The sequence below is a fragment of the Homarus americanus genome, unplaced genomic scaffold (assembly GCF_018991925.1).
Source record: "Homarus americanus isolate GMGI-L3 unplaced genomic scaffold, GMGI_Hamer_2.0 scaffold32583, whole genome shotgun sequence".
In the NCBI taxonomy this organism is placed as follows: domain Eukaryota; kingdom Metazoa; phylum Arthropoda; class Malacostraca; order Decapoda; family Nephropidae; genus Homarus; species Homarus americanus.
Genome location: NW_024713129.1, coordinates 40,411,234 through 40,675,492, shown reverse-complemented (window position 1 = coordinate 40,675,492; position 264,259 = coordinate 40,411,234). Strand labels below are relative to the sequence as shown.

General features: G+C 41.4%; 1 protein-coding gene and 1 long non-coding RNA gene across 5 annotated transcripts; both read left to right on the top strand.

Moving 5' to 3' along the window:
• Window positions 1-30,999: 30,999 nt before the first annotated feature.
• LOC121869979 (2-C-methyl-D-erythritol 4-phosphate cytidylyltransferase-like) lies at window positions 31,000-196,833 on the top strand. 4 transcript variants are annotated; one of them, XM_042371630.1, is made up of 8 exons: window positions 31,000-31,076; window positions 123,055-123,247; window positions 176,319-176,565; window positions 177,740-177,886; window positions 186,075-186,197; window positions 192,915-193,090; window positions 195,216-195,321; window positions 195,509-196,833. In XM_042371630.1, the coding sequence occupies exons 3-8, from the start codon at window positions 176,443-176,445 to the stop codon at window positions 196,316-196,318; spliced, it is 1,485 nt and encodes a 494-aa protein (XP_042227564.1). In that variant the 5' UTR covers window positions 31,000-31,076; window positions 123,055-123,247; window positions 176,319-176,442; the 3' UTR covers window positions 196,319-196,833. The 4 variants fall into 4 exon arrangements, with proteins under 4 accessions (XP_042227564.1, XP_042227591.1, XP_042227584.1 ...); XM_042371657.1 differs by lacking the exon at window positions 186,075-186,197; XM_042371650.1 differs by lacking the exons at window positions 31,000-31,076; window positions 123,055-123,247 and adding an exon at window positions 151,980-152,068.
• An 11,607-nt stretch (window positions 196,834-208,440) lies between these two features.
• Window positions 208,441-246,909, top strand: LOC121869978. Its single transcript, XR_006089619.1, has 3 exons — window positions 208,441-208,567; window positions 230,901-231,033; window positions 246,801-246,909. It is a non-coding gene; the product is annotated as an uncharacterized LOC121869978 (long non-coding RNA).
• The last annotated feature ends 17,350 nt before the right edge of the window (window positions 246,910-264,259 follow it).

Below are 264,259 nucleotides of genomic sequence, written 5' to 3'. Positions count from 1 at the left end.
CGAGGTGTAGTAATTCCCTCATAGAAGAAGGTGTTTTACGGGGGCTCACGTGAATTGTAGTAATTCCCTCACAGATGAATTGTGATCAGGAACCTCACGAGGTGTAGTAATTCCTCACAGATGGTGTGATCAGGGACCTCACGAGGTGTAGTTATTCACAGACGGTGTTATGAGGACCTCACGGGTACGTGTTCCACCACAGACGGTGTTATGAGGACCTCACGTGGTCCTTAGTAATTCCATAGGTGGTGCGCTCAGAGACCTCACGAGTGTAGTAATTCCTGGGATGGTGAGTAGGACTCACGGTGTAGTGTTCCTCATAGACGGTGTTATGAGGGACCTCTGTGTAGTAATTCCATACGAATGGGTGTGATCGAGGACCTCACGTGGTGTAGTAATTCTTTCACAGATGGTGTGATGGGGGCCACGAGGTGTAATTCCCTCACAGACGGTGTGTTATGAGGACCTCCACGAGGTGTAAGTAATTCCCTCACAGACAGTGTTATGAGGGATCTCACGTGAGGATAGTAATTCCCTCACAGACGTTGTTATGAGGACCTCACACGAAAGTGTAATGGTACTCACAGATGATGTGATCAAGGGACCTCTCACGAGGTGTAGTAATTCCCTCACAGGTGGTGTTATGAGGATTTCGTGTGTATTAAATTCCTCACAGATGGTATGTGATCAGGGGACCTCTGAGGTGTAGTAATTCCTCACGGTGATAGTAGGACCTCACGTGGTGTATTAATTCCCTCACAGATGGTGTGATCAGGACCTCACGAGGTGTGTAATGAATTCCCTCACAGATGGTGTGATTAGGGACCTCACGAGGTGTAGTAATTCCCTCACAGACGTTGGTATGACTTCCGTGGTGTGTGTTCCTCACAGATAGTTTTGATGAAGGAGCCTCACGAGGTCTAGCAATTCCCTTGAATGGTGTGATCAGGGACCTCACGGTGTGTGTTCCCTCACAGACAGTGTTATGAGGACCTCACGAGGTGTAATAATTCCCTCCCCAGATGGGTGGAGATGGGGGACCTCTAAAATTTTGGCTAATTTCCTCACCTTAAGTGTTATAGGGGACTCGTGGTGCATGTGGTGCTGGATGGTGTTGTGGGGACCTCGTGTTGTGTTCCTCACGGGTGGTGTGATCGGGGCCTCACGAGGTGTAATGAATTCCCTCACAGATGGTGTGATGAGGGACCTCACGAGGTGTAATGTGTTCTCACACAGATGGGGTGGCGATGAGGGACATGCGAGGTGTAGTAATTCAGCCAAACGGTGTTATGGTACCTCACCTGGTGTAGTAATTCCCTCACAGATGGGTGTGATCAGGGACCTCACATTAGTGTAGTAATTCCCTCACAGACAGTGTTATGAGGACCTGCGAGGAATAGCCAATTCCCTCGGCAAGGTAGTGTAGGGTACCTCACCTGGTGTAGTAATTCCCTCACAGATGAGTGCCTGATCAGGACTCCATGGTATGGTATTCCCTCACAGACGGTGTTGTGAGGACCTCACAAGGTGTAGTAATTCCCTCACAGACGGTGTTATGGCATGGTGTAGTAATTCCCTCACAGGGCAGTGTTGTTATGAGGGTTTCACGTGGTACATTAATTCCACTAGGTGGTGCGATCAGGGACCTCACGATGTGTGTAGTAATTCCTTCACAGACAGTGTTTGAGAGGACCTCACGTGGTGTAATAATTCCCTCACAGACGGTGTGATCGGGGACTGCAGGGTGCGTATTCATCATAGACGTTGTTATGAGGACCCCACTCACGTGGTGTAGTAATTCCCTCACGATGGTGAAGTCAGGGACCTCATTTGGTGTGTGTTCACCTACAGATGGTGTGTGATCAGGGACTCGTGGTGTAGTAATTCCCTCCACAGATGGTGTGAGGAGTGACCTCCTACGAGGTGTAGTAATTCCCTCACAGATGGAGGGTGATCCAGGGGACCTCACGAGGTGTAGTAATTCCACCTCACAGATGGTGTGATCGGGGACCTAGAGGTGTAATGAATTTCCCTCACAGACAGTGAATTGTGATCAGGGACACACCACGTGGTGTAGTAATTCCCTCACAGATGGTGGCGAGTCAGGGACCTCACGTGGTGTGAAATGCTCCCTCACAGATGGTTTGATGAGGGCCCTCACGAGGAGGTGTAGCAATTCCCTCACCTGACGGTGTTATGAGGGACCTCACACGAGGTGTAGTAATTCTCACAGATGGTGTGATGGGGACTAAGTTGTAATTCCCTCACAGAAGGTGTTTTGGGGACCTCACGTGGTGTAGTAATTCCTCACAGATATGGTGTGATCAGGGACCTCATAAATTGTGTTCCTACATATGGTGTAATCAGGGACACCAAGAAATTTGTAGTAATTCCTACAGATGGTGTTATGGAGGACCTCACGTGGTGTAATAATTTCCTCACAGATGGTGTTATAAAGAAAGGGACCTTCGATGTGTAGTGAATTCCCTCTAGATGGTGTGATCATATGGACTCACGAGGTGTAATAATTCACTCACAGAGGGTGTTTTGGGGGGACCTCACGTGGTACAGTAATTCCCTCACAGATGGTGAGTCAGGAGGACCTCACGAGGTGTGGTTCCTCCACAGATGGTGTAAATCATAGGCCTGCACGGTGTAATGTTCCTACATATATGGTGTTGTGGGGACAGCCTCACGTCAGTGTATTAATTTCCTCTCCTACAGATGTGTGATCAGGGACCTCACGAGGTGTAGTAATTTCTACAGGTAGTGTAATCACTGACCTGCACTTGATTGTGGCAATTCCCTCTAGATGGTGTTATGAGGACCTCTCACGAGGTGTGTGTTCCTCTGAACCCAGTACACACAGGGGGACCTCACGTGGTCCTTAGTAATTCCCTCACAGATGGTACTTAATCACATTTTCACGTGCTAGTAATTCCCTCACAGATGGTGTTGTGAGGGACTCCGTGGGTCCAGCCAGTAATTTCCTCACAGATGGTGTGATCAGGGACCTCAGAATTCGCCGTATTTTCTCACAGATGGTGTAATCACTGACCTCACGCGGTGTAGTAATTCCCCTCAAGGTGGTGGCCGGGGCCTCGTGAACAGTAATTTCCTCACAGATGGTGTGATCAGGGACCTCACGAGGTGTAGTAATTCCCTCACAGATGGTGTGATCAGGGACACCTCCACGAGGTGTAATGAAAATTTCCTCACAGATGGTGTGATCAGGGACCTCTCACGAGGTGTAATTCCCTCACGGGTGGGTGTGATCAGGGACCTCACGAGGTGTAGTAATTCCCTCACAGATGGGTGTGATCAGGGGACCTCACGAGGTGTGTGTTCCTGGGGCGGTGGTGTAGGACCTCACTTCCGTGTAATGAATTCCCTCTCACTGATGAATTGTGTGATCAGGGACCTCACGAGGTATAGTGTTATTCCCTCACAGACGGTGTGATCAGGGGACCTCACGAGGTATGTGAATTCCCTCACAGACGGTGTTATGAGGGACCTCACGTGGTGTAGTAATTCCCTCACAGACGGGCATTTATGAGGGACAGCCTGCACGTGGTGTAGTAATTCCCTCACAGATGGTGCGATGAGGGACCTCACGGGAATAATTCCCTCACAGATGGTGGCGATGGGACCTCACGAGGTGTATTAATTCCCTCACAGACGGTATTTTATGAGGGACCTCACGTGAGTGTAGTAATTCCTGCAGACGGTGTGATCATGGACCTCTGAGGTGTAGTAATTCCCTCATAGATGGTGTTATGAGAGGGACCTCACATTGACAGCGTAATTCCCTACGAAGATGGTGGTGTGATCAGGGACCTCACATTGGTGTAGTAATTCCTTCACAGATGGTGTGATCAGGGACCTCACGCGGTGTAGTAATTCCCTCACAGATGGTGTGAGGAGGGACCTCACGAGGTGTGAATTCCCTCACAGATGAATTGTTATGGTGAACGCACGAGGTGTAGTAATTTTCTACAGATGGTGTAATCACTGACCTCACGCGGTGTATTAATTCCTCACAGACCTTGGTGTTTTTGGGGGACCTCTCGTAGGAGTGTAGTAATTCCTACAGTGGTGTGATCAGGGACCTCACGAGGTGTAGTAATTTTTCCTCACAGGTGATTTGTGTCACTGACCTCACTTGGTGTAGTAATTCCCTCTAGATGGTGTTATGGGGGACCTCACGTGGTGTAGTAATTTCCTCACAGATGGTGTGATCAGGGACCTCACGAGGTGTAGTAATTCCCTCACAGATGGTGTGATCAGGGACCTCACGAGGTGTAGTAATTCCCTCACAGATGGTGTGATTAGGGACCTCACGAGGTATAGTAATTCCCTCACAGACGGTGTTATGAAGGACCTCACCTTCGTGTAGTAATTCCCTCACAGATGGTGTGATCAGGGACCTCACGAGGTATAGTAATTCCCTCACAGACGGTGTTGTGAGGGACCTCACGTGGTGTAATTCCCTCACAGATGGTGTGATCAGGAACCTCACGGTGTAGTAATTCCCTCACAGATGGTGTGATCAGGGACCTCACGAGGTGTAGTAATTCCCTCACAGACGGTGTTATGAGGACCTCACGTGGTGTAGTAATTCCCTCACAGACAGTGTTATGAGGACCTCTCACGTCAATTGTAGTAATTCCCTCACAGATGGTGCGATGAGGACCTCACGAAGGTGTAGTAATTCCCTCACAGATGAATGATCAGGGACCTCACGAGGTGTAGTAATTTGTTGTTCCCTCACAGACGGTGGTATGAGGGACCTCACGTGGAGATGTAGTAATTTATTCCACTCACAGACGGTGTGATTATGGACCTCCCCGAGGTGTAGTAATTCCCTCATAGATGGTGTTATGAGGACCTCACGTGGTAGTAATTCCCTCACAGGTGGTATGATCGGGGTTTCATGGTGTGTACAGATGAATTGAGTGGGACCTCACATGGTGTAGTAATTCCCTCGGTCGGTGTGAGGAGGGACCTCTACGAGGTGTATTAATTCCCTCACAGATGGTATGTGGCAGGGGCTGCACGAGGGTGTAGTAATTCCCTCACAGACGGTGTTATGAGGACCTCACGAGGTGTTATAATTCCCTCACAGATGGTGTTATGAGGACCTCGTGGGATAGTAAGTCCCTCACAGACGTTGTTATGAGGACCTCACGAGGAATGTAGTAATTCCCTCTGTAGATGGTGTGATCCAGGAGGGACCTCACGAGTGTAGTAATTCCCTCACAGGTGGTGTTATGAGGGACCTCACGAGGTGTAATTCACAGGTGATGTTATGAGGGACCTCGCGTGGTTGTGTTCTCACGGTGGTCATCACAGAGGTGTATAGTAATTCTCTCACAGGTGGTGATGGGGACACCGGTGCAGTGGTCCCTCACAGACGGTGTTATATGAGGGACCTCACGTGGTGTATTCCCTCACAGATGGAGTGATCAGGGACCTCAAGTGGTGTAATTCCACACAGATGGGGTACTGATCAGGGCCTCAGGGTATGGCTCCCTCACATGCGGTGTTATCAGCTCACATTGTTGTGTTACTCACAGGTGAACGATGAGGGACTCACAGGGTACTTGTATTCCTACAGATGAATTGTGTCAGGGACCTCACGATGTGTAGTAATTCCCTCACAGACGGTGTTATGAGGGACATAGGGTAAAAATGAATTCCCTCACAGAAGGTGTTATGAGGACCTCACGTGGTGTAATTCCCTCACAGAAGGTGTTATGGGGGATGCCTCATTAGTAATTCCCTCACAGTGGTGTGATCAGGGACCTCACGAGGTGTGTGTTCCACAGATGGTTAGCTTGATCAGGGACCTCACGAGGAGTAGTAATTCCTCACAGATTGTGTTATGGGGACCTCACGTGTTTGTGTTCTCACAGATGGTGTGATCAGGGAACCTCACAGGGTACTTGTGTTCCCTCAGATGGTGTGATCAGGGACTCCACGAGGTGTAGTTATTCCCCTGCTGGTGATCAGGGACATCTGGTGTATTAATTCCCTCACAAACGGTGTTATGAGGGACCTCACTGGTTGTAATTCCCTCACAGATGGTGTGATCAGGGACCTCACGTGGTATTGTGTTCTGGGGCCGGTATTATAGAGGACACCTCACGTGGAGTGTAGTAATTCCCTCTTTTAGATGGTGTGATCAGGGACCTCGTGGTGTAGTAATTCCTTCACAGATGGTGTGATCAGGGACCTCACGCGGTGTAATATTCCCTCACAATGGTGTGAGAGGACCTCACGAGGTGTAATGAATTCCCTCACAGATGGTGTTATGAGTGAACGCACGTGGTGTAATGGTCCCTCACAGACGGGGTGTTTTGGGGACCTCACGTGGTGTAGTAATTCCTCACAGATGGTGATCAAGGACCTCACGAGGTGTAGTAATTTTCTCACAGATGGTGTAATCACTGACCTCACGCGGTGTAATAATTCCCTCACAGATGGTGTTATATGGGGACCTCACGTGGTGTAGTAATTTCACTCACAGATGGTGGTGTGATCAGGGACCTCACGGTGTGTGGTACCACAGATGGTGTGATCAGGGACCTCACGAGGTGTAATGTGAATTCCCTCACAGATGGTGTGATTAGGGACCTCACGAGGTGTAATGTGAATTCCCTCACAGACGGTGTTATGAGGGACCTGCCTCACCTTGTGTATTAATTCCCTCACAGATGGTGTGATCAGGGACCTCACGAGGTATAGTAATTCCCTCACAGACGAATTGACAGGGGACCTCACACATCAGTGTAGTAATTCCCTCACAGATGGTGTGATCAGAACCTCACGAGGCAGTAATTCCCTCACAGATGTGGTGTGATCAGGGACCTCACACGAGTGTAGTAATTCCCTCACAGACGGTGTTATGAGGGACCTCACGTAGTGTAATGAATTCCCTCTACAGACGGTGTTATGAGGACCTCACGTGTGTAGTAATTCCCTCACAGATGGTGCGATGAGGACCTCACGAGGAACAGTAATTCCCTCACAGATGGTGTGATCAGGGACCTCACGAGGTGTAGTAATTCCCTCACAGACGGTGTTATGAGGGACCTCGTAATTAGTAATTCTCACAGACGGTGTGATTATGGACCTCACGAGGTGTAGTAATTCCCTCATAGATGGTGTTATGAGGGACCTCACGTGGTGTAGTAATTCCCTCACAGATGGTGTGATCCAGGGACCTCACGTGGTGTAGTAATTCCTTTGCAGTGGTGTGATCAGGGACTCACGCGGTGTAGTAATTCCCTCTAGATGGTGTGAGGAGGGACCTCACGAAGACAGTAATTCCCTCACAGATGGTGTTATGAGGGAACTCACAGTGCCGTATTTCTCACAGACAGTGTTATGAGGACCTCACGGTGTTGTAATTCCCTCACAGACGGGTGTTATGGCCTCACGTGGGATAGTAGTCCTCACAGACGTTGTTATGAGGACCTCACGAGATTAATAGTAATTCCCTCACAGATGGTGTGATCAGGGACCTCACGAGGTGTAATTCCCTCACAGGTGGTGTTATGAGGACTCACGAGGTGTAGTAATTCCCTCACAGGTGATGTTATGAGGGACCTCGCGTGGTGTAGTAATTCCCTCACAGATGGTGTGATCAAGGAGCTCACGAGGTGTATAGTAATTCTCTCACAGATGGTGTGATCAGGGACCTCACGAGGTGTAGTAATTCCCTCACAGACGGTGTTATGAGGGACCTCACGTGGTTAGTAATGAATTCCCTCACAGATGGAGTGATCAGGGACCTCAAGTGGTGTAGTAATTCCCACACAGATGGTGTGATCAGGGACTCCACGAGGTGTGTGTTCCCTCACAGACGGTGTTATCAGCGACCTCACGTGGTGTAATGAATTCCCTCACAGATGGTTTGATGAGGGACCTCACGAGGTGTAATGAATTCCCTCACAGATGGTGTGATCAGGGACCTCACGATGTGTCTTCCACTCACAGACGGTGTTACATAGAGGACCTCACACGAGGGTCTTAATAATTCCCTCACAGAAGGTGTTATGGGGGACCTCACGTGGTGTAGTAGTTCCCTCACAGAAGGTGTTATGGGGGGACCTCGTGGTGTAGTAATTCCTCACAGATGGTGTAATCAGGGACCTCTCACGAGGTGTAATCAATTCCCTCACAGATGGTGTGATCAGGGACCTCACGAGGAGTAGTAATTCCACTCACAGATTGTGTTATGGGGGACCTCGTGTTTTAGTAATTCCCTCACAGATGGTGTGATCAGGGGCCTCTCACAGTGCTTGTGTTCCCCTCACAGATGGTGAGTCAGGGACCTCACGAGGTGTGATTTATTCCTGCGTGGTGTGATCAGGGACATCACGAGGTGTAGTAATTCCCTCACAAACGGTGTTATGAGGGACCTCTCACACCTGGTGTAGTAATTCCTGCAGATGGTGTGATCAGGGACCTCTCGTGAATTGTAGTAATTCCCTCACAGACAGTGTGCATGAGGACCTCTCCTGTGGTGTGTGTTCCTCACAGATGGTGTGATCAGGAGGGACCTCACGTGGTCTGTAATGAATTCATCACAGATGGTGTGATGAGGGACTGTACCTCACGTGGTGTAGTAATTCCCTCACAGATGGTGTGAGGGGGACTCCCACAGTGTAGTAATTCCCTCACAGATGGTGTGATCAGGGACACTCACGAGGTGTAGTAATTCCCTCTGATTGTTGTTTGATCAGGGGACCTCACGAGGTGTAGTAATTCCCTCACAGACAGTGTGATCAGGGACCTCACGTGGTGTGTGTTCCCTCACAGATGGTGTGATCAGGGACCTCACGAGGTGTAGTAATTCCTCACAGATGGTGTGATCAGGGACCTCACGAGGTGTAGTAATTCCCTCACAGACGGTGTGTGAGGACCTCGTAGTGTATTAATTCCCTCACAGACGGTGTTATGAGGACCTCGTGGTATCGTAATTCCCTCTAGATGGTGATGAGGGCCCTCACGGTGTGATAATTCCTCACAGATGGTGTGATCAGGGACCTCACGAGGGTGTAGTAATTCCTCACAGACGGTGTTATGAGGGGACCTCACGTGGCATGTAGTAATTCCCTCTGGGCTTGGTGGTGTGATCAAGGGACCTCACGGGTGTATTAATTCACCTCGCAGGCAGTGTGATCAGGGACCTCACGTGGTGTAGTAATTCCTTCACAGATGGTGTGATCAGGGACCTCACGTGGTGTAGTAATTCCCTCACAGATGGTGTGAGGAGGGACCTCTGAGGTATAGTAATTCCCTCTGGAGGTGGTGTTGCTAGAGACTCACGAGATGTAGTAATTCCTCACAGACGGTGTTATGAGGGACCTAACGAGGTAGTAATTCCCTCACAGACGGTGTTATGATGGGACCTCACGTGAGTTAGTAAGTCCCTCAAAGACGTTGTTATGAGGACCTCACGAGAGTGTAGTAATTCCCTCGCAGATGGTGTGATCAGGGATCACGAGGTGTAAGTAGGCCCTCAAGGTGGTGGTATATGAGGGACCTCACGTGGTGTAGTAATTCCTCACAGATGGTGTGATCCGTCACGAGGTGTATATTAATTCCTCACAGATGGTGTGATCAGGGACCTCAGGTGTAGTATTTCCCTCACAGACGGTGTTATGAGGGACCTCACGTGGTCTAGTAATTCCCTCACAGATGGAGTGATCAGGGACCACGTGGTGTAGTAATTCCCACACACAGATGGTGTGATCAAGGGACCTCACGAGGTGTAGTGAATTCCCTCACAAGCGGTGTTATGAGGGACCTCACCTGGTGTAATGTCACACAGATGGGTGTGATCAGGGACCTCACGTGGTGTAGTAATTCCTGCAGACGTGTTATGAGGGACCTCTCACAGTGTAGTAATTCCCTCACAGACATTGTGCGGGGACTCACGTGGTGTAATGAATTCCCTCACAGACGGTGTTATGAGGGACCTGCATCAGTGTAATTCCTCACAGATGGTGCGATCAGGGCTCACGAGGTGTAATCTTCCCTCACAGATGGTGTGATCAGGGACCTCACGAGGTGTAATAATTCCCTCTAAACGGTGTTATGAGGGACCTCACACGTGAATTATGGTAATTCCTCACAGACGGTGTGATCAGGGACCTCACGAGGTGTATTAATTCCTCAGACGGTGTTATGAGGGACCTCACGATGGTGTAGTAATTCCCTCACAGATGGTGTGATCAGGGGACCTCACGTGGTGTAGTAATTCAGCCTTCACAGATGGTGTGATCAGGGACCTCACGTGGTGTAATGTTCCTCACAGATGGTGTGAGGAGAAGGGACCTCACGAGGGTAGTAATTCCCTCACAGATGGTGTTATGGGGAACTCACGGTGTAGTAATTCCCTCACAGACGTGTTGTATGAGGGACCTCACGGGGCAATGAATTCCCTCACAGATGGTGTGATCCAGAAAGGGACCTCACGAGGTGTAGTAATTCCCTCATAGGTGGTGTTATGAGGGACCTCACGTGGTGTAATGAATTCCCTCACAGATGGGTGTGATCAGGGACCTCACGAGGTGTAGTAATTCCTCACAGGTGATGTTGGGGACCTCGTGGTGTAGTAATTCCCTCACAGATGAATTGTGATCAGGCACCTCACGAGGTGTAGTAATTCCTTCACTGATGGGTGTGATCAGGGGACCTCACAGTGTAGTAATTCCCTCGGCGGTGTGTAGGACCTCACGTGGTGTAATAATTCACCTCACAGACGGTGTGATCAGGGACCTCACGAGGTGTAGTAATTCCCTCATAGACAGTGTTATGAGGGACCTCACGTGGTGTCAATTCCCACTCACAGATGGTGTGATCAGGGACCTCACGTGGTGTAGTGAATTCCTTCACAGATGGTGTGATCAGGAGGACCTCGTGGTGTAGTAATTCCCTCACAGGTGGTGTGAGGAGGGACCTCTCACGGGGGCAGTAATTCCCTCACAGATGGTGTTATGAGAACTCACGAGGTGTAATAATTCCCTCACAGACGTTGTTATATGAGGGACCTCTCACGAGGTGTAGTAATTCCCTCACAGATGTTGCGGTCGAGGTTACTCACGAGGTGTAGTTATTCCCTCACACGTGGTGTGATCAGGGACATCACGAGGTGTAGTAATTCCCTCACAAACGGTGTTATGAGGGACCTCACCTGGTGTAGTAATTCCCTCACAGATGGTGTGATCAGGGACCTCACGTGGTGTAGTAATTCCCTCACAGACGGTGTTATGAGGGACCTCACGTGGTGTAGTAATTCCCTCACAGATGGTGTGATCAGGGACCTCACGTGGTGTAGTAATTCCTTCACAGATGGTGTGATCAGGGACCTCACGTGGTGTAGTAATTCCCTCACAGATGGTGTGAGGAGGGACCTCACGAGGTGTAGTAATTCCCTCACAGATGGTGTTATGAGGGAACTCACGAGGTGTAGTAATTCCCTCACAGACGTTGTTATGAGGGACCTCACGAGGTGTAGTAATTCCCTCACAGATGGTGTGATCAGGGACCTCACGAGGTGTAGTAATTCCCTCACAGATGGTGTGATCAGGGACCTCACGAGGTGTAGTAATTCCCTCACAGCTGATGTTATGAGGGACCTCACATGGTGTAGTAATTCCCTCACAGATGGTGTGATCAGGGACCTGACGAGGTGTAGTAATTCCCTCACAGATGGTGTGATCAGGGACCTCACGAGGTATAGTAATTCCCTCACAGACGGTGTTTTGAGGGACCTCACGTGGTGTAGTAATTCCCTCACAGATGGTGTGATCAGGGACCTCACGTTGTGCAGTAATTCCCTCACAGATGGTGTGATCAGGGACCTCACGAGGTGTAGTAATTCCCTCATAGAAGGTGTGATCAGGACCCTACGAGGCGGTAATTCCCTCACAGACGGTGTTATGAGGGACCTCAGGAGGTGTAGTAATTCCCTCACAGATGGAGTGATCAGGAACCTCACCTGGTGTAGTAATTCCCTCACAGATGGTGTTATGACGGACCTCATGAGGTGTAGTAATTCCCTCACAGACGGTGTTATGAGGGACCTCACGAGGTGTAGTAATTCCCTCACAGACGGTGTTATGAGGGACCTAACGTGGTATAGTAATTCACTCACAGACAGTGTTATGAGGGACCTCACGAGGTGTAGTAATTCCCTCACAGATGGTGTGATCACGGACGTCACGTGGTGTAGTAATTCCCTCACAGATGGTGTGATCAGGGACCTCACGAGGTGTAATAATTCCCTCACAGACGGTGTTATGAGGGACCTCACGTGGTATAGTAATTCCCTCACAGACGGTGTTATGAGGGACCTCAGGAGGTGTAGTAATTCCCTCACAGACGGTGTTATGAGGGACCTCACGTGGGATAGTAAGTCCCTCACAGACGTTGTTATGAGGGACCTCACGAGGTGTAGTAATTTCCTCACAGATGGTGTGATCAGGGACCTCACGTGGTGTAGTAATTCCCTCACAGATGGTGTGATCAGGGACCTCACGTGGTGTAGTAATTCCCTCACAGATGGTGTGATCAGCGACCTCACGAGGTGTAGTAATTCCCTCACAGATGGTGTGATCAGGGACCTCAAGAGGTGTAGTAATTCCCTCACAGACGGTGTTATGAGGGACCTCACGAGGTGTAGTAATTCCCTCACAGAAGGTGTTATGAGGGACCTCACGTGGTGTAGTAATTCCCTCACGGAAGGTGTTATGAGGGACCTCACGAGGTGTAGTAATTCCCTCACAGATGGTGTGATCAGGGACCTCACGAGGGGTAGCAATTCCTTCACAGATGGTGTGATCAGGGACCTCACGAGGTGTAATAATTCCCTCACAGACGGTGTTATGAGGGACCTCACGTGGTGTAGTAATTCCCTCACAGACGGTGTTATGAAAGACCTCACGAGGTGTAGTAATTCCCTCACAGATGGTGTGATCAGGTACCTCACGTGGTGTAGTAATTCCCTCACTGATGGTGTGATGAGGGACCTCACGATTTGTAACAATTCCCTCACAGATGGTGTTATGAGGGACCTCACGTGGTGTAGTAATTCCCTCACAGATGGTGTTATGATGGACCTCACGTGGTGTAGTAATTTCCTCACAGATGGTGTGATGAGGGACCTCACGTGGTGTAGTAATTCCCTCACAGATGGTGTTATGAGGGACCTCACGTGGTGTAGTAATTCCCTCACAGACGGTGTTATGAGGGACCTCACGTGGTGTAGTAATTCCTCACAGATGGTGGTATGAGGGACCTCACGAGGTGTAGTAATTCCCTCACAGATGGTGTGATCAGGGACCTCACGTGGTGTAGTATTTTCCTCACAGATGGTGTTATGAGGGATCGAACATGGTGCAATAATTCCCTCACAGATGGTGTTATGAGGGACCTCACGTGGTGTAGTAATTCCCTCACAGGTGGTGTTATGAGGGATCTCACATGATGTTATAGTAACTCATTCACTGTGTGGTGTCAAACACTTCGTGCTACACTCGTATGTGCACCAATGGATTCTTATGTTTTGCTCTGCGTTCGACTCAAAGGTTCAGAGTAAATGAGATCAGCAACATTAGGGCTTTCCAAGGACGTCATAACGTCTGAATAACAACAGCAAAACACTAACTGTGTTTTTGGATGTTGCCTTGACATATTTGTTCTCCTTTTTTTTTAAACAGGCTTTAAGGAAACTCGGTAGATAACAATATTTTAAAGATTCAACATGGTAGCAAGACCCCGTATTATGTTCGTATTCCCATCAATCATGTTTAAACCATTTTTGTAAATTTTAGTCATTTAAAATCAGCCCCGGAAAATAATACAAGTAAACATAAATTAGATCTCCATTTATCCATCAGTTATACTTTCCGTCAAGTAATTGGGGAGGAGCAGCTATACCGAGACTCACAAGAAAATAAATTGCATGTAATAGTAATTTTTCTGGCTAAATAAAATGTTTCAATTCAATTAAAAGATGGAGTAGGTTTAGCGACCAGCTGTGGGCCTCTGGGGTGCTGGGTGGGCACCCTGCCTGTCCACTGCCCCACCCCACCTCACTCTGCCCCGCTCAGCTCTGACACAACAAGAAGAGTGCTGAGAAAACTATACCGCTTTAAAGCGCTTCCTGAGAAAATAAAACTCCGCCTGGTGACATCATTTATCACACCGATATTAACTTACCCAGCAGTACCTCTTCATATTATGAGCAACACTCAAATATTAAAATTACAGGTGGTCCAAAATGAAGCTCTAAGATTCGTCACAGGTGAAAGATACCCCTTCACCAGAACCACAGCCGAGATACAAAGAGACCTGAGAATAAAACCCATCAACCAGCAGCTGCACACCCTGGCCAGCAGAATCTGGCAAAAGATAGAACGATCAGAGCAAGAACTCCTTCAAAGACTCCCACCAGATAACGACAACAACCATGCATGGTTCCCAAAAGGTTATTAAATCTCAAAAGGTCCATTACCACCCCCGATCTACACGGCCAGGCAATAGACAACATCCCTAGACCAGCATTCGCCAGTAGGGTCGGCGGAATATGAAATAAGGCCCTCAAAACACCCATATATGGGGCAGGGTAGGAGGATGTCTACTGTCTAGTGCCTGTACCGACAGACAACAACTAACCCATGACACAACCCTAGCACACTATTAGCGTAGCTAGGCGGTCAGCCCGCCTTCTCTTACCTCCTCCTAAATTTCTTCAATTTCCGAACTATAACTTCCTTCCCCCACCTCTAATCTTCTTTCACCCTTCCTTTCTCTACAAAAAAAGAAAGAAAAAAAAAGGGGAGACTGAGGAGGTAGATAGGTGGAGGAAGGCTAATAGCTGGGGAATAGGACTATGCTATTTCTAATGGGTAACTGTATCACTGCATAATGCCAAAGACACGAGTGAGAATGTTTTGGCTAAACATAATGGAATTGAGAACTAATCACAACGGTTCTTCGTTTATTAACGACGTTAGTCAAAATGAAGAGTTACACTTTCAAAACAATAACCTATCTTCCTAGCTAGCTAACCAGGGGTCACATGAATCACAATACATTTCGTGAAATGGATAAAACCTAAACGGTACTCACAGTATACCCCATACCCCATCATATGAAGAGATGACACCCACACACACCCACACGTAACTCTCTCTAAAACCAGACTGTCTTTTCAAACTGTGTCGACCACAAAGGGCGCTACCTCTTCATGACGTCACGTCTCACAGGTTCTCTTTTTGGTTCAGGCCTAAGGCATTCACCCTCACAGATCCCTGCGATTGGCTCACGTTTGGCGAGAAATACTCACTAATGCCGTTGTTACACTTCCTCAAACTCACAGCTTGTCCTTAGGTAACCCAGTTAGTAGTAGTAGTAGTAGTACTAGTTTATTGACAAAAGTATAAATGCATGGTAAATATATGCAAAGAATTCAAAATACGTTTGTCCAACAAAATATTTTAAATCAAAACATAACATGTAAGAGGCAATTTCAAACTTAACTATAGATTCCTAGTACCTCATGTACATAATTCCATAATTCAGGCGCATATACATTTTCATTTAAGAGTTCACTGATACTGGAGAAAGTGAGCATATGATACCTTTCACGAAAATCTTGCAGAGAGCGTACAATCGATCAGCACATATCCTTCACTTTGTACACGACTGTCGTCACACTGAAATAATCTCAACTCTGTTGGTGTGCGACTCCACTTGCCTGTCTCTACTTAAAGGTTGTGTGACAGTCTCAGCCTGGTGAACGACTCGCGCTGAAAATCGGGGATAAATTTCTTACTTAAGTATACCTCTTGCACTATCATAAAAGGGTTCAGATCGGATATGTATGTAGCACATTTTTTAGCGCCAGCTGACCTCTCCGTTACCAGATTCGCCACTCTGTCTAATGGGTTTGTGTTACAGTCTAAGGTAATTGCTCTCGCCATGAATCTAAATCCTGGTGTATTTAATATCCTACATAAATCATATACAAAATGAAGAGGTTGTTCCATGTCCATTATCTCATGTTTTGATTTCATAAACTTGCATCTCCTCTTTGCGATAATGTCTTGCACTGGGGGAATACCTGACTCGATCATGCACAGATTCATACTCGCGTTTTTCCTCACGCCTAACAGGCACTTCACCAGTTTATTATATTGTCATTCCAATCCTTTCAAGTTATTGGTCAGCCACGACTCAGAACCGTACAATGATGATGACGTTACTGCAGAATCAAATACTTTTTTCTTGTATACAAATGGCATTTGTGTGTTGGTTGCACAAAATATGGAAAACTTATTGACCGTTGCTTCACTTGCTGTCTGGTGCAAAGACAGTACACTATTCAGCTCGTCGGAGTTCCCTGGCGGACCCCGATACACGCCTCAACTATTGCTGCTTTTAATACTTTTTTGTACTCGTATACATGGACTTTATCGCTTTTAACATTACTTTTCCACATCCTAGACTCTTAAGGTGGTCTATCGGCTTCCGATGAGGGACTCTGTCAGAAGCTTTACTAAAATCTATGAATAACACATATAACATAACTTTTTTTATAAACAGCATAATCACATAATAACCTTAAAGCATTAATCTGTTCAATGCATCCTCTACTTTTTTGTGCACTGGCTTGACATTTATATATATTACACCATAATCGAAGTCTGTTCAATATTAACGTATCATATAGGGCCGGTGGAAAAGTTGTTTGGACATACTTTCTAGCCCCAATTGGTCCCTGTTCACCTAGCAGTAAAGTAGGTACCTGTTGTAAATCGAAAGTTGCGATTTCGTATTCAGGGAAAGTTGTTGGAGCTTCCACTAACTTGATGACAAAAAACGATTGACTCTTCAGGCTTCTACTCCCTTGACCCTTCAGGCTTCTACGCCCTTAACTCATGAGACATAAAGGCAAGCATGAACTTAGCATGCTTCCCTGTTGGGCGCTGTAAACGCTTCTGCGCTTCATAGACCGCGGGCCGAGGCTCGATATCATTCAATTCCATAGTACCCGTCAAGGAACTACTTCAAATGAAATTTTCTCTTGTAAATTAGATGCTGCTAATCACGAATATGAATTTTCCCAGTCTCAAAAGTTGCACGTTAGTTTATAATTTTGTTTGAAAATTCTCAGAAAATGTGGATAGAAAGCAGTACACAGTGACGCCACGGCAGAGCACTGGCCACCAATGAAACAGCGTGCATCATAAGCGCTGGTTCACGGCCAATCATGATCGCCGTCTCTCACCAATATTGATAAACATGGCGTGCTCCATGCACGTTGTTGATTTTACGAGACAGGGCAATGTTATTGGGTTTTCTGAGGCTAGTTGGCGAAAATTTGTCTCAAGTGCGCATTTATGGAAATACCTAAACACCAGGGAATCCGAAGTTGCCAAGGATTCCATAAATCGCCATGGACTAGAGCTTGTACAGAGCTTTGAAGCGTTGCACGCTAAAATCCCCGAGGTAGAACTCGCCGGATATCACCGCAAGTGCTACATGCGGTTTACAGATAAAACGAAGATAGACAGAGCACGAAAGAAACATGATGAAAGGCTAGCTCATATATCTGAATTAGGTAGGTACATAGAGCAGGCTATATTGATATAGATCTTGGATTGTATATATTGAGTAACTTGACTGGTCTCTGCTTGACATGCTTGCCTTGACCTCATCATAGTCATTACAATTTACATGAATTTATTTTTGGGCTATTTTTTATATTATTGGAAAATTATTTTGTGGTCACTGCCCACTACTAGCCTACTAACTAGTACTAGTAGTACGGTAGGCTACTGCCTACTGGTAGTAGTGCACAAATAATGAATGGGTAGGCCTAATTAAAATAAGCAAAATGTATATTTTTATTATACATGTAGGTCTATTACTGTGATATATGGACAAAAGGATTGCTGTGATGTAAATGAATCACGGGTGAAAATGTTTAAGTCTGGCAGATATGGAGAATGTAGGTCACCCCCGAATAAGGATTCCCTTCTGAAGCACATATAGCGGGCCAATTATCAGGCAGCAATATAAAAGCGATGTTTAGTTCAAAATCCTGAAATACCGCCACCTGAAAGTAATGGTTGGAAAATTGAAGACAAAAAATTGGTAGTCGATTGGATGACTCTTCCCCCAGCACCATTTAGTGTAGTGGAACTTGTGAATTGTTCATGTAAGAAAACAAAATGTGCACAAGGAAGACGCACATGTCTCCATAACAAGCATCCTTGCACCGACTTGTGTTCATGTTCAGAATGTCAGAATTTAACCACTACCCCAGAAACAGTAGTTGCTGAACAAGATATAGACTCGGAAGGTTCAGATGATGAACTTTAATATCTGAAAAATATAGTATAGTGATTACTGGTAGACTATTTTCAGATCCTAAATCAATCATACTAAATTATGTACAGTTGATCCCTCTTTCAAGGACACATTATATTAATAACAGAGACATGTGTAACAGTGTTAGTCTCTTAAATTTAAAAAATGATGGCAAGGTAGCACTACATTAAAGGAGCTGGCTATTTGTGTTGAAAAACTGAATGTTTGTTTCCACCAATAACCAGCTCCTTTAAAGTCGCCCTTTTATTTAGTAATTACGGCTTGATTAGATGCTAAATCTTCTTTCTTGTAATTATTAATAATTTGTAATAACAATTAATACTAATCATTATCAATTATTAGTAATATTAATAGTAACAAAATAAAATTTTTATGTAATATTTTTCCACTATTTTTTATATTGATGATTGAATTTCTTCAATATTTTTTATTACATTTTAGCCTATGTGCAAAACTATTATCTAGAATTAAAATACTTATATAACTGTATTTTAAGATGTCCAATTAAAAGTTATTGAATATATATCGCTTGTTGCTTTGTATTATTTTGCATGCATTTATTGAAGGTTTTAATGTCTCTGATCACCACGCAGAAGCCTCAGGGCTATCATGAGGTTGACTTCAATTATTCTATCTTTGACACTGGGTATACCTAGTTCTTTCCTCATATTAAGTACTTTAGTGCTCATGGGACATCCTAGGATAATTCTGAGGGCTTTATTTTGCATTTTCTCGAGCTTGTCAACGCCTTTCCCGTCACGAATGACCAGGGCTGGTGCGTGGTAATCTATCAGAGATCTTATATAGGAGCGCATGGGGGATTGGGGGTGGTCTTAGTAGCTCTGGGTGCCTTAAGTTGTATCTCTGATTATTCCGGAACTGGAAGTAATTATTGTCAAGCAAGTGATTGATAGATTTGTAAACAAAGAGGGCACAGCAGTAAGTGTTAATATCCTCGAATTTTAAAAATTTCAATATAGCAAATTTTTCGTTTGTGTGATCTGTTTTTTCAAGTAGGTCATTGTCCATCTCACAGTATATTCATCATAGTATGATAAGCATTAAAACACATTAACTTCAAATTCAACCTCAATGTTTTATCAGTACTTAACAGAAGAAAAAATCCACTTTCTAACACTTATTATTTTTCAAGCAAAAAATAAATATACATTAAGACTACGTTTGGTAGAGTGTGAGTGAGTGGCCAGGCACTTGAAACAGATATATTTTTTTTAATATCTATACCGCTGTTACCACGTAACAATAACAAGGTCTTATTATTCATTTTCTATTCTTTTTATGTCTTATTATTCATTTTCTATTCTTTTTATGTCTTATTTATTTACTTCTTTACTTATCTTTTGCTTCTTATATTTCTTTTATTTTGTTCTTTCTCTGTCCATTATACTAGCAAGATGGTGGAGATGGAGGAAGAATTGAGGAAAGGAGGGAGTAAGGGAGGTACTTGTTTATGTTTGAGACTGCCTGAGGGGTGTTAAGGAATGTGGTTGGGGAATGGGGAGAGGTTGTGATCAGTGGGAGGCCTACAGTTGGCCCTCACACCAGGGGGAGACTAGCCGCGGCGAGTGGTAGACAATGTAAACTAACTCTCCGGGATGTAGCGAAGGCATTTGACAAAGTCTGGCATGACGGTCTAAATATAAGATCCTCCAACTCGAACTTCCCACCAACATTGAAAAGTTGCTTTGCAACTTTCTTGACGGCAGAAGTGACAGACTGAGGGTAGGACAACACACAGGAGAGACCTTCCCACTCATGAGCGGAGTCCCTCAGGGGGAGCGTCCTCTCCCCCACCCTATATATTATCTACAAAAAAACGCCCTGCCCCGCCCCGCCCCGCCCCACGTCACCCCGTCCCGCCCCGCTGCACCCCGCCTCACCCCACCGCGCCCCCACCCGCCCCAGCCAACTCATGGGCATCCTCATATGGCCAACATTTGTCCCATTTTCCCTCCCCTCTCATGGCCAGCCAGTTTTCCTTACCCCATAGCCCTTCCCTTGCTGCACACCCCTGCCACTCACCCTGCTTTCCCCTGTTTTTCTGTTGGTATTTAGTTATTAGAGCTTAGTGTAGATGACATATAGAGATGGATTTCTGTAAAGACCACTGCTATTACACCATAGCATGTATTTGAAAGTAATGACACCTGTTCCATGACATAACCACCTATAACATTCCCTCTCGCCATCCTGCATGGGTTACTTTCGGATTAACGAGACAGACACTGTGCTGTAGAATATCATGAAGGCATTTCGAGACATAATAAAGTAAATGATTGTCATGGGTTGCGTTAGGCTTACCCACGCAACCAACTCCAAAGTTTGTTTTACCAGAGATAAGACGCCCGGCGAGGCATAACTGGGACATGTATTTTTCAATTAGTGTATGTTAGCCAGCCTTTAGGGGGGTGGGCAGTGAAACAGTGTTGTACTGTTCATCGCTTCACACCCAAAAACCTCATTTTAAGTAGTATCCCCTGAGCCATGGGTTAGTTAAGACGTCGTCTCCATCCTCTCCCTCCTGAAGGGGGGCGGGACACCACACCACACAGAGTACTCCACCGCCACTCCGTCCTGTGAACCGTCGTCGACACTAGACTAAGCGTGTTAACCTAGGTTGTTATCCCCATGGAAATATCACGTGTGGATGCCTGGTTGCGACAAGAGCAATCCAGGCTGGTCTATTGCACCTAATGGTTAATTCAAGTCACGCTTACCAGTTCTACTTGCCGCGACAACCGTCCACAGTGACTGTCAGTGACGCGAGACTATGTGTGTGGTAACCCAAGAGTACTTTTTGTTGTTATGGCCGTGGGAAGAAGTTCTTGTGATGAAGCCTGGTTGCAACAAAAGCAATCCAGGCTGGCAGTAAATGTATCACTTGAAGAATTAAGGCTCTGTTAAGTCATACCACAGTAGAGTAATCACATGTGTCCCCAAGTTGGAAATTCCCTGTTTTAGAAGATTAATTTTATTACAGCGTGAACGTGAGTAAATCATATATCCCATGCAAATTGTAAATCATTGTATGGAAGCTTGACAAATAAATGTAAGTGCAATTATCTGCCCGTATCTGTGATCCTATCTTATTATTACTAAAGGTAATGACTGATTGGTTATGACAAAGTATAACCAGTAACTTAGATGATGTTGAAAATTAAATGAATTCATTAAATCATCATTTATCAAGTATAAATCATGGAATGTCGAGTGGTGGAGTGAACTTCTACGTAGATACGCCATAATCTCCTGTAAGTAACCAGTGTGAAGGTATCGAACTCTATGGTAAGAAATAAGAAATACGACATAATATTACCTTTATATAATATAATCCACTCCTACTACCACCGATTCATACCAAAACCATGACAATTGGAGCCCGAACAGGGACACAGACCGCGGATAATTGCACTCTTGTCAGCAGTTTGTGCAAACGCGTATATTGTACTACGAAATGATTACTAGTACATTTGAGGGGACTCTAAGAAATTTTGAATGTGAAGTTAAAGGTGGAAAATAAAGAAACAGAAGAGGACTTGTGATGTTTGCCAGAACCAGCGACGGAGGGCGAGTTCTACCTGCACCCCTGTGGCCTCTCACAGTGATCCCCGAACCCTTGAGAGGGTGGCGGTGGACATTGTGGTCAGCAAACCCAGTTCCACATCAGCCAGCTGATTCAGTACGAGGCGGTGGACTGCACACCCAAGGGTGAGTGACGGGAAGAGTACCTCTACACCTTTGGGGGTCCTCATCAACGGAGGGACCCAGTTCCACCTCAGCCTCCCGATTCACTACGAGGCGGTGGACAGTAAACCCAAGGGCGAGTGACGGACAGATTTACATCTTCATTTTGGTGGACTTCAGCTTGAGGCGATGGACAGTAGACCCAATGGTGAGTGATGGGCAGAGTACACCCTCACCTTGGGGGCCCTCAGCGAAAGAGGGACCCAGTTCCACATCAGCCGGCTGGAGGAGTCCTTCTCTTCACCACCGGGGAAGTTCATTCGACATTGCAGAACGTGCCTAGGACCTGACCTATGTGTGGGAGTGTCCATATGTTCCGGTCAACTCGAACCTCCACGCATCTGACGACTCTTCAAATGTTATGTAAACCTTTTCACACCTCTCTACATTTAAGAACATAACACGACACCTGTACCACCTAAACAATGTCTACATACCCTACACTACACAACACGTTGCTGTAACATAAATGTAGCGTGTTTACGTTTAGCATGAACTATTGCTCGGGAATTGTCACCCTCGCCTCGGAGTTTTCCTCCAGCCTGAAAATCTAAAGTAAATGTTGAGGTTTTCCCTCAGTGGCGATTGGCGACTACATCCCGTTGCAGTGTTAGTGTCACACACACACACCACAGTGTGAATGTTGAATTGTGTGTCTGGGCTAGGCATTCTCTTGATTGTATACAGGTGCTGAAATTTTTTTTCTCCGAAGAAAAATTTTTCTTAGTAAGGGCGATTGTCATGGGTTGCGTTAGGCTTACCCATGCAACCAACTCCAAAGTTTGTTTTACCAGAGATAAGACGCCCGGCGAGGCATAACTGGGACATGTATTTTTCAATTAGTGTATGTTAGCCAGCCTTTAGGGGGGTGGGCAGTGAAACAGTGTTGTACTGTTCATCGCTTCACACCCAAAAACCTCATTTTAAGTAGTATCCCCTGAGCCATGGGTTAGTTAAGACGTCGTCTCCATCCTCTCCCTCCTGAAGGGGGGCGGGACACCACACCACACAGAGTACTCCACCGCCACTCCGTCCTGTGAACCGTCGTCGACACGAGACTAAGCGTGTTAACCTAGTTTGTTATCCCCGTGGAAATATCACCTGTGGATGCCTGGTTGCGACAAGAGCAATCCAGGCTGGTCTATTGCACCTAATGGTTAATTCAAGTCACGCTTACCAGTTCTACTTGCCGCGACAACCGTCCACAGTGACTGTCAGTGACGCGAGACTATGTGTGTGGTAACCCAAGAGTACTTTTTGTTGTTATGGCCGTGGGAAGAAGTTCTTGTGATGAAGCCTGGTTGCAACAAAAGCAATCCAGGCTGGCAGTAAATGTATCACTTGAAGAATTAAGGCTCTGTTAAGTCATACCACAGTAGAGTAATCACATGTGTCCCCAAGTTGGAAATTCCCTGTTTTAGAAGATTAATTTTATTACAGCGTGAACGTGAGTAAATCATATACCCATGCAAATTGTAAATCATTGTATGGAAGCTTGACAAATAAGTGTAAGTGCAATTATCTGCCCGTATCTGTGATCCTATCTTATTATTACTAAAGGTAATGACTGATTGGTTATGACAAAGTATAACCAGTAACTTAGATGATGTTGAAAATTAAATGAATTCATTAAATCATCATTTATCAAGTATAAATCATGGAATGTCGAGTGGTGGCGTGAACTTCTACGTAGATACGCCATAATCTCCTGTAAGTAACCAGTGTGAAGGTATCGAACTCTACGGTAAGAAATAAGAAATACGACATAATATTATCTTTATATAATATAATCCACTCCTTCTACCACGGATACAACCAAAACCATGACAATGATACTTTCTTCTAGACATTCAGATTAAGGAAGAATTAGACCCCCTTGTTGGATGGCACATTGTCTCACAATATATGATCGAGTTGGGATTTACCTGAGAGACCTGAGGATTATGGGTAACTGTTATCTATAGGATGTGACACCGCCTCTGGCCTAATGAACCCGCAATGTTTCATACTGATCTCACTTCCAGCAGGTCTAGCAAAATCCTGCTAGTGGGTGTGAAGTCCATATCACTAGACTTCCTCACTTGATTCATACCTCTGTCACTCACACACTAGAGGGAGACCAGACTACCATGGCGGTCAGTAAGCAGTCAGAAAGCAGCAGACTCTGTCCAGGATGGCGACAACAATGCACCCCTGCCGGATCATTTCTGTGATGCACTCCTCACCATACAGCGAAACCCGACAGAGAGAATGACGCAGTGTCGCTGCCAGCATGCCCTTTCGTCAACTTGGATAGGCCGGACGCAGAGATGTCCCCAGCTGGGATTCTGTCATTATTGTTCCAACCAGGCCACCAGCCCGACAACACCATCTGGTGGATTGCTAGTACCACAGTCATCGGGTTAGAAGCAAATATCTAGGGATGACAGAGCCGACTTGGTGCCTCTCTTTGACCCAGGGGCCTTGCCTTAGTTGGTTGGGTAGGAAGGGGCTGACCTTAATTGTGTTGGTCCGAAGTCAACGTGTTGGCTACATTCAGCATTTGCAGCATCCAAACTACTTGTAAACAACAGCTGCTAGAAGCAAGGAGGAGGAGAGAAGTGAGAAGTTGATGTCCTGGAGAAGTGACACATACTGTCCTGGAAAACCCCTGTCCCGTTGGTAGCACTATTAAGGATCCGCCCCATAGGCACCTACCAATGTAGATGTGTCATGCCGAGCCTGATGGAGTGAGGGAAGCGTGCAACGGTGCAACATAACAATTCACGGAGGTGTTAGTATGGATGGGATGGTGGTCACTGTGGATACAATCGATTCCGTGTGTCCTGATCGGAGTTGGAGAAGAAGACTCTTTTGGAGTTCTTGAGAAGAGAAGGAGAGGATCCTATGTCCTGTGGGATGGACATTCCCGGTGCATAAAATTGACTAGCTGGTCCTCCCACTACTGGAAAAGTTCCCGTTTCCATTATGAGTTCTGAAACTAGGCCGCCCAATAAGCAACCACCATTGCAGAGTGAGGCTGTACCGCCGAAATTAGTACCAAGGAAGAGGTACGATCGATGTTACTAATATGAGTAACTCTAGGTATTTAGTACGTAGTGGATAATTTAGTCAAGAAACTCCACATCTCCAGAAACGATTTGTTCACTCATAGTACTGTAGATGGAAGCTGAAAGTTAGTGAACAGTAATATAAGCATGTGTCTGTGGGCGACCTCCCATCTACAAATGTTAACTCTGCTGCCATATGTACCATCATCAATTGTGAGATGAGAGACCAGCTGAACAACAGAATATGAGATATACAATGTGTGTGTGTGTGTGTGTGTGTGTGTGTGTGTGTGAGATAAGTTCCACTAGAATATGTAATAACTTTATAAAAAAATATGTGAAGTTATCTGAGAGAATGAAAACCAGAATTTTTTCGTAATTAAGATAAGTGAAAAAATCTGTTTGTGAAGTTCTGTAAATTGACGTTGAAAAGTAATTGAAATGTTAGTAAATTTGGAAATTAATGTTGAAGATTCAGGAAGAGATGAAAAATAGATTTTTGATAAAACCATAGAGAGAAAAATAAAAAATAATCCTTCTTCTATAGACATTCGTTTGTGCATGACTAATAATCAGTGGCGTAGCTAGAGTGTGTGCCGCCCGGGGCGGCCCTTGAGTTTGACCCCCCCCCGTGCCCCCACAAAAAATACATATTGCACAGTGACTCACTCTTATATATATATATATATATATATATATATATATATATATATATATATATATATATATATATATATATATATATATATATATATATATATATATATATATATATATATATATTAAATAGTTTGTGTACCATTATAATATTACTGTACTTTCACATACTCAAATATAGTATGCTTTAAATACACACCAAACATACTTAAACTTTATAAGTAACAGTTAAACAAAAAGCAAAAACGACATATAGGATAGGGAAAAAAGTAAAAAAGTGTAAAAAATTAGGACCATCTTTATTTCTGAAATGAAAACTACAACTTTCTACAAAGTAACTTTTCTTGTTTTTTTGTTGGCAAATTCTTCAATGACATTGTCAAAAACTATTTCATCTGTCAATTGTCGCTCTATAGACAGTATGGCAAGATTTCTCAACCGCAAGGTGCTCATAGTAGATCTTAAGTAATTCTTGATCAGTTTTAGTTTCGAAAAACTCCTCTCACAGGTAGCAACACTAACAGCAATTGTGAGGAAAATCCTCAGCATTATTACTATATTTGGAACCGAGTTCCCAAGGTTATACTTTTGAATAAACTGCAAAAGTTCAAGGGGGCCTTCTTTCCACGTCTGTATTCTGTCTTTAATAGTTATAGCAGCAACAGCAACAAAATGCTGAAGTCTTTTTCTCTCAACGAGGAACTCCTCTTTATCAATGTCGTCGTGATCGTGATCTATTTGACACTCATATTTATCATCCAAAAGATTCAATGGGGTAAGGAAGGCATATTTCTCAGCAAGTTCATGAAGCTGTTGAAATCTCAAAGTTATTTCTTGGATCACTCTGTCCAGCGAAGAAAACATTTCTCTCCTCAATTCAATGTCGTATGGCAATTCAGCATCTCGTGATCCTTCACCAAACATTTGTTTCTTCTTTTTGGGTCGACGCTGACGCTCCATGACTATCCCCAGATCATTGCAAATTTCTTTGGCATAGTTAACTCCATTACTCACTAGCTTGTCCCTGTTTTCAACTAGAAATGTTTCTAATGCCCTGAGTTTTATATCACATTGTTGTATGTTCAAGCCCTTGGTTTGGAGGTAAGTCTGTGTGTCGTTAATTTCTAGAAGGACGGGTCCCCACAGGCCAAGAAAGCACAAAAAGGAAAATGATTGCAACGCACCAAGTAGAACACCAGCATCTGCCCTGGTAGCTGTATTTTCTTCTTCACCAGTTAACTTTTCTAGGGCACTTAAGATTTTTGAGAAATGTTTCTTTACAACACTTACAGCTTCTCCCCTCGCACTCCACCGAGTTTCTATTATGCGCTTGACACTTTGACCAGTGACTGAAGTTAGAACATCCCAGCGATGGGTTGATGAAGAAAAAATACAAACAAACGTTCCACACATCCAAAAAAGGTAACAGAATTCACAGCAACAGAAGCTGCATGAACACCCGCCAAATTCAGCGAGTGATTTGTACAAGCGACAAATTCTGCTTTTTTATTAATTTCCTTGATACATTTCTGAACACCAGTATGAACACCAGCCATCACCGCAGCATTATCATATGCTTGCCCTCTACAATTTTGAATATCAATTCCGTCTTTCTCTAATTTTTCCAAAATCATCATTGAAATATTCTCGGCGGTTTTACCTTTTGTTTCAATGAAATCGACAAATGATTCCACAACCTTCACTTTATCTCCATCGATCATAACATAGCGTAAAACTTGGCTCGTTTGATCCTTATGTGAAATATCAGGAGTGCTGTCGAATATCATGGAAAAGTACTTTGCTTCTTTTACTTGCTTGATGACTTTGCTTCTTACGTTTTCTCCCAAAATTTCTATAAACTCGTTCTGAATAGTAGGAGACAGATAGGAAGTAGCAAACTTGTTTCCCAGATGGATTCTTAGATGATGTTCACGTAGCACTGGATCATATTTCGCCAACAAATCAACTAGCTCTAAAAAATTTCCTCTATTTTCCGTAAAGCCAAATTCTGTTTAGCTAAGAATCTAATAATATCAAGCAATCTTGAAAGGATTTCCTTCCACTTTTTCACTTGGCTTTCAACAACTTCTTCTTTTTTATCAATTGTTGCTCCACGAGCAATCCTAATTTCCAACTCCTTCCATTGTGTGAAATTCCGAACGTGAGCTGCACTGGATTCGTGCTCGGATATTCAAGGATTCAGTTTCCACCATATGTTGAATCCATCCTCAGAATTAAATTTTGAGTTACTTCTGTCTGAAAACAGTTTGCAACAAAAGCAGTAAAGAGGATTAACTTGCCGCCGATACAAAGGGATGGATTAACGTCTCCAGTAGCTGCAGATATGGTTGATGAGCAGACCCAAAAGTGCCGCCCCCCCAAAAGTGCCGCCCCCCCAAAGTGCCGCCCGCGGACCGCCCCCCCCCCCTAGCTACGCTAGTGCTAATAATTAAGCTTTTTGGCTTTCATATGAGTGATTTTATTATGAATATGTTTCATTAACTTGATACCTCATTGATTTTTATTTTTAATTTGAGTTGATACCTGATTTAATTGAAATTTTATTAGAGTAGTTTGATTTATTGTTGTTCGTGATTTTTATTTTAGAGTACTTTCATTACTGATTTCTTATACTGAATTATCCATCATTTTAGTTTTCATGATTTTGTGCGATTCATATTTGACATATTTTTATGTTTGTTTTCAGCCATTTCTAATTTACTTTCTCAAGTACTAAGAGCATTTTAATATTATTTTTACATTTACTTGAATTTATTTTCTTTGCATTTATGATATCTAGCAAATAGCAGTTTGAAGTGCAGATATAAAGAAACATGTTTCGCATTGTCAATTTGATATGCTAATTAATTTTTTGATATTTCTAGCTAAGATAAGAAATGAAATTTTGCAAAATATTTTGTTAACATCTCACAAATTTTCATATAAGCAACCAGGGGGAGTATTGTAACAATGACTTGAGTGAGTATTACTCGCCAAACGTGAGCCAATTGCAGGGAACCTGTGAGGGTCAATGCCTTAGGCTTGAACCAATAAGAGAACCTGTGAGACGTGGCATCATGAAGAGGTGGTGCCCTTTGTGGGCGACACAGTGTGAAAAGACAGTCTGGGTTTGGAGAGAGTTAAGTGTAGGTGAGTTTGGGTGTCATCTCCTCATATGACGGGGTATAATGTGAGTACTTTTTAGACTTTATCCACTTCACGAAATATATTGTGATTCATGTGAACCCTGGCTAGCTAGCTAGGAACATATGTTATTGTTTTGAAAGTGAAACTGTTCATTTTGAGTAGTAGGTAGTAGGCAGCTACCAAACAAGGAGGTACTACCGCCTGGGAAGATATTGGAAGCATAATGTATTGTGTAATGGTAGACCCTGCTGCCAAATGGCATCACGAAAATTGTGACCAAGTCCCAGGTTGCTGATCTGACTTTCTGCCTCATTTACACACAATTGCAGGGTCTCAATTGTTTCTCTTACTTTTGACAACACAACATACATATATTGTTTCTCTCCTTTGATCTTGTTTTAATCATTTTTATATTTATGGTTCTATTTTATTATTATTATTATTATTATTATTATTATTATTATTATTATTATTATTATTATTATTATTATTATTATTATTATTATTATTATTATTATTATTATTATTATTATTATTACATTTTCACCCCCGGCCACGATGTGGGTCAGTGATCTGTGCCCGGGTGGGCTAATCCCCGTAAAAAAAAAATCAACGAAGAACCATTGTGATTAGTTCTCAATTCCCCTTTGCTGAGTAAGACATTGCCATGCATGTCTTTTGCATTATGCAGTGATACAGTGACCCTTAGAAATAGAATAGTCCTATTCCCCAGCTATCAGCCTTCCTCTGCCTATCCATCCCCTCAGTCTCCCCTTGGTGTGAGGGCCAACTGTAGGCTTCACCACTGACCACAACCTCCCCTCGTTCCCCTACCACATTCCTTAACACCCCTCAGGCAGCCTCAAACATAAACAAGTACCTCCCTCACTCCCTCCTTTCCTCAATTCTTCCTCCACCTCCTTAGTTTTTTTTTTTAGTTTAACAAATTTATTGGCAGAGCTTGTAGTACAGTTTGCCTATTCTGAGTAATTCAGTCAGGTCTTGACACTGAGGGTGGTATCACTTCTCACTGTCACGCAGGACAGAGGTTCACACACAAAGAAATACATCATATTCATTAACAACTATAAATGTATATAGGTCAGGTTCATATGGATAATGTCGCTGTTCAGTGCCATGCAGGACAGAGGGTCGTACACAAAGAGTTGCATCATATTCATTGACAGTACATATACATGTATGTAAACACACACACACACATATGCATACATATACGTATATACATACACATATACATGTACACGTACATATACATGCACACACGCACACATACATATATATACGTCGGTCAGATTCATGTAGGTAATGTCACTTTTCACTGCCATACAGGACAGAGGTTCGTACACAAAGAATGCATCATATTCATTGACACTATAGTATATAGGTTAGATTCATGTGGGTAATGCCACTGTTCACTGCCACGCAGGACAGAGGTTCGTACACAAAGAAGGAAATACATCACATTCACCAGCAGCATATATAGGTCAGTGGATCACATACATTGGAGTCATATTCTAATTGAAGACTAATCAGTGTGGGCTAGCAAATTTGGGATAAACAGCAAGAATGTCCTCAAGCACACCTGATTCAATGAAGTAATTACATAGTTCAAGATACAGTAAGTCAGGTGGCCTGAAGTCTTTGACAGTGTCACATTCAATAACATAGTGTTCAAGTGTATGCTTTAAAGGTTTATCACAAAGTTTACATGCTGAGTGTTCCAGTATGGGTACAGCGTTACTAACTTGCCAGATGTGTCTGTATCCTAGCCTAATTCTGGCCACGACTACATCACATTGTCTGCCTCCACCATCTTATGAGTATGACGAACAGAAAAAGAACAGAAGAAAAGAGAATAAAAGAAATATAAGAAGTACTAAAAAAGTAAATAAATAAATGAATAAGAAATAAAAAGAATAGAATATTAATAATAAAATTTTATAATTGTTACAGGAGAACGCAACGGTGTTGGCTCTGTATCCCCTGGCGTCCTTGTACACCGCTTGGCTTTACAAGACCGAGGTAATTTCAAGACGTTTTTTGCACAGGTACCTTATTCCTGTACACACTTGTGTGACGATAAGACTAACCATTTTACGAAGAGAAAGTTTGATCCTCCTGTGGTTCCCGACACCCAAGTCCCCACACTCGTCTCAGCGTATTGTCCAGGAGCTATAGTGACACTCACTTGAGGATATCATCTCTGATATATTTGTATTGATATTTTAACTACATTTGTTCGTTTCACAGCTTCATCCTAACCTTCTAACACACACACACACACACACATATATAAATATATATATATATATATATATATATATATATATATATATATATACATATATATATATATATATATATATATATATATATATATATATATATATATATATATATATATATATATATATATATATATATATATATATATATATATATATACAAGTAAATCACTGTAGGTGCACGTGATCTAGGTATATGATATTCCCAGCGCCGTGTAATTCACATCTTCAGGGGTGAGACTGTGCAGTCAGGTATAGACATATATATATATATATATATATATATATATATATATATATATATATATATATATATATATATATATATATATATATATATATATATATATATATATATATATATATATATATATATATATACATATATATATATTTTTTTTTTTTTTTTTTTTTGTAGATCCACAATGGAAACGTGGCTAAGATAAATCTTGATAAAATCACACAGGAAAAGGGGAAACAGTGGAGCACCTTACCTTACGTCTTTATTCAAGACATCAAGACATCTTCAATGGCGTACCGTGATTGCACTGATGGTTGGTTGGTAAAATGGAGAGAAGAGAGCATTAGCTCTGAGGGTGCAAGAAAGGTACAGTACAAGGTAAAGTTCAAAAGTGCAACACCTTGCATTGATGAGGCATGCTCAACAGCGATGCCGCCAAAGCCACACTGACTGTGGAATGAGCGGTTAGGGAACAAACTCGGAGAATGATACACAGGAAGTGGGGGATGTTTTCTTTCTTTCTTTTTAATAACACCCCTGTTATATATGTGTATGTTTATATGCTGCCTTTATTGATTATATATACAATATATATTATGTTACTTCTTACCAAAGTTAGAATATGTTTAGGCCTATGCAATCACGAATGTGTTAGGTACGTTGTACGACAACAACAACAACAACAAACTACCTGAGTAAGAGTCAGCATGTGGCTTTTCCTTCTCCCATTAATTCATGTAAGATACTACAATGGCGACGAGGATGGGATTCAAAAAGTGTTGGTGAAGTCCTTGAAGAGAGGATAGTGACCACTGAAGGGAAGGCGACTCTGAACCTGGAGAATTTGAGTGAAGAGAGCAACCATGGCTGGCGTCAGTGGATACATCGGACGAGTAGGGGAGTATGATGCAGACAAGGAGAACTTCACATCATATTGTGACAGAATGGACTTCCTCTTCCTGGCAAATGAATTAAGGGACGACAGTGGTGATGCTCAGAGGAAGAAGGCCCTTGAAGAGAAAAGGAAAGCAATCTTTTTGACAGAGGTAAGAGCTAATGCTCATGCTACTCTGGTCAATCTGCTTGCTCCAGACAAACCCAAAGACTCCTCACTGATTCAGATTACCAAGATTCTGAAGCAACCTTTTGATCCTGCTCCACTTGAGATTGCTGAAAGTTACAAATTTGGCACAAGAGATAGAGGGAAAGATGAATCAGTAAGTGAATATATAGTAGCTTTGAAGAAGTTATCCATTCACTGTAACTTTGGACAGTTCTTGAACCGAGCTCTAAGAGACAGGTTTGTGATAGGTCTGAATTATGAAAAAATACAGAATAAGTTAATGAACACCACCACTAACTTAACCTTTGAAAAAGGATCTCAGATAGCTATAAACATGGAATTAGCAGAGGAAACACCAGAGAATTTGTTCCCAATACTGGTAGTGAAAGAGTTGGCAGTAGTGGCTCATTGTGTAAAGTAATTGTAGCTAAAAGGAAGAATAATGCCACAAAACAAGGAGCACATGCTGATTTAAAATGTAAGAGATGCCTTGGGAAACATGAAAACTTTCAGTGTACGTTCAAAAATTCAAGATGTTACACTTGTCAACGTATTGGACATATTGCTCCTGCCTGTGAGTAAGAAATTATAGCCCCTGCCAGAAGTGATAAAGGTAGAGTGTATGTCGTTGAAGGTGATGAGAAGGAAATGATAAACAGTATTCATGAGAGTGTTAGTAATTTTAAACCTGATAATGGTGAGAGTGCCCATGTATTTACTTTTGACACCAGTCATGAAGAGAAAGTTAAACATAGGTATAATGTGGACTTGTGCATTAATGACACACCTGTAACCATGGAAGTGGATACTGCAGCTGATTTCTGCATAATGAGTAGAGTTATGTATGAGAAGCTATTTGCACATGTGCCTTTAGAAGACTCATTTCAGGACGCTATCATCCTCCCAAATTCTGAAATAAATATGGTAGGCCTCACCATTTCCTCCAATATGTCCTGGAAATCACACATCCTTAGTATAACTAAAGCTGAGATGGACTGGAAGGAGATATTTAGTGTTAGAATGTGTAACAGTATTCCAGTTCTTGAGAAATTGCTTGAAAAATACAAGATTTTATTTGTTAAGGGACAGGATGGTATAAAGGGTTATGAAGCTCATATCACCATTGAGAAAGATGTTACACCCATAATGCTAAGTCCAGACCTGTTCCTTATGCATTGAAAGGTGAGGTTGAGAAGGAATTAGACAGACTTGTGAGTGATGGAATTATTGTGAAAACCGCCAAGAGCAATTGGGCTGCTCCTATAGTAATTGTACCTAAAGCTGATAAATCTGTCAGACTATGTGGTGATTATAAAGTTACCATTAATCAAGCTGTTGAGGACGAGCAATATCCCTTACCCATGTCTCAAGATTTGTTTGCTGCACTAACAGGTCCCAAGCATATGCTCAGGTCTTTGTTGATGCTGAAAGTCAACAGTACCTTACCATCAACACTCATAAGGATTGTATAAGTTCAAAAGGTTGCCTTATGGTGTTAAAAGTGCACCATATTTATTTCAGTGCATCATGGACAAAATTCTTGTGGGTCTTCCCAATGTGTTATGTTTTCAGGATGATGTCCTTATTGTTGACAGTGTCATCCAAAATCATGTCAAAATCCTAGCCACAGTATTCGAAAGATTGTTGGCACACAATGTCAGGCTTAACAAGAGCAAATGTTCATTCCTAGCTAAAGAAGTACCTTATCTTGGATACAAAGTGAATGCAGAAGGGCTGAGACCTGTAGAAGATAAAGTAAGAGCCATAGTAAATTTACCTGTTCGCAAAAATGTCAGTGAATTAAAAGCTTTCCTGAGTATGATACAGTATTATTCAAGGTTCTTGAGTGGACTTTCACCAGTTTTAGCCCCTCTGCATGAACTGTTAAAGAAAGGGATTCCATGGAAATGGAACAGTGCAACTCAGAAGTCATTTGAAGATTGTAAAGCTGCTCTGTCTAGTACTGATGTTTTGGTCCACTATGATAGCAGTAGAACACTAAAGCTTGCTTGTGATGCATCAGGCTATGGATTAGGTGCTGTCATAAGTCACATAATGGATAACGGTGAAGAAAGACCCATTGCATATGCCGCAAGAACTCTTACCCAAAGCAAGAAAAATTATGCACAAATAGAGAAAGAGGCTTTGTCTATCATATTTGGAGTAAAGAAATTTCACCAGTATTTAGATGGTAGGAATTTTGTCTTAATAACTGATTACAAGCCTCTCTTGGCAATTTTGGGTCCTAAATCACCTGTTTCCACACTTGCTGCAGCAAGAATGCAGAGATGGGCTGTGATATTGTCTGCAAATGACTATTAGATACAGTACAGACGTTCAGAGGATCATTCCAATGCAGATGCTTTGTCCAGGTTGCCATGTAGCAGATCAAATGATGGAGTAGAGCCTAAGGTTTATCCTGTAACCATATTAGCAGAAGATTTTCCAGTCACCTCCAGAATGATTGCTCATGAAACTAGGAAAGATGTTGTGTTAGGAAGAGTCCTGGAATATACACTAAATGGATGCCCAAGATATTTGTCCATCCTTAGACTTTCAACCGTATCATTTTGAGGAGATGTCAATTATCAGTAGAACAGGGATGTGTGTTGTGGGGCATGAGAGTGTTAATTCCACAGTGTTTTAGAGGGCAAATCTTGAATGAACTGCATTTTGAACATCCAGGTATATGTGCTATGAAAGCATTGACCAGAAGTTTTGTATGGTGGCATAAACTGGATGGTGAACTAGAAATGATGGTACGCGAGTGCTTTCTTTGTCAGAATGTTAGGAGTATGCCACCCAGCACACCTTTGAAAACCTGGAACTGGCCTACCCGTCCCTTCCAAAGAGTACACATTGACTTCTGTGATAAGGGAAAAGACAAATTTTTTGTATTAATTGACAATCATTCAAAGTGGATTGATGTTAAGCACATGTACAGTACTAATGCTGGTAGCACCATTGATGAATTAAGATTAATATTTTCTGAACATGGAACACCAAAAGAGGTAGTATCTGACAATGGTCCTCCATTCCAATCATCAGAGTATAAAAACTTCATGAGACTCAACGGTGCAAAGCATATACTGACCCCACCCTATCATCCTGCCTCTTATGGTGCAGCTGAGAGATCAGTTAGAATTGTAAAGGAAGCACTTTCCAAGCAGGTAATTCAAGGAACTGTAGAAAATCAATGAAACACAGACTAGCAAATTTCTTACTCAGATACAGAACCACACCACATAGTGTGACAGGATGTACTCCTACAGAGTTAATGATGAAGAAACAGTTGAAAACAAGATTAAGTTTAGTTAAGCCAAGTCTGTTTGAAGTTGTAGAGAGGAAACAAGCTCAGCAAAAGATGTATCATGATAAGAGTTCCAGTGAAAGAGTGTTCAAGGTAAATGATAGGGTGAGAGTTAGGAACATGGCTAAAGGTTATGGTACTGTACATGCAAAGTGGATAACTGGTGTCAATGACAAGGTATGTGGATCTAGGACATATTTAGTGAAATGTGGTAACTCTTTGAGATATGTTCATGTGGATCACATCATTCAGGCACATGACAAGATGAATGTAGCACCAGGACATGATGATAAACTTGACACAGTTGCATATGATCATCATGGTGATGAGGTCAAAGATGATGTTTCCCAGCATCCACTCACTGTGTCAACTGACTGTAGTGATGATACGTCTGTCACTGATAATGCACTGAGTGCAAGTGAAACCCCTGTAAAACTTGAAGGAGGGAATAGTCCTAGAAGATCAAACAAAGTTAGGAGACCTGTAATGAAATTAGACCTCTGATTATCTGAATTGTGAACAGGCCTTTCAAAACTGTTTAGTTAGGAAGTTATATTTCTTGTGTTCTATTCTCTTCTTCCCTGCCATATGTAATTCTGTAAGTTTTGTTTATTTAGGATATGTAGCAGCCATGCTTCCATTGGAAAGGAAGAAATAGTGTTATATATGTGTATGTTTATAAGCTGCCTTTATTGATTATATGTACACTATATATATTATGTTACTTCTTACCAAAGTTAGAAGGTGTTTTGTCCTGTGTAATCACGAATGTGTTAGGCATGTTGTACGACAACAACAAACTACCCGAGTAAGAGTCAGCATGTAGCTTCTCCTTCTCCCATTAAATCATGTAAGATACTACTTTGTAGTGGACGTCTCCCCTACAACTGCGTAGCTGCAGGCCACCTGCGACGTCTTCCCTAGCAACTAAACTAGCGGCCCAGGGGGGGGGCGTCACCAGATGCCACCGTATCCTAGCAACAGAGGCGAAAGACCGGCTACTTCCTGGGTTTTCCCTACATGACTCACAGCTGACTCACGGCTGCTGTGTATATAAGCTCTGTCTCTCCATTGAGATTCATTCTGGCCTCTCTACTTGAACACGCAACACCTCCTCCTCCGCCGCTGCCTGGCGGCCCTCGCTTCTCCTCCGCCTGCCTGGCGGTCCTCGCTCCCGCCAGCGAGCATGGCGACCCACCAGCTGTCCTTCTCTGAGCTTCCTAACCAACCAGCTCTTATTTCTGCTCTCGGTTCCTGAACACGCAACACCTCCCAGCAAGCTCCTCGCTGTCCAGCTTTCATTCAACCAGGAGGCCAGCAACAGGCAACATCTTCTCTAACGAAGCTCCTGCACATCTACCTCCTTCAACACGCTACTCACCGAACGTGTCTACTGAGCAGCTCCCCACCACACGGCACCTCCAGCACCAGACTGTCTACCATATAACTTATATTATATAAGAAAACCACCACCTTAGAGTTTCCATCCATCCTGAGTGCTAGACAACATTATATCACGAAACCCTACAACTTTATAATTTTAAAGCATACCACTGTTCAAGCACGAGCTCAACTTCTGCGTGCAACCACAGCCATCGAGTGGCACACGCATGTAAGATTTTGCGTGGCTTAAGGTCCAGAAAAGTTTGGGCAAGTTTAAGTTCATATTTCCTTTTGGCACTATGGGAGAAGTGTGTATAAATATTTCTGATTAGGTCTCTGCAATGTCGTGGTAGATATTTTACTGGTTCTGATGCACATAAGTGAATGCTATGACAAATATACATTTATTTTAATACTGTATATAAAATTTTATTCTTCAATGACGTGGCACATGTATGAATAGGTAACATAATATAAGGTATTAAATAAGACAGCCATATTAATATATTACAATAATATTTATTAAAATTTCAATGTAGAATAAAGCTTATTTTGATTCGTAGAATTAATGAAGAATGGGTTTAGAATGTGTCTAGAACGTTGCCTGATGGTGACTAACTGGCAACCAAGAAGCCACGTGTGACGTTAGTTGCCAAAGGTCACTAGAAGACTATTACAACTCGGCAACGCTGATGCTGAACACCCACATATATTTCAGTTATCAAATCAAATATCAAGTAGGATATGGCTTTTCTCTAAATACGGGTTGTCAAGCTTTTATAAACACCTAATTTCTTAAATTATATCAGTGGCATCTGACAAAGTATCTATTATAAATCATTAAATAATGAGTGCAAAAATGCTTACGGCAAAAGAATATTAATCTTTCAGTGTGATCTACAGTAATTTAGAAATAAAGTAGTTAACAAAATTAGTTGGCATTATGCACAACTGTAAAGTCGCCAATGATCTTATTGATGAACATTTAAATAATTAGTAAATATTTTTATTTATATGACCCGATTATTATTTCAAGTAAAACAGAATGATGAATAACTGTCCCAAGTGAAAAAAGCTATAACTGAAAGCGGACTGTAGGGTTATTTAGAAACATTAAAAATAATAATGTGGACCACTATTGACTAGGTGATGGAGAGCCGCCTCCAGTCTAATTAGCCCATCGACATGTGAATGCAGTCCATATGTCCATTGAGGACATATATATATATATATATATATATATATATATATATATATATATATATATATATATATATATATATATATATATATATATATATATATGAAAAAAAATCACTGTAGGTGCGCGTGATCCATGTACTGTGCAGTATACTGTATGTTGATAACCACATAGCAAACAAGAAAACACGAAGTTCCCAAGCACTTTCGTGCAATTCACTGTGTGTTAAAAGGTTAGGATGAAGCTGTGAAATGGACAAATGTAGTTAAAATAAAAATAAAATATATATCAGAGATGAAATCCTCAAGTGAGTGTCGCTATAGCTCCTGGACAATACGCTGAGACGAGTGTGGGGATTTGGGTGTCGGGAACCACAGGAGGATCAAACTTTCTCTTTATAAAAAGGTTAGCCTTATCGTCAGTCTTTTGTGGGGGACCCTATTGAAGGCAAACCACATCATAATCTAGTCCGTCATTAACTGATTCGAAAACTGTTGAAATGGATGATAATAGATTAATCAGACATGATCGCCCGCTGGTGAAGCAATGCTGGGAATCATTGATCAACTTACTTGGTTTTCTCGAGGTGATTTCGAATTGAGTTTGTAACTATTGCTTCCAGCAATTTTGCTACTATATTTTTTTTTATGTCCACCTCGTCTCCTCTAGCTAACACATATACTGTAGTTAAGGGAGGATGTGTGTACTTAAGGGAGAATAGAATTCCCTTTTCGGGTTCATCTGTTTATAGCAAAGGGGAAGGTTCTCACTACAGTTAAGGGAGGGAGTGGAGGGACAGGGTCACTCTTACCAGCACCTGAAGATGATAATTCATAGCGTGAGCTAAAACGGCGGCACCAACAATAGATCCTAACAATATGAAATTTAATACCTTTCTAGTTCATAAAGACGCTGAAAATGTAAACTGGAGTTATGGGTTTGTTAGAGATCATCTCTAAGAGATTAGGTGACATTCAAATTAATAATGCCAGTGGAAAAATGATACCCATAGATAACTCTCACTCCTAGGCTTTGTACACACAACCTGCAGCTTATCAGTGCAGGTGGTGTTTGTTGAGCCAGATTATTGTGTGACTGACTGCCTGTATCTGGCCTGCCACCATTCAGGTGTTCACTAGCTGACGTCATACTGTGTTTATCTTCGTTGTGTACCCGCCTCTGTTGTTAGAGGACCAGGTGCTTTTGTAGCTGTCATACAACTTGAACAATCGTATGTTTTGTGCGATTTTTACCATCTTAGTTAAATGGTTAGGTTGAAAAGCATAAAACAGGTGATCGTCCAAGTGGCATGTACTCGCTGTGTATGCCTTGATCTTTGGCTAGTGTCCCCCCCCCCCCTCCTCTCTCTACACAGCGCTGTGCCAGTCTCTTCATTTAGAATGATATTACAATTACAATACTTAACGCTACTAGACCTACCCCTCAGCTACATACATCTCTGTCATGGTTTTAGTATGAATCGGTGGTAGTAGGAGTGGATTATATTAAATAAAGATAATAATATGTCTTTTTCTTATTTCTTACCGTAGAGTTCGATACCTTCACACTGGTTACTTACAGGAGATTATGGCGTATCTACGTAGAAGTTCACTCCATCACTCGACATTCCATGATTTATACTTGATAAATGATGATTTAATGAATTCATTTAATTTTCATCATCCATCTAAGTTATTGGTTATACTTTGTCATAACCAATCAGTCATTACCTTTAGTAATAATAAGATAGGATCACAGATACGGGCAGATAATTGCACTTACATTTATTTGTCAAGCTTCCATACAATGATTTACAATTTGCATGGATATATGATTCACTCACATTCACGCTGTAATAAAATTAATCTTCTAAAACAGGGAATTTCAACTTGGGGACACATGTGATTACTCTACTGTGGGTATGACCTCACAGAGTCTTAATTCTTCAGGTGATACATTTACTGCCAGCCTGGATTGCTTTTGTTGCAACCAGGCTTCCGCACAAGAACTTCTTTCCACGGCCATAACAACAAAAAGTACTCTTGGGTTACCACACATAGTCTCGCATCACTGACAGTCACTGTAGACGGGTGTCGTGCAGAAGAACTCTGTAAGCGTGAATTAATTAACCATTTACTGTAGCTTTGATAGGCCAGCCTGGATTTCTCGTTGCAACCAGGCATCCACACGTGATATTTCCACGGGGATAACAAACCTAGGTTAACACACTTAGTCTCGTGTCGATCACGGTCACTGTAGACGGGGATACTACTTAAAATCAGGTTTTTGGGTGTGAAGTGATGAACAGTACAACACTGTTTCACTGCCCACCCCCTCCCCTAAAGGCTGGCTAACATAGACTAATTGAAATACATGTCCCAGTTATGCCTCGTCGGGTGTCTTATCTCAAGTAAAACAAACTTTGGAGTTGGTTGCACGGGTAAGCCTAACGCAACCCATGACAATCTCTCCCTCTAGTAATTGTTGTTGTTTGTTTTTTGTTTGCTTTGCCGCACAGCGTCTAATTTATTACACACATCATGTCTCCCCTGCGGACGGTAGCACAAAAAGTTAAACGTATACAAAATATAAGAGCATAAGAATGGAGGAAACTACAGTGGGCCTATTGGTCCATACTAAGCAGCACCGTTTACACCCATCTCATATAGCTCATATATTTAAAGCTTCCCAGTAAGCTCACGTTGATGATAGAGTTAGGTAATTGGTTCCACTCATCCACAACTCTATTCTCAAACCAGTGTAACTATTTCGCGCCTAAATTTAAATTTGTCCAATTTAAAACCATTGCTACGTGTTCGCTCTTGGCTAGATAGTTTATAAGTACCCTTGTTATATTACTTTTATTCAACCCTGATTTTCATTTTCAAACCTCAATCATATCACCCCTCACTCTACGTCTCTCGAGGTGAGTGCAATTTCAGGTGTTTTAACTCCCCTTGGGTCTAGACTCATGGTTCCTAATGCCAGGGATTAGCCTTGTCATCCTCCTCTAAATGCTTTCTAGGAATTCGACATCCATTCTGTAGTGTTGGTGACCAGAAACGAACCGCATAATCCAAGTGAGGTCTCACATACGTGAGATGGTTTTTAGGATAACCTCCCTACCTTGTAATTAACACTCTTAGATATGAATCCAAGTACCTTGTTACCCTTGTTTCGAGTATATATGCATTGCTGTTTTGGTTTAAGGTTCCTATTTATCATTACCCCTAAATCTTTCTCACAGTCGGATTTCGCCATTGAGAGTCAACTTTTTTTCACCTGATAGCTGGTGTCCCTATTTACAGTACATTTCTTAGGCTAAGTAAACCCCCCCTCATATGATGCCACGCTGGATAGTTCTTTTGAAACTAAAATTGAATTTGATACTGCATCTAACCAAAAAAAAACCAGATACTATTAAGAACAAGTGTAGTGTAATAAAAGTGTCTATAAACTGAGAATACTCCTGTTACCTTAGTCCCCCCGACACTACACTCCCTCCGCTCTCAGGAGGCTCCTCTCACACCGTTGATGTCAGGCTCCCCTTGTCCTATAAGAGGGTTTACGCCTCAAGGACACTGCTGGCCTACATATCGCCTCTCTGCCCCAGTGTATAAGACCTAGATTCCATCTAAATTTAACCATGGCAGGAGTCATCGCTGGGCGGCGCTCTGCCGATGTTCCTGACGAAGAAGATGAGGAGGACAGTCATGGCGACACTGAAGCTGGCTTTCAGAAGTTTAAGACACGTCAGCAGAAACGCAAAATGAGGACCCAGGGAAGGAAGCAGAGGAGAGCCAATAGGTGCATCCCTCCCATTGCTCCCCGGGCTGACTACATGCGCCTTGCCTTCCCAGAGAACGCAACCAATTTGATGAAGATTAATTGGTTGACTGCCCTGAATGAGGAATATTGCACGAACACGCGGAATGTTGTCGTGCCAGGTAGCCCCCCTCGTTTTGTCTATGTAGGCCGAGAGGAGACGGATGCTATCCAATGCTTCATTGATGGAGAGGTCCGCTCACTACATCTCATTAAGTGGGATGCACCTGTTCGACCCAAAAAAATGAAGGAATACCTTGTCACCCAATTCCCCAAGGGTATTCCCCCCAGTAGAGCTCTGTCACTTCAGGGCGTCCACAGAGCAAGAAGATTTTATAAGGATGGTGCACAACTTAGTAGGATCATCATTGTTTGGAAAAGGAAGGAACCACCTCCTGAGGAGTACCGCTTCTTCGGCAGCATGTACGGTACCCCTAGTAACATCAGTCGGTGGACTCCTCCCCCTGTGGTGTGCTACAACTGCTTCGGGGTCAATCATGTGGCGAAGTACTGTCACAAGACAGCCACCTGCGGCTTCTGTGCAGGAATGCATAGTACAAGGAGCTGCCCCACCAAGGAAGCTGCCTCTCAGGAGGGGAGAGAGCAGGACTCCCCACCTGGGTGGAGTGTGCCAGATGCAGGAAGAAGGGTGTGACGGTCTGGCATCCAGGTTGCCCTGGGAGCCCGCCTCCACCCACAAAAGCGGTCCCACTCAGTGATGCCAACAGCAACACTGCGGGGTCGCCTCCAGCGCCTGAAATCAACAGCAACACCTTCCCCACCCAGGGGGCAGTGTCCCAGGTCCAGGGAGGAGGGTGTGACGGCCTTGCACCCCAGTTGTCCTGGGAGGCCGCCTCCATCCACAATAGCGGTCCCACTCAGTGATGCCAATGCGGCCGGATCGCCTCCACCACCTGAAGTCAACAGACACAGGGACTCTCCTTCGTTAGCCAATGCAAGTCAGGTTAAAGCCTGCCAAGTAAGTGTACCAGTGAACAATGGCAGTGATAGTGTTAGTGGAGCTTCTGAAGGAACTGGTGCCTCCTTTCATAATGATGCGAACTTGAGGGTGAGTAGCCAGAGCGAGACCGATAGTGATGGAAGCATGAATGGGGAGAATGAGCCCCAGACTGCCAGAGTGGTCTCTTTAATAACCCCAGGTCTGGAAACTGTTCATGACCCTGTACGTTTTCCAGTGTTTACGGTGGATGAACTCGCGGGACTGATGAAGGAAACTGTGTATAGAAATCCTACTGGAATAAGGGCTGTGAAGAACATTATCAGGAAATCCAGAAGTGCAGAATCTGAAATGGTCAACTTATTGGTCAGGTTGATCTATGAAGCCAGCGTGTGACTCTCTACGCTAAATTCAAGGTGGAAAAGTAACACGAACGCTCAGGTTCATTTCATGGAACATCCGGAGTGTTAACCGCAGAATTAATGACCTACAATGATTTGTTAAAGTTTTTAACATTGATGTAATAGGTTTACAAGAACCTTACACGTCCAGCACCCAGAAGAAAGTTGCACCCAGGATAGCTGGGTTTACAGCATATAATAGTGGAGCAGGAAGTGGCCTGCTCACTTATGTAAAGAATGATCTGGTCTGTAAATGGATTAAAACTCGCAATGATGAAAGTATTCCTATCAACAATTTACAGTAAAGACAGCAAACAGTCAATTTTCGCTGTATATCATCTATGTTCGGTTTAATGAGCTGCGAGTGGACGTGTTACCAAAGCCATCAGGTAACAATGCTATGCTGTGTATGGGTGACTTTAACTCTCGTCACACTGTCCTCGGTGATGTCCAGTGTAACTCTGATGGGAGGGTGTTCGTGAATTACATCAATAATCATAATATCACTGTATACGACACAGACAAAGTGACATATCTGAGGAGGGGTAGACTTGATTATGTGATTGGGTATAACCTAGTAGACAGTAATGTCAAGGCTAAGGTCATCTCAGACCACTTAGTCAGTGATCATTATGCAATACTTACTGAATACACTGTTGCTGATGTCAAGTGTGAACCCCATCCTAAGCTCAGAATTAACATCCCAGATAATCTTAAACTGCACTTCAAGGCCTATATCCACAGATGGTATGCTGGATATACACCTGGGTCAGTGGATGAATTTTGCTGTGATCTTGTAAATGTCATTACCACATCTTATACCACCTGGGTTAAGTCAAGGAGGAAGGTGGGCAGCACTAAACCACCTCTGTGGACACCTGACCCCATCCTCACCAAAGAAGGAGAGAATGTAGAACAGCTTGCCAACACTTATGAGCAAAATAAAACACTTGGCATTCCTCAAAGCTAACAGAGAATTTCGTGAACTCAAAGGTCAGGTGAGAAACACCTATTGGGAACAATTCTCACAGGGGATTAATAGAACAACCACTCTAGCAGAAGTGTGGAACAAAATTAGAGCCATTACCAAGTCACCCACCCCAGTCCACCTTCATCACAGCCCTGCAGAATATGCTGACATGCTATTAGACCAATGGTCTATTGTGTCACAAATCACTTCCCTGCCTCCTGACATACAGCAATATCTTAACACCAGACACATTAATAGGGGTTTCAATAATGAAATAGCCTGTTCCTCACCAGACCTTACCGACCAGTTTCCTATAACGCACCACGAACTAACAACAGCACTAATGAAAGGTGAGTCATCCTCCCCTGGTGAGGATGGCATAACCTATAACACCCTGAGATTGTTGAATGAGATCCCTAACCATCCACTGCTTGACCTGTATCAAATGAGCCTCACACAGGGTATTCTGCCTAAGACATGGACTCATGGAAACATAGTTCCAATCCCTAAAGCTAATTCTCCAAACTTCAGGCCAATTTCACTCACATCCTGTATGTGTAAAGTCCTTGAAAGAGTTGTTCTAAACCGTCTCATGTTTCAAGTCAAAGACAAACTCGCCCCTAATCTGTACGGGTTCATGCCCGGGCGTAGCACACAGACATGCTTTGCAGAATATCTTGTTCACTCAAAAGATAAGACACAAACAGCCTTCATAGACCTTAAATCAGCCTTTGATGTAGCTAATAGAGACATTATACTTGAGCAACTAGCTAATTTTGGCATCCAAGGTAACCTCCTGACATGGATAAGGGTTATCTGTCCAACAGGTATGCCAGTGTTCTGTTTAGGGGAGTCAAAAGTACCAGAATGAGATCATTTGAGCTTGGCACGCCACAGGGAGGAGTGTTAACTCCTATGCTCTTTAATATACTGAAGCACAAGTTTATTGCTGACATTCCAGTTCAGCCAAACGAAGCCGGAATATGCTATGCTGATGATATCTGCATTATGACACAAACCAAACTCAGGCTCCAAGCCTTGCTGGATGTATTTGCTCGGAGAACTGTTGAATGTGGTCTCATAATATCTGTTGACAAGACGAGGGTCCTCAATCCTCGTCCTGCTCACCCTCTGCCTCTTGACTATAACATTAACAGCATGCCCTTGGAACTATGTAGCTCCTATAAATATCTTGGAATTTGTGTGAATGATGTAAACTTTGTCAGCAACCTTCTTGCCAAACTAATGCAGCGCATTAAACCCCTCACAACCCTTGTTGGCAAGGGCTATGGAATTAACATTACCTATGCTCGTACTTTCTATCTTCACTTCATTCGTTCTGTAGTTGACTATCATGCTCTCCATCTTGTGACTATTCCGCCTAAACAACTCAACAGCCTTGAGGTAATGCAGAATGAAGCCATGCCCATCATTCTAGGTTGCCCAAAATCAACCAGAATTGTAAACATGAGGAAAGAGCTCGGACTGCCCTCCCTATCTGAGAGGATAGCTCTACTTAATACCATGTTTTGTGTCAAAGTTTTGAAGAACAATGGTTCCCAAACTACAGCTCAAACTGACTTGATGTTCTATCTAAGTAATCCCGACCATCTCGCTAACCTTCCACAAAACACTCTCTTTGGGGCGTGGCTTCATAAAAGTGTTGCAGATCTCTTGAAACTGAATGTCCCAATCACCACAGGCGAACCTATTAATGCCATTCCTCCCTGGCTGGATATATCAGTTCCTATTAATTACACTCCTGTTGGTAATAAGCAAATGTTAAACACCGATGTTGTGAGATGTGTCACACTAGAAACTATTAACAGACACATAGAGAGTATTAAATCATGTGAATGTTATGCATTTACTGATGGTTCTGTGCAGACAAACACAGGTAGAACAGGCTGTGCAATTGTAATATATAAAGAAAAAGAGATGATAGTGTCAAACAAGCAAAGGCTGAACAATTGGGCCAGCACAACACAAACTGAACTAACTGGAATCTACTTAGCCACAAACTACCTCAAAGAAAATGGAGGTGGGTGTGATATTCTGTGACTCTCAAAGTGCTTTGAAATCAATGAACAGCCCGTCAGGCTCTAGTCTGAAGTTGTATGTGATATTAAAAGGAATGTGATAACTGCCAATGAGAACAACTTTCGTATCGAATTTGTGTGAATTCCGTCCCATGTTGGAATCAGGTATCATGACCGTGCTGATAGACTGGCCAATGAGGCATGTAAGAAAGAAAATGTTGACCGTGACCTTGGCCTGTCCAATGCTGTAATTAAAAACATTCAAGTCAGAATCATGAACTCTGATCTAGAAGAAGTGAGAACTGCAGAGAGACCTGGCAGTTGTAGCATTAGTAAATATGACAAATTTTGTGACAAGAGGTACCGGTATGGCCAGCATAAGGACAGAACCAGACAATGTGATGTAGTCGTGGCAAGTTAGTAACACTGTACCCTTACCGTAACACTCAGCATGTAAACTCTGTGATAAACCTCTAAAGCATACACTTGAACACTATATTATTGAATGTGACACTGTCAACGATTTCAGGCCACCTGACTTATTGTACCTTGAACTATGTAATTACTACATTGAATCAGGGGTGCTTGAGGACATTCTTGCTGTTTATCCCAAATTTACTAGCCCACACTGATTAGTCTTCAATTAGAATATGACTCCAATGTATGTGAACCACTGACTCATATATACTGCTAATGAATATGATGTATTCCCTTGTTTGTGTACGAACCTCTGTCCTGCATGGCAGTGAACAGTGGCATTACCCACATGACTCTTACCTATATATAGTGTCAATGAATATGATGCATCTCTTTGTGTACGAATCTCTGTCCTGCATGGCAGTGAACAGTGACATTACCCACATGAATCTGACCTCTATACATATATAGTTGTTAATGAATATGATGTATTTCTTTGTGTATGAACCTCTGTCCTGCGCGGCAGTGAGAAGTGATACTACCCTCAGTGTCAAGACCTGACTGAATTACTCAGAATAGGCAAACTGTACTACAAGCTTTGCCAATAAATTTGTTAAACTAAAAAAAAAAAGGCTAGGTACTTTACATTTCCACAATAAATTTCATCTGCCATTTTTCAGACCATGATAAAAGTTTGTTTAGGTCTTCCCGTAATTTTTCGGAGTCCTCTTAAGATTTAATTACACGCCCTGTTTTAGTGTCATCAGCAAATTTACTATATCTTTGTGGTTAATATATATAATAAATATTAATAATCCAAGTAATGAACCTTGGGGTACTCCACTAGTGACGTTACCCTTGTCGGATTTAGTGCCATTAATGCTGAATCTCTCTTTCCTTTCCTTTAATCACGCCCTAATCCCAGTTAGAATATCCCTTCCAATTCCATGAGCCTCTACATTACTTAGTATTAGTCTTTTGTGGGGGACCCTGTTGAAGGCAAACCACATTATAATCTAGTTCGCCATCAACTGATTCGAAAACTGTTGAAAAGAATGATAATAAATTAGTCAGACATGATCGCCCACTGGTGAAGCCAGGCTGGGAATCATTGATCAACCAACTTGGGTTTCTCGAGGTGATTTCGAATTGAGTTTGTAACTATTGCTTCCAGCAATTTTCCTACTATATTTTTTTTATGCCCACTTCCTGTCCTTTAGCTAACACATATAAACAATCATCCTGCACCTGTCATTATCTGTGACCACTACTTCTCCACTTACCAACACTACACCACTCTCCTCTTCCCGGCCACCCACTTAACGGTGCCGGTTACCCCCTCCCACCCCACCACCCACTCATTCATGCACCAGACAGGCCTTCCTTCACCTGCTTACTTCCAACCATGACACCGAAATTGTTCGCTGCATGTCATTGACCATTTCTTCAGACAATACCTTCCTAGACCTGAGTGTGCGCCATGTGTGTTTGTTTACCGGGCGTGCGAAGGAGAAAGGCTCCAGTACTTGGACTGACCCACCGTTCTCCTCGCTGACTCCACGCTTTGTTTGCCCAGCTGAGGCAGCCACAACCGACCCCCAGCTGACACCACCGTCACCAGGCTAGGTTTGCTTATTCAGATTATCTAGTGATTAGATCACAATCGCAGCGTGATATAAATGCGATAACTATAACTATAGGGATTAAGAGACCAGATGCCATGAGCTAGAATCTAGAAGCGAAGATGTTGGCTCTCTAGTGTGTTTAACCTAGATTTTGGAGGTAAATTAATTATTGGTCATAGCTTACCTGGTTTATTTAATCTGGACTGTTTAAAGGATGACCATTGCGGAAACCTTGACAAATGGTCCGGCAGGTTGTGCTCAGTTGGACCATCACCAGAGGATCTTAGTAGTTAATCCCACATGTTTTTTTTATCTGTGTTTGAGAACCCGAGGTGTAGGTTCATCCCCAACCGCACAACTTTAGGCACGTCTCACCCAGTGCGACCAACACTATGCTACCCCCACCATTCTGCCCTCATCATGCTGCCTTCTTAATTCTGCCCTCATCATACTTCCTTCACCATGCTGCTCTCACCAAACCACCCTCATCATACTACCTTACCATGCTGTCCTCATCATACTGCCCTCACTATACTGTCCTCACTATATTGGCCTCACCAATTTGCCATCATTATGCTGCCCTCACCATGCTGCCTTCATCATACTACCCTCACCATGCTGCCTTCACCATGCTGTCCTCATCATACTGCCCTCATTATACTGTCCTCACCATATTGCCCTCACCATGTTGCCATCACCATACTGTCCTCATCATACTGCCATCACAATGCTGCCCTCATCATACTTCCCTTACCATATTGCCCCCATCATACTTCCCTCATTGTGCTGCCCTCATCATACTGCCCTCACTATGTTGCCCTCACCAAGCTGCCCTCACCATACTCCCCTCGCCATACTGCCTACAACATACTGCCCTCATCACACTGCCCTCACCATGCTACCCTCACCATGCTACCCTCACCATGCTACCCTCACCATGCTGCCCTCACCATGCTACCCTCATCAAACTGCCCTCGTCGCATTGCCCTGAAAATGCTGCCTTCATCATATTGCCCTCACCATACTGCCCTCATCACACTACCCTCACCATGCTGCCCACCCCATGCTGCCTTCACCATACTGCGCCTATTATACAGTACTACACTCACCATACTGCCCTCACCATGCTGTCCTCGTCATATTGCCCTCACCATACTGCCCTCATCACACTACTCTCACCATGCTGCCCTCCCCATGCTGCCTTCACCACACTGACCCTATTATACTACACTCACCATGCTGCCCTCATTATACTACACCCATCATACTGCCCGCCCTCACCATTTTGCCCTCACCATTCTGCCCTCACCATGCTGCCCTCATCATACTACCTTTACCATGCTGCCTTCACCATGCAGTCCTCATCATACTGCCCTCACTATAGTGACCTCACTACATTGCCCTCACCACGTTGCCATCATTATGCTGCCCTCACCATGCTGCCCTTATCATACTACCCTCACCATACTGTCCTCATCATACTGATCTCACTATACTGTCTTCACCATATTGCCTTCGCCATGTTGCCATCACCATACTGCCTTCTCCGCACTGCCCTCACAATGCTGCCCTCACCATACTGCCTTCACCATGCAACCCTCACAATACTGGCCTTATCATGCTGCCCTCATCATACTGGCCTCATCATGCTGCCCTCTCCAAACTGTCCTCAGCATGCAGCCCTCTCCATACTGGCTTCATTATGCTACCATCACTATATTGGCCTCATCATCCTGCCCTCACCATGCTATCCACCATACTTGCCCTCACCATGCCCTTATCATGCTTGCCTCTCCATGTTGCCCCCACCGTACTGCTTACATTATTCTGCCCTCACAATACTGCCCTCGCCAAGCTGCCCTTACCAAAATGCCCTCCTCATGCTGCCCTCACCATGCTGTTTACTAAACTTCCTTCACCTTACTGCCCTTACCATGTTGCCCTCACTATGCTACCTATACCATGCTGCTCTCTTCAAACTGCCTCGCCATGCTACCCTCATCTTACCGCCCTCACCATATTGCCCTTGCCATACAGCCCTCACCATGTTGCTCTCACCATGCTGCCCTCACCAAAATGCCATGCTACCCTCATCATGCTGCCCCCACAAAACTACCCTCACCGTCTTACCTTCACTATGCTGTTCACTATACTTCCCTTACCTTACACGTTCGCATACGCCTTGAGACGTGTTGCAGTTGTCACTGCTCACCAGTAAAGCATATAAAGATCATACAGTAGTAGTAGCAAGTACTCATCAGTTCCCCGTGGTGTCAGTGTTACACACGTTGTGAACTGTGATAAGAAATTTTTACACTAGCGCTGGGCAGATCGAGAGGTTATACAGTGTACATGTGCACATGTGCAGTATGTATGATATGGATATATGTTCACCATTCTGTGCGAATTAAATACTTTGAGGAGTATTGCCTTCCCTTTTTCTTTTGGCGATTTGCTTATTTTTTCACCAAAAGGTTATAGTGAATAATCAGTTTTCATACTAAAGCAGTAATGAACTCTATACTGGCTCATCAAAATGGTGGCGAATTGTAAGTCACACAATAGATGCTGAGGTGCTAGGCTTCATGATTTGTCTTGGTAACAGATAATGGTACTCTGTACGCCACGACAAGTACACATTCCCCAGCCCAGCTACCAACACCACACCACGATAATCCTTCACAATGCCCAAACTAATCATCAGCCCCTCTTATTGTCACACCAACCTTCTATACCCGAGCACACGCCAGCACTAGCACTAGCACCGAGACACACTCCAATATTATCACCACAACACTTCAGTATTACCAACAATCACGATGGTTCAGTATTACCAACATCACGATGGTTCAGTATTACCAACATCACGACACTTCAGTGTTACCATCATGTTAACACTTCAGTATTACCAGCATCACAACACTTCTGTATTGCCAATATAACAACACTTCAGTATTACCAACATCACAACATTTCAGCATTACCAACATCACAACACTTCAAAGTTACCAACAACACAACCCTTCAGTATTACCATTATAACACTTCCATATTACCAACTTCACAACACTTTAGTATTATCAACATCACAATAATTCAGTATTACCAACAAAACAACACTTCAGTATTACCAACATCACAAAACTTCAGTGTTACCAACATCCTAACACTTCAGTATTACCAATATCACAACAGTTCAGTGTCAGCGACACCACAACCCCTCACTATTACCAACATCACAACACTTCAGTGTTAGTAACACCACAACACTTCATGTTATCAACACACAACACTTCAGTATTACCATAATAACAACACCTCAGCATTACCAACATCCCAACACTTCAGTATCGCCAACATCATAACACTTCAATGTTACCAACATTACAAGACTCCAGTATTGTCAACACATGTATATAATCCAGTAATACATACACCCAGATTGTTCCTTTAATATCATCATCAATTTAAACTCACATATTATTAACAGTAAAGCTTGCTTCAGTGTTACTATAATGATATAAGCTCCTTAACATTCTTAATAACAGATTTAAAACAACAGAAAACATTGTTGTGGTAAACAACAGAAAACATTATTGTACCCCAAACCTGGAAAACACCAATAAGATCTTTGAGAAAAACTTATTTATTTTATGCTCCTAGAAGTTTCTTATTTTATAACTTAATCTGACTTTAGGATTACTACAAAAATACGCTTCGGTAATACAGGCCAAACTGGATAATGTTTCATTTCATGTAATATTTTAACCGACACTTGGAAAATGAAAGCAAACCTGTCCCCCAGCAGTTCACACCCGTGTACAGATCAAGCGACATGATATAAATCTTGAGACGTTGTGAAAAACCTGCCTCAACACACCTCTTGTATACATTCTTGACTATTCAGATTCACACTGCCAGAAACTTTATATCTGGTAGCTAACTCGTAGACTACATCTAACACGCAGTGTAATGATTCATCTTCCTTGGTGTGTAGTAACTATTTCACATATTTCCCCAAGTCCTGTAAATATTGTTTATACATATTTTAGCAAATCTGTAGAATTGGCTCCCAAGTATAAGAGAATAGAATAATCACTGGCCTATAAACAAGCAATGGTGGTAATTATCCCTATAACTGTATAAGATCCCCAGGACTTGTCCTGCACAGAAACAAACTAATGTACTTAAAAGCCTACATGATCAGTCAGCAATAAAATAGGCAACCTATTGTAAGTGAAATATAATAATACAGAAGGTCTCTGAAGGTGTAATGAATAATACCTGACATTGATAACATGTTCTTCCTACTGAAAGGTAGGCAATCACCTCTTAAGTGACATCTAATATATCTGTATAAGTACATAGTAACATAAGAACATAAAGTAAGATTGGAGGAAACTGCAGTGGGCCTATTGGCCCATGATGGGCAGTCCTATTTACACCCAATCCCTATCACTCATATATCCATCCAACCTATGTTTGAAGCTTATATCCACTTTTTTGTGTTATTAAAAACATTGTAGTATATATTGTGACGTTGATGGAATTACTTTATGTATATTACCACCATAACATGTTTTATTGATTCACTTTAACACAACCCAAATTGTATTGCTCCCACCCACCTTCCAGATTACTGCACAGAAATTATAACTATATATATATATATATATATATATATATATATATATATATATATATATATATATATATATATATATATATATCATCAGTCCATATAGCACGCGGACTTCCATATACAAACAATACCTCACTAGTCAAGAATCGAAACCTGGACCTCTGCATGTGAACACGGATCGCTACCATCACGCTACAATGACAACAAAGGCAAACCTCGGCTTTGTTTAATTTCACACAAAGCCTGTTCATTCGTCTTATTTTAAAGCAACGAGAACCTCCATCGGGGATTGCCCGTGCCAACTATGTGGTCCGAGTAGCATTTTACCGAGTCCTGCTACGAAATTCAGATTTGCCCCCGAGGGGGCTAGTTTATTGGGCACCCCCTTACATCCTGTGCAAGGTGAAGCGCAGAAGCGTTTACAGCGCCCAACTGCTACGAAATAAAAATAAGTGATAAACGTGGTAACATTCTAAAATGCAACCATGTTATAATTATGTTGTAATCCAAATGATACTAAATTTTTTATTATAATTCCTTAAGATAAAACTACATTATTTACAGGTGTCGATAAAAGTACACAGCTTTCACTTGGCTCAGTCATGTCAATTTTGTTCTTGTGCAATTGTGCACTTTTTATTTTTCTGGCTAGATAAATTGTTTCCATACCAATATCAGTACATGTATAAGTGCTGAGCCCAGCTGACTAGAATTTGTCTATTTCGTTATAATAATATATGCTGTATGGTGTAGGATAACAGTTACAGGACCTTACGGTTAATGTTCGATTTTTTTATCAGTAAGAACAAAACTATAATTTTATATTATAATAATTAGGCCACACATGTAACCTGCATCTCGCTTATTTTGTTTTTATTGATGATTATCATAAGGATGAAATGTTAAATTTGTACTGCTATACGAGGGCCCAAATGATTTTAGTGTTAAAAGAATAACAATATTTCAAAGTTTATTCCAATCAATTGACACAAAAATGTGAATAGTTTTTACAGAAATGTCATTAAGTATTATTAAAAAAAATCTAAAATATCAGTCACTATCATCGAACAAATGAATAACAGGAAGTGAATTGGAGCTTAAAGTGAATTCATATATCATGACATTCTCTTTTTGTCACTTTCAGAAATTGTCTCCGTCACAGTATAATGATACAGTCACACAACACGGGTATCAACACTTTCTCGAGTATATAAATTGACTGGTGTGTTAAGTTAAACAGGAAATATAAATGAGTAAACTTTGAAGAAACACACACACACACACACACACACACACACACATATACATATATAAGTAACGTTATCTCGTCACGATACAATAAAGTATGTTAAACAGCATCATTCTTACAGTATAACTTTCCCATAGACAACTTGCGAGCCAATTATGACAGAAAGAAGAAAATAAGAAACACACGTCTCCCAAACGTGTATACACCTCCTCCCCTCCAACAACACCAGGCCCTATCCCCTCCACCCCGTAACCAGGTGCACCTGTTATCTTCCCCTCCCCCTTCCCCGCCAGTCCCCAGACCACGAGCCGCCGCCACCCTGGAGCCATCGCAGGTGCATGGTGTAACTTGACCCACGCCCCGTCTCCGCCTGGTCTTCGCCCCGACCACCGCCCACACCCCCATCCTGTCCCTGTTTAGTCCCTGGCCTGTCTTTGCCCTGCCCCTGTTTAGTCCCTGACCTACCTCCCACACCCTTCACCCTGTCTCTGTTTAGTCCCAGAACTTACCTCCCACACCCACACAGTGCCGGCAGTTCACTTGAGGTACGACACTGTTGCACACAACGAACAGTGACCAAATATACTCAACAGCTGGGTCGGTGTGAGATGCCAGTGTTAGCGGTGATCACTGCCCCATTTCTTGCCTGCTTACTAAGATATACTGTAGTTTTGACTTCCTGACAACTGAAACTATGTCTAAATAAATCTATTGATAATATACAAACTGATTACTTTTTTAAAATCTTTTCCTGCCTGATTTCTTTCATAGTCACAAGGATGATAAATATTTACCCAGCAGACAGTCAGCTGATATTACTGAAGGTCTCATTCCTCACCAACAACTGTAACTCTCATGTAACTCCCCAACACACCAGAAGTTAACATACTTTTAACCCTCCAAGTCGAAAGTTAAATAAATGACTCTCACTTTGGTTTATTGCATTAAAACAATTATTTTTGTGGGTTTTTTTCTAATACGAGATGTTAGGCATATGTTTAAAGTGATCTTGTGGTGTTTTATGTTTTTCCTTATAAGTTCAACCCATTCATTTTTTTCTCTTTTTCCATTGCCCTACACCTCTCACTAAGTTTGTGTGGAAGGTATAATATAATACGTAGTAACCCCTTACCCCAGAGTGGAATGCATGGCCGCCCCTCACCCCAGAATAGAATGCATCGCCGCCCCTCACCCCAGAGTAGAATACATGGCCGCCTCTCACCCTAGAATGGAATGCATGGCCGCCCTTTATCCCAGAGTAGAATACATGGCCACCCCTCACCCCAGAGTAGAATACATTGCCGCCCCTCACCCCAGAGGAGAACATGTGACCGCCCCTCACCCCAGAGCAGAATATGTGGTCGCCCTTCACATTTTCAGAAGATACATGATATCCTTCTCCGCGACGGTGTGGGATATATGAGTGTACCCGACCCTCATGAGGAGTGTATCACCACTTATCATCACCGGGATATGGTATGTTGTCCCTTGTCCTCAACCCAGGGTACAGGACCGTCTTCTCCATCTCCAGTCTAGCGCACATGGCTGAATCCTGCTCCAGGGTGTAGAGGTGTTGGGATGAGGGCTGATCCTCATCCCCGGGAGAGAACACATGGCTATCTCTGGGTAATACCCTTGTCTAGTGCCAATTTTCTGTAGGATACATGTATACTCCGCCACTGTGTCGGATGCATTCCTGTTTTCATCTGAGTACGAAACATAAATATACAGGGTAGTCTTTCGTGGAATACGATTCATACCTCCATTCCTATTCCCTCTTCTATCTCGCTGATATAATATAGTATACATATCTGATTCTCCTTCCCCTCCCCTCCCCTTCCCTTTCTCTTCCCTCCTCTTCTTTTCGACGAGCCAGCTTGAGGTCAGGAGGGTCGGGTTTAGAAATACGAGTTCACCACCTGCAGCTGTGAGGGCCTACTGGTGGGTTTTGCTGGGAACGGGGTTATGGGGGGGGGGGGGTCTGGCGGGCCTACTTCTGACGGGAGTTAAAGGAGAGTAGGTGGGTGAGGGAGAGGTCTACGGTTGCTGTTGGCAAGGGGTTAGCTGGGTTGTTCGTCAGGTTATCTTGTGATAAAAGAGTTGTGATGGATCTACTGTTGGTTTTAAGCCAGTGTATAAGAAGTGGCTTTATTTAATCCTTCATAGTCTATAACTCCATTTTAATAAATGCCATTAGACGGAACCTGGCTTTGTCCTTTGATTAAATTGAAATAAAACATAACGATATATATTTTTTATAATTTAATTGTACTCACATTTGGAGAGAAAATACATTAGAGTAAATAAGCAGCTTAATCTCGAAGACTTTGTAGTAATTCAGATAATCCAGTGCGTGGACAGCACCTGGCCATGAGAAACGAATAAACAATGTGTTGATTCTGACTCCCAGAGGCGTAGTATTTAAACAAAACAACATTCACATCCACTCGAAAATACCATCTTGTCCACCTGCTTCACCTACACATGAACGCTCACACCTGGTCTCACCAAGAACAGCTATATTAGGGAATGATTATCTTAGTTTATTATTTCCATTGCGTAAATAGGTTGTGTAAATAAGTAATGTGGGCCAGAGAGGAAGAAGGCGCGGGAGGAGTAGAGGATTACGTGATACAATGACAGGTTGAACCACTTAAGCCCATGACATCATGATTCAGCTGGCATGTTCCACCTGACTCCTCTTTCCTTATTCCTGAAATACTGTTAATAGCACTTGAACCTGTTGTTGAGCTATTACTACTAACACTTGAACCTGTTGTTGAACTATTTCTAATAGCACTTGAACCTGTTATTGAACTATTGTGACTAGCACTTGAACCTGTTATTGAACTATTGTGACTAGCAATTGAACCCGTTGTTGAACTATTTATTGCTACTAACACCTATTTTTTTACGAAATGAAGGAATTAATGCTTGAACTTGTGCTACCAAGAGAGTATTTTTATGTTTTGTTTTAATACATTTCACGTTAAATATTATCTCTTCTCACTCTAATCCCAGCTCAGTCTCTGTGCAGTACGACAGTTTGGGACGGCTGGTAACTCTCAGGCGTTGCTAATATCAAGTGTATATGTATATTTGGTACAACTCCGTGTACACTGTGAAGATGTGAACAGTAGGTAATGACAGAACACTTTAGCCTCTAAGCCACCGCTTCTAAATGTTCTTGTTTTTATTGTCCTGTTGCATTGCTGTTCACTATATATATTTGTATAACTTCTATGTGATGGTATATTGTCCTTTGTATACCCTGTATGGTGTGGTTTGCTGAAATTAAATTAAATTATTATTATTATTATTATTATTATTATTATTATTATTATTATTATTATTATTATTATTATTATTATTATTATTATTTTTGTTGTTGTTGTTGTTGTTGTTGCTGTTATTGTTGTTGAGCAATACTGACAGACGTACAGTAGGTGTAATTATTTTCAGTTTCCTAAAATGAAACTTCTTATTGCCGCCATCTAAGAAAGACCCCAGCCAAATTTTTCGTAGAGCCAAGGCAGTAAACGTGGAAATGTACGGAATGACGGACGAGCCAACAGAAACGGTCATTCTATTAAAATAATTAAAGGTTATGGATCAGCTTCTTGACCTATGTCATATTCTGGCTGAATTGATTCGTCACCATTATGTAATCAGCCAGCGAGCTATTTGCCATCTGCCAAACCGTCATTGAACCACAAGTCGTAAGACAGTTCACTACTCGGCAATTTAATGCCAAACGATTCGTATGCGAACACTTCACTTTAAGACACAGAACATAATTATCTCCTCTAGGTAGTGTCAGACCGCCACTGGACAAGTTAGCATCAACTCGTACCGCCATCCTTGGTCACAGTGTTTATGATTACTAGACTGGTTGTCTTGGTACACATCGCTATGGAAGATGAGACAACACTGATATAATTAATAGCGGAGATGAAGGTAGTAGTGATCATAGTGATAAAAGCAACTGTTCATCTAGATTGTACGTCAGTTGGATATGTGTTATGTACTCTATTTCTACTTGAATTTGCTGAGAGGTGTATTGTCCCTTTGTGACTTTACGGAGAACAGTGGTGAGTAGTGTTCCTATGCCTTTAGGACTTTAAGTGCTTCTCGAGTATTATCATACAACAATGTCTCGGCCATATTTGTATGATTAATGTCCCAGTAATAACACTGGCAAGTCGTGCAAGACTTCAGTTCTTTTATGACCAAGAGACAAGAAGTAAAAAACGAGCTAATCAACAAATGTTACACCAGCATCCAGTGTCTGTGGTTCACTCCCTTATTAGACTCTGAGTGAGGCAGCGTGAAGCTCGATATAATTATGTACAGAGTATCAAAGTGTCTGGTCTTTTACATTACTAAGGTGGTTTTAGTAGATGAAATGATTGTACATAATTTCAGATCTTATTAGAAGACACTGCAGTTAGGTATACACTGAAAAGTAGTGAAATAAGAAAAGGTTGGCTTGAAATTAAACCAGTAAGGACTGTATCACAGCGATAAACACGCTGGCCACTGTGAGCTTCACCCACTGTAAAACCACTAATACATACTGTAAGCTACTGAGGCTCCACCGCCCGCCAAGTCACGTCGCTGCAAATTGAGAATATAATTTAACACAGACTCTTAAGTGATAGATTGTTTTTATGGATTTAGGATGATTTAAAATTCAGTAAAAGTCATGTAATACTTAAAATATAATCTGAGTGACATGAAGACAACTTAAATCAATCAACGGTGAAAACTGATCCACAAGAACTTTTCTCGTTGACTAAACACGTTCCCAATATGTACTGGTGTTATTGCACGTTTAAGATGTAATTTGTAATATTTAACATCACGTGTGACACCTCCTACACAGGTGGTTGTATGTGGATGGTGGCTCTCATAACACAGACGTAGGAGGTTGTATGTGACTGGTGGCTCTCCTAACACAGCTGTAGGAGGTTGCTTGTAGATGGTGGCTCTCCTAACACAACTGTAAAAGGTTGTGTCTGGCTGGTGGCTCTCCTAACACAGCTTTAAGAGGTTGTGTGTGGCTGGAGGCTCTCCTAATACGGCTGTAGGAGGGTGTGTGTGGATGGTGACGTTACTAGCACAGTATGAAGATGGTGGCTCTCCTAACACAGGTGTAGGAGGTTGTGTGTGGCTGGAGGCTCTCCTAATACGGCTGTAGGAGGGTGTGTGTGGATGGTGACGTTACTAGCACAGTATGAAGATGGTGGCTCTCCTAACACAGGTGTAGGAGGTTGTGTGTGGATGGTGGCTCTCCTAACACAGCTGTAGGAGGTTGTGTGTGGATGGTGGCTCTCCTAACACACCTGAAGGAGGTTGTGTGTGGCTGGTGGCTCTCCTAACGCAGCTGTTGGGGGTTGTGTGAGGCTGGTGGCTCGGCTAGCACAGCTCTAAGGGGTTGTGTGTGGCTGGTGGCTCTCCTAACACAGACATAGGAGGTTGTATGTGACTGGTGGCTCTCCTAGCACAGCTGTAGGAGGTTGTGTGTAGATGGTGGCTCTCCTAGCACAACTGTAAAAGGTTGTGTCTGGCTGGTGGCTCTCCTAACACAGCTGCAAGAGGTTGTGTGTGGCTGGAGGCTCTCCTAACACAGCTGCAAGAGGTTGTGTGTGTGGCTGGAGGCTCTCCTAACACAGCTGTAGGAGGTTGTGTGTGGATGGTGCCTCTACTAACACAACTGTAGGAGGTTGTGTGTGGCTGGTGGCTCTGCTAGCACAGCTGTAAGGGGTTGTGTGTCCTAACAGAGCTGTTGGAAGTTGTGAGTAGATGGTAGCGCTCCTAACGCAGTGTGTGGATGGTGGTTGTCCTAACACAGCTGCAGGTGGCTGTGTTTGGACGGTTGCTGAAGTTTTCATTTTACTAGTTTCTCTTCCCTTGTAACAACATTCACTTGTCGAGTTCTGTAAAACAATCTTATAATTTTGTCATTTCCGTCTTCAAATTAATCACTGTTCTGTCATCTGATATATAGTTTTATTACCTTCCGTCTTTTCTTATCTGTGAGAGTGTTCCCATCTTTTTCTTTTCTTCCCCCTTTATATTCTATGTTCGTTCTTTTTCTTTCCTTTTCGTTGTTATCTCTTGTTTATTTTTTTTGTCACTTTCGTCATCCATTAACTTGGGTGAGGCATCATGAGTCAGGTGCCCATGGTGTGTTCACTGAGTTATTTCCCCCGTCACCCAGACACTCCTTCACAGCCTCACGTCACCCAGACACTCCCTCACAGCCTCCCGTCACCCAGACACTCCCTCACAGCCCCCCGTCACCCTGACACTCCCTCACAGGCCTCCCATCACCCAGACACTCCCTCACAGCCTCCCGTCACCCAGACCTCACAGTCTTCCGTCACCCAGACACTCTCTCACAGCCTCACGTCACCCCTGACACTCCTCACAGTCTTCCGTCACCCAGACACTCCTCACAACCTCCGTCACCCAGACCTCACAGTCTTCCGTCACCCAATCACTCTCACAGCCTCACGTCACCCAGACACTCTCACAGCCTCACGTCACCCAGCTCCTGTCACCCAGACATTCCTCACAGCCTCACGTCACACAGACACTCTCTCACAGCCTCACGTCACCCAGACACTCCTCACAGTCACCTCACAGCCTCACGTCACCCAAACACTCCTCACGTCACCCAGACACTCCTCACAGCCTCACGTCACCCAGACACTCTCTCACAGCCTCACGTCACCCAAACACTCCCTCACAGCCTCCCGCCACCCAGAAACTCCTTCACAGCGTCCGTCACAAGACACTCCCTCACAGCCTCCCATCACCCAGACACTCTCACAGCCTCACGTCACCCAGACAATCCCTCACAGCCTCACGTCACCCAGACACTCTCTCACAGCCTCACGTCACCCAGACCCTCACAGCCTCCCGTCACCCAGACACCCTCACAGCCTCATGTCACCCAGACACTCTCTCACAGCCTCACGTCACCCAGACACTCCTCACAGCCTCCCATCACCCAGACCCTCAGCCTCCATCACCAAGACACTCCCTCACAGCCTCCCGTCACCCAGACACCCTCACAGTCTTCCGTCACCCAGACTCCTCACAGCCTCCCGCCACCCAGACACTCCCTCACAGCCTCCCATCACCCAGACACTCCTCACAGCCTCCGTCTCCCCAGACACCTCCGTCACAGCCTCCCGTCACCCAGACACTCCTCACAGCCTCACGTCACCCAGACCTCACAGCCTCCCGTCACCCAGACACTCCCTCACAGCCTCCCGTCACCCAGACTCACAGTCTTCCGTCACCCAGACACTCCTTCACAGCCTCACGTCACCCAGACACTCCCTCACAGCCTCCCGTCACCCAGACACTCCCTCACAGCCTCACGTTACCCAGACACTCCTTCACAGCCTCCCATCACCCAGACACTCTCTCACAGCCTCCCGCCACCCAGACACTCCTTCACAGCCTCCCGTCACCCAGACACTCCCTTACAGCCTCTCGTCACCCAGACACCCGTCACAGCCTCATGTAACCCAAACACTCCCTCACGGTCTTCCGAGGGGTGAGGTCATAGATGACACAACAATTGATCATGACTATAATATATTCACTAGTATACTACATAAAGCACAAGAACAAAATAAACCATACAGAAAAATTAGGTCAAATAAGAATGAGCCAAGGTGGATGACCAGAAAACTTAAACATAACATAGGAATAAAAAAAGGAATATATAAGAAATTAAAGGGAGGGGAGGAGCAGCTCAGAAATAGGTATAATGAACTATCTAGGAATGTTAAGAAAAATGTAAGGAAAGCAAAGAGAGACTATGAAATCAAAATAGCAAGAGAATCCAAGGCGAATCCCAAGGGATTTTTCCAGGTATATAGGACAAAGGTCAAGGACAAAGTTGGACCTTTAAAGTCAGGGAGGGGAGAAGTGATAAATGGCAGTGAAGAAATACGCAAATCATTGAACAGCTACTTCTTATCAGTTTTCACAGAAGAAATTTGCGATGAAATTCCAGAGGTGGAACTGATATTTGAGGGAAAGGAAGAAGAGAAATTAAAGAATATCACTATCAGAAAAGAGGATGTTCTAAAGAAGATAATAAACTAAAGAAAATAAAATCCCCAGGGCCGGATGAAATTTTCCCTCGAGTCTTGAAAGAGTGTAGGGAACATATTAGGGGACCCCTCATAAACTTATTTACAAAATCATTAGACACTGGAGTTGTGCCAGACTTGTGGAAACAGGCAAATGTAGTGCCCATATTCAAAAAGGGAGACAGAGCATCAGCGTCAAATTTCCGGCCGTTCAGTTTGACGTCAGTAGTAGGGAAATTTCTTGAATCAATTATAGCAGATAGCATCCGATCGCATCTAGAGAAAAGCAAATTAATCTACGACTCTCAACATGGGTTTACAAAGGGAAAATCTTGTCTAACAAATCTGCTAACGTTTTTTAGGAAAGTCTTCGAGGTAGTAGATAAAGACGAAAATTACGAAGTTATTTACTTAGACTTTAGCAAAGCAATTGACAGAGTACCGCATCAGAGGCTTCTGAGAAAAATTAAGGCTCATGGTATCGAGGGGAAAGTTTTAAATTGGATAAAATCATGACTCACCGATAGAACGCAGAGGGTCAGCGTAGATGGTGTTAAATCTGTGTGGGGCCGTGTAACCAGTGGGGTTCCCCAGGGGTCAGTACTAGGCCCACTCTTGTTCATAATCTACATAAACGATCTAGATACTGGGATGAGCAGTGACATAAGCAAGTTTGCGGATGACACCAAAATAGGGCGGCAAATTAATTCAGGGCAGGATGCAAATGCATTACAGGAGGATCTAAATAAACTGCAGGGGTGGTCTGAAAAACGGCAAATGAAATTCAACACCAGCAAGTGCAGCGTACTTAATATTGGAAGAACAAATACTTATAATGTATACAGCCTAAACAACATCAACCTAGAGAAGTCGACTTGTGAAAGAGACCTAGGGGTACTTGTAAGCCCGGACCTACGGCCTAGAAAACAGTGCGTTAATGTTCTAAATAAGGCAAACAGAGTATTGGGTTTTATATCTAGAAGTGTAAGTAACAAGAGTGCAGAGGTCTTATTGCAACTATATCTTGCGCTAGTCAGGCCACACCTCGATTATGCGGTTCAGTTCTGGTGCCCCTATTATAGAATGGATATAAATTCACTAGAGTCTGTGCAGCGAAGAATGACAAAAATGATTCCGGGACTTAGAAACCTTCCATATCAGGATAGGTTAAAGAAACTTAACTTGCATTCCCTAGAAGGACGAAGAGTGCGGGGAGATATGATAGAAGTATTTAAGTGGGTGAAAGGAATCAATAAAGGGGATATAGATAAAGTTCTTATAATATCCGAGCAGGATAGGACTCGGAGCAACGGATTCAAGTTGGATAAGTTTAGGTTTAGGAGGGAGATAGGAAGAAACTGGTTCACAAATAGGGTGGTGGACGAGCGGAACAAGCTTAGCAACTTTGTAGTAAGTGCGGGAACTCTGGAAAGTTTCAAAAGGAGGCTAGATAGATTCATGGATGATAGAGAGTGGTAGTAACTCTCGACAGGAACTGCCATGCACAGGCCAACCGGCCTATTGCAGACTCCTTATTTTCTTATGTTCTTATGTTCTTATGTCACCCAGACACTCCTTCACAGCCTCCCGTCACCCAGATACTCCCTCACAGCCTCCCGTCACCCAGACACTCCCTCACAGCCTCCCGTCACCCAGACACGCCTTCACAGCCTCACGTCACCGAGACACTCCCTCACAGCCTCCTGCTACCCATACACTCCTTCACAGCCTCCAGTCACCCATGCTTGGGATGGGGTGCACCTGTCTCGGGAGGGGGTGGCAACCCTGGCTGGGTCTCTAGCGGGGGCAGTTCAATAGATATCGAAGTCTTTAAACTGCTAGGGGGAGCATAGGAGCACGGGGGTGGGGGAGACTGCAGTGGTAGCGTGTAAACCAAGTGAAAGATTACAGGGAAATAGTGTTAGGAACGATGACAAAACTAAATTAGACAGGGAATTTAAACCTAAACGCGGTAAAGGGAGGACTCAGAACATGACTAACTTAAATGTCTACTACGCGAACAGTAGAAGCATGAGAAACAAAATGGATGATATTAGTCCCTTGGTATGTACCGAAAAAATCGATATAATAGCATTCACTGAAACATGGATCAACCTAGACTCATGTGAGTTACCTGTCGAATACCAAATTGCGGATTACAAATTGTTCCATACTGATAGGCCGTCCAGGAAAGGAGGCGGAGTCGCCATCTATGTCAAGGATAATCTGAAGTGCGATATAAATAAGGAAATAAAAACTGAGCGGAATACAGAAACAATTTGGATAGAATTAATCGACGGTAGGGAAAAATTAATCATAGGAGTAATATATAGACCTCCCAATCTTGATAGAGTTAATGAGCGACTTATCTGGGATGAAATGCGCAGGGCTTCCATACACAACAAAGTCTGTATAGTAGGCGATTTTAACCTTGGCCAAATAGATTGGACTGACCTTATTGGTAACTCAGTATCAGAGGAATTCCTCGAAACGATCCAGGATTGTTTCCTAAGTCAACATATAAATTTTACACAAAAGTTATTTACCTTTTACTTTACAAAGAGAAGGCAGTGACGTGAGTCGTTTCGGGTTGGTGGTGTTTCCCACACTCGGGGATTAAGTCCTGGTAATGTTTGCCCGGCTGGGGATCCTCTGCGGTTCATTTAGGCCTCGTTCTTGTTTTACACATACAAGAAGTGGGAGCTGTGTTTCTTTGACCTGACCCTCACAGCTTTAGTTTGAGTGTGTGAGGTTTCCCAAATATGGTGGTATAGGTAGGCGTGGCAGGGTGGGTGAACTCCGCGCCCTTGCACCTGCGGCCGAGTCAATGTTCTCATGGAAGAACATAAGAACATAAGAATGGAGGAAACTGCAGCGGGCCTATTGGCCCATACTGGGCAGTCCCGTTTACACCCAACCCCTATTGCTCATATGAGCATCCAACCTATGTTTGAAGCAATTCAGCGTATTCGAGTTAATGATGATATTTGGTAACTTGTTCCATTCATCCACTACTCTGTTTCCAAACCAGTGTTTACCTATTTCACGCCTAAATCTAAATTTGTCTAATTTAAAACCATTGTTACGAGTTCGCTCCTGGTTGGATAATTTGAGTACCTTTGTAATGTCCCTTTGTTTAGCCCTGCCTTCCACTTATACACCTCTATCAGGTCGCCCCTCGCTCTACGTCTCTCAAGGGAGTGCAAATTAAGATGCTTTAACCTGTCTCTATACTCAAGGTTCCTAATGCCCGGGATTAGTCTTGTCATTCTCCTCTGAATTCTTTCCAAGGATTCTATATCCATTCTGTAATACGGTGACCAGAATTGAACTGCGTAATCCAGGTGTGGTCTCACAAGGGCAAGATACAGTTTTAGGATGACCTCGCTAGTCTTGTAACTAACACTCCTTTGTATGAACCCAAGTACTTTATTAGCCTTGTTACGAGTAAAAACACATTGTTTACTTGGCTTAAGGTTCCTACTTATCATTACTCCTAAATCTCTCTCGCAGTCGGATTTCTCTATGGCATCGATGTTCATCTGGTATCTGGTTTCCCTGTTTACATCTCCTATACTGAGTACTTTACATTTGTCGACGTTGAATTTCATCTGCCATTTTTCAGACCATTCGGAAAATTTGTTTAGATCTTCCTGTAGTTTTGCCGAGTCCTCGTCAGATTTGATAACACGTCCTATTTTAGTGTCATCAGCAAATTTACTTATGTTGCTGTCTATGCCGATATCTATGTCGTGTATGTATATAATAAACAATAATGGTCCAAGTACTGAGCCTTGGGGAACTCCACTTGTGACGTTGCTCCAATGGGACTTAGTGCCGTTAATGCTCACTCGCTGTTTCCTGTCCTGTAACCACGCCCTAATCCATTTAAGGATGTCACCTTTGATGCCATGAGCTTCTACCTTTCTAATTAGTCTTTCGTGGGGACTCTGTCGAAGGCTTTGCTAAAGTCGAGATATACCACATCAAGGCAAGCATGAACTACTCTTGCTTCCCAGATGGGCGCTGTAAACGCTTTTGCGCTTCACCTTTCACAGGATGCAAGTGGGTGCCCAATAACTAGCCCCCTTGCGGGGCAAATTTTATTTATTTTTTAATGTTCTAGTGCTCGCTACTACTCAAACTGAGACATGACTTTCGTATCTGAAGGGTTCCTGAAGTTAGTGTATTATTATATTAATTACTCGTTATGGAAAGACGTAACTTCTAGACAAATTAGTGAGCGAGTTTATTCGGGTTTTGTGAATCGATGGATGCAATGTGTGACAAACTGAAAGATAAGTGATATTGATATTGAAGAAGTTTGTTTACCCAGTAAAATACAGATACAAAGTGAGCCATAACAATATTGACTTGACCGAGCCAAATGAGAGCTTGAACACTCTTAGTGGCACCTATTATAATTATAATGTACTGTACATTTATCTCAAGGAATTATTATATATCAATTAGTATCATCTGGATTACTACCTGTAACAGTGAGTTATTAAATAGAAATTTTATAATGTTACCACGTCTATCTTTTATATGTTTAGTAATTGTTTTACTTATATATATATATATATATATATATATATATATATATATATATATATATATATATATATATATATATATATATATATATATATATATATATATATATATATATATATATATATATATATATATATATATATATATATATATATATATATATGCTGAAGCTGAATACGACAAACCACATAGGGTAAAAGATAACACATGAGTTGTGTTAAACTGAAATAATCAAAATCAGTCAGGATTATGTCGTGATATTAAAATGCATACTCATTGAAATGTTAATTTCTATGATCGTAACAATGTATTTGATAATTTTTTTTATGACAAAATAAAACTAAATTATTAAGTGTCACAATAATTTCAACATTTAGACAAAAGGTGTCTTTTAAAAATTATAAGGAGACACTAATATGACTAGAGAAAGATTATGGTTCTGGATGAATTGTCAGCACAATTTTGGCCGAGTATTCCCTGCTTGGGCCAGCATTCCACCCAAGGAGGGGTGGGGTAAAGGGGACCCCGCGGGTCAGATCCGTCTGGGGTAGAAGAAGGGAGGGGCTGCGTGTAGGTCATGAAAGAAGAGGAGTGCCAGCTGTAGAAGAGACGGAGCATGGGAACCCCTGGCCCGGCAGCCACACCCACCATGTGGCGCAGCTGGAAACAATCTATCCTGGACCATTCTCCTCCCTCCACCACCTTCAACTGAGATGATGCACTCACTATTAAGTTAGAGCTATTTTTAATTACCGATTTGTAACGACTATACTTTACGGTCTAATTTCGAATGGCAAAACTAATGTACTGGCACTGTAAACCACCACTTGCTGACACAGTGACCCACCCACCACCTGCTGAAACAGTGACCCACCCACCACCTGCTGACACAGTGACCCACCCACCACCTACTGACACAGTGACCCACCCACCACCTGCTGACACAGTGACCCACCCACCACCTGCTGAAACAGTGACCCACCCACCACCTGCTGACACAGTGACCCACCCACCACCTACTGACACAGTGACCCACCCACCACCTGCTGACACAGTGACCCGCCCACCACCTACTGACACTGTAATCCACCCACCACCTCCTGACACAGTGACCCACCCACCACCTACTGACACTGTAATCCACCCACCACCTGCTGGTGGGTGGCTTGACTTACTACGTTTTGTGTTCATGTTTTCTGGTTATTGTCATGCCTATCGTGAGTTTAACTTTAGTTACTCTATCTCTAACACTTGTTATGCCCAGTTCTTTCCTTACGTTCCATTCCTTAGTTTAGGATAATCTTTAAGGATTATTTCCATATTTTCAAGCTTTCTTAGACCTTTTCAGTATCACAGTTTAATTAAGTTCTAGCAAATAAAATATTTAAGATTTTTTTTAAACCGAAGTCATTACATGTTACCTAGGCATGATCAGGACTGAGCAGTGAATTCTTAAATCCTGTGTATGAATTAAGCTGTCACTGGCATAACTAATGTGGATCTGCTCATCTAGTTTAACTTACAAAACTATTTTGATCATCGAATTAAATGGGGAGGAGCTCAGAACTGTTCCTTGTAGTATACCGCGAATCATAATACCTAGTTTTACTTTTAAACACCTTCACAAAGACATAGGAGGAGGTTGGTGGTACAGCGGTAACACTGATATCTGAGTTGAGTTAATGTTAGACATAGACAGTTTGTTTGCAAGGCCTTTGTGCCAGGCATTACGAAAGATTTGGTTGATATCAAAGGCAAGTAAACGTATCTTGGCGAATAATTTGAGAGTTGGTGAACATAATTATCAAAGTATAATTATACCAAGTCATCTCACGCGTAGGACGCAGGGCTAATTATGTGACGTCATTGGCCATAGTCGAAGAAAACAGTAGTAAAGGAGGACTCATATATTATCACAGGTGAGAACTACCCCACTGTATTAGAAGATATTCTTGCCATCTCTCCTGATTTTCTCATCCTCTAGCACACTATCAGTTAGCCACTTTAAGTTCTCATGTAATCATTATTTTTATAATATTCTTATTCTTATTATTAAAAATTGATTATAATATTATTCAAAATCCCCTTCTTCCTGTCTTTATTATTATTTATACTCTTATGATTTTGCTGTCAGTATCATGTAAAAGCAATTAAGTAATCATAGGCATATGGGCGAGCTATTTACTGGGGGGGGGGGGGCTGAAGGAATACAAGACTTAAATAAAATAGTTAAAGAAAACAATAAAAAAATTTAATGCTTATAAATATCATCATTCTCTCTCCCCAAGCTATTACAGTAAATCAGTGAATACAAGTACAAGAATCTTAGACAGTATCAGGAACACAAGTATAGAAGCAGGTGAACCGGGAGACTAAACATCGTTAAAAAAAATGGTGATGGATGGTGTTTGTGTTGAGAGTGAGGGAGGTGCCTGCCTCCACTACCCAAACACTTCCTCCAGCCACTCTCATATACTGAATACAACATTACATACGTGCGGTCACGAATTAGACATCCTTATTAAATGCAATGATATATTACCTATCGTGATAAAGGTTTTCAATTTACCATTTTCTTCTTATTTCTCAAGTTCTTCACTAAATAATTTGCGATTTCAACTTTAAAGATAAAAAAATATTCTGAAAGTCTATTTCTATATATCTTAGTAACAGTAATTATTAGTTTCTCATAACAAGGTAAAATATACTGCTGGGTGTTGCATTTTATGAGTCGTTTCATGGAATTATTTTCAATGGAAATTTATTTACTGGTTTGTTATTTGTTACCGTCCTGCTGTTTTTATAAGACCCTCGGTAATTTTTGTTTGAGGAAACTACATTCTTTCATCCGATGAGACAAAGTGAAGGCAGCCATGACTTGTCAGAATAAGGATGAAATTATGCTGTCCACTCGATAATACCATAAGAAGGGACTTAACAATAGGTCCATCTCTCACGCCCCCTTTAAGCCTAATTTATAGCACAAAAACGAAGAACATTCCTTGGCCTGTGAGGTCAGTCGCCGCCCCCATCACCAGCAGGGACGGCTTCTCCCACGGAGAAACCCGCTTGTAACTTGAGTGATGGCAGACCACCGGCACCCCTACACAGACATTGTCACACCTCACTCCCCCCTTCCCTCCCTCCCTGGCCTCCCACTCTATCACACACACACAGAGCAGCTCACAATGCAATTAGAGTTCTCAAATATCCGTTGTGGTTTAACTGACGTTTTTAGTGGTTGTTGTGTAAACATTTTCGTTGTAAATATTATATTTTCCTCTTCCTCTCTCTCTTGGAAATAAATATCTGATAGCTTTGCCGACCATCCTTGGTCAAAGTTACCTTACTGTTTACCATTGTGGTTTAACTGCACTGTTTCGGCACACAGGAAACTGTATACAATACTTCAATGCCGACGTGCACCGTATACCTACATTGTCTATATTCATGCTGAACTGTATAACTGCATAGTTTTTAAACACGTTTAGCCAATTTTAAACCTGTATGACAATTTTACTGAATAAATATTATCATTATCATTAGTTGTGCAAACAACTGATAAACCACTTAAGGACGAGAACATAACACTATACTTTCTTACAGAAGCACTACACACTTAACATCCTCCAAGCTCTGGAACACTTACTGCCGCCCCAACTAAAACACTTGACCTGACACTCGACAGTTGACCTCAACAATACAATAAACTTTTCTTCAAACGCGGTAACACCTGAATGTTTTTTTTTTTATGTGAATGCCTGCTACGGAATATCAACCCTGTGTCAATATTCACACATAACAACTACTTCTCTGCAGCATCTTTACACACCAAGATTTGGTAGAGGTTGTCGTTGCGTCTCACGCTGGGTTAGTGTTAAACTTGGTCATATAATGCTTAGGCTAGAGCCCCTCTGTTGTACTAAATGATCCACTTTTAGCCATTGTGTGGGATGCGGGTAATTCTCCCTAGTTCATTGTTGCGAAACCGACCGAAACACCAACTGACATCCGACCATTTGTTATTTCAACTAGGAGATGTAAAACTGTGCACACTCACGCATATGTTTACATCCACTTGACAAAGAAATTTCACATAGAAGTTTTGAAAGGCCCATGAAATTAATGTTCTAACAAATAATTTTGTGAACATTCCTACTCTTTTGTTTGTGATGTTCTTAGGAAATTCCCAGTCCAGGACAAACATGTGTGCAAACAAGTCTGGTCACCATGTGAACGCCTGCCTTTGTGTTGGACTGACAAGTGCAGCTGTCCATCTTGAGACAACTGCCAAATGTACCTAACCATATCTCATGCTCCGGCGCTCTGACGCACAACTCTTTTGTGCTATACTGTATTCCCATATTTAACGCTCAGGTCTACTAACACGGATCTTGTACTGTATATTGGCACACTAAAGTCAGGTGTCACTGTAACACACCTCTGTGATAACTTGTGTAACACTGCTGGCAATGATGACGCCAGGGGCGTAAAAAATAGTGCAGTATTTATTGTTTGGTAACATGAGTGGTGATGGCGATGCTAAGTTCTGGTGACATAAGTGGTGATGGTGACGCCAAGTTCTAGTAACATGAGTGGTGATAGTGACGCCGAGTTCTGGTGACATAAGTGGTGATAGTGACTCCCAGTTTTGTTAACATGAGTGGTGATGGTAATAGTTAACACTGAGTTCTGGTGACATAAGTGGTGATGGCGACGCCAGTGGGTGGTGGTGGTGGTGGTAGGGGTGGCGGCGGTGATAGTGACGCCAAGGGGTGGTGATGGTTATGGTGACGCTAGCAGTTGGTGGCGGTGGCGGTGGTGGTAGTGGTGGTGACACCAGCAGGTGGTGGTGGTGGTGGTGATAAGCCACGCAGGCAGGGGTGGGAAGTGAACCGTGGAGGGGTGTCAGGTGTGTGTAAGATGAGCGGCGCCCGTGACCGCCCGAACCACGCCCGCATGATGACCACAGATGCCAGCGATACGGCATACACACACACACACACCCACACCCCACCACCCAGCACCCTAGCTGTATGCGTTCGTCCTATAGTGAGTCTGGCGCTGATGTTCATGACATTCACCAAGAAGAAAAATGTCGTTGATTAGCGTACTTGTCAACATCCATGACCATGTGAAGCTTTTACTCTTCAAAAGTTATGTCGTATATATTATAAACACCTACAGTAGTAAACACTACAGGATCACCTTCAGCCTGGTGTATCTTCATTTATCTGTTTTCCCCAGTAGTGTGAGGCGACTGCTACAATGCTACACTCAGTAGGATCAGTCGAAAGTTATGCATACGTTGATAACGTAGTTAAATGAAAGCCAACTAAAAGTAATGGACTCAAATAACATTAAATTTTCCTAAGAAATTTAGCATAATTTTCCGTTTGAACACGTAATAATATATTTGGTGAAACACTGATTTACAGCCAGTTTATACAGTAAATCACATGTATTATTTTGTCAACAAAACATCGTGCAACAGCTTCCAGAATATTTGCATTATATAATATATGACGTGCTTGACAGTCTTATCCACGAAGAGGAAATAGAAGGCCAGGGTGATAACGCTGTAATAATAGTGCATAATTCCTTTATTTTATTTCTTATTTATATTTATTTACTTGCCTTTACTCTTTCTTCATTCTCCAATGTTCTGTTCTTATTCCCACTATTTGTTTCGGCAAATGAAGGAAGGAGTGAGAGAGAGAGAGGAGTAGGTGGGTCTGTGGTTGAGGGGAGTGGGGGGGTCGGCCTGCTGTCTCTTCCCCCACCAGAGGGGCCGGCCCGGGCACTGATAGGAAGGAAGAACAAGGCTACAGGAGAATAAATGGGGAAGAGGCCAACATGTAATAACTTAGACACTAGGGGAAACAAGCGAAAGCCATATTGTTACTTAAGGGGGCCACTGTATCACTGTATACCACAAAGACACTTATGGGGAATACTCTACCCCATACATAAAGTGACCATACAGTATTTCTTGGACCTAAAAGCGGAACATACCAAAAATCAAGAAAGAAAAACCCTACAATCCATACACCAACATCGATTATACAGATATACTTCACCCAAAACCAAAACAATTGTACTGCATAACAATGGTATTTGCCTCCTAACCTTCTAATGCTCTTATTTTTCACTGGAAAAGATTTGTGTCATGGGTTGCGTTAGGCTTACCCACGCAACCAACTCCAAAGTTTGTTTTACCAGAGATAAGACGCCCGGCGAGGCATAACTGGGACATGTATTTTTCAATTAGTGTATGTTAGCCAGCCTTTAGGGGGGTGGGCAGTGAAACAGTGTTGTACTGTTCATCGCTTCACACCCAAAAACCTCATTTTGAGTAGTATCCCCTGAGCCATGGGTTAGTTAAGACGTCGTCTCCATCCTCTCCCTCCTGAAGGGGGGGCGGGACACCACACCACACAGAGTCCTCCCCACTCCGTCCTGTGAACCGTCGTCGACACGAGACTAAGCGTGTTAACCTAGGTTGTTATCCCCGTGGAAATATCACGTGTGGATGCCTGGTTGCGACAAGAGCAATCCAGGCTGGCCTATCAAACCTACAGTAAATGGTTAATTAATTCACGCTTACAGAGTTCTCCTGCACGACACCCGTCTACCGTGACAGTGATCGACACGAGACTAAGTGTGTTAACCTAGGTTTGTTATCCCAGTGGAAATATCACGTGTGGAAGCCTGGTTGCGACAAAACCAATCCAGGCTGGTCTATTGCACGTAATGGTTAATTCAAGTCACGCTTACCAGTTCTACTTGCTGCGACAACCGTCCACAGTGACTGTCAGTGACGCGAGACTATGTGTGGTAACCCAAGAGTACCTTTTTGTTGTTATGGCCGTGGGAAGAAGTTCTTGTGATGAAGCCTGGTTGCAACAAAAGCAATCCAGGCTGGCAGTAAATGTATCACTTGAAGAATAGAGTAATCACATGTGTCCCCAAGTTGGAAATTCCCTGTTTTAGAAGATTAATTTTATTACAGCGTGAACGTGAGTAAATCATATATCCATGCAAATTGTAAATCATTGTATGGAAGCTTGACAAATAAATGTAAGTGCAATTATCTGCCCGTATCTGTGATCCTATCTTATTATTACTAAAGGTAATGACTGATTGGTTATGACATCGCATAACCAATAACTTAGATGGATGTTGAAAATTAAATGAATTCATTAAATCATCATTTATCAAGTATAAATCATGGAATGTCGAGTGGTGGAGTGAACTTCTACGTAGATACGCCATAATCTCCTGTAAGTAATAAGTGTGAAGGTATCGGACTCTACGGTAAGAAATAAGAAATACGACATATTATTATCTTTATATAATATAATCCACTCCTACTACCACCGATCCACCCCAAAACCATGACAATTTGTTTTAACATCTCTGGAGTTGATTTTAGCATATTGTAGAAAACCAGACAGGTTTACTTGAAGTTAACTTTCGTGATTAGTAAGGCTTTGAGGGTTGGGATTTAAGTGATTTTCCAAATGTCCACAGTTTGTTCCTTTGAGACAAAACACGTTCGGTAGATGAATTTGTTCCAGGAAGACACAGAATGAACTGAACCAATTTTAACATGTGCTGATGGGTAATATTCCCCATTTATATATGGGTAATATTAATACATGGGTAATCTTTAAAGTGAGTGAACATTTCTAACCAGCACTGTTCTCTAGGTAACTTAGCTGCATTCTACTCTGACATCTTTTCCTCGGAGATATAACTTGTAATACAGGAAAACTCGTCAAATGACTCAGTATCAAACTTTGAATCATAGAATTTATTTTCTGAAGAAAAAATCCATTGTTTTCTCAAAGTCGTGCCCTATTGATAATTGCTTTAATGAGGTCCGCTGCATATGTTTAAAGTACACCTTTTCACATATCCGTTGTGACATTGTTACATAACTACTTGACAAATTTCATAACCGAATGACAGAACACTTATCGAATGACAATCTAAAATAACTGTTGGTGGTATGTCATTCTCCAATTGTTACATTCTCAAACTATATGTAGACTGTCGGTTTATTGTTCACGTCTGTCAACTTCATAACTTATGTCAATCACTTCCGTTAGCATGAACGAACAGTTATTTTAGATTGTCATTCGATATGTTCTGTCATTCGGTTATGAAATTTGTCAAATAGTTATGTAACAATGTCTCAACGGATATGTGAAAAGGGATATTGCAAGTGACCTGGCCACTGGCGTAAATACTGAACACATGTGTTCTAAAAATCTGTAACTGCTTTCTTCAATGCAGTTGAGTAAATTAATTCATCTTTTTCAAGTTTGTTTGCTGGAACCCTCACTGAATGTGACAAAAATACACTGTCTTTCTTGAATTGCAGATTTTGCTTCAAATCATTGATTGCGACCGTAACTTCTACTGGTGTTGTATCCTCTCCCTCAATCTTTGATATGACTTGATGAAAGGTGGCTGACTGACCATGCACAAAGTTGAGCCAGACTTCTGCACAATGGTTCTCAAAAAAAAATAGATCTTTAGCACAACAAGACACTTGCTTTGACTGAGCAAATACGACTTTAAAACAGGAAATGTGGGCACAACAACCAATACCAATCAATTCTCTGCCTGAGTTAATATTAAGTTTCCTGAAAATTTTATTAACTCCTTTTCTTTGAACTCCACCAAAATTACAGTTTGTGTTATCACTGCAGAAAGCAACTAATTTCATGCCAAGATCATGTTCTTTGATAATATCTGTTAAATAGTTTACCACAATATCCGAGGTTTCTCTAGGCTGAGACTGAAAGTCAATGAGTTTTACCTGAACACCTTCATGGGGCTGAAAGAAGTGTATCAGTACAGGGAAGATTTTAGTGCTTCCATGGTTGCTTACATCAGTTTATATTATTACACAATGAGCATCCTTCAACTGTTTCTCCAGTTCTGATGCGGTAAATGGTGCAAATACATTTGTAACAATTGTATGGCATTTGGTTCTGGGACATCTAAATTTTGGCTCAAAGCATTTCTGAAAGATTTTTGACGCACAGTCAATAGATCGGAAGCTTTGATTCTCTTTGATTGTATGGTAAACCCACAAACCCTCAATAGCAGTCACCTCCAGATCCTTGCTGCTAAGTGGACACACTTTTAAGAAAGGTAGTGACTTTTTGCTAGACAAGGCGCTGACATCAGCAGCTTTGTGTTTCTGTCAGATCAAATGCTTAGCAATATCATTATCACCACCACGTGCAATGCTACACTCTCTGTTACAGTCCATACACCATACATCACTTTCTGTCTTCGCTTTTGTAAGAAAGGTTTATTTTGACTGCAGGGAGGAATTAGAAGTACACTTTCGTTTGGACATTTTCCCAGCCAAAATGAAGAAAAACTGTCCAACACAAAAAGAACTTTCCTAATTTTCTGTGCGTGGGTGACACGTGTAATGTTCCAACTCCAAGGCTTGACCAACACAGAGGATTCAGTGAGCAGCAGAGCCTACAGTTGCAGTTTTCCGCCTGTTTTCGAAAATTTTCTTCTCTTGTTGGTATATATTTTCAATGTTTGTATATTATATATCGAGAATTACAATGTATTATATGGTGTACAAAATCCATTGTGACATTGCAATGCACTTTTTATATCGGTGAAGGCCTTTATAAACGGCAACAAAAAGAATTTTACGCTCATGTGAACGAAATATATTAAATGTATCACGTAACATGACATCTATGCACACAACCGGAACAGGACAGGAATATACGAAGTTGGAGAGGGTTAAGTTGCCTAACATTACTTTTTGTGCCACTGGCCATCCCCTCTCTCTCTCTCAAAATCGTTTCCAATTTTTTGTGTCAAAATTTATTCTTTCGTTAATGACAAATTCTGAAAAAGCGGTACATTATCAGGAACCTGTCAGAATGAGGGACGCTTGTTGAAAAATCGAGACTGTCCCTCCGAAATCGGGACATCTGGTCACCTTATCCATACACAGAGGAAGGGAATTGAGAACTATTCTTAATGGTTTTTCGTTTATTAAAAATGTTACTCAGAATGTACAGTTACACCTTCAAAACAATAAACCGATTCTCCTAGCGAGTTAAATGGGGTCACATGAATCACAATACATTTCGTGAAACGGATAAAACCTTAAGTGCACTTACTTATATGTATCTCGCCATGCTGCACCTGCCGACCCCACACACATGCCTTCACCCAAACACTATCAAATAGTGACTCGTTTTGAAAATCGAGCACACTCTGTGCTAGGCACTGCGATTGGCCCATGCCCAAGGCACTGTCAGCTTGGCGGCAACAAGGCTTTTTGGCGGGAATACATATATATTTTCTCTAAAACAATATATAATTTACTCCAAATTCATAGCACTGTTACAACCATGGAGGGTGGAGGGTGGAGGCGGAATCAGCCTGAGAGATTGAAGCCAGCGACCTGACTGGCGACCATCTTGCTGTAGGCTGCTTGTCACGGATTTATGTCTGGATGGAAATAATATTATGTGTTTATTACTTTCTTACCGTAGAGTTAGATACCTTCACACTGGTTACTTACATACCCACTAATGAAACAGTGATGACGGAGTCACGGCTCTCCTGGTGTCTTATCTCCCGTAAAATAAACATAGGAGTTGGGCTACGTTGGTAGGCCCAACGCCACCAATGACACTGCTGCTCTCAGGCCCACACACTTTCAAGATGCTCAGTACTAACTCAGCAGTGAGTGTTAGAGGTTGTGGCTGCGATATCTACCCAGCAGTGATCGGGTATTCTGCAATGCCTACCAGTTGTATTGCATTTGGGTGCAATGAAAGGGCTAACAAGAAGTCTGATCCGTCTATTATATTTCACCAGTAAGTTGAATTTTAATTTTGTTTTTAATTTGCTTCCCAGAACGAATGTGCTTGATAGTAAACAGGAAGGTATACTTTATATACACATTTGGGATGAAAGAGGATTAATATTACATTTCGATATTAATCTTTTTCACAGGCTGCCAAAGGACCCGTGCAGAAGGCAAAAATGGTTTTTGGCTCTTCGAAGAAACAAGTACACACCAGGCAAACAAGCACATCTCTGCTCCAAGCATTTTGCCCCTGAAGATTTTGACAGGATTTCTTTGTCTTGTGTCAGACTACGAGAAAATGCTGTTCCTAGTATATTTGAGGCTTTCCCTGCTTGGACAAATAATAGGAAGCCCCCAAAACTCGGACTGTTTGTGAGCCTTCTCCATCTGAAGCTGCAGTTTCCACTCTTACTGTTGCAGAAAATCACCTAGAAGCTAATTTAGCAAATTCTCCATCGAAAGTGATGAAGAGGAAATTAGAGGAAAAACTTGTGAAGTCCAGGAAAAAAAATATTTTTGCAACAGAAAACACGACGACTGAATAACAAAATTGCCGACTTGTGTTCTGTGATTAATGTATTAAAAGAAAAAAAGACCAAGTGGGTGAAGACAGTCTGACTATTTTAGAATCCTGTGCTGGTGGAGTGAATGGACCTTGTGAAAAAACAGATTGCTAAGAATAGCGGTAAGCCAGTACATGCTCAATATGCCCCTGCTTTGAGAAGTTTTGCTCTCACTTTGAACTTTTACTCTCCACAAGCAAATAAATTCATAAGAAAAACTTTTGACACTTGTCTGCCGCATCCACGAACGCTGGAAAAATGGTACAGTGCAGTAGAAGTGAAGCCCGGATTTACCGAGGCATCATTCAGTGCACTCAAGCAGGTCAAGAAATCCACAGACGAAACTTCTGGTAATATTTTTTCTTTGGTGATGGATGAAATGGCTGTTCGTCAACATGTTGAATGGGATGACATAATATATCACGGGTTGATCGACATAGGGACTGAACTAGATGATGATTGCTTGCCTGTAGCTAAAAAAGCTCTCACACAAGTCTACTTTTAAGTTACCAACTGGATATTTTTTGATTAATGGACTTGGCGGTAATGAACTCAGTAATTTAGTTTTGTAGGCTTTGATCAAACTTCATTCAGTTGGAGTGAATATTGTATCTCTAACTTTTGATGGTGCAGCTTCTAATTTAGCTATGATGAAAAATCTTGGTTGCAGCTTGAATCTTAAAAATATAAAGTCATATTTTGATCATCCTGCTACATGAGAGCCAGTGAGCATTTTTCTTGATCCATGTCATATGTTCATGATGTTAAGAAATTCTCTTGGCGATCTAGGTAAATTTTTCGACGCAGGAGGTAATACAATTAAGTGGCGATTCATTGTCAGTCTCCACCAGTTACAGGAAAAAGAAGGTCTGCATCTCGGAAACAGGTTAAGAGCTTCACATATTGAATTCGTAAAGAGAAAAATTAATGTAAAATTGGCCGTGCAGTTACTTAGTGATTCTGTTGCTGACTCCCCCCAGTTTTGTTTGGATACCCAGATTTCATGGTTGCCAAGGAACAATAAAATTCATAAGTACACTCAAAGCACTGTTTGACATCAAGAATTCTCGGAATTTGTGTAGCTACGGCTGGAAGCGCCCTTTGCAAGTAGATAATAATTCAGAGGTAATGAAGTTCATTGAAAGTTTACAACAGTATCTGGTTTCCTTAACATTATTGCCCGATAAGTTGCCTGTTGTTCAGTCCAGAAGAAAAACTGGATTTATTGGATTCCCTGTTTGTTGCAAAAGTCTGAAAAAAATTAGCGAAATGCTAATTGTTACTTAAAAACCACTTTTGGATTTCTTTTTAACGTACAAGATGAGTCAGGATCATATTGAACTATTTTTTGGCAAAATTAGAACTATGGGAGGGTGCAACAATAATCCCACGGCTCGGCAATTCTCAGCAGCCTACAAGAAGGTGTTAACTCACAACGACATTGAAGAAGTGACTCGTAGAAATTGCTTAGCTTTAGAATCTATCCCTATCCTAACTGCTTCTAGTAATTATCTAAAGGATCTTAATGTCAATGCTCCAACGAGCAATTTAATTAACTCTTCTCTTGATAAAAGCAGGGTCTTTGAGCAAGATATTACATTTATCAAAATGAGGAATCTGATGTGCTCTCAGAAGAGGGAAATGCTAACTTAGTTTCATCTAGTGTGGTCTCTCTTTGTTCTGAGAAAATAGTTGCATATATACAGTAGCTGGTTTTGTTTCTGTGAAATTTAAGAAATCTTTGAAGTGTGAAGCATGTTGTAGTGTATTATTTACCCAAAATGTTGATCAAACTCAAGCATTAATCACTACGAAAACAAAAGGGAATCTATCATTTCTAACTCAAGATGTCATTGCTATATGTTGCTTATGCGAAAGGATATTCAGAGAAAAAATATTGTTTGCCAGTAAAATACACCCCTGCGCAAAACTGTCAACATATGATTGCCACAAAATTATAATTTATGTATTGTCGGAGTTCCTGAACAAACCTATATTTCCAGGCTTGGCAATGCACATGTCAGAAAGTGATCCTCTCAACAATCATCTTGTATTGCTAATCAAAGCAGTAGCTGAAACCCATCTACAGGTGAGATACACATATGCAGGCAAACAGTTCACAGCACGAAACGTATCTCTCAAAGCTGTCAAAAGTAGAACTAGCATGAATAAGTTAATGTTGTTCAGCGGAATCTAATGATCAATCTGCAAGGTAAAAATGCACCTGGTCTTCCTCCCTAAATGCCACACAACGTAAACACCTAGAAAAAGTGCAAAAGAGGGCATGCAAGATTATTCTCTCCCCTTCCTACTCCACATATCAAGAAGCGCTCAACACACTGACCCTTTCGACTCTCACTGACCATCACCACGACCTCATCTGCAAATTTGGTAGAAGCTTCTACACCATCCTCGACACCGGCTCCTACTACTACCTGAGATCCCTAGCCTGAGAATTGCTGTTCGACACCACAACCCCATCCAGCCCATACGTGCACGAACTGATCGGTATAAGAACAGCCCAGTCCCAACCATTGTAAAAATTATCAGTAACTTGTAATAAACCAGTGTATTCACTCCCAGTAAATACTACTTCTTGCACGGTCACTATGTTGAAATGCACTGTAGTTTGAGCTTTTCCCCATCTAGTTATTATATATCTTATTTGTATCACTTATGTTACTTGTATATTATTTGTAATTCGTAACCCATTCCCCAAATATGTAACTGCATATTTTAAGCCTTCTGGCTGCCAAGCTCTTTCAATAAACCGTTAATTATTATTATTATTATTATTATTATTATTATTATTATTAGAAATCCCGCTGTGCTCAGGGTACCAGGTTCGTGCCACGATAAGGATAATTGATGCTAATGATTAGTGTTGTTCATTGAAATGTAGTTTTATTGTACTATAGTACATAATAAATGGTTGAAAATATAATAATAGTCTCACTTAATCACACAGGGATGCGATGGATGAGTGTAAACAATGCAAACCAGTGTCAATGAGGATCACTCAGCCTCCTGGCGTGCGACCAGCCTACACAAAGATGGCCGACGCAGGGGAGAATTGGCTTCACCTGACAGTACTGGGAGCGCGCGGCACCACATTATGCTGCCTCCACCCTTTATACCTCCATGGTTACAACGCAGATAACATTCTCCCATAGACACTCGCTTACCAGCAGTATTTGACAGACGTTAAAGTTATGAGATTTTGGTTGTATCATGAACTAATTCGCCGAGTAACAACACCATTTACATGCTTTGACAAGACAAATATGATCAATAGTACAGCAAATCTAAGAGAAGATAGTGGGGACAGATGTGTGTGACACCTCTCAACACTGCAGGTAGTGGGGACAGATATGTGTGTGTTACACATTCATCTGTCCCGACTATCTGCAGTGTTGAGAGGGGTAGAGACTTTGAGGTGAAGATGTATCACTAGGAATTCTGGGGGAAAAGAATCTATTGGAAGGGAGGGCAGGAATGTTGTGGGAGAAATGGGGCACATCTGGGAGTGTGTGAAAAGTATTTGTGAAGAGAAATATTCAGGAATTAGTTCAGAAAAAATTATGTTGATTGTGATAGAAAAAAATATCATGACAATTTTGATTTAAATATAGTTCTGAGAGAATTATTATCTGGAAATATTCTTTGGAAGTGAATACAAACATCAGAGAAAGGGAATATAATTTTATGTACTAATGTAGCAGGAAAGTCAGTCTGGGGGACGGAGTATTTTCGGTGGAATACCAGGCGGAGGTCGAGGAAACTTGTTTTTTCCTGGTGCATCACGGGTCATGGCAAGAGATGACACTCCCGGATGTAGTGTGTCTGTTGTATCCTGGTGACGTTTGGTGACAGTGAGGAGCATCAAGGAGCTGTACACCAGGTCATGATGATAGCTGGCTCTCATAGTGAACCGTTCACCAAGTAATAACGATAATTACCTACATGGTACTGTAAGTTGTTCATTATATAAGACCATATATTTCCCCATTTACTTTAACCAAACAGATAAACTAGGGTGGTAGACCGAACAAACTTGGCGTAGTAAGACACACACGAACAAGTTATTATTCATGATAGTCATTTGTTTCATGTCCTTATAAAATGCCTCCACAAACATATCTGTGTCCAAGACTCACAGTAAGAGATCTATGTTATTTATATATTTTTTAACATAGTTATCGTGCAATAAAGTCAGTTAACTCACATACGTCGCTTTGCTTATGGAACCTATGAGATGAACAAACTAATCAGAGAAAACGGAAGATCCCGGAGAACTCTACTTGAAATGAAATACAGCATCTTATCATTAATACTGTATATACAGGTACTGTACTCTAAAAATAATTTCCCTTCGGTTCAGTGCCCACGATGCCACACAATTTGATATTCGTCTGCCATTAACAGCATGAAAGAGAACCTGTTTGGTGTTCATAAAATAAAAACTCTTGCATTAGGCCACAGAGCATGAGTGACCCCAGGGGTAAGAGTTACAAATAAATCCTATTATTTATTGAGCCCGTAAGCCAGCCAGCCACGGGGATCATCTTGCTGTCAGTCGTATTTCCACATTGGTAGGTTAGTTATAGTGTCATCCAGGTCATGAACAGCATCTAATATAGCATTTAATGGCCACCTTGAAAAGCAAAATTAATATACCAAATATATGTAGTAAAAATAATCAATATTTGCGCCATACTGATATTTTAGGGAGGAAAATATCTGCACCAACATCTAAAATAATTAACTCCGAAAATTCTTAAAATACTCATGAATGAGTATCGTTTGTCAGGTGATACTTAAACCCAAATAGATCGTCTATATATATAAACACAGGATTAAGCCCATCTAAACAGGCGCGTCTGTACAAGGTCAAGGGTGGCGTGGGCAGGTCAAGTGGAGGTGAGGGGGCGGGTCAAGGGGCGGCACCTGCGTCACGTCGGCCGCCCCTCCCGCCCCTCACAGCTGATCATCCAAGTCACAACACCCGTGGGAGACCTCTCTCAGGTCCTGCTATTGATATAGATATTGAAACAGTTTATTTAGCAAGAAAGATACAGACAATGACAACAATATTGACATGGCTGAGCCAAGTGAGAGCCTGAGCATTCTTAGTGGCACTTGGTATACTGTATACTGTGCATTTATCTTAAGGAATTATTTAAAAAATAGTATATATATATATATATATATATATATATATATATATATATATATATATATATTATATATATATATATATATATATATAAAATATATATATATATATATATATATATATATATATATATATATATATATATATATATATATATATATATATATATATATATATATACCCAGTTTACAGTAGAGTTGATTTGCAGTAATCTGACAAGTGGGTGAAAACGATATTAATTGCAAAGGTAATTTCTATCAATGTGACAATATATGATATAGTGTAATGGTTTCCAATGCCACAGTAAAGTAAAATTACAAATTATTTGTTACAAAATAATATTATTTGGTCAATAGATATCTTTTAAGAGACGATTTAAAGGAATGAAGCATAGTCTTTGCTCGGGTGGGTGGGGGTAAGTTGTCCACACCTTCGCACCATGATATTTTATGGATGTCTGGGACTGAGAGGAGTGCGAGGATGGGGGGAGGGGGTCTCAGTAAGTGTGGGTTGTACATCTGGTTATTCCGGAACGGGAAATAATTATTCTCAATCAGTGATTAACTGATTTATAAACAAATTGAGCACAGCAATAAGTGTTAATATCGTAAAATTTATAATTTTTCGATTTTGCGAATTGATCGTTTCTGTGATCAGCTTTTTTTCCAAGTAGATCACTGTCCATATAACTCTCTTCTGACCCTGGAGCTTGTATACGTCTCTCTCTCTCTCTCTCTCTCTCTCTCTCTCTCTCTCTCAAAGACTCTTAAAGATTTCTAAAGAACGTTAGTGTCAGTATATACCTGATTAAGTATCTCTGAATCCATATTCTTAGGAATATTTATGACTACGTAGGTTTATTTTCGGGCGTTAATTCTTTGTGTACCTTAGTCATGTGTCAGGAAGTTGGTACATCTTATTGTCAGAATCTGTCTTCATCTTTTTCTTGCATTATTGTTTATGTTTATAATTCCTTCAAGACCTCTGTGTTTGTTTGTTTGTGTGTGTGTGTGTGTGTGTGTGTGTGTGTGTGTGTGTGTGTGTGTGTGTGTGTGTGTTTGAATGTATAGCCCCAGTCTAACAGATAGTAATACTAATATAAATGTGGATTACATACATTATGTTTATATATAATTACTACATCCACGGTAATTAAACTATGAGCAAGTGTCTAGCATTTTCTCTCTAATACTTAGCAAATGATGTATGGTAATTAATCTTTTTGTCTAACAGATGACCTCTTGACATCTGATCTAAAGCCCTCTACCCTGGCTATATAAACATTAAGGACCAGGCCCCTGGCCTGTGATGGAAGGATTCATAAAGGTGACAGATTTATGAATCCTTCAGTTTACCTGTAACAATCACTGTTGAATGTCCTTTAATGTGAGTCTGCCAGGTTCCTTGAAATTATCATAAATAAATGTTTTTGGGTTAAATTATCAAACCCAAATGGTCTGTTCTCCATTTATTAAGAAGATAAACTCGTTCACTAATAGTTATGATATCACCGTAATTAACACTATGAGCTGTGAACGTTAATAAAAATATGAAGCTGATACGCATCTGAGATTCAAGAGCCTCACTAGTGGGGCAGCTAAATGCAATTTTTCAAGAGAATCATGCAAATGGTGATACAAACACCAAATTTTTCATGGTAATTCTTTAATGGTTACTAGTCAAGTCTGCCTGATTGGCTATTTGAAAATCCATATTGACCTTCAAAAGTTGATTTTTCTTATAGGAATTGATGGAGTTGGTCAATCTGAGTGATCTTGGTGTCGATATGTATGTTTTCAAGCATGCTCAGATGATTTTTTTTATAGTTTTAAGTCAATTGTAACATTTTTATCCACATAAAATAACACGTTTAGTAAAAAATATAACAAAAAAGAACTTACTAAAAAAAAAGTACTCACTATTAGCACTGGTTCCTGTGACTTCTCCTGACAGTACATTTTTGTGCATTTACTGCTGTTCACATATGCAGCTGCAAACTGCTGTGCAGTAGAGTCCAGAGCGAAAGCTTTTGCATCTCTGGTTGCAGTCTTTCTTACAGGAGCATTTGGTCAGCTACTGACAGCATGTTGCAATCTGAGGAAGAGTCGTCCAACGTATCTGCCATGCCTCTCCCTTCTGCGTCCATGCCCAGTTGACAGGACTGCTGGTTTCTGGATTGGAGATTGTTGCCTGGCCCCAACTGGGTTGATAATTGAAGAACGCTGTCATATCAAATGCTGACCCCATTTCCATGCAGCATGTCGATGAGCTGCCTCTTTCTTGTCTTAGCAAACACAGACATGCCGACGTAGATAGCAAAAGGTGTCTCATGGTCCTTGGAGTGTCTGTGGATTTGTGTTCCTACCTTGTAGTCGGCAAAGCAGTTGTACTGTAAGAGCAGACATGAGGCGGCTTGACTTTAATGTTGCTGAGTTAGATTGATGGATTCATGTTCTGAATTATTAATATTGAAGGAAGATGGGTGAAACAGCCTGTTTAATGATCCTTCATAAATGTAATGCATCAAATAATAAATTAAATATATGAATTTTTTGAGTCTACAATCAAGAGATATCTTCATAGACGGAAAGTTTTCATTTTTTTTGCCAGGTGGCCTTGAATCAGAAAATCTTATGAAAATTCAGTATTCCCACCTCTTTACTTCTAACACCCTCAATTAAATAGCTTATTTAAAGTAAAGTAAAATGTATCAGGTTAATTTAATAGGATGAAAAGCGATCCGGTATTGAAATAATGATCTTGGACACATTTATTAAATTTAATATCTTTAGAAAACAAAATCATCAAATACAAAAACCGTTTACTACTACGACCCGGTGTTGCTGCACACCATAGAGAACATGTCTTTCTTGCTTCTGTTTCTTTACTCATCAATTCTCCTTGCTGACCACCTGAGCTCGGATGAAGCCTTCCTCCTCTCTCCTGGTTGTACAGTGACTGCTGGCCTGGCCACTTGCTGTACACAACGCCTATACTTGGGTGTACGAGGGCCAGAGATATACGGGTCACAAGTCCAGGAAAGCTCTTGACTTGAACATTGTGAGGCTGCAGAAGAGGGGGGCTCACTGCCAGCCTGATGTTATCCAGATCTATGAGACTAGTGAGGCCCTGGCAACAGGATTTGATTCTTAGAGTCTTCCCTGACCCCATGAACTGTCACTCAACTGATTCGTCATGTCAGATTCCCTCTCATAAGTCTCATATCCAAGATCTTTTGATCACACTCTTCTCTCTCCTCTCATCCCATATTTGCAAGAGAGCATTGTCTGCAGAACCTGCCCCTGATGAGCATACCAGGAAGATCTCCTCACAGTCTGTCTAATCTGAACAACCTTCCTTACACTCCTCAGAGCTCAAGCTGGTTGAGAATATGCCTCGGACCTTTCTGAGAATGATGATTCTTAGACCAAAGTTAACCCGACTTGGCAAGTAGGATACCAGATGAATGGACAATAAGTTCCAGGTTGTGGCTTTGGTCTTCAGATGATTTTCACCAAATTCTGCAGAACCTGAGAGCTGCTAGAGCTACCCAGAAATTTGAGACTGAATCATTCAGGTAAGCAAGTCTATCAGGTATGACCCCAGTTTTGATGGCACTGCAAATCATGTAACCATAGCACAATAATACCAGGTCGTCACGGCGAGTATGCAAAGCTCAACGAGTGAGGGCCAACTGTGATTTTTTTTCAAAGCCTTCCGGATTTATTTCTAACCCAGCAGAGTTCCAGCATTCGCCAAGAGGACCAGACCATCTGTTGTTTGAAAGAGTCTTGCCATCCAGCTCCCTGGATCAGATGTCTGAGTGGGCAACTCGTTGGTGTGGAGGTCACAAAACAATCCAGACCAGCTTCCTTCCGCAATTTCCGCCATTCACTGCAGGACCCCCTCACCCTGTGTTCGTGTTGGTGCTGTCCCCTCCAATGGCCTGCAGGGTCTGGTCTACGTTCCTCCCTCTGAGCCAGTTCACAATGTTATCTGCCACTATCTCAGCTGGTTTCCTGATGTCATCTTTCTCTGCGGTGAAATGCCACAAATACTTCCCTCCTGGTTCACTGCAGCAGGAGTAGTGTTCCTCCTTCACCATGGCAGGGAACAACTTGTCAGAATCTCCAACTTTCATGAACACTTTAGTGTCATCCTTCTCCCATCAAAGAACAAACAATTGATTCCATTTTCTCTTATCCCCTTATCAAACTCCTCTTCTAGGTTACTGACAAGTTTCTCCTGAGCTCTCCTTACTTTGTTATGATCTATCACCAGGTGAACATCATCAGGTGTTACCAAACCACCGTCAATCCAGGCAGCTGTTGCTATCTCTGCAGTTTCTCTGAGACCAGTGTGGTGTCGCATGCTGGCCAGAGCTATGCTCAGGATATCTTTCCTATTTCGAATCTTATGCCTGGAAGGTTTGGAATCATTATTTTCTGGGTTAGGGACAAAGTCACCATTCTTCCTGGTCAGCACTCGGATCAGCCATGGGGAAGTCATTAAACTCTGAATCAGCTTGACTCCAATCATCGGCCTTTTTTACCTCACCTGGGCCTTCTCAAGTCTCTTTTCCTCAACGCTCTTCTCCTCTTCTGTCTCTGTGGCAGCCTCCTGTCTCTTGGACTCCGGAATATCTTGGCTAGAAATCATGAGAGCCCTTATACTGCCAGTCTTCTCTCTCTGTGCTGACAAATGCCAGTTCGATCACAGGAATCTTCAGTTCACGCTTGCAAATACAGGAGATGTGGGCCTCGGATTTACAGTCACGATCGCATCCAAACTCAGGACAGAGAACAATTGGCACTTGCAAGTAATTATGTCAAATAACTGGTCCAGTTGCTTTCAAAGCTGTCCTTAACTGCAAGTTTTCCTCTCCCAAGAGAGATATCTCTTGCCTTTTCCCAACTGGCTAGCAGTCTCTCACTAATCTTCTTCTGACTTGTTATGACTGGAGGCTTGAACTGAGCGTTAGCCAGAGTGTACTGTGCCAAGACAGCTTTGGTCATATCACTGGCAATGTCTTTGTTTGTGTAAGTTCTTTGGTTCTTTTCACTGATTTGCCTGATTAAAACACCGTATCTCAAAGCATCTCTCAATGTAGGCAACTCCGACTTCAGGAGCTCTCTCCCAGACCCAAGATAGTGACTGAGATGGCTGGATTTTTGGTTCCTCGTCCTGACACAAGCAGCCATCGCAAATATTATCAACTTATAAATGCATCAGAATCTGAAACAGAAAAAAATATTGTTAGTTGGGTTGTTAAAGAATGAAGTCAGAATGCACTAATGCAGCTGTACGTTAGATTTTCGATAAATTTCACGCTAAAATTTCCCTAGCAAAAGGTTGCAAAATATTGAAACTGAAATTATTTTCTGTTTATATACACTAAAATCTACCAAAAAAGTGATGGGCCATTAGCTTTAGCTGATCTTCCCTCCTATGACACACCCTACTAGTGAAGCATGTCCCGTCGTATCATCCCAGCAGCCTTGGCCAGATGGATAGCGTCACCACATTTGCTTGCTTGTGCCAGGATTGAGCCAACATCCTTCTCAAAGGCCAATAGGATATCTATTCCTTGGTGATGAGCTTGCAGCTGGGGGATGTGAAAAAGGAGCTGGTCCTTCAGTCGAGTAGCATGAACATCGGGCGATCCAACACCCAGCTGCTCAAGTCTCTGTCTGTAGAGTGTGACCAGGTCAGCAATTCTGAAAATGGGTGGTTCAGTACCTTCACTAGAAGCTTTCATCTGAGTGATGTAAGTGACCAGTTCAGAGAAAGCAGTTGGGTATGCGTCCTTGTTCGGATGAAGCTCTTGTGCTTCTTCTTGCTCATGAGCATTTCGGTGTGTTCTTTCTCGGTTGCACAGGTTTGCCAGGCAGCGAGGGTGATACTTCAGTTTTTGTGCCACAACATCTCCTGCACTTAGTTTGGCAAGGAGTTTTCCATCGCTAAGTGTCTTCGCACAATCATTCAATCTTTTATTAAGTTTCATTGTCATTGCATGTCTTATGTCATCTCCCGAAGCTTCTTCCTCACATAGAAGGCATTCTGTTGCGTTGGGGTCTCTGACCATTTGTGGTATCTTGCTACTGCTGCTCTCCTCTGTAGCAACTGCAGAGGTTCGCCTTTTCTGAGCTCTATTTAACTTTGTGCTATTGAACAGAAGTTTGCAACTCTCATGATACTGTGCCTTGTTTCTCCTCAAGGTCTCCTCTATCCCATCATCTTCAACAAGTCTTGCAGGGTCAAGCTTGATTGGCAGTGCATTGATTGAATTAAATAGAGGAATATTCCTTGCCAAGCTCTTGTAACTGTCATCTCCTTTTTTGGCAGGATTTGCATGTGGAGACTTAAGATCTTCCTTCTTATCCTGTTGACAAAGACAACACTTTGGCCAGTCAGTGAGGAATGATTTGTTGGTAGATTTTGTGTCCATAACTATTTTTGATCTTCAGGGCCGAGGGTTTGTCCTTTTACCACCTTGATGAGCACTTTCTTGTATGGGATACAACTAGGTTCGTGCCTTTTGCCCTTCACCTAGTCCGATCGTTCATCCAGTGTCATTAGTCCCGTGCGATCTGTACACCATCCAGATAACTAAAATCCCGTTACCCTTGTCTCGGCTCTCCCGCGCTGGCACATCCTGCCAATTCAGGTGCAGCTGCTTAACTGATTTGGGGTTGGTTAAGCAGCATTTGGGACATTAAGCTGTTGCAGTATGACATGCTTTTTCTTAGCTGAGGCTGAACCCCATGCTGAGTTGCACAGCAGTGATGTCACCAGTGTGCCCTGGTAGTGCCCGACAATCACTCCCTTACATGCAGAGACCCTCTGCATGCTACCCTCACCTAGTTGGAAAAAAACATAAAACCAGTACATAAAACCAGTCATAAATAAGACAAATATATATCTGAGAGTATCAGAAATAGAAAAAATCATCTGAGCATGCTTGAAAACATACATATCGACACTAAGATAATTCAGATTGACCAACTACATCAATTTCTATAAAAAAAATCGTCTTTCGAAGGTCAATTTGGCAGCCATCTTGAAAAATGGCCGCCATCTTGGATTTCTAAATGTCCAATCAGGCAGATTTGACAAGTAGCCCCTAGGGTATGATCATGCCAAATTTCATGCTTGTATCACCATTTGCACGATTTTTCCATTATCCCCTCTAATACACGGTATATCGTGGGCGAGAGAATGAATTTAACTGAGGGTAAATTCAAGTCACAGACCAGGGGCCTGGTCTGTAATGTTTACATAGTCAGGGTAGAGGACTATAAATCAGATGTCAAGAGGTCATCTGTTAGACAAGAAGATTAATTACCATACATCACTCACTAAGTATAAAGAGAAAAAATGCTAGACACATTCTCACAGTTTTTTTTGCCGTGGTTGTAGTAATTATATACACATAATGTATGTAATCCACATTTATATAAGTATTACTGTCTGTTAAACATTTGAACTTGAATTTTGAATTTTTCTGCAGACAGCAGCTAGTTTATTGTGCACCCCATACTCATACTAATGATGATGGTGATGATAATGAAGTAAAGTGGCAAATGACTTAGCCCTGGGAGAGGAGAGGAGAGGAGAGAGAAGTAAAGCATAAAAACGGGAAGTAAAATAGTAGGGGGTGATAGCAGGTGGGCTGTCCACCTAGCTGAGACGAGTTGTTATGTTGGGGTGGTGTTAGTTGTTCACATATATGTGTGTAAAGTGGGTCTTGTTCTTCTATGTTAGCATGGGGGCTCTTGGGCCACCAGCTGTGTGTTTTAGTAGTTGCTTCTTCTTTTAACTGGGAGAACATTGGGTCCTCCAACTCTTCACGTTTGCTCCATATTGTCTGGGCGTGGCTGTGTGTACGTGTGTTCGGTGGTTCGATATTGTATAATTCGTGAAGTTCTTGTATTTTGGTGGTGTATGGGGAGAGTTGCTTTGATCCTCTACGGATAGCTTTGTTTTGTACTGATCGAAGTTTAAGTTGGCTGGTTTTGCTGATCGTGCTGAGTGGTATTGGTGGATACTCCAGGTGGGGGTGGACAAGTGCTTTGAATAAGTGTACTGTAGTTGAATTTTGGTGTCCATTTTGCTAAATCTTCGTAGTTTTGTGAGTTGTGATTGGGCAAGCGTTTTGCGTTGTGTTATGTGTTTTGCTATGCGTGTTCTTGTTATTGTGAGTCCCAGAATTTTGCCTTCGTTGGAGTATTGCATAGGTACGTTGTTGACTGTGATTGGTGCAGGGTTTATTTTGGCAATGTGTATGATCTTTAGTTTCTGTGTATTGGTTTGTATTTTCCACTTTTTTTTTATATTCGTTGATTTGCTCGATGGCGTGGGCTGTTTTTCGTGCCCGATGGCGTGGGCTGTTTTTCGTGCCATCATCTGTTTGCCCTTGCCTGGATGTCGGATGATTTGGGTGACGTCATCAGCATAAGCTATGTATTCTCCGTGTGTAGGAGGTGGCATGTCCGCCGTGTATATTGTGTAGAGTGTGGGCGAGAGGTTACTTCCCTGTGGTACTCCGCTGTATATCTTGATGCTTGGGCCTATGTGGTTACCAATGATAATTTTGGCCTCTCTGTTGTCAAGGAAGTTACAAGGAAAGGAAGTAAAGTTGTTGGGAAGTTCTTGGGTGGTAATTTTGTACTTGACAATTTTGATAGTGGCGCCACAATATGGGTTGTACCCCGCTACATATTTCAGGGGTTTTAACCTATCAGTATATTAGCGGGTTAGCTGTTGTATAGCATGTGAGGTACAGGGGATAGGGACACCGATATATTTAAAAGAAGAGACTAGTCAATGGTGTTGTTACCTATCTTAAGCTTTGATGGTCCACGTTTCCGGTTACCAGCTTTTTTGTTGAATACTTTAGTTTTCTCAGTGGAGATGATGAGACCAAGGTTCTCACAAGCTGACTGAACATGGTTCAGGGTGGATTGCATTTCACGATGAGATTTAGTATGTATAAGAATATCATCAGCAGAGCTTGGGAGGTGCCAAGTTGCATATCTTTAACTTCGCTTTTATAACCCTGAAACAGAGCAGCAGGTCTTCTGTTAGTGAGGTACCCTCTTATCCAGTGTAACAGCCGACCTCGTATATCCATTTTGGCTAGTTCATACAATATAAGTTGCCTATTGGCAATATCAATTGCAGCTTTTAGGTAAAGAAATGTGGTGTATCTGTGCCTTTCATCCCCATGCACAGTTAGGAATGTGGCAGTGCAATTATGTACACTTGTACAATGAGTGAGACCATTCATGTTAGGAGACATGTGTTTTCTAATTCTGTGTAAGAGTCTGCCAAGAACCATCCAGCTCAAAGGTTTTGCAAAGGCAGCTAGTTAGTGATATGGGAAGAAAGGCTGTCCTGGCTTTGCTATTGGTATAACAATACTGCTGGTCCACGTTGTGGGTAGTTGGCCTTCGGCATGGCTCATATTGTACAATGCCAATAATGGATAGCCCGGCACCCGCCTTAGTAGTATAACGATATTGTAGGTGATTCCGTCTCTATCAGGGGCAGTAGATCTACCCCTGGCGAGGGCAGCGCCAACCTGCCACTCAGTATATGGAACATCACACTCATCGTGCTGTTTGCCCAGCATAATAAAGTTATATAAAACAAAGAAGTCTGTCTGTCTGTCTGTTTGTCTGTGTGTCCGCACGAGAATCTCGGAAACTACTTTACCGATCTGGACCAAACTTGGCATGGATAGCAAGTGTCATGTGGGGATCACAAAAAAACTCCAACCAACCCGATCCGACACACCCAACCCGACTGGACCCGACACGCCTGAGAGACCGGGAGAAAGAGAGAGAGACTAACGGTCAGCCCGGACGCACACATGTAGAAAAGTGGTATTCCCTCCTATGATTTACAGCAATTTTGATCCTTAGGTTCCCTTTCATTATGGCTTACTTTTCTCTGCATCTAACCTCCATCCGTTACACCACACAGAGGTTGAAAAGTCGTATGCCATCCCAGGTATTATAGCTAATTATATCCTTATGCTCTCTCTCATAACAGCTTACTTTTCTTTAATCTCTAACTTTTCTAGGCTGTCCATTCTAACAAGGGAGGTAGGTAGGTAGGTAGTCCTAGCGAAAGAGCCGCCCGGAGGGCAGCGTTTCTGCTAGTAAAGTTAATAAGATTACTTCTCTCTACAGACTTCGCTGGAGACATGAGCCTACTTTAATATTAGCTCTTTCCATTTTTGCAGCAGGGTTCGATGGGAGACGTGTCTACTGTTTTTACCTCCATGTTTATGCCCCTCCAAGCTTTGCTGAGGGGAGTGTGTTGGTTTAGGCTGTTGACATATTTTCCCCTTGCATTTTGTCTAAGTTCACTCACACGTTCTCGGACTACAGCCAGGGAAGCTTGAAACAGCTTGAGCATTTGTGGTGTTTGTAACCCCTCGCCAGTCTGCCTGGCTATAGGCTTAAGTTCTTTCAGTCTAAGACTCTAGGGTCATCATAATACCGCTGTGGTCTGTTCCTGTTATGCCTACCACGTTTCTGCCTCTTTTTGGTGTAGGCATTATTGGGGAAGAATGCATCAGTCCTAGCTAAAATATCGTCATAGAAACTTTGGTAATTGTCAAGCTTGTAATCTTTGTCCCAGTCATACATGAAGTCTATGAACTGGTTTTCATGTTCTTGCTTAACTGTAAGTTTACTTCTGTTAAGTTTTCACCAATGGGGGTGTAATTGGCTACATGTATACTAGCTTGGATTGGTTTGTGATTAGACATAAGATCAGTCTCCTACCATTGGTGCTAGTGGTGAGGTCACCTAATTTCTTGTGTCTAGTATTCAGATCAACAATTAGGACAGTGGGCTCAGTATATACAAAGTCTGGGAGATCTGTATATTGAAGCTGATCTGAGGGAGCATAGGCATTCAGCACGTTGAGTGTGGAGTTGTCCAGGTGGATAGTGATCCCATGGTATTGAAAGTTGGTAGTATTTTTTGATACAAGAGGTACAGTCGGAAACCATAATCTCTAGCCCACCTGGGTCAGTGCTGGAGGTTAGTACAGCGTCCTTTCTGGATGGGGGCCCACTCTAACTATCACAAGGCACCACACTCATGAACACACACAGTCATAGTACGGCTGTATAGATGACATTATGTATAAGTATTGTATATGGCATTTTATACTCTGCATTATCTTCATTGTATATGAACACGAAGAAAAATTACCATAGGTTGTAGTTACGAAATTATGAATGGAAATAAACACTTCCAAACCACCCAGTGAATCCACACAACGTTTACAGCGCGTGTGTGTGTGTGTGCCAGACCACAATGCTTCCACCACACCCCATCTATATCTTTTATTTTCCCTTCATTTGCATAACTATATGAAAAATCGTGTTCAATTTAACTACATATTTCAAAAACCTTAAATTACATGTGGATCAGTCACTCCTCATTTTACACACTTATAGTGTAATACTTTGACCATCCCACTTGGGCTCATGGAGGCCCACGGTAACTCTCACGGGGCAACATACGCATGAACACACAAGATATGATATGAACCCTTCCAGGTTTCACTATCATTATCATGTTATGTTCATCGTGCTCTGTATCTTGTAACTAGTCATAGTATCAATACATGACAGCGTTATTAGTATAATATTGTAACTTTTGCCCTACAGTTATTATTGTAAATCATGGACAGGAAGGATACATAAATTGTAATATCAAGTGTATGGTTCGCTTAAAGCCGCCCCAAGTCAGACAACGCGTCACATAAAGTTACACTGTGTGTGTGTGTGTGTGTGTTCTGTAACATTAAGCTTCATCCTTAGTAGGTAAGATGTTTCATAAAGAGGTTTCCCCCATTCGTCATTGTGAGCATCGTCCCAGAGCACATTGTTTCCATCAAAACCATGGTTCATCCTTATTTCCCTTCTTCCATGTAACTATATCCATATGGCTAAGTGCTTGCTTTTCATTTCTTTATTTACCAAAATAATGTGGATCAGTTACTCGTTATTTAACACAAACATGCACTTAGAGCATCAAGATTGTTTTGTAGGCATGACTATTGGTTAATTGAAACCCCAAAAATATTTTTCACATTTATTATGCATAAACATTGTAAACATATCTATGTGATTATTGTAGTATATAACATATATTTAATGTCTTGACAGATTCCCAAGAGTTATGCATACTAATGCATAGATTTTGTAAGCATATTTATGTGAAGTGACGTAAAACCACATAGTAAAATACCTGGACAAATCCCCGAGAGTTAGAAAACGAAGTCTATGTGGCCTCAACGAGGTTGCACCAGAGAGCTAACTCCCCTGCCACCCCCTACAAGGCACCGTCGTGGGCGGAGATTTAATTCTTGACCACAGGTTAATACCGTGCCCAACCTCCATCTGCTGCTACAACTTCATGCAATCTGGTGGGCATGGAATCAACCAGATTGCTGCAGATGTTAGGCCTCCTCCTTATTCCATCCCACACATTATGTGCGTGTCTCCTCACTGCCTCCCTCGTTTTCTCCTTAACATCCCATTCAACAACCATACAGTATGCGCCCATAGATTTTCTATTGGATTACAATCGGCTCCTTTAGGGGGCCAGTCCAATAGAATAATCTGCGGGTGCTCCTCAAACCAACGCTTGACTGCCCGACTTGTATGTATTGGAGTGCGGTCTTGCACCATACATATAGGCTGTGGGTCTGGGATGGCATTTGAGTTGCTGGGAGGATGGTTAGCAGTCCTGTTGAACTGGCAGGTAGACAAAATAGAAAACTCACAGCCAAACTGTAAGAAAACCCATGGACAATGAGACATTAGTAAAATATGCTAGGTCATTTTAGAGCGTGCACACACATTATATACAGACCTATTGGTCCTTGCGAGGCTGTTTGGTTATGCTATGTTAACCGGTGTCTTCATCGGTGGTCGACTCACAGTTGGTGCAGTGACAAGACTCGACCGTATTTACTTAAGATCAAGGTGCTTTTGCTAAAGTACCACGTGCGTGGAATACGGGCATATGTGTAGGGGCACTGTGGAGTGCTAGCAGCTGTCACATTGATCACTGCACTACACTCACAAAAGCCACTTTACACATGGTCATAACTCACTGACACTGATCTGAAGTCACTATTAAATTTTGTTTCACAATGTGCGAAATATATGTTCGGTGTGTGGCACACAAGCGGTCAGCAGTGGCTGGGAGGCGTAACCCTCTTACGATGCGAGGTAAGTTGACATGGGATAATAATAATAATAATAATAATAATAATAATAATAATAATAATAATAATAATAATAATAATAATAATAATAATAATAATAATAATAATAATAATAATAATAATTAAAGGTTTATTGAAAACGTTCTGCAGATCGAAGGATGAAAATATACAAAAGACAAAACTTAATTATTACGTACAAAGACATGGGGTAGTTGGGTCGTTTAACAAAATCTTTCATTACTATAAGGAGAAGGAACAAGAATTGAACATACAAATTATTATAGTTTACTGTTGATGGCCCTGGCTGGTCTCTTGTCCGGGACTTAGAAACCTTCCATCTCAAGATAGATTAAAGAAACTAAACTTGCATTCCCTAGAAAGACGAAGAGTGCGGGGAGATATTTAAGTGGGTGAAAGGAATCAATAAAGGAGATATAGATTAAAGTTCTTATAATATCCGGGCAGGATAGGAGTCATAGCAACGGATTTAAGCTGGATAAGTTTTGGTTTCGGAGGGAGACAGGAAGGAACTGGTTCACAAATAGGGTGGTAGACGAGTGGAACAAGCTTAGCAACTTTGTAATAAGTGCTGGAACGCTGGAAAGTTTTAAAAGGAGGCTAGATAGATTCATGGATGACTGAGAGTGGTAGTAACTCTCGACAGGAGCTGCCATGCACAGGACAACCGGCCTATTGCAGACTCCTTATTTTCTTATGTTCTTATGTTCTTGCCATATTGTGTGACGTCTGTGGTGTTGTGTGAGGTCTGTGGTGTAGTGACTCGTCCATAGATGTTGACATGAAGGACCTCACGTGGTCATGGAGACACCGGGTGGTGTGGTGTTCACGTGGTGCAGTAACTCGTCCTCGGGTGTTCATATGAAGGACCTCACATGGTCATGGAGACACCAGGTGGTGTGGTGTTCACGTGGTGTAGTAACTCGTCCTCGGTATTGACATGAAGGACCTCACGTGGTTATGGAGACACCGGGTGGTGTGGAGTTCACGTGGTATATAGTGTGTGTGTGTGTGTGTGTGTGTGTGTGTGTGTGTGTGTGTGTGTGTGTGTGTGTGTGTGTGTGTGTGTGTGTGTGAGATATTACATGAACTTTTGAAAGTTCACACACACACACACATGTTTGTGATCATGTAGGCCACAGTATTGCCCTCATAGACCTGTACAGGCTGGAGTGTCGTCCATCATTGTTCTTTTCTTAAATACCCATATATTAGATCATACTGGGACACCATTACTAGAGGAATCCCACAAGGCACCCATCTGACACCAATTATGTTGGCTCTGGCCATCAGGTTTCCCAGTGATGTCACAAGTTTCACAAAATTATTAATTGTCTTACGAGTATTACCGTCTCTATTGTGCTACAAACTTATGTTAAGCTTAGGCAAAAGTTTGAGTGAACGTGATTCCCATATCCCCAGCAGATATGTAAAGTTTATTAGCCCACTAAGATCAATAGACTCACCATGTTGATGCTGGGTACTACTTCCCTATTGTCTATTATACTGTATCAAGTTACAGAGGATCCACATAAACTCACCCGTCAAACGGTCTTCTCAAAGCAGACATATAACTAGTAAAGCAACTTGAACAATATTCATCATTAATCGTGTAAACAGTTCAGGTTAATAAATAGTACATTAGTTACATGGTGTAAGTGGTACAGGATATTAGATCACAGGCACAGTTGGCAGTCTCTGCTGTATGACATTAACCCGTTAGAGGACAAGGGGTTTCTCTCAGCTGAATAAAATTGTCTGACGTTAACCAGAATAAAATACCTAAGTGTGGGATTGCCCTCAAAAGGGTTGAGAACTCACAATATAAAACAACAGAAAGGTTCAAGAAACGTGTATGGTGAGATATTCTGGAAACTGATGATACAGCTAAAGTAAAGAAATGTGTACATAGGATTATAAGATCACCTGGAGGATTAACCCTGGAGCATTTATTTATCTTGTAAAACAAGCTAGGATGTGTAATCTTCAGGTGATCCGGATTATACTAGGATACGATTATGCAGATTACCAAAATGATCTTCAGTCGCTGGGCCTGTGACATAATCACTTGTGTCCTGGGTGTAACAGAGCAGTACCAGCTAAGCTAACACTCAGATTCGGATTTGCTCCACGAGGGGGCTAGTTTATTGGGCACACCCTTGCATCCTGTGCAGGCGAAGTGCAAAAGCGTTTACAGCTCTCAACGGGGAAGCATTCGCTAAACATCCATCACCCATCCTATGCTATTTATGGCGCCTCTCAGGTCACACTTAACTAGGTTACAACACAGACAGTACCGAACTTTGCAAGAGGTCATTAGTCACTAAGTTATCATCTCTACGGTACTTTGCAGTGTATTATAACAACTGAGTGTGTATACTACTTGTCAGAATAGCGGCAGGTACTATGCTGCGGTGCTAGGACAATTCGTCGCCGGTCAATTCGTCGCCAGTCAATTAGTCGCCGGTCAATTCGTCGCCAGGTCAATTCATCGCCAGTCAATTCATGGAACCTAACCTAACCTAACCTAACATTCATAGAATGTCGTATAGGATTGTGCATTGCCTTGTGTTATCTATTTCTGGCTATATTTTGTTGAGTAGTGACCGTGTTATCTTGTAATTATTTCTTGATTGTCCGAGTAAAGAGATATCCTCTCTTCCGGTTGTTTGTCACCCTTGGAAATCCCTGGCTTTTGACTCTCCTGTTTTAAAGATCCTGAATAGGTTGGCCAGGACTGGCGTGACTAACGACGAATTGACCTATGATGAATTGACCGGCGACGAATTGACCTGGCGACGAATTTACCGGCGACGAATTGACCCGACGCCCTATGCTGCATTCATTTAATCTAGCAAGTCTCCAAGTTTTTCCCCAGTGTGGACATGTTCCCAAAATGTTAAACACTCTGATATTATTTAGGGAGCTGCAGTAGTTGTTTTACTTGATACTGTTCTGAATATGACTTAGTTGTTGTCAAATCTTTGGCTTCACTCTACTGTCTTAAACTCTCATTTTCTCCGTCACCTTGAATGCCTTTCTCTTTTGTCCTATCACCAGTATGACTTTCGCCAGGCGAGATCTACTGGTGATCTGCTTTCCTACTGCACCCATCTCTGGTCATCCTCTCTTAGGGATTATGGGGAAACTTTCATCGTGGCCCTCGACATCTCCAAAGCATTTGACAGGGTATGGCACAAGTCTTTGCTATCTAATCTTCCCTCTTTTGGTTTTCTCCCCCACTTTGTTTTCTCATCTCTAGTTTCCTTGAGAACCGATCCATGGCAGTTGTTATCGAGGGATCGATCTCTCGCTCTTTCTCTACCAATAGTGGTGTCTCACGGGGTTCTGTTCTTTCACCTACTCTCTTCCTCCTTTTTATCAATGATTTACTTCACACTATGACTAATTCTATCTATTCTTATGCTGATGATTCTACTCTTCACTCTTCTTCACATTATTCCCTTCCCCTAATTCTCAAACTAGATTTCATTTCAACTATCAGTGCAGATCTGTGCAACATCTCCGAATGAGGAGGTAGAAACTTGGTTAAAATCAAAAGTAATAAAACACAGTATTTACAAATTACACTTTCCAAATAAGATGATCTTCCACGAATCACATTTCAGGACACAATCAATCTACCAAATTGTAAAATAGATATGCTAGGCCTTCACCAGTTCCTCTAATATGTCATGGAAGCCACACATCCACAACATTGCTAAAGCTGCCTCCCGAAAGCTGGGAATGCTGTATAGATGCCGTAGCTACTTCACTCCTGAACAGTTGCTTCAAGTTTATAAGGGATTCATTCGTCTTACCTTGGAGTACTGCTCTCATATTTCGTCTTATTAACTCTCCTCCTTTAGCTGATAAGCTCTCTTCCCGTTCTCTTCGCCGCAATGTTGCTTCACTCTCTCTTTTACAGGTATTTTAACGGGCAATGTTAGGTGGATTTGGCATCCTGTGTACCGCCGGCAAGGCCGTGGGCTCGTAACACTCGTCTTGCCCGCGGTGACCACCGATTCTCTGTGGATTTCGGTCACAGTAGAATAACCCGTTTTCGTACATCCTTCTTTTTTCACACAGCCAAACTGTGGAATGCTCTGCCCTCTTCTGTGTTTCCATACCCAAACAACCTGTCTCACTTCAAAAAGCTGGTTTTCCGGCATCTCCTTTTCCTTTCTACTTTTAATTTATTTTTACTCCGATTTCTTTTTGAAGTGAGACAGATTGTATGAGTATGGAAACACAGAAGAGGGCAGAGCATTCCACAGTTTGGTTGTGTGAGGAAAGAAGGATCTACTAATACGGGCTATTCTACTGTGACCGAAATCCCGCCTTGTCTATTATTATTAATTTTATCTGTTTATAGTGTATTTCGATGTGTTTTAACAATATTTACCTTTACATTCTGTGCAAATTCTTTAAAAAATGAAAATTAACCTAACCTATCAGAACTAAACCTAGCCATCAAAATCTTACCATAGGTTATTTGAAATTGTTCAAAATGAAATTCTAATCTAACCTAACCTGCGTCTCTCTTGCCTGTAGACACGAATTATTTCACTGGCATTGGTTGCATTTTTTAGATAATTTCATGCTTCACAAAATTATTTATTACATCAGTGTTCGAGTGTGCATTAATTTAATAATGTCCGAAAAATAATATTCACAATTGTCGCACACACCCATGATCAGGAGAAGCTAGATGAAATTGAATAACTGGGCGGGAAAGATGGGGGGAATATCGGTACTCGTCATTGATTGGCTGAAATAATGATATTTAAGAAGCTCATCGACATTCATTGCTGAAAACCAGTATGGCGCATAGGGCCCTGGAAATTTAACTTTTTTTTTAATTATCGTTAATACTTCTTAATATCCATTTTTATAAGCTTTCACATTTATGTTCATACGTGATATTTTTCCCTGAACGATTCTGCATGGTCATATATTTTCTTATTCTGTGGGGGCAGACTTACATCACATATTATCCTAATGTTTTAGTAATTTGTGTTTGTAGCAAGGTTTACGTAAGTCGATGATGCGTTGCATGTTTATTGCTAAAATCTTGTCTCCAGCGTCTACTACAGTTGATTATTTTATAAGAACTACAATAAAGTGTGGTTGGTGTATTACTGTAATCATTGCCTCGCCTTGGTCATGGTAAACTGAACTTATATAGCATTTGTTCTAGTTCTTGAAATTAGACAAACTATTGTTTTTTAATAAACAGTACTAATTGTGATAGTATTAATATTACTATTTATACGCTCCCACAAACACACGCACGATGTAAGTGGCCAGGTCTGGTTAGGACCAGGGCTGGGGTTGAAGGAGGGCAGGACAACCACAACACACCTTCCTAGATAAATGGTTCCGGAAGTTTCACACAGCTGCCAAGGTCAATGGGTCGGCCGGTGGTTCGTGTGTAAGGTGATCACTGGGTGATGACAGAGGCTGTTTTTCGTGGTGAAAGTTGGGTAAATAGTATTTTATTTTATTTTATATTTTGCCGCGTACACCAGCAAGTTTATTGTGCACCCCATACTCATGCTGTGAGCGGTAGCGCAAAAAGGATTACAGAGTATAGGCCAGAAAGCGTGTTTATAAGACCCAATGATTTTGATATTACGGCAATGAATGTTACAGAGTATTTCCAGTACATTGTTGGTTTAAGTCAGTACATAGAATTTTGATTAGGTATTAGATGCGAAGTGTGGTTAAGGCTAGTATATTAACTATCTTGTCGTTAGAGATAAAGTGCAGTGCCATTGCATACGTAGTGTGCTTGGATCTATCTCTATAAGGTTTTATTTTTTTTACAGTCTAAGACGTAGTGTTGGAGTGTCTGGCCATATGTCTGCCACACACTTCACATTTAGTTTTGTTCACATCTGCCTGTGGGGCATACTGCCAGAGGGACTTACGAGTACAGTATATCATAACCTTAGTCTAGCGATTACAACATCTTGTAATCTAGTGATCTTGTTAGTTGCTCCATATACATGTTTTATTTGACACATCTCATCATGGTAAACAATGGATTGGCTAGTGCCTGTTTGTACCTGTCTACTGACTTCAAATTCATCAGAAAGTTCTTTATGAATACAGTTTTAATAGTAGCAAATGGGAATGTACAGAAGGCACCACTGAACCCTCGATGTAGTCACTGTAGAAATTTTGTAACGTTAGAGCTTCTACTTGACTTACGAGCTGTTATCACACCTGAAACATGTCATTTTAGTATATTACTTTGAAATAGTACTCTTTTGGCTTTATGAGGTCCTTCTTCACTTCACTCGTGTATGAACATTATCGGAACAAATTATACTTCACCACAGGACGTCTCCTTATCACACATCTTCCGGAAGAGCTTCCTTCTTCTGTAGGACCTAACTGGCTGAACTTCACATCTGTGTGTACAATCATCAGAAATTCACACTGTACATTTAAAAGTTCGCGTTAACACACACACACACACACACACACACACACACACACACACACAAAACTCTTGGGGTATCATAATATTTTGGGGGGTAAAAGTGGGTCATGAACCAGTTTGTAAGTAGCGTAATTCTCTTAGGTGACTGGTGAGTGTGTGGTGGTAGCCTCTCAGGTGAGTGTGTGGTGGTAGCACACCTTGTTATGCCCAGCTTGTTAAATGTCCGTTTTTAAAATTCTCTCGAATAGGAAAAATATTACCATACATTAATTATGTTGTTGATGTTTTTTTATTGCTCAAGTATTCAATTTCCTGTCATTATGATTTTCATTTTGCTGAAAGTTTGCATAATTCAGTATAATTCCGATTCTTTTTTTCTGCTGAGCACATTTGTTGCACATATCTATACGTTATCATTAATTTTAAAAGATGGTAAAAATATTTCAGTAAAATCTTGTAAATCATAAAAGCTGAATAATTCTGTAAAACTTGAAAGAAACACCAACACCTGGCAAGCGCATCTTCATATACATAAAAACATGAAAATGGAGGAAACTGCAGCGGGTCTATTGACCCATACTGGGCAGCTCTGTTTACACCCAACCTTTATAATGCTGAGAGTCATTATTCATTTAGTGTTTCTCGAAGTGATGTCGAATTAAGTTTGTAACTATTACTTCTAGTAATTTTCCTTCAATTGATGTTAAACTGATTGGACGGTAGTATATCCCATTTTAAAAATCGGTGTCCCATTCGTTATCCTCCAGGATTCTGGTACTACATCCGCTTTTAATAACATATTCAACAAGTCTGCTAAGAGCATACTAAGTTCTTCCTTAAAAGCCCCCCTCGGTTCGGCCTGTCAGTTCGACTGCACAAATCGGTTTGCACAGACCAGCTTGTCCATAAGTAGGGATAGTTTGAACTGAAGGCCTGGTTTGCGGGCTGAACTGAAGGCTTGCAGGGACTACCAAAAGACTGGCTACATTTCGGGTAGCCTGAAGGCAGTTCTGGCCTCGTTTCAGTTGTGGCCTTGAAGTATTCCTTCCATAGTGAAGCCCAAATTGCTCTACAGGTTTCAGGTACGATCTTGCCGTTTGTTTGTGCAGAAATCGCAGTGGATAATTTCAAATCCTCATACGATCGTCCAGTTGCAAGGAATTTCAGTGTAACTGTTAATCCCTCATGAGATGGTATTGATTTCCGCATGCAAATATCCTCTTTTTCGATTAGGAGTTCTACGACTGATATTAACTTCAAGTATGTTTCTTGGTCGATGACGAAGGTAGTTGAACCAATCACCACTTTCCAATCTTAGTTCTGTTAACAGTTTCTTCTCCTGTTTCAATATTCATTGATATTATTTCAACGTCTTCAAGAGTGAGTGGAATGACCATGGCTGTCCTCTCGCTATGGTGCCCCTGTGAGAAATGAGGTTCGGCCACCAGGCAGAAGTAAATCGTGGGTGGGCAAACTGCGCGCTTCACAAGCCTTCAGTTCACTCAGACTAACAGGCCGAAATGATGGCGTGTTTGGGAGGATGAGTGGTATAGTAGGTAGTAGGCAGCTATCAAACAGGGAGGTACTACCACCTGGAAAGATATTGAAAGCATAATGTGTTGTCTAATTTGTAGACCCCGCTGGCATATGGTATCACAATTGCAGGGCCTCAATTATTTCTCTTTCTTTGACAACACATCATTTATGTATATCGTTTCTCAATCTTGAATTTTTTCTCCATCTCTGTATTTATTTTTTATTTAATGTTTTTTCACCCCTTCTCCAGGCCCCGAGGTGAGCTAAATAGGGACCTTTGCCTGGGTGGGCTAATCCCCGTAAATAAATAAATAAATATATATATATATATATATATATATATATATATATATATATATATATATATATATATATATATATATATATATATATATATATATATATATATATATATATATATATATATATATATATTTGTTTGTTTGTTAACATCCAACATTTTGCTGGAGTGTGATGAAATCCTAGAAACCCAATCATGTAAAAATTACACCGGTCAACACAATTTTTCTGGCACAAGGTTTTTAAACGGATTTTAAGTAAATTTGGGGTGCAGAATCCAAATATGACTTTGGTTTTTGTCTATCACATCAGGTTTTTGAGATATACCATATTGCACTTTTGCTGGGAAACGTAAACTTTTGGATCAAAATTGACGGTTTAAACATGTATACATAAATTTTTTCAGCATTATAATTTGTATTTTTCTATAACCAAAAATTGTTAATATCAAATTGGAAAGTTAATGCACATATAATATTTAAATGTAACATTGAAGGGTGAAAAAAAAACAATTAATGTACGGTAGAAATAGTGCAAGTATTAAGATCAAGTTACAGTTACATAAACTTCCTCTTTTTGGCCGATCTCTTATGTACAGCTTCTGGAATGTCTCTCATCAAACTCCAGCAGTAGTCCGCCATCATGTTCGAGTCCCATCGACCTTGGTAACGTTCTTCCATTACTTTAATGTCTTGATGAAAGCGCTCCCCTTGCTCCTCGCTCACTTCTCCCAGATTTTCTGGAAACTCGTCCAAGTGACTGTGTAAGTAGTGAACCTTGATACTCATTCTGCATCCAAGTGCTTGTAAACTCAAGAGCAGCTCTTCCACAATTTCTTGATAGTTGTCCGCTTTCTTGTTCCCTAAGAAGTTCCGCACCACATTAGAGAAAGCATTCCAAGTTCTTGCCTGTGCCTCAGTCATTGTTGCAAGGAAGTGTGGATCTCTGAGTAGTGTTCTTATTTGAGGTCCATCAAAAATCCCTGCCTTTTTCTTCTCGTCGCTAAGACTTGGAAAGGTTGAGCATATATATCTGAAACACTCTCCACTATGATCAAGAGCCTTGACGAATTGCTTCATGATACCAAGTTTTATGTGCAGAGGAGGAAGGACAATGTTTTTCCTGTCAACCAGAGGATCGTTAATGATATTCTTGTCACCAGACGTCAAACTATGTCTTGGTGGCCAATTCTTTTTCACCCAATGGTCTGCTGTAGCCCTGCTGTCCCAGTAGCACAGAAAACAGGGGTATTTTGTGTACCCTCCTTGCTGGCCCAATAGAAAGTTTACCATTTTCAAGCACACAAATTAACCATTCATGAGCATGGTATTGCAACCTCTCTAGAACAGTCTTAATGTTTTCATACTCTTCTTTAATTTGTACAGAATGTCCGATTGGAATTGAACCATACTTGTTTCCTTTATGAAGAAGAACACATTTCAAGCTCCTTTTAGAACTGTCAATAAAAAGTCTCCAATCCTTACTATCATATGCTGGTAGTCCCATGGAGAGAAGAAGTCCTTCTACATCATTACAAAAAACAAGCTGGTCATATGAATGAAAGTACTTCCGCAGTTGCTCTTCTCTGTTGCGATAAAAGGAGACACTCGTGCCAGGTTTTAAGAGTCGTTTCTCTTGAAGCCTGGAAGCTAACAATTCAGCAGACTCTTTTGACAAATTTAGAACTCTGACCAGATCATTCAATTCTGACTGAGTAAACAACGTTGGCTTTTCACAATCTTCACCAGATGGCTTGAAAAGATCAGTCTCTTCATCTTCATCAGTAGAAACAGGTGAATTCCGGTCTATATCCTCAATCTCTGGTAGCTCAGTAAATTCTGGCACGTTACGTGATGGAGCAAATCTGAGATCAGATTTGGATTCAGCACCTTAAAGTTAGTAAAAAACAGTTAAAAGGTTTCATGCCAGAAAAAAAAATATTTTTTTGTAGACCAGTGTTATCAATAACTTGTAATCAGCCAATGTATTCACTCTTAGTCAATCTTACTTTTTGCACTGTCACTATGTTGAAATGCCCTGTTGTTTGAGCTTCTCCCCACCTAGTTAATATATATCATATTTGTATCACTTATATTACTTGTATATTATTTGTAAATTAAGAGACCCATTCCCCAAGTATGTAACTGTATATTTTCAGCCTTCCACCTGCCATGTTCTTTCAATAATCCGTTAATTATTATTATTATTATTATTATTATTATTATTATTATTATTATTATTATTATTATTATTATTATTATTATTATTATTATTACACACACACACACACATATTGGTGGCCTCAATAACACTTTTTTCACAAACATGATTAATAGTCACACACGAATGAGACTCAATCAACACACATGCATGAAGCTTCACGATTCACTAATACGTATTAAGAACCTGACACCCTGGTTACTCATTCACCCATAGGAGTCACAAGAGCATTCGTGCATAAGGCTTCAGTAAACATGAACAAATAGAGACTTGAAAGACTCTCAGAATTAAGACTCATAATTAAAACTCGCTACAGCACGAATAACTACAACACACACACACACACACACACACACACACACACTACTTTCAGCCTTTCAGCGGTGGTGGTGTCATTAACCTGGTCCTCACACCTGGCAGGTGAGATGCAGGGCCAGCTGGTGTGTGTGGGCCCTCTGGCTGCACCCCAATATCTCTAGGAGCTAAGGTGGGTGTAGGCGTGGGTGTGGCGCTGGCAGGTGTTGGTTAACGTGGGAAGAAGGATGTGTGTGCGTGTGTGTGTGTGTGTGTGTGTGTGTGTGTGTGTGTGTGTGTGTGTGTGTTTGCACGCACATGGTGGTGTAATGCTTCTAGTGTGGCAATATATTAATTAAGGAGCAGCCACTGCCTGCTTCCTCTCGATTTCAGCTACCACCACTGGCTAGCCCTAGTGGTGAACAGGGAAGCAACCTTGCGTAAGTCTTCCTCTGCCTGAACACAGCCTTCACGTGTCAACACATGGTAACTGGATGCCGCGCAACCATGTTAATATTGTTATTATCCACTCTGTATCTGTGTTTTTCTGGCTAAATAAACTGTTTCAATTCAATTCAATTCAGTCAATTTCAATATTAAAATCACTGGGGTCCGATAAACACCCTTTGTAGTTTCTACAGTTGTGTTCTGACCTCACTCAGTTGTGTTCTGACCTCACTCAGTTGTGTTCTGACCTCACTAGAGGAAAGGTAACGGCAGGTTAGCTCCACTCCCTGGGATAATTACCAGATATGGCTAGTGCTACTTGTAAACGGGGTTTCGCCCTTCTGTGGGCCGAGTTAGAGAGTACCAAGGAAAAAAACCTGAAACTAGAGGAAGAAAACTAGAAATTAAAGGAAGAGTTGCAAGGATGAAGGAAGAAACGAGACAAGGAAAGCCAGTGAATGACGAAAACTCAGGCAAATGGAAGGTTGTGAGGAGGACTACCAAACTGGTGGTGAAGAAACACACCAAGGATACAACATCGACAACAACAGCTAACTGTACCAACTCGTTCAGTCCCTTGATAGACGGAATGGACGTTAGTACAGTCAGGGACAGAGCTGACAAGGAAGGTATAAAAACTTTAATTGTTGGTGACTCACAGGTAAGGTACTTGGACAGAGCCTTTTGTGGTAAAAATAAAAATAGGATGAGGGAGTGTTTGCCAGGGGCTGGGGTGGGGGATATAGTTGACAGGATGGACAATATCATGTCTGGTAATGGGAACAAACCCATTATCTGCCTCAGTGCAGGAGGCAATGATATTGGCCGGTGTAGGAGTGAAGAGCTTCTTGATAAGTTCAAGACAGCTGTAGATCGTATTAGGACTAAGGTAGAGATCCCTATCATCTGTGGTGTCCTGCCTAGAAGGAGAGTTAGCAATGAATTGTTGTCAAGAGCAGTTGGTGTCAACGGCCGTCTTGACGGGTATTGCAAGTCAATATCAGTCCCATTCATTGACAACTGGGACAACTTCTACTGCAGAAGGGACCTTTATGCTAGGGATGGGGTGGCAACCCTGGCTGGGTCTCTAGAAGGGGCAGTTCAAAAGATATCGAAGTCTTTAAACTGCTAGGGGAACATATGGGCACGGGGGTGAAGGAGACTGCAGTGGGAGCGGATAAACAAAGTGAAAGATTACAGGGAAATAGTGTTAGGAATGATGACAACACTAAATTAGATAGGGAGTTTGGAGTTTAAACCTAAACGCGGTAAAGGGAGGACTCAGAACACGACTAACTTAAATGTCTACTACGCGAACCATAGAAGTATAAGAAACAAAATGGATGATATTAGGGCCTTGGTATATACCGAAAAAATCGAAATAATGGCATTCACTGAAACATGGATCAACCTAGACTCACGTGAGTTACCTGTCGAATACCAAATTGCGGGTTACGAATTGTTCCATACCGATAGGCAGACCAGGAAAGAAGGTGGAGTAGCAATCTATGTCAGGGATAATCTGAAGTGTGAAATAAATAAGGAAATAAAAACTGAGCAGAATACAGAAACAATTTGCATAGAATTAATCGACGGTAGGGAAAAATTAATCACAGGAGAAATATAGAGACCTCCCATTCTTGATAGAGTAAATGAGCAACTTATCTGGGATGAAATGCGCAGGGCTTCCATACACAACAAAGTCTGTATAGTAGGCGAATTTAACCTTGGCCAAATAGATTGGACTGACCTTACGGGTAACTCAGAATCAGAGGATTTTCTCGAAACGATCCAGGACTGTTTCCGAAGTCAACATATAACCGAACCCACCCGGGGTAATATTATACTCGACTTAGTTCTGTCGAAGAGAGAAAACCTCATGAGCAATGTCGAAGTATGGAACGAGCTTACAAACAGAGATAAAAAAGAAATTAGATTCCAGTTAGATTTTCAGGGCAGATGTAAGGAAAATTCCACTAAAGTACCAGATTTCAGAAGGACAAACTTTGACAGCTTGAAGAGGCAGCTGAGGGAGGGGGTGTCACGCTTGGGGATGACCTACATGACCTCGCATGAGGTGACCTCACTCAATGCACCCACAGAGGGCGACCTCACCATACCAGGAGACCTGACGTTTGAGACTGACCTGATAACGAGATCTGAGATTGCCGAGTTCCACGACAATTTAAATAATGAGTTACTTAATGCACAAAGGCAGAACATACCATACAAAAAACTCAGATCAGACAACAATGACCCTAAATGGATAAATAATTATTAAAAGAACATCATTGGCCAAAGGAAGGCTATAGGTAGAAGGATAAATCGTGGCGAAATTTACCTCCGGGATTATTATAAGGTCGAGTAGGGTTAAAACCGAGATAAGGAAAGCCAAGAGGAATAATGAGGTAAGGATAGCAAGGGAGGCGAAGACAAACCCCAAAGGATTCTACTAAATGTATCAAACTAAAACACGAGAAAAGAATGGACCAATACGCTCAGATACCGGCGAGCTAACTGATAACGACGGAGAAATGAGCAATAATCTGAATAAATATGTTTCAACAGTTTTCACCACCGAAAATTTAAACATGATATCCGAGGCACCGACTCTATTCCGAGATAGTGAAGAAAACAAATTAACCGAGATAGTAGTGACTAATAACGTTGTTAGTAAGCAAATAGACAAACTAAAGCCTAATAAGTCACCAGGTCCCAATGAGATATTTGCTAGAGTATTAAAGGAATGTAAGGAAGAGCTTAGTATGCCCTTAGCAAAGTTGTTTAACATGTCCTTAAAAACAGGTGTAGTACCAGAATCCTGGAGGATAGTGAATGTAATACTGATTTTCAAGAAGAGGGATAGATCACTATCCTCTAACTACCCCCCAATCAGTCTAACATCAATAGTAGGCAAATTACTGGAAGCAATCATTTCAAACTCTATTCGAAATCACCTGGAGAAGCACCGATTGATCAATGATTCCCAGCATGGCTTCACAAGCGGGCGTTCATGTCTAACTAATCTATTAACATTCTTTTCATCAGTTTTCAAGTCGGTGGACGAGGGGCACAATTATGATGTGGTATATCTCGACTTTAGCAAAGCCTTCGACAGAGTCCCCCACGAAAGACTAATTAGACAGGTAGAAGCACATGGCATCAAAGGTAATATCCTCAAATGGATTAGGGCGTGGTTACAGGACAGGAAACAGCGAGTGAGCATTAACGGCACTAAATCCTATTGGAGCAACGTCACTAGTGGAGTTCCCCAAGGTTCAGTACTTGTACCATTATTATTTATTGTATACATAAACGACATAGATATCGGCATAGACAGCAACATGAGTAAATTTGCTGATGACACTAAAATAGGACGTGTTATTAAATCTGACGAGGACTCGGCAAAACTACAGGAAGATCTAAACAAATTTTTCGAATGGTCTGAAAAATGGCAGATGAAATTCCACGTGGACAAATGTAAAGTACTCAGTATAGGAGATGTAAACAGGGAAACCAGTTACCACATGAACAACGATGCCATTGAGAAATCCCACTGCGAGAGAGATTTAGGAGTAAAGATAAGTAGGAACCTTAAGCCAAGTAAACAATGTGTTTTTGCTCATAACAAGGCTAATAAAGTACTTGGGTTCATACAAAGGAGTGTTAGTTACAAGACTAGCGAGGTCATCCTAAAACTGTAGCTTGTGCTTGTGAGACCACACCTGGATTATGCAGTACAGTTCTGGTCACCTTATTACAGAATGGATATAGAATCCCTGGAAAGAATTCAGAGGAGACTCACAAAACTAATCCCGAGCATTAGGAACCTTGAGTATAGAGACAGGTTAAAGCATCTTAGTTTGCACTCTCTCGAGAGACGTAGAGCGAGGGGCGACCTGATAGAGGTGTATAAATGGAAGTCAGGGCTAAACAAAGGGGACATTACAAAGGTACTCAAACTATCCAACCAGGAGCGAACTCGTAAAAATGGTTTTAAATTAGACAAATTTAGATTTAGGCTCGAAATAGGTAAACACTGGTTTGGAAACAGAGTAGTGGATGATTGAAATATGTCACCAAATATCATCATTAACTCGAATACACTGGATAGCTTCAAACATAGGTTGGATGCTTATATGAGGGGTTGGGTGTAAACGGGACTGCACCAGTATGGGCCAATAGGCCCGCTGCAGTTCCCACCATTCTTATGTGTTTATGTTCTTACTCTGTAACCCCTTTTGCGCTATCGCTCACAGGATGAGTATGGGGTGCACAATAAAGTAGCTGCTGTCTGCGGCAAAATTCAATTCACCTACACCCACACCTACTCTCCTCACCTACATCCACACATACACCTACACCTACACACACACTTCACACCCTCACCCTCACCTACACCCCATACCTACACGCCTCACCTGCACCCACACCTACACACCACAAACATACCCTGAACTTACAACTATACCCCACGCCTAAATTCACACCCCTGATCTACAATCTATATACCTATAGCTACACAACACCCTTACACCCGACCCCTACACCCCACATTTATACCTACTCCCCACACCTAAATCCATAACCCTGCCACTACCCCACACGTGCAATACACACCCACTACCCCACACGTACTGTACATCTACACACCTGTAGTTTGGCCCTCTTCTGATACACGTCGCAATTTCTCTTAAAGGTATTTGTATTTGGTTAATTATAACTTTACAGAAACTAGCTGAATATGGTTCCCCCGAACCAAACACAATGATAATGAAATGGGCTCGCAAATACAGGACGGCCATTGTTCATCAAGTACCACAAATAAGAACGCAACAGCCATGTCACAAGCGTGGAAGTATCCACAAAACAAAATGGCTGATATTAACAAAACACAGTATGAACGGGGTCTGTACACCATTTATTTAAGAGACGACACTAATCTGAACTTATGATCCTTAAAATAATTTGTCGTGTTCCTGTCCGTAATATCTTTTTAACATCAGAGAATTTTCTTCTCGGACACTTCGGCACAAGAGGCGGGACTTTTGTGATATCCGCCAGTAAGCTATACCTTAACACACGAAATTGAGAAAACATCTTACCTACGTACTAAGACACAAATGAATATCATAGTTTTATAATCTGAAAGGGTCGTATCCTTTATATGATAAACAAAATTGAACTTTTATGTGAGCAAGATTTTTTTGTATCATTCATAGAAGAGCGTATTTATAAACTTAAAACAAAACCTTTTTCATCTTTATTGATAATGTCTCATTCAGAATTTAATGTAGTGTGCTCGTTAGAATACTGATTGAGTGTACACAGGAGACGAGCTTCACTTCCTGTAGTGGCAGAATAACATGTGACGCCGTCGGTACTCCCAAGTGTCGCCAGGTCCAACAGCTGGTTATGGGCGTCCCTGGGCCCGCCAGCCCTTTCCTCAATTATGAAGACATGTGGTGAGCAGGACACCGGGGTTCCCAGGGCGTGGAGGGTCGCTTCCCTTCCTCCCTGGACACCACCGCCCCCCCACTCCTACCACCTGTTTCTTGCATTCCCCACGACCCCTCCCCTCCCTTCCCTACCCACCTCACACCTCCCCACAAACCATTTTCTCCCGGCACTCTTCCTCACAATCACCCCCTTCCCCTACAACCTCCCTGCAACCCCTCACCTCCATACAACACCTCCCTTCCCCTCCCCTCACACCTCTACAACACCTCTCCTCCTTTCACGCCTCCCCACAGCCCCTCCCCTCGCCTCACATTTCCCCATAGCCCCTTCATTTTTCTCACACCTCCCCACAACCCCTCCCGTCACTCTTTTCCAGAACCAATCCCTTCCCCTCACACTTTCTAACAACCCCTTCCTTCTCCACGACCTCTCCCCTCCCTCACACCTTCCAACAACACCGCTCCACAACCCTTCCCCTTCCCACAACCGCTCCCCTTCACTCACACATTCCCCAACTCCTCAACTCCCCCTTATACTTTCCCACAATCCATCACTCCGACTCTCATAGCTCCCTCAGACTTCCCCCATATTCTTTTATCATATTTCCTCATAAAAGTCACCACCATCTCCCCAATATCTCCCCAACTCCGTTAGACGTTCCTGCCACCTCCCACGTGGATCTCTCCTCCCCAGGTCTCCTCGTCTTATTTCCCTGATATCCTCACCGACCTTCTCATACGCCACCACTAGGTCCTTATAGACTCCCACAACCTCCTGCACAGTTCCCACATCTCTCCTTCCCCCACCACGAAAAGCAGTAACAAGTTTGTATGGTTAACATAATCTAACTAAGCCAAATATAGCGTGATACTCTAATTTTACTTAACTTAATGTAACTTAACTGAAAAAAAATGGGGAGGGGGGATCCTCGATGCAATGTCAGTCTCGCCATTTTGTACTCCCTGGAAAATAGCAAATGTCCTATCTGTGTAACTGTGCAGGGAGGAAATGTCCAGCCCGACAAAAATTCCATTTATCAGATATTCACGCTACTTCTATGATTGTTTATGTCCAACTCATGATGTGTCCATTGCATCTCCTAAACCATAATTATATCCATCGTCCCTTCTTCCACACCTCTGCCAATCCTACATGTGTCTAATTTTCCAAAGTGTCACAACCACCAGCATAGCGAAGCACCTGACTTCTGTGTACCTGTCTGAACCTGATGGCTGTGGGCTGCTTGTGACAGCATGCTGAGACGGGCCAGCCCTACCCTTACCACAGGCCCAAGGCTCCTAAGAGACTTGTACCAGCCTGTTCCACTGTATGTTCTTGTGTGTGTTTCTCTCTGTATCTCTCTCACATATAGCTCTGAGGTCATGTCACCTGTGCAGGTAAGTCGACCACTCCTAACATTGACCTGATAATGCTTACCTTCCACGGTCTGGTTGTAAATCCAAATCTTCTCTCGTAACAGTTGCGACGCAGACCAAGGAAATTTTATATATATATATATATATATATATATATATATATATATATATATATATATATATATATATATATATATATATATATATATATATATATATATATATATATATATATATATATATATATATATATATATATATATTTTTTTTTATGAAAGTGGTCGCCTCTTTTCTGGGGTACCAACATGGAGGACTATACATTGTACATTTAAAGCGTGAGGCGTGTGTTAAGCCGGGCTAACGGAGGGCCGAGTTATTCGCGTGTTCCTAACAATGACCGAAATATTTAGATATAAACCGGGAAGTTTTCCCGCGAATTTGCATAACATAAAAACATAAAAAAATAAGGAGTCTGCAATAGGCCGGTTGGCCTGTGCATGGCAGCTCCTGTCGAGAGTTACTACCACTCTCTATCATCCATGAATCTATCTAGCCTCCTTTTAAAACTTTCCAGCGTTCTAGCACTTCCTACAAAGTTGCTAAGCTTGTTCCAGTAGAGGGAGAGCAATTTCATGACAAGACTTAGAGACCAGCTACAAGACAACATCAAGAAACGCTTCATAGTAAGATCTGTGGATGTAGAAAAATTCGGGACTTTTGGAAGTAGAGGAGCTTTCTGACTTGTGGAAGAGAGAAAGCTTGAAGACCTGTGGATGGAGGGGGAAATTTATTACTTGTAGAGCCAGAGAGAATGACAAGATCTCTGACGAAATAACAATAACTGCGGAATGAAAGAACCTTTACCAATGGAAGGAATTTTTCCCTTTATTTTCTCTTATAAACGTTCAATAAGATTACACATCCTGCAACAGTTGTAAATGTGCTCGTGTGAAGGCGGTCGCCCCTCAGTGTGTCGCCATGTTATCACAGTCCAGTGTTACGGTTGTTGTTCCCAACAGAAAAGCGCTGGCAATGTGAACCTGACTGACTTATTTCGTCATGTAAGTGTGAGCATTTGAGTCATATTGAACAATAACATTTATTTTAAACAGAAATTTTAGATTATATTAAAAAGAGAGCAAGGTGACTGTAGTCTTCCTCTGGTTTCTACAAATCTTTCCACTAAATTAACAAGCTTGATGATGATGGTGTGTCATGATTGAATGTGTGAACGCATGATATGTGATCACCCGGGGCACGAACAGTCATGGAACAATATAAAGCTTAACAAAATTTTAAATAATTGAAATTTAAATATTTTACACACACACACACACACACACACACATATATATATATATATATATATATATATATATATATATATATATATATATATATATATATATATATATATATATATATATATATATATATATATGGAACCAGTGTTAAACAGGGGTGAACAGTGGTGAACAGTGCTTAAGTCAGTGAGAAAAACTTCACAGTAACAGTCGTACCCAAGTTAACCTTCACACAGTGATGTCCCAGGTACCCAGTGATAACGGCCCGTGAGACCCAACAACAACCAGAGATGTGTTAATCCGTCTACGATAGGAAGGCCTGGGACCCCACCTCACTCATATAACACCATCTGTGAGGGAATTACTACACCACGTCAGGTCCCTCATACACCATCTGTGAGGGAGTTACTACACCATGTGAAGCCCCTCGTAACACCATCTGTGAGGGAATTACTGCACCACGTGAGGCCCCTCATAACACCATCTGTGAGGTAATTACTACACCACGTCAGGCCCCTCATAACACCATCTGTGAGGTAATTATTACACCACGTCAGGCCCCTCGTTACACCATCTGTGAGGGAATTACTACACCACGTGAGGCCCCTCATAACACCATCTGTGAGGGAATTACTACACCACGTCAGGCCCCTCATAACACCATTTGTGAGGTAATTATTACACCACGTGAGGTCCCTCATAACACCATCTGTGAGGGAATTATTACACCACGTGGTCCCTCATAACACCATCTGTGAGGGAACTACTACACCACGTGAGGTCCCTCCTAACACCATCTGGGAGGGAGTTACTGCACTACATGTTTGCTGTTCAACACCAACATTAATCTGTATGTTCACTGTATGTTCCTTTACCCTTCTCTAATGAAGCTTTTTGTTAAACCACCAATGTATGTAATAAGTCATTTATGTCCAATGTATATTTTCAGCCTTCGGGCTGCAGAACTTTTTCTATAAACCGTTTATTAATGTTGTTATTATATATATATATATATATATATATATATATATATATATATATATATATATATATATATATATATATATGTATATAAATATATATATATAGCCGGTCGGAATTACTTGACTTGGGGTATATTAAAAATTATTTGATGGTAATTGCAGTGGAAGCGCCCCTTGCAAAAAATCCCGAACCAGCACAAGAACACTTAAATTTACTAAACAAAATGAATTGTCCGTGACCCGTGGAAGGATTGCGGCTGTGACTGGGATGAATGAGACACACTGTAAAATTTAGACACTTATATTCCCTCCAACACTACAGACACAATCAAATAATGGTACACCAACATATGCACACCTCTTAACCTGAACTTAAAACACTACTCTGGGGAATAAAATTTATGCATGATATTGAAATTATTAGAAACTCAGACAATGCCTCATTAGACAATAATAAACTCAAGTATTAAGAAGTGTTGCTTGCACACATGAAACAGGCCTTAAGGGCTTTCACTAAAATAATATCAATTACTAAGAAAATGGTATTAAAAAAATTAGAAGTTAATAATACTACAATGAATAGGCCTTAAGGGCACTCAACAAAATTATATCCAGCACTGAGAAAATGGTATAAATAAATAAGACCTTATTAACTCCACCCTGAATAGGCGTCAGGGCACTCAACAGAATTATATTACCCCAACAGATGCACACTTCCTAACCTAACTTAAACACTACTCTGGGGAACAAAGGTTATACCTGAGATCAGAATTATAAAGAAAAATTAAATGCATTAAAGGAATTAAATCACAGTATCACTCTGGTTTCAATTAGTGACACAAATATTAAAAAACAATATTATCAAAATTATTTAAGAAATATTAAACTACACACATCAAGATAATATCAGTAACTGAAAAAATGATATTAACTACACCCAAAAATATTATCACTGTTATTAAGATGTTACTGGGCCCACAAGCCCATGACTGTGACCGGGGAACGCTACCTCTGGACCACCAGGATACTAAAAGCAGCCCTAGACTCTGTTATATTTCACACAAAGCCTACGGGTAGTCCCCATTAGAGGTTCACGGCGCCATAAGCTCATTGAACAGGCTTTGTGTGAAATATACAGAGTCCAGGACTGCTTTTAGTATCCTGGTGGTCCAGAGGTAGCGTTTCCCGGTCACAGTCATGGGCTTGTGGGCCGTTGGTTCGAGTCCTGGCGGGTTGAGGTGTTGAGTGCAATTGTCAAATCTTCCAGTTTTGTCTCCACTTATTCTGTCGTCTAAAGTCCCTTGGAGTATCCTTGCCCTAGCTCCACAGTGCTTACTCAATATAATCGCCTTTACGGCAATTATGCGATCACAGGTTAGGGAGACCCAATACATGGACACGAAGCATATAATTTGGTCAAAACCTGTCAAAGACAATTATTACATCAGTAAACATTTGATATAACATTCCTTAGCATAATGAACTTAGGATGATAATACAACTACCATGGGATATTAAGCACATCCTCTAACATAATGGACTTGACACAATAAAATACTGGTAGAATCTCGTCTATGCACTAATGTTACATAAACAGACTTACGTATTTTCGGATCTTAGGGGAAGTGGGGGTGTTCCCTCTAGAAGTAGGGGCGTTTCCTGTTCTGCTCCGAGGCGTGTTCTGCTAGCCGAGGCAACGGGCAGGATATGGCGTCTGGTTCTTTTTAACAGATAAGCACATTCCAACGTCTTCACATATCAACACCCGCCCAGTGCCTCCACTCAGTACCCCTCCACTACATCCTACCTCCCTCTCTCCAACTTCACTACCCAGTAATCGCCGAAACTTAAATATTTCCTGGTTCTTCTCAATGGCGGTAATACTCAACCTTTATACTTCCCAAGCTCACCTATGCTTCCTCTGCCTGGTTTTCCTCCCCAAATGCCACACAACGGAAGAGGGCGTGCAAGGTTATTCTCTCCCCCTACTACTCCACATATCAAGAAGCGCTCAACACACTGACTCTCTCGGCTCTCTCTGATCATCTCCATGGCTTCATCTGCAAATTTGGAGAGAAGCTTCTGCACCATTCTCGACACCATCTCCTGCTTCCACCCGAGATCCCATGTCCAGTCCATACGAGTGCACAGTGGTTGCTATAAGAACAGCCAAATCCCAACCATTGTAAAAATTATCAACAACTCATAGTTAACCAGTGTGTTCACTCCCTGCCAATCTTAATTTTGCACTGTAACTTTTTTTTTTTAGAATGCCCCGAGGGGGCTAGTTTATTAGGCACCCCCTTACATCCTGTGCAAGGTGAAGCGCAGAAGCGTTTACAGCGCCCATCTGGGAAGCATGTGTAGTTCATGCTTGCCTTTATGACTCATGATTAAGGGCGTAACAGCCTGAAGGTTCATGGGTTTTGTAAGCAAGTTACATAAAGTGACACAATGATGAGTGTGTGAGGGGAAAATTCCCGGTACAATTTATCTGTTTACGGCAAAGCATGACAGGTCCCTAAAAAGGTCAAGTGCCAGGCTATAGGCATTGACGAGGGACATACCTTTTAGCATGACCTCATGGTGGTCAATTGATGTGGAGAACTGGGGTGGATGGGCCCCAGGTGCCAGCATGCCGGTGGTGGACGGGGAGCCAGGGGTGGTGTCCTCGGGTCCAATAGGGGGCCCTGGTGAAGACAGCTCAGAGACATGAGCAGGTGCGGCTTGCGGTGGGTGGACAGGGGCAGCAGGGCATGCCAGCAGTAATACCAGGCGGCAGTGGAGTAGGCCGTGAGCAAGAGGGGCACACAGGGGGGCTACCAGCTTGTGTCAAACCAGAAGAGGGGGGTGACTGGGTAGCAGCCGAAGGCAATGGTAGTCTGTGTAGGTTGGAGATGGCGGTACAGAGTGTATCAAAGAGTTTCTCAACACCTTGGTAAATTCGTGGAAGAGGGACATGATCTGTGTCGTTTCTCCGGAGGGGGATTGTGGGGGGGGCACCGATGGGAGCACAAGGCCTGATAGCGTCAGAGTAGAGACGGGGAGGAGGCCCAGTAGTAGTTGAGGTGGGAGACGGCCGGGACTGCTGTGTTGCAGCCAGGTGAGTCCAGGCAGGTGGTATTGAAGAAAGAGGCGTTGCTTGAGACAGAGGAAGGGACGCAGAGGGAGGCGGCCGGGTAGGCTGGAGAGGAGGTTGAGGCAGCTTTCGGGGAGGCTTTTCTCCTGGGACAGGCAGACGTTTGGGGCATTGCCGTGAGTCAGCATTGTGCCAGCCACCACAATTACAACACCGGGGATCAACAACATAGCCCACACCACCCCCATTGAGGTGGTCTTTGATTTTCTGGGCACAGACGGAGGAGTGATGGTTACGTGAACAGAAGCGACATCTAGAACGATCACGTCGGCAGCAGGCGGTGAAGGTGTGACCCCAATGGGAGCAGATGATACAAAAAACAGGCCCAGGATGATAGGGTTCTGCATAGAGTGGAGGGAGGACTGGGTGGGCCTCAACACTGGTTGGGAACTCCCTCCCCTTCCATTTAACTATGACAGCTGCTTGTGGGGTCTTTCCCCGGTAGTGTCGACCTATACTGAGTATACGTGGATTAAAGTTACGAGCATCTTCGATTTCAGCGTATCGGGGGAATTGTTTAAGTAGGATGTGGCAACATTCCACTGCATTAGCAGGTGGCGGCACGAGGACAACCCCATCAAATCCAACAGTACTAAGTGTTTCATAGACCTCAGGAGTCTGACACTTGATAAAGTTACGGTTCCTACCTTTTCGGAATTGAATGTTTAGAACGTGTTGTCTGTAGTACTTCATCATCCAATTAAGCCGTTCATCGACGGTTTTCAGTGAGTCCTTGGGGAAGTGCAGATTCAGCTTACCTGGTTGGTTGGCAGAGGGGTGGGTGGCGAGGGGTGTTGCCTCTCTGGCAAGTGTTTCCCATAGAAACATTACTGGTACTGTCACTATCACTGAGGTCTGACTCTTGCAAGGTGTGGGATGCGGTATGACTATCCGTATCAGAAATGTCGTATCCATGAGAGAGGAGGGGATGCTCTTCTGGGGCTTTTACGTCGACCTCGCCCCCCCCATCACTGGCAACACTTGCCGGCGAAGGGGTAGGTAGAGACTGAGGTGGCCTTTGTGTGACGATTGGGAGGACTGGAGCACCTATGGGGACACGTTTGTCCCCTTACATGGTCAGACCGTGACTGGCACTGTAACTATGTTGAAATTCCCTGTTGAATGACCTTCTCACCACCTAAGTATTTTAAATTTTTCCACATTAAATTGCATCAGCTATTTTTCAAACCAATGCAGAATTTGTTTTTTTTAGATCCTCGTCAGATTTAATTATACGCCCTATTTTAGTGTCGTCGACAACATTTACTATACCTATGTCCTTTATGTATATATTAAATAGTAATGGTCCAAGTAAAAAGCCTTGGGGCACTCCACTAGTGATGTTACCCCAATCGGATTTAGTGCCATTAATGCTTACTCTCTGTTTCCTGTCCTGTAACCACGCCCTAATCCAGTTTAGAATATCTCCTCCAGTTCCATGGCCCTCCACTCTATGTATTAGTCTTTCGTGGGGGACTCTGTTGGAGGCTTTGCTAAAGTCGAGGTATACCACTTCATAATTGTGTCCGTCTTCCACTGATTCGAAAACATTTGAAAATAATGATAATAGATTTGTCAGACAAGAACGCCCAAGTATATATTGGCAAAAGTGGGCTATCTGTTCACATTTGGCGCCAGTGGTGTACCCTATAACCATCAACCTGCTTGAAAGCTAAATTGATTCATCATTGTCCGTCAAGGAGAAGGTATACTTTTGGCTGAGCAGTCTGCTTACAAGTGTCGAAATATTCACATAACTAACTTTTTAACAGCAACACCTTTAAGATTTTATTAGAGTAAATTATATCACCAGGTATCTATATAGATGACTTCCCGTATTTCATGTAGGGTGTAAAGCAAAAAGAACTACTATGGTGGCGTACTCTTATTGTTGTTTTTTACCACTGTAGAGAGAAGCCATTTATTACTGTGCCATACACCAATTACACCACCTCGATCCCGTAAGATTAGATATAAGTGCTTAATCACATGTTTAGGTCGTATGGAGTCAATAAGGATGGAACAGATGACGCAAGAGGTGCTGGTGGGAGTGGCCGAGGGACAGGCCCGGGGATAAAGGAGTGGCCGGGGGTAGGGTCAGGGAGCAGGGACGACGGCTGGCCAGCGGGACAGGGTCACCCGGGGTCACTAGTAATCCCGTAAACAGAAAGTCACCACGAACTTATTACTTTTATCACTAATGATATAATTTGCCTTTCAATAATTATGTTGCTGTCACTAAGAGGGTGATAATAATGTTGAGATCCTACAGTTTTGTCAGTTCACAAATATTCCTTTTTGTCGATCTCACTCACAGAAGGTAAGTCCCGTGTTGGCCTTGCATGTTGACGTTGGTGATGATCACGTGGACACACCTGCTGGGGCCAGACTTGGTGTGGGAGCATCAGCAAGGAGTTCCCACTACGTGTTGAAGCAAGAATATTGACTGGTAATGAGATCATCGTCATTACACCGGCGGTCTAAGAGTCTCCAGAACGACGTGTGATCCTGTAAGTCACAAATATTATATCCTTAGTTTCTCTTTGATACAAACACGTAATACAATTTTCATTAATTTTTATATCTCATTCTTGACAGCACCTTAATATTTGTTTATTCTTTATTTATATTTATTATGGCCATAGATGAACTCCTTTCCATTAAATAAATTAGTTTTTACCATTGTTCCCTTCCATTTACGGACTACTGTACTGTCCACTTGTATATGACTAATTGCCGCTTCTTTTAGTCGGATGAGGGGGGGAGGGGGCGTCACCCTCAGTGGGAGTTACCTAACCGGGGTTTTGTCCTGTGATTTCGTAGAGTGTAGGACAAAAAACCCAGGCTTTTGTCCTGAGCTGTTACTTTTTGTTCAATTTTTTGTTCAATGATGTTGGATAAAATGCTACAATCATGCACATTACTTGGTGATCCTTAGTCTATACCCATATATCCTTATTTATATATGCAAGTAAATCATTGTAGGTGCGCGTGATCCAAGTATATGCTGATAACCACAAGGAAACAAGAAAACACGAAGTTCCCAAGCGCTTTCGTGTAATTCACATCTTCAGGGGTGAGTACAGACTAAGAAGTAATACTTGACAAGGCTAATATATACATATTTCTCCTTAGTCTGTACTCACCTCTGAAGATGTGAATTACACGAAAGCGCTTGGGAACTTCGTGTTTTCTTGTTTCCTTGTGGTTATCAGCATATACTGTACTTGGATTACGCACACCTACAGATATTTATTTTTAATTTTTTTGCACTATTTCGATGTAGAATTTGATGCTGTTTATAAGATTTTTCAGCGAAACCCAAGGAGGTTTAATATAGGTGAAACCTCAACAAAGTACTTGTTTCACCACCTTTTTCTTGCGACACAAGCGATACACTTTTGGTGTGATTTCATATAAGAAATTATTTTGTTTTGGCATTTGGTCTTTTTTTATTTGGGGAACAATTTTTTTTCCGGTAACCTTTTTGAGGATTTTATCTTCATGACTTAAAACTACTTCTACCATACACATTATGTTTAGGTGAACATTTGTTAAATTTTGTCTTTGTAAAATCTTTATCCTGTTTCATACTTTTCCGGTTTCTGTATACAAGTATTATACTTGTATTTTGTGAGGAATTTGACATATTTTTTTATTCTACTGATTAAATTTTTTCCTGGTAACGTTTATTTGTGTATGGGTTGTATTAACTCGTAGTCTAATGCTACTTCATCTTGACTTGGTCTCTGTTATAATGTATCATTTTCTTTTGCTGCCCGACACTGAACAAAAATCAAAGCAAATATCTTTTTCTCCCGGGAAGGAGAGCGAGGAGTTATCCTGCTGACCCGTCCTAAGCAATTATTATCTGCAGTAACACCTGCTGCCGCTAATGAGTCTCACGATGACCAGGTGTCTCTCTCACACCTGTGGGAAAAATCCTCCTAACACATACAACCTTCCCCGAGGCTGCACACCTGTATTGTTTAACCCAAAGTAATTAGTGCCCTCCTCCCTTCACGATCACACCATCTCCGGGTTCCCCCCACCCCCATGTGCAGCGGACTAGAAGGGTCTGGCGCACACTTGTTCAAACAGGTTTGATGGAGAGTGACAATGGATGCTTACTAAATCCCCGAGAATGGTAATTCCTTTTGTATCGTGGGTATAATATTGCACTCCAGCTGTGAGATGATCCAATCCTCACCCAAGGTATTATGCACTGAAGAAATTAAATTAATTCATCTTTTTATTTATTTTTTCTTGGTAAAGGAAGTTTGCTATTTAGTATTATATAATTTGCATATTATGTACGGGAATGAGAAGAGACAAGTGGAATTATTAAAATACTGATGAAAATCGTCCACCTTACCCACAAGATTGATCACCGAGTACTAAGCCTAGTGGCTACCAGTATTGTTACCCGTAATGGTTTTTGTTTCAAACTCCACCTTTATCTTCAATTGACACAAACACTGAGAAAGATAATTTACATGTTATCGGCAAAAGATCTAACCTTTATATAAAAAGACAACAGAGAGAAAGACAACTTTAAACACTGGCAAGTTTGAAATGCTAGTCAGCATCGCATGGATGCTTCTTACTATCTGGGTACAGAAGTTAACAGTACTATGGTGTATTTACCAGGGAGGATATACAGTACCTGTGCTCTTAGGTCTAGATGTATCAGCTGTAGGTATCACTAAAACACCTAGCAGTCTTGATTTCTTAAAGGGGGCATCTTCTAAAAACGTTGAGCAGCGTTAGGCCACTCCATTCTTAACACTGTGTTGGTCCAAGACACCAGAGATCCTGATGGTGGTGGTACAGGATGTGGTGTGGTGGTAGGACTAGGACATGAAGGACACACCTTATCCTGATGGTGATGGTGGTGCAGAAACAGTGGCAAGGGCAGAACTGGGTGTGATGGGTCATAGAGTAGTGAGATTTATACTCTGTCCCTCTGATGATATCGTTATTTGGTGAGAGCGATGTTAGAGAACTCTCTCTCTCTCTCTCTCTCTCTCTCTCTCTCTCTCTCTCTCTCTCTCTTGTCCACACCTCAGCATCCCAGGCGCTGATCAATAGGAAAACAACTTTCGCCTTCTACCTCCCCCCCCCACCCCTCTATAAGAGTGAGGTGATGTACCACCTGGGGCGTCACCTGGGGCTGGCGGCAGGTGTGCTGGGTCAGGTGTTGCCCGCCCATCAAGACACGGCTCCCACAACAATTACAACTTCTGTAGTTTCCAATAATGAATGTTCGACGTGATGTAATATACTGTAAACTTTTTTTCCTCTCTTTTAGGGATTAGAGAATAAAGCTCAAATTACATTCGCATACTCGTACCTCAAGTAGTTCTCAGAACCTAGTGATTCAAAACACAGTGTAGAAGAGCTTATAAGTGTTAAACACTTTAATCATATACATTAGGAAAATACGTTATCACATGTACCATAATTAATTATATACTCATGATCAGCTTGGAAGAGCTCGGTTGATATAGACTTCTCAAGCTTGAAGCTGATGAAAGTGAAGAATGTGTCAGGAGTTAGTGATGTTGCACATGTCTATGAATTTACATAATATTTAAATGTGTGCTGCATATTCATTTTGTATCAGTCACCGCTGCAGGAGCAATTTTCTATGAACCAAGCATAAAGAAAAGATGTGTGTATTTTGTTATAATTAGTTTATTTGTGCATTGATTGTGAATTATTTTGGTTCTAGGTAGTTCCTAATATTTAGTAGTCACATAATATTATGTATTTGTACAAAGAAGTTTTGAGCTTATATTTTGGTTGTGAAAGATGTAGGCGAATCGAAGGTTGTGAGGGGAGGGACTACCAAACTGGTGGTGAAGAAACACACCAAGGATGCGACAACAACAGCTAAGTGTACCAACTCGTTCAGTCCCTTGATAGACGGAATGGACGTTAGTACAGTCAGGGACAGGGCTGACAAGGAAGGTATAAAAACTTTAATTGTTGGTGACTCACAGGTAAGGTACTTGGACAGAGCCTTTTGTGGTAAAAATAAAAATAGGATGAGGGTGTGTTTGCCAGGGTCTGGGGTGGGGGATATAGTTGACAGGATGGACAATATCTTGTCTGGTAATGGGAACAAACCCATTATCTGCCTCAGTGCAGGAGGCAATGATATTGGCCGGTCTAGGAGTGAAGAGCTTCTTGATAAGTTCAAGACAGCTGTAGATCGTATTAGGACTAAAGGAGGGATCCCTATCATATGTAGTGTCCTGCCTAGAAGGAGAGTTAGCAATGAATGGTTGTCAAGGGCAGTTGTTGTCAACGGCCGTCTTCACGGATATTGCAAGTCAATATCAGTCCCATTCATTGACAACTGGGACAACTTCTTCGGCAGAAGGGACCTTTATGCTAGGGATCGGGTACACCTGTCTCCGGATGGGGTGGCAACCCTGGCTGGGTCTCTAGAGGGGGCAGTTTAAAAGATATCGAAATCTGTAAACTGCTAGGGGAACATATGGACACGGGGGTGCAGGAGACAGCAGTGGAAGCCGGTAAACAAAGTGAAAGATTACAGGGAAATAGTGTTAGGAATGATGACAAAACTAAATTAGACAGGGAGTGTAAACCTAAACGCGGTAAAGGGAGAACTCAGAACACGACTAACTTAAATGTCTACTACGCGAACAGCAGAAGTATGAGAAAAAAAAATGGATGATATTAGGGCCTTGGTATGTACCGAAAAAATCGATATAATAGCATTCACTGAAACATGGATCAACCTAGACTCACGTGAGTTACCGGTCGAATACCAAATTGCGGGTTACAAATTGTTCCATACCGATAGGCACACCAGGAAAGGAGGCGGAGTAGCAATCTATGTCAGGGATAATATGAAATGTGAAGTAAATAAGGAAATAAAAACTGAGCGGAATACAGAAACAATTTGCATAGAAATAATCGACTGTAGGAAATATTTTATCACAGGGGTAATATATAGACCTCCCAATCTTGATAGAGTAAATGAGCGACGTATTTGGGATGAAATGTGCAGGGCTTCTATACACAACAAAGTCTGTATAGTAGACGACTTTAACCTTGGCCAAAGAGATTGGACTGACCTTGCGGGTAACTCAGAATCAGAGGATTTTCTCGAAACGATCCAGGACTGTTTCCTAAGTCAATATATAACCGAACCTGCCCCGGGTAATAATATACTCGACTTAGTTCTGTCGAACAGAGAAAACCTCATTAGCAATGTCGAGGGAGGGAACCAGCTTGCAAACAGAGATCACAAAGAAATTAGATTCCAGTTAGATTTTCAGGGTAGACGTAAGGAAAATTCCACTAAAGTACCAGATTTCAGAAGGGCAAACTTTGACAGTTTGAGGAGGCAGCTGAGGGAGGGGGTGTCGCACTTGGGGGTGAGCTATATGACCTCACATGAGATGACCTCACTCAATGCACCCACAGAGGGCGACCTCAACGTACCAGGAGACCTGACGGTTGAGACTGACCTGATAACGAGATCTGAGATTGCCGACTTCCACGACAATTTAAATAATGAGTTACTTAATGCAGAAAGCCAGAACATGCCATACAAATACCTGAGATCAGACAACTATGACCCTAAATGGATAAATAATTATTTAAAGAACATCATTGGTCAAAGGAAGGCTATAGGTAGAAGGATAAATCGTGGCGAAATTTACTTCCTGGATTATTATAAGGTATTGGCGAGTAGGGTTAAAACCGAGATAAGGAAAGCTAAGAGGAATAATGAGGTAAGGGTAGCAAGGTAGGCAAAGACAAACCCCAAAGGATTCTACCAAATGTATCAAACTAAAACACGAAAAAAGATTGGACCAATACGGTCAGATGCCGGCAAGCTAACTGATAACGACCGAGAAATAAGCAATAATCTGAATAAATATTTTTCAACAGTTTTCACCACCGAAAATTTAAACATGATACCCGAGGCACCGACTCTATTCAGAGATAGTGAAGAAAACAAATTAAGCGAGATAGTAGTGACTAGTAACGATGTTAGTAAGCAAATAGACAAACTAAAGCCTAATAAGTCACCTGGTCCCGATGAGATATTTGCCAGAGTATTAAAGGAATGTAAGAAAGAGCTTAGTATGCCCTTAGCAAAGTTGTTTAACATGTTCTTAAAAACAGGTGTAGTACCAAAATCCTGGAGGATAGCGAATGTAATACCGATTTTCAAGAAGGGGGATAGATCACTATCCTCTAACTACCGCCCAATCAGTTTAACATCAATAGTAGGCAAATTACTGGAAGCAATCATTTCAAACTCTATTCGAAATCACCTGGAGAAGCACTGATTGATCAATGATTCCCAGCATGGCTTCACAAGCGGGCGTTCATGTCTAACTAATCTATTAACATTCTTTTCATCAGTTTTCGAATCGGTGGATGAGGGGCACAATTATGATGTGGTATATCTCGACTTTAGCAAAGCCTTCGGCAGAGTCCCCCACGAAAGACTAATTAGAAAGGTAGAAGCACATGGCATCAAAGATAATATCCTTAAATGGATTAGGGCGTGGTTACAGGACAGGAAACAGCGAGTGAGCATTAAAGGCACTAAATCCCATTGGAACAACGTCACTAGTGGAGTTCCCCAAGGCTCAGTATTTGGACCATTATTATTTATTATATACATAAATGACATAGATATCGGCATAGACAGCAACATAAGTATATTCGCTGATGACACTAAAATAGGACGTGTTATTAAATCTGACAAGGACTCCGCAAAACTACAGGAAGATCTAAACAAATTTTTTGAATGGTCTGAAAAATGGCAGATGAAATTCAACGTGGACAAATGTAAAGTACTCAGTATAGGAGATGTAAACAGGGAAACCAGTTACCAGATGAACAACGATGCTATTGAGAAATCCGACTACGAGAGAGATTTAGGAGTAATGATAAGTAGGAACCTTAAGCTAAGTAAACAATGTGTTTTTGCTCGTAACAAGGCAAATAAAATACTTGGGTTCATACAAAGGAGTGTTAGTTACAAGACTAGAGAGTTCATCCTCAAACTGTATCTTGAGCTTGTGAGACCACACCTGGACTACGCAGTTCAGTTCTGGTCACCGTATTACAGAATGGATATAGAATCCTTGGAAAGAATTCGGAGGAGAATGACAAGACTAATCCCGGGCATTAGGAACCTTGAGTATATAGACAGGCTAAAGCATCTTAATGTGCACTCCCTCGAGAGACGTAGAGCGAGGGGCGACCTGATAGAGGTGTATAAATGAAGTCAGGGCTAACCAAAGGGGGCATTACAAAGGTACTCAAACTATCCAACCAGGAGCAAACTCGTAACAATGGTTTTAAATTAGACAATTTTAGATTTAGGCGCAAAATAGGTAAACACTGGTTTGGAAACAGAGTAGTGGATGAATGGAACAAGTTACCAAATATCATCATTAACTCGAACATGCTGGATAGCTTCAAACATAGGTTGGATGCTTATATGAGCAATAGGGGATGGGAACAAACGGGACTGCCCAGTATGGGCCAATAGGCCTGCTGCAGTTTCCACCAATCTTATGTTGTTATGTTCGTATGTTGTTGCCCTTCTAACAGCTCTCCCTCGCCAGGCAGACAAAGGGTGTGAACTTGGACTCAGGAATGTGTGACTTTATTTCATTTCATCCATTGTGTATTTCATGTTTTAGTATCAATTTGCTCACCAGTGTTAAGGGTGAATGTTGGATTATATTTTGTCAATGGAGGGAAAACCATATTATGGAATTAAGGCAGATAAGCTGTTGAATTAGTTGGGTCACAGGACCTGGCTGTATTATTGTCTGTACTCTTGTTTATTGTAAATATATTAAGTTTAGTTGTTACAAGTTGGTGTTACTCCGAACCCTGAGTACACGATTTAATGAATAGTGTCCCTGGATGCATATTCACAACGTAATTGTATGGAAATGTCATCTTCAACTGTCAGCTGGAGGTAGCAAAGGAGTGTCCACATGATTCTGGTCTGTTAACCAAAGCTGTTATTTCAGAACGTGAGTCTGATTAATGGGCCTAGGGGTTGAAGGATTGCCGGAAGATGAGGATTATTCAGTAGTGGCCATGACAGTGGTCAATAATATTTATAGTTCTCAATAGTTAACCATCCATGTATTATATCCCAACGGCTGTCGTCATGATTGTGTAGTATTTACCTTTTTGTCTTGCGTCACCAGACGCGTCAGGTCACGAGGTAATGACTGGTTGCTTCAGTTCACAGTCTACATATTACCAAACCTGTTAAAAAGAGAGACGGCGTCCGACAAAGGTACAATTACTGTATCTGTATCATCTGTATGCATGTTTCATTGATGTCCCACATTTATTATTATTATTATTATTATTATTATTATTATTATTATTATTATTATTATTATTATTATTATTATTATTATTCTATGGCTGTAAATTATAATTTTTTATCGTTAACATCAGCATAAATATATATTGGTATTATTGTTTTAATTATTCTATTATCATTAAACAACGTATTACAGAATGGATATAGAATTCTTGGAAAGAATTCAGAGGAGGATGACAAGACTACTCCCGGGTATTAGGAACCTTGAGTATAGAGACAGGTTAAAGCATCTTAATTTGCACTCCCTCGAGAGACGTAGAGTGAGGGGCGACCTGATAGAGGTGTATAAGTGGAAGTCAGGGCTAAACAAAGGGGACATTACAAAGGTACTCAAACTATCCAACCAGGCGCAAACTCGTAACAATGGTTTTAAATTAGACAATTTTAGACTTAGGCGTGAAGTAGGTAAACACTGGTTTGGAAACAGAGTAGTGGATGAATGGAACAAGTTACCAAATATCATCATTAACTCGAATACGCTGAATAGCTTCAAACATAGGTTTGATGCTTATATGAGCAATAGGGGTTGGGTGTAAACGGGACTGCCCAGTATGGGCCAATAGGCCCTCTGCAGTTTCCTCCATTCTTATGTTCTTATGTTCTTAAAAATGGAGACCACGTCCACGTCAACAAGGATCCACAACAAATCCCTTAAGGCGGCTCTCAGCGGTTCACACTATAATGGAAATAACATTATAATAGGATGGAGCCAAAAAAATACCCCATAATATTCTTTTGCACCAGATATCTGTACTGTTGTTGGTGGCGGGGAGGTGTGGTGGTAGTGGTAGTGCTAGTGGGGAGGTGTGGTGGTGACTCGGAGGTGTGGTGCTGACGGGGAGGTGTGGTGGTGGTGGTAGTGGGGAGGTGTGATGGTGGTAGTGGGTGGGTGGTGGTGGGGAGGTGTGATGGTGACGGGGAGGTGTGGCGGTGGTAGTGGACTTGGAGGTGGGTGACGGGGAGGTGTGGTGGTGGTCGGGTTCCGCGGTGGTGAAGGGGAGATGTGTTGGTGGTAGTGGGTGGGGGGTGGTCGGGGTGGTGGGTGGGTGGGAGGTGTGGTGGTGACGGGGAGGTGTGGTGGTGGTGGGAGGTGGTGGTGGTAGGGGAGGTATGGTGGTGGAGGGGAGGTGGTGGTGGCGGGAGGTGTGGTGGTGGTGGTGGGGAGGTGTGGTGGTGGTAGTGGGAGGTGGGGAGGTGGTGGTGGTGGAGGTGGCGGGAGGTATGGTGGTGTGACGGGAAGGTGTGGGGTATGGTGGTGGTGGCGAGGAGGTGTGGTGGTGGCGGGAGGTGTGGTGGCGGTGGTGGTGGTATGATGGTGGCAGGGAGGTGTGGTGGTGGCGGGGAGATGTTGTGCTGGTGGTGAGGTGTGATGGTGGTTTTGAGGTGGTGAATGGGGTGAGGTGGGTCGGGGAGATGTTGTGGTGTTTATCGGACCCCAGTGATCGTGATATTATGGCATTGAATGTTACAGAGTATTTCCAGTACATTGTTTCAGTCTGCACAAAGAATTTTGATTAGGTATTAGATGTGAAGTGTGGATACAGCCTTATTATATTAGCTATCTGGTCATCAGGGATAGAGTGCTGTGCCATTGCATATACAGTGTGTTTGGATCTATCCCTATAAGGTTCCATTTTTTAACAGTCTGGAGTGTGTGGCCATATATCTGGCCGCACACTTTACATTTAGTTTTGTTGTCGGAGGGGCATACCGCCAGAGGTACCTATATCCTGACCTTGTTCTAGCGGTTACAACATCTTGTAATCTAATCATCTTGTTACTTGCTCCTTTACATGTTTTACTTGATACATCTCATCATGGTAAACAATGGATTGACTAGTACCTAAGAACATAAGAACATAAGTAAATAAGGAGTCTGTATTAGGCCGGTTGGCCTGTGCAGTGTGCATGGCAGCTCCTGTCGAGAGTTACTACCACTCTCTATCATCCATGAATCTATCCAGCCTCCTTTTGAAACTTTCCAGCGTTCCAGCACTTACTACAAAGTTGCTAAACTTGTTCCACTCGTCCACCACCCTATTTGTGAACCAGTTCCCTCCTATCTCCCTCCTAAACCTAAACTTATCCAACTTAAATCCGTTGTTCCGAGTCCTCTCCTGCTCGGATATTATAAGAACTTTATCTATATCCCCTCTATTGATTCCTTCCACCCATTTAAATACTTCTATCATATCTCCCCGCACTCTTCGTCTTTCTAGGGAATGCAAGTTTAGTTTCTTTATCCTATAAGGATATGGAAGGTTTCTAAGTCCAGGAATCATTTTCGTCATTCTTCGCTGCACCGACTTTAGTGAATTGATATCCATTCTATAATAAGGGCACCAGAACTGAACCGCATAATCGAGGTGCGGCCTGACTAGCGCAAGATATAGTTGCAATAAGACCTCTGCACTCTTATTACTTACACTTCTAGATATAAAACCCAATTCTCTGTTTGCCTTATTTCGAACATTAACACACTGTTTTCTAGGCCGTAGGTCCGGGCTTACAAGTACTCCTAAGTCTCTTTCACAAGTCGACTCCTCTAGGTTGATGCTGTTAAGGCTGTATTCATTGACAGTATTTGTTCTTCCAATATTAAGTACGCTGCACTTGCTGGTGTTGAATTTCATTTGCCATTTTTCAGACCACCCCGCAGTTTATTTAGATCCTCCTGTATTGCATTTGCATACTGCCCTGAATTTATCTGCCGCCCTATTTAGGTGTCATCCGCAAACTTGCTTATGTCACTGCTGATCCCAGTATCAAGATCGTTTATGTAGATTATGAACAAGAGTGGGCCTAGTATTGACCCCTGGGGAACCCCACTGGTTACACAACCCCACTCAGATTTAACACCATCTATGCTGACCGTCTGCGTTCTATCGGTGAACCATGATTTTTATCCAATTTAAAACTTTCCACTCGATACCATGAGCCTTAACTGTTCTCAGAAGCCTCTGATGCAGTACTCTGTCAAATGCTTTGCTAAAGTCTAAGTAAATAACATCGTAATTTTCTTCATTATCTCCTACCTCGAAGACTTTCCTAAAAAAACGTCAGCAGATTTGTTCCACAAAATTTTCCCTTTGTAAACCCATGTTGAGAGTCGTAGATTAATTTGCTTTTCTCTAAATGCGATCGGATGCTATCTACTATAATTGATTCAAGAAATTTCCCCACTACTGACGTCAAACTGATCGGCCGGTAATTTGACGCTGATGCTCTGTCTCTCTTTTTGAATATGGGTACTACATTTGCCTGTTTCCACAAGTCTGGCACAACTCCCGTGTCTAATGAGTTTGTAAATAAATTTACGAGGGGTCCGCTAATCTGTTCCCTACACTCTTTCAAGACTCAAGGGAAAATTTCATCTGGCCCTGGGGATTTTGTCTTCTTCAGTTTATTTATCCTCTTAAGAACATCCTCTTTTCTGAGAGTGATATTCTTTAATTTCTCTTCTTCCTTTCCCCTAAATATCAGTTCCACCTCTGGAATTTCCTCGCTAATTTCTTCTGTGAAAACTGATAAGAAGTAGCTGTTCAATGCTTGCTTATTTCTTCACTGCCATTTATCACTTCTCCCCTCCCTGTCTTTAAAGACCCAACTTTGCCCTTGACTTTTGTTCTATATACCTGGAAAAATCCGTTTGGATTCGCCTTGGATTCTCTTGCTATTTTGACTTCATAGTCTCTCTTTGCTTTCCTTACATTTTTCTTAACATTCCTAGATAGTTCATTATACCTATTTCTGAGCTGCTCCTCCCCTCCCTTTAATTTCTTATAAATTCCTTTCTTTATTCCTATGTCATGTTTAAGTTTTCTGGTCATCCACCTTGGCTCATTCTTATTTGACCTAATTTTTCTGTATGGTATATTTTGTTCTTGTGCTTTATGTAGTATACTAGTGAATATATTATAGTCATGATCAATTGTTGTGTCATCTATGACCTCACCCCTTCCTACTGGGAACTGACGTGACTGTTCCCAGGTGACCTCACCTAGGTGCTTAGGTGCCTGTTCTTTTCTGATTACAGTTTTTAACGTTGTGTTTTACAGTCCTATATTGTATTTAACATTGTCATTATTGGACGTGAGCTTAGCTAAGGCATCATTTCTATCATGTTAACTGATGCCTATGTGAGAGGAGATACACAACAGGTTGTGGTGGGGCGCGGTGGTGTTGTGTTGGGCAGGAGGTGTTGTAGTGGGGCGGGGTGGTGTTGTGGTGGGGCGGGAGATGTTGTGGTGGGCGGGAGGTGTTATGGTGGGGTGGGGTGGGGGTTGGGGTGGGGGGGGTGGTGTTGTGGTGGGGCGGGGTGGTGTTGTGGTGTAGCGGGAGGTGATTGATTTTGATTTTGCCGCTTGCAGCGGCTACTTTATTGTGCACCCCACACTCATCCTGTGAGCGGTAGCGCAAAAGGATTACAGAGTAGGGTTTACAAAGGGTCATAATAATTAACCCCGGTTGTCAGGATATTATGGCACCGAAAGTTACACAGTATTTCATTTACATTATTTGTTTAGTTCTATACATAGAGGGTAACTTATTCACAAATGCGTGAGAACAGGCGTGTGAGGCAGTATGTCTGGCCTCACACTTTATTATTCACATTTACGTGGGAGGTATTCAAGCACATTGCGTATTTGGTTCTGTACATGAGAACTGATATAGTTACTGAGTGCAAAAAAGTGGATACAATCTTAATATGTCGGCTATCTTGCCATTAGAGATGAAGTGTTGTGCCATTTCACACACAGTGTGCTTGGACCTGTCCCTAAAAGGTTCTATCTTCACACAGTCGAGGACGTAGTGTTCAAGTGTGTGGCCATATGTATGGCCACACACTTTACATTTAGTTTTGTTTACATCTGCTTGAGGAACATACTGCCAGAGGTACTTATATCCTAACCTTAATCTAGCGGTTACAACATCTTGTAATCTAGTGATCTTGTTACTTGCTCCATATACATGTTTCACTTGATACATCTCATCATGGTAAACTATGGATCGACTAGTGCCTGTTTGCACTTGTCTACTTGCGTCAAACTCATCAATAAGTTCTTTCCTAATTACAGTTTTAAGGGTTCTTTTTGACAGACCCAAATTGTATTCAACGGTGTCTTTGTTAGACGCGAGTTTGGCGAGGGCATCAACTCTGTCATGTTTTATGAGGCCTATGTGAGAGGGGATCCACAACAGTTTGACCTTGACACCCCGGTCAACAAGGCACGCATATTTGTGTCTGGCTTCAGAGACAAGATCGTGACAACCTGAGTCGAGGGTACCAAGGGCAAGTAGTGAGGATAGAGAGTCAGTGATGATGAGACTGTCAGTAACAGTGGTTTCAATGAATTTAATAGCTGTGAGTATGGCAACTAATTCAGTTTGTAGAGTGGATGCCCAGTTGTTAATTCTAACTCCTTTCTCAGTTATATTACCGTCAGGTTGAGTCACAACAACAGCACTTCCAGCCCTCCCACAGGCGGTGTTTAGAGATCCATCAGTGTAGATGGTCTGTGTGATATTATCATCAGTCTGTAGAGTGTGTATGTGTTCAAGGGCTCTCAATTTGGCAGTGTGTTGGAGATAAATGCTTTGTATAATTAATTTTTTAGGCGGATACGTCGGTATTGTGATATCGAAGGGAACTGTCCGCCAGGGTGGCAGGAAGCGCTGTTGTGTCTCAACTTTGTACAGGTGGTCTAGTCCAAATATCTTCATATGTGTAGCTGTAGTTTGGATCCATTTAGACTCAGTAGTCCCATGGTTCATACATTCTAGCAATTTTAAGGAAACAATGTTATCAGGATCACCACGCAGAAGCCTCAGGGCTATCATGAGGTTGACTTCAATTATTCTATCTTTAACACTGGGTATACCTAGTTCTTTCCTCATATTAAGTACTTTAGTGCTCATGGGACATCCTAGGATAATTCTGAGGGCTTTATTTTGCATTTTCTCGAGCTTGTCAACTCCTTTCCCGTCACGAATGACCAGGGCTGGTGCGTGGTAATCTATCAGAGATCTTATATAGCCTAGGTACATTGTTTTAACAATTCTAATATTAGCACCATAGTGCGGGCTGTACCCCGCTACACTTCTAAGAGGTCTCAGTCTGTCAGTACATTGGCGGGTTAGCTGTTGTATGGCAGGTAGGGTACAAGGGACGGAAACACCAAGATATTTAAAAGAAGAAACATAGTCAATAGTGTTGTTACCTATCTTGAACTTGGCGGGGCCGCGTTTGCGGTTCCCAGCTTGTTTGTTGAACACCTTAGTTTTGTCAGTGGAGATAATAAGACCGAGGTGTTCACAGGCTGCGTATACATGGTTCAGGGTGGTTTGCATTTCACGATGAGTTTTAGTATGTATAAGAATATCATCAGCATAGCTGATTGAGATATTGCTGGGGTTGTCTGGTATTAAATTTAATAATGCATTCATAAGAACATTGAACAAAGTGGGGCTAAGTACTCCACCTTGAGGGGTACCAAGTTGCATATCTTTAACTTCACTTTTGTAACCCTGAAACAGTGCAGCAGCCCTTCTGTTGGTTAGGTAACCACTTATCCAGTGTAACAGCCTACCTCCTATATCCATTTTGGCTAGTTCGTACAATATCAGTTGCCTATTGGCAATATCAAATGCAGCTTTTAGGTCAAGAAATGTGGTGTATCTGTGCCTTTCATCACCATGCACAGTTAGGAATGTGGTGATGCAATTATGTACACCTTTACCATGGGTGAAGCCATTTATGTTAGGAGACATGTGTTCTCTGATTCTATATAAGAGTCTGCCAAGAACCATCCTCTCAAAGGTTTTACACAGGCAGCTGGTTAGTGATATGGGACGAAAGGCATCAGGCTGTCCTGGTTTCGGTATTGGTACAACAATACTGCTGGTCCATGATGTGGGTAGTTGGCCCTCGGCATGACTCATATTGTACAATACCAACAATGGATTGCCTGGCACGCGCCTTAGTAGTCTAATGATGTTGTAGGTGACTCCGTCCTCTCCAGGGGAAGTAGACCTACCCCTGGCGAGGGCGGCGTCAAGCTCCCACTCAGTATATGGAACATCACACTCATCGTGCTGTTTGCCCAGCATAAAGCTAATAAGATTACTTCTCTCTACAGACTTCGCATCAAGGAGTCCCCGAGTCCTAGCTGGTAACATGTCATAGCTCGACACATGAGCCCACTTTGTTATTAGCTCATTCGACTTTTGCAGAGGGTTTGGATGGGAGACGTGTCTTCTGTTTTTACCTCTGATTATGTTTATGTCTTTCCAGGCTTTGCTGAGGGATGTGTGTTGGTTCAGGCTGTTGACATATGTCTCCCATGCATTTTGTCTGAGTTCGTTTACACGTTCCCTGACAGCAGCAAGGGAAGCTTGATACAATTGTAACATTTGAGGTGTTCTACATTGTCTGTAACCCTTACCCACCCTCCTGACCCTAGCCCTGAGTTTTTTCAGCTCAGGGTCATTATAGCACTGCTGTTGCCTGTTCCCATTATGCTGACCACGTTTTCTCCTTTTTTTGGTGGAGGCATTGTTGGTGAAGTATACATAAGTCCTATCTATCAGATCGTCATGGAAACTTTGGTAGTTGTCAGGCTTGTAGTCCTTGTACCAGTCATGGATGAAGTCTATGAACTGGCTTTCATGTTCTTGCTTGACTGTGATTCTACGTCTGTTGAGTTTACCACCAGTGGGGGTGTCATTGGCTACATGTATACTAGCTTGGATTGGGCTGTGGTCAGACATAAGATCAGTGACAACATCAGAGCTATGAGTTGTGTATGATAGATTAAAGCCAATACATTTGTCTAGACCCCCGCCATAGATGTGTGTTGGTTCATTATTACCTATAATTTGAACATCTTCATATGCACTGAGAAGTGAGATAAGTCTCCTACCATTGGTGTTAGTGGTGGAGTCACCTAATTTCTTGTGTCTAGTATTCAGGTCACCCATTAGGACAGTGGGCTCAGTGTGTAAAAAGTCTGGGAGATCTGTGTATTGAAGCTGATCTGAGGGAGCATAGGCGTTTAGCACGTTGAGTGTGGAGTTGCCCAGGTGGATAGTGATCCCATGGTACTGAAGGTTGGTAGTCTTTTTGGATACAAGAGGTACATGCGGGAGTGACTTCTTAACATACATCAAACATGTGTGAGTAGAACTAGGATCATAATACACATAATTGGGCAGACTGGGTGGGGGCTTACCATTAGGTGTGAGACACTCCTGCAGACACACAATATCGATGTCCTCAGTCACAACTTTGTGGTGTAGGTCAGGGTATCGTTTTCTAAGGGATGAGATGTTCCAACTCATCACCTTCACCGCTCTGTATCTTTGTCTGGTATTAACACTGGCCATTATGAAATGTATTTGGAATTTTGTCTGGTATTAACACTGGTCATTATGAAATGTATTTGGAAAGAAGCAAAAGGCACTGTATGATACTGTTCTTTTCTGCGCTGCCTGTCCCTTCGGCAGGCAGTAGGCCAGTTAACCTTTTGGAAACATTTCTGGAGCACGTACGGCTCAACAATTGTTGTATTTCATTGGCAGACAACAACACACTTTGGTTACACTCGACATCACCACCATTTTCTGTTTGTGCTTGTTCATCTTCACTGACCATGTCCACAGAGGCATCAGTAGAACTGTTACCAGTATCACTATTTTCCTCTGCGTGGACACTAGTTCCTGGTGGGTCTTGAGTTTCCACATCTGGTACTGACATCTGAATGTCTTCAGTTTGACTGTAATTTTTCCGAAGTTGCTGCACTGTGTTGGTGGTGTTTTTTTCCTTTAGTGTATCACAGAGGCTCCCAAACATTTCAGTTAGAGTTGTAAACTGAGCTTTGAGTTCTTTAATTTCATTTTTCAAATCACTGATCTCTTCACGATGTGCAGGGAGTGTGTTGGCAGCTACCTGTTGTGTCGGTACATCTGTGTTGCCCCATGCTGATCTTTCGATGACTGCTGGTGATGATCCTGGAGCTTTGGTGGGGAGGGCAGGCCAGGGGTTGGCCGTAGGGAGTACCCTAGCAGCATTAGTGTTTCTGGAGACCTGCCTGGGTGGCGGGTCTGGGCGCTGAAGGGGTGTAGGAGCTCTAGAACAGTTAGGGTGCCATACAGGAACTCCAACTGTTTTGCAGTTAATACACTTCTGTTGGATGACACCCCCTTGAGCAACTGTATCTCTGCAAACCTGTGTTGCATGTTGCCTTGAGCAGAGACCACACCACGGCTTAGTCGAGGGGCATAACCGGGCCACATGGCCCCAGTGCTGACAGTTGTAACACCTCCGGTTAGGGGGCTGATAGAGTGTTACCTTCAGAGTCCGATAGGCACCACGGACTCGAATGGTCTTGGGTGGGTCTTCCGAGCCAACCCAGTCTGCAATGACTGCATTCTTGCCCCTGAGTCGCTTCGTCCTTCTGATGTAGGGATGGGCTTCTAGTAGTGTAGGGGTCTGGTACTGGTCGAGCCCTATGATTATTATGGTTTTCTTGCTCGGTGGTTGGGATGATTGTTCCATGGTTATTCCCCTTATGCTATTGGTGAGGAGATCCTGTATGACTGCTGGGTCGTTTCTAATCAGAACATGATCTTGTGTACCGACTCTGAACTGAAACTCAGCCTCTGGGTGTTTGTCTTCCGCATCGTTCAGCCAGAGATACTTGTCTTCAGGTGATGTACCTTCAGGGAAGTATAATCTTACTCTCATGGGGGTTTGTGGTTGTAGTTGATTGTCTCTAAGTCTTTCTGCCTTTTCGGCCTTCCGCTTGTTCCTGGACTGAACTAGTTGAAAGCCATCTTCTCCGTTGGTGTCAAGGTCAACACCACAGTCGCCTGGCTCACTCAGTGCATCAGGAGAGTTAAAGCGAGCAGCTGGGTCTCCAGTCAACTCAGACATGGTGGAGTTACAGGGCTCGACTTATATGCCTACGTCAGAGGGCCGAGGACTGCTTGGCACTCCTAGGAAGTCAGCGGTGGTTGGGAGGCGTAACCCTCTTAGAGGACAAAGGAGATTGGCATCTACTGTACAGCGTATTAGCGGTGTGAGGGGAGGCCATGAGCGGGCCTCCCGCGGAGGGAGTGTGGTGTCGGGGGGACTAAGGTAACAGGAGTATTCTCAGTTTATAAACACTTTTATTACACTACACTTGCTCTTAATAGCATGTCTGTTTTTCTGGTTAGATACAGTATCAAAGTCAATTTTAGTTTCAAAAGAACTAACCAGCTTGGCACACTATGAGGACGGGGGTTTGTGTAAACAAACCCTCACCACATGGCCGAGCGTGACCACAAGGGTATAGGCCTTGCCTCGCGGGCACCTACACCTACACACGACACAGTGCTCAACACACGGTAGTTCACTTGTTATACAGGCAACATATTTGGAGTTGTTGACCTATCCCCACCCTACTGGGTGGTGTTGTGTTATATCGAAGTCAAGTGTGAAGCCGACCCACTGTTGTTCTCAGAGTGGACTGATTAGCACCTCCTTGTCAGGAGATGGCGGTCAGTACCCAGCGGTGCTTATCTCACTGGCGGGTCACGGCTCTCACTGGTACTGTCTAGTACTGAATTCACTGGCTTAAACACTGTTCTTAACTGTTCAACACTGGTTCCACTTCTTTCCGAAACGAAATGTCACTTTTGATTATGTTGATATCCCGGTGGTGAGGATGGGTCGGGGAGAGGGACTTGGGGAATGGGCCGACATGGCCAAGGGTGAGAGCTGCTCAGCAGGAGCAGCGCCTAAATAGGTCTTGACCCTACGGTGGTCAGGTCATCACTCTCTACCAGGAGGTGTTATGGTGGGGCTGGTGGGGCAAGTGTTGTGTGGTGGGGCAGGGGGAGGCGGGAGGTGTGGTGGGGGCAGGGGTGGTGTTGTGGTGGGGCAGGGTGGTGTTGTGGTGGGGCAGGGTGGTGTGGTGGGTGGGGTGGTGTTGTGGTGGGGCAGGTGGTGTTATGGTGGGTGGTGGTGTTGTGGTGGGGCAGGGTGGTGTTGTGGTGGGGCAGGAGGTGTTGTGGTGGGGGCGGAGTGGTGTTATAGTGGGGCGGGTGGTGTTGTGGTGGGGCAGGGTGGTGTTGTGGTGGGGCAGGGTGTGGTGTTGTGGTGGGGCGGGAGGTGTTGTGGTGGGGCAGGGTGGTGTTGTGGTGGGGCGGGGGGTGGTGTTGTGGTGGGGCGGGGTGATGTTGTGGTGGGGTGGGGGTGGTGTTGTGGTGGGGTGGGAGGTGTTGTGATGGAGGCGGGGTGGTGAGCGGTGGTGTCCTGCCCATCACAGGTTTACGTAAGAAATATATTCTTAGTTAAATCTTGAAAGGTTTTCCTCACTGATATCTGATAAACTGGCAACAGATACAAGGTAGGTGATAGTGTTTAGCATTACAACAAAATCTTAAAAAGCTTAGTATAATGTATTTACTCATCACGATGCTCATATCCCGTAATATTTATTACTTATGTGACTGTTAGTGTTACTGTGATGTAAACGTTATGACTTCTATTCTCTAGCGTATTTTCCAATGTCATATTTTAACTTTATTGTTGTGTATATTTGTGTAATTCCATCACTCTGCCCAGTCATGCTTTCCTTTTATACTTATGTGAAAAACCTACTTGAAGATTCTCCATTATTTTATATTAAGCTGTCGTAGCTTTTTTTTTTAAGCTAGCTAGTGGCCATATTTATTCGTATACCATTTGATATTTTCTTGTTGAAATAGTTCCCAGTAAGCTCAGTTTGCATCAACATGTAGTGGTGTACTGCAATTATACATTAACCTGGTAGTGACGAGTGTTACGTGATGTAAGTTGCGCTGCGCATCCCAGTGTTCTTTTATCATTGTTTGTAGAGAGGTACTATCGTGCACAAAAGTCGTGTCCACTACCCAGCAACAGTGAGGTTTCGAATAGCCTTGAGTCTGAAGTTTCGAAACAGCTGGGGGAAATGCTATGGTCGGCCAACAGATGTCGCCCACTGAAGTGTGTGGGGGTGGGGGGTGAATAGAGGGGGTGGGGGCTGGATGAGAGGCAGGTTTATTTATTATTTATACCACCATAATTTCAAGCTGCCTTTTTATCTACGTTTTGTCTTACAGTTGTTTCTTTATGGTTACGAATTCATGGAACAGGTGCAGTGCCCTGGGTGCTTATTGCCGCTCAGGTCACAATGATACTTTAAAGAATGGAATATTTTAAGGATAAAAGTGAAATATGCAAGGATCAGAGTGAAGGGCCTTGGTCAGCTAGTTTTACTCAGCGATCAAGTCACAATTTTGTTGTTATTCCGACAAAGAGATTATGGTAATATTTATTTATATTCTACCCATCCTTTGCTTAATAAATATTTGTGATAATATGCAATATTATATAATTATATACTTATGTTAAAAAGAGTGGAGTAAAAAAGTTATCAGTATTGTAAAATAGTATTCAGACTTAATCTAGGTGACTGTTCCAATTCTTCCAAGTTCCAGTGTTTAAACACCCCACCACAATATGCAAGCTTCATATATTTTGGAGTGTGCTCAGTTACCGTTAATATTGTGTGCTGAACATCATGAGCATTTCAATGATGGTAGCAATTGTAACTATATAATTATATTGTGTTATAAGACAGCACATTCCACGACGTGTCATACAGATCATTGTATACCACACAATACAAAATTTGTGGCTGTCAAGTTACTTTGTTATGAATTTTCATGCAATATAGCTTAAGACATCATTAAGGACATGGATTTAAGATAACACTGTAGGTGAGTTAATATATATTAATTGTATTTACAAACAATACTAAAATCCAAACAATACACCAATACATACATCTCAGTATTTGGTCCAGCCACCCATTGCATTCAGGACTCCATCAAGGCGATTAGGGATGGAGCCGACCAGCTTCAGGCACACCCCTGGTCGTCGACGTATACTCTCCCACACGTCGTAAGCTTTGGCCTCTATTGCTGCACAGGTTCGCTGCTCCCCAAATATCCCAATCACGTTTCATCATGGCCCAAATATGTTCAATCGGATTAATATCACATCCTAGTGTTGGACAGTCGATGACCTCAATTTCAGGGTGATCCTGGAGGTAGTCCTTCACTATGTTGCTGGTATGAATGGGACTGTTGTCATGAACCAGCCTGATAGTGTGGGGGGCTGGAGCTGCCATAGCTCGGACTGTAGGAATTAGCACTTGCTCCAGTGAAACGGCTATTGATCTTGACCAGTTCACCTGGCCCATGTGCCCACATCCACCCCCAGAATGACACTGACACCCTACCACTCACTTCGCGATGTTGAATGTGTTTCTCATGGTAGCGGGTGTTGGGAGGCCGCCAGCACTGCCTTGCTTCGGCTCCCACTGACCTGAACACCATTTCATCGGTAAATATAATGATTCTCCAGTATTCTTCTCTGTGTGGAAGGTGTTCCAATGCAAAGCCGTGTCGACAGTCCTTGTGAGTAGGTGTTAGCCACCCTTTGTGAGCTGGAATATGGCAGTCGATCCCGGCTTCGCGTCTCGTCGTCATGTGATGGCAGTTGAGGCCCAGATTTTTTGTATGCTTCACTGATGTTCGCATTGGATATGCCGTTGCAGCTGCCACGATCATGGGGTCCATCCTTGCCGACGTTACTCGTGGCCTCCCACTTCGAGGTTTCGTCTCCACTGAGCCCTCTTCCTCCCACCGGCGGATCCACCTCCTAATCGTCTTGGTGCTCCTTCCCACTTCGAGAGCAATGTTCGGCACAGTTGCCCAGGCTCTCCACATCCCGATGATTTGGCCTCGCTCAGCAATCACTGCCGACGAATTTGCTCATCCTGCAGGCATATCTGAAATGGCAGAGTATTATTATGCTGTGGTAACTGATGCAGGCTTTTATATACTAGAGTAAATTAATGGTATTAGTAACACCTTGGTTAAGTATTATTACTCTGTCATAACGTTTTGGTAAATCTTTTTGGATCAACTGCCCAAGAAACCCTTTCTATTTCATGTATTCATAGTGAACTGCAAGTGGAACCTCCCCCCCTCCTCCAACCTCCACCAGTGAACATTCGCCGATAATCATCATCATCATCAAGATTTAGTTTAACCAGACCACTGACACCCATTTGAGTCTCACTACTGTGTTTCTATAATTTAGTGTTATATTGTGTGGAGGAGATTACAGTATTTCAAAAAGGTCAAAACTGAACTTAGGGAAAATTTGGGGGTCTCTGCTAAAATATCTTACATTGTAGGGTTAGTGAAGCACATTGTTCGAAACTGATTATAAATAGGGCATTCAATGAGAATATGTTGGACTGTTATTTGAGTTCGGCAGTTGGAGCATATAGATGGGACTCCATTAGGGGAAGACATGAGTTGGCCATGCGTCAATCGCGTTTGCCCAATTCTTAGACGATTCAGAATAGTTTCGTGATGTCGAGAGGATTGTTTTGATGGTGACCAAGGATAAACTGATGATTTGATCATTTTTAACTTATGACTTGTTGGTTCATTTTCCCAGGCCTTTTGCCAATCGTCAAATATTAATTGTTTATAGGTAGTTAGCCTTGCCGATAATCAAAATATATGGTTTTCCACTGCTTTACATGTTTCTTTGACAATTTTCAGCTATAACATACTTATCTCCTATAAATAATTAATTTAAAATTTATTTTTTACAAAGAATATTCACTGGTTCCAGAATGTATCTAAACTTACGCCAGTGATGGTCAAGTCTGGTCTTAAATAAGTTCACACTCTGTGCTATCACAACACTACGGGCAACTCTAAATACAAGGGGGAGGAGCCATGTCGTCGGTTCTGCGAGTGTTCATTACAGTAGTCCAATTCGTCGCCATGGGTAAAAATAGGGGGAGGGGGGTTGGGGAATGCAGGGGAAGGTAATGTGATAGGATGGAATGCTCGATTGACGTTAGTCTTGGGGGAGGGATGAAGGGAAGAGGTGGGGAAGGGAGGAGTGGAGTGGGGGGATGGTGTAGGGGGAGTGTGGGAAGGGAATATGTAATCGATTAGTGTTTAGGTGTGGTAACCCACGATGCTCAAATTATGAGGTTTAATAGTTGGGTGGGTAGAGGCGGGGGGCGGGAGGCTAGGCGCAGAGTTAGAACTCGTGAACGTATGATGTTGTTTAATGCAATTTATGGAACATTACAGTATCTTCAAACGGGTTTTCACGCTATTAATAGGCCTTATGTAATCCACCAATAAGGATTACAACAGCACACAGTATGGCTGCAATTGGTAAAAAAAATAAAATATAACATGGCAAAATTTTTGACCTGCGTAATTTTTACAACCCACCTCACGCCTAAAGTAAACCGAAAAATGCTTATGTGTATAGAAGATTTTCAACTCAATATCACATATTCTTTCACCTCTACAAATATCTGCTGTCACTCATGGGACACCCTGCAATAGTATAAGGACGACATGGGCTATGCTGACAAATTAATGTGACTTACCTGTTGGTGAGGACGATGGTAGGAATGATACCTCGGTATGTTTCAGTGTTCGACATCACCTCCTTCCCCTGGTGTGGGTGGCGCCAACCTTGGTAACAACTTGTGCATTCTCCTTTACTATCGTTACTGGTAGTCACGGAGAATTAATTATTGGTGTGTCCATCAGTCTCACCGTCGTAGCCATGAACGGCAGAGATATGGTCGTTGTAGTGCTTTTATTTACCCGTTACACATGTCTCACCATGCTTAATAATATTAACTATCTTCATGACATTTTTATTGTTATCAGTGATTGGGGAATTCACCATGTTATGCTCCACCTACACACAGCCTGTTACTAGACTAACCCCCACCTCCTATATCCCCCCCCCCCACACACACTACAGTTGGCTACATCTGTTGGCCGACCATAGCATTTCCTCCAGCTGTTTCGAAACTTCAGACTCAAGGCTATTCGAAACCTCACTGTACCTGGGTAGTGGACACGACTTTTGTGCACGATAGTACATGCACTACATGGCCGCCAAGTAGAAGGACTCTTCTTTCCATGCATTATTATCACCCTACAATTACCACTGCCGTGCCTGCGCGACACATAACATGGTGGCTTCAGGTGGAATACATGATGGAAAAGAAGGTTTGAGCCACCACTTTCTGTTGAGAGAAGTCTGAGAGAGTGGACGAATGCCGCTGCGACGATGATCGCTGTGTTCACCTACCTCCTGTAACTGCTGTGTTCACCTCCCTACTGTGACTGCTGTGTTCACTTCCCTGCTGTGAGTGCTGTGTTCACATACCTGCTGTAATTGCTGTGTTCACCTACCTTCTGTGACTTCTGTGTTCACCTATCTGCTGTGACTGCTGTGTTCACCTACTTGTTGTGATAATCGCTGTGCCGATATACCGTAACTGCTGCCCTGCTGTGAAGACGACTCAAACCTCAAGCTACAGGTAAGTACCTAATCATAATGTGCCTCAATCCTCTACCTGGTATCAAGCCACCACAATCACTGTCACTTGGTTCCAACGTAGCCGAGAATTGGAAGATTTTCAAGCGGTGGTGGAAGGACTATGCAGTGCTTTCTCATTTGGACAAACGAGGCAAGGTGGTACAGGTAGCTTTGTTCAAGCATGTGCTGACTGATCACGATCTTAAAGTGTGCAATAGTTTCGAATTCACAACTGAGGAGTCAGAGATTATTGAAAAATTTGTGGAGTATGCCATAGGAAAGTAAATGAGACAAAATTATGAGAGGTTTTTCTTTAACAGTAGAAATCAGGCTGAAGGTGAAACTTTTGAGCAGTTCTACTGTAATCTAAGGTCTCTTTTAAAATCTTGTGCTTACTATGAAAGCTGCTTGCCATCAATGGTCAGGGATCGTATTTTCGTGGGTTTTGCAGACTGAAGTTTGCAAAATGAACTGCTTAAAGTGCGAGACCTCACATTGGAGAAATGTATCGACATATGCAAAGCTGCCGGAAATGCAACAGCTCAGAACAGAATGATAAGACCAGGCACAGTAAATAAGGTAAAACAGGAGAACGGAGGTTATAAGGAGAAGAACGGCAGAGGGAAAGTGATATATGAGAAACTTAAGATAGACTGCAAATTTTATGGCTATAAACATGCTCCCGTAAAAGAAAAATGCCCTGCATATGGCAAAAAGTGTGTATCATGTGGTCTCAATAATCATTTTGCTAACGTGTGTAAATCACAGAAAAATCAGTCTAGTCAAAATAGAGAGGTGAAGAATAAGAGAAGGCATAAGATCTATAATGTGTGTGACATTGAGTGATACATCTGAGTCTGAATCTTCCTCAACAAAGGCAGCTACTGATTTTATTTATACAGTGTCTTCTAAATCTAGATCACATGGCAACAATCACAAGGAAGCCAACTGTAAGATGGTGATAGGGAGTAAAGTGATAGTCTTTCAGATTGACACCGGTTCTACTGTGAATACTCTACCCCTCAGTTTTGCCAAGCATGTCAAACCTACAAATAGAGTCTTTAAGACCTGGAACCAAGGCAGTCAGATTTCAGTTGCCATATACACTAGGAATTTGTACAATCCTGTAACTGGTCAAAAATGTCCTATTGATTTCACTGTCTTTAAAGAGAATCTTACATCACTTTTAGGGATGAATGATAGTCAACGGATGGGACTGGTGGAGGTAAAGGAGGGCAACCTTGAGCGAGTGTACAATATCAAACTAGAAGAAGAATATTTGGATGTGATGAAGGGCTCTCTAGGAACCCTCCTTCATGTACAGTTCCTCAAAGTTGATGCAAATAATAAACCTGTAATTATGTCTGACAGACGCATGCCAGTATCCATGAAGCCTAACCTAAAGACAGAACTTTTTAGCTACTTGACCACATTCCGAACATGCCATGGTAGACTTAGGTGGCTGCGCCTACCTTTTGTGCTTAACGTATCCTCAGAAATTTTTCAGAAATGATTACTTTAGGCACTAACAGGTTTGAAGGGAGTTGTCTGCATTGCTGATGGTGTCATAATACATGGGGCCGACACGACAGAACACGATGCAAACCATGAAAGTTTTCTCAAATGTTTTAGAGAGAATAATATACAGCTTAACAAAGGCAAGATTGAGTTGTGACATCAAATAACCAAAAGAGGGTTTTCAACTTGATCCTGAAAAGGTAAAAGTAATTAAGAATTTCCCTACTCCAGAATCCAAAACTAGCCTCAGATTTGGTTAATTATGGGTACAGATTCCTACATAATGTGTGTGATGTCTTACACACCCCTTATAATATGTTGAAAAATGATGTACCCTGGTGTTGGTCCAGTGCACAAGAACAGGCTTTTCAGAAAGTTAAAGGCATGATAGCTGATAAATCTCTGCTGGTGTTCTATGACCCTAATAAAGAGTTAACGCAAGTAAGTCTCTAAGTGAGGCAGAGAGGAACTATGCACAAATAGAGAAAGAAATGCTGGCAGTCGTCTGTGGTGTTGCCCAGCACGTCTTCTGAGATTAGGTGGTACATAGAATCATGTGACATTTGCTCTTCTTCAGTGAGCAGACAATCCCCGGTGCCACTATGCACGCATGACGTACCAGACCGTCCATGGAAAGAAGTAGGGACAAACATATTCACAATCAAGCGTCGAGACTATTTAATTATTGAAGACTATTTAAGCCAGTTTATTGAGGTTGACTACTTACCTGTGTTTGACTCTGAGAATGTTGTTTACAAACTTAAAAGTCATTTCACTTGTCATGGCATATCTGCAACCCTATTCAGTAATAATGGACCCCAATTCACACCACAACACTTCCAACAGTTTACCCTAGATTGGAACATCTCCCATGAGACGTCAAGTCCAGGCAATAGTAAGGTTAATGGAGCCGCCGAAGCAGCTGTGAAGACTGTGAAGGGAATGATGAAGCGGTGCTTGAGGGCAAGAGAAGACATGTATCTAGGACTTCTGAACATCCGAAACACCCCACAGGAGGGACTGAACACGAGTCCTGCACAACGGCTAATGGGGAAGAGGATGAAGACGCTGGTGCTCACAAATGATACCTTACTGAAGCCCCCCAAAAAGGTTCTCTGGACGAAGAGAGTTGGCTAATGCAGAACAAAAAGAGTACTGTGGCAGAGAGACACCAGGACCATAGATCGTTGAGACCGCTTTCAATCGGAGTGCAGCCGATTGACAACAAGACGCAAGAGTGGAAGGGGCCTACAGTCACCAAGAAGATCAAAAGCAGAAATTATGAAGTCAAGACGGAAGAAGGCAAAACGTACAGAAGGAATCGGCAGTTTATGCGACCCACATGAATTAGAAGAGAAGAAGACATTAATCCTGCCATTGACAATAAACCTCAAAGAAGCCTAGAACCTGAAATCCATGAGGAGCTTGAAGGGAAACCACTAGGGTCTGAACATGGTGCAACTCCCAAAGCAGAACAATCTCAAGTAGAAGGAAAATGCAGGACTAGAACTGGACGTGAGGTGACTGCCCCGAGGAGACTAGACCTTTAGCTCGACTACAGTATATCAATGGGATTTATCTACCTGCTCATAGTGACTCTGAGGTCTAATCTGAAAGCTCTAACTATGTAGGTTCTGTAAACTATATACTTAGCATTAAGTATTGTATTGTTTTGAGTGTCTTTTTGTAATACATGTATTCTACAAAATACCTACCTGTGTTACTTAAAGGAAGACGCCTTGATTTTAACCTTAAGGACATCCATTACTACTGATTTAATAAAGTATAGAACATATGATTTTCTCAATTTTATTATTATCTTGCATTTCTAATTTTTACTTTTCTTTATTTGAATTGTGTCAGTAAATTCATTATCTTGAAGGGAAGGATGATACCTAAGTTTAAATGAAGCGTGCTGCGCATCCCGATGTTATTTTATTATTGCTTGTAGAGAGGCACATGGCCGCCATATGAACTCTTCTCTCCATGTATTATTATCACCCTACAATTCCCATTGCCGTGTCTGCTCGACACGCAACAACGAGTACAGCTTTATAAATGAACTCTTACAAGTCAAGGTAAACTGGACCATGTTACATAAATACGAAAAGCAAGAGTTTAGAAATACTTACCCAGTGTTAAGCAAAGTAACTGTTAGATAATAAGAGTCCAGAAGATTTAATCGAAATGTCCTTAAACTTAATGGTGTTTAGTCTAATATCCATTACTTCCAAATTATTCAGTGTTGAAGAGGGGAAGTTTAAAAATAGTGTGCTAAAATTGTATTTGCTGCATTACATATTGACACTGCATGTTTTACCCTTAAATTCGTGAATTATCATATAATTTTGTACAATATGCAAATATGGGCGATGAAAATAGATAGCACAATAATTAACACAGCAGAACTATGTTCAGAATAGAAAATTTCAACTCAAATTTTAAAAATTTCCTCGTTGTGAGATAACTTCCACATCCCCCAAAGTTTACCTCTCCCCTTATGTTTCTACATCCTCCCTTAATTCAGCCGCAGACTCGATTAATTATTATTGTTAATGTCAGTGTTTGGATGGGACAGCAATTCATAAAGATGATGTTACGCCCTATACTGTTCAACCTCCCTTGGGAAATAAAAGGACTCGGCTTTGGATTCTATCTTACCCCTGTATTCTCTCTCTCTCTCTCTCTCTCTCTCTCTCTCTCTCTCTCTCTCTCTCTCTTTTGACATCTATCTCGTTTCCCTGAGTTTCCTTCTCTGACTGTTTCTCTTCCTTTTTTTTCTAAAACTTCCATCTTGTTTAGAGATTTTTCTATTAAAATAAAATTTACAGTAATTTGTCTTGCAATGTGATCATCATGGAGTCCAGTGGTGTGTGGTACAACAGAAACATGATAACAGGGTCAATCATGCGACTGAAATGTATCCATCCAGACCCAAGACGCGTGAGTAAACAAGCACTTGTGTTGGTGTAAAATTTAATTAACTTGTATATTTTTTTATGAATAGGGATTCTTCCAAATGTATCAAACTAAAGCACGAGAAAAGATTGGACCAATACAGTCAAATACCGACGAGTTAACTGACAACGACAGAGAAATGAGTTTTCACCACCAAGAATTTAAACATGATACCCGAGGCACCGACTATATACAGAGATAGTGAAGAAAAGAGATTATGCGTGATAGTAGTGACTAGTAACGATGATTAGTGAACAAATAGACAAACTAAAGCCTAATATGTCACCAGGTCTCGAGGAGATATTTGCCAGAGCATAAAATAAATGTAAGGAAGAACTTAGTATGCCCTTAGCAAATTTGTTTAACATATCAGTAAAAACGGGTGTAGTACCAGAATACTGGAGGAAAGCGAAAGTGATACTGATTTTCAAGAAGGGAAATAGATCACTTTCCTCAAACTACCATCCAATCAGTTTCACATCAATTGTAGGCAAATTGCTGGAAGCAATAATTTCAAACTCTATCTGAAATCACCTCGAGAAGCACAAGTTGATCATTGAGTCCCAACATGGCTTCACAATTGGGCGTTCATGTCTGACAAATCTATTGTTACGGGTTTCTTTCACTGCTTATACAGCTTCCACCGCTGGTTACCAGCGGCCAGGTCGTATGTACAGAAGCGGTAGATATCTCACTAGTGTAGTCGATTTACCACCGGCTGTCCCACCAGTCTCCGGTAATTTTCCGATGATCGGTATCAGTGTATAGGCAAACAACAGGCAAGTAGATTTCCACCAGGTCACTGAAACACTCTTTTGCACTGTAGTCTTCTCTAATAATCACTACTTCTTCACAACACTGTTTCCAGGGTAATGTTTTCACACCTGGACTTCTCCGAATATATAGTCAGCACACTGCCAGTGTCCAGTTCCTTAGTCTTCTCACTTTATATTGATCACAATAATTCCACAATACTTGCATAATAATTATCTTCAATTGTCCTACTAGGCTTGTTCTTTACACTCTGAGCAGAAATGGTCGACTGACTCTAAGCCGCTCGCTGCCTCTTATAAATGTCTCATCAGACGATCCTGGAACAATCTAGAAAGGTCTGGGAAGTTCTAGTACATTCTACTCTGATACACAAATGATACAATACATTCTAGAAAATTCTTACCTAAGTAATACATCAATATATACACTAAAATCTCCCTAAACTTGCCAAAATATCTGCCGCTTGGGACAGAAAATAATCAAAACACCCAGTTTACAAACACTATAATACCTTGTATCGTCCCGACACACTTATTCGCTATATACATAATAATCCTGAAACTTGGTAGGTCTCCTCTTCTTCCGCTGCTGATGCCGACATAATGGGATGTCTTCAGAGTCCTCCCTTGCAGCAGCAACCTCAGTCACATCCTCAGATTGGTCCCCCTCTCCTGTCACGTTCAATTCCGCTTAAAGGGAACGGTGCTCCTCTTCCTGGTCAGTGGTCGGGTTCCCTGGATCGGTATGGCCCTAAGTTCTTCCAGGATTTCCGGCCTGGTCATCATCAGTGGTAGGTGATTGCTCCTTTTAGTAATCAATCCTTCACAACACTGTTCCCAGGGTAATGTCTTCACAGCTGGACTTCGAATATATAGTCAGCACACTACCAGTGTAAAATTCCTTAGTCATCTCACTTTATATTGATCACAACAATTCCACAAAACTTGCACAGCAATTATATTCAGTTGTCCTAGTAGGGCTTGTTCTTTACACTGAGCAGAAACGGTCGATTGACTCTAGGCCGCTCACTGCCGCTTATACGAGTATATCGCCCATATTATTAAACAACATCTTCCCTTGAAGAGGGTCGTCGTGTTTCATCCCGAGTTTTAAACTAAATGAGTCCTGAGGGACACCGCAGTACTGTACTTAACTGGGTGTGGCGGTAAAATTAACTAATTCCAAGTCTCGTCAGACGATTCTAGAACAACCCAGACAGGTCTGGGAAATTCTAGTACGTTCTATTCTGATAGAGGCTTACAATAGGAAGTAAATCATAACACAAATGATGCAATACATTCTAGAAAATTCTTATATAAGTAATACATCAATGTATACACTAAAATCTCCCTAAACTTACCAAAATAACTGCTGCTTGGGACAGAAAATAAACAAATTACCCAGTTTACAGACACTGTAATACCAAATTAGCCTTGGCATAACACTATTAACATTCTTTCAAACCGTTTTCGAATCAGTGGATGACGGATACGATTATGATGTGGTATACCTCGACTTTAGCAAAGCCTTCGACAGAGTCCCCACGAAAGGCTAATACGAAAAGTGGAGGCTCATGGAAGTGGAGGAGATATTCTAAAAGGGATTGGGACGTGGTTGCAGAACAGGAAACAGCAAGTAAGCATTAACGGCACTAAATCCGATTTGGGTAACCTCACAAGTGGAGTACCCCGAGGCTCAGTACTTAACCGATTGCTATTTATTATATACATAAGCGACGTAGATAAAGGGGCAGACAACAACATAATTTGCTCACGACACTAAAATAGAGCATGTAATTAAACCTGGCGAGGACTCCACAAAGCTACAGGTGGAGCTAAATAAATTTCTCGTTTGGTCTAAAATATGGCACATAAAATTTCATGTGGACAATTGAAAAGTACTTATTCAGGGGGATGTAAACAGGGAAAGCAGATATCAGATGAACGACGATGTTATAGAAAAATCCGACTATGAGAAAGATTTAGGAGTAATGATAAGTAGGAATCTTAACATAAGAACATAAGAATGGAGGAAACTGCAGCAGGCCTATTGGCCCATACTGGGTAGTTCCGTTTACACCCAACCCCTATTGCTCATATAAGCATCCAACCTATGTTTGAAGCTATCCAGCGTATTCGAGTTAATGATGATATTTGGTGACATATTTCAATCATCCACTACTCTGTTTCCAAACCAGTGTTTACCTATTTCGCCCCTAAAAGTAAATTTGTCGAATTTAAAACCATTGTTACGAGTTCGCTCCTGGTTGGATAGTTTGAGTACTTTTGTAATGTCCTCTTTGTTTAGCCCTGACTTCCATATATACACCTCTATCATGTCGCCCCTCACTCTACGTCTCTCGAGGGAGTGCAAATTAAGATGCTTTAACCTGTCTCTGTATTCAAGGCTCCTAATGCCCAGGATTAGTCTTGTCATTCTCCTCTGAATTCTTTCCAAGGATTCTATATCCATTCTGTAATACGGTGACCAGAACTGAACTGCATAATCCAGGTGTGGTCTCACAAGCCCAAGATACAGTTTTAGGATGACCTCACTAGTCTTGTAACTAACACTGTTTTGTATGAACCAAAGTACTTTATTAGCTTTGTTACGAGCATAAACACATTGTTTACTTGGCTTAAGGTTCCTACTTATCATTACTCCTAAATCTCTCTCGCAGTCGGATTTCTCAATGGCATCGTTGTTCATCTGGTAACTGGTTTCCCTGTTTACATCTCCTATGCTGAGTACTTTACACTTGTCCACTTTGAATTTCATCTGCCATTTTTCAGAGCATTCAAAAAATTTGTTTAGATCTTCCTGTAGTTTTGCCGAGTCCTCGTCAGATTTAATAACACGTCCTATTTTAGTGTCATCAGCAAATTTACTTATGTTGCTGTCAATGCCGATATCTATGTCGTTTATGTATATAATAAATAATAATGGTCCAAGTACTGAGCCTTGGGGATCTCCGCTAGTGACCAAGACAACATTGCGTATATGCTTGAAACAAAGGAGTGTTAGTTACAAGACTTACGAGGGTATCCCAAAACTATACAGTATCTTGCACTTGTGAGACCTCACTTGGATTCCTCTGCTTAGTTCTGGTCACCGTACTACAAGTACTGAATGGATATAGTATCCCTAGAAAGCATTCAGAGGAGAATGACAAGACTAATCCCGGGCATTAGGAACCTTGAGTACAGAGACAGATTAAAGTATCTTTATTTGCACTCCCTCGAGAGACGTAGAGTGAGGGGCGATATGATCGAGGTTTATAATTGGAAGTCAGGGTTAAACAAAGGTGATATTACACTGGTTTGCAAATAGAGTAGTGGATGAGTGGAATAAGTTACCGAACTTCATCATTAACTCGAACACGTTGGGTAGCTTCAAATATAGGTTCGACGGATATATGAGCGATAGGGGTTGGGTGTAAACTAGACTGCCTAGTATGAGCCAATAGGTCCGCTGCAGTTTCCTCCATTCTGATGGTCTTATGTACAGTACACCAGTACACTGCCTACCCTTCCTCCGTCAACAACATCCAGAGGACTATCATCTCTTATTATTACTATCCAGCTTCGGTTGTGCAAACACAACCCTCCACTCCCTCTCGTTCTAACACACATTTTCACTTCCTCTTCCACCGAAATACAACCCTCAGCATCCTGTTCCACCAATACGTCCCTCCATTTCCTCTTCCAACAACATAACCCCTCTCTTCTTTCACTTACGGAACCCTCTACCTCCTCTTCTACTAATACAACCCCCTCTCCAACGATTCCCGCAAACACGGCCGTCCACCTCTTTCCCCAACAATACGGTCTTCCCCCTCCTCTTCCAACAACACGGTCCCCCACCTCTTCCAACAACACGGTCTTCTATCTCCTCTTCCAACAACATGGTCCTCCACCTCTTCTTCCAACAACACGGTCTTCCACCTCCTCTTCCGACAACATGGTCCGCCACCTCGTCTTCCAACAACACGGTCTTCTACCTCCTCTTCCAATATCACGGTTCCCCGCCTCCTCTTCCAACAACACTGCCTTCCACTTCCCGCGTCAGGTGGTCCAGCATCACCTTCACCTGCGTGGCGGGTGACCCCAGGCTGGGTGCTCAGGTGGTGGGGATTGAGAGTGGTGGTGGTGGTGGGGGCCGAGTTGGTGCAGCAGGTGGGAGGCGGACACCACCAGCAGGAAGCAGGAATGCTGTAATAGTAGTTTCTCTGACAAGGGACGACCGCTCCACAGTTTATGTGTCGTCAAGATGTGCTGTGGCAAGTATCACCGGGCGGGGGTGCTCTGCCAAGTTATAAAGGAAGAATGAAAATACCACGGGGAACTAAGACTGTTTACATTTATCTGACGTCTTAACGGTAAGTCCTTGAATTACTCTTGAAAGAACAGAAAAAAACATGCGTGGAAGCAGGCAAATGAGCGCTAATCCTCCATCCTTTTGACAACTTACAGTTTAATTATTATTTCGCTGTGACACTAATTGCTTTAATTTCAACGAAATATTTTCAAGTATTTCGACCAAATAGTTCCACAAAACCAGAAACCTGCTGTTCGTCCAATGTTTATTTTTTTCCTGCCCAACTCCTCATCTCTGCTTTCCCTTCTCTCTTCCACACGGTTGTTTTCCCTGACCCTCCCTCCTCCCCATGTCCTTAATCCCAGATTCCTAACGGGTTGGCTGCCAAACCTGACAAGCCACATTTCCTGTTTCATAATGTGAGACGTGCAGAGGAGAGAGGCACGGCACCCCCTCTTTCTCCTCTGCCTTCCCAGCACACTCACATTCCCTTTCCCTCTTCTCTCCTTTCTCTTTCCTATTTCCTCTCACCTGCTCTTTCTTTTTTTAAACAGCTCAGGTTCTCAACTGGCTCAGCCATGTTAATATTGTTATTATTATCCACTCTGTATCTGTGTTTTTCTGGCTAAATAAACTGTTTCAATTCAATTCAATTCAATTCAATTCTTCTTCCCCCTGCTTTCTCTCACCACCTTTCCAATCCGTCCCACGCAACCCTGCTCCTCCTCCCCCTCCCTACCTCCTTCTCACGTAACCCTCCCTGTTTTCATCCTCCTCTGTCCTGATTCTCTCCACTCCCCTCTGCACTCCACACCCCACTATCATCTCACACTGTATATACTCTTTAACCGGCTTTTCCCGCCTCCGTTCATTATTTCTCCTCCGTTCTTTCTTGCATTTATTTCCAACCTCACCTCCCTCACTCGCCCTTGACTCGACGTACCACAGTAGTCAGGCTGGCGTGGGTGATACCAGCAGCGTGACCTTTAACTAACGTAAAAACATATAGCTGTACCCCAACATCTCCTACACTACGACTCTGCACCTCTATGACCTACTGTAACGTGGTACACTGTAACTTATACATGGCGCACTGTAATTTTGTGTTGTGTACTGTTACGTGGAATACTATAATGTGGTGTACTGTAACGTGGAGTACAATGGTGTGTTGTACTGTAACGTGGGGTACAATAGTGTGGTACACTGTAACTTATACATTATAAAATAGTACACTGTTCTTTAATTTAATGTAAAATGGAGAACTGTAATATGGTATTTTATAACGTAGTGTACTTTAACTTAGTTTGCTGTAATATATTGTACTGAAGCGTGATTTCTAGTATTGTGGTTTGTTGTAATGATGTGCACTGTAATATTATGTACTAACCTGGTATGCTATACTTTGATGTACATATAGCGTGATGTATAAGTGTATTGTAATATGGTTTAATATCATATACTATAATGTTGAGTACCATGGTGTGGTTTACTGTAACGCAGAGTACTATGGTGTGGTGCACTGTAACATGGAGTACTGTTACAACGAGAACTAAAACATGGAGTACTGTCACATGAAGTACTGACCCAATTGTAGTACTCATGAAGGAAGTAACACGTCACTACCCCGCGTTCACAGTCAAACACCACAGACCCTATGCCCTTGACCAACCCGAACATATAATAGGTGCTACTATAGCGTGCGGTCTAACCTAACGTAACGTAACGTAACGTAACGTAACGTAACCTATCCTAACCTAAGCTCTCTCGCTCTCTCTGTATCTTTCTCAAAAAAGGTAGAGGTGTAGAGGTAGAGGTAGTAGGTGGGCCCCCACAAAACACTTGGCCACATTCCTCAGCGCGCTGCTCACCTTCCCTCAGGTGAGGATAATCAGGGGTCAGGTGTTGGGGGCTGCGCGGCTCTCACGGGCTCAGGTGACGCACAGGTGAAGCGACGCCTACCAGGTGCTTCAAGGTAGTAAAGGACGGGCATGGGAAGCAGAAGAACCCTGGGAGACAAGACAGGAAATTAATCGTATGAACTGGGAGATGGAGGAAGGGCACGAAAGGTGTAGAAGAGATTGTTTGGAAGCGATGGATCAAGGATATTAAACAGGGAAGAAAACAGATGAGAGACTAGAGGTGGCTATCTAGACGGGTGAAGAAGGATTGAAGAAGTAAAGATATTTAGAAAAGGGAGTGGATGAGGTACGGCGAGGAAACCAATATTTCATTATCTTACTTAAGAGATAAAGGGGGAGAGAAACAGGCACATAAACATATAAAGGAACTAAAGTACAATAATATCGTTCCATTTAAGATAAATGTTCGTTATATTACACTTTCTTGAATACATTTAAAATAAAAGTTGGTAATAATTTCACTCGAAGCAAAACTACACACAAACTGTCCATCCCCCAGACACACCAGCCATCCGGTGAGGTCAGTTGTTGTTGCGTGAAATAAGAACATATGAACATAAGAACATAAGAATGGAGGAAACTGCAGCGGGCCTATTGGCCCATACTGGGCAGTCCCGTTTACACCCAACCCCTATTGCTCATATAAGCATCCAACCTATGTATGAAGCTATTCAGCGTATCCTAGTTAATGATGATATTTGGTAACTTGTTCCATTCATCCACTACTCTGTTTCCAAACCAGTGTTTACCTATTTCACGCCTAAATCTAAATTTGTCTAAATTAAAACCATTGTTACGAGTTCGCTCCTGGTTGGATAGTTTGAGTACCTTTGTAATGTCCCCTTTGTTTATCCCTGCCTTCCACTTATACACCTCTATTAGGTCGCCCCTTGCTCTACGTCTATCGAGGGAGTGCAAATTAAGATGCTTTAACCTGTCTCTATACTCAAGGTTCCTAATGCCCGGGATTAGTATTGTCATTCTCCTCTGAATTCTTTCCAAGGATTCTATATCCATTCTGTAATACGGTGACCAGAACTGAACTGCGTAATCCAGGTGTCGTCTCACAAGCTCAAGATACAGTTTTAGGATGACCTCGCTAGTCTTGTAACTAACACTCCTTTGTATGAACCCAAGTACTTTATTAGCCTTGTTACGAGCAAAAACACATTGTTTACTTGTCTTAAGGTTCCTACTTATCATTACTTCTAAATCTCTCTCGCAGTCGGATTTCTCTATGGCATCATTGTTCATCTGGTATCTGGTTTCCCTGTTTACATCTCCTATACTGAGTACTTTACATTTGTCCACGTTGAATTTCATCTGCCATTTTTCAAACCATTCGAAAATTTTTTTTAGATCTCCTGTAGTTTTGCGGAGTCCTTGTCAGATTTAATAACACGTCCTATTTTAGTGTCATCAGCAAATTTGCTTATGTTGCTGTCTATGCCGATATCTATGTCGTTTATGTATAAAATAAATAATAATGGTCCAAGTACTGAGCCTTGGGGAACTCCACTTGTGACGTTGCTCCAATGGGGCTTACTGCCTTTAATGCTCACTCTCTGTTTCCTGTCCTGTAACCATGCCCTAATCCATTTAAGGATATTACCTTTGATGCCATGTGCTTCTACCTTTCTAATTTGTCTTTCGTGGGGGACTCTGTCGAAGGCTTTGCTAAAGTCGAGATATACCACATGAAAATTGTGCCCCTCGTCCACCGATTCGAAAACTGATGAAAAGAATGTTAATAGATTAGTTAGACATGAACGTCCTCTTGTGAAGCCATGCTGGGAATCATTGATCAATCAGTGCTTCTCCAGGTGATTTCGAATAGAGTTTGAAATGATTGCTTCCAGTAATTTGCCTGCTATTGATGTTAGACTGATTGGGCGGTAGTTAGAGGATAGTGATCTACCCCCCTTCTTGAAAATCGGTATTACATTCGCTATCCTCCAGGATTCTGGTACTACACCTGTTTTTTAGGACATGTTAAACATCTTTGCTAAGGGCATACTAAGCTCTTCCTTACATTCCTTTAATACTCTGGCAAATATCTCATTGGGACCAGGTGACTTATTAGGCTTCAGTTTGTCTATTTGCTTATTAACATCGTTACTAGTCACTACTATCTCGCTTAATTTGTTTTTTTCACTATCTCTGAATAGAGTCGGTGCCCCGGGTATCATGTTTAAATTTTCGGTGGTTAAAACTGTTGAAAAATATTTATTCAAATTATTGCTCATCTCTCTGTCGTTATCAGTGAGCTCGCCGGTATCTGACCGTATTGGTCCAATCTTTTCTCATGTTTTAGTTTGATACATTTGGTAGAATCCTTTGGGGTTTGTCTTCGCCTCCCTTGCTATCCTTACCTCATTATTCCTCTTGGCTTTCCTTATCTCGGTTTTAACCCAACTCGCCAATACCCTATAATAATCCCGGAGGTAAATTTCGCCACGATTTATCCTTCTACCTATAGCCTTCCTTTGGCCAATGATGTTCTTTAAATAATTATTTATCCATTTAGGGTCATTGTTGTCTGATCTGAGTTTTTTGTATGATATGTTCTGCCTTTGTGCATTAGTAACTCATTATTTAAATTGTCGTGGAAGTTGGCAATCTCAGATCTCGTTATCAGGTCGGTGTCATCTGTCAGGTTCACGGCCAAGCGCGACACCCCCTCTCTCAGCTGCCTCTTTAAACTGTCAAAGCTTGCCCTTCTGAAATCAGGTACTTTAGTGGAATTTTCCTTACGTCTGCCCTGAAAATCTAACTGGAATCTAATTTCTTTGTGATCCCTGTTTGCAAGTTCGTTCCCTACGTCGACATTGCTAATGAGGTTTTCTCTGTTTGACAGAACTAAATCGAGTATATTATTACCCCGGGTGGGTTCGGTTATATGTTGACTTCGGAAACAGTCCTGGATCGTTTCGAGAAAATCCTCTGATTCTGAGTTACCCGTAAGGTCAGTCCAATCTATTTGGCCAAGGTTAAATTCGCCTACTATACAGACTTTGTTGTGTATGGAAGCCCTGCGCATTTCATCCCAGATAAGTCACTCATTGACTCTATCAAGATTGGGAGGTCTATATATTACTCCTGTGATTAATTTTTCCCTACCTTTGATTAATTCTATCCAAATTGTTTCTGTATTCCGCCCAGTTTTTATTTCCTTATTTATTTCACACTTCAGATTATCCCTAACATAGATTGCTACTCCGCCTCCTTTCCTGGTCTGCCTATCGGTATGGAACAGTTTGTAACTCGCAATTTGGTATTCGACCGGTAACTCACGTGAGTCTATGTTGATCCATGTTTCAGTGAATGCTATTATATCGATTTTTTCGGTACATACCAATGCCCTAATATCATCCATTTTGTTTCTCATACTTCTGCTGTTCGCGTAGTATACATTTAAGTTAGTCGTGTTCTGAGTCCTCCCTTTACTGCGTTTAGGTTTAAACTTCCTGTCTAATTTAGTTTTGTCATCATTCCTAACACTATTTCCTTGTAATCTTTCACTTTGTTTACCCGCTGCCACTGCATTCTCCTCCACCCCCGTGCTCATATGTTCTCCTAGCAGTTTAAAGACTTCTATATCTTTTGAACTGCCCCCTCCAGAGCCCCAGCTAGGGTTGCTACTCCATCCCTAGACAGGTGCACCCCATACCTAGCATAAAGGTTCCTTCTGCCGTAGAAGTTGTCCCAGTTGTCAATGAATGGGACTGATATTGACTTGCAATATCTGTCAAGACGGTCGTTGACACCAACTGCCCTTGACAACCATTCACTGCCAACTCTCCTTCTAGGCAGGACACCTCATATGATAGGGATCCCTCCCTTAGTCCTAATACGATCTATAGCTGCCTTGAACTTATCAAGAATCTTCTCTCTCCTACACCGGCCAATATCATTGCCTCCTGCGCTGAGGCAGATAATGGGTTTGTTCCCATTACCAGACAAGATATTGTCCATCCTGTCAATTATATCCCCCACCCCAGCTCCTGGCAAACATACCCTCATCCTATTTATGTTTTTACCACAAAAAGCCCTGTCCAAGTACCTTACCTGTGAGTCACCAACAATTAAAGTTTTTATACCTTCCTTGTCAGCCCTGTCCCTGACTGTACTAACGTCCAATTCGTCTATCAAGGGACTGAACGAGTTGGTACGCTTAGCTGCTGATGTCGTTGTTGACGTATCCTTGGTGTGTTTCTTCATCACCAGTTTGGTCTTCCCTCTCCTTACAACCTTCCACTCACTTGAATTTTCGCCAGACACTGGTTTTCTTGAATTTTCGTCAGACACTGGCTTTCCCTGTCCCGCCTCCCCCTTCAATCTCGCCATCTCTTCTTTTAAGCTTCCTAGGAGTTATGTGGACAAGAGGGGGCCAGGAAGACTACCAGAAAGTAGTGTTTTGTGTGAAGAAACAAGGTGGAGAAACGTCATCCAGTAGATAATAATCATATTTTTGTATTTAAACCACTTGTAGGTAGTAGGCAGCTATCAAACAGGGAGGTACTACCGCCTGGGAAGACATTGGAAGCATAATGTGTTGTCTAATTTTAGACAACTGCTGCCATATAGCATCACAAAAATTGCGACCAAGTTCCAGGTTGCTGGTCTGACTTTCTGCCTCATTTACACACAATTGCAGGGTCTCAATTGTTTTTCTTACTTTGCAAGTAAATCACTTAAAGTGTGCGTGATCCAAGTATATGCTGATAACCACAAGGAAAGAAGAAAACACGAAGTTCCCAAGCGCTTTCGTGTAATTCACATCTTCAGGGATGAGTACAGACTGATGTCTGTACTCACCAGACTGATGTCTGTACTCACCCCTGAAGATGTGAATTACACAAAAGCGCTTGGGAACTTCGTGTTTTCTTCTTTCCTTGTGGGCATATATATATATATATATATATATATATATATATATATATATATATATATATATATATATATATATATATATATATCGTTTCTCACTCTTGATCTTTTTTTAATTTTTGTATTTATTTATAGTTCTTTAGTAACATTATTATTATTATTATTATTATTACTTTTGTTTACAATTTGCCCGGCAAGGGGGTTAGTTTATTGGGTACCCCCTTGCATCCTGTGGAAGCGGAGTTTTAAGTAACGAAATAAATTTATTTGAGTACTGTACCCAAGTAACATTTTTGGGTATCTACTTTTTAATATGTACTAGTTTTTTGTACTTTTACTTTAATTAAGTATGGTTTTCTAATACTTTTACTCCAATACAACTGAAAAAAAACAAAAATTGCTACTCATTACTGGCTCCAACAAACAAACAAAGAATACCCTCTCCTCCCCCGCACCTTTCCTTCAGGGGCTTGGTCTCCCTGTTAGATGTCAATTTCTCTTTGTATATACCTGTACCTAAAATAAATTTCAAAGAGGCTGTGATTCTAAAATGCTTTACAAAGTCCCATCTTAAATATAAAGCCTGTACCTATACATATGTGTGTGACTGAGTATATTTAAAACTCTGCTTAAATAACTAAGTACCACTGCTGCCCCCCAGCACCCGCCAGATGTTACGTGGTGCGAAAAATTCAGCCACCCATCAATTAGAATCGAAAAGTGGCGCCACCACAGCCACACTCCCATTTACATAAGAACATAAGAAAATAAGGAGTCTGCAATAGGCCGGTTGGCCTGTGCATGTCAGCTCTTGTCGAGAGTTACAACCACTCTCTATCGTCCATGAATCTACAGTATCTAGCCTTCTTTTAAAACTTTCCAGCATCTCAGCACTTACTACAAAGTTGCTAAGCTTGTTCCACTCATCTACCACCCTATTTGTGAACCAGTTTCTTCCTATCTCCCTCCTAAACCTAAACTTATCCAAATTAAATCCGTTGCTACGAGTCCTATCCTGCTCGGATATTATAAGAACTTTATCTATATCTCCTTTATTGATTCTTTTTACCCACTTCGATACTTCTATCATATCTCCCCGCACTCTTCGTCTTTCTAGGGAATGCAAGTTTAGTCTCTTTAATCTATCTTGAATAGGGAAGGTTTCTAAGTCACGGTGAATCTTTTTAGTCGGACTCAGTCACTATGAAGGCAGCAAATATCCACAAACTCCTCAACTGAAAAAGTTTGATAGCTACTTGGAATGCCTATGGGGGTGGATTGGAGCTACTGTGGTCTTTCCCGACATTATGTGACTGATCTCTGAAGATTAACACCCCACTACCTACACGTGCTGCTTGTGAGCATCTGTTTAGTCATGATGGGCGTATTAATTACTATTTAGCTGATTTATTACACCCCAGGGGCTACAAGCCTAGTCACAAGACCATGCGGTCAGACACTAATACATTGGTACTCGTGTCTCGCAGGACACGCTATGACTTATGATATGGAGATCATATTGATATGTTTAAGGGCAATGGAAATTAGCACTTACCAAAGTGTGGGTAGTGTACAAGAAATAAATTTAAATTATTACGAATAAGTAGGTGGTGACTTATAGTGGTTAGTGACTCTCCCTGTGGTAGGAGGTCCCTGAGTGGGACAGTCAAGGCAATACAAAAGTGTTGAAGGGTGTTTGCATTGGGACAGTAGCAGAGTTTACAGGAACAGAATTGCGGGTCATCCCTCACCTCAGATACAAGCGAGATAGGTCTGTTGCCTCTGCGAGCAGAGATAACATTATTTCTGCTGACCATAAGTCCACGTCGACGATACTTGTGTGGATAAGGAAGAAAGTGATCATAGAGTTGTACATGTTAACGCTCATAGGAGCGTTATTGGTTTGTTGCTGGAGAAATAAACCCTTAACGTTGACACGTACCATATAATTCGGTCAAAACCTGTCAAAGAACAATTCTCATATAACAAATGCTGTTATCTCAGGACACATAGTATGAATAATACAATCAATATACAGTACATAGCCTGTTAACATCTTAAATATAACTCACATGTTATAACTGTTGATACAGGAGACAATTTGTATAATATGATCAAATTACAGTACATAAATATACTTATTAAAGTTATTTAGAGTTTCTTAGCAGATTCTAATACTTCACGATCACTCACGTTTTAGGGTCTAGTGGTCTGAACCAACGTGTTGTCTGGCCTGTAGAAATCGGTAGACTACCCTCGAGGGCAATCGCAGCCCGGAGGCGAGGACCATCTGTTTCGTATTGAAACACCTCGGCAATTTCGTCAGTAAATTCGTTGTCAACACTATATATCTTATCTCACCCTCTCTCTCTCTTGCCTAGTTTATCTTATTGTGGTTATCCCTCTCTTTCTCTCTCTCTTCTAGTTTATCTTACTATGGCGATAACAGTACAGTATGGGTATATTTTCAGCCCGTTCACCATCCCTGTGATGGATTGTAGGAAGAAGAGCGGCTGAACGTATACTCTTTAGATAGGTCATGTTGGACTTATATTTAGGCCTAAAAGATCCTGAATGGACAACTATAATTTTGAGAATCAGTTATTAATTAATATTAATTGAAAGATTAGCAAAGAAACTTGTGAAGTGCTACGTGTCTTTTATTTTAATCTTAAGTTAACTATTTTTTTTATAATTTACTGTGGATTTATTTTAATATTTGAGACAAATAATAATTTAATTGTTATTTTTTACTTTCAGTACTTGAGTACTTTAAGAAGGAAATACTTTTTTACTCTTACTTCTCTTGTCTTAGTTCTTTCAATTGTTCTTTCTACTTACTTCAATGGTTACTGCATAACCTAAGTTCTTTTTGGTAGCATGTCGAGGGTCTAAGGCACATGGGTATTGTAATTCTGATATCAGGGTCACTTGGACGGAAATAAAGGTGATCTACTGTGGGAGAAATGAATACTCCTAAAATACTCTAAGAAAATGTTTATTAATATGAAATCAAAGGGAAAAAGAGATATTATTAACATATAACTCCAAGGGGCAACTCCTCGGCTTACTCAACTTCAAACTCAGTATTTTCTTATTTTTACTCAACAGCAATTTACTCAGATATTATACTGTTACGGCGCACAACCTTATTGGTGTTACATTACATTGCATATAGTTACATGACAACTCTTGGCTTTACTTAACTGCCACTCCAAGTGGATACTTACTTCACCCACATCTGGTGATACATTTCATTAAAGTTACCAGGCTTTAGTCATAGTCCCAAGTGGACAACTTTACTTCTCACACATTACAAGGTACTTTCATTACATCCAGTTATAAGACAAACTTACTTATGATACTTCACAGACTGTTGGTAATGCATATGGGATGCACTCGCAACACACAACATGTTAATACTGAAACCAACAAATACATGCGTCCACTACCCAACATGGGATAATTATTTCCAACTAAGTATCCCCAAACATATACAACAGCACTGTGGGCCATATAACTCCAAGGCATGTCCCAGGGTATACACTGGCGCCTGCAACAACTGACGACTGCTGTTGTGGTCGGTGGAAGCCAGACACATGGCGAGTCTGGGGTCTGAGGCCCACGAGGCGGACCTGCCGTCTCAATCATGTCGAATCACCGACATCAGCCATATATTGATCCCTGCTGGTTATCCACCGGCTGGGGCTACCGGTGGGGGTATTCAAATAAGCCCACCCTGGATCTGGGGACAAGTTGGAGAGGGCGTGACGGAGGAAGCATGGACAACACAATCACAATAAATCCTTCATCTCGCAACGTCAGACGACATTTACTTTACATTAATTCTTACACTGGGTGAATGACAATTACACTGTTACAACATGAACTCTGATAATCACTACATTGACGAAATCAAACTGAAAGGCTATAAAACACTAATACATACCTGGGAACAAGTTGGAGAGGGCATCACGGAGGACGCCCTCTCCCTCTTATCCATGGTTATATACCCCTGAGTTGCCAGCGGTCACCACTCACGCAATGACAGAAATTACAAACAAACCAACTGTTACACATTCAAAGATGACCCTCAGTTGACAAAGGTCTGGCGAATTACTAAAGTTGATTTACATAAACTAATTCAAGATTGAGCTGGCCAGGAGAAAGTGGAATAAAACGTATTGACAACTGTGTTCGAAGGCGAGACTTACTGGGAGGGATCATGAGTGTAAACATCGATGGGGAAAAACACGTCTCTTCTAGGGGATAGCTAACCCGCTACCCATTCATGTTTTGCGGTCGTAGAGTGTAATAAAAATCATGACACATAGACACTTGGATACTTTTACTTCTACTTGAGTAACATTTTGTCAATGTAACAATACCTCTACTTAAGTAACAAAGTCTAGTACTTCTTACAACTCTGTATGCAGGGTGAAGTGCAAAATCGTTTACAGCGCCCAACAGGAAAGCTTGCATAATTTCATATTTGCCTTCGTGACTGATGCATTAAGGGTGTAAATGCCTGAAGTGTCATAGGTTTTGTCAGTAAGTTACATAAAGTGACAGGATAATGAATGTGTGGGAGGAAAATTCCCGGTACAATTCATCTATTTATGGCAAAGCGTGGCAGGTCCCTAATAATGTCAATTGCTAGGCCTGTCTCTAGGAGGAGGGATATCTGGTCAGGGAGGGACGAGGTGTTGGAAATGGCTGGGGACCTGTAGGATGAGGTCATAGGGCAGGTGAGGATGTAGTGAGAGAGGTTTTTTTTTTTAGTTTAACAAATTTATTGACAAAGCTTGGAGTACAGTTTGCCTATTCTGAGTAATTCAGTTAGGTCTTGACACTGAGGGTGGTATCACTTCTCACTGCAATGCAGGACAGAGGTTCGTACACAAAGAAATACATCATATTCATTATCAGTATATATATATATATATATATATATATATATATATATATATATATATATATATATATATATATATATATATATATATATATATATATATATATATATATATATATATATATATATATATATATATATATATATATATATATATATATATATATATATATATATCATGTAGATCCACAATGAAAACGTGGATAAGATAAATCTTGATAAAATCACACGGGGAAAAGGGAAATAACGGAGCACTTTAGCTTTCGTTTTTATTCAAGACATCTCCAGTTGCCTCTGAAGATGTCTTGAATAAAGACGAAAGCTAAGGTGCTCCGTTGTTTCCCTTTTCCCAGTGTGATTTTATCATAATATATATACAGTAATACCCAGCTTTATGCGTTTTTTTTTTTAAGCGTTTCTACATTTACGCTGTACCCTGCCAGAACCGGAATGTTCACTTTACGTGGTGCATCTACTCATATAAGCGGAGAGTGGCTGGCGGTCATCTCGCGCCGCGCCATTTTTTTATTCAAACCTCCCGCCATCCCGCCATGTTGGGTAAGCGGCGCGAGTAGGTTGCGTAGGTTGCGCAGTGTATGTCTTTGTTTCACCGTGTATATCGATATCCTTTGTTCCATAAGAATGGCTCCCACCGGACCACCACCACCACAGAAAAACCTTGCATTACCTGGACCCAGCCGCCCTAAGCCAAAGAAGATACGACGTGCCCTAAGCTACGAGGTGAAGTACAAGATCATCCAAGAGTTGGAGAAAGGAACAAGACAGGTTCATTTGGCACAGAAAAGGGTATTAGAAATAAACTGTCCAGGCTAAAAGTCCATAAGAGTCCCGGACCTGACATGGTGCATCCTAGAGTGCTAAGAGAGTTGTGCAACGAGCTTGCAGAGCCCCTGAAGATCCTGTTTTGTAAATGCCTGGATGAACAAACGGTCCTCAGAGAATGGAAAGTGGCTTATGTGAGTCCTATCTTCAAGAAGGGCGATCGTCACTCCACGAACAACTATAGACCGGTGAGCCCGACCAGTATAATATGTAAAGTACTTGAGAGTATTATCAGAGATGCCGCAATGGAACATCTAATACGAAACAACCTTGTAAAAGATTGCCAACACGGTTTTATGCCGGGGCGCTCCTGCTTAACACAATTGCTCAAGGTATTGGATATTTGGACCCATATTCTGGAACGGGGTGGTAATATCGACAATATCTACCTAGATTTTGCCAAGGCTTTCGACAGTGTACCCCACGAAAGGCTGAAAATCAAACTGGAAGGGTACGAAATTCGGGGAAATGTCCTAGCGTGGATAGAAGACTTTCTACATGACCGCAAGCAGTGTGTGGTGATTAATGGCACGAAATCGTCATCCGTACCTGTCACAAGTGGGGTACCACAGGGCAGTGTATTGGGCCCGCTGTTGTCTGTTTGTTTTATAAATGACATGCCTGATGTTGTACACTCCTCCATACAAATGTTTCCCGATGACACCAAGTTATTTCGGGAAATTAAGAACCAAGCGGACTGTGAAGAACTGTAGAAGGACCTCTGTGGGCTCCAGGAATGGTCGAAGAAATGTCTGCTGAGATTCAATGTCACGAAGTGTAAGAGGATGCACCTGGGGCGTACCAAGGGTAAGGAGGCGTATCATATGTCCCAACGGGATGAAGAACTGCACTAGTTGAGGCTGTGTGTGAGAAGGACCTAGGTGTGTATGTTGACAATGAGCTGAAGTTCTCGGGCCATTGCGAGAAGAAGGTAAATCAGGCAAATAAATTTTTGGGTCATATAAGAAGGTCGTTCAGATATCTAGACGGTCCGTCCCTCGTAACGATCTTCAGGAGTGAAGTGCTTCCCCATCTGGAGTACTGTCACCCCTTCTGGTCCCCGAGATATGCTAGGGACTGTCAGTTGGTTGAAAATGTTCAAAGGAGGGCCACCAGACTGGTGCCTGCACTTCGGTACCTCAGCTACCCTGAGAGATTGGAGCGCCTGAACTTGCCTAGCTTATACTACATACGGGCAAGGGGGGACCTAGTTGAGGTGTATAAGCACCTCAGGGGGCACTACTCAGTTGAGTGTCCTTACTTGGAGCTGGCGGACGCTCGCCCCACCAGGGGTCACAGTTCAAGATTGAAAAAGCCGCAAGTCCAGAAAACCGTGAGGGCAAACTTTTTCGGAGTGAGGGTTGTAAATTCTTGGAACAATCTACCAGAGAGTGTTGTGACAGCACCGAGTGTGAGCTCTTTCAAGACAAGACTTGACCAACATTGGAGCGGGTTCATGTACATTCAGGAGCCGGTGCATGCCCAGTATTTGCCAACAGTGTGTGACAAAGACGTGACCGATCGCCAGGGCGGCTAGCGAGCCGATCTTTTGGTGAAGAAGATAAATGAAAAGGAAAAGTAATCAGAGACGTGACCGATCGCCCAAGCGGCTAACAAGCCGATCAGTGGCGAAGAGGATAAAAGTAAAAGTGGTGTGAACGAATCTACGATCCGGACAATCAAGAAGGATGCAGCCAAGATAAAAGAACACATGAACGTCACAAAGTCTACAGGTGCTTCAATGATCAAGTATTGCCACAACAAGGTGCTTCTCAAGACGGAGAAGTTACTTGTGAGCTACTTGATTCGTCAGGCAAGACGGAACATGGCGGTCGACACTCGCTCAGTTGAGGAGTAGGCACGTGAACTATATGCAGCAGTGTCATGTAAGATGGGAATTGCAGAGCCCAAACCCTTCAATGCTTCCTCTGGGTGGTTGCACAGGTTTAAGAAGAGGAACAAGATCACCAACATTAACATTGGTGGTGAAGAAGCGAGTGCTGACCGTGTTGCGGCTAAGGATTTTCCTCCGTTCTTACGTGCGATTATGGAGGAAGGACAGTACACCGATGACCAGGTGTTCAACATGGACGAATCCGGTCTCTTTTGGAAAAAGCTACCTTCCAAGACCTTCGTTGTCAAGTCTGCCAGCAAGTGTCGGGGCCGGAAGTTGCAGAAGGAGCGCATCACCGTCCTCTTTTCCACCACTGCCTCCGGTTCCTGTAAACTCAAGTTATCGGTGATCCACACAGCACGCAAGCCACACGCCTACAAGAACATGGACATGACCAAGCTAAATGTCCACTGGCTGACCGCACGTAAGGCGTGGATGTTCTCTACTCTGTCCCTCTCCTGGTTTGATGACTGTTTCGTTCCCGACGTGAAGAAATTCTGTGAGCAACAGACTGTTCCATTCAAGATTTTGTTGCTGCTTGACAACGCACCAGGACACTCGCCCCTACTGTTGGATCGTCACCCCAATGTAAAAGTGATCTTCTTCCTCCCAACACTACGTCATTTATCCAGCCCATGGACCAAGAATTAATCTGCAATGTGAAAACTGCATTCTCTGCAAAGAAGTTTTAGCTCCTGAACGACTATACCAACACCAAGGATGAGTTGCGTAACCTGGGTGACACCGATAGCAAGAGCGACGAGGAAGAGGAACAACAGTTGGCAGAGCAAGAAGTTCTTGTGAAACACTTTTGGAGGAAATTCAACGTCAAGAAAGCTGTGGACTTCTTGGTGGAGGCATGGGATCAGCTGTCTGTAGCAACGGTTCGTCAAGCATGGAGACCTGTGTTGCAAAGTATCCCAGGTGGGAGGCAGAGTCAATCTGTGACTGGTGAGGTTCAGACTGTTGCTGTAACAGCGGACCTTGCCAGAGAAGCTGCGCAGAGTGCTACAGCTGCAGGCTTCTCTGAGACCACCAACAACGACATTATGGAGGTGATGAGGGATCCTGATGTGACTGCCGACGAGATGTTAGAAGACGATCACGTCAGTGAAGAGACAGGCGGTGCGTCATCCCGAGAAAAACACAAGTTAACGCATGGTAATGTAAGGGGTGCCATCGAGTGTGTAGAGAAACTGAAGCTCCTCCTTTCCGACGACCCTGACGATAACCGGTATGAAGTCTTCACTACCCACCTGTTACAGATTATGGAGCCCTACATCAAGGTGTATCACGACAACATCAACACTGGCCGTCAACAAAGCATTACTGAGTTCTTCTCCCGCAACCCACCACAGCCAGCCCAAGCCAGTGATAGTGACAGAGACAGAGACAGTGATGGTGACTTTGAGAGATTTGTCAGGGAGGCCCTCATAAGTGTGGATGACAGTGATGGTGACTCACCTGAGGGCCAGTAGCCTGCCCTCTGCCTCGGAACCAGCCTCCATTCCCGTACGCCGACACATCTCTTCTACTAAGGTAAGTGCTAAACCTAACCTTGATTTTTCCTTACATAACCTAACCTTACGTAAGTGTTAAACTTTGATTTTTCCTAACATAACCTAACCTTAGGTTAGTGTTAAACCTTGAATTTTAAAACATAACCTAACCTTACGTAAGTGTTAAAACTTGATTTTTTCTAACCTAACCTACCATGACAAATGTGTTAAACCTTGATTTTTCTTTTACCTGGTACAGTATATTATTCTCTTATTGATATTTCTCTTCTATATTATGTGTGTGTGCATACCATCATAAAGTTAAGATGTTATTTTTACTAAAACGTACGTATTGTGTCGGGAAAAAGTGGAGTTTGGGGGGTCGGCCCAGTCTCTATTTCAATTAATCCCATATGTTCTGTTGTTCACTTTACGCGTTTCCCGCTTTTCGCGGGCCTCCGTGGGTTCAATTGACTGCATAAAGCGGGGTTACACTATATATATATATATATATATATATATATATATATATATATATATATATATATATATATATATATATATATATATATATATATATATATATATATATATATATATATATATACCTACATATATATACATAGATCAGATTCATGTGGGTGATGTCACTGTTCACTGCCATGCAGGACAGAGGTTCGTACACAAAGAAATACATCATATTCATTGACAGTATACATAGGTCAGAGTTCATATACATTGGACGTCATATTCTAATTGAAGACTAATGAGTGTGGGCTAGCAAATTTGGGATAAACAGCAAGAATGTCCCCAAGCACCCCCGATTCAATGTAGTAATTACAAAGTTCATGATGCAATAATCCAGGTGGCCTGAAGTCTTTGACAGTGTCACATTCAATAATATAGTGTTCAAATATATGCTTTAAAGGTTTATCACAAAGTTTGCATGCTGAGTGTTCCGGTATGGGTACGGCGTTACTAACTTTCCAGATGTGTCTGTATCCTAGCCTAATTCTGACCACGACTACATCACATTGTCTGGTTCTGTCCTTATGCTGGCCATAACGGTAGCCTCTCGTCACAAAATTTTTCAAATTTACTAATGCTACAACTGCCAGGTTTCTCTGCATTTTTCAGTTTTCATAGATCAGAGTTCATGATTCTGACTTGAATGTTTTTAAGTACAGCATTGGACAGGCCGAGGTCACGGTCAACATTTTTTTTTTCTTACATGCCTCATTGGCCAGTCTATCAGCACGGTTCATGATACCTAATTCCAACATGGGACGGAATCCACACAAATTCGATACGAGAGTTTTTCTCATTGACAGTTATTGCATTTCTTTTAATATCACATACAACTTTAGATATAGAACCTGACGGGCTGTTCATTGATTTTAAAGCACTTTGAGACTCACAGAATATCACCCCACCTCCATTTTCTTTAAGGTAGTCTGTAGCTAAGTAGATTCCAGTTAGTTCGGTTTGTGTTGTGCTGGCCCAGTTGTTCAGCCTTTGCTTGTTTGACACTATCATCTCTTTTTCTTTAAATATTACAATTGCACAGCCTGTTCTACCTGTGTTTGTCTGCACAGGACCATTAGTAAAAGCATAACATTCACTTGATTTAATACTCTCTATGTGTCTGTTAATAGTTTCTAGTGTGCACATCTCATCACATCAGTGTTTAACATTTGCTTATTACCAATAGGAGTGTAATTAATAGGAACTGATATATCCAGCGAAGGAGGAATGGCATTAATGGGTTCGTCTGGGGTGATTGGGACATTTTTTGGTGTAAAGGACCTTAGACCTGATCCCAACCTCTGCCATTACTGACTTGGGGAATGACCGTCATTGTTGCATCACCGATTCAGAGTTCACAGCTTGTGAAATTTCTTGAGCAGTCATATTTCTATGGTGCATATCTTACTTTGTCAACAGTGTGTGATATGCGATGGCACCCATTGCATGAGGTCTACCATTGCTGGAGATGGCATCTTCATTATAATCAAAGTTGTCCGCCACCCTGAGACAGACTCTTCGTCTTTCTTTACTGGCGCAGGGCGTAGTTCACTGACTGATTATTGTACAACTAAAATTCCGCCACTTGGTCAAAGGAGCAGTGATCTTGTGGACACCAGCAGAGGTAATAGGACGGAGTGTTTTTCAACTTCTTTCCCTACCACATGACATATTTATTTATTTGTTTATTTTCTCTATTTCATTTCTTTATTGTTTTTATATTTTTTGCAGATGAGATCTTGAAATTAAGTGTGTTTCATTTAACGTTTTACAGCTTTTTTACTGGAATTAGCCCACCAGAGCACAGGTCACTGACCGACATCGGGGCCTAGGGTGGGGGGAAATTAATTGAATCATAAATAAATACTGTACAGAAATAGAAGAAAAAAGTGGTCAAGAGTGAGAAACGATAAATATGTTGTGTTGTCAAAGTAAGAGAAACAATTGAGACCCTACAATTGTGTGTAAATGAGGCAGAAAGTAATTCAGATCAGCAACCTGGGACATGGTCACAACTTTTGTGATGCCGTATGGCAGCAGGGTCTACCATTAGACAAAATAATTATTATGCTTCCAATATTTTCCCAGGCGGTAGTACCTCCCTGTTTGATAGCTACCTACTTCCTACTACCTAGTACCTGCGGGCAGGGTATTGCTTTCGGTCCTCTCTGTCTGTCTGTCTATCTGTCTGTTTGTCTGTCTGTCTGTCTGTTTGTCTGTCTGTCTATGTCTACAGAATAACCCGAGAATGGGCTTGCATATATGCACCAACTTCGTAGGTTCGATAAGCATGTGGCAAGGTTCATATGATATGATTTTGATGTAAATTCTCGCCAAAAGTGGCCATATGTTACCACGGTAATGGTTCATATAATAATAACACATAGGGTGACTAAATTATTGTACAGTTACAGCGTCAATAGTTTGATATTTAAACGAACAGTTATGTAATATGCATATACTGCATTTGTGTGCCATAATTTCGCTGTATCTATATTTTCCATCGTTCCTTTGAAATTTAGAATTTGCATTAACGGTGTTCTCATAAGAACTTATCCTGTTTCAGACGTCGCTAAGTCCCAATTAAACAGTCGCCCCGCTGCCTGTGACCAACACACACACACACACTCTTTGATGAGTGTCCACGTTATTTTCATAGGTGTTGAAGGAAACGACCACTGCCCCAGGGCCACTAAGGCGGTTTGGGAGGTGAGACAGGGGGAGGCATCAGGTACCACACCGCCTGGGCAGAGGTTGAGGACGCACGGAAGAATTAATACACCATGTCGCAGGAAGCTGAGATGATTCAGGAAGATGTGGTGCCGCAGTGCCGTGTGGCGGCCGTGGTGCCTGCTGCAGGCTGCGGGGAGAGGATGGCCCACTCAGTACCGAAACAGTACTTGCCGGTGAGTTAAGTGCACCTGTTGGTGCTGTTCTCCTGACTCTACACAGTGTGTACAAGAATCAGCTTTATACTGTATGTTTTCCTCTAGTCCTGCTCACATTTTTTTTAAATATAAGATAGAAATTAAACTAGAGACTCCAGTTGAGATATTTAATACTCTGCCAAAAAATAATCGAGGTGATTTTACACCCATTCATTATTTATCCTTTCCTCTGATAATATTATAATATTTATGAAGCACCATAACTTGATGTACCAGATACCCTCACATTCATCATTAACTATTAAATAATGACACGGATTCTCTTTCCTGTATCTCAGTGATTCCCTTTCTAATTAATACGTAATACTACATCACAAGAGCTACATCATTATATCAATAGAGTCAAAAGGCTGCTCACTACCACACCCTCACCATCAGTTTTATTGACTCAGTGGGCGCTACTTCAATTTCGATTGCCTATTTCTTGTGCAATTTCTGTAGAGAGTAAATAATATATATGACGCGCATAAGTCTTGATATATTTAGATTGATGAATGTTTTGCTTTCCCTAAGATTGGACTACAGGGATTAATGTTAATTATTAATGCAGCATTCAGCATATTTATAATTAAACTTGTATATAGTTGGAGCTTTCCTCAAATAATTCTGTAGAGTTTTTACCCACGCTTGTTCACCTGGATGCCCACGGAGAATCTGAAGAGTTTGTCAGTAGAGTATGTAGACACTAATACAAGACACGCAAGAAGCTGATAGTTTGTTAAAATACAATGGATAAATTTACCGGAATAAAGATCAAAGTATAAAATGTAAACTATAATTAATTTCTCAGGATCCAGTGTTTTTTCCGGAAATGTCTGATGATGAGTACACTGAGTGCTCTTCTTGCAGCTGTAGCTTCACGCGCTTACAAGACTCCCACGATGCTGCAAACCTTTGACAACTTTACCAAAAACTTAAAGTTAGCTCTATTTTATGTAGACATAATGTACAGTACACCATATAAATGTAGCCTCTGAAAATGTCCAACTACCTTCTTAGGAGTATGGTTTGCATGGTCTAGTTCTTTAATTGAGGTGACACCTGGAGACAATGGGTGAAGCAACATGTTGCCTCCATTTGCCTCCAAACTTGCTGCCATCCATGATGTGACATGTTATCTGTGTGTGCTCAGGTGAGTGGGCGGCCCTTGGTGATACACTGCCTGACGGCACTACAGGAGGTCCCGTGGGTGGCGCGGGTGGTGGTGGTGGCCGACGACCTGGCCAGGATGCTGGGTGTGGTGCAACAGGCACGCCTTTCCAAGGTCACCGTCATCCAGGTGAGACAGATATATATTGATGCTGAGTGAGAAGAATGTTTGGTGCATGGATGATGGTGCTGATTGGTTCATGGATGATAATGCTGAGTGGCGCATGGATTGTGGTGTGGTACATGGATGATGGTGCTGAGTTGTACATGGATGGTGATGCTTAATGGTACAAGGTGATGGTGCTGAGTAGTGCAAGGATGATGGTGCTGAGTGCTGCATGGATGGTGGTGTTCAGTGATGCATGGATAATACTGCCGAGTGCTGCAAGGATGATAGTGCTGAGTAATGCATTGATGATGGTACTAAATGGTGCAAGGATGATGGTGCTGAGTGGTGCATGGATAATGGTGCTGAGTTGTGCAAGGATAATGGTACATAGTGGTGCATGGATGATGATGCTGAGTGGTGCATGGATGATGATGCTGAGTGATGCATGGATGATGGTGCTGAGTGATGCATGGATGATGGTGCTGAGTGGTGCATGGATAATGGTGCTGAGTTGTGCATGGATAATGGTACATAGTGGTGCATGGATGATGATGCTGAGTGGTGCATGGATGATGATGCTGAGTGGTGCATGGATGATGATGCGGAGTGGTGCCAAAAACAGAAATAGGATGAGAATGTGTTTGCCAGGAGCTGGGGTGGGGGATATAGTTGACAGGATGGACAATATCATGTCTGGTAATGGGAACAAACCCATTATCTGCTTCAGTGCAGGAGCAGGAGCTCCTTGATAAGTTCAAGGCAGCTATTGACCGGATTAGGAGAAAGGGAGGGATCCCTATTATATGTGGTTTCCTGCCTAGAAGGAAAGCTGTCAAGGGCAGTTGGTATCAACGGCCGTCTTGGCAGATATTGCAAGTCAATATCAGTCTCATTCATTAATAACTGGGACAACTTCTATGGCAGAAAAGACCAATATGCTGGGGATGGGGTACATTTTCCTAGGGATGGAGTAACAACCCTGGCTGGCTTTCTTGAGAGGGCAGTTCAAAAGATGTCGAAGTCTTTAAACTTCTAGGGAAGTATGTGAGCACAGGAGTTAAGGAGACTGCAGTGGGCATGGGTAAACAGAGCGAGAAATAGTGCTAGGAATAATGATAAAGCTAAATTAGGCGGAGTTAAAACTTAAACGCAACAATGAGAGGACTTACCACGACTAACTTAAATGTCTATTATGCAAACTGTAGTAGTATGAGAAATAAAATTAATGAAATCAGGGCGTCAGTATGCACCGAAAAAATCGATATAATATCATTCAACGAAACATGGATAAACTTACTCACATGAGTTACCTGTTGAATACCAAATTAAAGGTTACAAATTATTTCATAGCGATAGACAGGTATAATTTGAAGTGAGATGAAATATGCAGGGCATCCAGACATAGCAAAGTCTGTATGGTAGGCGACTCTAACTGGTGCTACTATAGTATGCGGTCTACCGAGTTGGGGGCAGTCTACCCAGCTATTTTTTTTTTTTTTTATTGGGCACCCCCTACATCCTTGTGTAAGGTGAAGCGCAGAAGCATTTACAGCGCCCAACAGGGAAGCATGCTAAGTTCATGCTTGCCTTATGTCTCATGAGTTAAGGGCGTAGAAGCCTGAAGAGTCAAGGGCGTAGAAGCCTGAAGAGTCAAGGGCGTAGAAGCCTGAAGAGTCAAGGGCGTAGAAGCCTGAAGAGTCAATGGTTTTATGTCTAAGCAAGTTATTGGAAGCTCCAACAACTTGTCCCTGAATACGAATTCGCAACTTTCGATTTACAGCAGGTACCTACTTTGCTGCTAGGTGAACAGGGACCAGGGGGACTAGGAACAGTGTCCAAACAACTTCCGCTGGCCCGGGAATCGAACCCGTGACATCTTGCTTGCGAGGCAAGAGCAGTACCGCTTCACCAGTGCCCCCCTTCTACCGAGCTAGAGTTGGCCTACCGTGATATTTACACTGTAGCGTCTATTAACCCAACCTAACCTAACTTAATCTAATATGTATTAACCTAACCTAACCTAAGTTAGGTTAGGTTAGGTTAGGTTAGGTTAATGCATGCTGCAGTGTAAATATCCCGGTAGACACAACTCCAGCTTGGTAGAGCGCATACTATCATAGCATCCCTTAACTTTAGTCAAATAGATTGGACCGACCCTACGGATAACTTAGAGCAAAGGATTTTCTTGAAACAGTTCAAGACTGTTTCCTAAGTCAACATAATGTATAGCCGAACCCACCCGGGATAATAGTCATAGACATAGACAATAACATAAGTAAATTTGCTGATGACACTAAAATAGGGCATATAATTAATTCTGACGAGGACTCTGAAAAACTACAGGAAGATCTAAATAAATTTTTCACATGGCAGATGGAATTTTATGTGGACTTTGCCTAGGAGATTTGAACAGAGAAACCAGATATCAGATGAACAACACCGATATAGAGAAATCTGACTCTGACTGTGAGAAAGATTAAATAAGTAGAAATCTTAAACCAAGATAACAATGCTTATTTCTAAAACTATATCGTGCACGTGTGAGACCTCGCTTAGATTATGCAGTTCAGTTTTGGTCACCGTACTAGCGTACTACAGAATAGATATCTAAACCCTAGAAATCAAATAGAGGAGGATGACAAGACATTTGGAACCTTGAGTATGGAGACAGATTAAAGCATCTGAATTTGCACTCCCTCCAGAGACGTAGAGTGAGGGGCGATATGATTGAGGTGTATAAATGGAAGTCAGGGTTAAACAAATATGATACAACAAAGGTACTCAAGCTATCCAACCAGGAACGAACTCGTAACAAGGTTTAAATTAGGCAAATTTAGATTTCGGCCCGAGATAGATAAACACTGGTTTGGAAATAGAGTAGTGCATGAGTGGAACAAGTTACCGAACTTTCTCATTAACTCGAACACGCTGGATAAGGGTTAGGTGCAAACGGGACTGCCCAGTATGGGCCAATAGGCCCACTGCAGTTTTCCCCATTCTTATGTTCTTACGTTATTATGTTGCTGACTGGTGCATGGATTATGGTGCTGAGCGGTATCCATCCATCTGTTACAGGGGGGGGGGACATTTATTTAGATTACTGTATTAGTTAGGAAGTGAAATGGAAAGAGATATCTTCCAAGTTAAATTTATTCATCAAAGACGTGATATGAAGTCATATTCGTACGTCCTATTTCTAACTAGATATTGTGGGGGAAAAAGGAACTCACTATACACCCGCACAACTACAGGAAAACATTAAAATACACGTTACCAAGCCTCAGTACAACACTCGTAGGGCCACCCAGGATAACCTCCGCACTCTATCATTTCATCAGCTAAACTGTCTGTCTTTCTAACACTGTATACTCGCTGCCGAACAGACATTTTCAGTGTCCAATCAGAGCAGAGTTTTTTCAAAGATCTTTATGTTCTGTACACTGGCTGGTTAGTCCACGGTATGGGCGGAGCTAACCTCATGGCACCTCATATAGGCCTACATCTGTTTTTCCTTGAGCCTGTAACTAATTACGTCCATTCTGTTCTGACAAGTGCTATAATTGTAACGGTAGCTTAAGTGGGTGTATGGGCGCCGGTATGTGTGGGTGTTCCTGTTTATTACACAAGGATGATGGTGCTGAGTGGTTCAAGGATGATGGTGCTGAGTGGTGCATTGATGATAATGATTAGTGATGCTAGGATGGTGGGCCTGAGTGGTCCATGGGTGATGGCGCTGAGTGGTGTATGGATGATGATGCTGAGTGGTGCAAGGGTTATAATGCTGACTGGTACATGAATAATGATGGTGAAGTTTATGGATGATGGTGCTGGGTGGTACAAAAATGATGGTGCTGAGTGGTGCAAGGATGATGGTGCTGAGTGGTACAAGGTGATGGTGCTGAGGGTACAAGGTGATAGTGCTGAGGGTACAAGGTGTTGGTGCTGAGGGCACAAGGTGGTGGTGCTGAGGGTACAATGTGATGGTGCTGAAGGTACAAGGAGATGGTGCTGAGGGTACAATGTGATGGTGCTGAGGAAACAATGTGATGGTGCTGAGAGTACAAGGTGATGGTGCTGAGGGTACAATGTGATGGTGCTGAGGGTACAATGTGATGGTGCTGAGAGTACAAGGTGATGGTGCTGAGGGTACAATGTGATGGTGCTGAGGGTACAAGGAGATGGTGTTGAGGACACAATGTGATGGTGCTGAGGGTACAATGTGATGGTGCTGAGGGTACAATGAGATGGTGCTGAGGATACAATGTGATGGTGCTGAGGATACAATGTGATGGTGCTGAGAGTACAAGGTGATGGTGCTGAGGATACAATGCGATGGTGCTGAGGACACAATGTGATGGTGCTGAGAGTACAAGGTGATGGTGCTGAGGGTACAATGTGATGGCACTGAGAGTACAAGGTGATGGTGCTGAGGGTACAATGTGATGGTGCTGAGGATACAATGTGATGGTGCTGAGAGTACAAGGTGATGGTGCTGAGGGTACAATGTGATGGTGCTGAGGGTACAAGGAGGTGGTGCTGAGGGTACAATGTGATGGTGCTGAGGACACAATGTGATGGTGCTGAGGATACAATGTGATGGTGCTGAGGATACAATGTGATGGTGCTGAGAGTACAATGTGATGGTACTGAGAGTACAAGGTGATGGTGCTGAGGGTACAAGGAGATGGTGCTGAGGATACAGATGGTGCTGACTGCTGAGGATATAAAGACGGAGTGTTGTTGTTGTATCTTATCTACCACTGCAACAACGAAACAAAGCACGAACCCGCTGATGGCTCCATCAACACTCTTTGGTAAACTGATGGAAGGACTGTTACATTTTTTACACTTAAAGTAAATCACTAATTTTTTTCCTTAAAATAGAGTTGCATAATTATAATCCTGAACACACACACACACACACGAAACAACTACAACAACAACAACAAAGTCATCTCAGACCACACCCCACAAAACACAACCAAGGGATTCAGTAAACGCTGCAGCTGCAGAGAATGGAGCGGGGGTGGGGGAGGAGTCAATACCAAGGTCAGACATTACCCAGGACATTTTTCGGCTTTAAAGTCATATATAATAATACTGACACGTTCCTTGACAAGAGAGGGGAGTCTGAAACACCACTGAAGGTACAGTCTCACACAAAAGCTCGTTAACTCTCCCAGCCAGCTATTACTGCACTGCCTGCTTCAGATGTATGAGCTTGAGTCTGTTACTTCGAACCTTTAGATTCATTCTTATCGGTTTCATGTTCTGGTTGGTACTGAGACAGTTTCAAACATCTGAAGCAAGCAGTGCAGCAATAGCTGGCTGGGAGAGTTAACGAACTTTTGGGTGAGACTACTGTACATCAACTCGATATAGTAGGTGTTGTAGAACTGTTGTACAAAAACAGGAGGATCGAACCAGACGTTTGTGAGTTCAATATACATGGATATGACTCATTTACGAGCCTTTCTCAAGAAACTTGCAAGAGGAGTGTGGTTATCTATGCAAGGTAAGACCTTAGAGCCAGCCAGGTGAGGGTGCAGGGAGAGGTTATTTTTGAAGAATCAAAGCAGTGTAAAATTAAGCTAAAGGGGAGAAGTTTACTGTTGTTGGATGTATCTACAAATCCTCAAATTGTAGCATTTTAAACCAAAGAAGCTTAAGAGCCTTAATTGACAACGCAACGGCGCTAAACCCTAGCGAACCCCTTGTCATGAGGACTTTAACTATGGCGACATCGACTGGAGAAATGAATCGACGCCAAACGACCTAAACAATCCCGCTACTCTTTTTGTAGAAACTCTGAAAGACAATTTTCTATTCCAACATGTTAAAGATCCGACTCACTACAAGGGGGAGCAAGCATCCAAACCGCTGGACCTCTTCCTAACGAGGAGGGTATGGTGACCAAGCTGAAACATCTAGCCACCGTTGGCACCAGTCACCACGTAACGTTGTCCTTCAGGTTTAACTGTTACTTAGTTCATGACAAAACCAGGCCAAGGTTCAAATATTACAAGGATAATTAAGGAAAGGCTGAGGGAGGACATAAGGAGTATACACTGGCCTGACTTACTAAGATGTAAGAACGCAGACGCTACGCTAAATATCATAGCCAGTAAAGTGAATCATTTGATAGATAACTATATACCCAAGACCAAACCCAGTGCCTTCAGGAATACAAGGAGGCAGTTACACATGAACCATGCGGCGGTTGACAAAGTTAAAGAGAAAATTCAGGATTTCGAGACGTGGGTTAGGAAAAATGATAATGAGGACAAAGTCAAATGCAAAGTCGAAATAAAAAACGCGAGTAGGCATTTCGGACCTGAGACTTGAAGATGGTAGTTATGCAAATTTTGACCAGGGCAAAAGGAGGGGGCATTGAACAGTTTCATTTCCTCAGTTTTCACAAGAGAGGATGCGAACAATCTTCCTGAGTTTGAGGAAAGACGGTTTGGCACGGCGCTGACCCACATTGTGTTCTCAGAAGAAGGTATAAGAAATAAATTGTCAAAGCTAAAGATTCACAAGAGTCCCGACCTTGATATGGTACACCCTAGAGTGTTAAGAGAACTGTGTAACGAGCTGCAAATACCTGGATGAGCAAAAGGTCCCTGATAACTGGAAAATGGCTTATGTGAGTCCGATATTCAAGAATGGAGATCGTCACTCCTCGAATAATCATAGACCAGCGAGCCTGACCATCATATTGTGTAAAGTACTAGAGAGCATCATAAGAGATTGCATGATGGAACATCTACTACGAAACAGCCTTGTAAAGGACTGTCTACACTGTTTTATGCCGGGACCCTCCTGCCTAACACAATTACTCAAGGTCCTGGATGTTTGGACTCAATTTCTAGAACAAGGTGGCAATATCGTCAATATATACCTAGATTTTGCCAAGGCTTTCGACTGTGTACCCTATGAAATGCCGAGAATTAAATTGGAAGGATACGGGATTCGGGGAAATGTCCGCGTGGATTGGAGACTTTCTGCCTGACCACAAGCAGTGTGTAGTGATTAATGACACGAAATCGTCATGTGTACCTGTGACAAGCGGGGTACCACAGGGCAGTGTATTGGGCCCGTTGTTGTTTGTTATCTTCATAAATGATAGGCTAGAACCTATACACTCCTCCATACAAATGTTTGCTGCCGATGCCAAGTTATTTAGGGAAATTAAAACCCAAACAGACTGCGAAGAGTTACAGAAAAATCTCTATGAGCTTCAAGAATGGTCGAAGAAATGGCTGCTAAGATTCAATGTCAAGAAGCGCAAAAGGATGCACCTGGGTCGCACCAACGGTAAGGAGGCATATCACATGTCCCAACAGGACGAATAAACTGCATTAATTGAGACCAAATGTGAAAAGGACCTGGGTGTGTATGTCGACAAGGAACTGAAGCTCTCGTACCATTGTAAGAAGAAGGTGAATCAAGCATAAAAAAGTAGGTCTTATAGGAAGGTCGTTTAGATAGTTGGATGGTCCGTCGCTCGTCACGCTCTTCAAGAGTGAGGTGCTTCCCCGTCTGGAGTACTGCTACAGTATGCTACAGACTGTCAATTGATTGAAAATGTCCAAAGGAGGGCCACCAGACTGGTGCCTGCTCTACGGAGCCTTAACTATCCAGAGAGATTAGAATGCTTGCAACTACCTAGCATATACTACAGACGGGCAAGGGGCAACCTAATCGAAGTGTATAAACATATCAGAAGGCACTACACGGTCGAATGTACAGTCTCGTTCAAGATTCTTTGAACACTGCTGGAGACAGCTGGCAACTCAAGGCCGTTTGTTTACTATAGAATGTAGTTTAATATAATACGAAACAACAAATCCTAACCATTAATTTAGCAACGGGGAACTAATTAACCAATCACCGATCACTTTTACATTCATTCATAATTTTTGCATACTATAGTAAACAAACGGCCTTGAGTTGCCAGCTGTCTCCAGCAGTGTTCGAAGAATCTTGAACAAGACTGTACATACCTGGAGCTGGCGGACACCCGCCTCAAAAATATAATAATGGCAGTTGTGATAAAAGGTGTTAGAGAATGCTGTGCATGGTATAGATTATAGAGTATAGGCGCATGGCACTACATGTGATTATTTATTTCTAGCTACGGTGTGTACTGTTGTATATCACGGGCACCAAATCAATAGAGTACTAACATAGGCTACGTACCTGGCAGGGTGGAGGCAGCCGACACAGGTCCATCTGTGCCGGAGTGGAGGCCCTGGCAGAGGACCCGCCGGACGTAGTGGTGGTGCATGATGGTGTCCGCCCACTCCTGCCCCTCACTATCCTCACTCAGGTGAATATTGCTTTGTGTATAATTAATAATAATAATAATAATAATAATAATAATAATAATAATAATAATAATAATAATAATAATAATAATAATAATAATGATAATAATAATAATGATAATAATAATAATAATAATAATAATAATAATAATAAGAAGAAGAAGAAGAAGAAGAAGAAGAAGAAGAAGAAGAAGGAGAAGGAGAAGGAGAAGGAGAAGGAGAAGGAGAAGGAGAAGAAGAAGAAGAAGAAGAAGAAGAAGAAGAAGAAGAAGAAGAATTGGGACAATTTGTAAGATGTTGGAAACAACGTGACATTACAAAGTATAAGCGTGTGTGTAAGTATTTTTTGTCCCAAATACATCATCAGTTTGCAGTTTCACCGTACTTCCACTTTAGAGAGCAGTGAGGATGGAAAATAGTTTAATTTGTAAAATACACGCCGAGTTGTTAATTTTTTCTCCCTTCTGTAGTTTGTTACCATTAGACTGAGTCACAACAGCAGGGATGTTTTTTGTCTGCAACCTCTGTAACTATTCAAGAGCACTCAATTTGGCGGTGTGTTGGAGGTGAGCACTATGTACAGTCAGACTTTTAAGCGGTTATGTACGGTATGTGTTGTGATGTTGAAGGTAAAAGTCTACCAAAGTGGCAGCTTTGTACAGCTGGTCTAATCCAGAAACCATTTTATGTGCAGCTGTGTTGGCATCCATTTAGATTCACCAATTCCAGACTCGTATGTTCTAGCAGTTTCTTAGAAGTACTGTATTGTTATTTGAAATATACGCACCTTGCTGACAAGGGTGTCAAGATCAAGCTGTTGTGGGTGTAGTATCTTGCGTTATTTAATGGGAGAATGACAAGTCACATGGTCGGTCTGGCTGGGCGTTTATTCTCTTTTCTTGGTTACCACGTGCCTAACACATTTCGTGTTTACACAAGCCTAAACACCTTCTGACTTTGGTAAGAAGTAACATAATATATAATATATATATTCAATAAAGGCAGCATATAAACATACATATATATAACACTATTTCTCCCTTTCAAAAGAGAGCATGGCTGCTACAAATCCTCAATAAACAAAACGTACAGAATTACATATGGCAGGGAAGAAGGGAATAGAACACAACAAATATAACTTCCTAACTAAACAGTTTTGAAAGGCCTGTTCACAATTCAGATAATTAGAGGTCTAACTTAATTTCAGGTCTCCTAACTCTGTTTGATCTTCTACGACTATTCCCTCCATCAAGTTTTACAGGGGTTTCACTTGCACTCTGTGCATTATCAGTGACAGACATATCGTCACTACAATCAGTTGACACAGTGAGTGGAAGCTGGGAAACATCATCTTTGACATCATCATGATGATGATCATCTGAAACTGTCAAGTTTATCATCATGTCCTGGTGCTACATTCATCTCGTCATGTGCCTGAATGATGTGATCCACATGAACATATCTCAAAGAGTTACCACATTTCACTAAATATGTCCTAGATCCACATACCTTGTCAATGACACCAGTTATCCACTTTGCATGTACAGTACCATAACCTTTAGCCATGTTCCTAACTCTCACCCTATCATTTACCTTGAACACTCTTTCACTGGAACTCTTATCATGATACATCTTTTGTTGAGCTTGTTTCCTCTCTACAACTTCAAACAGACTAAGCTTAACTAAACTTAATCTTGTTCTCAACTGTCTCTTCACCATTAACTCTGCAGGAGTACATCCTGTCACACTATGTGGTGTGGTTCTGTATCTGAGTAAGAAATTTGCTAGTCTGTGTTTCATTGATTTTCCTACAGTTCCTTGAATTACCTGCTTGGAAAGTGCTTCCTTTACAATTCTAACTGATCTCTCAGCTGCACCATTAGAGGCAGGATGATAGGGTAGGGTCAGTACATGCTTTACACCGTTGAATCTCATGAAGTTTTTAAACTCTGATGATTGGAATGGAGGACCATTGTCAGAAACTACCTCTTCTGGTATTCCATGTTCGGCAAATATTAATCTTAATTCATCACTGGTGCTACCAGCATTAGTACTGTACATGTGCTTAACATCAATCCACTTTGAATGACTATCAATTAATACAAGAAATTTGTCTGTTCCCTTATCACAGAAGTCAATGTGTACTCTTTGGAAGGGACGGGTAGGCCATTTCCAGGTTTTCAAAGGTGTCCTGGGTGGCATACTCCTAACATTCTGACAAACAGAGCACTCACGTACCATCATTTCTATTTCACCATCCAGTTTAGGCCACCACACAAAACTTCTGGCCAGTGCTTTCATAGCACATATACCTGGATGTTCAAAATGCAGTTCATTCAAAATTTGCCTTCTAAAACACTGGGGAATTAACACTCTCATACCCAACAACACACATCCCTGTTCTACTTATAATTGACATCCCCTTAAATGATACGGTTGCAAGTCTAATGATGGACAAATCTCTGGCCATCCATTTAGTGTATACTCCAGCACTCTTCCTAATACAACATCTTTCCTAGTTTCATGAGCAATCATTCCGGAGGTGACTGGAAAATCTTCTGCTATCATGGTTACAGCATAAACCTTAGGCTCTACTCCATCATTTGATCCACTACATGGCAACCTTGACAAAGCATCTCCATTGGAATGATCATCTGAACGTCTGTACTGTATCTCATAGTCATATGCCGACAATATCAAAGCCCATCTCTGCATTCTTGCTGCAGCAAGTGTAGGAACAGGTGATTTAGGACCCAAAATTGCCAAGAGAGGCTTGTGATCAATTATTAAAACAAAATTCCTCCCATATAGATACTGGTGAAATTTCTTTACTCCAAATATGATAGACAAAGCCTCTTTCTCTATTTGTGCATAATTTTTCTCGCTTTGGGTAAGAGTTCTCGCGGCATATGCAATGGGTCTTTCTTCACCGTTATCCATTATGTGACTTATGACAGCACCTAATCCATAGCCTGATGCATCACAAGCAAGCTTTAGTGTTCTACTGGTATCCAAGTGGACCAAAACATCAGTACTAGACAGAGCAGCTTTACAATCTTCAAATGACTTCTGAGTTGCATTGTTCCATTTCCATGGTATCCCTTTCTATAATAGTTCATGCAGAGGGGCTAAAACTGATGAAAGTCCACTCAAGAACCTTGAATAATACTGTATCATACCTAGGAAAGCTTTCAATTCACTGACATTTTTGGAGCAGGTAAATTTACTATGGCTCCTACTTTATCTTCTACAGGTCTCAGCCCTTCTGCATTCACTTTGTAGCCAAGATAAGTTACTTCTTTAGCTAGGAATGAACATTTGCTCTTGTTGAGCCTGACATTGTGTGCCAACAATCTTTCGAATACTGTGGCTAGGGTTTTGACATGATTTTGGATGTCACTGTCAACAATAAGGACATCATCCTGAAAACATAACACATTGGGAAGACCCAAAAAAATTTTGTCCATGATGCACTGAAATAACTTTGGTGCACTTTTAACACCATAAGGCAACCTTTTGAACTTATACAATCCTTTATGAGTGTTGATGGTAAGGTACTGTTGACTTTCAGCATCAACAGAAACCTGAGCATATGCTTGGGACAAGTCTAACTTAGTGAAAATGGTTCCACCGGTTAGTGCAGCAAACAAATCTTGAGATGTGGGTAAGGGATATTGCTCATCCTCAACAGCTTGATTAATGGTAACTTTATAATCACCACATAGCCTAACAGATTTATCAGCTTTAGGTACAATTACTATTGGAGTAACCCAATTGCTCTTGGCGGTTTTCACAATAATTCCCTCACTCACAAGCTTGTCTAATTCCTTCTCAAACTCACCTTTCAATGCATAAGGAACAGGTCTGGACTTAGCATATATGGGTGTAACATCTTTGTCAATGGTGATATGAGCTTCATAACCCTTTATACCATCCTGTCCCTTAACAAATAAAATATTGTATTTTTCAAGCAATTTCTCAAGAACTGGAATACTGTTACACATTCTAACACTAAATATCTCCTTCCAGTCCATCTCAAGTTCACACAACCAGTTCTTACCTAACAAAGTTGGTCTATTCACATAACTAGCTATACCGGTAATTAATGGCAACTTTAAATTCTGATTTTTGTACTTTACCTCACACTCTAATTTTCCTTCTGTGCTCAAAATCTCTCCAGTATAAGTTCTCAACTTGACACCTGAGTCTTCTAAAGGCACATGCGCAAATAGTTTCTCATACATATCTTTACTCATTATGGAGAAATCAGCTGCAGTATCCATTTCCATGGTTACAGGTGTGTCATTAATACACAAGTCCACATTATACCTATGTTTAACTCTCTCTTCACGACTGGTGTAAATAGTAAACACATGGGCACTCTCATCATTATCAGATCCAAAATTACTAACACTCTCATGAATACTGTTTTTCATTTCCTTCTCTCCACCTTCAACGGCATATACTCTACCTTTATCACTTCTACAGGCAGGAGCAATATGTCCAATACGTTGACAATTGTAACATTTTGAATTCTTGAACTTACACTGAAAGCTTTCATGTTTTCCTCGGCACCTCTTACATTTTAAATCAGCATGTGTTCCTTGTTTTGTGGTATACTTTTTCCTTTTAGCTACAGTTACTTTACACACTGAGCCACTACTGCTAACTGTTTCACTACCAGCATTGGGAACAAATTCTCTGGTGTTTTTCTCGGCCAATTCCATGCTTGTAGCTATCTGACATGCACTTTCAAAAGTTAAGTTAGTGGTGTTCATTAACTTATTCTGTATTTTTTCATAATTGAGGCCTATTACAAACCTGTCTCTTAGAGCTCGGTTCAAGAACTGTCCAAAGTTACAGTGAATGGATAACTTTTTCAAAGCTACTATATAATTACTTACTGATTCATCTTTACCTCTATCTCTGGTGCCAAATCTGTAACTCTCAGCGATCTCAAGTGGAGCAGGATCAAAATGTTGCTTCAGAACCTTGGTAATCTGAATAAGTGAGGAGTCTTTGGGTTTGTCTGGAGTAAGCAGATTGACCAGAGTAGGATAAACATTAGCTCCTACCTCTGTCAAAAAGATTGCTTTCCTTTTCTCTTCAAGGACATTTTTCTTCTCAGCATCACCACCGTCGTCCATTAATTCATTTGCCAGAAAGAAGAAGTCCATTCTCTCTCAATATGATGTGAAATCTTCCTTGTCTGCATCATACTCCCCCACTCGTCCGATGTATCCACTGACGCCAGCCATGGTTGCCCTCTTCACTTAAATTCTCCAGGTTCAGAGTAGCCTTCCCTTCAGTGGTCACTATCTTCTCTTCAAGGACTTCACCAACACTTTGTGAATCCCATCCTCGTCGCCAGTGTAGTATCTTGCGTTATTTAATGGGAGAATGACAAGCACATGGTCGGTCTGGCTGGGCGTTTATTCTCTTTTCTTGGTTACCACGTGCCTAACACATTTCGTGTTTACACAAGCCTAAACACTTTCTGAATTTGGTAAGAAGTAACATAATATATAATATATATATATTCAATAAAGGCAGCATATAAGCATACATATATATAACAGTGGGTCCCCTCTCACACAGGCATATCTGATACCCTATATCTAAACTTGCGTCAAGTATAGACAATCTTTAATTTAATCTATTATAATCAAACAGAATCATGAAACTGTAATTAGAATAGAACCTTGATGTGAATTCGAATCAAACAGACGAGTGCAAACAGTTACCAATTGATTCATTGTTCACCAGTAACAAGATCAGTAGACCCCATGATGTTGTAACTCCTAGTATAGACTAAGATTTAGATCAAAGTGCTCCTGGCAGGATACCCTTAATGCAGATGTGAACAATACAAAATGTAAAGTGTGTGGCCATACATATGACCACTGTAGCACACAGCTACCAAACAGGGAGGTACTACCGCCTGGAAAGATATTGGAAGCACAATTTATTGTCTAATGGTAGACCCTGCTGCCATATGGCATCACAAAAATGTGAAGAAGTCCCATGTTGCTGATCTGACTTTCTGCCTCAATTACACACAATTGCATGATCTCAATTGTTTCTCTTACCATTGACAACACAACATACATACTGTATAATTATTGTTTCTCACTTTTTATCTTCTTTTTTTCATTTTTGTATTTCTTTATTATTATTATTATTATTATTATTATTATTATTATTATTATTATTATTATTATTATTATTATTATTATTATTATTATTATTATTATTATTATTATTATTATTCAGGCCCCGATGTGGGTCAGTGACCTGTGCCTGGGTGGGCTAATCCCTGTAGAAAAAAAAAACACTCAAACGTTACGTCCTAGACTGAGAAATACAATGGACGTTTTAGGGACAAGTCCAAAACTTTACTTTGTGTGCAGTGGCACAGTCCTTTATTGTTTGTGTCAAGATAGCTGATATATTAAGATTGGATCCATATTTTTTACCTTTAGTTGATAAGTCATCTCCTATGTAAAGATCTTGACACGCCATGAACTGAAAATTTTATGTAATATTCATGCCACAACGAACTGACCACTGGGATTTGAAAAGGACCATTTGTGACCTTTGCTCTGTAAACCTTTGTGCTACCGTTCGCAGGATGAGTATACGGTACATAATAAACTAGCCGTTGTCTACAAAAAAAAATAATAATAATAATAAAAAATCTTCCTCAACTTCTGTTGCAGGTGGTGGTGGCGGCTGAGCGTTACGGGGTGGCAGGGACGGTACGGCCACTGGTTTCTACTGTCGTGAAACCCGACCCTAAGGGCTTCCTAGAGGAGAGTCTCACCAGGACTCACTACCGCAACTCGGAGATGCCACAGGCCTTCAGGTTTGACGTGCTCAGGGAAGCGTACCGCAGGTGAGTCTGAGGTTGAACCGTTAAGGGGAGAACGAGAGAGGAACCAGGACGAAAGCATTTGGGAAAGGGAATGAATATGAATGGTGGTTGTTAATGTGTTAATGTTTGTCCATAGTAATACCTGTTCGTAAGCACAAAACCAATCATCAGTAGTAGCCAGATATAATATGTACAAATGTGACCATGGTGTACTTTTATTTTTCAATCTTAAAGGTAACTTGGGAACCTGACATGACAACAACGGCACACAAAGTTCCTCCACTGTATCCTTTCCTCAAACTGAGCCTTACATTTGGCAAATTAGAATATTAGTTTGAGGATGATAAGAGCTAGTTGCTTACTCTACGTTATACTCGTATTACAATAGCTGAAGGTTGAGGAGGGAGAGTCTATAGGTCTATAAGATGAGACAGTAGAAGAATGTTCATATGAGTTGTTTTAAAATTCATTTGAGTGTAAGTATCGGGGCAGCTAGTAGAGAACACAACAATGAGCTGGAATAAATAAGGACAGGAAGTGAGGGTTGGATCGCTGTTAAGGTTTATAACTTTAAGGTGGGTTTTGTCTCACTCCCCCGCCCCTAAAATGTGAGTCTGCTCGTACCTAACTAAAGCCACAAGAACGTAACTAATTAGAACCTTTTAGGCATCACTCTTATCGTAAGTTTTACCGTGAGAAAATTTGTCAGATCTATGACCAAAAAACAGCTTCAGTGAAGATTGGATTTATACTCATTGCCAGGCCCCACTTTACTATTAAACAGTTAGCAACCTTTGAAATATAAAACATAGGCGCTCCCGAATGAAACACTGCTGTCATTTTTGGGTTGGTTGTATACAGTGGTGCAGTTCGCCTCTTCTATTCAATGTAGAAAAAAAATCTAAGCAATCACTAATAATGCCCTAACCACAGAGCTTTCTTCTCTGCACATTCACAGAAATATTGCATCGAATCCCACTATTCTGCAGGTGTTTCACAGTCACTGTCCTGGTGAACCACACTCAGTGATGTCGTCTCCTCGCGCCCCGTACCGAAGGTCTGCCCGCACCCACAATCAACTATACAAAAGTTTTCCTTCTGACCAATATCCCTCCTCCTGCTGACAGGCCTTATTAGTCACTATATGTAACTTGCCGATGAAATCCATGGCCCTTCAGGCACTTATGCCCTTAAATGCATGAGTCGACTAGGCAAACATGAACGCTTTTTGCGCTACGCCTTGCACAGGATGCAAGGGGGGGTGCCCATTGCCGATAAATTTGCCCCTCACGGGGCAAATTATTATATAATTATAAGGGGAGCCATCTTGCAGGACACTTTCCAACCAAAATTAACTTCATTTTTACGCCAGACTAACATCTTACGATTCATATCATCTTGTTTTATATTTTAGTCAGTCTTTGGCAAGACGACGCCTTGGTACATAATTAAGACTGAAACTCTTCTGGTCTCTCTCTACGAATTAAAGTTATGATAAAGACCTAGCTTAACCTAACTTAGACTCAAAAGATTCAACCTTAATATAAAAATAAATGGTTTATACAACAGTGTTTCGCCTCGTCAACTTATGTACGGTGCTTTATACAGCTTAACTCAGTAGTATGATCACCACGTCTCATGTCTAATTTTGTACGTCTTCCCAGCAAGACAAGACAGACAGATAAAAAAAACAGAGAGAGTGAGACACATTAAACAGTCACCAAAGAAAAATATGTAGCATAAACACACAAAATACTGAAATAAAAACACAGACAATGTGAAAGGTAAGAGTAAGTTTGAATGAGCTGCACAACACAGCACAGCACAGCACAGCACACTTCTATACAAGCCTTACTACACCTGTGGTGGACTCACGGTGTGAGGAAACTTGTTTTCAATGTCTCTCGCTTCATTGTTGCCATGTACTGATACTTTGAATTAACTTCATTAGTTTGTCTGTATGTTGTAAAATATGTTTAAAATTTAAACATAAAATGTACAATCCATTTAATCAATCCAAGTGTTCTTCATTTGTTTAGTATCTATAGCATAACCATAATGTGAATTACTGTACGTTGATTCACAATAGGCTTATTTTTTTCTCAAAAACTTTTAACTTGGTGGTGACATGGGTGTCTGTATACAGGTGCAGTGAGGACGAGTTGGATCACGGGACGGAGTGCCTCGCTCTGGCCTTCCACCACGCCGGCATCAGGGCCAAGCTTGTGCCGGGCACACCACACCTGTGGAAGGTATGTCCCGCCCCTCCCTCGAGAGGTATTGTGAGGTATGCGAAGAGAAGTATATAGAGAATCAGTAGTTAAAGGAAGTTGACACAGAATGAATGACATCACTCGTCTTTTGAGTTTGCTTATTTACAAATATTATGAAGATAAATTGTGAGTGATAGAATGTATATATTTCCAACTTATCCTACAGGTGACAGAGGAGCGGGACCTGGTGGTGGCTCGCACCCTGCTGCCAAGACATCATCGTCGTATTGCCGTCATCTGCAAAGCCCTCACTATGCCTTACACACATCCTGATAAACTGACACGTGACGCTGAAGCTACAATAGGAGGGACAAGTTTACACCATGGTGTTCGTGTCGAACTACAAACTCCTATTTCAGATGATCATTCTAGTATAAACCAGACTGAATCATCTTTTGCAAAGACTAACTATATTCCCCACACCAGCGTCCCCCTCGTCTGTGGCAGTGAATGTATACATGTGTTTAAGTGTCTGGAGAGTTCACTCAGAAAAAATTCTCAACATGTCTACCTCTCAAGTGATTTTAATATTACTTCAACTTCAAGCTCCACTGTGGTTGTTGTCACCACCCTTGGCTCTTTAGAGGAGTTTGAGCAGTGCACAAAGAGAATCGCTGAAGAACTTAACAGAAATATATCTTCATTGGTTCTCATTTTTACTTTGAGGACAGCAGAGTGTAATGTGACGTTACCAAATGTCCAAATTCTCCAGCAAACACTCAAACTTATGTTTAACAAACACATGGCCAATGTCACAGTACTGATTCGATTCCCTAGCCAGAACTTTTCGTTCCAAGCAAAAGACTCTGGCTGCGAAAAGGAGCAAACTATTTCAGTAGAATCGGATATAACATGTTATCAGGGTTCCACTACTGAACTCGAGCAGTGTGATGAGAGAGGCCAACTTGTTAACCTCGTTGCTACTCTGCTGGATCAGACCACCAGGTGCTTTCACGGTCAGGTCTTGGTGCTGTAGCATGAAGCTTCTGAAGCTGACAAGGCAAGAATATGCGGAGTAGACATGTGTGTGATTTCCTATTTTATCCACAATAAGTATTGTTATTACATACACATTAAGAAGAAAATAGATTAATCTTGCGAGCAATGAGTATCGTGGTTCATGTTGGAGGTTACGTTGCGGCAAAGGTGTATTGATCATTTAGGAAATCATCGGACGCAATGCGGACAGATACTGTTTTGATCATGTGTATGGAACGTACAGTACCTATATGCTACACTTAAATGTATTAATGTATTTGTATTTTCAAATTTAAGCTTTCTGATTACGATAACTAAAAGCAGAGCATGGGTGTAGGCGGAGTTTAGCAATACCGAAACAGCATTTCATAGAACGATTGTTAAATCATTATTTTGAATGTCACTGTTGTTAAGCAAGAATTATAACGTAAACAATATTAAGGACCATGAGCTAAGTAGCTTACACAAATCTTATGTATTTTTTTATAACAGTAATAAAGTATTTTCAGGATATTTAAGCGTAAGTTATTCTGTAACATTTACCTATTGACTGAAACTTAGTTGTGTCAGAAATTCTGACAAGTAAACACATCTACAAAGTGAACCGACCAAAAGACTTAAGGATGTTAAGTGTATGTGAGTAATTCAAGTAAGTGAACAACGATGATGGTGACTCATGAACCAGTTTGCTGTGTTTACATCACGGTGGTTGAGACAGCGACAGCAACACCTGTGGCTTTCTTCACTCACTGTTACGAAGACATTCAGACCTTCAGAAACAGAACTTTCCATTTATAGAAATATCAGTATATAAATGAATATAAGCTTGTATAAGAAATTAACAGTAGATGATAGATAAATGTGTAGGCAAGTAATGTTCATGACACATATGATACAAAACAAGAGAAATGAAGAATACATGATCATATTTTGTTTTGCATATCATTACAGTCTTGTTAAATTTTCAGTATATTTTGAGATACTTTCACAACACTACATTAAATGAACACATACAAGCACGTGTCCTACGAGAGGTTCTGTGGGACGGACCTGAATGACACATGCTCCAGGAAGGTGGATCTGGACGACACATAATCCTAGATGAAGTGACTGTTAACATTGCTGGGACATGTGACCCTCGGGGAAGGCCCTGAGGACACATAAGCCTTAGGACATAATTATGAGCCTTGGGGAGACCTTGTAGACTCAGAAGCCTGGGAGAAAGATCTAGAACACATAAGCCTAATGAACCGTCCTTAGAAAACCATTAATCTTAAAGGAGCGCCATGAGGATACATAAAACCGGAGGAAGGCTCTGGGACATATCCTGGAGACATACACCTTGAGCAGAGGCCCAAAAGACAAATGGTCTTGGGGGAAGGCCCTGGGTGAAGCCTCACGCACAGGAAGGACAAGCTTGACACAAGACAGGCCAGGAGCCCATATTAATTACAGCTAATGGTCGTAACCTCTATAAAAAAAAAGACTTAATTCCGGGTTCTGGCAGCAAAGTGCACGGAAAAAGTCACTCAGGTTTATTTGTATATCCACCTTCCAGTCTCTCCAGGTCCCCAGCCCACCACCATTCCTCATTACCTGGCGTCTGGCACTTTTATTTTTTATGCCAGAAATACAACCACTGACCTTTTCGCCTCCTGCCGCCCCCAAACACACTACCCCTTCCCTTATTTTAACTTACCTGGCGTGGAAGTTAAAGGAGTGGATGGTGGTGGTGATAAGCGGGGGTAATATCTGAGGCAGTAGTGGTGAGATCAGTCATGAGATCTCCAACAAGTAATGATTACTATAAAGATGTGACTGGCACCACAATATTAACTATGTTCTTAATGCTTGTGTTCGAATCATATATAAAAATGCTCAAGAGGCACTTCCGCTGAATGAAAAGAGAGTGTTCTGTTGGGAGCGCCAACAGAACACTCTCTTGTCAGCAAGTGCTTCGGCCTCATCACTTACTCCTCTCTTAGGGATTATGGGGAAACTTTCGTCGTGGCCCTCGACATCTCCAAAGCATTTGACAGGGTATGGCACAAGTCTTTGCTATCTAAACTTCCCTCTTTTTGTTTATTCTCCCCCACTTTGTTTTCTAATCCCCAGTTTCCTTGAGATCCGATCCATGGCAGTTGTTGTCGAGGGATCGATCTTTCCCTCTTTCTCTACCAATAGTGGTGTCCCACAGAGTTCTGTTCTTTCACCTAGTCTCTTCCTTCTCTTTATCAATGATTAACTTCACACTACAACTAATTCTATCCATTCTTACGCTGATGATTCTACTCTTCACTCTTCTTCACATTTCCCCTTCCCCCTAACTCTCAAACTAGATCTGTTTCTAGAGCTGATATCATTACTTCTTTCAATGCGGATCTGTGCAGCATCTCTGAATGGGGAGGTATAAACTTGGTTAAATTCAATAGTAATAAAACTCAATATTTACCAATTACACTTTGTAAATTAGACGATCTCCCACCAATTACATTTCAGGACGCTATCATCCTGCCTAATTCTGATATAAATATGTTAAGCCTCACCATTTCCTCCAATATGTCCTGGAAATCACACATCCTTAATATAGCTAAAGCTGCCTCCCGAACGTTGGGAATGCTGTACAGATGCCGTAGCTAATTCACTCCTGAGCAGTTGCTCCAAGTATATAAGGGATTCATTCGTCGTAACTTGGAGTACTGCTCTCATATTTGGGGTGGCTCTTCTTCTGTCCAACTATTAGATAAGGTGGAATCAAAGGCATTTCGTCTTATTAACTCTCCTCCTTTAGTCGACAATCTCTCTTCGCCGCAATGTTGCTTCACTCTTTCTCTTTTACCGATACTTTAACGGGTAATGTTCGGTGGATTTGGCATCCTGTGTACCGCCGACAAGGCCGTGTGTTCGGAACACACGTCTTGCCCGTGGTGCCAACCGTTTCTCTGTGGATGTCGGTCACACGAGAATAACCCGTTATAGTACCTCCTTCTTTCCTCGCACAGCCAAACTGTGGAATGCTCTGCCTTCTTCTGTGTTTACCATACTTATACAATCTGTCTCACTTTAAAAAGCTGGTTTTCCGGCATCTTCGTGGTGTAGATTAACACAGTATAACCTTTTTCTTCTCCATTTTTAATTTCTTTCTGTTCTTTTTTTTCGCCCCCCCCCCAGGCCCCGTTGTGGGTCGGTTGACCTGTGCCCGAGTGAACTAATTCCCGTAAAAAAAAAAGAAAAAAAAAAACAATTACCCGCAATTCAGACAAACCAGTTTCTGCCCTATTACCTTACCTGCTTATCATTCGTTTAATTACTGTAATTTCTAAATATGACTTTCAAAGGATCGCATAGTTCATGAAAAGGACTGTAATTATTTTCAGGTTTAATTATTTCCCTTGTCACGTGACTTTCACTTTAAAAATATATATATATATATATATATATATATATATATATATATATATATATATATATATATATATATATATATATATATATATATATATATATATATATATATATATATATATATATATATATATATATATATATATATATTTATTTATATCTATATCTATATATATATATATATATATATATATATATATATAAATACATATATATATATATATATATATATATATATATATATATATATATATATATATATATATATATATTTTTATATATATATATATATATATATATATATATATATATATATATATATATATATATATATTTTTTTTCATGTAGATCCACAATGGAAACGTGGATAAGATAAATCTTGATAAAATCACATAGGGAAAAGGGAAACAATGGAGAACCTTAGCTTTCGTCTTTATTTAAGACATCTTCAGAGGCAACTGAATTACAAAGACTAAGAGAGAGCTTATGTACACAGGGTGACCTTACAAAACATGAGGTCAGGTCAAAAAACATGAGATCCACTAACCCACACACCAACTGTTCTAAAAATTAATGGAAAATTTTTAGATATATATTACATAAGGTTTTTATTTAATGATATTGCGCAAACACTCTGAAAAAAATTAAGAAAAATTCAAATTGTGATAAAAACTACTACTACAACTTCGCTGTCACTCGGAATCGAGTATGACGATCATCCAGCTATGATAAAATGATATGAGTTATTAAGGATGTCACCGTTGGTGAGCTCTGAGGTGACTCGAGAGGCCGATACCGTATCGACAGAGCCGGCCATAGATGTTGCATATGTAGAAGGCTACATCAAGTGTGGGAGGGGTGGTGGCAGCGTCTTTTCGGCGCTGGCGATTGTCTGCCTCGGCATGCAGCCAGGCTAACTCGAAAGTATTGACACCTTCTCGTGTGGTGATCCTCCAAGCGTTACGGTGTGGAGTGATCGTCTCCCAGGTGAGGGGGTCGATTTGGCACTTTTTCAGGTTTGTCTTAAGACTACCCTGATATCTTTTCCGTTGTCCGCCAGCGTTACGTTTACCATTCGTTAGGTGAGTGTAAAGAAGCTGCTTTTGTAGACTACTGTCGTCCATGCGGGTTACATGGCCATTCCAATGTAGTTGTTCATGGATAATGGTAACCTCGATGCTCCTACAGTTGGTGTCAGTGAGAATACTGGAATTTGTTTTCTTGTCTTCCCAGCTAACTCCGAGTGTAGAACGTAGACTATGTTGGTGAAAGTTTTCAAGTGCCTTGAGATGCCTCTTGTATGTGACCCACGTTTCGCTGTATACAGCAGGGTGGGGAGGAGTGTAATAGCTGTTTGTGTACCACACTAATTGTTTTAATTAAGTTCTGGAACTCTTAAGTGGCAGGGCTTGACGTAAACACTTCTTGGCGTTTTCTGTTATATTGCTGAAAGCAGCTATATACACAGATATAATCTGAGAGAATATATTGTAAATTCTCTCCAGGGAAGTGTTGCCAATATCACTTTGAGATAACACTTTTATTATGTGTGAATTTCCCTGTCTAGTGGTATGGAGTGAAGTGCCCCTCTCTGGAATATGAGAGAGTGGTAACGAGCAAGCAGTGTTTGCTGACTCAGCTGACCATGGCTCGACCCCTGCGATACATGCAACCTCAGTGATCCAGTCATGAGCGACATGGTGAATCACTTGGTGAATAATTAGACGAATAACTTGGTGTTATTCATTTAGGTATATTTATATAAAGCAAAGGTGCTGTTAGAGGACCACTGCTTGAGATGCACATATGATCCGATGTTGGATCTCTTCATCAATGTCAGTGGTGGAGGACAGGTGGGAGTCAAGGTACTGGAAGTAAGTAATAATAGAGACGGTAGTACCATTAAGCTGGATGGATAGTGGAAGTGTGGTTGAACCAGGGGCAGGATGAAATAGAATCTGAGTCTTACGTGCATTCACCTCAAGGCCTAAGTGAACATACGCATCTGCATTGGTGTTCAGGGTCTCCTGTAGGTCGTGTTCAGTGTGAGCAGCGAGGGTGAGTTTGCCTGCATACTGAAGTTCAGTGATGGAAGTAGCCAATATCTTTGTTCCTGCCTGATTTCGTCTTATATTGAAAAGCCCTTTCATCCGGTACTGGATGTCCACCCCACAAGCTAAATTGTCAGTGGTACGAGTAAGGAAGGCAGCCAAGAAAATGGAAAAGAGAGTTGGTGCCAGTTCACATCCTTGTTTTACCCCCATTTGGATGGGGAAGAACTCAGACTGCGTGCCATTGTGTGGGACATTGCCGTTCATGCCATCGTGGAGTTGCCTCACAATGGCATTGAATATTGGTAGGCAGCCAGAGGGCTTCCCTGTTCACCGAGTCGAAGGCCTTGGTAAGATCAATGAAAGCCATGTGCAAGTCACGACGCTGTTGTCTTCACTTTTCCTGTATCTGGCGGGCAGCAAGGATCACGCGAAGGCTTCAAGACACATTGAGATTCTGGAAGGAAGTTTTCTGCCTCAAGAAATAGTCCGTTTAGGAGAACTCGGGCGATACTCTTGCCAGCCAAGGGCAGCAGTGAGATACCACCGTAGTTGCCACAGTCTGACCAATCTCCCTTGTTCTTATAAATATTGACGATCGAGGCATCTTTAAGATCTTGAGGGATTTCCTCCTTTTCCCATATATTCTCCAAGAGAGAGTGGAGATGGCTGGTAAGCAGAGGTCCTCCTGCTTTATATACCTTGGCTAACATTCCCTCAGGTGGGTCAGCTCTGGGTGCTGAGGAACCTGCTGGATAGTCAAAATATCCACATAGGAGTTTCAGTTGAGCAGCAAATGGTAGTGCTCTTTCCAGTGCTGACGGATGCCTTCTTTAGCTTTATTAGGAAATTACCGTCGGATGAGCGGAGGGCTATGAGTAGTTGGGCCGTATATTATTTTAGTGGAATTGAAAAATTCACGCATCTTGTGCTGATCTGCAACATTTTGCATTTCACACGCTATATTTTTCCACCATTCGTTCATTAGTTTGCGAAGTTCATGCTGGACAGGCTCTTCTTTCTCGTGGAAGGTATCAGCTTTGGTCCGAGACTTAGGGTTGCTCTGCCAGTCAGTAAGAGCAGCACGTTTACTATTGACGAGTACTTCGATTTCTGGGACGTTTTCATCAAACCAATCCTGGTGTTTTCTTTGATGTTGCAGTATTTTGTGATGACATCTTTGATGGGACCCAGTTGGCACTGGGATTTTTGTTGTTTGTTGTTGGATTGTTCATCAGCCCCTCATTGAGCTGCTCTCTGAAACCATGTGCTACCACTGGATCCTCCAGTTGCTTGGTGTTGAAGCCTTTTCTGGAGGCTTGTTGCCTTTGTCGTTTTGGGGCGAGGTGAAGGGAGAGTTTGGCTCTCACGAGTCAATGATCTGTGTTATGTGGTCTGTGCCACGCATGGTTCAGGTGATGAGGACATCTCGGCAGTCTCTTTCTCTGACAATGATATAGTCAATGAGATGATAATGTTTGGATCGTGGGTGTTGCCACGAACCCTTGAACTTGTTGGCCTGCCTAAAAAATGTATTGGTGATATTGTTCAGTACACTTGCTGAGGAGGAGTAGGCCGTTGGGATTATGCTTGTCTACTCAGTTTTTCCATATGGTTTCCTGCCATATGAAAGCATCTCTGCCAACTTTGGCATTGAAGTCACTAAGGAGCACAACCTTATCTTCTCTGGGGAAAGAGGTTAGCACCCTGTCAAGGTTGGCATAAAAGGCATCCTTTATGTTATCCTTTGCATTTAGTGTTGGGGCGTATTCACTGATGAAGTAGACATAACGTAAGTCATACAGTGGGACTCGAAACGTCATGAGGCACTATTTGATCCCAACAGGAATTTCAGTGAGCCTATGTAGGGTGGATTGGCGAATGGCAAAGCCAACTCCGTATATGCGGTTCCTCTCCGCAGTAGGCTTATGCTTCCAAAAGAAGGTATAGCCGGAACCCCGTTTGTGAGTCGACCCTCGTCTGGGAGTCGGGACCCACTAAAGGCTGCTATGTCGATGTTGAAGCTAGACAGCTCTTTTGCCACGAAGACGATTCTTCTTTCAGGACGCTCATTTTTGCCAGTATGTGATTATTATTGTGTTTTCGACCGCACAAGATGACCTTACTGGCTGCGGTTGCCCAGTCAGGTTGGTTCTTTAAGCAGGCTATGTTTAGGGCACCTTTCCTAGCCCTGTCCCCATGTGGGGTGAGCAGAGTGGCTCCTCAAAAGTGCTGCTCAGTCATATAGACAGTACCGGTTTGCACTGCTACCTAGATCCCAGTGCATAAATGACCATCTTATTTATGCTGTCCATGTGCATAGTTGTGACTAGAGACTCCCGGTAGTCATCTCTGCCTGTCCCCGTCGCCACTCGTCCGTCGCCATTGGATTTTTTGGGGTGTAGGGGTTTTGATGATGATGATGATGATGAGAAGTATGATGAGCTGGATGATGGCTGCGCATGAGTTGATTTATGTGGTGAGGCAGGTGATCAGGCTACAGCCACACATCTTGGCTCTCCCTTTTCCTGATCTAGTGGTGCAAGTAGTTGCAACGACTGGGGAGAGAGAAAGTTTCAAGGAACAGAAGATAGCCCAGTTTGTTGGGTTTCGCCTTACTAGACTGTCCATCTTGCATTGCCTTCATCCGCCGGTGTAGTTGTTGTGTTCCCATGTCGGTCACCTCTTCCGCCAATGGGCCTCTGGGGCCCACTGCTGTTCCAAGATCCCCTGCTGGTTTAGCCTGGAGCCACGAGGCACCCAGTTACCGTGTGTTGCCACGAGGAGGCACAGCAGGAATTTGATGATGAAGAGGCTGTGTACTGGCAGGGGAAGACTTACACAAGGTTGCTTCCCTCTTCACCACGAGGGCTATCCAGCGGCGGTGGCTGATAGCGAGAGGAAGCAGGCAGTGCTTGCACCACTAACCTAATGCTGCCACTCTAGACGCATTACACCACCTGTACTGCGCACATCATTGTCATTCCTAAAAACCCCATTTAATTCATATTACGGTATATAACATTCAAATCCACCGCGCTTGTAGAACCTCAGAAAATGGGAAACATTGATAAAGGATAACTCACCTACTCAATGTTACTAGACCATGTGTTGTATTGTACCCAGGTACAGTTATATCATATTAATTGTATGTATTCATAGCATTAAGGAGAACTCAGGGTATCCATAAGATGAATGTTAAAGTCCAGTTGAGCCGGACTAGTGTACTGTAGGACTAAGTGTGGATCAGGGTTTGAAGGTCATACTATTTACGTCTGTGAGCCTGTAGCGAACATAACTTCCACAGATATCATATGAAAATACATGAGAACAATGATCTGGAAAAAGGATAAATGTATCAGAACTATGTGAGGTGTTGGAAGTGACCCAGAAACTATACTTGTAAGGAAATATCTTGTATGCGTTGGTATGGACTTAATACACCTCGTATCCTCACGTGACCTATGCCCACGACAGGTACAGTGATCAGAGAATCTTATGTCTGTGTTCAAATAGTGCAAGGTGTGAGAGGAGGATCCCTCATTACAGTTTTAAGTGAAGTTGATACACCTCCGCCATGAACATTCAGCCTCTGTTTCAAGGCGCGTCATGTACCCGCCTCGGGTGCCACGTTGATATTATAACCCCATGAATTTACCCACGAACTAGCAAACCAAGACCTTACCTTAGTGTGTAATTTAGGATTAAAATATGTGTTTATAAAGCATGAGTGACAATATACCGAAAAGTGTTCAGGTGAGAACCATAAGAAACAAAAGTGAAAATTAAAGATTGGAAACTGTAGGCCTACATGATGAGGAGCGGCGGGGCAATGCCCTCAGTATTCCCCGTTCTACCGTCACCTCAGGTCAGTGTCCTAGCGGGCTATATCCCGCCCTATAATTAAGGTTTATATATAGAAGTTATTACAGTTTAAAGCTTTTCCGGATATATAAGTGTAATAGGAATGTGTTAGGGGTGGGATAACCGCCCGTCAGGCATTATTTCTCAGTATTTCCCGTTCTACCGTCACCTCAGGTTCCATGCGGTCGGAGTGCCTTGCCGCCCGGCCGCCATTATCCCTTTGAGCGTCACAACAGGTGGTGACTACTCCCCGCTATGCCAATCCACTGTGAACCTGTGGATTTCCAGCACACCACTCCAAATGAATAGTCACAAATAAGGAGACCGTGAGAAACTCTGCGGTCGTCACTTGGAGCGACTCCACCATTGGGATCAGCGTCAACAATTCTGCTCCCAACTATACCGCCCTTCAGGATTTATTGAACAGTCTCCAAAACTGGGCCACCAACAACCATGTCACCATCAACCATACCAAGACCATGGTTATGCACATCAACCTCTCCTCCGACATTGTCCCACCTCCTTCCATTAGCCTAGGTCCGAACACACTCCAGGTTGTAGATTCCACGAAGCTCCTCGGCGTCACCATAGACAACAAACTAAATTGGAAACCACACGTCAGTGAAGTTGTCAAATCCTCCAGTTTCCGTCTCCACCTGCTCCGCCGACTCAAGTCCCTCGGAGTTCCTGCACACCGAGAAACACTCGGTGGTATGCACAGCATTCATGCTGGCTCACTGTAGCATACACGCAGTTAACACTCCTGAAATGCTTACTGCTTGTAAAGCACGAAAAGATTACCCAAAGAGGGCATGCAAAGATTATTCTCTCCCCTTCCTACTCCACATATCAAGCGCTCTCAACACACTGACCCTTTCGACTCTCACTGACCATCACCACGACCTCATCTGCAAATTTGGTAAGCTTCTACACCATCCCCGACACCGGCTCCTACTACCACCTGAGATCCCCTGTCCGAGAATTGCTGTTCGACACCACAACCGCATCCAGCCCATACGTGCACGAACTGATCGCTATAAGAACAGCCCAGTCCCAACCATTGTAAAAATTATCAATAACATGTAATAAATCAGTGTATTCACTCCCAGTAAACACTGCTCCTTACACTGTCACTATGTTGAAATGAACTGTAGTTTGAGCTGATCCTCATCTAAGTTATTATATGTCTTATTTGTGTCACTTATGTTACTTGTATATTATTTGTAATTCGTAACCCATTCCCCAAATATGTAACTGTATATTTTCAGCCTTCTGGCTGCCAAGCTCTTTCAATAAACCGTTAATTATTATTATTATTATTATTTATAATACCAGGCGTAGAAATAGTGCTGGTATGTCTCTAGGTGAAGCCCTCGTCTTTACCCACCGAGGGCGGTGTGCGAACGAGGTGCCTGTTGTGTATACCTAAAAGTCACAAGGAGTCCCATACTTGCAGGTATGGAGTGTAACATGTGTGTTGAGATGGTGCTACTATGTATGATAACCGACAGTGCTATATTCCATACAGGTGGAGCAGTCTGATGTGTTAAGGGATAGTGTAAGAAGGAATGACCGAGGTTAGGTGGTCACAGATTGTTATGCAATAAGTAGGTGGATGACACGCCATCAATGTAAGAGTCTGGGGCCCATCTGGGTAACCACATTTTCGTTGTTCTTCTGAGGAAGGCCAATTCATGTATATGTTTTTTACCAGTATGTTTTATAAGGAATAAATCAATCAAGACATGTTATGGTTTCACCCTTCTTTACCCTTATCGATCTGGTCAATGGAAAACCTAACCCAATGCCTAGTCCACTCTACACGCTACCTAACGAGCAACATGCTGTCCAGAGGGGGGTCTGGTGGCAGCGACCCTTAGAAATTAAGATTAGAGTTAAGTGATCCCCTTAGACTTAGTGACCCCAGAATCTGGCAGTATACACCGTATGCTCATAACACACACACACACACACTCTTAGCAACAAGTGTAGTGTAATAAAAGTGTTTATAAACTGAGAATACTCCTGCTACCTTGGTTCCTCTGACACCACACTCCCTCCGCTCCCGGGAGGCTCGTTCACGGCCTCCCCTCACACCGCTAATACGCTGTAGACGCCAGTTTCCCTTATCCTGTAAGAGGGTTACGCCTCCCAACCACCGCTGACTTCCTAGGAGTGCCAAGCAGTCCCCGGTCCTTTGACGTAGGCATATAGGTCGAGTCCTGTAACTCCACCATGTCTGAGTTGACTGGAGACCCAGCTACTCGCTCTAACTCTCCTGATGCACTGAGTGAGCCAGGTGACTATGGTGTTGACCTTCACACCAATGGAGAGGAGGGCTTTCAACTAGTTCAGTCCAGGAACAAGCGGAAGGCCGAAAAGGCAGAAAACTTAGAGACCATCAAATACAACCTCAACCCCCCATGAGAGTAAGATTAAACTTCCCTGTAGGTACACCACCTGAAGTCAAGTATCGGTGGGTGGACGATGCAGAAGATAAACACCCAGACGCTGAGTTTATAGTTAGCCATGTAATTCGTTTTCTCTTATTAAAATTAAGTTCATAGAAAACCAGTTGACAATAACGGCGTTTGAATTACTAGGCTGGTAATAACTTCCACTTCTTCATTTCTGAGTTGATATCAATTATTAAATTGCTTTATATAAATTTGCTTCAAATATAATTGATAAATAAATTGTAGATTATTTGCATATTTTGGTAACATGAAGTGAAGGAGTAAATAAAATCCATAATTCGGTGATGACAGGTGGCCAACCGAACACTTATGCTGGTCGTCAATATAAACAACTCTACAGTGCCCGGTGTCAAGCAGCAGAGGTGTAATCTACAACTTAAAATTATTTTTTAAAAAGACGCCCCTGTGTAAGCTACACTGATAATTAAAGAAGAGGAGGGAGAAAAGGAAGTAAGGGTATAAGTATACAGTAAAATAAGGGGCCAATTTATGATAGTAGCCAGGTTTCGACTCTTCCACAAAAATACGTTTTTCCGATGGTTCTTGTTGTGATTCAAACGAATTTGACCTTAGTTTATGGTGCTAACCCCCGTTTTCAAGTAAACCCCCTTCCCCCATGACAGAGATGAGGGAAGGACTTAACCTAACCATGAAAAACATGACCTCGGACCCCCCCAAAAAGTGTTGATCGCGTTCTTACCTTAGAGGCTGGCGATCCCATAATGCAACTTTCTCCTCAGTTCGTGGTTTACCTATTGCCGAAAACAGAACTCTTGGTTAATATTAGGGTTATTTTTCGTTATCCACCCATCACTTTTTTTCACATAAAAAATAAATTTTTTCGCTAGTTTTCTTGGTAAATTTGTATTAGTGCACACATCTCTATTAGACAGTCAAAACTATGTTTTCATAGTGTATTTTTGTATGTTTTCATTGGTTCTGACCTTGATTTCCACCGGAAATTGCCTGTTTTTTTAGTTATCAGGTGTTTTAGGTGGAGCATTTTCCGACAAAAATCATGGCCAAGCGAATACAAAATACACACAAAAAAAACACTAGAAAAACATATAAACCGAACTTTTTTGGGGTGACCTAACCTGACCTAACCTAACCTGACCTGACCTGACCTGACCTGACTTATCCTGACCTAACCTAACTCTCACCATATGATGGAATCACTTATTTCTTACCTTATTGGCCTGGTTCTGGTTTGTCGTCGGATTCTGAGATCACAATGGCACTTTTCTAAAAGTGTTCCTTTGTAATCACTGATGGTGTACGAACACCGTCTCTTCTTTGTTTTGGGAATAAGGAACGAGTTACTATAATGCCAAATATGTTAGTCTTGAAGATATTTACGCTCATTCTTACACTTTGGACACTTTACTGATGTTGGGAGAACACCATGAGTTCTAAAAAATTATATAGCTTGTTCGTTTTTTTTCACCAAAACGCGCAATCAACTCCACACAATTGAAGTGACATCTATTGCAGACTTCCATGGTCGGAAATGAATTTAAATTTTGAAATATGAGACCCAAAATCACAATTGAATCTGATTGGGCAAAAAATACCGTAAATTAATCCACAATTCATTTTAGTTGGTGGCAAAAAAAAAAAGGCTTTTGATTGGCTTTGTGATGTATACGGGAACGCATGCGCATGATGATTTATGAAGGAAACACGTTGAGTTGGAGGTCAGGTAGGTGATAATGGCGGAATATTAATGGAAGAAAATAGAGAAATATCTGGCATGCGCCATCTCCGTTATTATATGTTTGTGACGGTAATGTAATAGAAGAAAATTATCTTAAAATTAGATGTCTTATTCGACTATGATAATTGATTTGGGGCAGGAAAGTTGTGTGCACTAATACAAAAATGCCATTTTCTTGCTGTTTTAGATGATTCTGACATTTATAGTCATCTAAAACAGCAAGAAAACCTAACCTGACCTAACCTAACAAAAAAAAGAGTTATTTGTCCCAAAGATAAATGTCAGAATCATCTAAAACAGCAAGAAAATTAGCGAAAAAATATATTTTTCATGTGAAAAAGGTGATGGGTGTTCATGAAAAATAACCAATATTAGTTTTCCCTCATTATGTCATTTCTTTCCTAACCTTTAGGTTAATTTTGGTTAAGTTAGGAGAAAAACAATTTCTCATATTGAAATGGGGAAAAGACTAAGAATTACCGAGCTCTTCAAGGGGATATTGTGGTTTTCTTAACTCGCTGTATCTCCGCTATTTCTCGTCAGCACAGAAAGTGTCATAGAAGAAATTTGTCTTATTTTTGTTAGGTATTGGAATTTGAAACCTGGCTACTATCCTAAATTAACCAAATAAAGTACCTTGTTTACCTTATAACCACCTCACCTAGACGGGGGAAGCCAATAGTATGTGTAGGATCCTTGCATTGTTATTGATAGTCTTGTCCAAGGCAGTTTAAAGCCCAGTACTGTTTTTGCAGTATTATCATTTTGGTCATCCAGCAAGGTTAGGTTTGGGTAAGGTTGAAATTATGTTTTTCTGATGGTTTTGATGTGATTTGAACGATTCTGACCTTCATTTTTAGTAAGTGGATGACTGAAACGATAATTTTACCATTTTCACTTCCACGGATTTAATTGGTAGACTTTTACAAGTCTACTATACTCTGTGTGAAAAAGTATTTCCTTTTGTTTATCCTGTATACCCTCAGCATTGTCACCTCTAATTTGGGTGGCCATTAGGTTAATAATGTAAATGATACTTTGGCAAGCTTTATGTTTTGTCCTCTTGTGGTGATAACGTGTGATATATATATATATATATATATATATATATATATATATATATATATATATATATATATATATATATATATATATATATATATATATATATACACACACACACACACACACACACAGTCATGCGCCGATTAATGTCTTAGATACGTTCTTGGAAATGTGACGTTAACCGAAATGGACGTTGTCCGATCATCACATAAACTTTTTATTTTTCCTTACGTGTATGTGGAATACTATATACGTACATATACACTTTTACTCTTAAATCACTACTGTAATGTGATACAGGTGATTAATTTTTATCTCTTGTTCAAAATACATGACGTTTATATTAAAATTATTCACTGTTTTACAAGGATTCCAGCAACGCTGAGCAGATGGGGGGGAGAGAGGGTGGGAGCGAGTGATGGGGTGTGAGGGGAGGGGAGGTAGTACGTTTGACAGTTGGCACAGGCCCAGGTGTAATGCGTGTATATTTATCAGTTCTTAGGTGACTAAGTTTCTCTCTTATAAAAAGCCAGTGAAATGACCTGGGTGAATATAAATAACATAGCTGGGATTCTTGTAACATACTGATTAATTTGAATATAAACATGCTATAATTTGCACTAGACAAAACAATTTTAGTACCGTAATCAAATTAGTACATGTGCACTCCAGTTTTGCACTAAGGTCATGTATTTCTATTATTTTTCTTTTAGTATGGTGTGAGCATGTAAATGGATGAAAATAAATTAAGAAATCTATGTAAATCTACCCAAAAATACAGTTGAAAAACTTTTTTATAAAATGTACTACAGTACTGTACACTAATGTACAACAATTTTTATCTCTTGAGCAAAATATATGACGTTTATATTCAAATTATTGGCTGTCTTGCAAGGATTCCAGCAATGCAAATTATAATCTCCAAACTTTAGTCTGAGATATTATATAAGATAGAAACTGTAAGCCTAAAGACCTGGCTGGGGGGGACTGACGGAAACAGCCACGCCAGCCAGCGAGGGGTTGGTGGGGGGGTTGAGGATAAGTTTGAGGCGACGGTATCTGTGTGTTTATATAACAGTCCTACTAAGCTTCTCTCATTTCAAAATGCCAGTGATATGACCTAGGAGAATATATTTAAGATAGCTGGGATTCTTGTAAGATACTGATTTATTTGAACATAAACATGTTGTAATTCACACTAGACATAACAATTTTAGTACCGTAATCAAATTAGTACATGTGCACTCCAGCTTTGCAATAAGGTCATATATTTCTTTTATGTTTCTTTTAGTCTGGTGTGTGCATGTAAATGGATGAAAATAAATGAAGAAATTTTTGTAAATCTACCCAAAAATGCAGTTGAAAAACTTTATAAAATGTACTACAGTCAACCCTGACTTTACGCGGTCCCACATTCCGCGTTTCCACGTTAACGCGGTGCCCTGCCAGAACCTAACGTGCTCACATTACGCGGTGCGTGAACCCCATTACGCGGAGAGTGTCCGGTGCGACGCTATTTTTAGATTCGCCCCACCCGCCTGCCTGTATGTGCTCTCGCCTCTCCCTCCTCCTCCCTTCGCCTGGGCAAGCCGCGCGGTAAGGTTGCGCAGTGTGTGTCTTTGTTGCGTTATCACTGACGTCATATGACGTATCGGACTGTGATTGGCCATGCATCCCTACCCCCCTCTGCTGCTAGCTGTAATTGGCTTAAAGTATTATGACGTGTCCACCCGGGGGAGGGAGGGAGGGAGGGAGGAAAGACGATCCTTGACCTAGCCGCTCCAGTTTCATCCCTCCACGCCAGACCATGTAAATGTGCATCCATTGTTTTCTAAAATGTCTTCCGCCGGACCACCGCCCCCAGAGAGAAACCTTTCCTTACCTGGACCCAGCGGCACTAAGCCAAAGAAGACACGACGTTTCTTAAGCTACGAGGTGAAGTATACCATCATCCAAGAGTTGGAGAAAGGAACAAGGCAGGTTGATTTGGCGCGCCAGCATGGTGTGAATGAATCTACGATTCGAACAATAAAGAAGGATGTAGCCAAGATAAAGGAGCACATGAAGATCACAAAGTCTACAGGTGCTTCTATGATCAAGTATTTTCACAACCAGGTGCTTCTCAAGACAGAAAAATTACTTGTGATGTACTTGGTGCGTCAGGCGCGACGGAACATGGCGGTCGACACGCGCTCTGTTAAGGAGTATGCACGTGAACTGTACATTGCAGTGGCACGAAAAATGGGAATTACAGAGCCCAAACCCTTTAATGCTTCCTCTGGGTGGTTACAGAGGTTTAAAATCCGGAACAAGATCACCAATATAAACATTGGTGGTGAAGAAGCGAGTGCTGACCGTGCTGCGGCTAGGGAATTTCCTCCGTTTTTACGTGAGATTATGGAGGAAGGACAGTACAGTGACGACCAGGTGTTTAACATGGATGAATCTGGTCTTTTCTGGAAAAAGCTACCTTCCAAGTCCTTCGTTGTAAAGAATGCCAGCAAGATTCGGGGCCGGAAGATGCAGAAGGAACGCATCACCGTCCTGTTTATCACCAATGCCTCCGGTACCAGTAAGCTCAAGTTATCGGTGATCCACACAGCACGCAAGCCGCACGCCTACAAAACCATGGACATGACCAAGCTAAATGTCCACTGGCTGACCGCACGTAAGGCGTGGATGTTCTCTACACTGTCCCTCTCCTGGTTTGATGACTGTTTTGTTCCCGATGTAAAGAAATTCTGTGAGCGACAGAATGTGCCATTCAAGATTTTGTTGCTGCTGGACAACGCACCAGGACACTCGCCCCTACTGTTAGATCGTCACCCCAACGTAAAAGTGGTCTTCCTTCCTCCCAACACTACGTCTATATTACAGCCCATGGACCAAGAGTTAATCTGTAATGTAAAAGCTGCATTCTCTACGAAAAAATTCAAACTCCTGAACGACTACACCAACACCAGGGAAGAGTTGCGTAACCTGAGTGACACCACCACCGATAGCAAGAGCGAAGAAGATGAGGATCAACAGTTGGCACAGCAAAAAATACTGTTCAAACAATTCTGGAGAGTATTTAACATCAAGAAAGCTGTGGACTTCTTGGTGGAGTCATGGGATCAGCTGTCTATTGCTACAATTCGTCACGCATGGAGACATGTGTTGCATGGAATACCAGGTGAGAGGAGGAGTCAATCTGTGACTGGTGAGGTTCAGACTGATGTAGTAGCAGTGGACCTTGCCAGAGAAGCTGCGCAGACTGTAACAGTTCCAGGCTTCTCCGAGACCACCAACGACGACATCCTGGAGGTGATAATGGAACCTGATGTGACTACCGATGAGATGGTAGATGATGATGACGACGTTAGTGAAGAGGCAGGTGGTGCGTCATCCCAAGAAGAACAACACTTATCCCATAGTAATGTTATGGGTGCCATCGAGTGTATCGAGAAAGCCAAGCTCCTCCTTTCCGACGACCCTGATGCAAACAGGTATGAAATCTTTACTACCCAGCTGTTGCAGACTATGGAGCCCTACATCAAGGTGTATCACGACAACATCAACACCAGCCGTCAGTAAAGCATAACAGATTTCTTCGCCCGCAACCCACCATAGCCAGCCCAAGCCAGTGATAGTGACAGTGAAGATGACTTTGAGGGATTTCTCAGGGAAGCCCTGACAACTGTAAGTGACAGTGATGGTGATGCACCAAGTAATGGTGATTCACCTGAGGGCCAGTACCCTGCCCTCTTCCTCGGAACCAGCCTCCATCCCTGTACGCCGACCCATCTCTTCTACTAACGTAAGTGTTCCACATAACTTTTAGTTTTCCTAACCTAACCTTTATTTTTCCTATGTTAACCTTTATTTTTCCTAACCTAACCTCTTCTATATTACTTGTTTTTTCATACCATCATAAAGTTAAGATAAAATTTTTACTACAACATAGTTGTGTGTCGTCAAAAAGTTAAGTTTGGGGGTCGGCCCGGACTCTATTTCAATTAATCCCTTATGTTATGTTATTCACTTCACGCGTTCCTCACTTTCCGCGGGACCCTGCGGGTTACATTAACCGCGTAAAGTGAGGGTTGACTGTACAGTATTGTACACTAATGTACTACATTTTTTATATCTTGAGCAAATTATATGACGCTTATGTTCAAATTAATCTCTGTCTTGCAAGGATTTCAGCAATGCAAATTATATTATCCTAACTTTAGTCTGAGATATTATATAAAATAAACATAAAGAAATCACCAGGGTGGGAAGAGGGGGCGGGAGGTGAGGTGACAGAATGTCTGGCGTTTGTTTGTTTATTTATTTGAGATAAGATTTGACAGTTGGCGCTGAAGGCCTGTCTGCGTGTTTATTTATCATTACAGCTAGACCCCGACTTACGACGGGGTTAGGGACCCAAATCCAGGTCGTAAGTCCGAATAGTCGTAAGTCCGACAAAAAAAAAAAAAAATTAAATAAAAAATCTACAATGAAATACAGTACAGTAAAAGTAATACATAATGAGGAATGGATACAGTACAGTGAAAGTAATAAATAATGAGGAATGGATACAGTGGGACTGAGCACTTACCTTTAATGTAGTCAGCTGAATGCACATGGGGCCCCCATAATTTTCTAATTATACATGGAGACTACATTAACTGGAAACGTTTCGGTATAGAAAATGCGTGTGTCATTTGGGGAAAAAAAAAATTGAAAAAAAAAGTCACAACTGCGGCGGTCGTAAGTCCCGACGGTCGTAAGTCAAAGCAGTCGTAAGTCGAGGTCTAGCTGTACTTAAGAGTGACTAAGCTCTTCTCATAATTTGCCACCCAAACGACCTGGGTGAATATAACTTACATTGGAGGGATTCTTGTAAGATAGTAATTTATTTGAATACCTGTATAAACAAGCTATATTTGCAATAGACATAACAATTTTAGAACCGTAATCATTTAGTACATGTACAATACAGGTTTGCACTTAGGTCCATTGTTACTGTACAATATTGACTAAATTCACTAGATAACGTACGCCTGGCCGCACAATCTATAAGAATACGTGATGCATACGTGACTGTGCCCGCTCTAGGGCCATTTCGGTTCGCTAGGTCCCATTATTTGAATGTTTTTTTTTTTTAATTTAAATGTTAATTGTTTATTCCTTGATAGAGGAAGCAGGATCCTAGTGCTGTCACTTGGTACCTCTGTACCATAACACCAGAAGCAACTGGCCAGTGTCACAAGTATATACAGTACAGTACAGTCATCCCTTGGTTATTGTGCCTAATTGAGACCCCGCCGATAACGAAAGTACAGAACCTATGGGATTTATTCTAATTGGTTCAGGCACCCAAGACCTAACCCCAAGTTTCCCATTTTACGACCATTTAGACTCACGGACGTATATGCGATCGGGTGTTGTTCGGTCGGACGTTAACCGGTGCATGACTGTATGTGAAATGAATAATACAATTCATTAATACGTAGAATATTAAAATACACAAGAGAATAAGAGACAACATTGTTGTCAGTGTTTACACCCAACGTATACGTGCGCACTCAAGGAAACATAGTCATTTATCTTTAGAATATGTACAAACGATTCATTATTGTTTATTACTAAATATGTATTTGATTGAATTGATGTTTTTATATGTGAAATGAGCAATGCAATTCATTAATAATACGTAGAATATTAAAACACACACGAGGAGACAAGACGGCATTGTTTTCGTGAGTGACGATGGTTCTACAAAAGAAACTGAAGAAAATAAGACCCTGGTTGTAGCTGTAGTGAACTTAATTTAAAAAAATTGAATACCTGTATGTATGTTTTAAGCAGTGGTGGGCACGGTTCCGCTAACCGCTAATTAGCGAAGCTAACTTTCTCGTTAGCAGATTAGCGTTTTCGCTAACTTTGGAAACCATTAGCGGACCAATTAGCTTCCGCTAACTTAAGTCCGCTAACAAAATTTATACATGTTTGTTCCTGTCTGCTGTAAGCGTGTGACGCCGCGACGCGTGTCTCCAACAGCCAAGGCTGGTAGTACGGTACGGTACGGTACGGAATATTTTTCCGTACTCCGTACCTGGCTAAAATACCGTACCGTAATTTTGTATCGTGCCCCCAATTATTTTTCCGTACCGTACAGTACGGAAAAAATACCGTACCGTAATTCCGTACTTTTATCATACCATCGGCAAAATATATTTACATCCAAATAATTCTCTATTTGTGAACAATATATTAGAGTACATGTGTGGATTTGAAAAGGAACATTTACGAAGTGACTATACAGTCGACCCTCGTTAATTCGGACCCCTTTAATCCGGATTTCGGATAATTCGGACAAAATATGAACTTTTTTTTTTTATTTTTTTTTTTTTTTAGATTTGTAGGAATATTACCTACGCGGACCTTAAGCTAAAATGCTGGTCCACCCACTGCTGGGATAAAACACCAGCGTCTTTTTGGTTAAATGTAACATCACCACCACTAGTGTGGGGGGGGGGGGGATGCAACTTTTAGCTTCAGACATGAAAAATATTTACCATTTACTGCCAGTAAACAATGGAAACGTAAAATATGGACCAATTAGTAATGAAAAGTTGTGCAGTTCCTTCAGCAAATGAAGCTCACCAACTTACAATAGGCTAAATTACCTTACAACGTGTTTTCAGTAGTCTATGTTGAAGTTCTTAGCACAGGCTAACTTATCATATCATATACGGTATCACAGTTCTCATTGATCTACAAAAAATACCAGTAATAAAAACCTTTTCGATATTTTACACTTAATATAATACCCGGTAATCTACTTCAACCTCCAATTGTTTACAACGACGCATGATGCACCACCAGCTGTTGAGTATCAGCTAGACGGTACACGTGTTTTTCGAATCGTTTTCAGTTAAAAAACTGTTACATCACATGTATATTTTACCTTAACTGTGCCTGAATGAATATATTTTCGGAAATAAATAGTAGTTTTGCTGAAACGTGATGTATTTTAATGTAAAATAGGATAAAATACATGACGAAAACAAAAGATTTTACCTAACCTTCCGATGTTCAAGAGAAGTTACTCGTTTTTTTAATAGTTTTTTGTTAAAATACTGTTATATTACAATGGTATTCTATTCATACTGTGCTTGATATAATGCATTCACGGAAATGTAATATTTTTGCTGAAATGATGTACGTATTACAGTGGAAAGTGGGATAAAATCGTGACGAAAACAATGATTTTCGCTTTCTTTCGTTCAAAAGATGTTACCGTAATCGCTTTTCGAATGGTTTTCAGTTAAAAAACTGTTGTTTTTCAATAATATTCTATCCTAATTGACTTGAATAAATACTACGATACCATATTTCTGAATATTTTCATTAAAATCCATCCAAATCATTTTCCTTGTCATCGTCTGCAGCACCAAACAGCTTCTCCCAGTCCTCTCCTTGAACAGGGCTAGAGGGTACGTGTTTTTCGAATCGTTTTCAGTTAAAAAACTGTTACATCACATGTATATTTAACCTAAGCTGCACCTGAATGAATATATTCTCATAAATAAATAGTAGTTTTGCTGAAACGTGCTGTATTTCAATGTAAAATAGGATAAAATACATGACGAAAACAAAAGACTTTGCCTAAGCTTCCGATGTTATTGAGATGTTATTCATTTTTTTAAAAGTTTTCGGTTAAAATACTGTTATATTACAATGATATTCTGTTCATACTGTGCTTGATATAATACATTCACGGAAATGTAATATTTTTGCTGAAATTACGTACGTATTGCAGTGAAAAGTGGGATAAAATTGTGACGAAAATATTGACTTTGAAATATAATGCAATATTAACCCCTAAATCGGTTAATTCGGACAATCGGCTAAAATGGACACCCTTCCCCCCCTATTAGTCCGAATTAACGAGGGTCGACTGTAGACGTAAATGTGCCCACATAATATTGGTGCCTTATTACGGAATTTTATTTCTTAGTCTACCTAATTTACAATGAAGCAAAAATATGTGTCATCTTACCAATAATGTGCAATATTAGATAAAGTGCCCCTGCCTGCCTCGGATGACTGCTCCCGACGGCGACAACGACAATGGAAGGAGTGACTGTGGAGTGTGGAGAGTTGGAGACACTACTCTCAACTCTCAAGTTGTACGTGAATAGTTCACGTGACGCAACGTGATCAGTACTGACAGTACCAGACTACCAGTTGGTGGAGAGTACTGATCACGTAAGTGAACTCACTGAAGCCACCAACGCATTAACTCTTTGAAGATCGATGACACATTTCCTTTCTCTTTTCTGACTATTGTTAGATGATTTTATTCAATTTAGGAAGGGTATATGAAAGACAATAGACAGATGGCTAATTCAGCTAGTCTATACTGTTTATTCCCATAAATCCTTCCTAAGCTGCATAAAAGTGTCTAATGATAGCCAGAATAAACTGTCAAAATGTGTCACAATCCTCAAGGGGTTAATAATTGCATGATCATGTGTTTAAGCCTTGGGTATGCTACGGTACAAAATTTTACTCACTTTTCCGTACCTAAATCGTACCGTACTGTACTTCAAGGAAAATATCGTGCTGTAATTACGTACCGTACATTCTGACTAAATATCAACCGTACTGTACCGTAATGCCAGCCTTGCCAACAGCCAGTCAGGCACACTTGGCTGACTGCGTGTTAGTACATGTAAACGTGACAAGACATGATTTGTCGACGCCGTGCTGCAGCAGCTGAGCAGCATTGTGTAATTCCGCGGTTCGGAGTTCAGTTCACTTACGACGTGCTATACCTTTTTGGAAAGCTCTATGTCTAAGCTACAAGACAACATAGGAAAATAGCAGCTCTCTAGGTCTGTTTTTAAGGGTTTTAGAGCCAAAAAAAGAAGAAGCTAAATTCATATAATAACAGTTAGCGGTTAGCATTAGCTTCCGCTATTTTTTTTTAGCTGTTTAGAGGTTTAGCGTAAGCGAAGTTAACTTTTTAGTTAGCAGATTAGCGGTTAGCGAAGCTAACTTTTCGTTTAGCTGTGCCCACCACTGGTTTTAAGTAATGCTATTTAATGTTAATAAATGGAACACTAGGAGTAGCTAGCTACTAATGGTAAAGAAATAAAGCGAGACAATTGGGAACGCCAATGTATAAACAGTAAGTGCGTACATGTGAAAACCTATCGTCATTTCTCTCAACATATGAATATGACAGCAACACTTATTTATTATTCATATATGCTTTAAATAATATTTAAGAATGTAAAACTAAAATTCTATTCACCAATGGCGGTAAAGTCTAAAACATAAGGACATCCAATGAATATTGCGCGAGTTTTTACTCAGATGACGGAGTCATCAGGTTCAACTCTGGCTGAAGCTGTAGGTTCAACTCTGGCTGAAGCTGTAGGTTCAACTCTGGCTGAAGCTGTAGGTTCAACTCTGGCTGAAACTGTAGGTTCAACTCTGGCTGAAGCTGTAGCTTTCCATAAAGCTATTGCTGAAACTGTTACTGAACCTGAAGTTGATGTTGAAGCTGCTTATGTTGCTGAATTTGATGGTGTAGCTGAAGTTGATGGTTTAGGTCTTCGAATAATAAAGCTATCGAAAGAACCTTGCACAGCTGCTTTCTTTTCACATTATACATTTTTATGTAGAGGTCATTTGCATTTAATTAAATTTTAATGCTTTGTTCTGTTAATGGATCCACTTCAGAAAATATGTTCATTGCTTGCTCCATATAATATCCACAGACCTCTCACCTTTTTCATATCGTTTTAACACATCTACTGTAGTTTCTCGGCTAAGCTTAGACACTTTCTATTAGCTTTTGAAGCAACACTACCCATCACTTGTTCTCTTGCTCATGTTGAATAGGGATGCAAAAATGATGTAAGAAACCTGAGAAAGTTTTTCTCCAGTTCCTGTTCGAGATGCGTGAAAACAAAAGGCCTGCTAAGCTCAGAGTGTCAGGGCCGGATTCAAGAGTGGGCAAAGTGGGCAGCTGCCCAGGGGCCTCCACAATCTGGGGGCCTCCACGTATTACAATATTTTATTTATTTGTTTATTCATTTGGATTATTTTTATTTTCATTCTTTAAAATTCATGTTTATCTATTCCATCACGTAAAACTATGTTCAGCAAGAAGCGTGATAGAATTTAGGCTAGCTACTCCTTGAAATTCATGAATACCTGGTTTTCCTATGAACTGTATATTTTTAATATTTTTAATAAACAGTGGTCCCTCGGTTAACGAGCACAATTCGTTCCAGCAGGTTGCTCGTTAACCGAAAAACTCGTTAACCGAAACCATTGTTTCAATGGGTTTTTGGGTAATTGGTTCCAGCTCACCGAAAATTGCCTAAATTCAACAAAAAAGGGAGAAAAGTACACTTACTTTGAGGTGTGCATGTAGAAGGCTCCTGGATGATGATGATGACGATGGGAATTAGAATGGGGGTGGAGGAGAAGGAAGAAGAGAAGGCATTGGGGTGGAAGAGAAGTCACCCCATGGCACCATTTCACCCATAAAATTTTAGTTCTCTTGGTGTATTTCAAGATTATTTTCTTTAAATCAACACTGCACTGCATTATATATTGTCAGTATGTAAAATATATTTCAAAATGACCAATAATTTGCTTGGAAACACAGAAAAAAAGCATTTAGTTGAAGAGAGTCTCAAGCAAGATGTTACCTCCACTGAAAACAGAGAGAGACTAACGCCTGTCTGGTGTTTTAACAGGCTGGATGGCACGCCAGAAACTAGTTGCTTTACCTTCAATTATGTTCAATAATTGTTAAAATTACTAAAAAAGTTAATATTAAACTTTTAAAATTATTGAATAGTATAAACTTCTTGATATTTACTAAAATAGTAAGGAATTTAAGCCCTAAAACCGATTACTGTATTGGCGGACTAATACTACAGCTGGTGGACCGCCAAATGCAAGCGAAAACATGTTGAAGTCGGCTCGTAAAAAACTTGTTAATCGAGGGATTGCTCGTTAACCGAAGTTAAGAATCTTATGGAAGGTAAATCGTTAACCGAGGCGCTCGTTAACCGAGGGACCACTGTAACTGCATATGGCTTCAAAATTCTCCAAAGAAGTGTTCAAATTTCAAAATTTTCCCGGGGGGCTTACAGCACCCCCCGGAACTCCCAGATGTTTAGGCTCGCTTCACTCGCCACCCCACCCTCTTGGGTAGTTATAATGAGGGGGGCCTCCACAAAGAGGCTGCCCATGGGCCTCCACAGGTCTAAATCTGGCACTGCAGAGTGTTGTTTACCACTCATTAGCAAGGCAGCTTCTTTGCGTAAGACGCTCTTCATTTTTTATAGTAATTTTGTTTTTATAATACATATCGGGATTTAGTTATTTATATGAAAATGTAATTTTATTTTATTTTTATTATATTTTGGTCGTAAATACGAATGAAATAAAGATGTAAACTGAATTGGGTCCTAAATTATCTAGGGTTTCAAATACAAATGAAATAAGGATGTAAACTGAATTCAGTCCTAAATTATCTAGAGTTTCAAATATGAAAAGTTGTTGGACGAATCGTTGTTACCCGAGGCTTTACTGTACAGTGATCCCTCGGTTAACGAAATTTCGGTTAACGAATTGCCTTCCATTAGAATCTTCATCTCGATTAACGAACAAAAATTCGGTTAACGAAATCCTTACGAAATCGTGTCAACATGTTTTCGCCTGCTCACCAGCTGGAGTACTAGTCTGCCAATACAATAATCGGTTTTATGGCTTAAATTCGTTACCATTTGAGTAAATATCAAGAAGGTTGTACTACAGTATTCATTAATTTTCCTAGTCTTATATTAAAATTTTTAGTCATTTTTAGCAATTATTTAACATAATTGAAGCACAGGGAACTAGTTTTTAGCGCGCCAAACAGCCACTTGACTCACCCAGAATGTCGTCAGTTTGTGTCTCTGCTCAGTGGAGGTAGCATCTTGCTTGAGAATCTCTTGAACATAAACTATTTTTACGTTTTTACAGTACAATTATTGGTCATTCTGAAATTTATTTTACATATTGACAATATATAGTGCAGTGTAGTGTTGATCTAAAGAAAATAATCTTGAATTACACCAAGTGAACTTAAAATTTTATGGGTGAAATGGCGGCATGAAGCATGGGGTGACTTCTCTTCCACCCCCACTGCCTTCTCTTTTCCCTTCTCCTCCACCCCCACTTCTAATTCCCATCATCATCATCATCAACCAGGAGCCTTCTACATGCACACCTCAAAGTAAATGTACTTTACTGCATTTATTTTTAGTTTGTATGTAATTTTTGGTGACCTGGAACCAATTACCCAAAATCCCATTGAAACAAAAGTTTCGGTTAACGAACGACCTTCTGGAACGAATTGTGTTCGTTAACCAAGGGACCACTGTACAAGTATTGGACTGCAGCAATGCTCTTTTTGTGGGTATATGTACAAGCTGAACATAGCACTTGGAATCTTTTGATATCTTCAACTTCCCTTTCTAACTGGATTTAATATCCAGAGTTGTTTGATCTAAGAGCTAATGATAAAAATGGCTAATTAATCTTGAAATCCCATTTTATAATTAAGTTGGAATCAAGTAACTGAGCATCCTTCCTGGGTTGGCAAAAATCATTGGTTTAACAGAAATGCAATTTTTTTTAATGTTATGTTTATATTTATAAGTTTTAAGTATTTATAGCACTTTTTATAACCTTTTTATATGCTATTAATCACAAACATTACATTCTGGATGATTTAGCAATCATTTAAACTCTTTTCTATCAAAAAAAAAAATCAATGTGAAAAGGGCAAATATGAAAAACCTAAGTTACCCATTGTATTTGACAGTGACAACTTGACTCCTATATAATCAGGTTTGGAGATGTGTGCAGCCTTGTAAGGAAGTGTATTGTCACCACTTTCACCAGTGTTTAATAGTTCACATCCAGATCTATATTGTACAACCATGGGGACATAATGCATCCCTGTCTAACACCCACATTTATTTCAACGTTTCACTTTCTTTTCCATTTACACTTACTGTTGCCCTGCTGTTCTCAGAATGCTTTTACAGGTTTAGTATCCCTTATCCGAAATTCCTAAGTCCAAAATGCTTTGAAAACCTGAAAATCTATTTCATTGTATTTATGGTAGATAATCCACTGAATATGGCATACTACTGTATATCATAATTTTTACGAGGTTAACTATGTACAGTATGTGTAATGAATAAAGGTAAGACACAGGCTGCTTAGCTCCTCAGAGTCAGGCGTCATGGCGATGCCAAACAGACGGTAGTGAGTGCTTACCTTTCCGGGTCTTATCATATATTTTATACCCAAATGATTAAATTGTATTTCATAAAACTACCTGCTGTAAATGAAATATAAATGAATTTTCTTCAAAGACTTAGGCCCCCTCCCTGCAGGGTGAGCTACTGCATTACAGGGGTTCCCTGACTTACTAACGTTCAGACTTACGAATGCCCGCCGATACAAAAGAGGTTAAGCTTGAAATGTACAGTATTTTATTTACCTGATGACTTATTTTTTTTACTTACTTCATTTTGTCATCCAATTTCTTCTTTTGTCTTAAATTAAGTGATTTTAGATGTATATAAGGACTTAGGCTATGATATAGTCAGATTTTAAATATTGTTCTGTAAGTACAGTACAGTAAAGCCTCTGATAACAACGGTTCGACTAACAACTTTTCATATTTAAAACCCTAGTTAATTTAGGACCCAATTCAATTTACGTCCTTATTTCATTTGTATTTACGACCAAAATATAATAAAAATAAAATAAAATAAAATTTTCATATAAATAATAACTAAATCCTGATATGTATTATAAAAAAAAAATTACTTTAAAAAAAAGAAGTGTGCCTTGGACAAAGAAGCTGCCTGGCTAATGAGTGTTAATGCGCATCACCAGTAAACATTAGTCGGTGCTTGGCGGTCCCTTTAAAGGTTTTGAGGAAACCATGCCAAACATTCAAAGAAATATTGTTGAGCTTGCCAAGCACATTGTAGGATTTGAAGAAGTTGATGAAGAAAATGTTCTGGAGCTGTTAAACAGTCACAGAGAGGACCTAACCAATGAAGAACTTATACAATTCGAACAAGAACAACACGACCGGACCACAAACACACCAACAGATACCCCTACCTCATCTCACAAATGTATGACTAAGCATTTGGCAGAAGCAATTGCTCACATGGAGCAAGGGATGAACATATTTTCTGAAGTGGATCCATTAACAGAATGAAGTACGTACCTGTACAGTGGTCCCTCGGTTAACGAACGCCTCGGTTAACGAAATTTCGGTTAACGAATTACCTTCCATAAGAATATTCAATTTGGTTAACGAAAAAAATTCGGTTAACGAATTCCTTACGAATTCCTCTCAACATGTTTTCGTTTGATCACCAGCTGGAATATTAGTCCGCCAATACAGTAATTGGTTCTAGGGCTTAAATTCATTCCCATTTGAGTAAATATCAAGAAGGTTGTACTATTAAATAATTTTCCAAGTTTTATATTAAAATTTTTAGTCATTTTAACAATTATTTAACATAATTGAAGTACAGGAAACTAGTTTTTAGTGCGCCAAACACCCACTCAACTCACCAAACAGGCGTCAGTTTGTATCTCTGGTCAGTAGAGGTAACATCTTGCTTGAGACTCTCTTGAACATAAACTAATTTTACGGTTTTACAGTTATTGGTCATTCTGAAATTTATTTTACATATTGACAATATATAGTGCAGTGCAGTGTTGATTTAAAGAAAATAATCTTGAATTACACCAAGTGAACTTAAAATTTTATGGGTGAAATGATGACATGAAGCATGGGGTGATTTCTCTTCCACCCCCACTTCCTTCTCTTCTACCTTCTCCTCCACCCCCACTTCTAATCCCCGTCATCATCAACCAGGAGCCTTCTACATGCACACCTCAAAGTAAGTGTACTTTACTGCATTTATTTTTACTTTGTATGTAATTTTCGGTGAGCTGGAACCAATTACCCAAAATCCCATTGAAACAATGGTTTCAGTTAACGAAATTTTCGGTTAACGAACGACCTTCTGGAACGAATTGTGTTCGTTAACCGAGGGACCACTGTATTAAAATAAACAGGGATGTGAAAAACGCATATGACTTCTACATGAAGATGTATAATGAGAATAAGAAAGCAGCTGTGCAAGGTTCTTTAGACAATTTTATTATTCGAAGGCCTAAACCATCAACTGTAGCTACACCATCAACTTTAGCTACACCATCAACTTTAGCTACACCATCAACTTTAGCTACACCGTCAACTTTAGCTACACCAACTTTAGCTACACCATCAACTTTAGCTACACCATCAACTTTAGCTACACCATCAACTTTAGCTACATCATCAACTTCAGCTACACCATCAACTTTAGCTACAACGTCAACTTTAGCTACACCGTCAACTTTAGCTACACCGTCAACTTTAGCTACACCGTCAAGCTATACCATAGCTATACCATCAACTTTAGCTACACCATCAACTTTAGCTACACCGTCAACTTTAGCTACACCATCAACTTTAGCTACACCGTCAACTTTAGCTACACCTTTAGCTACCATCAACTTTAGCTACACCATCAACTTTAGCTACACCATCAACTTTAGCTACACCATCAACTTTAGCTACACCATCAACTTCAGCTACACCATCAACTTTAGCTACACCGTCAACTTTAGCTACACCATCAACTTTAGCTACACCGTCAACTTTAGCTACACCATCAACTTTAGCTATACCATCAACTTTAGCTACACCATCAACTTTAGCTACACCATCAACTTTAGCTACACCATCAACTTTAGCTACACCATCAACTTTAGCTACAGCTTCAGCATCAGCTACAGCATCAAATTCAGCAACTACAGGTTCAGTAACAGCTTCAGCAACAGCTATGGCAACATTATGGAAAGCTACAGCTTCAGCTAGAGTTGAACCTGATGACTTGGCAACTTCGGCTTCTGAGTAAAAACTCACACAACAACATAATAATAATAATAATGATAATAATAATAATAATAATAATAATAATAATAATAATAATAATAATAATAATAATAATTAACGGTTTATTGAAAGAGCTTGGGAGCCAGAAGGCTGAAAATATACAGTTACATATCTGGGGAATGGGTTTCGAATTACAAATATTATACAAATAACATAAGTGATATAAATAAGATACTGTATATACAATAACTAGATGGGGAAAAGCTCAAACTACAGGGCATTTCAACATAGTGACAGTGCAAGAAGTAGTATTTACTGGGAGTGAATATGCTGGTTTATTACAAGTTATTGATAATTTTTATAATGGTTGGGACTGGGCTGTTCTTATAGCGATCAGTTCGTGCACGTATGGGCTGGATGCGGTTGTGGTGTCGAACAGCAATTCTCGGGCTAGGGATCTCAGGTGGTAGTAGGAGCCGGTGTCGAGGATGGTGTAGAAGCTTCTTACCAAATTTGCAGATGAGGTCGTGGTGATGGTCAGTGAGAGTCGAAAGGTTCAGTGTGTTGAGCGCTTCTTGATATGTGGAGTAGGAAGGGGAGAGAATGATCTTGCATGCCCTCTTTTGCACTTTTTCTAGGTGCTTACGTTGTGTGGCATTTAGGGAGGAAGACCAGGTGGGGAAGGCATAGGTGAGCTTGGGAAGTATGAATGTTGAGTAAACACTGAGGAGCTCGGGTGCAGGAACTCTGAGGGACTTGAGTCGGCGGAGGAGGTGGAGACGGAAACTGGAGGATTTGACAACTTCACTGACGTGTGGTTTCCAATTTAGTTTGTTGTCTATGGTGACACCGAGGAGCTTCGTGGAATCTACAACCTGGAGTGTGTTCGGACCTAAAGTAATGGAAGGAGGTGGGACAATGTCGGAGGAGAGGTTGATGTGTATAACCATGCTCTTGGTATGGTTGATGGTGACATGGTTGTTGGTGGCCCAGTTTTGGAGACTGTTCAATAAATCCTGAAGGGCGGTATAATCGGGAGCAGAATTGTTGACGCTGATCCCAATGGTGGAGTCGTCGACATATTTCCAGCGAGCAGGGGTTTCTCTTAGGGCATCATTGATGAGCATAAGGAAGCAGAGTGGTCCCATCTTGGTGCCTTGGGGGACGCCACAGGTGAGTGACTGAAAGGTGGAGACAGCCCCTCGGAAACGTACAGCTTGACGTCGGTCACTGAGGAAGTCTGTAAGCCATGATTATATTGTGGTCGACTAGGTTGAATGCTTTAGTGAAATCAATGAAGGCGACAGCTACAGACGTTTTTCGTTTCTCGAGATGGCGGTATATGTAATCGAGAAAGCTGACAAGACAGTGAGTGGTGGAGGAAGTTTTCATATTCCCAAATTGCTGAGGGTCTACGACTCCTGCAATATCAGCATAAGCCCAGTTGAACACAAAACTTTCACAGATTAGGCTGGGTATTGGGGTGATTGCAATAGGTCGTAGCTGATTTAAGGATTGTGGGCTGGTTGACTTGGGCACTGGCGATACATAAGAGGTCTTCCAGTCAACTGAGCATCTGGCTTGACTGAGAGAAGCATTGATGATGGAGCATAGGGGTTTAGCAAGCTCCGAGGAGAACTCCTTGAAGAGTTTCATTGGTAAGTCAATGGGGTGGTAGAGCGTTTTAATTTTAGTTTGTCCACCCCTGGTGAGTAGCATTTTTGTTTTAAATTCAGAAACATTAATTAAAATATATATGAACAGTATTAAGTGTTGCTTTCATATTGTTATGTAGAGTAATGACTATACGTTGGCGTTGCGCAGTCTCACTTTTTTCTTTACCATTAATGGTTAACTACTTCTATTGTTCCTTTTATTAACATTAAATAACATTACTTAAAACAACTATATTATTTTTTTTACATTAATTTTACTACAGCTACAACCAGGGTCTTATTTTCTTCAGTTTTATATGTAGAACCAGTCAGTCACTGGTTTTGTAAACATTAACGAAAACAATGCCGTCTCGTCTCCGTGTATTTTAATATTCTCCGTATTATTAATGAATTGTATTGTTCATTTTGTACACAAACATTTAATTCAATTACAAAGACATTCAGTAATAAACACTAATGAATCTTTTGTACATAAGAGAAATGACTCTGTTTACACGATTGTGCACGTATGAACGTTGGCCGTTTGCTGTCTCACTTTTTTCTTTACCATCAGTGGTTACTTCTACTGTACATTCGTTCAATAACATTAATTAACCCTTAAGCCACGGGTTAGGGTGCTGCTGGCAGTACCCTCCCCTGCAGGGTTAAATTAAGAAAAAAATCAACTTTTCCAAAAATAATAATAAAAAAAAAATGGCGGCAAAATAGGTGGACGTTCTAAAACGTCACCCGGGGCGCGCTAGTCGGGCATTCTGGAATGTCACCTGGGGCCTAAGGGTTAAAATAATTTTTTTTTTACATTATTTTTACTACAGCTACAACAAATCTTATTATTTTCTTCCGTTTCAGATGGAGAACCATTGTCCCTGGTGTAAACACTGACGACAACAATGGCGTCCCATCTCCTCTTCTGTGACTACATATTATTATTCATTTATATTGTATAAAGTGCATTAATAACCATGTTTTAAAGTACAGTGGGGTATACTATAACGAATGGATCCTACTACGAATTTTCCTATAACGAACGGTTTTACCTATAAAATTGAGAATGCTATAACGAACGAAACTCCTACAACGAACATTATTTAAAAAATTTTTTTTTTTTTTTTTTTACTAATTTATTGTTTTTTTATTACAAGTATTAATGAAATTCTTTATTTCAGGGGTTTAGATGCATATTTATGCTCTTTTTTAAAATTTTTACAATTTTTTATTATATTTTTCAGTGTTAAGTGGTTGTATTTGGGGGCCTGGAACGGATTATTCTTATAACGAACGAATGCTATAACGAACAAGGTTCTAGAACCAATTAGATTCGTTATAGCATACCCCACAGTATATAGTTTTAATTTTTCATTAATTTTTCTTTTTTGGGGGAAAAGAGGGTAAAATACCACACAACATATATGAAAAGGTCAGACTTTGGAATTCATTTATTTATTATTGCTTTTTTTTAATGATAATTAAGGATTTATTATACGTCGATTCACCTTACACTGCAATATTGGAGGACACATTACCGTCATTATTTGAGGCTTTACTGTATGCACATAGCATGTGTTCTGGCTTGTGTACAAATCTGACTTAAGAACGTCCTCAGGCACAGAACCCATTCATAACCCTGGGACCCCCTGTAAACAGGTTCAGTATACAGGATATAGGTATTCCAAAATCAGAAAATATCACAAATCCGAGACCCTTAAGGTCCCAGGCATTTTAGATACACATGCAATACTGCCCACAATGCTTTTCTGTTCAACCTACCATACTCCTTTTCCAAATCTACTAGAAATCATTAAAGCCATCTGTAAGTAATAAAAAACTTATGAAAACCAACAAAAAAGGCATAGATTAAAAAAATCTATGTTTTTTTTGTTTATTTTAAACCATTAGTTTAAACCGGCCAACCTTGCGTGCCTCCCTCCCTCTTGGTTGTTGAGGGGAGCTGAATCTGGGGGGTTGTTCCTGATATTGGCATTGTATTACAGATGTCAACAAGCATGTGAATTGTTCAAAGAGTCAGTGTTATGCTAGGTAGCTAACTAAAGTTTCAAGCCTCCTTACATTTTAGGATGTTGAACCTTCTTTCTAACTGGTTATCCTGGATGAAGTTGAAGGATAACCTGATTTTCAAATTTTAATTGTAAAGTCCAGCCACACTAGTCAAGGCCCTGTGGCTTTGGGTTTCAACACACAGATTTGCTGACAAGTGTATATGTAGGTGGTCAGTCTCGAATCAGCATGAAACAGGATTTCAGGATCATTCTTCCATATTGCATCATGTTACAGATAATGATTGGAGGAGTCTGGTTGATGTACTTATTGGGGGCAGCAGTGAGGCTGTGGCTGATGAACACCACTGGTGCTGATTATATTGCCAAGCGAGTAGAGCTGTCAACACCACTCAATTCCTGGAAGAGAGGTGAGAATACATCTTGTTTGTTTGTATTTTATGAGTCAACAGTGTTAAATTTAAAAACTACAAAGGCATACACGAAAGCAAGGGTGTCTGGGGAATCTGCCTCAGCAGGGATGTGAGGGACACAAATACCGTATGCAGTTTTTGATTAAAGTTTTACGACACTGAGAAAGTGCCATTTTTTTATTAAAGGGACAATGATATTGTGTAATTTTTGGTGAGAGATTTACAAACACTGTAAACTTAGAAGTACTGTAACAGTAAAATATGTACAGTATATACCGTATATCTCGGCCTATAAGGCGTCGGGGTGCATAAGACGGCCCCCCCAAATTTCCATTTAAAAAGTAGCTTTTGAGCTCTATTCGCTGTATAAGACCAGTACCCCAAATGTGACACTTACCCACTGACTCAGTAGTCCTCTACCAACCATCCTTGGTTTTTTAAAATAAGGCCAATTCACTTCAAGTAATGTCATCAAATGTTACCCACTGGTGTAGTGTAAACACTAGTGACGTCACTGAAGCGTCTGCTATTTACTGGTAACTGGAACTAATGTCGGTGTCGAGTAAAATTTTTCCATTTACTTGAAATGGATTTACCGATTTATTTGTTTATTTATTTATTTATAATATACTGTAACATATTAGACACACTGCAAGTATTTTCTTTAATTTATATGCTTGCTTCACACGAGACGATCGGTGGCGGGAGTGTTACCTCGTCTCGGTGGTGGGACTGTGTTCCCACTGTTTACCGTACTTTTTTTTTAGTAAGTTCTTTTTTGTTATATTTTTTACTAAAAGTGTTATTTTATGTGGATAAAAATGTTACAATGGACTTAAAACTATAAAAAATCATCTGAGCATGCTTGAAAACATACATATCGACACCAAGATCACCCAGATTGACCAACTACATCAATTTCTATAAGAAAAATCAACTTTTGAAGGTCAATATGGCGGTCATCTTGAAAAATGGTCGCCATCTTGGATTTTTAAATGGTCAATCAGGCAGACTTGACTAGTAACCATTAGAGAATTACCATGCCAAATTTGGTGCTTGTACCACCATTTTCATGATTCTCTTGAAAAATTGCATTTAGCTGCCCCACTAATGTCACCACTCCCATCTCAACATGACACTCATATACTGAAATATTGTATTTCATACTACATATGACTTCACAAAAAGAAATGTCCACGTCTGGTTAAATAACTCTTGTAGATATAATACCAGTTGAATAAACGAAACTAAAAAACTGGAGATTGTAATTACAGTGAAGCCTTGACAACTCCATTATGAAGTTAGGGATTAGATGACGCCAAATTCAATCACCTTAATGCACTTTAAGAGAGAGGAGTCACCGTGCCAGGGCTTAATATTATCCTGGACCCTAGAGGTTGATGACTTATTCAGTGTCAGGGGCAGAAATACATCGATGTACACAGCACCTGATCCCAATCAACTCCAGTATAGGTGTTAATAATGTAGAGGTGACCAGGTGTGTTGCACGTTGGTAGTGTTGGATGGTGATGCAGGAAAGAGGTAGTGTGTTGAGGGTGGTGTGTGGTTATGACTCACTCCCACAACCCCCCCACACCACTCACACATCCTCACAACTGTACCACAAAACCCCCACACTACTCTTACAGCATCCTCACAACACTACCACAACCCCCCCACACCACTCACACATCCTCACAACTGTACCACAAAGCCCCCACACTACTCATACAGCATCCTCACAACACTACCACAACCCCCCCACACCACTCACACATCCTCACAACACTACCACAACCCCCCACACCACTCACACATCCTCACAATACCACAAAGCCCCCACACTACACATCCTCACAACACTACCACAACCCCCCACACCAATTACACATCCTCACAACACTACCACAACCCCCCACACCAATTACACATCCTCACAACACTACCACAACCCCCCACACCAATTACACATCCTCACAACACTACCACAACTCCCCACACCAATTACACATCCTCACAACACTACCACAACTCCCCACACCAATTACACATCCTTACAACACTACCACAACCTCCCACACCACTCACACATCCTCACAACACTACCATAATAAAATTAATTATTTCTAGTGTGGTCGACTTCCTACACAAAGACAGGCTATAAATAGCCGTCTTATCTCAACCTCCTTCCTTCCCCCTCCATCCCTCTGTTCTCAGAGAGGTCTTGGTAAATAACTTTTGTTTGTTTATTTTCATTGTTTGTCTAATTTATCATGTTGTATCAAAGTAATATGACTTAAAGTTTTAGGCAGCTACCAAACAGGGAGATTCTACTGCCTGGGAAGATATTGGAAGCATAATGTACAGTATTGTCTAATGGTAGACCCTGCTGCCAAATGGCATCACGAAAATTGTGACCAAGTCTTAGGTTGCTGATTTATCTTTTTGCCTCATTTACACACAATTGCAGAGTTTCAATTGTTTCTCTTCCTTTGACAACACAACATACATACAATATAATGTTTCTCACCTTTGATCTTTTTTCCATTTATTTATGGTTGGTTATTTAAAATAATGCCAATTCACTTCAAGTATTGGCATCAAATTTTACTGGCTGGTGTACACTAGTGACTCACTTAAGCGGCAGTTATTTAATTGGAACTAATGTTGGTGTGAGTAAAATATTTCCATTTACTTGAAATAGATTTGCCGATTTATTTGTTTATTTATTTATTTATAATATACTGTAATACATTAAACACACTGCAAGTATTTTCTTTAATTTATATACTTGTTTCGCAAAAGTGGGAGGCGACCATTATAACTGGTAGGTGATCATTAAGGACCAAACTCTGAATCCATGACATGACTTCTGTTCATCATTTATATCCTAAATTTATCACTGTCGGTAGTTTCAAGAATTAACGCAGTCATTTACTGAATATTCTTTGTAAAAAAATAAATTTTAAAATAATTATTTATAGGAGATAAGTATTATGATCAGTAAATATACAGATATGCATTACTGGCCACCTCCGAACACAAGGACGGCTAAAAATAGCCACAGGCGATCACAGTCAAGGTCACTTTCCCTGGTAGGACTTTGTGAGTGGTTTACCATGTTTCCATCACCACTCTTGACACGCAATATTTAAGAAGTAAAAATTTTATACTTGGTGCTTAAGACGACCCTCTAACTTTGGGCAGATTTTTTTAATGTTCAAATTCCGTCTTATAAGCCGAGATATACGGTACAGTAATATCTCCGTTAGCCGGAATCCCTCAAACCCGGAACTCTCCGACAGCCGGAATTGAAATTTGCTTGGAAAAGCATTCCCTAAGCCGGAATTAAAAAAAAATTCCGGCTTTAGGAACAAATTTTCCGAGGTCGAAAATAGAGAGCATTTCTGAAAATGTCTTGAATAAAGACAAAAGCTCAAGATTTTTGGGGAGGGACCAGACCTGACTCAATGTCAGGTGGCGTTAGGGTAGGGGATTAGTGGTCTCATATTACTGACTTTCTGATGGAATAAGAGGTCACCTTTCTTGGGTAGGGGATTAGTGGGTCTCATAACCTGAAGATGTCTTGAATAAACACGAAACCTAAAATATTTTAAAGAGATTGTTATAAGTAAAAGTATAAATGAGCAAGGTTGTATCCATTCAACATTACATTACATAACATTTTAAAATATACTGTAGAGTGAGAAAGCAGAAAGGTGTGGGTGAATAGATATATGGAGTAGAAAGGAGTGGTAACATGCACCAGTGTTGCCAAGCAATAAGCTTCTCAACATTGATTTGCCTCCTTACAGTCACACAACAAAACCCTCACTGGATGCATGTTGTCTTAATTCCCGTGTGTGTAATAATAAATAATAATAATAATTAACGGTTTATTAAGTTAACATGGCGGCCCGAATGCTGAAAATATACAATGAACAGAGATGATAAGTTACATATGGTGAATTCAGGGAGTGGGTCACTTGATTGACAAAAGCTTTCAATACAGAAACATAAGAAACATTGTCAACATATAGAATAACTATACAGCTTTGTGTGTGTGTGTGTGTGTAATAATAATAATAATAATTAACGGTTTATTGAAAAAATTCTGCAGCCCGAAGGCTGAAAATATACATTGGACATAAATGACTTATTACATACATTGGTGGTTTAACAAAAGCCTTCATTAGAGAAAGGCAAAGGAACATACAGTGAACATACAGATAAATGTAGGTGTTGAACAGCAAACTCATAGTGTAGTAACTGCCTCCCAGATGGTGTTAGGAGGAACTCACGTGGTGTAGTAGTTCCCTCAGATGGTGTTATGAGGGACCTGGCGTGGTGTAGTAATTACCTCGCAGATGGTGTTATGAGGGGCCTCACGTGGTGTAGTAATTCCCTCACAGATGGTGTTATGAGGGACCTCACGTGGTGTAGTAATTACCTCACAGATGGTGTTATGAGGGACCTCACGTGGTGTAGTAATTACCTCACAGATGGTGTTTTGAGGGGCCTCACGTGGTGTAGTAACTCCCTCACAGATGGTGTTATGAGGGGCATCACGTGGTGTAGTAATTCCTTCACAGATGGTGTTATGAGGGGCCTGACGTGGTGTAGTAATTACCTCATAGATGGTGTTATGAGGGGCCTCACGTGGTGTAGTAATTCCCTCACAGATGGTGTTACGAGGGACTTGACGTGGTGTAGTAATTCCCTCACATATGGTGTTATGAGGGACATGTGGTGTAGTAATTCCCTCACAGATGGTGTTATGAGGGACATGTAGTGTAGTAATTCCCTCACAGATGGTGTTATTCGAGTGAGGTGTGGTCCCAGGCCTTCCTATCGTAGACGGATTAACACATCGCTGGTTGTTGTTGGGTTTCACGCGCCGTTATCACTGGGTACCTGGGACCTCACTGTGTGAAGGTTAACTTGGGTACGACTGTTACTGTTGAGTTGTTCTCTCTGTTTAACACTGGTTCCTTTCCTTTCCTAAATGAAATTGTAACATCTGGCGAGAACTTGTTGATATTCCGGTGGGGAGGAGGGTTCAGGGGAGGGGGTTGGTATGGGCCAACTTAACAGTTGACCTGGCTGCTCCGAGAGGAGCGCCAGGTACACGTGCACGTGTGTGCGTGAGTGCGTGCGTGCCCCATCCAAACAGAGGTGCCAATTTAGCCAGCGGGGTGAACATCGAGTACTGGGTAAAGGTTGGTCTTTTCAACATAAGACGACTCCAGGCAAGAACAAAGGTGTCGGCAGCTTCCATTACTGAGCTTCAGTATGCAGACGACCTCACCCTTGTTGTTCACACTGAACACGACCTACAGGAGATCCTGAACATCTATGCAGATGCGTATGCACACTGCGGCCTTGAGGTGAATGTACATAAGACTCGGATTCTCTTTCAACCTGCTCCTGGGTCAGACACACCTCCACCATCCATCCAGCTTAACAGTACTACCCTCTCTAATGTTGACCACTTTCGGTATCTCGGCTCCCACCTGTCCACCACCGCAAACATCGATGAAGAGATTCATCATCGGATCAGATGTGCATCTCAAACCTTGGGTGGACTCCGAAATCGTGTCTTCAGCTGTAGGGAGCTGAAATTATCCACAAAGCTGTACGTATATCAAGCAGTGGTCCTGCCCACCCTAATATATGACAGTGAGACATGAGTCACATATAGGAGGCACCTCAAGGCACTTGAAAACTTTCACCAATGTAGTCTACGTTCCATCCTCCGAGTTTCCTGGGAAGACGAGAACAAAAGCCAGCATTCTGGCTGACACCAACTGTAGGAGCATCGAGGCTACCATTATCCATGAACAATTACGTTGGACTGGCCATGTTACCCGCATGGACAACAATAGACTGCCAAAGCAGCTACTTTACAGTTCACCTAACGAATATTAAACGTAATGCCGGCAGGCAATTGAAAAGGAATAAGGATAGTCTTAAGACAAATCTGAAAAGGTGCCAAATTGACCCCCTCACCTGGGGGTTGATTACATCGTAACGCTTGGAGGAGCCCAACTCCAAACCAAGGCAGACAAGCGCCAACGTCGGAAAGACGCTGCCACCGCCCCTCCCACAGTAGATGGAGCCCTCCACATGTACAACGAATGTGGACGACGCTGCCGGTCCCGTATCGGGCTCTTTAGTCGCCTCAAACCTCACTAACCTAGGTGACATCCCTAATAACCCCATATCATTTTACCATAGCTGGATGATCGTCATACTCGATTCCGAGTGACAGCAAAGTAGTAGTAGTATTAGTAGTAGTGTGTGTGTACATTAGATAAATGACACTGTTTCCAGTGTACATACTTCTCTGGTATGTACATTACATAACATTAATTAAAAGATACATACTACAGTAGCTTTTATATTAATTCCACTACAGTTTAGTCTACATTTACGCGGTTTTTGTTTACGCGTTTGGTCATTTACGCGGTGCCTTCCCAGAATGAAAATGCTTTAATTACGCGGTAAATTTTGTCATTTTCGCGGCGAGCGGCTGGAGAGGTCCAGACCGCTGCACCATTTTTTACCCACGCGGTCCATTCTTGACCATACGCATGAAGCGGCGCGGTGAGTGGTGCGCATTAGGCTGCTCTTAGGTTATCGCTGACGTCATATGACGTATCAGACTGTGATTGGGCCATGCATCCTTACCACCCACGGATTCCCTCCGCCGCTAGCTGTGATTGGTTTAATGTAACATGATGTGCCCTACCACCAGAGGGTAGAAGTCGCTGACCTAGCCGGGCCTGTCTCATTGTTCTCAGTCTGCGTATACAGTTCTCTCTTGTGCCCGCTATTCCCCTCACAACTCTCAATGGCTTCCGCGGGACCCCCGCCACCAGAGAAAAGCATTGAATTACCTGGACCAAGCCATTATAATGTGAAGGATATCATCGAGTTGGGGGAGAAAATTAAGCTCATCCTTGACAACGACCCAGACAAGCATCGGTATGAAGAGTAATAACCATCTGACGAAAGTTATGGAGCCGTATATCCAGATCTATCTCGACAACATCAATGCTAGTCGTCAACGTAGTATTGAGGACTTCCTCGCCCGCAACCCACCACAACCACAGCCAGCCCAAGTCAGTGATAGTGACAGTGACAGTAAAGATATGGACTTTGAGAGGTTTGTCTGGGAGGCCCTGCAAACCTCTGCGAGTAGTGAAAGTGATTCACCGGAGGGCAACTAATCTGCTCTCTGCCTCGGAACCAGCCGCCATCCACTAGGGTGTGACCGTTGCCCTTCAAACATAAAAAAAATGGTCCTACAATGCTGTTCAAAGTTTTAGTGTTGTGTATTTATCTAGGAAACACCCCTGTAAATTTTCTTGGAGATCGGTGCATGTTTGATCTAGCACCGTCGGCTTTACAAAATAACAAGGAATATTATTATCTATTGAACAAATTTAGTGGAATTTCTTTTATTAGACTTATAAGATATACTAACACCAAGCAAATGATCGATCATATCTATCTTAATACCCCTAAAACAATATTTAAGATTAGTACGAAATACAATAATCCCAATAATTGCATTTCTAGGTTCAAGACTCATTTCTCTCAACTGGCGTACAATGAAGAAAAGAAATACTACAACTCCGCAATGCCTGGAGTGTTTGAGGAGCGCCAGCAGGAGATGGCTGACTTCTTCCGTGAATCTCTAGCCCAACCATTTACACGTGGCGACTACAAGGAGCTGGTAGAGCTTTGTCTGCTGCTTGTAACTAAAGGATCCGTGCCAGTGAACTTCACGATGGTCTACCCCGGCGCACCTCACAAAGCAAGGTGGATGGCTAAACTGCTCTATACCCTCAAGATTGTTCTCTTGTCAGGCCAGATCAAAGAGCAGTTTCCCAAAGCCGAGGTTGTGACTAAAAGTCAGATCAGCAAGTTAGAACGGTTTGCTGTGTTCACAGTCGCTGTTTATGTCCCATGGTGGATTGTTTGCCCCGTTCCAGCAAGTGCGCCACTGAATGACTTGAATTTGGTCGAAACCTTGGCTGAATTTGCCCCATATGACGCCACAATAGTTGACAAAGCACGTGTGGCACTCGGTAGACACACTTGGTACCTAACTGAGGAGTTGGCCCCACTGGCTTTGTTCTCGTCCCAAGTACAAGAAGGGACAAAAGAGGAGATGAGGAAGGCCCTTCTTTGCCATGAAGACACTGAAGTTACTAAGAGAGTGGGGCTCTATCATGGGGGCTATGGAAAGCCATATCTTCCCCCTGTCCCAGAAAGTGGCACTGGCCTGGTGGACATAATTGGGCCTGACTCAAGCCGGTTCTTTACCATTTTAGACATGCCCTATCAGTTTCTCCACAGTCCAGCCAGTGAATGGGCGGATCATGACGACTACCTGAACATGAAACGGGTTGTGGACAAGCTTCAGGTCGTCAATGAGGCTGCAGAGCGTGGTGTAAAACTTTGCCATGACTTTCTTAATGTTGCCAGGGATGAGGAGCGCTTTCAAGAAGTCCTTCAAGTAGTTGACAATGACAGACTCCGCGTTCCTAATCAGCGCAAACGATCATCTGTTTCTGAATAGAAATCATGGTTTCTTGCTCTAGAGAAATAATACCTTGTGAATACTGTATATGATAAAACTCCTTAATGTACCATGAGAGAATAAGAATGATTAACTTTTTTGTGTTAGTGATAACAGCTTTTAATTAAGACGGGCAAATGATTTGTGTTAATATTCCTTATGATGGTTGTGTAATCTCATATATAGGCGCGTATTCCGTATAAGCAAAATCGGTAGTTTTCAAATTGCTGGTGCTCACTCAAATATGCATGAATCTTCAAAAAATTGCACGTGGGTATTTTTTATGTCAATATGCAACACCAAAATTTTGAACAGCATTGTAGGACAAAGTTGGGGCAACTGTCACACCCTACCATCCACGTGTGCCAACCCAGCTTTTCTACTCACGTAAGTGTTAAAAAACCTAATATTATTGATATTTCTCTTAATTATTAATTGTGTGTGCATACCATCATAAAATTAAGATGTTATTTTGACTACAAGGTACGTATTGTGTCGGAAAAAGTGGAGTTTGGTGGTCGGCCCAGTCTCTATTTCAATTAATCCCATGTGTTCTGTTATTTCATTTACGCGTTTCTCGTTTTATGCGGGCCTTCACGGGTTCAATTGACCGCGTAAATGCAGATTATACTGTACTGTGCATCTACAACCATTGTTAGTCGAGGCTTTAATGTACACAAAATCAATACAATAAGCTCTAATACCCACTCATTTTATCCCAAATACTATTGGTTAATTGCTTTGGAAAAATCCCCCTCACGAGGAGATCACTACACATACGTGTATAGTTCATGTAACACAAGTCAACTTGTGGCATGATGGATGACTCATTAATGAGTAATACGGTATGAAATCAAGAGATTTTCAGGGAATTTTTTGAATATACGTATGTATACAGTACAGTATTTATGAAAAGAATACAAATTAAAATAATGATGGACCATCCAACTTTTAAAAATTTATAAATCTATTACTTCTAATTTCCATTCATTTTCATTAATGTATTTTATAAATTTTGAGAAAAGGCCCCGAGCTATTAACACCGACACAGCGATACACACACCTCCAACATTTATTATTACTGTACATATTCTCGTATGATCATCCACTTATGGTGTATGTTTTATCATTGTTAATGTAAAATATTAAATACTGTTCTGTACGTACTGTAACATGTATAGAAAAATGACAAAATACAGTGATCCCTCGGTTAACGAGCGCCTCGGTTGACGAGTTACCTTCCATAAGATTCTTAACTTCGGTTAACGAGCAATCCCTCGAATAACGAGTTTTTTACGAGCCGACCTCAACATGTTTTCGCTTGCATTTGGCGGTCCACCAGCTGTAGTATTAGTCCGCCAATACAGTAATCGGTTTTAGGGCTTAAATTCCTTACTACAGGTATTTTAGTAAATATCAAGTTTAATATTAAATTTTTTAGTAATTTTAACAATTATTGAACATAATTGAAGGTAAGGAAACTAGTTTCATGTGCTCCATCCAGCCTGGCAACACACCAAACAGGTGCCAGTCTCTCTGTCTTTCAGTGGAAGTAACATTCTGCTTGAGACTCTCTTCACCTAAATGCTTTTTTTCTGTTTGCAAGCAAATTATTGGTCATTTTGAAATTTATTTTACATATTGACAATATATAATGCAGTGCAGTGTTGATTTAAAGAAAATAATCTTGAATTGCACCAAGAGAACTAAAATTTTATGGGTGAAATGGCGCCATGGGGTGACTTCTCTTCCACCCCAATGCCTTCTCTTCTCCCTTCTCCTCCACCCCCATTCTAATTCACATCATGATCATCATCATCATCATATCATCATCATCATCCAGGAGTCTTCTACATACACACCTGAAAGTAAGTGTGCTTTTCTACCATTTTTGTTGAATTTAGGCAATTTTCGGTGAGCTGGAACCAATTACCCAAAAACCCATTGAAACAATGGTTTCGGTTAACGAGTTTTTTCGGTTAACGAGCTACCTTCTAGAACGGATTGTGCTCGTTAACCGACGGACCACTCTATTGCTTCATGCTCCCGAGTTCCAGGTCCTCTGTGCGTGGGTGGTAGGAGGCTGAGACGCTCGAGGTAACTTAGGTTGTTGGCTTGCGTGCAATGATTGGCTAATGCTGTTGTGTGACCTCATGGGACATCTGTAATTGGCTGATGGATCTTGTAGATGATCCCCCCCTCACCCCAGGCTAGCCTCAGGGCAGGCTTAGTGCATAATTCTTTGTCACCAATCCCCCTACAAGGTTCATCTGTTGCTCGCTCCTGTTTTTTGTAGTTTGTTGTGTAGTACTGTACAATTGCTGTACAGAGTACACAATCAACCTACAACACAGTGTTTAAGCTGTGTTAAGACGTCAACAGTGATTTCAGTGTGAATCGGCTGCTTGTCCAATTAACCAGTCCGTTCACACATATTTATATTTGGTTTTTAAGTAACGAAACCCAAACGGTAGTTCCTTTGTTTTATTATAAAAGGTTGTAGATATAATTCCTGAGTGTATATCAACCGTAAGTCTCACTGTCTAGGAGTGAATGAGAAGGGGACGGCGTTTATGTATAATAAACGTTAGGTCACGTCCTTACGATATGAGTTGAGGTGAGCTACTGAAGCTTAAGGGCATCGCAGTGCGTGCTTACAGAAATGCTGAGCTATGGGTCTCGCCCTCTTGGGTGAGTTGCCTGCTCACGTGTCCATATCATGTCTTACTCATAGACAGTGGAAAGTTACAGGGGGTGAATCTGAATATAATATCAGATGTATTGACCCATTTATATAATACATTCTGTTGATGAGACAGGGGCCTATTACAAGTGTACTGTATATTTTTACTGGAAATTAACATTGCATGAGCACAGTACATACACTACCTCACATAGCAGTGGCCATTGTTTGTGTACTACACATTACTGTACCAAGACACCCTCAAGTAAGTACATTACTATACACACCCAAATCTAGTTTTGTACAGTATCTTAATCCCGGCACCCCCCAGGTTACAGAAGGTATGTGTCCTTGAAAATTTGTCTGTAACGTGAAATTCCTTAATGCGAAACCAATTTTCCCATTGACTTCCATTATATAATTCGAGATGCATTCCCAAGGAAATATTTTCGGCAGAAAAGACGTAGTACACGAACATTAATGAATGAAAATATATTTTAACACATACATTGATTATTTTATGATATAATATGATTATATAATTACAGGTGCTTCACTACTTAAGAACTTTCAACTTGCTAACGTTCAGAGATATAAACATCATCACTGAGGGGGGTTACCTGTCAGAACAGGTTTTTAATGTGGATGAGACTGGATTATTTTGAAGAAAATTCCAGATAGAACAAACATTACCTAAGAGGAGAAGAGTGAGCCAGCTTTTAAGGCTGTATGAAAGGGTATAGCTGTACTAAATATACATAATCTTTTCATTTTGTACAATATGTTTGATATCTACATGAGTAAAGTTGGACTTACAAACAATTGGACTTACTAACAAGCCTTGGGAACGTAACTCGTTCGTAAGTAGAGGAGCACCTGTATACAAAACACTTGAAATTAACTTACCACAAATGATGTTGAGTGCTGCATTAGTTGAGATGGTGAGGTAAGGCGGTGCAATTGGAGTTACTGGAAGGGAGACGGATGGGCACTACTGGCTTTTGCCTCGTCCTGTACAGTATTTTAGCAACCACCAAGAAATCCACACAAAATAAATTGTATAATTTCTGTGAATTTTTTTCAAATAGTATTGAAAAAAAAATTTTAACTTAAAAAATGTACCCAATTTCTGTAAGGGCGAATTTTTTGTCCGTATCCCAAATTTATTGGTCATAATTTACAAAATCCGTAAGAGCGAATTTCCGTAACCAGAGTTTCCGTAACCCGGGGGATGCCTGTACTGTACAGTACAGTATAATTCATATTCTACTCCTATAAATCATGATTTCATTTATTTAAAATTCAGTAAGGAGTAAGAAGGGGAGGAGGTATGAGGAGGGAGGGAGGGAGGGAGGGGGAAACTGACTGCACACCCCCATAAGGGTTCCTCGTCATCTCCCCATGCCTGCCATTACCTTTGTAAAAAATTTTACTTTGTTTTTTATTTACTAATAAAGATAAGTTTACTGTAATAATCTGTGCTTATTAATACCTGTACCCTTCATATACTGTATAATACAGTACAACACTTTTTACAATGTATCAGTACTGTAATGATTAAATAAAAAATAGTAAATTTGGCAATGGCTAAGCTTACCCACCACCAACTCTCCTCCCAGTAGAGAGGTCTGGGTGAAAAAATAGCCTTATTATTTGACTTGTCATGTAATTTTGCTGTCAAATTAATAATTGTACTGTACATCATATTTTTTCTAATGTGTTTAATATTTTATATTAACCATGACAAAACATGCACCATAGAAGGCTGATCATACTAGAATATACAGTATAATAATAAATGTTGGAGGAGTGTGTATTGCCGCTTCCCTGCCAACACCTTGCCTCTCCTCTGCTTCCCTCCAACTTGCAGTGTCTCACACAAAAGATTTTATGTATGATGTGATGTTGGGGTATTAATTAATGAATAAAAACAATATTGTACAGTATTGTTAATGACAGTACAATACAGTAGTTTGATGAATAGTAGTTGACAATTGTAGTATGCTGCTATTCTTCAAACGACTGTCATTGACGATGTAATATTGCTTATTTATTAATTAATACCTCAACATCACACCCAGACACCCAAACACCCCATATTGTATGCCATAAATTTATGCATGGTTAACTACGTGGTGGTGAATTAAAAGATCAGCTGTTGAGGAGCTTAGCGCTTGACAACACTGGTGCATGTTATCATTCCTTTCTACTCCATCTCCCTAATCACCCACAGCTTTCAGCTTGTTCACTCCACATTTTAAAATCTTATGTAATGTAATGTTGAAGGGATACAATGTGATAATTGTAAGTATAAAAAATACTGTATTTTAGCTTTCATGTTTATTCAAGACATCTTCAGGTCCTGAGACCTACTAATCCCCCACCCAACAGTGGGTGACCTGACATGTATCAGTTCAGTAATATGAGACCACCAATACCCCACCCTACCTCCACATGACATTGTGTCAGGTCAGGTCAGTTATATGAGATCCACTAATCCTCCACAGCTCCAAGGGAGTGGAAAATACCAGTCTTGGCTCTAACACACAGCTTCTTTCATGACCATATCATATAGATTTTTAGTTTAGACTCTTGGAAAACTCCCCAGCACATAGAAACATGATGAGGATGTGGGCTAGCGTTTGTCTGTGCAAGATGCATAGTTTAGACACTCGGAAAGTTTTTCCAGTAACCGTAAATATTTCCGAGGATGGGGGATTTTTCCGGGTTTGAGAAAGTCGTCTGGTTACCCGGAAATCACTCATCCCCGGAAGTGTTCTGCACCAATATTTCCGGCTAAAGGGGATATCACTGTAGTTGAGTAGTAAAGGTAAACACTAGATTAGCTGCTCACTGCTTAAAAATGAGAAGGCTGATAAATCAGATAAACAGTGACCCTATGGCAATTCAATTTCAATTTCAATTGTTTATTCCTTGATAGAGGAAACGGGATTATAGTGCTGTCACTAGGTACCCCTGTATAATAACACCAGAAGCATCTGGCAAGTGTCACAAGTATATACAGTATAAATATTATAAAGGGGCTTACTAAAGCCTAAGGAAGGAAGAATATTCCTTTAACACATAATCAATGTTATTTACATAATATCTGGCCAGTATGGGGAGGATCATCGTGTCTCCGTCAGGGGGTCGTGGAGTGGTGGTCCAGCAGGCGTCACAGAAGCGTTGTGTGTGGGGACATCTTAGGAGGTAGTGGATAAGGATGCGGCTGTCAGGTCTTTTGCATAATGAGCAAGAGCGTTGCTCAGGGGATGCGGGGATACCAATCTCCCAAGCAAAGTCATACCCAATGATGATACGGGCAGCAATCACGTCCCCTTTCCGCGACCCTTTCCCATAGACATACGAGAAGTCAGGAAGCTTACGGAGGACATTGTACCAGGTGGGCGGGGAGTCCAGGGGGATGGCTGCTTCCCGAGCTTCTCTCTGTTTGCGGCAAATTTGGGTCCTAAGCTGTAAAAGTGTTCGAGGAACAACGTGGTCAGGTGTGGCCTTGTTGCAGCCAGTCTTGGCAAGGCCATCTGCTGCCTCATTCCCCAAGATACCGACATGACTGGGTATCCATAGGAATGTCACAGGACGGCCTGCATCCTGAAGTGTGGATGTTAACCCTTGTATTCGGAGGATGAGGTCCATATTTTCCCCTGACCCAAATGCTATCCCGTCGAGAGCAGACCTGGAATCGCAGCAGACAAGCAAGGGGCAGAAGCCATTTGCTTCTTCCTCAGCGAGAAGGGCAGCAAGGAGGGCTATTAGTTCAGCCTGAGTGGAGGATGCCCCGTCAGAAGCTCTGAGAGACAGTTTGATAGGCTCAGGGGCATCAGGACGGGAGATGTAGACACCAGTCCCGGCCCGACCTGTAGCGGGGTCAACAGAACCATCAGTGTAGAGGACGACCCTACTTGGGGACCAGTGGGCGATCCTGGAGAGGTGGTATTTGCAGAGAATAACAGGGTTCACGTGGGATTTTGGGAGCGGTACACCGAGGGCAATCACTTCAGGTTGATAATCCAGCCAGGGAGAAGGAGACCAACCAACAGCAGGGGTGACAACAATATCAGGCAGGAGGTCGTGTTCCTGAAGGGCTCGGATGAGTGACCCTCACCCTATGGCACCCTATCATTCCACTTGCCTCAGGTTCACTCAAACTTCAGTTTGAGTGAAAGATTATGTAAACTGTACTTATATATGCTGACATTAGAAGAGGGTCAAGACACAGAGTCATCATTGAGAAATCAAAGAAAATAGGAAAGAGAATAGTTATGAAGCGATCAAATACGGTCTTAAATAATATCTTTATTATCTTTGCTTCACTTGACCTAAGCTGAGTATACAGGTAAGTAGATTTATTTTTAATTTTTTTGAAAATTTGATCATTTATTTTACCCTAGTTTATTTAGTAAGATGGTAGAAAGAAAGTTTTCATTTATATTTTTTTTCATTATTAATATGAGTGTTGATATGTTTCAGTGGAGGAGGGCGTATTCTTACATTCCCAAGGAATCCCTGTGTACAATGGAGGTGTCTTCCATGAAACACCCTTGTGTCTCTTCTTCAGCAGTTTTCTTATAAGGTAATGCCTATCATTTGTTTCTTGTAGTGACAATAAACTTAAAGGATTATATGTATGCTGTACTTATATGGTACTGGTAGTTGATATCATAAAATGACACCTCTTGCCTAATGTAATGCAGGAAATGACAATGATATAGACTATATAAATCATATTATATAGGAGGTTTGGTGGAGAAGGAAAGTTAGGATGTACAAGTACAATATTGAGGAAAGTGGAATATTACTTGTACTGTATATGGATATTGTTAGTTGGAATGTGTGCTGGGCAATCATACAAAATAAATACAGTGGTTTAGTGAGTAGAGTACTGTAGTGTCCAATATTAGTAAGAGATTATATATGCTGATAACCACATAGGAAACAAGAAAACACAAAATTCCCAAGCGCTTTTGTGTAATTTCCATCTTCAGGGGTGAGTACAGACTAAAGAGTAATTATTATTATTATTATTATTATTATTATTATTATTATTATTATTATTATTATTATTATTATTATTATTATTATTATTATAATTATAATATTCCCCAGGCCCCAATGAGGGTCAGTGACTTGTGCCGGGTGGGCTAATACACATAAAAAAAAAACACATTCTGAAAACCGAAAAATACCGAAATCCGAAATGCCTCTGGCCCCAAGGATTTCGGATAAGGGATTTTCAACCTGTATAGAGTGAATGAAATATTCCCTCAAACAACAATTGACAACTGTTTATGTTTCCCACCTCCTCGGGCACCTGTGTCCAGCGCGACTGACTAGTCAACCAGCGCCCACTGGCCTAAAATGTTATTTGCTCTGTTTTGGGAATGTTTCTTAGGGAGGCTTCTTAGCCCAGAACCCCCAAATTTTTTGTCTGGATCTTCCGAAGTCTGGATTTTCTGTATTTTGCGGCGTAGAAGACGCACCCTGATTTTGGAAATGTAATTCAAGGAAAATTTTTTTTATACAGTATTACCCCGCTTTACAATGTTTCACTTTCCGTGATTTCTCATTTACGCGGTACCTTGCCAGAACCGGACTTTCACTTTCCGCGGTGCATCTACTCATATACGCGGTGAAGTATAATTTTTTTTTTTATTATTTAGCTCATAAAATTCATACAAATTACCCGGCCTGAATATAATTTACATTGCAGGAATTCTTACAATATGATGATCATTTTGAATATAAACATCATGGATTTTGCATTAGACATACAAATTTTAGATCTAATGTAATACAAGTTGTACCTCTCTAGTCCGGCATTCTGTGGTCCAGAAACTCCCGTGGTCCGGAACGATTTTAGTTTGTCCAATAGGTAGATAGTTTTTTTTTTTTTTTTTTTTTTTTTTTTTTTTTTTTTTTTTTTTTTTTTTACTTATCTGAATTATTATTACAGGAGTATTAATTTTTGCCCCTCAGGCCCCAATGTGGGTCAGTGACCTATCCCGGGTGGGCTAATCCCCTTAAAAAAAAAAAAAGCCGCGGGAAATTAAGGTTTGTTTACATCCGGCAGTTCGGCTGCTCTCTCTCTCTCTCTCTGCTTGTCTATACAGAGTACAACATTTAACCCTTCAATATATATGAGCAGTAAATAAGTGTTGCTTTCATATTCTTATGTAGAGTAATGACGATATGTTTTCACATGTGCGCACTTACATACGCGCAGTCTCACTTTTTTTTTTTACCATTAATGGTTAGCTACTTATATTGTTCCATTTATTAACATTAAATAACATTACAGGTACTTCAAACAACCATATTAATTTTTTTTACATTAATTTTACTACAGCTACAATCAGGGTCTTATTTTCTTCAGTTTTATATGTAGAACCAATCAGTCACTGGTTTTGTAAGCTTTAACATAAACAATGCCGGCAGCCGTCTCGTCTCATCGTGTGTTTTAATATTCCACGTATTATTAATAAATTGTATTGTTAATTTTGCACACACAAACATTAATTCAATAAAAACAAATTCAGAAACATTAATTAAAATATATATGAACAGTAAATAAGTGTTGCTTTCATATTCTTATGTAAAGTAATGACGATATGTTTTCACGTGCATGCGCACTTACATACGCGATCTCTCTTTTTTCTTTACCATTATCGTTAGCTACTTCTATTGTTCCATTTATTAACATTAAATAACATTACTTAAAACAACCATATTAATTTTACTACAGCTACAACCAAGGTCTTATTTTCTTCAGTTTTATATGTAGAACCAGTCAGTCACTGGTTTTGTAATCAACGAAAACAATGCTGTGTCATTTCCTCATGTGTTTTAATATTCTACGTATTATTAATGAATTGTATTGCTCATTTTGCACACATAAACATTAATTCAATAAAAAAGACATTCAGTAATAAACAATAATGAATCTTTTGTACATAAGAGAAATGACGCTGTTTACACGATTATGCACGTCGTCTGCACGTTGGCGGGCCGTTCAAACCCGTCGAAATTCAAGTTTCCGCCGTCAAAATTTTTATTTATTTTTTTTTGTGTGTGTTCCAATAAAATACGTTGAATTAAAAACTCGCGAAATTTGAGAAGCTACTATACGACATTTAACCCTTCAATATGTCTTCAAAGAGACCATGATGCAGAGAAAGTGGTGCTAGTGCTTCCAAGCATAAGCACAAGTCACCATCTATCCAGGAAAAGGGTGAATTTCCATGGTCCAGCACCGGTCAGGTCCCGAGGTTGCCGGACTAGAGAGGTACAACCTGTAATTTGGTTTACACAAAGCAAATATTTTATCTTTTGTGCAAAATATATGAAGTTTACATTCAAAATATTCCCTGACCTGCAAGGAATCCAGAAATGTCAATTATATTATCCTAACTTTAGTCTGAGGTATTATTTATTACTAAACGTTAAAATCTAGTGTTTTCACCCAAACATTTCTCAGAGAGGTAGGAGCTAGTGAGCTGGGAAGAGGGGGGGGGGGGATTTGAGTCCATTATTTGAATGGACATTAATCTGGCGACTGTATTTCTCTTAAATATTAATTGTGTGAGCATACCATCATAAAGTTAAGATGTAATTTTTACTACAACATAGGTATTGTGTCGGAAAAATTGGAGTTTGGGGGTCGGGCCAGTCTCTGTTGGAATTAATCCCATATGTTCTGTTGTTCACTGTACGTGGTTTTCACTTTCCGCAGTACCCCGTGGGTTCAATTGCCCGCGTAAATCGGGGTACTACTGTACTTACTAACTTTGTTCTTGTTCGCAAACTTAAGCCATTTCGCTTTCTGTGTTTGCTGCATACCTTCTTGCTTCCAAAATGATCATCTTCGTCGTCACTGCAAAACCCAAGTTTCTTTGTTCTAATATCCATGTTTTCAAGTTTTCTTCCAAGTATGGCCATTTTGCTGGTACTATATCAAAATTATGCTTCTGTTTATTCCATTTTTTTAATTCTAACTCCTGCTTCCTCCACTGGCGAATCATCTTCTCAGTAGGTGGTGGTCCGAAGTTTTTCTCTGTTGCCCTGTTTCCATGTTCTTTGGCATATCGCACTACTTCAAGTTTAAATGCGATATTATATTTATGTCTCCTTGATACACCTGCCATAGATGAGGGAGATAATTTGCATTAATAAAAATGGCTTGTGACACCAGTGAAGGCCTGGTAGTTCTAAACACTCAACTGTGAAGAAACAAAAAATCCTGCACTTTGAGACCAGCAGACAATCTTTTGCAATTCCTCAATAGATGGTACTGCCGCACCACTGCCATTAGTAAACAAACCACACAGCAGCAAGGGTTGTGTAGCTGCAGCCATTTATTTTGTATTTTTTGCCTACTGAGTAAGTAAATAATCGTATTTTTCGCAGTATATCAACAATATTGGTTAAATCAATTGTTTTATTGTATAGAGAATACTTGTAATTGCTAAGTAATTAGGTAACAGTCTTTGTAAGGAGCTGATTTCAGTTGACCCTAAGAAAACCTCCGCTACAACCCATCAACTAGCGTCATGGAAGGCGCATGGTAATTTTCAAGGTATATTATTGTAATAAAAGGTGCATCTTCTACGCCTCAAAATACGGTACATGGTCTGGAACTTCGAGTGTTCACTGTACAGTAATATTTTCGTTAGCTGGAATCCCTCGAACCCGGAATTCTCCGATAGCCGTAATTGAAATTTTCTCAGAAAATTACGATAAAATTTTCCCGATACCCGGAAAATTCCGGAAAATTCCAGTGATAGAGTAGTTTTTTCCAGATTTGAGAGATGAAAACCAGGCGCATTTTCCAGAAATTCCGAGAACATTTTTCCAGTACCCAGAAAATTCCGGGGATGGGGAATATTTTTCCGGATTTGAGAGATGATGTAATGGGCAATTTCTGGAACTTCCGAGAATATTTTTCCGTTACCGGGAATCCAGGGATGAGGGATTTTTTCCGGCTTTGAGAGAGTCGTCTCATTACTCGGAAACCTCTCGTTCCCAGAAGTGCTCTGCACCAATTGTTCCGGCTAATGAAGATATCACTATTCTTAGCTGATTTTGTTCTGGTACAGTAATGCATAACACATAAAAACATCAGCTAGCGAGGGAACAACCTTCTACAATGGCAGCAGAATATGAACTAAGCGATCCAAACAGCTACGCCACCCACTCGCGTGGCATGTGGGGATGGGTTGGAGCTTGATGCAATCTTTGGAATGCCCTGAAAATTTATTCCCAAACCCAGAAATAATTCTTTTTTAAGATTTTTCAGAATTCTTCCTGGAATTTTTAGAAGATGCACCTGGTTTTCAATTGCGGAATTTGTAACCAAACCCGGAATTGAGAATTTTTCTGGAAAAGTTCCGAGCAAATTTCAGTTCTGGCTGTTGTAGTGTTCCGTTTAAGAAGAATTCCGGCTAAGAGGTATTACTATACAATGAGTTCTGCTATAACGAGTGTTTTGTCAACGCGAATTGGCTGTAACGTGATTGATGAATACAGTGAGTTCTGCTATAACGCGTGTTTTGATAACGCGAATTTGCTCTAACGCGATTTATGAATTCGGAACAATATTTGTATAACGCGATCGCTTGTTTGCTATAACGCGATTTTTGCTTACTATTTCTCCAATTTTGTGGTATTAACTGTGAATATGGTAAAGAAGAATATCTCCAAAAAGCATTCTGATGATAGAATTCCCGGTGATTATCGTAAAAGAAAGGATATAACACTTGAAGAGAAGCTTGATGTTATCAACCTCAAAATCACCCTTCTCCCCCATCAAGTTACATTCATATTTTTTCAAGGTAAAGTGTTAAATTTACTGTATGATTTCATTATTAGATATGAATGTAACATTTATTTAGACTGTGCTATCCTTTGTGTTAGGCTAACTACTAAATATTTTCGATTTCGAGTAATCTGCACCTAACCCTATTTTCTCCATAAGCCCTGTTATTTCTATTACGCGATTTTCTATAACACGATATTTTACAAGAACACAATTATCGCGTTATAGCAGAACTACCTGTAGAAGAACAATATTTGTAAAACGCGAACGCGTTGGCTGTAATGCGATTCCACTCGAACGGTTGTAGTGGCTTGGCGCGGGGTTATGCAGTGTTTACAGTTCACGTTCGACATCACATGTTCAATTGATTTATGTGTTTTGTTTGTGAAGAATTGCAGAAATAATTTATGTAATATTTATGTGTGTGCGATGTAAACAGAGCGCGGGTGTAAAACGCTACGTATTTTGTTTTTCTCTCTTATTTAAAATTTTGCAATTTATATATACAGTCATGCGCCAGTTAACGTCCTAGATACGTTCTTGGAAACATCACACTAACCGAAATGGACGTTGTCCGGTCATCACATAAACTTTGTAATAATAATAATAATAATAATAATAATAATAATAATAATAATAATAATAATAATAATTAATGGTTTATTGAAAGAGCTTGGCAGCCAGAAGGCTGAAAATATACAGTTACATAATTGGGGAATGGGTTTCGATTTACAAATAATATACAAATAACATAAGTGATACACATAAGATATATAATAACTAGATGGGGAAAAGCTCAAACTACAGGGCATTTCAACATAGTGACAGTGCAAGAAGTATGTATTTATGCTTACGTGTATGTGGATTACTATACAGTAGTACCCCGATTTACGCGGTCAATTGAACCCACAGGGTACCGCGGAAAGTGAAAACCGCGTAAAGTGAACAACAGAACATATGGGATTAATTCCAATAGAGACTGGCCCGACCCCCAAACTCCACTTTTTCCGACACAATACCTATGTTGTAGTAAAAATAACATCTAAATTTTATGATGGTATGCTCACACAATTAATATTTAAGAGAAATACAGTCGCCAGGTTAATGTCCATTCAAATAATGGACTCAAATCCCCCCCCCCCCTCTTTCCAGCTCACTGGCCCCTACCTCTCTGAGAAATGATTGGGTGAAACACTAGATTTTAACGTTTAGTAATAAATAATACCTCAGACTTAAGTTAGGATAATATAATTGACATTTCTGGATTCCTTGCAGGTCAGGGAATATTTTGAATGTAAACTTCATATATTTTGCACAAAAGATAAAATACTTGTTTTGTGTAAACCAAATTATTACATTAGATCTAAAATTTGTATGTCTAATGCAAAATCCATGATGTTTATATTCAAAATGATCATCATATTGTAAGAATTCCAGCAATGGAAATTATATTCTGGTCCAGTAATTTGTATGAATTTTATGAGAAAACAAATATCTTCAGTTAATAAAAAAAAAAATATTCTTCAGACACTATCTGTCAATCAAAGTACCCCAACTTGCCTCCCCCCCTCTTCCAACCGTGCCAGATGGTCAGTCGGTCCCAACCCTCCCCCCCACCCCCACCTTCCCTCCCTACCAGAGAAATGTTGGGTGAAAGAGCTAGATTTTAACTTTTAGTAATAAATAATACCTCAGACTAAAATTAGGATAATATAATTGACATTTCTGGATTCCTTGCAGGTCAGGGAATATTTTGAATGTAAACGTCATATATTTTGCACAAAAGATAACATATTTACTCAGAGTAAACAAAATATTTAGAGTAGATCTAAAATTTGTATGTCTAATGCAAAATCTATGATGTTTATATTCAAAATGATCATCAAATTGTAAGAATTCCAGCAACGTAAATTATATTCTGGCCGGGTAATTTGTATGAATTTTATGAGCTAAAACAAATATCTTCAGTTAATAAAAAAAAGAAATATATTCTTCACACACTACCTGTCAATCAAAGTACCCCACCTTGCCTCCCCTCCTCTTCCAACCGCGCCAGATGGTCGGTCGGTCCCTCCCTCCCCCCACCCCCCACCAACCCTCCCTACCAGAGAAACTTTGGGAGAAAATAGTAATTTACATTTTTAGTAATAAATAATAACTCACACTAAAGTTAGGATAATATAATTGACATTTCTGGATTCCTTGCAGGTCAGGGAATATTTTGAATGTAAACTTCATATATTTTGCACAAAAGATAAAATACTTGCTTTGTGTAAACCAAATTATTACATTAGATCTAAAATTTGTATGTTTAATGCAAAATCCATGATGTTTATATTCAAAATGATCATCATATTGTAAGAATCCCAGCAATGTAAATTATATTCTGGCCGGGTAATTTGTATGAATTTTATGAGCTAAATAAAAAATAAATAAAAAAAATTATACTTCACGCGTATATGAGTAGATGCACCACGGAAAGTGAAAGTCCGGTTCTGGCAAGGTACCGCGTAAATGAGAAATCGCGGAAAGTGAAACCGTGTAAAGAGGGATAATACTGTATACCTACATATACACTTTTACTCTTAAATCACTACTGTGATGTGATACAGGTGATTAATTTTTATCTCTTGTTTATATTAAAATTATTCACTGTTTTACAAGGATTCCAGCAACGCCGGGCAGATGGGGGAGAGGGAGGGAGGGAGGGAGGGAGCGAGCGAGGGGGCTTGGCGGGAGGGGAGCGGTTTGACAGTTGGCACAGGCCCAGGTCTAACGCGTGTATATTTATCAGTTTTTAAGTGACTAAGCTTCTCTCTTATAAAAAGCCGGTGAAATGACCTGGGTGAATATAATTTACATTGCTGGGATTCTTGTAAGATACTGATTAAATTGACTATAAACATGCTATAATTTGCACTAGACATAACAATTTTAGTACCGTAATCAAATTAGTACATGTACACTCCAGCTTTGCACTAAGGTCATATATTTCTTTTGTGTTTCTTTTAGTATGGTGCGTGCATGTAAATGGATGAAAATAAATTAAGAAATTTATGTAACTCTACCCAAAAATACAGTTGAAAAACTTTATACTGTATTATAAAATGTACTACAGTATTGTACACTATTGTACTACAATTTTTATATCTTGAGCAAAATATATGACGTTTATATTCAAATTATTGGCTGTCTTGCAAGAATTCCAGCAATGCAAATTATAATCTCCTAACTTTATTCTGAGATATTATATAAGATAAAAACTGTAAGCCTAAAAGCCTGGCTGGGGGGGGGGGGAAGACTGACGGAGTCAGCTACGCCACCCAGCGAGGGGTTGGGGGGTGGGGTTGAGGTGATAAGTTTGACGCGAAGGTCTCTGTTTATTTAACAGTCCTTCTAAGCTTCTCTCATTTTAAAATGCCAGTGATATGACCTAGGAGAATATAATTAACATAGCTGGGATCCTTGTAAGATACTGATTTATTTGAATATAAACATGTTGTAATTCGCACTAGACATAGCAATTTTAGTACCGTAATCAAATTAGCTTTGCACTAAGGTCATTTATTTATTTTACGTTTCTTTTAGTATGGTATGTGCATGTAAATGGATGAAAATAAATGAAGAAATTTATGTAAATCTACCCAAAAATACAGTTGAAAATTTTTTTATAAAATGTACTACAGTATTGTACACTAATGTACTACGTACATTTTTTATATCTTGAGCAAAATATATGACGCTTATATTCAAATTAATCTCTGTCTTGCAAGGATTTCAGCAATGCAAATTATATTATCCTAACTTTAGCCTGAGATATTATATAAAATAAACATAAAGAAATCACCAATCTTTTATCTTGGAACACCAGGGTGGCGGGAAGACGGGGGGGGTGACAGAATGTCTGCCGTTTGTTTGAGATAAGATTTGAGAGTTGGCCCTGAAGGCCTGCCTGCATGTTTATTTATCATTACTTAAGAGTGACTAAGCTCTTCTCATAATTTTCCACCCAAACAACCTGGGTGAATATAACTTACATTGGAGGGATTCTTGTAAGATAGTAATTTATTTGAATGTTTTTTTTTTTTCAATTTAAATTTTAGTTGTTTATTCGTTGATAGAGGAAGCGGGATCCTAGTGCTGTCACTTGGTACCCCTGTACCATAACACCAGAAGCAACTGGCCAGTGTCACAAGTATTTACAGTACAGTACACTCATCCCTTGGTTATCGCGCCTAATTGAGACCCCGCCGATAACGAAAGTACAGAACCTATGGGATTTATTCTAATTGGTTCAGGCACCCAAGACCCAACCCCAAGTTTATGGTAAATATCATAAGCACACATAGCATGGCTAGGTTTATTACAAAGTGATGAAAAGGGTACGCTTAATACTGCAGTCCACAAAACATGTAGCTATGCTTTTTTCATTTGGTCCCCCGTCATACGAGTCCGTTTCCTCTCACATCAGGACTCCTGAGTCCTCCGTTTTCTCTCTTAATCTTAGAGTGCACCAGAAACTTTACTATTTTTAGTAATGCCACAGAATTTGAAATTGCAATCCCAATTGCAACTGGGGTTGCAATTGTTGAGGCAACTAGATATGTCTGATTACAGCAAATGTGTTATTGTCAATTTGTAGGTGAAAGAATTTATCCTCAATAGATGTAGGTTAACATTTTACCTGTAGGCAAATGCTTAAAAAAAGCCAAAGTAAGGAAGCATATTCCTTTAACACATAATATCTGACCGGTATGGGAAGGATCATCGTGTCTCCGTCAGGGGGTCGTGGAGTGGTGGTCCTATGGTGTCATGATGGCGGGGGCACGGACGGCGGCGACCGGAGTTGTTCGGTCGGACGTTAACCGGCAAGATGACTGCACACGTTAGACCTGGGCCTGTGCCAACTGTCAAACGTACTACCTCCCCTCCCCCCACGCCCCCTCGCTCGCTCCCACCCTCTCTCTCCCCCATCTGCTTGGCGTTGCTGGAATCCTTGTAAAACAGTGAATAATTTTAATATAAACGTCATGTATTTTGCACAGGAGATAAAAATTAATCACCTGTATCACATTACAGTAGTGATTTAAGAGTAAAAGTGTATATGTACATATATAGTATTCCACATACACGTAAGTATAAATGAAAAGTTTTTGTGATGATCGGACAACGTCCATTTCGGTTAACGTCACGTTAACCGAAATGTAAATTGTAAAATTTTAAATAAAAGAGAAAAACTAAATACGTAGCGTTTAAAGTGTACTGTACAGTGTTGTCGCTTGGCGCGGGGTTATGCAGTGTTTACAGTTCACGTTCGACATCACATGTTCAATTGATTTATGTGTCTTGTTTGTGAAGAATTGCAGAAATAAATCATAATGATTAATATACATCAAAAGGTGAAAGTAACAAAATTAAATAGCAGAAAAAGATGATCATTTACATCACACACAATCAGTTTGAAACACGTGGGAAGTTTTTAAGCGTCCTCAGTGATTTTTGATTACTGTTTCTCCAATTTTGTGACTATGGAAGAGAAGAATATCTCCGGGAAGCGTTCTGGTGATTGCATGATGTTGTCAAGCGTTTTGAAAATAAGGAAAGAACATGTGATATTGTGCATGCAACGGGAATAAAGGAGTCTACTCTACGCACCATTAGAGACAATGCAGCAAAGATTAAAGCAAGCTGTATTGCTGGAAAACCTTGAGTGCTAGCAAAAGTGTGAGATCACGGCCAAAGGAACTTGAGGAGATGGAATGGCTTCTAAGTGTTTGGATAGAAGATCAAATGAAAAAGCGATCTGGGACCAGCTTCCTCACTCTTAAAGAGAAAGCCTTATCAAAATATGAGGACCTAAAGAAAAAAGCTGAAAATCCTGCTGATGTGATTGCCTTTAGTGGTAGTAGTGGATGGTTTTCTGGTTTTAAGAACCGCTATGCGTTTCATAATGTAAAGTTATGTGGTGAAGCAGCAAGTGCCGACGAAGCAAGTGCGCGGGCATATCCTCCCACTGTAAAGAAATTGATTCAGGAAGGAGGCTACACCTTAGACCAAATTTTTAATTTGTCTTCTATCCTGAGGGAAGTTGATAAGCAGTTGCAGCTCTTGGAAGACAATGACTACAATGCAGAAAGGAGCAGGATTGCAGTTCGTGGTGTTAAATCATTTTTGGCATCTTATAAACAGCTTCTTTGTGAAAGAAGAAAGACGGCAAAGCAGCAAACATTAGACGTCTTTTTTAAGTTAACCCCCAAGAAGCAGTCTGATCCACAGTCTGAAAACACTGAACCACAGCCATCCACTTCTGGAATTAGACGTTTTTTCGTCCCTCCCATGCAACCAAAACTGCACCTGATGATGATGATGACGACGATGACAACTGACAAATCCTGTCTGCATGACTCCTCAACCTCAATATCACCCTTCTCCCCCATCAAGTTATATTCATACTTTTTCAAGGTAAAGTGTAACATTTACTGTATGATTTCATTATTAGATATGAATGTAACATTTATATAGACTGTGCTGTCCTTTGTGTTAGGCTAACTACTAAATTTTTTTCGATTTCGAGTAATCTGCACCTAACCCTATTTTCTCCATAAGCCCTGTTATTTCTATTGAGCGAATTTCTAGAACGCGAGGTTTTACAAGAACACAACTATCGCGTTATAGCAGAACTGACTGTACACAGTAAAACCTCGCTAAGGCAGACTAATTGGGGAGAAGGGGTGTCTGGGATAAGAGGTTGGTCACCTTAGAGCAAATTTTTCCAAAAAGTCCGCCATTTTAAGCAACAAACGAGTACAATTATTATGAAAGAAATACATGGTTTTTAATCAAATTAATTTTAAAAAGTAATGTACATTATGTACACTTACTTTTAGTTCACTACCCTTACGGATACCAAACACTTTATTAGGGGCCATGGTTTTTGTTTATTTCTTCAATAATAATGCCAAAAATATGAATGCTACTTCAGCCTGTGGTGAATGAACTAAATGTATGAAAACGATAAATGTTGGTATAAAAGACACCAAAAATACAGTACCGTAGTTTATGGCAGGGAATGCTTAGGAACTTTTGTGTGTATATTTTACTCCTGTAACCATAGTTTTCTTAAAATAATATACTGTATACAGGTAGTCCCCGACTTACGACCGACTCGACTTACGTCCACCCGCACTTATGACCGCCTCAGTCGTACCAAAATATGGTCAAATTATGTATTTTTGAGCCCCAAAGTCAGTACACAGACAAAATTTCCATCTGTAATTCACTTAAAAATGGCTGGCAAGCTTAAAAGTGAGTGTTTTGTGGTTCTGAGAAGAAAAAGAGACCCAAATTTTCGATTTTCTATGTGTTATTTAATCATTTTCGACTTACGACTATTTTGACTTACGACTATTTTGACTTACGACTATTTTGACTTACGACTATTTTGACTTATGACTATTTTGACTTACGACCTGGATGTCGGTCTCTAACCCCGTCGTAAGTTGGGGAGTACCTGTACAGTACCAGGAAATGTGAGGAAGAAATAAAAATAATACCAACAAAAATACAGTCCTGTATTGCGAAATCGGTAAATAAAAGCCAAATGAAAGTTCAGCACATATGCCATTTGCAAACACTCCCTGTTTCACCAATAGTAACGAAGATCATCTGGCACGCCGATTCCATAGCAACGCCCCCCCTCAACACTCGGCGACCGTTTTCCCCTCCCTCACTCAGCCAGCTAATTCGTGTGCAAAGAAATATATATTCCCTGTACGTTTTTGCCCTTAGGATTGTGAGTCGTTTAGATCGTTGTGACTATTCCTTGCCTTTAAGTCACTCAGTGAATGTCGCTGCGCCCTCCCGGGCTCGTCTTCACTAAAAGAGAATATGTGAATATATCTATTTGTATATACTGTATACATATATACGTATACAGTTGTACCCCACTTAACGCGGTCAATTGAACCCAGAGGGTCCCGCGTTAAGTGAAATCCGCGTTAAGTGAACAACAGAACATATGGGATTAATTCAAATAGAAACCGGCCCGACCCCCAAACTCCACTTTTTGAAGGCACATACCTATGTTGTAGTAAAAATAACATCTTAATTTTATGATGGTACATGCACACAATTAATACTTAAGAGAAATAGAGAAATACAGTCGCCAAGTTAATGTCCATTCAAATAATGGACTCAACTCCCTCCCCCTCTCACACTACACAGCCAGCTAACAGATGGTCGGTCGGTCCCTCCCTCACACCCCCCACCAACCGTCCCAAGGAGATGTGTGGGATAACCTCAAACTAAAGTTAGGAAAATATAATTGACATTGCTGGATTCCTTGTAAGACCAGGAATATTTTGAATATAAATGTCATATATTTTGCTCAAAAGATAACATAGTTACCTAGAGAAAAATTTTTATCTAAAAATTGTAAGTTTAAAGCAAAATATATGATGTTTATATTCAAAATGATCACCAAATTATAAGAATTCCAGCAATGTAAATTATATTCTGACCGGGTAATTTGTATGAATTTTATGAGCTAAAACAAATATCTTCAGTTAATAAAAAAAAAAATAATCTTCACGACACTATCTGTCAATCAAAGTACCCCACCTTGCCTCCACCTCACCAATCCTCCCTTCCAGAAGTTTTAACATTTAGTTTAAATAATACCTCAGATTAAAGTTAGGATAATATAATTGACATTGCTGGATTCTGTAAGAATATTTTGAATAAAAATGTCATATTTTTAAAAAGATAAATAGTTAACTAGAGAAAAATTTTTATCTAAAATTTGTTTAAAGCAAAATCTATGATGTTTATATTCAAAATGATCATCAAATTATAAAATTCCAGCAATGTAAATTATATTCTGACAGTAATTTGTATGAATTTTATGAGCTAAAACAAATATCTTCAGTTAATAAAAAAATAATTCTTCACGGGTAACAGATGGTCGGTCGGTCCCTCCCCCACCCCCACCAACCGTCCCAAGGAGATGTGTGATAACCACTAAATTTTAATAAATAATACCTCAAACAGTTAGGATAATATAATTGACATTGCTGGATTCTCGTAAGACCAGGAATATTTTGAATATAAATGTCATATATTTTGCACAAAAGATACCATAGTTACCTGAGAAAATTTTTATCTAAAATTGTAAGTTTAATGCAAAATATATGATGTTTATTCAAAATGATCACCAAATTATAAGAATTCCAGCAAATTATATTCTGGCCGTAATTTGTATGAATTTTATGAGCTAAAACAGGCAGTCAGGCAGGGTGTATGGTGGGGCAAATCTAAAATAAAGCGTCTCGGACACTCACCGCGTATATGTGGAAAAAATCTGCGGGTTAAAAAGTTAAGCTCTGGCGAGGCACCCAGATATGATAAAACGCTAAGTTAAAAACCGCAAGTAGGCGAATAATACTGTATATTGTATATGATCAGACTGTACTCACCCCTGAAGAGGAATTACACAAAAGCGCTTGGGAACTTCGTGTTTCTTCTTCTTTTTCCTTGTGGTTATCAACAATAAAAGCATATATCTAGATCACGCCGAATCAGCGATTTGCATTTCTACATATATACACCTAGACCCCGACTTACGACTGTTTACATCTCACGACTGCTGTGACTTACGATCACGTAGATTTTTTTATTAAAAAAAAAAAAAAAAAAAAAAAAAAAATTTCTTCAAATGACACGCATTTCTATACCGAAACGTTTCCAAAGTTATGTAGTCTCCATGTATAATTAGGAAAATTATGGGAGCCCCATGTGCATTTAGCTGACTACATTAAAGGTAAGTGCCGCTCAGTCACACTGTAACTATCATTCCTTATTATTTATTACTTACTGTACCCATTCCCTATTATTCATTACTTTTACTGTATTTCATTGCAAGATCATTTACTAAAAAAAAAAAAATTATATTTGCGTCGGACTTACGACCTGGATTTGGGTCCCTAACCCGTCGTAAGTCGGGTTCTGTGTATATATATATATATATATATATATATATATATATATATATATATATATATATATATATATATATGTTTATAACCACAAGGAAAGAAGAAAAACACGAAGTTCCCAAGCGCTGTAATTCACATCTTCAGGGTGAGCAGACTAGAGAGAGAGTAATACAAATCAAGGTGTATATATACAGAGGGTGAGAGACCAGGCCCACAATGGTCAGGTATTAGGTAATGACCCTACTAATCTTTAAATAGCACAATAAACGGTTGGCAGGTCAGGTCAGATGGTCAAGGACCCGCCATGAAGGAAAAAGCACACTCGATAACTTCGTGCAATTCTCAATCTAAAATAAATGGAAATCGTAAAAATGTCATGACGCCATATCAACGCCGATGGCGCCAGTAATAATTTTAAGACGCAGCCAATTGATGGCGCTATTATTGAAGTATTTGGCAACTGTTCCATACACACATTTCATATATTTTAGGTAGACTTTTCCTATCTTGAGAGTATCTTTGTTCTGGGATCATAAAAATGACGCCATTGTGCCTTGAGGTCCCAGCTAGTATTATCAATTATTTTAGTCATTCCTGTCTTACTTTTTACTTTTATCCTTGTGGGGTATGAGATTGTTTGGTTCACACTCAGGATGGAATGGAGAAAGGAAACTCACAATGCTCTCTCGATATACATGTTGTATTGATGTACAATGCAGCTTGGTGCTGGGAAGGCAGCTTGGTTACAAGCGTAATGTAGAGAGAGCTGGTTGGTGAGGACGCCTGAGAAGGACAGCTTGGGTCGCCATGCTCGCCAGCGGAGAGAGGACCGCCAGGCAGGCGGAGGAACGAGGGCCGCCAGGCAGCGGCGGAGGAGGAGGTGTTGCTGGCTGCGGCTGTAGGTAGAAAGAGAGAGATCACCACGAGGTCAGGTCTAAATAGCAGGGTTAGGCGGCTTAGCAGTTGACCCCGGCCTCCGGTGATGTATGGCGCGCTGGTCGACTCCAGACCACGAGGCATACACTGGGGAATTGGTGGGGTGCTAGGCAGCGACAAACAGCTTATAGAAAAATTCCACCATACCCCCTTCTCCAGGCGTGTGTAGGAGACTTGTTGTCTGCAGAGTTGCTTAGCACATGAGGCAGAACGGGCGTGCATGCCTCATGTGAGACAACGGCGATGGCGTGATGAGCCGTCGCTGGATACAACTGTCTATATACACACTATCTGTGGGAGAAGAGAGGGAGAAAAGGGTGTGTGGAGGCGATGAATGTTGTGCTTCTCACGGCAGGTACAGAGTTGTCAGATGCCTGCTGGGTGTGTGGGCCTGGGTCAGAGCAGGCTGCGCCAGCAGAAGCGGATGAGGGCTCGTGACAGCAGCTGGTCCACGACAGCAGCAGGTGCAGGACATTAGCAGGGAGTACCTGAGGGAGAAAGAAGGGTGTGGGTCCAGACTCAGGAACAGAGGCCGATCAGGGGCGGTGGGTTACTGCTGGGCCGGGTCGGCGCCTGAGGCAGGACGGGTGTGCTGGGGTCGGTAGGACGTGGTGCTTGGGGCAGGAAGAGGAGCTGGTGTCTGCTTAGAGTAGCAGAGCTGCTCTAGGGTGTCTAACCTGCGTGTGTAGAAACGGGTAGCTGTAGAGCCGATGAGAGCTGCTTCTGTGGATAAGCCAGTCTTCCATGTTGCTTGAAGACTGGAGCGTGATCAGTTTCTCCATCCTGTGTGAGTGCGAATTCCGGAGTTACCATTTGTGGGGTATGATTGTTTGGTTCACACTCAGGATGGAATGGAGAAAGGAGACTCACAATGTGCTCTCGATATACATGTTGTATTGATGTACAATGCAGCTTGGTGCTGGGAAGGCAGCATTGTTACAAGCGTGATGTAGAGAGAGCTGGTTGGTGAGACGCCGGAGAAAGACCAGCTTGTGGGGTCGCCATGCTCGCCAGCTGGAGAGAGGGACCGCCAGGCAGGCGGAGGAGGAACGAGGCGCCAGGCAGCGGCGGAGGAGGAGGTGTTGCTGCGTGCTGTAGGGGTAGAAAGAGAGAGATCACCACGAGGTCAGGTCTTAAATGGGGTTAGGCGTGGCTTAGCAGTTGACCCCGCCTCCGTGAAGTATGGCGGC

Excerpts from the sequence above, each read along its gene's own strand:
- LOC121869979 (XM_042371630.1), top strand. The coding sequence starts at position 176,443 with ATGTCGCAGGAAGCTGAGATGATTCAGGAAGATGTGGTGCCGCAGTGC. Across the intron at positions 176,566-177,739 it reads TACCGAAACAGTACTTGCCG|GTGAGTGGGCGGCCCTTGGT; the intron begins GTGAGTTAAGTG and ends GTGTGTGCTCAG. Across the intron at positions 177,887-186,074 it reads CCAAGGTCACCGTCATCCAG|GGTGGAGGCAGCCGACACAG; the intron begins GTGAGACAGATA and ends CGTACCTGGCAG.